At 45.9% G+C, this 287,968-nt stretch overlaps 1 protein-coding gene across 1 annotated transcript; it reads left to right on the top strand.

The window, feature by feature from the left end:
• The first annotated feature begins 46,706 nt into the window (after window positions 1–46,706).
• SELENOF (selenoprotein F) lies at window positions 46,707–254,425 on the top strand. The gene is made up of 5 exons (XM_069641734.1): window positions 46,707–46,862; window positions 88,480–88,647; window positions 186,851–186,914; window positions 204,710–204,759; window positions 253,394–254,425. Exons 1-5 carry the CDS (start codon window positions 46,800–46,802, stop codon window positions 253,523–253,525), a joined length of 477 nt encoding a protein of 158 aa, XP_069497835.1. The 5' UTR covers window positions 46,707–46,799; the 3' UTR covers window positions 253,526–254,425.
• The last annotated feature ends 33,543 nt before the right edge of the window (window positions 254,426–287,968 follow it).

Below are 287,968 nucleotides of genomic sequence, written 5' to 3'. Positions count from 1 at the left end.
GGCTACTGGAGAAAATGGAGGTTCAATCTCAGGGTCGGTATACCCCTCTGCGGGCGATAAAGGATAGCACTCATACGAGGGCAGTGTGCAAGGAATTCCCTCAACCTCTTTTTTCACCCCTTCCTCTAATGCTTTAATATTATGGGCCTTCTCGCCTTTCTCATACATCCTCCATAGTTCTAAGATGTTTAACCATTTCTCTAATTTCGGACCCTTGTGCCTAGAGACTACAAAAGTGTACAGATTTTCGAATATCCCCTTATCATAAGCCCCCTCATTAGGTCAAGAATTTAGCATTTTATCTTAGTTTCCCGCAGTCATTCCCTATGGTACTTTAGAATCTTCAACTCATAGCCAGGAAGTACCTGACACAAATGATTCAGTGGAGTCTCCATACTCCAACCCAATTTAACCAAACAATTTCACTCCAAAATAAACGACTTAAAAAACTGAAGCTGAAACTGCGGCATACAATTCACACAAGGAACCCCTTTTTCCCCCTCCTGGGTTTCTTAATCTTTACCTACAGTCACTCACCTTTCACCGAGATCACCTTGCTTAGCTATTCACTTTAGTTACACTTCTCACTTTTACACAAAAGACAGCATCTTTATCCAAAAACACATGGCGGCCAATATCTCTGAGATATCTCCTTCCTTCGAGCAAAGAAGAAGCACAATGTTTTCCACTAGAACACAGCTTCTCTTGCTCTCTTCATTACTAGTATGGTATTTCTACTACAACACCATCCTTCCCTGACGACAGAAAGATTCCCTTCACTACTTTGACTAACCATGAAAACTGAGACAATGCTCCGTCCGCACAGCCAATACAAAATGAAGGTTGCCACGGGTATACTTCAGAAAGGTATCTACGGGTGGACTTACCATAACATGCCACCTCACTCCTAGGTGAGCGCTCCAGCCCACCAGCCAAGCAAACTGAAGGGTATCAAGACAAACCTCACAGTTAACGGTGGGGATACCCCCTCACACCTCAAAAATTGCAAAGTAGGTAAAAATATATACAAAGGACTTACAACATAAAACAGTTCACTCACTCCTTCAAAGCATTCACCCTTTTGATCCCTGTAACCTCGTCTAACTCCACACACACACACTCTAATTCTACCCTTACCAAACCCCTTAAATCAAAGCAAAAACCCTTTTATTCCCTATTACCCCTTCCTTTACCTACCAAAAGTGCACTCACATGAGCCCGAAGCACTCTGAAGTGGTGCTCCTTCAATTCACCCTGCTAAACTGGACCACGGTACCACACCTCCAGGGAACAGACATGCCTTTAACCAAGGGCACGGTAGCATAGCTCAGTGGCAATGTGCTTGTCTTGGAAGCAAGATGACGCAGCGACACAGGTTCGAATCCCGGGTCCGTGCTTAGAAACCGCTTTGATATTAAGCGTGTTATAAAAAAAACAATTCTAATCATAATGATTATAGTTATAATATGGCACCTGTGGATCTCTCCTTTTATCATGCACGAAAGATTGGTCGCCGCAGAGAAGCGCTGCAGCTGAGTTGTGCGGACAGGAAACCCCCAACATCTCGTAACAGCCTGGGCTCCTACCTGACTTACCAAATGTGTGGATGGCCCTCTAATCCCTTAACCCAAAGCAGGTCCACTACTTAAGAAGTGAATGCACATTTGTACGTAGAGCAAGTTTATTGTCCAATCAGCCGGGAGGGGCTAGATGACGCTATAGAGTCAAACTAACCCGAGTCTCCCTGAACCACACAAACACTTCACATTATATACATTTTGCAACAGTTAAAACACTCCCACATCTTTTATTACAAATCATCCCCCACACATGATTGGTCAAACCTATACAAGAGAAATTCAATCTTTTCTAATTCCTACGTTCTATGAGAATCCTGGGGGTATTCTCACTCCTAGACCCTGTGGATCCTCTGTGCAGGTGGCCTGGGACAGGCCATCACTATTGGAACCCGACCCTGGGGCGGCGAAGCGAGGGAGGATCACTTGGGGACTGGGAGTGGGATACCCTTAGGTGAGACATGGTAGCCCCCTTTACGTAGCAACGACCAACCCAACCTTTCCCCAACCTTTATGGGCTATTGTAAGTCAGTTCCCCCTCATTTCCTGACCATTGATACTTGACAGCACTGGGACAAAGATGAGGCACCTAAGAGCAATGAAGACTGTGCTCTTTTACCACTCTAGTAATGGGACAAGGAAGATGCCTTCTTGGAGCAGTGAAGGTCGGGCCTGTCCTCTAAATGGTGGTCAGGCAAGTCTGAATACTCACCTATTCTCTCCTGGCTGCACAGTTAAATTCGAATTATGGGCAAAAATCTGCTTAAAATTTCTCTTAAATTATAGCATACTTACCTCCTCCATCTTGGCTCCACAGGGTATCCTCCTTGGAAGCAGACTTTTATGAATAGTTTTCTCCAATGGACTTTACATCAGAAAGGATATACAGTGACAATTGATTGGTCACTCCAACTTTTGGACTACTATAAGACTCATGGGGCCTCATTACGACCCAGGCGCTAAGTGTTTAACGGCGCCGTAAATAGCCGTTAAAGTAGGGACTTTGGTGCTAATAACGGTACCGCAATTTGCGGTACCGTTATTAGCGAATTCCCCATTCCCATTGAGCCCTATAGCGCAAAAATGGGAATGGGGAAGGCATGGGGAATTACCGCCCCACCAAACTCGGAATGGGGTGGTAATTCCCCATTCCGCCATGACGGACACCGGCATCGACCATGGTCCTCTGCCTGGGTCGTAATGAGGCCCGATCTGTAAGTGTCTCTTACTTGTACTAAGGCTTGTCAAACTAGCAACTAATATTATGTATACTTAGATTGCGACTTTCTTTCTCTGGCTATAGCTATCCAGACTGGAACTCTCCCCTGGTCAAGAAAAAGTGAAAAGATTTGAAAAAATAACTACAAGACAAATACCACCAATGGCCATTCAAGACATTCCATCTGCTTTGGCTATTTGAATGGGGTAAGATTATATGGCAGCATGTTATAGAAATAAACACATCCAAATGTTAGGTTATCCTTGTTCATAAGAACTTTCACATTAGGAAGTCCAAAAGAATTATACATTACATACTTTAACACTAGGAATTGGGTGTCATTCTGTAATTTAGAGATGTCTTCAAATTTGAGTTGTTTTTTGAAGTTGCTTCTAAGTAGAAAACTAAATATATTGTTTAAATTGAAAATGTTTCTTTTCTTTATAGAAATGTTATTGAAAAAGAAAGCATGCCCCTGATGAAGAGTCTTTGCAACTCGAAACGCGTTGGGCCAACTATGTTGTATGAATAATAAATTGTATTGTTTTTGAATTTATCTTTGAAGTTGTCAAATTTAATTTATTGGTGAAATTCCGAATATATCTAAAATGCCTAAAAATGTTTTACATCTCTGCTAACTAAGGGTGGCAACCTGTCTTGTATGCTTTCCCACATGGGAGCACACAATATGTACTCTTCCACCTAACTCTCTAATTATCATTAGGCTATGGCCTTCCAGATAGTGTGCAGGGGACGAAGCTTTCCTATTAGGAAAACATTCTCTTTAAGTCTGAATGATAATCCACACATGCAGTCTGTTAAAGGGCCACATGTGTATAAATGGAGCCCAACTCAGTGGCCAAGAGAGATGACAGGAGAAGGACCAGGAGGCTGGTGCATGCAGCAAAGAACCCTACAGCATGGTGTGGGAGCTAGTACTCCCTGGAGCAGACTCTGACCTGTGAAGGGAGCCATCTGGGAAGTCTGCCCATTCCCTTTCTACTCAACGTGCTTGTTCCCCTGTCGTGGAGGACCACCGCATGAGTTTCTGAGGGGCAGGAACTGGAGCCCGACAGTAAAGGAGGAAGGCCATGTGATCCACGCTGCAGAACACTGTTAAAGCGACCAGTGAGTTTCTCGGTATTGAGAAACCCGGTGTGCGTCTGGGTTTGAATTTGAACATTTCCTGACCTGAATACTTTGTATTGGAGTGGTCATGTGTGGCAAGAAACAAGTTTCTTCTAAGATCTCTAAACAACGTACTATTCAATTAAAGTGAAACAAGCAACTATATTTGTCAATTATCAAAGAAAGAGGAACACTATGGGCCTCATTACGAGATGCCCGCTAAAAACAGAGTCATTACCGGCATGGAGGTATTAGCGCGTCCGTGCACCGCCATGCCGCTAAAGGCCCTCCAACCCCCTGAAAGCTCCATCACGGGACCCGCCGATACCGCCTCCGCCAAGGAGAAGCCCCTTAATAACAACCCGGTAATGACAACATGCTAATACCGGGCTCGTACTACAGGACCCGGAAGTTACGTCATTGCGTCAGAACGGGAAATGCGCCGGCGGCCATCTTTAAAAACACAATCCATTGCAATCCTCTCAATCCAGCAGTGATACAGAGGAGATAGCAGGGCCATAGCATCCAGCATGTCGAAGGCTACCCCCAAAACCACCCCCCGCCTGCGCAAGAAGCGCTTCTCGGATGAGGAGTTAAACATGCTGGCTGAACCCTTGCGGCCAATGCAGATGAGGTTTTTGCTAATAACCTCCAAAGGGAGGTCCAGCTGAGGAAGAAGGAAATCTGGGAGGAGGTTGCACGCAAGTTGTCAGCGGTCTGCACCACCCCCGCACAGTCAAAGACTGTAAAAAAAGATGGGACGATGTCCATCTCAGGGTCCGGAACATCCTGTCCAGCAATCGCAGGGAGGCCATGGCCATAGGCGGGGGTGCCCACTCTCCAATGAAACTGATGCGCTGGGAGGAAACCTGCAGCACGGCCATCCAAATGGAGTCAATAGAGGTCTTCTGCGAAATGGAGACGGGTGCTGCGACATCGGGAGATGGAGGTGAGTGACCCTTCAAACCCCAGTAGGCCAAACCATGACGTAGTACAACTGATGTGAAAGTGAGCCAAGCCAAGCCAATGCATGGCCCAACATACACACATACAGATCCATGTACAGATGGAGGCCCAAACCCTGCCACAATTAAATGCAGGCTGTGTGCCAATCCCATTACCAGTAGACACCCAACACACAGGGACCATTTGCGTGTCATACATCACACAAACCTCAATACAATGGCATGCCACCTGGTACTCATCAGTGCTGAATGGAGACGCAACGGCTCATGCCAATATGCCCCCCCTGTGAAACTACCCTGTGTTACACACCTATACGTTTGTAATGCATGAGAAATTATATACTGTGCAGTACCAACTCATGCATCTTGCATGTAACACCATCACTGATGCCCTGCATCTCTTCTTCCCCCACAGGCACTGATGCAGAAGGTGAAAGTCAGGACCCTGGCCCAAGGCCATCTACATCCAGGGCCAGACCACAGGGCACTGGCCATTCTACCTCCGGGGCAGCACTGCGGCCCACAGTACAACCCAGGGCATGTGCACAGGCCAGCCAGGCACATGAGGAAACCACAGCAGCGGACGAGACTGCGGCTACTGAGATGCCAACAACAGCTGAAGGGGAGGCTGATGGCACCCAGTCCGTTGCCACAAGTTCAGTGGGTGAGGCAGCAGCCACAGCCTCACTCAGTGATATGGATGTGGAAGTGGAGGAGTAAGTGGACCTTGATGGAACAATCCATGTGGAATGTCCCCACACCCCAAGCCCCCTGTCCACCCCCCTAACACCCCACTCAGGGCACACTTCCAGCCCCATGCTGGATTCTGCAGTTCAACTGCACAGTCCAGAAATCACAACCACCTCAGAGGCCAGCCCTGCAATGGCCCACCCAGTTGCAGCACCCTCTACCTCCATAGCCCCCATGACATGGAGGCACGCCTGTCAAGTGTGGAGGCCCGGCAGGACTCGAAGCTCAAGCTGGTGAGTCAATATGTGGCTGACGACGAGGAAACACGCAGAGAGATCCGTGAGTCCAATGCTGGGACCGTTGCGGCCATTAATTCTAGTGCAGTCATGATCCGTGACAGTTTGGGGGCCATCACGCAGGTCCTAACCAGCATGCTCCAACACATGCAGCGCCAACAACCTGCACCAGCGGTGCAAATCCCATCTGCATCCACCTCTTCGTCCACACCTGTATCCTCCGCTCCCTCCAGCCCTGTGCGGATGACAAGGCGGAGTGCAAGGCAGACCGAAATGCTGCCCCCGGACACAAAAGAATCCTGGAAATAGTGTGGGATGACAATGGGTGAGGGGGGAGGTGGTGTTGGTGGTGTAGAGGGGATTGAGGGGTGTTTATTGGAGGTATGGGGTGTTTGGCTGTTTTGGGGGGACGTGTGAGTGGTGGAGGGAGGAAGCACTATTTTGTAATTTTCATTAATAGACCCGTTGTGTGCAAAATCATTTAATGCCTGGACATAGTTCATTTTGTGTGTGTCCATTCAATTCATGACAGCGCACAGTGCCCAACTCCCGACATACCCTTTGTCCATGTCCACACGGTCCCAGTGCTCAGTGTAGCACTGACACATGACCTTCAACGTCCCTATGGTTCAGAAGTAATCGTCAATCAGTGATTGGCATACAGCACGGCCATCTTGTCCATAATGTACTGGCAGGGGTGCTGCTTCTCTTCCATCATCATCCTTATCATTCTCACCCGCTGCATGCATGTCCATGTCAGGTGGCAGTGGTACATTTCTCCGGATGCACATGTTGTGCAGCATGACACAGACCATGGTGATCTTTGCCACCTTCTCAGGGCCATAAAGGAGTGCTCCACCAGACCTGCTTAGGCAGCGGAACTGTGCCTTCAGCAGGCCAAAGGTCTGCTCAATCACGGGGGCGTGGCTGCGAGGCCATGTAAGAGGACGTGTCTCTGGTGGGACTCCGGCCGATCTACAATGATCCTTGAACGAAACAGTGCAGAAATGGGGAACTGATGCTTCAGAACGACATATTTGAGGCGTGAATGCCTGGAGCATGCACAATAATAATCTACAGGGTGATGAAGCGGAAGATACATAATAACGGACAGATGAAGAGAATGTATCCTACCGAAGAAATGAAACCAAAATGGCCGGCGACAGAACAAAGGGCTATGCAAGACTGATTCTTGTGAAGGAGGCCATACGGCACAGCCCAAGAAAGCGCGATCAGCCGATCTCGACCGGGACACTGGTGTGTGGCGAAAGTGGAAAGTGAGCCCTGACAATGTGCCGTAACGGATGTACTGTGCTGTGACGACCCAGCACGGGCGAAGGAGACCGGCAGTGAATAGATGCTGGTGAGGGTGCCCGGGCACCCTAAGCGTGTATAGGAGAAGCGGGTGCGTGGCTTGCAGGCGGGCGGCACACTGGGGAAGCCCCCGTCGGGACGCCGCACCAACCGCGAGCACACGGAAGAACGGGTGCGGGGGGTGTGTGACTGGTCCCCTGGAGCCCCAAGCGAGGAAGTGCGGAGGAGCAGAAGACCGTAAGGGAAACCATTTGCAACGGGACACCAGAGAATCGGGCGTCCAGTAATAGCTGGAAGACGCTGGCGCAACGAGGAGATCAACCCCCTGCAATGTGCGGCGCGCACGGGCAACAATGGTGGCAGAGGACCCAGGCGGTGAACCGCCGCATAACATTACATTGCTGCATCAGAGGCGCCGTGGATGAAAGCGTGGCTGGGGGCTAGATGGCTAACACTGACACGAAAGCATATCTCTGATGCCCTGATCGGACAGACGATAGAGGAGCTGTGGAGCAATTAGAACCTCTGTACCCACCAGTGTGAACGCACCATACGAAAAGCGTCACTACGGGAATGTCAGTAAATGAGAGGCATTGCTGAGCACGTTTTGAGAGGGAAAGGAGCACTCGGCCTGAACACTGGGATCAATGGCCATTACCTAGAGCCGTGCCTATGTGCTTGTGCGCTTGTCACACGATGGGTTGCAGGGGTGCGGGCACATAAGTCCTGAACTGGAAGTATATCCATGGGGGCGGCACACAAGACGGAATGCACCACAAGCTTGGTGTGCGTGCGAGTACATGAACAGACAGCGCCACGGCACTGGAGCGGTACTAGCGAGTGCAGTACACAAGACCGGGTTCCTTAAATCGTAGAAGCACTGAAGATAATTGAGATCGCGGTGGCCTGAGTGGTCCGGAACTAAAATGGCGGATGAGTAAAGCGAACGCAGCCCGGGGAATATAGCTGGACTCGTATGTAGCGCAGGAGCCACAAGCAGAGATTGTAAGTGGAACTTGCACCTGGCATGAGAATTTGGGACGGGCACTGGCGGTTGTCAAGCTGATTGGCCCGAGAGGACCGCGTACCTGTAGTCTTGGTGGTTGGTCTCGCAGAGGTCGCCAGTCTGGAGTCCAGGAACTGATGAGATAGCGGCACGAGGAATCAGCCTCTCCACCACCCAAATGAGGAACTGGGTGAAGGATGGACCAACCCCCAATGTCACAAAGGCACTCTCCCAGGTAAGCGTGACAAGAGGATGTAGGCTCAGATGGAGGGAACCATAGTCCAGGTAGAGCTTGTTGTCCAGACCATGAATCTTCCAAGAACCTCAGTGCAGCGACAGTTGATAGATAGACCAGTGTAGCAGAAAGGTATTCGTAGTAGGCAAAGGAGCTTGGCTGGTGCAGATAGTTCCAATGGTACACAGGATGAGATTCAGAGTCAGGCAAGACAGGAAAGAGTGAGGACAGTTGGAACTAGTTGTCTGGCCAATTAGAGAACTGTAGGAACGTGTCCAAGATGGAACAGGGGGAATGCAGGCTAGTGTGGGATAAGTCCCCTCTACACAATGATGACTCAGGACAGAACCCCGGAATGGGCTGAGGGAAGACTGACCCAGGGCAAAACCTAGGTAGTAGCTGGAGGCTGGCTGGCCCAGGGCCGAACCCAGGTGAGGATTGAAGGCAGGCAGGCCCAGGACAGGACCCGGATAAGAACTGGAGTCAGGCTGGCCCAGGGCAGGCCACAGGTAAGGACTGGAGGCAGGCAGGCCCAGGACAGGCCACAGGTAAGGCTGGAGGCAGGCAGGCCCAGGACAGGCCACAGGTAAGGCTGGAGGCAGGCAGGCCCAGGACAGGCCACAGGTAAGGCTGGAGGCAAGCAGGTAAGCCCAGGACAGGCCACAGGTAAGGCTGGAGGCAGGTAGGCCCAGGACAGGCCACAGGTAAGGCTGGAGGCAGGTAGGCCCAGGACAGGCCACAGGTAAGGCTGGAGGCAGGTAGGCCCAGGACAGGCCACAGGTAAGGCTGGAGGCAGGTAGGCCCAGGACAGGCCACAGGTAGGGCTGGAGGCAGGTAGGCCCAGGACAGGCCACAGGTAAGGCTGGGCAGGAACAACGAGGAAAGCGAAGCGAACCGCGTTGAGACGCGGCCCGCTTTGACTCGCGGCCTCTTTTATGGGCCGCCGGCGCCCGAGAGGCCTGGAACGCAAACCGTTCCGTTTCCGGGCGCCGGCGAACCCAGAACGAGGCTTGGAAGGCAAGCCCCCACGGCGCATGCGCGGAACCGAGAGAGAGGACCTCCGCGCATGCGCCGAAGGCCGCCGGCCCTGTAATCCGTTGCTCCCCTCCCGGCGAGTCCCCAGACGCGAACGCGCGGGTAGACTCGCCAGGAGGAAATGGGAGCGGCAGACCCCAGTCTCCCGCGTGACATGACAGCGGTCAAACTGCCGTCTGGGGAAGTACCTGCTCTGAGTGTGAAGCAGAGGGTTACACGGACCCGGCATCAGAGATAGGGGTACAGTGACGTACTGTAGCGGTGGACTACAGTCACAATTGTGCGGACGTGCTGTGGTGCGACGCCACAGGACACACCTAAGTGAAAGTTGCCAATAACAGTCCCAAACAGTACATGCAACGGCAGGAAGCACAGAGGAGCGAAATAACTGCTGTACCCTGGCTGGAACAGATGTGTACGCCCAAGCAAGCCATCCATATGCCTGTAGACAGCAAGAGAAGGTGAGGGAGCCGCGTGATTCCCCCTACTTGTGGAGCATAAGAGGTGGGCAGACCCACAACATACGGCTGCTGCGTCATGTCTAATAAGCCTCCAAGACAGAAAGTGAAGCAACCTACGCTGGATGAATTCGCCAGGACACCGCCGGGCCCGGAAAGTGCCAAGAGCAAAGACAAGCCCCCCGCAGGTGGTATGGCTGCTGTGAGTACAAATCAGGAGGTCCTGGCAGCGATTGCAGACTTGAAAGCGGCCTGGGAGGCCAAGCTCGAAATAGTTGTGTCTGAACTGAAAGCAGCGTTGGACCTTAAGGTCGGTGAAGTGCAAGAGGAGGTGAATCTACTCCGACAGGATGTAAGGTCTCTGTCGGAGCACACAGAGAACCTTGAGAAGGAAGGGAGTTCGAACACAGCGGACTGCGCCGCACACAAGTCTGAACTGCATGCCCTGGTACAAAGAGTGGGCAACCTGGAGAACAGGGCGGAGGAAGCTGAAGGACGCGCCCGATGGAACAACATCCACATTGTGGGCTTGCCGGAGGGAACAGAGGGCCACAACCCCACAGAGTTTGTCGAAAACATGTTGCTACAGGAGATACCTGGAGGAGTGCTGTCTCATGGATTTGCTGTGGAACGAGCGCGTAGGGCTCTAACTAGGAAGCTGCCGCCAGGCAACCCATCTAGGCCGGTTATTGCCAAGATTCCTAACTATCGGGACCGAGAGAGGATACTGGAACACTTTCGCGAAGGTGGAACAATCAAGCGTGGGGAGGCAAACATAACAGCCTACCCGGACTATACCCTGATGGTGCAGCGGAGCCAAATGAACTTCGGGGCTGTTAAGAGGAGACTGAGGGAGGCGGGCCAGAAATACATGCTACTTTATCCGGTGAAATTGAAGGTTTTTCATAAAAACAGAACTTTATTTTTTCGACACTCCGGAGGATGCCATGGGATGGCTTGATGCGCAGGGCTGCCCCCAGGAGCCGGACGTCCAGGCGGAAGAAGGAGACGGAAGAGATAAGTAAAGGGTGCTGGGAGCACAGTGAGATTGTGCGGTTTAAGACTATGGGACTGGATTATAGTCATTGAAGTTGCCTATTTGTAGATGGGCCTGGAGTAGTATCGATAATGCATTGTTTGCGCTGTGGCTTTTTGCTGTAGTAGGGAGCCCTCCAGGGCTAGTCCTCACACCCGCATTTAGTATTAATAGTCAAGTGGCCATTAGGGCGACTTCACCCTACTGAGCTCTGAGCGTACTAGACAGGGCTAGATGTGGGGGTGTCCGAGATCCAGGGATGGAGCTGGGCAACAGTTGGGGAGGGAGTTGTTGGGAATGGGGGGGTGGGGGGAGGGGAGGGAGGGGGGGAGTTTGTTGTGTATATAGTTTTGGGGAGTTTGAGTTTACACGTGAGCCTACAGGGAATAGCCCTAGTATTGTATCTGTGTTGCGCAGGAGGATGGGGCGGGCCAAGAGGGAGAGAGTTGGGTATTGATGAGCGATGGGGGATCTTAATATAGTGACGTGGAATGTCAGGGGACTCAATAGCTGTATTTGAAAAGACAAAAAATAGATATTGCATTGTTACAAGAGACACACTTGACACGGGAAAAAGTGGAGCTGGTGAGGAGAAAGTGGAAAGGTACTGTAGTGGGGTCTTCGTACTCGGCCTATGCAAGGGGTGTGCTGGTCTGGGTGGCGCCGCACGTCCCGTTCAAACTGATACAGGAAACGGTGGAAACTGAGGGGCGTTTGGCCATAGTGAGAGGGGTGGTGGAGAATAAAGAGGTGTGCATTGTAAACACGTACGCCCCTAATCAAAACACGGCGGAGTACTTCCGGACTATGAGCACCAGGCTGAGCTTGTGCGTGGGTAGCGTGGTGATCTGGGGAGGGGATTTCAATTGTGTGCTGAACCCTACAGTAGACAGGTCGGATGACAAGATGGTCAGGCCTTCCCCAGCAGCTAGAGCATTGCAATCGTTGTTAGACGACTTTGAACTGGTAGATGTGTGGAGAACTAAACACCCTAATGAGAGGCAGTATTCACATTACTCGGCCCCACAACAGCTGCACACTAGACTTGATTATGTCTTTGCCACGTCAGATGTAATGATAGAGATCGCTGATATAGAATATAAGGCGAGGGTCCTGTCGGATCACTCGCCCCTGGTAGTGGTGTGGCAATACTGCCACATTAGGGCACGGATTCCGACGTGGCGCCTCCGTGCGGAGGCGCTTAAAGATCCGGCTTTTCGGGAGGATATGAGAGACAAAATCATTAGTTATTTTGAGGTGAATACAGGCAGCTTTGACTCGGCGGGGACACTTCAAGGTGGTGATACGGGGTGTGGCCATTGCTAAATCCAAGGGCTTGCAGGATGGGGTTCTGGCAGATTTACAAAGAGTGGAAGGCGAATTAGAGAGAGAACTAAAAAGTGAATGCATAGACACCAAGCTGGTGCTTACGCTACAGCAACGGTGCACAGAACACTGGGAAAGGCTTTGCAACCTTAATTACAAAAAGTACGTTGAGAGACAACATGCGGGTGGAGATAAAACAGGCCGTCTCTTGGCGTGGCTATATAAAAGTGAAACCCCGAGGCCCCCGATCAGGACGATAACCAGAGAAGATGGGGAGGTCACAGACACCCAAGAAGGAGTCAACAGGGAATTTGCGGATTACTATAGAAAATTATATGGAGAGAGAGGGGGAGGCAGTCGGGAAGAAATGCTGGAAACTCTGCAAAACATTGGATTGCCCAAGATAAGCATAGAGGAAAGAGAAGAACTAGATACGCCGATTACGTTGGAGGAGCTGGAGGGGGTTGTTAGGCAGCTACCTACTAGTAAGACCGCGGGAGCAGATGGACTACCTAGTGAATTTTATAAAGCATATGGGGCGGAAGTGCTCCCCCCAATGTTGGAAATGCTCAACGAGGCGTTTGAGGTGGTACGGTTGCCGGAGTCGCTCAGAGAGGCGGTCATAATACCACTCCCTAAACCTAATAAACCTGGGCATAGATGCGGATCGTACAGGCCGCTGTCGATGCTGAACCAGGACAGCAAGATATTAACGGCTGTCCTGGCGAACAGACTGCGGAAGGTAATTGGCAAATTGATACACCCAGACCAAACGGGCAATGTCCCGGACAGGAATATTACTCACAACCACAGGCGACTCCATCGGTTGATCGAATGGGGCTGTGACAATGAAGGGGAGATGGCAATCGTGTCTTTGGACGCGGTAAAAGCTTTCGACTTGGTCAGATGGGCGTGGCTGCTGGCGGCTTTGGGAGAGTATGGAATGGGGCCGAGGTACATTAGGTGGGCGGAGATGCTGTATAGTGCGCCATTAGCCAGGGTGCGAACAGGTAGAGTGATATCTGAGAGATGGCAACTCTGCAGGGGCACTAGACAGGGGTGCCCCTGGTCCCCGATGTTATACATTCTGGCTCTGGAGCCTCTGGCACTATACCTGAGGCAGCAATACGACGAGATAGGTATCGAGGTCGGGGGGGAACGGCACCTGATATCCCTGTATGCGGATGATTTGTTATTATATTTGAGATACCCGGAAGAAAACCTTCAGTATATTCTGGAGATGATGGAAAGGTATACGAGGTTGTCCGGTGTAACGGTGAATCCCCAAAAATCCAGCATTTTCCCGCTGGGCAGCTACAAAGGGAACCCTGTGGAAAAGTTGCCGGTGTTGCAGGTGCCGTGGACTGTGGTCTCTTTCCGCTACCTTGGAATAGATGTGTGCCATACGGCGGAAGAGGAACACAGGCGTAACACCGAGGTGGCCGTTGAGAAAATCCGCAAATGTATGAGATTTTGGGAGAAGTTGCCCTTAGCGATGATGGGGCGGGGAGCGATACTTAAGATGGTGGTCCTGCCTAGGCTCTTGCATTATTTTAGCAATATCCCGCATATGATTCCTCAGAGGTTTTTTGTCCAATTGAATGGTGTGTGTAGAGACTTTCTGTGGCATGGTACCCGGAATAGAGTGGCGCTCTGGAAGTTGCAGATCTTTCACGAAAAAGGGGGTGTCAAGCTACCTAATTTTGAGGCCTACTATATAGCAAGTCAATTACAGTTTGTGGCCAAATGGCTCTCTGATGAAGTGACCCCGGAATTCAGATTGTTCGGGCATGACTGTGCCCCGTTCTACATGAAAGAAATTATCTGGTTGCCTGAGTCAGAAATAAAGGAGTACCCGGGGATGATGAGGCTTGTGTGGAAAATGTGGCGACGAGCATGTATAATAATGGGGGATCCGTTCCCGTGTTCCCTGCAGGTACCCCTGCTTGCTCTGGCGGGAGGAGATGAACAACTGAGGGTGATTATTAGAACCTACTGGGAGTCGGTGGGACTGGTAACGTTGGGTGATATATGGCAGGAGGGGACCATCAGGGGGTTCGAAGGACTTGAAGAGGAGGTGGGACTACATCGGGGCCAATATGTTACGTATTAGAGGCTGGTGCGGAAGATTCGGATAATGTGGCCTGAGACAGTGCTTGCGGAGGAACTGGACGCCATTGTGGGAATGATATATGACACAACTGAGGGGGGGCCTGAGATCTCTAGATTATATGAGATGGTAATGACTAAGGTTGGGAAAGAATTGACACATTTGAGATTGGAATGGGAAACAGAGGTGGGAGCCCAAATGGAGGATGGGATGTGGGAGCGGGCCCTGGGATACCATAAGAAAGTATCTAGGAATGCCAGATTGCAGCAAATACAGCTGTACATAACGCATAGAGCGTATATGACCCCGCTCAGGATATCTAAATTCCAGAATGCCGGGAGACAGGCGTGCCCCAAGTGCGATATGGAGAATGCTGATATGATACATATGTTTTGGGCGTGCCCAGTGATCGAGGGTTTCTGGAAAGAAGTGGCACAAAAGTTAGCAGAGAAAGGGGTCACGCTCGCTGTTGACACGGCTTGGGCCTGCCTGTTGGGAGGGTTTCCTAGGCCACGGAAGCTGAAGCACGTTGGGAAACTGAAAGACTTGGCGTACGTGCTTGCAAAGCGAAGGATAGCCATGGGTTGGAAAAAATGTCATAAGCCACGGGTGGAGGTGTGGTGGAAAGAATTACAGAAATGGGCAGAGGCTGAAACGGTGGTGTGGCAAGAGGAAAGTTGCATGTTTTGGGAGGAAGAAGTGGGTACCCTGATGGCATGGAAAACATTGATATCTGGCTTATTTGGGACAATGTTAGACCCAGAGGAATCTGATGAAAATGACGCCCAGCTATGTGCGGCAGATACTGGATGTGATAGACAAACAGGCTCGCGAAGGGGGGTGGGAACAGGGACAAAGACCAATTGATGTTGATGTAATGATTGTGGATCGCACTGCGTGTTTTGTTTGAATTGTTGGTTGTATTAATTGAAAAATTAATAATTTTTTTAAAACAAATTTTAAAAAAATAAAAATAAAAAGGTCTGCTCAATCAATACATGGGTACGGATATGATCCCGATTGTACTCCTCTTTGTGCCTGTTCCGCGGGTTCCACACAGGGCTAAGTAGCTACGGCTTCAAGGGATAGCCTCCATCACCTGCATGGGAGCACAAAGAGGTATGTGTGAGTCAATCAGAGCTGACACCTTTAGGATTCACGGCCATAGCCGCAGCTATTTGGTGTTGACATGCACATGTCCCTGTATGTATGCACACAGATTGATTTTATGCATTATGTACTGCAATATGGCCTGCTTGTGCGTCTTGCATGTTGTCATTGAAGCCATAAAGTATCAGTCAACTCTGCCCTCTTCACCCCAGGTTTATTACTCAACCACAAAACGATGGCCGGATTCCTCTGGACAATAAATAACAAGCTCCCATGCACTTAAAAAGATTGCATCTCCTTTCCGCAATACTGGCACGTCATAAAAACAAGTTGTGACGGGGCGGCCTGCCACAAATAACCACACTGAATCTTGAATAAAAGTTGAAAGGTGTTTTTTTAAATAAATTGTCAGAATGGCCCTCTGTTTTCTTATTTCTCTGGGGTCTATGAGTCTGGGGATGATTGTCGCTAGGGCCGTCCCTCTCCTCTCTCGACTAAGCCGGGACTGGAATTCACCTCCCAACCCCAGACATCCCTACCGGGTTGTAAGTCATCTACCGATCGGTAACCCCTATCTGTCTCTCTTCTCATTATGACTATTGGTGTTCTCCCTAAGTCATTGGCTATCTGACTCCCAAGGGAACTTCTAACTTTCCCTCTCCTATCGTTGGTTAGTTGCAGGGAAATAGGGAATGGTGTCTTCTTTCACCCAGCATCACGTACACTCCTTCCACAACCTCTCACTCATGGCCCTTCACTAATCTAAACTCGTAAACTAATCTCCTCCCACCACGTCACTGTCCCTCCCAGTCTCTCACTGTGCCTTTCCGCCTCCTCCTTCGATCTTACTTCCTTTCCTATTTGTATTAACGCTTATACTCCCAACTATCCTTCTATGTCTGTTATTGCTTTTCCCCTCCTTCCTCTCACTGTACTTCTTTGCCTCTTACTATTCTTCTAATCCTAACTCCTCTTTAATTCTGTACCAATCGCTACTCCTCTACTACCACTCGCTGTCGCGCTACATGCTACTACCTCAAATACTGCTCCCACTCCCTGCCCAGACGATGTTTCTTGACAAGTCTGATCTATGAAAGTCTCGTCAAAACAGGTGCATCCCTGCTCCTCAAAAACCATCAAGGACCACATTGACACCCTCGCTCCTGCCCTGGCTGACTCCAACAACCACTCCTTCACCAGTGGTGCCTTCCTTTCCCCCTGAAGCACTCCCTTGTGCTCCTTCTTCTTAAGAAACCCTCAGCCGACCCCTCCTGCCCGGCTAACTATCGCTCAATCTCCATCACTCCTTTCCTAGGAAAACTCCTGGAAAAACGGGCTATCTCCCAGCTTAATCTTCACACTGAATCTAAGGTTGTCTCCATTACCATCAGTCTGGCTTCAGAGCAGCCAGAAGCATGGAAACTGCTCTCCTGAACATCCGTGAAGACCTGTTCTCCAACTTTGATTCTAATCCCCCCTCTGTCCTCATCTTACTCGATTTCTCTTCTGCCTTTGGCACGGTCAACCACGCCATCCTGCTCAATCGTCTCCATGATAACTTGGGTATCTGTTAGGGCACCTACCTGGATGGCTGCTGGAGGACGTCCCCGGGCCTGGCAGCTTTACTCCCGATTTTGGCTTGCCGGGAGGAGTGTTTCCCAACAAATAAACATGCTTTCGATTTTCGATCGAGGGCATACACATGCGCCGCAGACAACTGTGGTTGGCGGCGTTGGCTTGTGTGCCAAGCCTCATTCCTGTTCCGGCAGGGCCACGGCGCATGCGTGGGTCGGCCTGCGCTCCAAGCCTCGGCTTCATGCCGAGTGCTTTAAATAGCGTCCGAGTACAGAAGCGAGTTGCATCTTAACGCGGTTCGTTCCTGACTCACTGCTGCGCTTCGCCTTGTGCCTTCCCCAGTTCCTGCCTTGTTTCCCTTATTGGTTTCTCGTTCCTGGTCCTGATTTTTCCCCCTTTCACCAGCTCTCCCTTGGGTCTCTGCTTCTCCCCTTGGGTTCTGCCTCTCCTTGGGTCCCAGTTTCTCCCTTGGGTCTCCCTTTCCCTTGGGGTCCCTTGCCTTAGGTTGTCTGAGGCCCCACTTCCTGGCTTGTCTTGTCAGGGTACCAGCTCCTGGCCTTATTCTCAGCACCAGTCCCTACCTGCTCCATCTGGATACCAGCTCCTGGCCTGATTCTCTGCACCAGCTCCTACCTGCTCCATCTGGATACCTGCTCCTGGGTGTTCTCCTTGATTTACGAACCTGAACTGTGCCTTCCTCAGCTGGTTCCTCATTGTGTTCCAACTACTTCTCTCCAAGGATACAGAAGAACCCCTCTTCAATCTTCAAGCCAGCTTCTTTGGACTCTTTCGACTTGTCTTCAGTTCAATCTACCTTCACTGTCAGTGCTTGCACTCTCTTGACGTCACGTAAATCCGCAGGGAAGTGTCTCCGTGGCGTCAGGAGTTGGTCCCCATCCATACCTGTATCATCAGGGCTGGGTTGGGATTGCTACCTTGTGTCACCTTTTCATCTTCCGGCTTCCTGTTCAACCAGTCTGGCTTCTACAATACGAACATCTCCTGGAAATACAGGTACATCGCGGTCACGTGACGCACATTTTAACAGTATCACTGATCAGGCACTGGCCTGGCTGACCTCGTTCCTCTCTAATCGACCCTCCCAGGCCCATCTTGGGTCCTTCCGTTCCTCTATCTCACTCTCTAACTGTGGTGTTCCCCAGGGGATAACCTCTGTCCCTGGCTGTTCAACCAATACCTGGCACCTCCCGCCCACCGCATTGCCGCTCTCTGTCACACCTGCACCCTCCTTTCCTGTCACTCTCTGGCCGGCCTCCGTTGGTCCTCTTCCAGCTCCCACCTGTGAGGCTAAGAACCTTGGGGTCATCTTTGACTCCACACTCTCCTTTTCTCCTCACATCTCTGACGTCTCTAAGAAGTCAAACTACCAACTACACCTCCTCAGAGGTATTCTTCCTTTCCTCTCCTTCCCCCAGAAGCTTACTGTCTCTAGAGCTCTGTTTCGATCTAGGCTGGACTACTGCAACAGCCTATTTCTAAATCTGCCTACTTCTACTCTCTGCCCTCTGCAACTCATCCAGAACAGAACTACAAGACTTGTCCTTGGCCTCAAGTCCAGCAATTGTATCTCTCTAGAACTGAAATCTCTGCATTGGCTCCCAGTGGCTGCAAGGATTAAGTTCAAGACCCAGTGCATTGTCTACAAGGCCATCTGGGGCCTGGGTACTCAATACCTCCGTCTCTTTGTAAATACCTTCCTACTCGAGCTCTTCACTCCTCCGCCTTCAACTCCCTCAGGGTCAGCCGCTTCTCTAAGGAACGAGTTGGTGGTAGATCTCTTTCTTCGGCTGGGGCCGCCCACTGGAACAGCCTCCCTGCTTCTCTGAAACTTGAGGAGAACCATCTCTGGTTCCGGAAGCACCTCAAGACCTTCCTCTTTGCTTCTGCCTTCTTTCTTCCTCTCCCCTGCTGATTTCCTGTCTGACACTGCACTGGTCACCTGGCTTCCCTCTGATTTCGGGCCCAGGTCCCTACCCGCCCAGTTGCACACCCGCAGTGCCTCCCGGCAACCCTTGCACTTGGGTCTGTATCTGTAACCCTACAGTCCCCCCACCTGCACTTTTGGACACCTGCTGTCTGCACTTACTCTTGCACCTGCCACCTGCTGGTCGCACTTCTTATTATTGTTTTGATCCCATGTACAGCACTGCCGCTATGATAACTAGGGATTCCATCCACATGTTTCCGTTAAAAGTGGTATTTAAGGGGTGTGAAAGTCCTACATCTGAAACACCTCAAACAACAGCAGCATTAATATAATCCTAATTTACAGACCTCCATCTCTTGTATCTGAATTTAATGAGGAATTTACACAGCTACTCAACTTATTGAAGGGCCCTAATACAGGCACCTTGGTGTTAGGTGACTTCAATCAATGGCGAGGGAATCCTAAGGATAAAGAAGCCATCGGCCTTGAGAAGGCGTTGAACAACATTGACTTCCAAGTCATGAACTCTGACCCCACCATGGCTAACGGCAACCAACTTGACTGGGTAGTAACTCACAACCTTGAGACAAGTAGTTATAAGACAGCTCTGTGCATCTGGACTGATCATTACAGAGTATCATTCTCTTTTACCATGTTATATCCCAAACAAAAATGTGCCAATGAGTCGAAGAGTGTGCCATGACGAAACTTCAAGAAAATCGAAAGGGTTCACTTAGAACATTGCATCAATGAAATTCTGAGGGAACATAAGGAAGAGGACTCTTGCGAGGCCATTATGGCAAACTAGTCACATCATGTTACGGAGTTGGTGGATTGGAAGGCACCATTAATGCCTAAATTGGTTAGACCCAATAGTAACCACCAAAAGTGGTTTCATTCCAATTTATCAGAGCTTAAAAAGGAAAAAAGGAGAAGACAATACAGATGGCTAAAGAATTCTTCACCTACCAACAAGGAAAGTTGGAGGGAAATCGAGAAAGCCTATAAAAAGAGCATCATTGAGGCAAAGAACAACTACTTCAACGACCAAATTGGGTAGGCTGCTAATGCGACAAGTAAACTATTCGACATACTTAAATCAATTGAAAAGGCCACCTCACTAACTACCACATTTGTACCATCTCAGGAAGAATGTGATAAGGCCCAGGCAGCGTTCTCTAATAAGATCATTAAGGCTAGGGAACTGATAACAATTGCCCAAACAAACAAGGCCAAATCTGACCAGCCATTCATAAGAACGACCACTAATCACATGGACAGTTTTAGCTTCATGGAGATAACAACAGAAGATATGTTAAAAACCTTGTCCTCAATGAAGCCCACATCGTGCACTGAGAATAAAGTGCCCCCTAAAGTAATCCTGGATAATGCAGACATCTTCGCACCACTACTAACGAAAATAGTTAATGCCTCCTTCCGTGACAAAATGGTGCCAAATAGCATTAAAATGGTAACCATAACCCCCTTGGCGAAGAATCCCAATCTGGACCAAAGAGATCCAGCTAATCTTAGGCCAATAACCAATTGTAAATTCATTCTCAAGGTAATGGACAAGATAGCTACAGAGCGATTACAGTCATATGTTGAGGCAAACGAGATTCTCCATCATCAACAATCTGGCTTCCGAACTGTACATAGCACAGAGACGGCTATGCTTGATCTACAGACACATATGGTAAGCATAATAGATGAGGGCAACACAGGACTTCTTATCCTCCTTGACCTAAGTGCTGCATTTGAACTCCTTGATAAGAACTACTCCAGCGAGCACTGGAGAAGGTAGCTAATTGCGTAAAAGAGGCAGTTAGCTCGCTGGCCTCTTTCTTAGCCGACAGGAAAACCAAGGTACATTGGTAAGATAAAGTCTCCCATGAATCTGACATATTTTGCGGCATTCCGCAAGAAGCAAGCTTATCGCCACTACTCTTTAACCTATATATGAGGTTTCTATGTGAAGTTCTGGACAAAATCAATGCCCATTTCACTAACTAAGCTGACGATACCCAGCTTGTGGTGGAGCTAAGCGGGGATTAAGTGAAGGACAGTTACACAGTAAAGGTACTATACAACACTATCTAATCCTAGTTGGATAAAAATTGGATGTGCCTAAACGGAAATAAAACTGAGCTGATAGCTACGGCTAAACTCTCCTCCCAATATGAGTCCTTTTTTTATCAAAGAATCCCCCATCCAGGTAGTGGGTAGGTTAAAGACATTAGGGATGACTCCGGAAGCCTCTATGAGTGTGGATGCCCAGGCCCTGTTTTTGAGTAAAAATTGCTCATATTACCTCAGGCTCCTCAGAGCTATTAAACCTTATTTGAGCGAATAAAACTGTGGTACTATAGCAAGAGCAACCATGCTATCGCATCTGGATTACAGGAATGCACTTTAGCTAGGCTCAAACATACAGTGCATTGCAAAATACCAGCAAATTCAAAACAACGCTGTCAGGATAGTTCAACAGAAATCCAGGTCTGAGCATATTGACAATGCCAGAAGGGACATACATTGGTTAACGGTGGAAGATAGAGTTCCTTTTAAGTTCATGACACTAGTCCACAAATGTCTGTACGGGAAAGCACCAGCGTACCTTAAATCTAAGATCACTCGCTATGTACCTGCATGTGCATTGAGATCAGAAGCATTGGGCCACATTTTTTTCGCTCCACATAAAAGATCCAATGGTCCCGGTAGAGCGTTCCTCACATTTGCGGCTTCTAAATTGAACAATCTTCTATTAAACTTGAGACTAGAGTCCAAATATCTCACATTCAGAAAAAATCTGAAAACTTACCTGTCTAAATAAATCTAGCAATTACCCTCTAGTTAGATAGGAAGCTTTTCTTGTTTGGTTATGCCAAGCGTCCCGTCTCTACATCTGTCTTTTGTTTTGGTGTCTTTTCGTCGCGCTCCGATGCCTGTAGGTTTTCGGCGTGGTACAAATAAACAAATAAAATAAATAATTGCCTCCGCCTCTTTCCCCTGGCACTTTTCCCCTCTAGCCTCCCCTCACTTGCGTGATCTCAATGTCACTTGGCCTAGTAAGATCGTTTTCTCTGTCCTCCCTCTGTTCTCCTTCCGTGCCTCGTCGTGCCTTGAAACACTTGTGTATAGATGCGTTACAAATGCCATATCATATCAGTCTCCCTCAGGTGTGGGTCATTAACACCATTAGGCTGCAACTTGTAGTCTTGTGCCTCTGCAGCACTCTTTTTTGTCCCAATACTTTTGGAATTGTGGGACTTGAAGTCCACGATGATAAAATCAGTTTTTCTCATGGAAACATCAATACCACATTCATTTCTCCCCTTATTCATATTCCCTAAAAGAGCTTTATAAGGATTTAAGGAAGAGTTTGGTTTTAAAGAAGAATTATGATTTTCTGCATCTAAATTAGTAATGTTTAAGGACGTATCTTTGATAATCCGCTGGGGGTCCTAGTAGCATTCACCTCTATTCAGGTCTGTGACCTTAAAGGGGATTTTATTCCTTCCAATGCATAACTGGTTAGCATTGTTTTCACCCACAGTGAGACAGTTAGCTTAGAAAATTAAAAGCTCTCTCTGACAACAGGCCATTACATATTCCAGTATCCCTGATACTTCCTTCTTGGAGGAAAGCAAATACCACGTCCAAACTAGCAGAGTCCTCTTGTGCCCCTGGGGCCCTTCTCCTCCCAGGGGTTCCATGTGTTAACATCCCTGCAAAAATATCCCCATACAAAAATATTGCCATATTTTTGCACCGATACTAAGCCATGGAACCTGCGGGGGACAGCCCTGCAACCCTCATAATTTTTTTTAATGGAGCGGGTGACACCCCTGCAACCTCCGGTCTCAATAACCCCATAAATTATCCCCACTAATAATATTGCCTATGGCCTTACCCCACAACCATATAGATGGCAATATTTTTGGTGGGGATAATATTACCTGATGTGATCCTCCCGGCTAATACCACCCTGAGGGTCAGGATCTGGAGGCGCCTGCCTTTCCCTGGCCACCTGGCAGGAGACTTTAGGTAGGGTCTTTGTGAGGACTCTGTAGGATTAATCACATACCCCTCCCCTAAAGACCTGACTCCCGGTCCAGGTTCTTTTCCCCCCTATTCCTCATCAGGCTTCCCCGCATTTATAGAAGGTTCACATGCCTTCCGGTCCCATACTGGATCCTCTGAAAATATTTTTTCTTGCATCCAAAAATTATGAGAAGAATACCAAGAAAATATTTTATTTGCTTGTTTGTGAAAACATTTAACAGGTTTTCATTTTATCTGTGCCACTCGAAAATCCCATTCATCAAAATGGAGAACTTCACTACCCAAGATCACTGGGGTAGGAAGATTAGGTATTTCTGCCACCAATACTGATATGGTTTTTCCTAGAATTAAATATCAAGCTTAGTGTGAGAAACCTGAAGGTGTCTCACTGACTAGTCCCCGGGGGTCTGTCATCCAGGTGGCCAGGACACAGCCATTGCTATTGGATCCAGTTCCTGGGGGTGGACCAGTGTGGTAGGATCACCTGGATGAGGGGCCCTCGGGGTGTGGAGGTGAGACACCGAAGGTTGAGGTGTGGTATCCCCTTCCGTATGACACCTTTTCCCTATCCTACCCAATAGGATACGTAGAAGCTCTCTCCCCACCCCCCATTTCCCAACACAAACACTTTGGTACACCATAAAAGACAACAGACTAACACCAGGGCCGTTTACCTGACATGTCCCAACACAAAGGTCAGGCTGAGTTAGGTAATTCATAATAATTACACACACCTGACAGCCCTTTCCCTTCCCCACAGGGATAAAAGGCGGAGCACGAGAGCACACTTTGAGCAAGGCCAAACGCACGAGGAAGCATCCATTCCAGGATGGCAGTTCAAGAGTAGGAGAAAGGCAGAGAGATCTGAAAGGGCGATCAGGGGGGAATGGCTCTTGCCCTTTTCAACCCAGACCTGCGAAGCCTCCGTGAAAGCAAACGTAAGACCTGGAGTTGCAGCTGGGGAGTGGCATATCGGATGTCTGCATCGGATACCCTCCCGCACGTATTGCTAGGGCGGGGCGAAGCGATTCTCAACGTGGTACCGTCCTTGACTCCAACGACAAAGGGAAACGTCAACGAGTTCAACCAGCCGGTGAGTCGGAAGCAAGTGATAGCAAAACGGACTGTGCTGAGCCCAAGGTTGCAGTGTCAACATTGTATATACAGAAAGTAGATAATAGACAGAGGTCTTTTGTGAGTGAAATCGGAAGCAGACATAGAGTGGTCCGGCGCCACGTGGGTGCTCATTCGAAGGACTCTATATGGTAATCCTCTGCTTAGATAAAGAAAATATATTGATCTAAGAACATTTTTGCTAACGAAACTACGAAGACCACAAGGCCTTAACAGAGGCCATGTGTATTGTCAAAGTGGTTATACAATTGTCAAGTAAAATCCTTTATATAGTCGAAAGTCTTTGCCACATGGTGAACACCAAGTGAATATTGATAATTGGCAAACGTGAACCCGACTGAGGGATGCCTACAAATTAGGATGACTAGCAACACCCTGAAAGCCTTACTGGGGGCTACAGAGAACTGGGGCTTCAGAAAAAGCCTGACTGGGGTCTGACTCCCGGGCTTAGGAAACAAGAGAACCTGAGGGGTCTAGTGAAACTGTGGCAAGTGTGAACTTGACAGAGGGATGCCGAAAGAAAGCTAGGGGAAGGGAACCCCGCTTTTCTGATGAGTTGCTAGAATCATGAACTGTGATGAACCCGGTTGAGGGATGCCTGCAGATTAGAGTGAACCATGACACACGCGTGAACATTGTGACAACAAAGGTGAACCCGGCTGAGGGACGTCCACAATGAATGATTGTTTAAACAGACATTTAGATTCTTGAAGGTTACAAGTTGCTGATATTTTGAGTCCCGCCTTGTCCCATGCTAGAAACCATGGGGAACGGAGACCCCAGCTATAACATCCTGATTTATCATTTTGTGAACACTTCTTTCCTTTCTTTTGAACCATATTCCACACTCTTTTGTAATTTAGCGTTAAGGATTGGCAATAGTTTTTTTAAGTATAGGCCCTTTTATTTGACAAGACGTCACTAGGCCTGCCTTATTATTATTTGATGGTCGTGGCTTACTCCCATCTTAGATTTAGGTTTAGATTAGTTCATCTCACCCATTTTCACAGTTAAATACACACCCATGAACTGTTATCACTTGTGTCTGTCTTATCTTGATACCATGCCTTCCTTACATATGGTGTCAGAGTGGGATGTGATTCAACTGATAAAAATTCAAGCCAATGCTGATAACTGGGGTACCACCAGAAGGGGAAAACCAAATTGTTGAAATCCTCAACTCCAACCGTGTATCCACATTCAAAGAGGTGTTGTTATTCCAACTTCGAATCCCGACCAGCCAACAAGATTTGTTCTTTAAGATTCAGGTATTATTAGACAACCTTGCTCTCTCACGTTATAATATACAACAGTAGGATCAAATAGTACTAAAAGTCTGACCCGTCTTTACTTTTATCAGACCCATTGCTCTGAACTCTCCGCCCCCTTTGAACCTTTGTTTTTTTGGCTCCCAATTGTCATCTGTCGCTGGGCCATCAGGGTTAGAGATTAACCAACCAAAATCCCTTCCTTCGGCAGACTCAGAATCTGAACTATCAGAGGGCTTCAAGACCTTGTCTGACAGAGTCGTGAGTTGTTTCTACTCCGATTCTGAACCATCCACGGAAGGAACCCTTACACGAACGGAAGAAATTGCCGACCTAGCCACTGTCCTTGCCCAGTTGACGGCCCATCAGATGCAAGCCAAAGCTAGACTCCATTTGACTAAACTGATTGAATTGCAGGCAAGATCATTATTACCACAGGGAGTACTTCAATCATATCTTGAAGGCGAAGATTTAGGGAATTATTTTTCCAGAATTTTGAGCGCCTAGCGGAAAACAACTGGGATGGGAAGAGAACCTCAAAAGATGTTATTTGGGTCCTTTTTTGAAAGGAGAAATGCGAACCTCCTATCAACTACTTAATCTTGCACAAGGGGCCGCCTTTCTCTCCATCAAGGAGGGACTGTTAAAAAGAGTGGGGCAAACCTGCAATTTTTATAGACAGAAATTGAGGGCCATCCAGTTAAACCCAGGAGAAACCCCTTAGAGATGAGTGAAAGTGTCAAAAACACAGTGACCCTGTGGATTAATAACAAATCCCTAGAAGAATTGACAGAGATGTTAACCCTTGAACAATTCACCAATTCCTTCTTGTGAACCATATCCCACACTCTTTTGTAACTTAGCATTAAGGATTGGCAATGTTTTTTTTAGTATAGGCCCTTTTATTTGACAAGATGCCACTAGGACTGCCTTATTATTATTTGATGGTTGTAACTTGCTCCCATCTTAGATTTTGGTTTAGATTAGGCGTTCATCTCACCCATTTTCACAGTTTAATAAACACGCTTGACCTGTTATCACTTGTGTCTGTTTTATCTTGATACCATGCCTTCTTTACATTAGTCAAAGGATGTCCTTCTCCCTTACTGTGAACCACGAACACAGCCTATATTCTTTTGACCTATAGTTTCCCAATTTGATGGAAGAATGTCAGCTTGTATCGCAGTACCCCTGCTCCTGATAACTTACTGGGTCCAGATGGTTTTCCTTTGCAGTAATACGGGGGATACGATAATTATACTTCTCTCCAGTACAAAGCATTACATAAAGTTTTCCTTCAGATCTCGATTTGGGGAAATGTGTAGATACTGTACTTTCATCAGAAAATTAATGTCTTTCCTCTTCACACTCATCCCTCACCATGGAGGGACGTTTTGAGGCACATCGATATACAGGATGCTCAAACTCCCACATCTCAAACAGCCAAAGTTATTGGAAGTATTACTCTCATAAAAACTCAGATCTCTAAAATTTGAAAGATTATTATCTCTAGCAGCTTCTCTTACAAATTCCTGAGATGTATTTGAACCTAGAGGTAACCCTTTGTAATATTCGGTTTGTGCATTTTTTCCCCATTAGATAGTAGAGAATCTTTGCTATTGTTCCTTTTAGCATAACGGGATTGGTTAGTTCCAAGGTTTGGTTTGAGTTCATTTTCGTTCTATAAACCCCTTCAGTCATCTGACTGTTCTTTATTTAGGGGCTCACGGTTGGGACAAGAATTTTCCTCAAATTCTGTGGGTTCTGTTAGGCAACGTTTGAATGCAGTACCCTCTGGGAACTCTACAAGCAACTATGACTACAGGTATGGGCAACCAAACCTTTGGTATAAGCTTGTACTACACAGTTTTGGTAGCGTGATGAGCAGCCAGGCTTATCTCAAGAGGGGAAATGTGAGCTGTAGTGGAGTTACACAAAGATTCACAGTCACAGGTATTCAAATAAACTCTTACACTCAAGGTTTCTTGCATAAACAATTAATAATTTATTTATCAGTTAGTTATAAAGCCTTCTTCATAAGGGAGCAATATAATAGTAACACACAAATATACTTCAATACTGTACATTTTGAGTTTCTGAATCAGACAAGGCCCTTTTGGGATGGCCCACAGACACAACCTACACCCACAGGTGACTTCATTAACAAGGTGCTGGGGACATTAATACCTCACTGTTGGTATTCAGAATACTCTTTAAGAGTTGGTAAAAGGCAAAGGTTATGAGAACACAAGAGACCACAAATATTCTTAAGCAGTGCAGATACTTTTTGAGTTCACTAGAAGAGTCATTCAATTCAATAGGCTAAGCCAAAGTCAATTGGCAAAAGTCTTGGATAGGATAAAGCACTTCTGGTAAGTGATGGAAAAGTCTTTGCACAAGTTCTTTGGAGTCTTTGAAGAAAAGAAGAATTAAATGTAGGGCCACAAGCTGATTAGACTTGTGAGTTGTGGAAGTTACAAGCCCTTCTACAGTAAGAGGTAAGTTCTCTTAGACTTGTTTTACAGTACCTTGGTAAAGAAGGAAAGATGCAGCTGATGACTTCTGTTTCTGTGCAGCTCTGCAGATCTCACTGTTCCTGGGCCTCAGTTGTGGGGACAAGAGGGAGGACGTCGGGGGACTCCTGCACTACACCAGTACTGTCAAGACTGGCAACCGGCAAACTTTACTTTCAGTGGCTGTTTCGCGTTTCAGTTCCTTACGGTACAGTAAATAACAATAAGCGCGGTTCCTGGCTGTCAAGGTGGACTTTCCTCACATCTGAGGTCCTGCACTTGACTGAGGGGGGACAGGCTTGGTCAGTCCTGCTTCGTGGGAGTCCGGAGGATCTTCCAAAAGCTTTAGGCCAGTTTACAAGCAACGCACACAATCTGGTGTCCCTCTCTCTACGGTTTCCTGCAGCAACTCTGAGGAAATTCAACAAGCTCCGAGATGGGTGTCGGTGGCTTACTTGGGAGTTGATTGGTCCCACCAACTCAAAGGGAGAAGTCGTCCTTGCAGGGCTTCTCTGTCAATACCAACTTGGCAAGTAGTCACTGCAGCAGGCAAGTAGTCACTGCAGCAGGGCTTCACCGGGCAAACCAACGGTCCAGGAGTTGCAGCAGGTGTCCTCTTCAAGCTCTTCTTCGGTTCCTTCGTCCAGTGGTCGACTCTGCCTACCAAGCCAAAAGACTCCTCTTTTATTCAGTTCTCTCCCATTCATTTGTTGGGTGTCCTGACCCACGTTTGAGCTATCATGCTGCAACATTTGGTGCTGTGGGCTTAGAAAATCCAAGATGGCCAAAAAGCCCACATGTGCGCCAGAATCCAGGAGAACCACGCAGTTTGTGCGCACACCAAAATAGTTGCCTAACTTGCCATCCACCAGTGCAAGCAGGATGAGCTGGGGTGCCATGAGTGAAATGTGTGCCAAAGGAAAAACCGCACTTTAAAATCACCTTTTGTTTCTCTGAATGCCAGCTCAAAAAGCCTATTTTCAAACATTGCAACACATCCAAAAATCTCACTGAACACCAGCGGACCTCTGGCAGAATGAAGTATGTGTGCATACTAAATCTGGGAAGATGAAGAGCCCAAAACAATGTTCATAACAAAACTGGCTGAGCTATGCATGTCAGCCGCCTAACTGAAACTGGATTAAAACCACCAAAATCGAGATGTTTGAATTAACTGAGTGACCTACTTTTGAGTGTCACATAGTTTGTAACTGTTAAAATGTCATAGTTTTGAACTTAGAATCAGCAATCTAGCTGCATATGTAAAAATTGTCTTGACTTAAACTGGGGAACAAAAAGTGACATTTTACCTGAAACCTGGCTTAAGGAAACTGGAATTCTGCCAGACAGCTACCCCCGACAGGAGTGGGGGCTTGCCCAACAAATGCATTCCCAGGCCTGGCTGCATTCTGTTGCTCCTGCCAAAAGGAGGTCACACACTCTCTGATTGAATTACCAGGGGATTGCAAGAAACTAAAGAAAGGGCCCAGGCAGATGGTTTATTATGGTGGTCGTAAATGGCTTCCTTTTGAACAAAGCCCTGCCTTGACTCAGGCAGATGGTTTATTGGGGGGACCGTAAAAAAGCTTCCTCTTGGCAGAAGCTGGGAGGGGCTGGGTCTCTGAGCTTGGCAGAAACTGGATAAACTGGTTTCTACACCATGTGACCTGAAAAGACACAACCCTGTTGGCCCGAATATGATTCTAAGAAAGATGTATAACTCACAGTGCGGACTTGTCAAAATTATTTAAATGATACCATAATTCTTGTGATTTTTCTGTGCACGTTTTAAGACGCGTTGGGAATTTGTGGGATGTTCTGGGGCAAAACCCTGCTATTTATTGACACCACATACTCTGTGTTTAAGTTAGCGACCTGGAAAGTTACTGAGATATGTGTGGGAGGGGGGTGTACATGTGTATAAATCTGGAGAAAAATCCGATGTTGCAAAACCCACTAAAAAGCACAAAATGTTGCCATTTCTGAATGCAAGCCCCCAGAAAGAGCAGAGTTGGAACAGAGTATACCTCATGTGATATGTGATGGGTGCATGTAATGTTAAACAAATGTGTACCTGTGCAAATATGTATTTGGGTCAAATATAGATTTGTGTGCAATTTGACAGGGGAGTATCCTTTCTGCAGACCATAAAACAGCATCGCCATGACACACATTTCCTTCCCCCAATCAAACCAGTGCGGAAAGCTTGACCAATGGGCAGTTGAGAGAGGGGCTGGCTAGTGATGCTGCACACACACCCTCTTTCAAAAGACATAAAAAGAGCCACTGGAAGCTAGAGAGGACATTCAATTCCATTTGCTGCGGAGCATGCTGACCGACGACTTCACATCCAGAGATCCTACACTTAGACTTCCAAGCTAAAAAGAGACTACAGAACTTTGAACCAAGAAGGCCCACTGCAAGCAAAAGTATTTGTCAGCAGGCCCAAAAATCATTTGCAGACTATCAACAGCCGGGGGAGCTGTTTGAATTCCCTGCCTAGAACATTGCCGGGACCGGTAGCAGTGTCCAGGAGCCGTGCAGATCAGCGCTGTGTCCGGAGAAAGCGGGACCAGGAGCCGTGCAGACCGGTGCTAGACCAGACCAGCAGAACCCAAGAACCAAGAGCAGTGCCGGTGACCCAGAAAGCAGAGCTGTACTCGGAACCGGAGACCAGATCGCTGTGAAGTGCTGTGCGCAGTGACCGGATCCGTGACAAAGTCGCCTTCCTGTCCAAAATCTCTTGTGAGTACTCAGCAAAACTCAGAACCTATGCCTTAGTTTAATATAATATAATTCAATCTATTTAACCTAAGTAGAACTGTCACCTGTCAATTTCTAGCTGCAAGCTGTAACCTGTCGCTTTGAACTTTTAAAATTTCAAATCCGAAAAACTACCTTTATTTAATCGTCCGTATCTCTGCAACCGTTTGGGAACTTGGTTTAACTTTCCTCTGAAAGCTTAGAATCTCAGCTTTTCAACAAGCGTAGAACCGACTTGCTACTCCTTATACTTTTTCCGTAATCGTGATTCACGCATTCGCGAATTTTGCCGCGATTCGCGATTTGGTTAAAAATCCAGCCACGTGTGAAAACAGCAGATTCCTTGCTTTCCTTTGCCAAAAATTTGTTTAACCTGCTAGTTACTCCTAGATCCTTGCTAAAGTGAGCCTGAACTCATCCCAAGTATATTTCACTCACCCTGAACCTCCTAAAGGGAATTAAAACCATTTTTCAGCATATTCCTCACTTCATTGCCAGCACATATAAAAGCATTTTGGGCCTGTGTTTCAAATTTCTGTAGTCTAAACTTGCTGGGGTGAACTGAATTACATTTGATTGCATTTCTAAGAACTGTGTGCTCTCCTCTTCATTTCCTTACATTGCATAAGGGGGGGAGTGGATTGCCAGAGAAAAGTGATTACATCGTTTTGTTGAAATCATATTGAGTATTTTCTGTATTGCATTTTCATTCAACATTGCATCCATCTGAAACTAGATAAAGCATTCTCTACCACCTTATTCTTCTGTTTCTATTCCCAAGTGTGCTACCTCATCCTTTATACTACTCCTGGGTAATCAAATCAGTTTATTAGTAGAACATTACCTATTGTTGTTAACTGCTCATGTTCTGAAGTGTGATATTAATTATTAATTTATTATAAAGTGTGATATATATATATTGTTTACATTCTCAAATAAACCGTTTAAACTTGCAAAACAGAACTACTTCTTGGCTCAGTGGGGTCAGGGGGGGTTCCAAGAGAGGGGTGTTATATAGGGGTAGTCATCCAGAACTCATGAACGGGACATAAAGATATATCAATAAGGGTTTCCATTCAGTATCCCAGACTAGGCATTGATTTAGCTGTAGTGCTGGATTGAATCCTCTTACAAAGTGGGGGCTCGTCCGGGATTTTGGGTTAGATCTATCACTTGTGCAGATTAATACAGTGTGCCAGCTGACCAGATACACATATCCGGTCGGATCACCACACTGTGTTACGCTGTAAAGCACTCCTCAAAGGAACGCTCTAAGGCAAAGGTCTGTTTTGCAAAAATAAAATACAAACTTCTGTAAGTCAGGAAGGAACTCAAATTCCAGAATGACGACCTTGGTAGATATGAAAATAGCCAGAGAGCACTTCTTACATAAGCTATTTGTGAGAGGTGAGTGGACTCATCAGGACCAGACAGTCTGGTTGCAGGCAATCGCACCCCAGATCACTGAAACAGGGTCAGATATATGGAGAGACCGGGGTCCCTTACATGTGGCCCTGAGTGAACTATATATGTCCCCTAAGGCCAAGGATGAGCACAACAAGATTACCAGGGTAGCGGCATATTTATATTTACATATGGGAGCCATGCAGGACAAATGTGCTGAAGGCCAAGATCCGGCGAGTAGGCAACTGCTGGCATTACAGAAGGCCCAATCTGATCTGGACTCTTCTGAGCAGAGGCTGCAGAGGAGCCAGGAGTCAGAAAATGATAGTAGGCAGTATATCATTCAAATAAAAGAGGACATGGATATACTGCAACAGGAAAAGGCTGACCAGGATACCAGAATTCTGGCCTTGCAGAAGGAACGCCAAGACAGTTTGGACTCCCTACTGCAGAGCCAGAAAAAGCTGGAGCAACAGATCAATTTCAACAGGGCATGCACAGAGCAGGTAGCCACCCTGCAAATCCAACTAGACATAGAGAAAGAGGAGAGCAATAAACTGATCCTGAAAGACCTGGATACCCAGGCAGAGTTTGATCAGGAGCGCCAGAAAGCTGGTGCCTTCCAAAGGCAAAGGGACAACCTGACGGTACAGATGCAGACTCTTAGTCAGGAAAGGAACACCTTAGGCCAGGAAGTGTGCCACTTAAAAAGGAAAATGGAAGAAAATCACCTGGCCCTCCAGGGACTGGGTGACCTCCAAAAAGAACACCAGGACATGCTAGAGCACACCAGGAGGGTGGAGGAGGATCTGGCAAGACAGGAGCAGGCCAATAGGGACACAGCTCAGGAGGTAACCCTCCTGCAGCAAAGACTGGCCCAGTGCTCCAGGACCAATCAGGAAACGCAGAGAGAGAATGAGGCTCTCTGCCAGCACAACGATAGGCTCCAACAACAGGTAGCGATGCAGGAGAGACTGATAGAGTCTAGTAAGGCTTTAACTGAGGAACTGAAGGCGCAGGCTCTTGCACTGCAACAGGGAGCAGGGGCGGATAGAGACCAGGTTCGCTGGGAAAGGGAAACTCCTGAGCATAACCTCAGGAGCCCTAGTACCAGAGGCCTTTATCTCTCTCAGTCCCTGGACTCTGCCACCCCCATGTCCCCTGGCGCACATGAGCACCGGGCCACAGGGATGGCAGATTACTATGCAGCCAAAAGCATGGGGCTCATAGGCCAGTACCACCCAGGTATGGAGGGGCGGGCATCTGGGTATGGGCACCCAAGCACAGTGCAATTTAGTGGGGAACCCCAGGAGAGTAGGCCCATTAAGGGCATCCTGAAAACCTCTGCCCAGTTAGGTCAGTGGGGGGGTACCCATCAAATCCTGGCAGCAAGGAGGGATCTGAAGACTCCTCTGAGCGGTACAGGACACAGGAGACCAGGTCCCCACATTCTGCCAGCCACTCCCAGGCTCGCAGAATCCGGGAAAACCTGGAAGATCAGACAGGAACCTCTGGGAGCAGTGCCTCTGAGTCAGAGGATGAATGGACCAGTGTTACCTGAACCAAAAAGGCCAATAAGGCAAAAAGGGCCTTGCTTAAGGACCCATTGAAACAGATTAAGGCAATCAGGAGTGTCATCACGCCTTATCATAAGAACGCCAAGTATTCTGTTTGGGAACACTTGGAGCTTTACGAGTAAATGATGGAGACTTTCCATTTGAAGGTCAGCCAAAGCTGTATTCAATATGTAAAGTGGACCTTCTCACCAGAATACTCCAGTTTCTTTGCGGGGCTGGAGGACCAAAATCATTTAAGATGGTCCACCTATAAGGCGGCCATCTTGAAACATTTTTCTGTTCACAGAAATCCTCAAGAGGCTCGCAAGGCAGCCTACAATTTACAATGTGGGGAGGATCAGGCCCCACAAGAATTCGTGCAAGAACTGAAACGTGCCTTTGCGCAGACCACCAGAAGGTTGCGCACAGACAGCAGAGAATTTGTCAATACATTTTTCCATGCCTTGCCCAAATATATAATGACCCAGCTCGTGAGAGATTTTCATGAGAAAAGATCTTTAGACTGGGTCATTGAACAGGCTACCCGGATCTATGAGGTGCAGAAGCCCATAGAAAATAAAAGCAATACCCAGAAAAATCCCAAAACCAAGAGCACCCCTGCTGCTGCCAAGGTGGCACAGGTAAAGGTCACCCCCGTTTTGGATTTCGAGATGGGGGGGCCTAAAAACCTACCTGCACCTAATAATTCACAGCCCAGAAGGCCCTCGGGCCAGTCACAGACAGGGAGTCGTGGAGGTAGTCCCACAAATGGGGTCCCCCGCTCCCCTGACTATGTAAGTCCTGTCTATAAGGGAAACCGACCAATCCTGGGTTATGTGTGGACTCCTCCAGCCCAAGGGGGGGATCCGGCCAAGCACCTAACCCAGGGAACTTCCCTCCCAACTTCCCACAGGAGGGCAGAAATTCTCCAAATCCTGGGCAGAACTTTTTTCCCAGGTATCCGCCCAATTTCCAGCCCCAAAATCATCCATCCTTCTCTCCCCAATTCCCTGAGCCCAGACAACCTAATCCGGGAGAGGGGAGGCCAAGGGTGGAGGGGTACCAAAATCTTCCCAACCAGGGGTACTACCAGAGAAGGGATAGCTACCCTTCCCGGGATCAGCCCAGGGGAGAAAATAGAGCCCCGTATCTGCCTGAGCGGGTTTCCCAGTTAGAGTGCCAGGTCCAAAATATGGCACGGGATCTGGGTCACATACTGAGGGCTCAACAGAACCCTCAGATGAGCATGCCACTGCAGAATGCCCCAAACTCTGGACCTGGTGCTCCAGAACAATGACGGGGGCAGCACCCCGATAACACACCGGTTCCCAGGGAGGAGGCACAAGGGGAAGGGGGGTGTAAAGCCTTGGAGGAAGCTTCCTTCCCAACTTGTAAACAGCTCCTAGAAAACCAGGAACCGGAAACAAAATCTCCTACCCCTGAAAGCCTGCCTCCCAAGGAGCAGAGGGGGGGTAGGAGAAACAAAGGACCCAAACAGACCCACTTTGTGGAGGAGGTACACGTCTTCCAATTTGAGGGAGAGGGATCCTCAGAGGATCCTGGGGAAAGGACCTTCTCCTTCAGAGATGGGGGAACTCCTTCCAAGGAAAAATGGGTCCCAAGGGATTCCAATCCAGACTGGGGAGATATGGAGACTGAGCTACCGCTGCCCATCATCTCATCCCAGAACCCACAATACCAAAATCCCCTGGTTCAAACCCATCCTGGTGACTGCCTCCAAGAAGGGGGAGGCGGCCCAGACCGGAACCAGGGGAACCCACAATGGCTCTGATCTCCAGTTGCCAACTTTTTCTTTCAGATTCCCAAGGCTCTCCACAGAATTCTGCCCAAATCTCTTCGCTAGCAATGTCCAAAACCAGAAAGTTAGCACACCAGTTGTCCAAAAATGTGCATTATCTGTGCCCCCTTGAGGAGAAGGAGGGAAGATACTATGCCCCGGTACAAGTACAGGGGCAGGGTACAATTTTGGCACTGGTGGACACTGGATCCCAAGCTACCCTTCTGTCCAAAAGGGCCTTTGAGGAACTAAATGCCGGAAGGGGGGAGAATTACCGTATTTCTCTCACCTCTCTTCCTGGACAACTGCAGAACTTTGACGGGAAGGAAATTCCCGTTGAGGGGACTGCAGACTTGGACATTAAAATTGGGCGACACAAGTTGAAACACCCGGTCATAGTAGTGACTCCAGAGGGCACCCCTTGTTTACTAGGGAATGACCTCCTGAGAAGGTTGTCACCCCTAATAGATTGTGTAAACAAGGTCCTCTGGACCCAGACTAGCCGACCAATAAAATTAAAACAAAGTGTCAACCATGTTAGTTTAAACGGCACCTGCCACATGGTTGAACAAAAATCTGACCAAGTAGAATTTCACTTCCAGAACAGCCAAACTCCAGACATGACAGTAATAGCAGTAGGACAACAGACTGGTGATGGGGGGTGCTCTCTATTTCTGAAAATCAACCTTCCTTCCAGTTTAAAGTGGTACTCCACCCTGGAAGGAAACACTTTGAAATTCTTTACTAATCCACAATCAGAAACTCCCACTCCTATAGTCCAGAAAGATGTGAAAACAGCTCAGAGCCTGGCTGATATTCAGCAAATTGGAGAGCAGTTGTTCATCCCTGTTCAGTTAAATGATGGGAAGGACTCTGTTCTCGCTCGAGTGTGTGTGAACAACGGTAAGAGCTTCATCAGCGAAGCCATGTTCCGCCAACTCCCAAAAGATCCAGCCATTCCCACATTCAAACTGATAGACAAATGGGAAATGGACCTGGAAGCACCCAATTCCAAACATCTCCTGCCAAGCAGGTGTATGCTCAAAATCTCCATTGGCAACAAGAGCATAGTCCACAATTGTTGGGTCGTGCGAGACGTCACTGCCGCTTTTTACTTAGGCAGTGACATTCTCAATCGCTTTGCCATTAGTTTGGACCTAATAAACTTCAAAGCTTGGTCCCGATTAGCGGATAATCGCATGGGCTTTGATGATCTAGAAAAAGCATTTAGGTCAGCTCAATTGCTACCTTATGCAGTTGAAATTCAGATCAAAGAGGAAGTCACCATCCCCGAAAGGACCCGACAATTCTCCCTGGAAGTGAAAGTTAAAAGAGGACAATGTTTGCAAAACCCTGATGCTTATATACATCTAAATGCTTCTCTCCAACAGCAAGGGTTGGGGGTAAACCCAACTCCATTAGTCAACATAGAACATGACACCATTCTAATAGAGGTGGATAACAGCGACTTAAAGAGTATTACTCTAGCTGCAGGCACCATTATTGGAATGGCGGTTGATGACCGACATTTTTCCATTGATTTAGGAAATGAACTGTTAGGACCAATCCCCAAGGACTGCTTTGACAGTGACAGTGATGACAATACAACACCAGACAGGATTTTTACCCGGCATGGGGGAAACTTCCTGGTGTACACTTCTTGCCCTTATGGTAAGGAAGATGTGACTTGTGACTTCAGGAGGGATGAGGTGATTTTCCAGGTCCATGAGGGCTGCCTTTCCCACCTGAAGCCTCCAGTCCAAATCAGCACTCTGACCAGGGACTTCTCCACCCAGCTGGAGGAGGCCGCTGAAATAGCCAAACCAGAAGTCTTTCCAGGCTTCAGGCAGATGGTGGAAGAGAGAGTCAACCTAGCTGATGCCTGTGTGACTCTGGAACAAAAGCAAAAGTTGAAACAAGTTTTCTTGGATTTCCAAGATCTCTTTGCGGTAGACTCATATGACTGTGGTCGCACCGCCATCCACACAACAACAATCCCCACGGACCCTGGCATGTCTCGAGTGTTTGTGAAGCAATATCGTTTGCCTCTCGCATCCATGGAGTCCCTTACTGAAATAATTAAGAACCTTGAGTCCCGGGGAATAATTTGTCCAATGCACAGCACTTTCAATAATCCGGTGCTGGGAATACTGAAGCCAAACGGCCAGTGGAGACTCTGCGCCGACCTCAGGGAGCTCAACAAACGGGTCCATACTTCCCGATGGCCTCTGCCCTACATTGACCAAGGGCTGGCCCAGATCCAGGGGTCACAGGTATTCACTGCAATAGACCTGACCAATGGATACTGGACTGTGCCTGTCAGTAGGGAGGACCAATACAAGCTGGCTTTTACCTTTGGGGGCCAGCAGTATACATGGACCCGGACTCCCTTCGGATACCTCAACTCCGGCAATGAATTCAACATTTTCCTACACAAGGCCATGCCCAACCTGGGTGCAAGGGGTAACCTGGCTTATGTAGATGATGTCCTCATCAAAAGTTCATCTGTGGAGGAACACATAGCGGAGATCCGTTATGTTCTGACCCAGTTGAGGGCCGCCGGAGCAAAACTTTCCTTTCAGAAAGCACAGTGGTGTAGAACCCGTGTTAATTTCTTGGGGCATGAGATTACTCCTCAGGGTCTCTGTCCCCAGGAAAAGAAAGTGGAAGCACTTCAGAAACTGAAAGACCCCACAACTCTGCGGGAACTAAGGAGCCTCCTTGGACTGACTAATTACAGCAGGAAGTTCATTGAGGGCTACGCAGAGATCACCAGACCCCTGATTCATCTCCTGAAGGGGGGGGTCAAGTAGGAATGGGGTCCAGAACAGGCTGAGGCAGTAAGACAACTCAAAAGAAGCCTCTCACAAGCGCCCTGCCTAGCTTACCCTGTCAGAAACAAGGAGTTCTTCCTGGAGACAGGGTTCTCTAATACGTGCTTGACGGCAGTATTATAACAAAAGCATGACAAGGTCAATAAAGTAATCTCCTATGCGAGCAAAACTTTATCCTCTGTGGAGGAAAAATTCAACGATTGTGAGAAGGCACTCCTAGCAACGGTGTGGGCATTGAAGAATTACCGCCCGTTTATCCAGGGGGAACACATCATCGTGGAGACTCCACACCAGCCTCTTCAATATCTCCAAAGTGACAGAATCCGGGCCGGAAATGTAAGTAATTCCCGAATTACTTCCTGGATTCTGTCAATGCAAGGCTTTCCTGTGGAGGTCAGATATGGCCAAAACAAGAAGAGTCCCCTCGCGCAAGGTATGGCTGACTTGCATGATTGTGCCAGAGAAAACTGTCTCGAGGACGAAAGTCTAAAAATCAAGGGCAACATGGAGGCATACCTTAATTCCCCACACAAAGTCTTTGAAGAGGACAAGTGTGAGGGAATGCCCACTGTCTATGTGGATGGATGCTCTTACCATGTTGACAACGACGCGGAGAAAGAACTGGTGGCGGGAGTAGGGAATGCATGGGTGAAGGAGTTCCCAGAACCCTCCGCTGGATACAAAATTGGTCCCCGAAGTAGTCAGGTGGCAGAATTGATGGCTGTGCATCAGGCCATCCTCACTGCTGTCCAGCATCAACTCCACGAACTGGTCATAATCACAGATTCGGATTATGTGCGGAACGGGTTCGTGGAGCACCTGGTTAATTGGAAAACCAGAGGCATGTTATGTGCTAACAACAAACCCTTGAAACATGGGAAGTTGATCCAAAACATTGATGATCTGGTCACCTCGAATGAGATGACCATCTATCGGAAAAAGATCAAGGGTCATTCCAAAGTAGAGGGACCAGACAAAACTGGAAATGACTTAGCTGATCAGCTGGCCAAAACTGGGGCCATCCAAGGGGATCTAATAGAAATAGAGTCAGAAATCCAGGTCACTGCTATCACTAGGTCCCAGACAAATGCTCACAATGATCTTTCAACTGCCCAATGGAGTAAGGAGACCCCTGATGCTGATTTAATCACAGCTCAGAAGGGGGATCCAATTATTGGTAAGTTTTACCAACACCTTGAGGACCCTGAGAACTTTCCCCTGACGGATACCGATAACATTGGGAAAGAGGACCTAAGAGTGTTGATGAAATGTCCAAAAATGTTCTGAATCCAAGACGGTTTGTTGGTAAGGAAATCCCAAGCTGGCCATGATCAGTGGGTGGTTCCTACCTCCTTCCGAAGCCTGATGTTAAGTCACGCCCATGATGCGGCCACCGCCGGTCATAGGGGGTTTCACACAACACTGGAAATCTTAAGAGAGGTTGCATACTGGCCACACATGGGGCAGGACCTCGACCAATACTTGAAGGGGTGTCTTGTGTGTGCACAATTGCAGCCATCATCCCTCACACACCGTGCGCCTCTCCAAAAGAGGCTGATGACACTGCCATGGTCAGATTTGCAAATCGACTTTGTAGGCCCTGTAATCCGCTCGTCCAGAGAAAACAAGTACATGTTGACCGTTACATGCTTGTTTACCAAGTGGGTGGAATGTCTCCCAGCCCCAAACTGCAAGGCAGAAACGGCAGCTGCCTTGATGATTAACCACATCTTTTCTGTTTTGGTCCACCTCAAAGGATTGAGTCAGACAGAGGTAGCCACTTCACCAGTGAAGTGATGACAAAGATGTGGGAGATACTGGGGGGTCAAGAGAAAGCTACACATTGCTTACAGGCCAGCTTCTTCTGGAGCAGTGGAACGCTACAACCGGACAATTGTGAGCATATTGAAGAAGTTTGTGGCAGATTCTGGGCCAAGTTGGGATATCCGATTACCTCTGGTCCTAATGGCCATCAGATCTACCCCTTCATCTGCAACCAAAATGTCACCATTTGAGTTGATGACTGGACGCAAGATGGTTCTTCCCCAGCATTTACTCTACAGAACCCAAGAGCAAACGTTGATAAATGCCTCCACATCTCATGAGTATGTGGAGAAGTTAAGGAAACACCTTCAGCATGCTTTTGCCTATGCTCAGCGGAATCTAGAAAGATCAGCTGATTGCATGAAAACCCACTATGACCTGAAAACTTCCCGGAAGGAATATAAGGTGGGTGATCGGGCCTATCTATACAATTTCCAAAGGAACCAGGCCAAACAGTGATAATATTTGCCTACATGGAAGGGACCCTTTGAGATTATAGACAAGATCTCCCCTGTGGCCTACAAGATCCGCATCCCCAAAGGCGGTTTGGCAGAGGGGGAAGACAAGTGGGTCCACATAAACCAGTTGATGTGTTGCCATCCCAGGCACACTTTGCAGCAACTGGAGGAGTCCTCTGCAATCCCAGAGGGTACCGCTCCAGAGTAATTCAATTCCCACCCTAAAGGATCCTACATATAGCCTATCAAATTCTGTGTTTCTCAAGTTTATGTGTTTCTGTCTCTTCATTTAAAAAAATGTGCATGTTCATATCTGTTGAGTTCTAAAATATATATGCCACCCCACTATATCAATGGTGGGGGAGAAATGTCCATGAATAGGTATTGCCGCTTTTCCTTTGTCGTCCTAGGAGAAAGAAAACCTGGAGACTGGCCAAGGAGGACGATGGGCCTGGGGTACCGCCCAATATTCCCATCAGGACCGGCGAGGAGAACCGATCGATCAGCACCGGATGGAGGAAAAGATGCTAAACTGTGCCATTTGCAGAATTGGAAGAAGATTATGCGGACATACCAGTGCATGGGTCATCACCTTCTGTGCACCCGACTCCCCATCGACTCAAATTCAAAGTGCAGTCACGTGGGGGGGGCTTTGTTGGGTGTCCTGACCCACGTTTGAGCTATCATGCTGCAACATTTGGTGCTGTGGGCTTAGAAAATCCAAGATGGCCAAAAAGCCCACATGTGCGCCAGAATCCAGGAGAACCACGCAGTTTGTGCGCACACCAAAATGGTTGCCTAACTTGCCATCCACCAGTGCGAGCAGGATGGGCCGGGGTGCCATGAGTGAAATGTGTGCCAAAGGAAAAACCGCACTTTAAAATCACCTTTTGTTTCCCTGAATGCCAGCTCAAAAAGCCTATTTTCAAACATTGCAACACATCCAAAAATCTCACTGAACACCAGCGGACCTCTGGCAGAATGAAGTATGTGTGCATACTAAATCTGCGAAGATGAAGAGCCCAAAACAATGTTCATAACAAAACTGGCTGAGCTATGCATGTCAGCCGCCTAACTGAAACTGGATTAAAACCACCAAAATCGAGATGTTTGAATTAACTGAGTGACCTACTTTTGAATGTCACATAGTTTGTAACTGTTAAAATTTCATAGTTTTGAACTTAGAATCAGCATTCTAGCTGCATATGTAAAAATTGTCTTGACTTAAACTAAACAAAACTGGAACAAAAAGTGACATTTTACCTGAAACCTGGCTTAAGGAAACTGGAATTCTGCCAGACAGCTACCCCCGATAGGAGTGGGGCCTTGCCCAACAAATGCATTCCCAGGCCTGGCTGCATTATGTTGCTCCTGCCAAAAGGAGGTCACACACTCTCTGATTGAATTACCAGGGGATTGCAAGAAACTAAAGAAAGGGCCCAGGCAGATGGTTTATTAGGGTGGTCGTAAATGGCTTCCTTTTGAACAAAGCCCTGCCTTGACTCAGGCAGGTGGTTTATTGGGGGGACCGTAAAACAGCTTCCTCTTGGCAGAAGCTGGGAGGGGCAGGGTCTCTGAGCTTGGCAGAAACTGGAAAAACTGGTTTCTACACTATGTGACCTGAAAAGACACACCCCTGTTGGCCCGAATATGATTCTAAGAAAGATGTATAACTCACAGTGCGGACTTGTTAAAATTATTTAAATTATACCATAATTCTTGTGATTTTTCTGTGCACGTTTTAAGATGCGTTGGGAATTTGTGTGATGTTCTGGGGCAAAACCCTGCTATTTATTGACACCACATACTCTGTGTTTAAGCTAGCGACCTGGAAAGTTACTGAGATATGGGTGGGAGGGGGGTGTACATGTGTTTAAATCTGGAGAAAAATCCGATGTTGCAAAACCCACTAAAAAGCACAAAATGTTGCCATTTCTGAATGCAAGCCCCCAGGAAGAGCAGAGTTGGAACAGAGTATACCTCATGTGATATGTGATGGGTGCATGTAATTTTAAACAAATGTGTACCTGTGCAAATATGTATTTGGGTCAAATATAGATTTGTGTGCAATTTGACAGGGGAGTATCCTTTCTGCAGACCATAAAACAGCATCACCATGACACACATTTCCTTCCCCCAATCAAAGCAGTGCGGAAAGCTTGACCAATGGGCAGTTGAGAGAGGGGCTGGCTAGTGATGCTGCACACACACCCACTTTCAAAAGACATAAAAAGAGCCACTGGAAGCTAGAGAGGACATTCAATTCCATTTGCTGCGGAGCATGCTGACCGACGACTTCACATCCAGAGATCCTACACTTAGACTTCCAAGCTAAACAGAGACTACAGAACTTTGAACCAAGAAGGCCCACTGCAAGCAAAAGTATTTGTCAGCAGGCCCAAAAATCATTTGCAGACTATCAACAGCCGGGCGAGCTGTTTGAATTCCCTGCCTAGAACATTGCCGGGACCGGTAGCAGTGTCCAGGAGCCGTGCAGATCAGCGCTGAGTCCGGAAAAAGCGGGACCAGGAGCCGTGCAGACCGGTGCTAGACCAGACCAGCAGAACCCAAGATCCAGGAGCAGTGCCGGTGACCCAGAAAGCAGAGCTGTACTCGGAACCGGAGACCAGATCGCTGTGAAGTGCTGTGCGCAGTGACCGGATCCGTGACAAAGTCGCCTTCCTGTCCAAAATCTCTTGTGAGTACTCAGCAAAACTCAGAACCTATCCCTTAGTTTAATATAATATAATTCAATCTATTTAACCTAAGTAGAACTGTCACCTGTCAATTTCTAGCTGCAAGCTGTAACCTGTCGCTTTGAACTTTTAAAATTTCAAATCCGAAAAACTACCTTTATTTAATCGTCCGTATCTCTGGAACCGTTTGGGCTAGGAACTTGGTTTAACTTTCCTTTGAAAGCTTAGAATATCAGCTTTTCAACAAGCTTGCTACTCCTTATACTTTTGCCGTAATCGTGATTCACGCATTCGCGAATTTTGCCGCGATTCGCGATTTGGTTAAAAATCCAGCCACGTGTGAAAACAGCAGCTTCCTTGCTTTCCTTTGCCAAAAATTCGTTTAACCTGCTAGTTACTCCTAGATCCTTGCTAAAGTGAGCCTGAACTCATCCCAAGTATATTTCACTCACCCTGAACCTCCTAAAGGGAATTAAAACCATTTTTCAGCATATTCCTCACTTCATTGCCAGCACATATAAATGCATTTTGGGCCTGTGTTTCAAACTTCTGTAGTCTAAGCTTGCTGGGGTGAACTGGATTACATTTGATTGCATTTCTAAGAACTGTGTGCTCTCCTCTTCATTTCCTTACATTGCATAAGGGGGGAGTGGATTGCCAGAGAAAAGTGTTACATTGTTTTGTTGAAATCATATTGAGTATTTTCTGTATTGCATTTTCATTCAACATTGCATCCATCTGAAACTAGATAAAGCATTCTCTACCACCTTATTCTTCTGTTCCTATTCCCAAGCGTGCTACCTCATCCTTTATACTACTCCTGGGTAATCAAATCAGTTTATTAGTAGAACATTACCCATTGTTGTTAACTGCTCATGTTCTGAAGTGTGATATTAATTATTAATGTATTATAAAGTGTGATATATATATATATATATTGTTTACATTCTCAAATAAACCGTTTAAACTTGCAAAACAGAACTACTTCTTGGCTCAGTGGAGTCAGAGGGGTTCCAAGAGAGGGGTGTTATATAGGGGTAGTCATCCAGAACTCATGAACTGGACATAAAGATATATCAATAAGGGTTTCCATTCAGTATCCCAGACTAGGCATTGACTTAGCTGTAGTGCTGGATTGAATCTTTTTACACATTCCAGCCTAGCTGTCACTCACCCAGCAGGGTGGCTGTCCTTGCCGGACAGTCAGCCAGCCAATCACCACAGAGTGCATTTGGGTCTCCTAGGAGACTAAGTACACAGAGTTTCGGGCACCTCCCTCACTTCCTGCCTTCCCCAGACACTCGGGCGCAAGAGGCGGGATTCTCAGAAACCCCTCCAAAGGCGAAATTAACAAAAAGACCAAACCTGGTTTGGCGCGCAGAGAAACTCTCTAGAAGGACCTTTCCACAAAGACCTGGCGAAAAAAGAAGACCGGGCACCATTTTAGTAAAGATAGATGGACGCCATTTTCAAAAAGATGGCTACCGCTATTAACGTTACTGGGTCCGCGAACGGTCGTGGTATATGCAAACCTAGGTAGTTCAAAACAAAACCACTGCCACCAGCCAGTCAATTAAGGAAAGGGAAACAATAAAAATGTTACAAGAGCATTTAGACATGAGGGAAAGTAACCCCTCCAGCACTCTATTGTAAGATAGGTTGTGTTGGGTCTAGCAAGTACAATGCTAAGTAAAGCCAATTTCACTTTACTGCTCTGGGAAACAGTAGTTGATCCCAGAGAAGGTATTTAAATCTTGGGAAATCTGGAAGACTTCCCTGTGGCACCGCACTGAAGGTGCTTTGTGAGATGCCTATGGAGTTGGTTAGACTCCATAACCAAAAGGAAACAGTGTATAAAATCACATTAAAATACATGAGAGAGTGGGAAAAGGGTCTCACTCTCTCCAGGTAAAAAAAATCAAGTCCTCAAAATCCAGCAAAGTTGCTGTGGGTCTCTAGGGTGGAGGGAATTTGCACATTTTTGAGAATTCTCCCTAACAGGTTCTTTTCAAAACAATACAACATGTTTTCCCTGCTTCTTCCTCCTTTTTAACAAACTGTTAAGAGATGCTCTGAGAGATGAAGAAGTACTCCAGAGACACAGGTAGAAGTGAACTCCTTTACTGGGTTCCAGGTAACAAGAGGACACAATAGGTAAATCCAAAGGTGGGTAAGTAGGAAGTACAAGAAGACATCCACCGGCCTGCACTCTCACAGGCTGCCTCACTCCAACTGACAATCATGGAACTTACAGGGGCACTCACACCACAACATTCCACAAGCATTCATTCCACCAGGAATTCCATCAAGCAAGCATTCATGTAGGGCCAAAGCAAGGGAAGCACAAGACATAACACAAACCTACATTTCACTTCTTTAGCTTCACAAACAGGAGAAATGTGTCTTCGCCCATGATGAGGGTTCAGGTTTTTCATTTTCTCCCGGTTCCAAGATTCCCAAGCAACAACATATATTAGCCTTCCTCCTCTGTGTATCTCACTTGGATTTATTGATAGATTTAGGAGCATGATTTTTGTTTAACTGCTCCACTCCTGCTGGCCACGTGAGGACCGCGAAAGCCACATTACACCCACAAGTTCTGGCACATTCATAGCTACTGCATTCGTGCAACCGATTAACAGCCCGGCTACAGGGGTGGAGCCGCTGCCTACACAGCAAATAGTTGCCAGGGCAATATATCCTGAACGCTGATGTCCCCCAAGCAGTAGGGCACATTAACAATAAAAGAAGGTGACGTAACCAGGCAGTACTCTCACCTTTAATCCCTGTGAGATTCTTTGGCAATGTTGGCTTGGTGGGTTCATGTGTCTTTTGTTTGATTTGCATGAAACCTGCAGATAGAGCTCTGCTGCAGGTTCTTAACCCACATAGCTACTCCAAGGACTTACTGTTTTTCAACGCTTAAAATAAATCCTATTGGAATGTTTATACAGCTGTTTTTAAAACCAATAACTTTTTCAAAAATTACATGGTCATTGTCATCTATTGATCTGACAGGGTCAAATGGATTAATACACTTCTTCTGAAAATCTGCACAGCTTGACGGTCACTATCAAGCAGTACCTTTTTATGGCAGCTATGTAAAAACACTGACATGCTAAAGGATTATTTTTTTTTGCGTAAAGACAGAAACACAGACAAGAAGAAACTCCTACAATTCGTGTCGGCTCCCCATTATTGTTACAATTAGTTGCAGCACAGAGACCCATGTTTGCCTGCAAACGCCGCTGCCTACGCATGAAAGCGATGGAGTATTTTGTTGTTTGATCCACCAGCATGGCGCTTGTGTCTGTCGCAGCCTAAGATGGAACGTTGGCATTCTAGTGGTTTTTTTGAGAACGGTGGGCACGTCCCTGCTTTTCTGTTGTTCAGGCAGGCAGGTACGCAGGCAGCTACAAAGAGGTCCTTGCAGTGAGTCCGGTAGCTGTGCCGGCGGGAGGATGAAGATGTTGCTTGCTTCTGGGGAGCGATGGGCACTATGGCTCTTTGCTCTCCTTCATGTGGTGAGTTTATTGGAACTTCGAGGCCCGCGCATTAGGTGCATCTTCTTAAGGTGCTGCCCTCTTCGAGAACGCCCCGGAGAGCTTTGCGGGCACGCAACCAGACTCGGTATTAGTGTGACGTGGCTCTGTCTCTGCTTCCTGTCTGCAAAGTCTGTATTGGCCATTGAGTATTTGGTAACTCGGCAGCCGCAACTATCCCGGAACTTTAAGATATTTTGCATTTGCGAAGTTTATTTAAAAAAACTATATTACATCTCACAAGACTTGCCAATTCGGCACTGACACTTGGCGAACCTCGCCCGAACATGGTTTCGGGCAAATCCATCTTCTGTTTAGTGTACATCGAAACTATATTTTTGCCTGCATTACCTCGCGCCATGTTAGAGAAAAGCTGAATTGAGCTTAGCATATACTTAGTGATTTTAAATAACTGCATGAGCTCCATCTGGGTTATTCTATACGTAAAACCTTTTTTGTTTTGTACCACAACGCTTTAACATGGCAGGGCTTCTAGCCTTGGTAGCATGTTAAACTGACTGCAAATTCTTCCGTGTTACGCTTGTCACAAGATCATATTCGCTTGATGTCCAGTCCATCATACATTCAGGCTTGATCAATTCTGATCTGCACGATCCGTGTTGGATAATCGGCTCCCTATAATGTAGCACGGTGTGTAGGTAGCATTTGCCACTGTTTTGTTGCTTTCTGTCGCCGAAGAGTAATTTTCCTCACGAGTTTTCAACAGGAGGGATAAACTGTACGGCACGTTTTATTAGACTTCCTCTTTATTTTTTAATTTCTTGTTTCTATGTAACTGAACATCACAGGTTATCAACTCCATTAATTATAATAACAGAAAACTATTCCTTTTGGCAGTCAACCATTTCATATATTTTCTTCAGGCTCTTGTGTTCTCAGACAGGACAGAGGGAGAAAGTAAAGCAGCAGGATGTATTGTTTTGATATACTTCAATGGTTTCCACCGCACTTCAGTCGCATGGGTGTCACTTTTATACAACTTGCTATTAATGCTAGGTGACATTTTTGCACATTCAATGCCAAAGGTCCAAATCGCTGCAATTCTTATTAGGCTGGATGACTGCAGAAATGCAAGATTAGTCCAAATGGTTGTAGCGATGTAAACAGACTGTTGCATACATTGGTATCTGTATCAAGACCACTGTGACCCAGTATAAGTGTGTAGCATCTGGGGTTCTAGATCAAGTATCAGGTACGCAGAGATGACGCAGGAGACAAATAGTTAAAAGGAAAGTAGCTTTATTAAGTTACAGGGCTAGTTGGGTGAAGGGAGGCAGGAGCTATATAGTAAGCATCCTCTCAAGTCAGATCTCCCATCCTGAAGTCCCATCTGACAGTCCTCGAACCCTGATGACCCATATGTTTCCAGGCTACCCCACAACATTCTACTGCCTGTATCAGTGCACATAACACAAGACTGATACTACACAGTGCCTGTTTAAAATAAATATTCCATCCTTTGCAGTGTTGTGTTATTTTTTTTTGTTTTTTTTTCTATTACTATAAACCTAACGAGGGTAATCAAACCCCAGCTGACGTTCTTTTTATTCCCTCTAATATGCCCTTATCTATCCACTTAGTCGCAAAACATGGTTCTCTTCTCAGTCTTTTAAGTTGGAAGACCAGTAAATACAGACCAGTCGAAACAATGGCCAGATGTAACTTCTTATGTGTCAAGTCTCCTGTGTGACAAACGAGGCACGTGGGGATTGTATTTCTCTCCAGAATACAGAAAATTGCACTAGTTTTAAGCAATCAACGTTTTATAAAGTGAAAACTAAAGAGGGATAGTTATAACCTATAGATACGTGTGAGGTAAGAGTAGCTCCTGCACAGGGGAGTATCCAGCATGGCAGGAAAAGGTCTTGATATTTTTTTTCTTGTGTGGTATCGTGTTCTCCATATGTATGGTGTGGCAAATCCCAGGGCATTGTCACTACTGCCATAGGGGTATCACCTTCCCATGAGGCCAGGGAGGCGAGGCTGCTATCCGATAGTACCTCTGGGGTGGTGCTCCAGTGGGTGGATCTCATTGGGAGGAAATCCTTCTATGGGCCAGTGACTATCTTGGGAGAAAACGGTATGCACCGCCTCCATTTCTGTCCCGTCTTTCCTCTTACCCCATTTGGTCCTCTGTGATCTCCCACGCTCCTATATATTTGTGTAGAGAAGAATATCCCATTCACATAGACCATACTGAAACGATGAGATTGAGAGCTACCCAGATGGAGTTCATACAACCACTTACACAACAGTCAAGGAGGAAAGAGCCTACCGCGGAACATACCTGATTATAGTCAACAAAAGCAAGAGCCAAAGGTAAGAAGGGGGAAAAGGACTAGAAAAGGACTGTGTACCTTGTCAGTTCCTGGTAAAACCAAAATAGGTGCACAACCAAATGTTTAAAGAGTCGTAAGGAATACTGCTATTCAAATTTTAAGGTGCCGGGGAGGAACTGAGATCCTGGCACAAGACTCTACAAATAACAACAAACTGCACGCAGAACGCCGCTTGGACATAGGCTGAGAAGTGGGACATTAAGAGAGAGTTGAGAATGGAATCCCATTAAATAGCGAATAGGAGAATTATGTGCAAGAGCACCAGGACTGATTAACAACGTAAAATAAGAACTTGCAGTCATGGACTTATAATGGGGAGAATTCAGGACTACAGGCCCTATTGTACACATGGAATTAGGCATGTAGACCTGCTTCAAACCAGAGTCTGTTTAGGCCTATGAAGAAGAGGGTCCAGCCTCGAAACGCGTTGCCACTCAAAAGCAGACTACTGGCAACATTTCTTCTTTTGTTTGCTCTTTGCAATAATACTGAGATTGTTTTTGCATTTGTCTTTGTACTTAAAGTTGCAATTTAAAAACAAAATGCATGCACTTACGTGTTTTACAAAAAACTATCTGTGTTTGAAAAACATTCAATTACCTACAGTAATCACTTTCTTTAGGATATAGTAGTTGGTTGATCCAACACACCTTATAGTGTGCAGGGGACGGGAGGGTTCAAAGCTTGAATCTTCTCCTTCTTTGTTGTACCTTGTCAGTTCCTCCCTGGAGGAGCCGAGAGCTGGCTGGAGACTAACTGGAAAACGGGAAATGCTGACCGAGGTTTGCCGAACACATGTGTTCCCTGTCGTCCAGGCTGGAGAGTTGGAGTCTCAGACGAGACTGTGAGTCGGACCATGCGGTCCGACCGAGAAACACACACAGGGAGACTAGACCTGGGAAGGCTGTGGAGACATGCTGGGACCGCAGGAAGGCGTGCGGATGCCCGTAGCAGGAGGAAGCAACTCTGAAAAGCTGCTGTAACAAGCCGGTTACGCCATAAAAGGTATATGGGTTACCATAACTGTGGTAAGAGAAGGAGGCTGTTGCAGAAGGCTGAATACCCTCATCTCCCTTGTACCAGCACTTGGAAAGAGCCATATACGAGACATATGAGAAATAGTACCTGGCAGGTTAATGACCCAGGCCAGATTGCCACATACTATAAGCAAGAGAAGCAGACAAGGGTCCTGGACCCATACGAAGTCGGGGAAGCCCTGCAAGAACAGCACACAAGCGTTAAGGACCCATATCAGTTAGGAGAAGCACACAACCAACCAAGGGGCTAGGACCCCAGCAAGTTGTGGTGGTTCCGAGACAAATACAGGGGTCTGGAACCCATGCCAGAGAGGGAGAGGTTTACCGGACAATAAGGGGCAGAGGACCCATTGCTAAAAGAAAGGGACATTTCATTGAACACTGAGATCTATAGACAAGTCTGGCAGGATAGTGAATCAGGCTCAGTGTTACATTTGTGAAACAGAGAAAAACCACGGGAAGGGAGAGTTTCCCCAGATACCTGGGAACTGTGTTTTTGTGAAATAAAGACTGTGAAAGAAAAGGTGAAGGAACTTTGTGTTTCCTCATCAGAAACTGAACATTGAGCTTGCATCCAGAACGAGGGAACCCTCCTTCTGGATCAAGAAGGCACCCAATTTTTACTTGGATCATCTAGAGTGCAGGGGAAAGAAATTGGTTTGAACACGGGATGGTGGACATTTTTACTTGGCCATCCTGACAGATTCCTTAGTCTTTTTGCTGAGATAAGGCAACCCCTCTTAGAAATAGGGCAAGATGGGTATTTTTTCTTGACTTTTATATATAAATGAAAATCGTTGCCAACAAACATTCCACCACTGTATCAGACTCGTAATTCAGCACCAGACTCGGAATTCAGCACCCTTACAGTGGTCAAAGAAGGTAGCAAGACATAGCTAGTTGTCTTTATCGGATTCCATGCCCCATTAGACAATACATTTAGTAGTTGCAGCTGCTGAATTTGTAAAATAGAATGGTGTAAACTGAATTGAAGCGTGGAGGGGGCCAGCCCATCCTCGCTTTGAAGCTAAGCAGGGTCAGTCCCATTACTGCACTGGTGGGAGACAGCCCGCAGTCCCAGATACTGTGTAGTTTTAAATATCTCATAACACACTAAGAAAAAAACACTGCATCCCCATTTTTTATTTTTTAAACTGTGCTACTGTCAGTCCGTGAAAGTATTGCACTCTATGTTCCCAGTGCTATGAGAGACAATTTATTGGGCTTTTGCTGAATTGTGTTCAGTATTTGTAGTCTCCCAGTCAAGTTGGGGGGGTCGGTGGGGGGGTATAATGCCACGATTTGACACTTTTTGCCTAACCTAGTTCTATAAGGATTTATATATTTCAGTGACACTATGGTATGTGTACTTTTCAAGTTATTTTTATAAAGCAGAGTATTGTTAAAAGCCAGACATGGGAGTGAGGAGGGGAAATGATGACAGGGCAAATAAGTCCTGAGTATTTGCTCAGGATGTGGCAAGCAAGTTATTTTCCCATTTTTATGGCTGCTTCTCAGGGCACAAGTAAAGGACACAAGTGGCTGTACACTGTAATTGTTTTCAGAGCGTGGGAGCATCCCCTTATTATTTTTGAGGTGGGCAAGCTTCCTCAAGTATTTGGCTGCTGGGATTTTAATCAGGTTGTCATGATCCCAGTGCAGACGCTTTCCCACAGGACCACAAGCACTTGTCTCGTAGTGGTGTTAGTTTTCCTGGGAATATTTCACTACAGATTGCTGGGTTTAAAATGTGAGCACCATTTATACTTTGTCAGCATATTTATTGGAACATTTCCGCTCAAATTATTATTTTTCAGGTGTTCATTACTTAAGTCCAACAATATTTTGTCTTGCACACTTTCTTCTAAGGGGAAGGTCAATTGAACTACATTTGTATGTTTCACTTTAAGGTATATGTTCACTTACTGTGTGTATATTCATGGGTGCCAGCTTTTGATTTTCGCTATGTGAGCAAAAGTACCTGGACATATGTCATGTTTAGAGCCGGTCATTTTATCCCTTTCCGTGCTGCTTAAATGTGTTTAGTTTGGGCCGTGCGAATCACTACAGTCACCAAGAGACCGGCCATTAAACAAGGGGCTTGTAACATGCTGCTTAACCAAAGTGTGTGATCAATGGAACATTATTAATCTCACTGCGCATTGCCTAAAATAATTGTGCTTTCTCAAAGCCTTCCATCTTTTATACATATTACTACTATGAAACACGTCAAAATCAATCGGTCTGTGATTGATGAACATCTTTGAGCGATGGGTTGCAAATGTTTTAAAATATACTGGCCATAGCTACTGGTCGAGTATTGTTTTAAAATGGAGAAAGCCGTGCACATGGCTAGTGGTCTGGTTGTGTTCTAAAATAAACACTGGTGATGGCCAGTGGTGTGGAAATAATCTATGGAATAATCTATAGAACAACAAACCCTTGAAATGTAATGAAAACACTTTAGTTAATGATCAGTTAAGATAAGGAACGTATTGCAACAAAACCCCTGGAATTCAACGAATTGGGGAACTCGGTACGTCAGGATATAAGAGGAACAGAGGGGAGCCCACTGGCTTCCACCACCCATACTTCTCTTCTTGCGGCCCTGGGTGGAATTGCATTCGACCTCATACACTCTCGCAGCATTCCATTCATGACATCACACCATGCATTTGCACACCATGTATTCAGGGAACAAGCAAGTAAAACCAGTCATAACAAGAGTCATAACAAGAAGGGATTCACAGTTCCATAGACAATGGCATTCTGGGGGATATAGTATTGTAGTGGAGATAAATGGGTATGGGCAACTGTTTTAACATATAGAGTGGCCATGGCTAGTGGTCTGGTAGTGTTCTGAAATGGACAGTGAGTACGGCCGAAAGGCCATGGCCGGTGGTGTGGAAAAAATCTATGGCATAACAAAGCCCTTGAAAACCACATTAAAGATCAGTTAAGGTAAAGAAATAATCCCAGCACACCCTTGGAATTTCAGCTAAAGCCACCTTAACTTTGTGCCCCCTGTTGGGCAGCCTATAACCACAATGACTTCACTGGTTACATCACTAATGCCTTCATAAGTGACAAGAAGGATTTATATAACTGATTCCATCAGACATAAGATCACCCTAGGTATGTGCACATATTTAGACCACCATTATGTTGCTACATATGTGATTTTAGCATTTTAGAATAGTTCATAACAAGGAGTACATTGTGAAACATAGTCAACAGCTACACATACATCATATCACTACTTGTGAAGCTTTCATTTGTAGCTTGGAAAAAGATGATATTTGAATTATGAAGGAGTGAGAGATAGAGGAGCCACACTGCCCTCAGGAGTTGTGTCCCACCACCACGGGTGAGGGCGAGATTAAAGGCAGTAGGAGAGTTAAATGGCAATAGAGGACAAAGTGAGTCTCACAGGAGGGGCAGAAGCAGGGCACAAGGGTGTTATGGAAGGAAGCATAGAGACGACACCAGCTGTCCAAGGATAGGGTCTGCAATTGAAGGACCATCCATAAACCAGAAGAAGTTTGTGTGCAAGAGTTCTACTCTTGCCGCTGGTGAGTGGAGAGCAGATGTCATCAGAAATGTCATCATTGTGGTCAGGTCATAGGCTGCGCAACAGGGGGCACGAAGATAAAGTGGCGTTAGCTGAATTGTCAGGGTTTTCTTTTGTTTTTTGTTTTCTTTCATTGAAACTATATAGTACATATTCACGCAAAGCTTTTTTTCTTCGAGCTTGAAAGTCAGAAATGATTTCTATTATTATTGCACACCTTGCATTACAAACAGTTCAGCAACCTGGCAATATGTAAATCCTTATAGAAACGCAGTGATCACATAGATCCATTTGGATGTCCTGTCCCAAGATCAAGCTGTACTCCATCCTTCTCACACGCATATTCAAGTGCACCCCAGACAAAACTGTCTGTTCTAAATTAACCACAATGAGTTCACCCCACTGCCAAGTCTCTTGAATTTATCATTAATGGTGATTTATGCTCAAGACGTTGATCTCCAAAAAAGCCTCAGATGGTAGGAGCACATGTGATAGTCTGCATGTTATATAAGCGTGTGTTGTAGGAGCATGTGTTGTGAGAAGGTGCATAGGTAGAGTTTAGAGTTTATTAGTATTCATATACACAATGTTAATATCACAAATGTATGAGTAGGGTTTTAATATAAAATGTACCTCCATTCTGCTCATGCATTTTATGCCTCCTATATGTATGAAAGCTCACATTAAAGTTCACTTTAATGTGTCCTTTTAATATGTATAAGAGGCAAATATGACTTCTCTAATTCATACTTGTATGTAATGTATAACTCATGAAAACTCACATCAAAGTAAGCCCTGACTTTACTGTCAGTTTTCAGAAGATGTAAATTACAGTTGGTAGGAAAGATTTACGTTTATTGCATCCCCTGAAAACGAACATTAAAATTAGCACTGATTGATGTCAGTTTTTAGATGTAAACTGCATAAGGTATGAACTGTGAAATGTGTACTCCTCTTGGTATAGTTCTTATAAAAAGTGTACATTTATTCCATCTCCTGACCTCAAACTTACTCAGACTTGCCTTCGATATAAGTTTAATAAAGTGTTAAACTCATACTTTCTGTATACGTGTTGGCAGCGCATGTTGAAGGCGCCCCCATGTGGTAGGAGTATGTGTCCTGTGTGTAATAAGGGCACGCGTAGTAGTAGTAGTAGTAGTAGCTGTATGTGTCCAGAGGAGCCTGAGTTGTAAGAGTTTTATTACAGTGTGTCTTAAGTGTGTGGTAATTGTCATATTCTGCTTGTGCATTGAATGCCCCTGTATGTATGAAATCTCACATTAAAGTTTTTAACTTTAAGGCACATTTTAATACATATGAAAGGTGTAAATAACCTTTCCATTTCATACTTGGATGCCATTTACAGCTCCTGAAAACTTGCATCAAAGTAAGCCCTGACTTTCCTGTCAGTTTTCGAAAGATTTAAATTGCGTACGTTCCATTGTACAGTTCGTATGAAAAATTTACATTTATTACATTCTCTGAAAAGTAACATCATAATTGGCCCTGACTGTTAGTTTTCAGATGTAGCCTGCGTAATGTATGAACTGTGAAACTCATGCACTTTGTGTACAGTATACTATCACCTTAAAACTGACATCAAAGTCAGCAGTGACTTGCCTTTTGTGAGTTTTATAAGATGTTAATTATGAAACGGCACGTAATCCATTCTGTGATTGCTGGGATCAGCCCTACAGATAAAAGCTGCATCAGCCACTTTTACTCCCTAAAATGGGGGAAAATACTCTCAAAAAATAAAAATGGGGAGGAAAAAAAAGACTCCCAACAAAAATAGGAAAAAGACATGTAGAATCTTGCACCCCTGCTTTCCCGTTGTACGACGGGAAGACATTACTATTATTACTGCCTGATCAGAAGAAGTAAACCTGTACCTTTTTTAATGTGCACCAATGCATGGGGGCAAATAAACATTTAAGTTTTTCAGTTAAAACCAATTTTAACTCGCTTATAAAATACTCTCATTGGGAATTGGACTTACGTTTTTACTTCCTAAAAGAATTTTGCTCCCAAATTTAAAACATAGGGAGTAAAATACCTCCACTTCCAAATCTTAACTGGAGCACTGGCTGGGATGCAGGAGGGAAATGAGAAAAATATTTAGTGTCATCAGCAAAAAGGTAATTGTGTAAGCCAAAGGATGGGATAAGTCTCCCTAGGTCACAGGTATAGAGAGTGAAGAGCAGAGGCCCATTGACTGACCCTAGGGGGATGCTGATAGGGAGAGGGGTTAAGTCAGAGGCTGTAGATTTCCAAGAGCTTTTAAAGGATCGACCGTCCAGGTAGGAGCTGATCCAGGCAAGAGCAGATTTGGTAAACCCCCGGTCCTGGAGAGTGATAAGGAGAGATGAGTGGGCAACTGTGTCGAAAGCAACAGATCCAAAAGGATGGGCCTGGAAGAGAGCTTAGATTGGTGGGCATTAGAAAAAGTTGGAGACATGCATGAGTGTTTACTACGGAAGCCAGATTGAAGTGGATCTCCAAGGCCATTAACCTCAAGGTACTTAGTAAGCCAGCTTGAAGTGAATGTCCAAGGCAAGGTGCTTAGTGAGCTGGTCAAAGGCCATCCGCTCAAGGAATTTTGAATAATGGGGATGGAGAGAATCTGGGTGATAGTTTTCTGGGAAGCCTTTGTCACCAGAGGGGTTCTTCAATGGGGAGTTGCAGATTTGAAAGAAGCAGGGAAGAGTCCAGCAGAGAGGTTACAGAGCTGAGGGAGATGAGGGCAAGCGTTTGAGACAAAGTGTTTGACCATTTGGGGAGCAAAAGGGCTGATGGGAGCAAAGGATGGGTGCAAATTCAATAGGTGAGATAGCGAGAAGTAGTCAAACAGAGGAGGTAAAGACTCTGCCAATTCCTCCTACTTCATAAACCTTATCCTCTCCCTTCGCTAACACCCATGCAAACATTTTTGAAACTTTGGTTTTATTGGCATTTTCTTAGAATAACAACAGGGCACAATGTAGATCCTAGGGTTATACAATCAAGTGGCCCTGAAACCCTTACCTTCCCTCTCCCCCCACCCCCAAAACAGTCCCTTCCCCCCCGAATAACATGATCCAACATGAACTTTGAACTCGGGAGTATCCATGGAACCTCTTTGTGTTCAGAGCTTAGGAAATTATGTAATTGCTGACTTCATCAATGGCTATGTAGCGTCCACCGTCCCACGGGCTGTGGGCGTCCGGATTGCATTCAGCTCATCCCTGTTAAACTCCCCCCCCCCCCCCGAGCCCCGTTCCGGCTTCAATGAACGCCCCATCCCCAGGACTGCTGTACCCCTTACCAATTCGCTTGGAACGAGCCAGAGTTGTTGTTCATCATCGCAGTCAGTTCGTCCATTAGGAACACGTGTTTTAGTTTTTTCAGTCAATCCTCTTTTGAGGGGGTCTCCGGGCTCTTCCACTTCTGCACCAGGGCGACTCTGCCCACCCTCAACATTTTTCCCACATTCTTGGGTACCTGTGTATTCCCGTTTCCTCCGGGGGGAGTCCCAGCAACATCGTCAATGGGTTCTGGGGGAGTAGTTCCTCGGAGACCTCAGCAATCCAACCCCTTACCTTCCCCCAATAATCCTGGACTTTTGGGCAGTGCCACCACATGTGGCCCCTCGTTCCCACCTGGCCGCATCCCCTTGGGCATTCGGGAGACGCCACTGAGAACATCTTTGACAGTTTAACTGGGTCCCTGTGCCACCCCTGCAGGGTCTCAAAATTGTGTTCCATGTCCGAGGTGAATAAGTTCCCGTGGAATGCTATTTTAAATATCTGTGACCAGGCGTCCTCCGAGATGACCTCCCCTGCTAGATCGTTCCAAAATGAGCGGAAGCCCCTCCTTTGCACTAAGTTGTTAGTATTTCGGATTTTGTACATCTTGGACACTGCCCCCTTCCTCGAGGTTGCTGTGTCGAGTAGTTTCTTGAAGGGGGTCAGCTGTCTCTTCAAGTTTTGGCCCCATGACTGGTCGCAGAGGATGCCCTACAGGCGAAGGTATTCAAATATGGATAGATACCCCTGCCTGAGAGCTTCTCTCAAGTCCTCATATGCTAGGAATTCCCCCTCTCTGAACATCTGCCCCACCCATTCCATTCCCAAGTCCGACCAAGCCTGGGCATTCCGGAACCCCTTATTACCCAATTTGAGGGGGTGACCCCAGAGAGGTCATCGGGGACGGCCATGACGGGAGGCATGCAGTCTGGGGGCCCTCTTTCCAAATTGCCCAGAGAACACCCAATGTTGGGTGGGTTTTTAACCTGTTCGGGATGAACTTGCGTGGGGCCCACAGGAGGTCCCGAACTTTAAGAGGGTGGGCATCCATGTCTTCTAAGTAGGACCAGTAGGTCCCAATCTCTTTCATGAGTTCCAGGAGGACGCGCAGCTGGACAGCACGGAAATTGAGTTGGAACTCCGGCAACCCAAATCCCCCCCCCCCCTCTTCCGTCGGTAAGGTTAGGACAGCCCTCCCGGTTCTCGGGGGTTTTACCCTGCCATATAAACTCACACCCTGCATTCTGCAGGACCCTGAAGGTCTGATCGGGGACACTGGTTGGGAGCGCTGTGAAGAGGTACAGCAGACGCGGCAGTATATTCATCTTCACTGCCGTCATGCGGCCATACCAGGACAGTATCATCGTGCCCCATCTCCTCAGATCTGAGGTAATCCCTGCCATTACGGGGTCCTAATTGGTAGGGGCTAGTTTCGTTAGGTCCCTGGTGAGGAGGACGCCCAGGTATCGGATCGAGTCCTTCTTCACTGTAATCCCATTGTACCTATCCAGGGGGTCCAATCCCGGGTCCCGAATTCTCATGGGGAGCAACACTGACTTTGTTGTGTTGATCTTTAACCCTGAGAACCGCCCAAATGTGGCCACCAGTGACAGTAGGGGGGAAGCGAGGAGCTAGGCTCCACCAGGTAGGCCAGGATGTCGTCCGCAAACGGGGAAAGCTTGAATTCCACTTCACCCCTCCCAATCCCCCTGATGTATGGGTGTGCTCTCATTGCTATGGCCAGGGGCTCCATCGTGAGGACGTAAATCAAAGGAGAGAGTGGGCATCCTTGCCTCGTCCCCCGTGCAAGGGGGAATGATTCTGATAGCTTCCCATTCACCAGAACCCTCGCCGCTCGGATTCCTGGGCATAGTGGAACAAATCTATGGTTTTGCGGATGTTGTCCGAGCCCTGTCTGCCCCTAATGAAACCCACCTGATTCCCCCATGAACCAGCTTCGGCATAATCTCGTCCATCCGCCTCCCCACCACCTTGGCCAAGATCTTCACATCAATGTTTAACAGTGATATCGGGCGGTAGGAGGAACATTCCATAGGGTCCTTACCTTCCTTGGGCAACACTACCATTATGGACCCCATCATGGATTCTGGGAGGGAGCCCCCCGGAGGGAGCCCCCCCCCCCCTCCAGCACAGCATTAAAGACCTTCACTAGGTGTGGGGCTAGCGTGGAGCGAAACCTTTTGTAAAAGTACACCATGAAGCCGTCCTCCCCAGGGGAAGTACCCACTTTCATCCTGCTGATCACGTGTTCTACCTCATCCTCAGACACTGGACCCTCTAACCTCTCCGCCATCTCTTTTGTCAGGGCCGGGATTTGTATGGAGTTCAGAAAGCCTTAAATCTCGGCTTCGTCCCCGTCGTATTCTGAAGAATATAAGATTTGCATAGTATCGGCGGAAGGCCTCTCCTATGTGGGGGGTAAAGTGACCTATCGACCCACGCTCCTTTTTCACCGCTTTCACCATTCTGCTTCTTTGGACCTCCCTCAGTTTCCAGGTTAGAATCCTATCTGCCCTGTCCCCTTTTTCATAATATTTCTGTTTAACCAGCTGGAGACTCTTCTCTGTTTTGTGTAGGAGGAGGTCTTTTAACTGGAGCCTATAGTCTTCCAGGGAGGCCACCCGCTTGGGATCAAGGGGTTGATCTGGGGGGCCCCCCCGGTTGGAGTTGGGCTATTTTTTTTCTCTCAGAGACTTCTCCTTGGCTTCCCTTTCTCTTTTGTTCCGGGCTCCTATTTTGATGAGGACTCCCCATAGGGTTGCCTTAAAGGCATCCCACAATGTATGTGTACCTACCTCCCCGTTGTCATTAAATTCAAAGAATTTGGTTATGGCGTCTAACCTATGCGTTTTCTGTCGGCGGATGGGTCCAGAACCATGTTAAAGTCCCCCCCCCACTATCACCGTACCTTGCACAAATAGCTTTAGCCTGTCCCTCACATCCTTGCAGAATTGGGTTTGGCCTTCATTTGGGGCATATACAACGGCAAGAGTAAGTGGGGCTCCCTGTAGGGAGCCCCGTACCAACAAGTAGTGGCCCTCGGGGTCCTTCAGTGTGGCCTCTGTGTCAAAGTCTACGTTCTTCGCTAATAGAATTGCTACCCCTCTTTTCTTGGTCTTGTGGGATGGGCAAAGAACCTCTCCAATTCCTCCCCCCTGCCTTTTGGGTTCCTCCCCCCTAAGCCCAGTGTGTCTCCTGGAGGAAAAGTAGGTCAAGTCTCGCCCTTCTAAATTCCCTACAGACCAGGCACCTCTTAGTAGGGGTGTTCAGGCCCTGCACGTTCAGGGAACCCACTCCCAGGGCCGCCAGACTATCAGCCATTATCTAGGTTTCCTTCTTTCTCGGTCAGCATGGTCACATCATTTTTCCCTGCTCGCTCCCTTAGTCTTGGATTTAGCTCCTTCCCCCCCCCACCCCCCCCTGGGCGGGTCTTAAACACTTCCCCAACTGCCCCCGTCCCCAACCCCTAAATAAACAACCCCAACATTCGCGTGGTTCTCCCCCATCCCCGTCTAGCCAAATAGTTCTGCCATCGCTGGCCTTTGCCAGACCACCAGCCTGCCCTCCTCTGCCAGGCGATCAATAAATTGCTCATCATTTCGAGCCCACCCCCCATCGCTCCATCCCTTCTGTAGACCCCCTTATACTTGCTGTTCAAGGGGACACTGCTTGTGGCGGAACCTCTGAAATACCAACTCTCGCTCCTTAGCTGGTTGGGTCCCCCAGGTCCTCAGCCCTCTGAGTCCTTCCGCGCTCTTTCCTTCATCGGTAAAGGTGCGTTCATTTTTCTAACTTTTCTTGTGCCGGTTTTCCTTCTCCTGTCACCTGATGGGCCTGGGCCGCTCCCTTTGCCCACCACCGGCCCAGTAGGTCCCCTCCGAGGAGTCGGTTCCGTCATGTAGTCCTGGATGGCTCCCTTAATGTCCTCCGTGATCAACGTCGTCCGTTGGCCCAAGTATTCGAAGTCCAAGGAGAAGGGGGGTAGCCCCATCTTTAGCGCACACCCTTCTCCTTTAGCAGCTGCGATAGGAGACGGCACATTCTGCTTTTAGCCAGTGTATATGCGGAGAGATCCTGGAAGATCGAGACCTGGACATTGTTATATGTGATCTCCCGTGCCTTCCTCGCTTCCTCCAGCACCTTTTTTGTCTTTTCCGTGTAGTAGTGGTACCGGACTAGAATCAATCGGGGGGGCCCCCTGCACTCCCACCCCCCCTGCACTGTGCACCCAGTCGAATGAGTTCTGTTGTCATCTCTTCTGCGAAGAGGAGGGTGATGATATTTCTCACCGTACAGGTGACATCTCTCTCCATCTCTCCCTCCACCTCGGGGACCCCCAAAAATCTGAGGTTGTTCCTCCGTTCCCTGTTTTCGAAATCGTCCATCTGCCTTGCCCTTTCCTCGTCCCTCTTCTCCAGGGCTGCTAGCCTCATACTTGTCTTTACCTCTTGGGTTGTTGTCGATTGGTTGATTTCCACCAGTAGAAGTCTATCTTCGACCTTGTCCACCCTTTGGTCAATTTTTTCGAATTTCTGGGCTATGTCGGATCGCATGTCCCTAATTTCTTGCAGGATTGAGGCGAAGCCCCTCTCCATTGCCACCGCTGAGGGTACCGAGGCCTAAGGCTGGGCCATTTTTCTATCGTGTGGGCAGACTGTTGTTTTTGCTTCCTGCCTCTTGGTAGCAGTATTTTTGTAGGTTCTCCTGCCAGTTCATCTGGTTGCCCCCCGGGCCCTGCCGTTGGGTCTTCTGCGGCCCCGGGGGGGGTGGTCAAGGGATCACCTCCCGGGCCGACCAGTGCTTTCTTGATGGGGGGAGGGGTCACCCCCCCCTCTTGTCTTAGTGTTCCTTCGCCGCTTCTGGGGGGTTGCTTCCGGGTGGGCACACGCCACGCCGGGCGGGGGCCTCAAACCCAATTCTGTCTTCCCGGGGCTGTCAGCGTCCTCTATGCACTCTGGGGGAGGGGGGGGTGGCTTGGTCGGTGGGGTCTGCTTGGGCAGGCCTGGAGGGGGTCTCACCCTTGAGGGGGTTGGCCGCGGTGTCACCTGACCCCCCCCACCCGATGCGACTTATCCCCTCTAGCTGTTCATGGGAGGGCAGGCAAACGCCCTGTGAAGGCCTCCAGGGGCCACCACCCTCCCAAAGTCGAGGTTGTGGGTTTATGTTCCTCGGGGGGGAGGCGGGCTGTATTCCTGTCCTGCTTGAAGATTTGGTGGGGGTCCGTCTGTTCACGGTCGCCTCTCAGCGGTCTGTGCGTCCTCTAGTGGGGGAGCCCGGGAGCCGAGACCGCGCGACGGGGAGAGAGGGAGGAGCTCCCCCCAACCCCCCCCCCCACCCCCCCCTCTGAGCTGGCCGAGGCGTGGCCCTGGGGGCCGAGGCTCCCAGGCCCGTAGTCCTGTTGTCCTTGGAGGTCCGGTGGATAGAGGGGGGACCCTGGCCCCGGCGCTGCCTCCCCTTTCTTTGCGTGGGGTTTGTACCGAGGCTGCGTGCTCACCTTGTGTGGGCCCGGACCGCCGGTGTGGCTTTCACCCGCACGAGGGGGATGGGGGGGAGGGCACCCGCACGAGGGGGATGGGGGGGAGGGCCCCCCCTCACTCCGGGATGGGGGGGAGGGCCCCCCCTCGCTCCGGGGCTGCAAACCTGTCCTGTGGGGGCCCGATGTCCCTGCTCCCCACTCCCCTCTCGCAAGTGCGGGGTGCCGGACGGGAGGGGGGTGCGGCCCCTCTAGCGCGGTCCTCCAATTCCGGCGGGCCGCTGCTCCTCCTTCTCCATCTCAGGGGGGTCCCAAAATATTGGCTTATAGATGTGAGCAAAGATTGGAGGTAGATGGAAGTTTGCATGGGTGTTAGTGAAGGGAGAGGATTCGGTTCATGAAGTAGGAGGAATTGGCAGAGTCCAGTGGAGATGTCAGGGCAGCAAAGGAATTTGTTTAGGCTAGGAGAAAGGTAGGTGTCCGTAATTTGTGCCAGCGTCATATTTCATAATACATGTTAGTTTTGAGGGTCTGAATTTCAGAGGTGATCAAGGCTGAAGACGAGTAGGGAAGATGTGAATGTGCAAGCAGGGATAGTGTTGTTAAATGGAGACTTAAGTGCGTAGTGAAAGCTGGACAATGCAATCAATGGAAGGGGCATGAATAGGGGGAATAGACGGGAGAGAGGTCCTCACATCTCCAAGGCGAGCAGCATGAACATCCTGCCTTGCATTCCTTTTTAGTCACTGAAAAGGGGAGGAGTAACTGAGATGATAAAGTGAACAATGGATTGATGCAAGGGAAGAGGAGTCGGAGAAGAGTGAATTGGATAGAAAATGTTCATTTTAAAGGAGTTTGTACCACGCACCATCACCACCGAAGTGGTCCGCAGGTGCTCTGGCGGATCTGAAAAGGAGAGTGTGGAAAAAGGGGGTTTGGTGGAGGGTTAGTAGGGTGTAGTTGGGAGTAAGAAAGTGAGATTGTCGTATTGGCAGCTTCAGTTCGATTAGCATTGTTCGCTGAGCTTAAACGTGATTAACAGGTCTGTGCAAACTCGCATGGGCTGTTGTGCTGGGTTATGTGTTGTTAGTCTGTTTTGTAAAGTGCGTGTGGATGGCTGGCTATCTGTATGAGAGTTGTATGAGCAAAGTTGAAAGTTGGGTTAGCAGTTTTTTTATTTTGTTATATATTTTATTTTTCTGTCTCTTCTCTCTTGCCTCTTGTCTTTGCTTTTCTGCGCTCCCTCATCCTGGGTTGGTGATATTTAGGTTAGACCGAGTCTGGACCCGCCCTACCTGTGCCGTGTGGGGATCTTACCTATCCTAGGTTTCTTCTGTGGGTTAGCGTTATGGGGCATGGGTTGTCTGGGTGGGGGGGGTCACCTCTGCCTTTTGCTACGGTGAGGAATTGATTTAGGGGTTATGGCTTTCTCCCTAGGAATCTTGTTTCCTGATGGGTCTATGTTTCCTAGTCGTTTCCTCCTGTTTCCAGAGCAAAGAGCCAGGTTTTGAGTCGTTTTCTGAATTCCAAGGGATCCTTTGTGTTGTGAATGTTTTTTGGTAGGTGATTCCAGGATTTTGCTGCCAGGTGAGAGAACGATGATCCTCCGAATTTTCTTTTATTGTATGGTTTTGGTTCTAAACTAATGTCGTTACTTGATCTGAGTGGTCTTGTCAGATGTAGACGGTTATTTTCTCCTTTTAGGAACTCTGCTCCTTGGTCGTGGATTGCCCTGTGTGTTACGCACATGAACATTATTCACTGTTTTATCGGTAGCCATTGTAGCAGTTTCAGCTGTGGGGTAATGTGTTCTTTGCTGTCATTTGAGCAGCAGTCTGGCTGCAGAGTTTTGGATGTGCTGGAGTTTTTTTTAAATAGTTCTGGCTTTCCTAGGCATAGGCTGTTGTCAGTCTTTTCTAGACATGAGTGTGAGGATGTTGAGTGTTTTGTGGGTGAAAGAGAGGAATGGTAAGATCCTTTTTACTGGAGGAATCCTTTCTTGATTATAGCGTTTACTTGTGTTTCCAGTGTTAGTTCATTGTCCATTAAGACTCCCAAGTTCTTTACTGTTATTGAAGGAGTTGGTGCTGTTCCCAGTTTCGTCGGCCATGGGATGTAGTGATTTCTTCCCCCTGTTTTTGTATATGATCATTATTTCTGTTTTGTCTGGGTTGAGTTTGAGGCTGTTAGTGTTCATCCAGCTGTAGAGTACTTGTAGGCATTCTTCCAGGGTTGTGTTTTCTTCTTGTGTGTCTTGTATTTTGTAAACGATCTGTGTCATCAGCGTAATTGTTGCAAGTGAGGCCATGGTTTTTTAATGAGCTTGTTTCGAGGCATTGGGTATATGTTGAGAGTACTGGGGAGAAGGAGGATCCTTGTGGTACTCTACAAGTGGATTCCCTTGTAGTGGATTTCAAGGGCTTGATCCATACAGTGTCTGTCCTGTTTGTTAGGAAGAATTTAATCCATAGTAGGGCTAGGTTGGTGATTCCCATTTCTTCCAATCTCCTGATGAGGATTTTATGGTTGACTGTGTTAAATGCTGCAGAGAGATCCAGGAGTATTAGAGCTGTGTTTTTGTCAATGTCTGCGTTAGTCTTAAAATCATCCCAGACCAGATGGAAAGCATTGCTGTTTCCAGTTGGTCTGAAGCCTACTTGTGCTTGGTCCAACAGTTGGTGTTCTTCTATGAATTCTGGTTATTCTTCAGACTTATGTTTGAGTATTTTCGCTGGCTAGAGGATGTTGGAGATGGGCCTGTAGTTGGCAAGATCCTCTGCGTTTCCGTGTCCTTGAGGAGCGGTTATATGTATGCTTATTTGAATGATCGTGGTACTTTCCATGTTGAAAGTGATTGGTTGAAGAGTGTTTCTGTAGTATTCCATGGGTGTTCTGTTGTAACCTGTCTCCCGAGCCTTCCATCCCAAGAACATGGAAGGCTCGGGAGAGGCATTCTAAGAACGTTGATGGAGAGTGTGGCAGCTCTGTGCGATTACCCACAGGACCACTAATAAAGGGAGTTGAACTCGCCTACCTGTGTATGTGCCGTCCTTCGGTGGCGACGAGGAGGGTGCAGGCCTTTGGCGGACCCCCATTTCCACACCTGGACGAATTAAGCTGGGAACGCGCCAGTGGAGAGGCCAAAATAAGCAGATTGTAGCCTATGCAGAGCGGCACACTACGCTCACTTCATCACCTTCAGCAGGTGAGGGGATAAGGATACAGCTGGTCAAGTGGCACAGCGAGTAGAGCGCTCGCTTTGACATCCGTGCAGAGCCTGTTAACGCAGGTTCAAATCCCGGCGGGGCCAAACTCAACCTTTCATCCTTCCGAGGTCGATAAATGAGCACCACACACTGTGGGTAATAATAAGCAGTGCTCAGATACCTGAGGGTTCGTAGCGCTATATAAATGCCTAATTATTATTATTTTTATTATTAAGGAGAGGGGGGTATTAAGGCAAGACAGAGCTGCAACAGGCGTCAAGGATTTTAGGGGAAGCAAAGTACGTTGCTCGCAGGCTAGATGAAAGTACCTTCGAGCGTCAATAACACTCATGGAATAGGAAGGGTGCCATAGTAACCTGCCAACAGCAGCTCAGTAACAGGCAGAACAAATAGGCCTGTGACACGGCAATAACGGAATGAACGTGCGCACAGCACAGAACTAGCAGACTAAAGCTGTTTTCAAAAAAGAATAAGAAATGTAAATAATGTTAGAAGAAACAGAGGAAAAGTCTTTGACACATGCTGAAAGTGACTACAACATTGGAAAATAGCAGAGTGGACAAGAGATATCGGAGCAAGCACAAACATGGCAGCTGCTAGCATGGCATCACCCCCACCTTTCTTAGCTGAACCAGGCATGCCGGCAATCGGATGGGACAGGTGTAAAAAAAAAAAAAAAAAAAAAAAACTTTTTGACATCTGCTAGCAATTGGAGGTGAGAAATTTGCGGCTGGCAGAAAGCCAGCTGTTGTTCTGCATAAACTAGGTGCAGAAGGGAGGAGTGTATATGACGGCCTCTCAGAACCAGAGGAGTCTGGTCAAGGTTGACACTGATGAGTACATGATAGCAGAAAGTAAATTGCAAAATCTCTTTGAACCATAGGAAAATATCACATTTGAAGCCCTTAACTTTTTTTTGAAAGAGTGCATGATCTGTAAGAACCGGTGGAATACTTTGTGGCAGCTCGGAGAACACTTAGTCACACATGTGATTTTGGGATGCTGACCAACCCCTTAATAAGGGATCAATTAGTACGATGGTCGAAAGATTTGCCGTTGGAACAGGCAGTGCAAGTTGCTAGAGGAATGAAACAAACTTCCCGATATATGAAGAGCATGAGAAACGAGGACATGAGATTGCAGCATTAAGACTAAATAAGAGGTAAATAAGGGAAATTAAATGTTACAGGTGTGGCAGCAATCGACACCTATCTTCCAATATATTATGTCCAGCAAGGAATGTGAACTGCATTGAATGCAAAAGGAGAGGACACTTTGCAAGAGTTTGTCGTGAGTCATCCTCAATTGAACCAATTGAAACGGGAGGGAGATGGCCACAACAAGAAGAAAGCCAACTGAATGAGCCCATGATTCAAACTAAGCATGTGCTGAAAGTAAATGACTTGTCCGGAAAAGGAAGGGGGACAACTGATTTATTCGTAATAAATGGCAAGGTGGTGCTATGAAGGTGGATAGCTGCTCTCCATGGACCATAATGACACCAGAGATGTACGAGGAGTGTGTGGAATGAAAAGTTGAAGACTTGCTAAGACATGACATTGAACCTTATGCTTATGAAAATGTAAAGCTTGATCTACTGGGTCATTTCTCAGCAGGCATCAAGTATAAGCGCAGGAGCTGTGTGGCAGATGTCTACGTGACTAAAGGATCACCGTCGTTGGGCAGGAATGAGCAGGGCAAATTAGGCATTCACATCCAAGAACGCCCGAGTGCCAATTACCATAGCAGAATTAGGTGATAAATGGGGGGAAAAGGAATTCCCAGAGCTATTCTCAGAAGAGTTGGGAAGATTGAATGGTTTCAAACATTAGTATTAAACTCAAGAAGGGGGCCGTGCTGAAGGTACGTAAAGTAGGAACTGTACCACAACAAACTGAAGGAAGAACTGGAGATGCTGCTTCAAAAAGGGATGATTGAAAGTTCTGAGTGGTTATCTCCTGTCATGCTTGTGGTGAAGCCAAATGGTAGCATCAGGCTCTGTGTGGATTTAAGAGACTTAAATAAGAACATTTGGGTGGATCGCCACCCATTGCTTATCATTTCGGAAGCATTATCAACTTTGAGCAATGCAAGATTGTTTTCAATCATAGATCTATCATCAGCGTATCGTCAGGTGCCACTCTCAGATGAATGTCAGCACCTTACGGCTTTTGTGACAACAGAAGGGACATTCAAATACTGCTGAATGCAGTTTGGATTGGCCTCAGCGGCAGCAGTGTTACAAAGGGTGATGGAAAAGGTGTTAGAAGGGCTGCCAAATATAATCGTATTTCAAGATGAAATTTTGATTCATGCTGAGTCACCAAAAAGACTTGATGTTTTGTTGAGATTGGTTTTGAACAAACTGAAAGCTGTAGGTTTGACAGTGCAAAGAAGAAAGTGCAAGATAGTGGTGGATAGTGTTGAGTATTTCGACCATAGTTTGTCGGGAAAAGGCATTGGGCCAAAACTGAGTCAGTTGGAGGCCATAGACAAAGCTTCCAATCCCATTGATAAGGACCAATTGAGATGTTTTTTGGTTTTAGCTGAATACTACCACACATTCATAAAGAAGCTTGCAGTTCTTTTCACACCCCTAAGGTCCTTACTCAAGAAAGGGGTCAAATTTGAGTGGTGAAAGGAATGTGAGGAGGCAATTCTGAAAATAAGAGTACATGGTAGGCTCGGGAGAGGCATTCTAAGACCGTTGATGGAGTGTAGCTTCTCTGTGTGAGTACCCACAGACCCGCTTATTAAGGAAGTTGAACTCGCCTACCTGTGTACGTGCTGTCCTTCACGTTCCTTGTGTGAGGATTGACTTGTGTATGTTCGGGGGGCATGGATCCAAAGGGGAGCCCAATTTGTTGCTATTGCTTACCAGCTTGACGAATGTCTCCACTGATATTTGGGGGAATCTTTGGAGGTTTTTTGTGGCGGTCCTCGAGTTGCTGGATGCGTTGCATGTTGTAGTAGCTTGGTCTGCTTTGTATGATCTGTTGTATGGTGCAGATTTTGTTTTGAAATGGTCTGTGATGACCTGATGGCCCTTGTAGGGCACGATTCCCTGCCTGACCCCTTCGACCCTAGGTAGGGCTGTGTGGAGTGGGCACAGAATCAACAGTCTTATTTTATGATGAGAGGTGCCTCAGGAGTTCAGCCCAGCGCTTTGACAGTTCCCCGAGTGTTTGCACCCCTTGTCATAATTGACAACAATACAGCCAGAAAATGTTGTGTAGTTCGTTTTGACTCGAAGAAGAAAGAGACCTCATTATGAAGCATTACTCAGAAACATGAAGCTGACACTTGAAGGTAGCAAGTCATTGTATTTAATATTACTTCTTTTCTCTACCAGATCTAATTCTCATTACACCTGCTATGTTATGATTGCTGCTTCCTTTTATTTATTTATAGAGCACTTTACACCAAATATGTAAAAGCATGATTTACATTTAATAAATGTCAAATACAATTCATCATTTTAAAATACCAGCTTGAGCAATCATGGAGTTATGTTGGTCTATGATATGGCATTTGTAATGCGCCTATACACAAGTGTTTCAAGGCGCGACGAGGCAGGGACGAAGGGAAGACAGACAACGATCCTACTAGGCCAGGTGTCATTCAGATCGCGCAAGGGTAGAGGGGAAGGGAAAAGTGCAAGGGGAGAGGGGAAAGTGCAGTACAGGGGTAGAAGAATAACAAGATAAATAATATGGGCCAGCTGGTGGCAAGTGCAAGGTAAGTGCAGACAAGTGCTGGGAAGGGGGGCAGTAGGGATACAGAGACAGTCCCGCAGTGCCGGGTTGCCAGTGAGGCAGTGCAAGGGGAGAGTGGCTGGGCCAAGGACAGAGATCGGTGAGAGTGGCCCAGCTGCAGAATCAGTGCAGTTTCAGTAAGGAATCTAGCAGTGGAGAGGGGGAGAGAAAGCAGAAGCAAAGAGGAAGGTTTTGAGGTGCTTCCGGAACCGGAGATGGTTCTCCTCAGGTTTCTGGGATGCAGGAAGGTTGTTCCAGAGGGAGGCCCCTGCCGCGGAGAGAGATCTACCCCCAACTCGTTGCTTGGAGCAGCGGCTGACCCTGAGGGAGTTGGAGGCGGATGAGTGAAGAGCTCGAGAAGGAAGATCTTTAGGAAGAGGGAGTTAAAGGTATTTTAGCCCCAGGCCCCAGAAGGCCTTGTGGACAATGCAGAGGGTTTTGAACTTAATCCTCGCAGCCACTGGGAGCCAGTGTAGAGATTTCAGCCCTGGAGAGATACGGTCCCTGGGCTTGAGGCCAAAGACAAGTCTCGCTGTCCTGTTCTGGATGAGTTGCAGAGGGCGGAGAGTAGAGGCAGGCAGATTTAGATAGAGGCTGTTACAGTAGTCCAGCTTGGAGAGAACCAGGGCTCTGGAGACAGTGAGCTTCTGGGGGAAGGAGAGGAAAGGAAGAATACCTCTGAGGAGGTGCAGCTGGTAGTGTGACTTCTTAGAGACGTCAGATATGTGAGGAGAGAAGGAGAGTGTGAAGTCGAAGATAACCCCGAGGTTTTTTGCCTTGCAGGAAGAGGGCCAAGAGAGGCCGGCCAGAGAGCTGCAGGGAAGGAGGGAGTGGGTGTGCCGATGAATAGAATCTCAGCCTTACTGGCATTAATGCAGAGGTCATTGGCGGCATACCATTCCTGGATAGCAGACAGACAGTCCGAGATAAGGGAAGAAGAAGAGGAGGAGGCCGAGGGTAGCCTGAAAATTAGCTGGGTATCACCCGCATAGCACTGAAAGTTGGGGCATAGAGTGGCGATGGGCAAGGAGTGCCAGATACTGGTTGAACAGCCAGGGAGAGAGGTTAGATCCCTGGGGGACACCACAGGTGGAGAAAAAGATGTCAGAGAGGAAGGACCCCAGTTGAAACCTGGGAGGGTCGATTGGAGAGGAAAGAGGTCAGCCATGCCAGAGCCTGACCAGTGATACCCAGGTTATCACGGAGGCGGTTGAGCAGGATGGCATGGTTGACTGTGTCAAAGGCAGAAGAGAGATCGAGCAAAATGAGAACACAGAGTGTTAGAGTCAAGGTTGGAGAGCAGGTCTTCACGGATGTTCAGGAGAGCAGTTTCCGTACATCTGGCAGCTCTGAAGCCAGACTGATAGTCATGAAGACTACCAATAGAATCCACATGGAGATTGAGCTGGGAGATGGCCAGTTTCTCCAGGAGCTTGCTCAGGAAGGGAGTGATGGAGATTGGGTGATAGTTTGCCGGGCAGGAGGGGTCGGAAGAGGGTTTCTTAAGAAGAGTGTGCACAAGGGATTGCTTAAAGGGGGAAGGGAAGACTCCAGAGGCGAAGGAGTGATTGCAGAAGTCAGCCAGGGCAGGAGCCAGTGAGTCGATGTGGTCCTTGATCGTTTTGGAGGAACAGGGTGAACCTGTTTTGACAAGACTTTCATAGATCAGACTTGTCTGGAAACCTCTTCAGCAGAGAAAAGGGGAAAGGCAGAGAAGGAGGGAGGAGGGGTGGCTGCAGAAGGGCCAGAGGAGGTGGGAATCGAGGGAGGGAGGTGATAGGAGGAGAGTGAGGACAGGATGTCCTGAGTTTTTTTAAATGAAGGAGGAGGCCAGCGCCGTGCAGAGGGCCTTGGAGGGGACAGGAGAGGTAGAGACTGCAGCAGGGTTGGCCAGTTCCTTGCAGATTTTAGAGTTCAGCCGAGTTGTTAGATGCTGCAGAGATGCGGGCTTGGATAAGGGCTCTTCTTGGTGAGAACAGAGAGCCGGTATTGCCTTTGGAGCAGGCGGCAGGCCAGTTTGTCAGAGGATGAACATGAAGCATGCCATTTCCTCTCTGCCGCCCTGCACTTGCGTTTTAGGGTGACGAGATCCGAGTCATACCAGGAGATACACTATGGTATGATCAGGTGTGTTGTAAGATAATAAACCACGCCTTCAGTCTCAGAATACACATACGGTTCAACTTCCACATTCAAACTCGCGCTTTTCAGGCCTGGCTGGGCTGCATGCAAAGTGACCACGACTTCTATCGATCTGGCCGTGCCTCCTGCTTGGGGACCTGTAATCGATGTGTCTTCCCAGCCCCCCATGATTTTTATGTCTGCTGTGCTGTCCCTGTGTTCAGCCTGTTGTGCTTTTTATATTAAAGTGGGACTTTGTTTGCCTAAGAATGTGTGCGTCATTTCCTCAGCCTGGAAAGTTAGTCTAGAGTTTGAACCTGCTCTTGTGCCTAACTTTGCCTTGCACACATGATTTACCCATGTGCAAACTCAAGCGACAGGTGCTATCTTTGTTTCTTGAATATTTCCCTTCGAGTGAATGTGCTTCTTCCAGGGACAAGAGAAAAGTATGTCATTCATTCCTAGACCACTTTAACACCCCATTATATTAAAGGCGTTTATGAAGCGGTAAAGAGGGACATTTGTCTGTGCACATGTTGAACCGTCCATTTGTATTTTTGTTATTGTGTGTCCTGTCCTCGGCTTATCTGATTTGCCTGGTGCAGAACTTAGCCGTTGAAGGCAGGAAGCTACTATCCTCTGGTTAGTAGGAATTTATCATGTCCTGTTCATCGTATGTGCCAAGCAACAGGCTATGCATTTGTTCTTTGCGGACTACACGTTAGTTTATTCAATGGAGCCTATGTTATGTAGAACATGTGTCGATGCGTGTCCTTTGAAAGCAGCTCCTGTATAATAAGTGAACGTGTGCTTTCTGCTCCACCAACACTTGTAGTCTCTTGCTAAAATTCTTCTGGTCTGAGCCAACTTGTCTTAATATGACTCATTAATCTGTGACAGTGTGGTCATTGCATAGTTTCATGGAGGGTATTGGTGTGTTTTTGCAGCCAGGTCGGTTTTTCATTTTGTTTGATTTTAATGGTTCTTTTTGGGTGTTGGCAGCTTTGCTGATTATTGTAGTATTTCTTTTTGGCCTTATGGATTTCCTTTTTTTATGAGCAGATTTGTTGTTGGAGTTGTCATTTCTTCGCCTGATAGTTATTTTTCCTCCATTCTAGTTCGTGTTTTCTATTCTTTCTTTTCATGGCGTTGAGTAGTAGGGTAAACCATTTTGCTGTAGCTCTTTAGTGCGATGTGCTAAACGTTTTTTCCTTGGTGATTTTGACAATAGTTCTGTCGATCGTTATGAAGTAGTTCTGTTTTGCTATCGACGTCTGCTTCGTCTAGGATTGTTGTTGTAGGTTTGATTTCTAGTTCTGCTAAATTGCTGTCTTTGTTGGCCCTCCAGTTCCTTTTTGAAGTGGTCGGCAGTTTGTCGGGTTGTTTGTCATCGTGGGTAGTGTGATTATGAAGGGGATGATGAGATGCTCGCTCCAGAGGATCTGTAGTGTTGGCATTTTGGTGCATCAAGAGTTCCTACCAGAGTGGGTAGGTTAGTCTTGTAGGGAGCAGAGGGAGTGGTCAGATTTAGTTCCAGGCAGGTGGCTACAGAGGGCTTGGTGAGGTTGAAGTCCCCAGCATGATAATGAGGATGTTGGTAGGAAGTGACTTGAGGAAAGGGTCAGGTTAGAGAAGGAAGAGTTGAGATGACCAGTGGGTTGATACAGACCCAGAACAGTGAGAGCAGTGGGGGGGGGGGGGTGAGAAGCAGTGTTGAGAGCTGTATTGATAAGGATCCCCACATCACTGCTCTTCCCAACTGGTCAGTGAAGGGTTGAGAAGTTAGCAGTCAGCGTGAAGCGCTGCTAATGTACCAGAGTCACGAGGAGAGATCCAGCTTTCTGTGATGGCAAGAATTGAAAGTTGACAGGGATACAAGTTGAAATGGTGAGTGATGGAGGTATTGGGCATTTCAGAGGTCAAGTGAAAGAGTGATGGGAGGTGGGGGAGAGGAGCAGGTGTTGTGCAGTAGGTGAGCAGGACAAATTAGGTTGGAGATCGTGGAAGCACAGGAGCGTCTTATTTGAGGGGTTCAGTGGGAGGGGGAAGTAGGAAAATGGGCAGGTCGCAGAGTGAAGCAAATGTTAAACCAAGTTGAGGCTGAAGGCCAGGGGTGTTGCTAGGTTTGAAAATCTAATTTTGGGACTGGGGGCTAGCTAGCCTTTTTGGTTGTAACCCCTGAGCTTTTATCCGTGGCTCCAACCAAAAGACCCGGGGCTATAGCCCTCTCAGCCCCTTCCCCTAGCAGCGCCTCTGCTGAAGTCTGAGAGAGGGGAAGGGGAAGAGTAAGTAGAAAGAGGAATGGAATGAAGAAATTAGCAAGTGAAGTCCATGAAGAAAGGGTGCAGCCCAGTAGAGCAAGAGTTTCTTGGTGATCGGAAAGGGAAGGGGCGGATGGTTGGCTCGGGAGAAGCAAGTGAAGTTCTGAGTTGGCCTAGAATGGGACTGTAGAGGAACGAAAAATAGTGAACTGGCCCAAAACAACAATGTTCCTTGGTCCGGTGAGGTAACGGATGCTCCACAGTGAATGGATAGTGAGTGGGTGGAAGGATCCCATTGCGTGGAAGTAGAGGTCGGGGTAAAGGGTGAGTTTGGCATATGCCTGGCTTGAGCATGGCTTCTAGACCTGGTCCTTTTCTGCCACAAAGGTGCCATGGCTCAGCCCTGACACATGAAGCGGGGCAAGGGATATAATCTCGTGTGGTAATGGTGCTAAAAACATGAGGGGAATTTCGGTTGATGCTCAGTTTGAAAAGGATGAACACATGGATCCTACTAGTTCACTTCACAATAGAGACATGCAAGAAGACTACAATTTTTACGTTCATAGCAGTTCGTGACCTTGCAGGATGGGATCACTATGTATTTTTATTGAGTATCACCAGAGGAGTCTCCAGTTCATCCTTTTCGGGCTGAAGTTTCAGTATTAAGTCTTAACAGTTAAACTGAAGACTGCACCCAGGGAAATTACAAAGTTGGCATCTCGCATCATGGGAATGGTGCATCTAGTAGACTAACCCTAAATCCATATCTGGAAGACTGGCTGATCTTAGACCCAAGCTTGGAAATGGCAGCAAAGAATATTTCTAGCCTGTGCCGATGGGTGAAATAGTTGGGCTTCCTACTCAAACTCCGATAAATTCCACCTACTTCCTTTAGAGCCTGTCTTCCATTGGAGCATCGATGACCGCAGATCAGAGATTAGTCCCCTTTCCTCTAAAACGTGCGCATGAGTTTGAAGACCAGCCATTTACCAGACCTACTATAGCTACATTGAGAAACAGCACAGCGATTCCTCTGGGTGTAGGGAAAAATGTTTGAGAGTGTTTCTGATCCCTTGTGCACCATTATATTCAAAACCGCATGTGAATCATGTTCTTATGCCACGCACGCCAGAAATGTGATGTACTTAGTAAGGTTTTGGGTTACAAAAGAAAACCAAGGAACTCTATAATATGTTGTTATCCATTTCGTACCGGGGACAACGCAACTAGCGTCAAAAGGCAACCTGGCACTACATGGCTATCAAAAGCACCTACAATGGCCCACCACAGGATATCGATCAGCACCGGGTTACATCGTAGCAGTAGTTTGTTGCTGTTAGGGAGAATTCTCAAAAATGTGCGAATTCCCTCTACCTTAGAGACCCCCAGCAACTTTGCTGTATTTTGAGGACTTGATTATTATTTTTTTACCTGGAAAGAGTGAGACCCTTTTTCCCCACTCTCTCGTATTTTGATATGTTTTACCTTTGCGTTTCCTTTGGTTATGGAGTCTAACCAACTCCATAGGCATCATTTTTTTCATTTGTGTCACACAGCACCCTCCGTGCAGTGACACAGGGCAGCCTTTCAGGCTTTCCCAAGGTTTAATTACCTTATCTGGGATAAACTACTGTTTCCCAGAACAGTGGAGTGAAATTGACTTCACTTAGTCCTGTAAATTTCTAGACCCAGCACAACCCATCTTCCTTTAGAGTGCTGGAGGGATTACCTAGCATCCCCTGTATCTAGATACTCATGTAACAGTCAAATGTTAGCCTTTCCTCTCAGAATGGCAGGTGGCAGTGGTTTTACAATGAACTACCATGATTTTTTTTTCCAACAGCAAACTATTCGTAGCTCCGGTAACGTTACATCGCGGCAGCCATGTTTTTCAAGATGGCGCCCAGCCATTGTTGCTAAAATGGTTCCTGGTCTTCTTTTTTCGCCATGTCTTTGTGGAAAGGTCCTTCTAGAGTTTTTCTCTGCACGCCAAACCAGGTTTGGTCTCTTTGTTCATTCGTCTTTGGCGGGCTTCAGGAGTGAAACCCCCCTCTGGCTCCAGAGTGTCTGGGGTAGGCAGGAAGTGTGTGAGGTGCCCGAAACCCTGTGCTTAGTCTCCTAGGAGACCCAAATGCACTCTGTTATGATTGGCTGGCTGACTGTCTGGCAAGGACAGCCACCCTGCTGTGAGTGGCAGCTAGGCTGGAATGAATGGGAGAGAACTGAATAAAAGGCAAGTCTCTTGGCTTGGAAGGTGGAGTCGACCACTGGGGGAAGGAACCGAAGAAGAGCTTGAAGAGGGCGGCTGCTGCAACTCCTGGACCGTTGGTTTGCCCGGTGAAGCCCTGCTGCAGTTCCGAATCGACAAGTTCGTATCGACGGGGAAGCCCTGCAAAGGACGACTTCTCCTTTTTGAGTTGGTAGGACCAATCAACTCCCAAGTAAGCACCTGGACACCCATCTCGGAACTGGTTGTATTTCCTCAGAGTGCTGCAGGAAACCCCAGAGCCAGGGAGAGGGACCTCAGATTGTGTGTGTTACTTGTAAGCTGGCTGAAAGCGTTTGGAAGATCCTCCGGACTCCACCGACGTGGGACTGGCGGAGCCTGACCCCCCTCAGATGAGTGTGGGATCTCAGAAGCAAGGACAGTCCACCTTGGCAGCCAGGACCAGCATTGTTACCAGTGCGGTAGCTGAAACGCAAAACAGGCACTGAAATTGAAATGTGCCAGTTGCAAGCTTTTCACTGTCCCAGTGCAGTGCAGAAGTCCCCTGACATCTTCCCTCTTGTCCCCACGACTGGGGCCCAGGAACAGCGAGATCTGCAGGAACAGAAGTCATCAGCTGCATCTTTTTCTTCATTGTAAGGTACTGCAAAACAAGACTGAGAGAACTTACCTCTCGCAGCGAAAGCGCATTTTTTCGTTTAATTACCAGAACCATTTTAACCTATCCAAAACTTTAGCCCATTGACTTTGGCCTAGCCTATTGAATTGACTCTTCTGGTGAACTCTAAGTATTTGTACTGTCTAAGAATAATTGTAGTGTTTTATGTTCTGATAACCTTTGCCTTTTACTCCTCTTGAAAAGTATTGAAGTATATTTGTGTGTTTTATTATATGATTGCCTCCTTCTAATGAATGTCTTATAACTGACTGATAAATAAGTACAAGAAACCTTGAGTATACAAGTTTATTTGAACAGCTGTGATTGTAAACCTCTGTGTAACCTCATTACTGCTCACATTCCCCTCTTGAGATAAGCCTGGTTGCTCAACACGCTACCAAAACTGTGTAGTACAGACTTATACTAAAGGTTGGTTTGCCTACACCTGTAGTCATAGTTATGTGTAGTGTTCCCAGAGGGTACTGCATACAAACTTTGCCTTACAGACGCTGCAGGGTGCAATGTGCCATAAACCAGCAGGTACTCTCCCGAACCCACTGTGAAAGTAAACAGGGAAGCACCCACCTTCCGGTCCACAGCCAGAAGAAAGGGAGGGCGGAGTCTGGACATGATGTGAACTGCTGTCTGCAAGGTAAAGAAAAGGAGGTACTAGAGTGATCTGTACCTGAGACACCCTACCCTACAGGCACAGTGTCCCTTTTTAAGCAAGACACTTCCAATAGTGCTGAGGAGACTAGATGTTTTACCTATGGTTTTCATGACACGAGGACCAGGGATGTGGAGGGCACTAAATCATGAGGAGGGGGAGAAAAGGGCTTGAAATTATAATACTTGGAATCATAGGATTTGGAATCTCTGAGAGTATCTGAATCAACTGCTTACACTAACTCGGGAATAATACTTACAGATTTGACGTGAGTGGAAGAGTGTGGGTGTGGTTTTGCAGCATCAAGCAGTGGTTATCTTTTGAGCAAGCAGCGGGGCGCATCTGATAATCAGACACCACTCCCATGAGTTGTGTTTGTCTTTGAAGCTACGACCCGGAAGCTATTCTCGTGCACTCCCAGGATCGCGCAACATGTTTCCAAGACTGGCACTGTCCCTGCAGCCGCCATTTTGGGTACAGGCACCAGGTCCCGGATCGCGTACTGTAGATTCTGCAGATTAGTGTCTGGATGCCTTTCTGGACCGGATACCAAAAGCCCCCCACCCCCTCTCTTTCGCCCAACCACCAAAAAAAATAACACATTTGGAAAAGGTGTTTACACAGGAGATATTGAAACAAGGCTGCGATCAAAAGGGCTGGAGAGCAACGTTTGGGTCCAGCAAGGCCAGGGACAATGATCAAAAGAGAAACTCCTGCAGTATTTTAGGCACTCCTACATTTGTAATATTGACTAACAGGACGAAATGGAAACCAAAGATTTTTTGTAAACCACCTGGGCTGGATGAAATTGAAACATATGGCATTGCTATCGGAGCATATTTGGTATTAACATTGGGGCAACCTCAGGAGATGTTGCATGGCATAGCGGAGCAGAGCATTGCAGTCCTTGCTGGAATGGGGTCTCTCACAGAGATCATTTATATAGATATGAAATAACATCCGAATACCTCTGCAGATTTTTTAGTTTCCAAAGACAATGCGTTGGTACTAAAATACTGTTGCAAACATCAAGATCACTGGGCAAAGAGCTTAGAGCTTAGACCTGGCCATTCCTTGGCCTATGCTGCATCTGTATGCCTTGTCAACCACCTCATTTCATGATATCCAAGGTCCTCAAAAACATAACGAAAGAAGTGGAGGTCTTTCTGGTTGTGCCTTATTAGTCCAGGAGACAATTGTTCCCCTCTCCTTTTGTAAATTGACTCAGGCTCTCCTTCTAGAATTCAACCCATCATGTTTACATTGTTCTGGGGACTAAAGTTATTGCAATATTGGAGAGTGATGGCTGGAAGGTTTTGAAGAAATCAAAAACCACTCCCATTTGCTCTGAGCAACCCTCCAGACCCATTTTTCAGCATGCCCGACTCATTCGATCTGCTTAGTGGTTGAAAGCCAAGAATGTCTTTTGAAGCAGCAAAAACAGAGTTCAAGGAGGCCCCTATTACCTGAGCTTAAATGTACCATTGGTGTAATTTTCAGGACTGTCAGTTAAGGCTTTCCGGTCCCTGTACTGTCACCCATGTAATGTTTTTGGAATTTGTCATGTTTCCATAAAAGGTCCTGCCATGTCTACTTTGAAAGTTCAGTGGAGGGCTATAAATGCACTTGTACTGCAATGTTCTCAAGGTTAACAAGAGGGGTACATTTTGTTAAGACCTCCTGGGAAGGTGTTTACACTTTTCATGTGATTTTCCTTTTGTATTGAAATCTTTGCATAAACCTCTATTTGAAACACTGAAGGTGGTGTATGTCGATTTGTAAGACTCTAATCGAAGTAGTCTCTGTTAGACAGAAAGGCAACCTGGATGTATTGTGCTGCAGGGAACCTTATTCAAGGGCTTTACTAAAGGCATTGGTATCTACACCGGGAACGGGTTTCCGTCCCAAAACCTGGTGATCTGTTCACCTAGATCAGAAAGTTGTGTTACCGACACTTAATGCACATACAGGCCCACGTACCTAATGTAAAAAGGGCAGTCCTCTCCTCCATTACACTCAAAGTGCTCTTTTCTAAAGACCGCTAACCTATTCACATCCTGCTGTGTCTGCTGACCCCTGTCGGCCTTCCTTAACACTACGCCGCATGCTTGTTCCTCAGGGTTAAAACATTCTGGTAACCATTTAGCTCGTCCTTGTAACCTTAAAGAACTTTGTTAGCTTAACACTATTACTACTTTTGACTCCCCTGGCCTTCTAGTGCCATGCAAACCTACATATGCAGCATTAAATCTGTGTATAGGAATGAGCAAAAAGGAGGGTAAAAACAAATCTAGAAGACACTGAACACTGTCATATTCAATGGACAAAATTGTATGCTCATTATGTACCAGTTACATTTGGGGCACCCTATTGTAGTTGCGGTCCCCGGCGTGGGACGGCCTGTGCTGGGCTGGCGCACCACGCTGCGCAGTCGAGAATTAGATGGTGCCCACGGTGCTCTGCACACGTTTTCATTCTTCCAACTTCCAGAACTTACTGTTCCTCCCGCACCCCATTGCGTCCGTCCCCGTCCCGCCTCCATGCCCTGGAACACAACTGTCAACATGACACCCCCAAATTAAACAGTTACCCCGACAGTGTTTCAACATGAACTGGGGATGAGGTTGCTCAACTCATTTCTTCGATGTGTCATCGCGGTTTGTTCCTCGCTCTCTGAGGTCTGAACCCCTTTCCTCTGATCTTCCTCTGTCCTCCGCACCGAGGTATCTGCATCTTCTAGATCTCCTTGATAAGGCTCATCCGACAGATATTCATCTGTCCTCTTTTTGCCTGCTTACCCTCCTTGGGCTGGTCAAGGGAAACCTTTTGAAGTGCAAGGAGTTTCGAGTGGTGTGTCCACAATCCCCCTTAGGCCGTGATGATCAAGTTTTTCCTTTCTGTCGTGACCAGGGGGTTTATCTTTGAAAACCAATGTGTGTTTTTGTGTCTGTGGATGTTTCACTGTCGCCACTTCTCCTACCTCAAGCTTGGACTCTGTAGCATTTCTTCGCACATCTGCGTACTCCTTCATTCTTTGTTTAGTAGATCGGTCTTGGTCTTTCAGGTCCACATCTGCAGGCCACTCACCATGCTGGGGTCCCAGCGGAGGGAGCCTGGTTTGCACGTCCCTTCCAAACATTCTCTCCTCTGGACTTTTCCCAGTGGAACTGTGTGGGGTGCTCCTATAGTTTCTTAACAATTGATGAAGAACTTGTTCATAGGGTTGAGCTGAGAGTCTGGCCACTTGCAGGGCCTTTTTGAGGTTGGCCATGAATCGTTCGATCATGCTGTTAGCCTGCGGCCATAGTGGCATGATATTTTGGTGATGGAAGCCCATGTACTCGCTGAACCCTGCAAAGTCCTAGACGGGGAAGGGAGGCCCATTGTCGGTTTTTACCTTTCAGGGAATGCTATATGCCGTGAAGATATGTTCCATTACTGGTATGACGTGATGGGCCTCTGTCAAGGACACTAGCTGGGCTTCCAGGTATCGGGAGTATCCATGATGGCCACTATGTATTTTCCCCCTTCGTCAGGACCAGAAAAGTCCAACTACTGCTTCCCATACTCCTTCTGGAGGTTCCGACATGCGCATCGGTCCAGGATGCCGATTCAGTGTGATGAGACAGCATGTCGGACACCCTCTCAGGACTTCCTCCACCAATGAGTCCAAATGTGGAAACCACACTTTTTTGCCGTAACATGCGTTTCGTGTAGACCACTCCTCCGTGCCGTTCATGGGCAAGTTCTACCACTTTCCTTTTCAGAGAGGCCGGGATCACCATCTTGTGTCCTTTGAATAGTATGTTGTCCTTGGAGAGCGCTAATTCCTCCTTTTCCTGTATGAGTTTGTCCACCTCCCTCCGGATGTCCTATGATTCGAGGCGACCCCTCTTTGGCTCTTCTCCACTGTCCAGATTTGAGTCCCTCGCACACTATTTGGCATGCAGTTTCTGCCTCCACTTCCTGGGCTAGGTGAACTTGTTAGACCAGAAAAGTAATCCCATAGTCGAATGATACGTATAGTATGTTGGCCAGAAGCAAATCGCATCGTGTGACAAACATCGCAATCCATTTTGTGAAATATCGGCCATTTGCTTTTTGTTTTTTTTCCTGTTAAACTCTTTTGCAAATATATTCTATGCTTTAGATTCGCACACAGTATGAGGCCAAGGCTTGAACGCTGAAATGCTAACGCAGACAGGAATGTCAAACTGTGTCAAACTTGTTTTTCTCTCTCACTAAGTCCTTGAAGTCACGCAGAAGCCGCATCTAATCCGTAGTCCAGGTGCCGGTTTGCAAGCACTGTTGTAAAGGGCAGTTAAACATGAATTATATTCTCCTAGCGGTGCTCCTTCGTGGAGAATGATATTCTCTGCTTCAGAACCATCTGACCCTTAGCTCATGAGCCGTAACACACAGATAACGTTGTATGGAATGTTTCTCTGCTAAGAAAAAGATATCCTTACCCAGCCAGAGCTCCATGTTCCCCATAACAGAAAGCTGTCTCTGCTGCCTTTGCTAGAATAACTATGTTTAGACTGAATGAAGACTTTTGATAATTGTCAATCACTGAACCCTAGCCTGTATGACGTGCATGAGGGCGGGTCGAATTGCCTTAATAAAAGAGAATAAATATTGCTGCTTGAGCACTGTTAGCTCTCTCGCATCTCACACTGTCTGTGAACACATGTCGTGAGGCGTTGAGACCCAGTCGGCCGACTGAGAAACTTTGAATAAAACCAGACTTGTTTGGAAAATGAACCTCGCGTCTGACGTGTCATTATAGTATATAGTTATTGAGCCTTTATTTCCATATGTGGTCTTTATGGCCTAGCAAATAGGGTTGATGCCCTTGGGTATCTCTTGTTGGATAAGATAATGTCTGCTAAGGACGGCTCAGGTGCACTTCCACTTCTCGGATGACGGGATAACAAGGCATCAGGGTTCTCTCTTCCTTGCCAGGTTGGTGAACTATTTCAAATGATTTTTTTGATATTTATGGAACTGGTTTTTAGCCCAGTTTTTATCTATGTCAACTGTGTCAAAACCATATAGTCTAAATCTAAATTGATTTACTAATAAAATGAAATAATGTTCTTACATCAGTTACACTTGTGCCTCATCACATCTTGTCTATAATCTGGATTTTTTAAAACATATGTGTTGAATTTATAAGCATTGTCTCTCCAACTTCATGGTGACGTAAAGAGGGGTAATCGGTCTCGCCTTTGTATATTTTTGTGTTGATTTCAGTTCCCTGTGAGATTTCACCCCCCTCGCCCCCACCGCCCATAACAAAAAAGTGGGAATTTACCTGATTGAGTTAAAACTCTGCCATCTAATGGGCCTGTGTGGGTCTCCTCATATCAACGCACAAGTGGATGGCGTCTGACCCTCCTTCTGGACCGGGACAATGGGTGATACCCATGTTATGTGTCCCGTGGCTGGTTTTAATGATGTCCTGTCCAGTAGTTTGTGCAATTCCTCTTCGACCTTCTGTTGAATATTTACTGGTATGCCCCTGTAGTGCTGTGCTACTGGCGGGACTTCTTCATCTTTGTGCAGTTTAATCTGTTTGTTGCATAACTTGCCTATACCTTTGAATAGGGTTGGATGCAGTTCTTTAATCATGTGCACCGGGGTCAATGTATTTGCACCATCAGTTTGTATAGCACATGTATCAGGCCCATATCGATGGCTATCTTGAAGTTGATTATACATCCGCTTTCACTTTCCGTAGCAAGCACATGTGCAGTATTCTCTTCTCCTGTGACTTGTAACGGCAGGCGCCTTCAAACTGTCCTAGGCACTTGAGGGGAGACATTGCTCCGTAGGGGTAAATGTTGACCGTTGGCGGTCTGAGCCTCAGGGGCGGGGGGGGGGGGTGATGGAAGTTCCTTGTATATATGCTCACTTACCACTTTACCGTGGCACCCGTGTCTATTAAACTCTGGCCTTTCATTCAGCCCCTCAGCAGTGTTGGGCTGTGTTCTGTGGCATTGGAGTTGCCCAATGTGTACACGTAGCCCTTTTTCCTTTGCTCACCTTGTAATGAACTGATGTCAGTGTCTGACGGTGACTGTCTACTAGATATCGCATGTGGCGTCTTGATCTATGCTCTAGACATGTGCACGTGACATATCTCCTTCTCTCCTTTCTGTATCTGTCGTCCCCCGATTCTGCTCTTTTGCTTCTGGTTCCTTTGCTGAGATGGAGCTGTCACCAACGATGTCTGTGATGCTGTGAGGAGAGCCCTCGGCCTATACCAAGCTGTGGATTCCCTTCCTCTGTCTCGCCCTCTTTCTCTTGATAGGCGACGCACCACCTTGAAGTGTCCTTCTTTACCACAAGCAGAGCAGCTCTGTCCTATGGCCGGACAGGTTCCCTTGTACATACCAGATTTATTCATACCCACTGATGGCAACCTCCTTTCTCTGGTCGTTTTGCAGCCGGTGTATGGATTCTGCCGGTGTGGCTGTGTTGAAGCTCTCGACCTGTGTGTCCACTACTAGTTATTCCTTGGCTAGTGTCAAGATCTCATCAAGAGTTCGGGCCTTCTGGAGTAACTTGCCCCTGAATGTCTGAGATTCACAGACCACGATAATCTGGGAATGCAGGTCCTCCGTGTTCGAATACTTCACAAAATCACATTGCTTAATTTTGATATGCAGTCGCATGACGTATGCGTCCATGGTTCCGCCCTTCGCCTGGTTCGTACTATGAAATGGGTGACGTTTATTGTCCACATTAGTATGCGGGTTGAAGTAGGCTGACCATGCACCTTCAGGTCCTGAATGGAGTCAATAGAAGTTGCTGGCATCTCGTCAATAATGTCTGTTGCAATCCCACTACCAATTTGAGTAAGCATTTCTGTCTGTCTTCATCCACTGGCCCTGTGGCCCCCATGTACAAGTCCCTGATCCGTTTTGCCCATCTTGACCACATATTACTTGTGTCAGATACATCAAAAGCTCCTGGTAATTGAACGGCCAGCGAATCAGGAAGTCTATTAGGAGCAGCAGCCTGTTGGGCATTCTGACCCTGTGCCTATATGTCCTGGTTGGCTGCCTGGGGGGGACCTCTTAATCGGGCATTTTCGATTTCTAGCCTGTGCTGGCCCTTTAAAATAGTGATTCTTAGCCAAGTCCTCCACACGGCTGCTTAATGAGGCACGAGTGCCAAAGATTCCCCCACTTCTGCCTGAGTGCTGCAGAGAAGGGGCGCTGCTGAGGGTGGCCGCCGTGGGGCATGAACACAATCGCCCTCTTCCCTTCTCTCTTTCCCCACTCACCGCTGTATGTGAGTGTAACACTGCCGCACCCGGTCCTTTCTCCGACCTCCTGTGGCCTTCCAATGAGGGCGGGGCACCACTTTCACCACTGCGGCCCAGGCAAGTTCTCTGCCCGCTGGCCTGCACAACACTGTGCACCGCTGCCGCCTGGGTCCTCTTGCGCACCCGGTGCGTCCTCGTCGCCAGTGTAGTGGTGGTCCCCGGTGAGGGACGGCCCGTGCTAGGCTGGCGTGTTACGCCATGCGGTAAAGAATTAGGGGCCCCAGGTGCTCTGCACACGTCTTTATTCTTCCAACTTCCAGAACGTACTGTTGCTCCTGCACCCCATCACTTCCCTCCCCGCCTCCCGTCCTGCACCCATGCCCAAACACAATTGTCAACCTGATGGCTATGTACTAGCTCCTTGTTTCCACCGAGGTGGCCAATGCGTGTTGGTTGATGCCATGCACACATTTCAGAAGTCGAAATGTACCCTCTCATTATTAAGGGAACATACCAATGTGGAAAGGCACCTTTTAATGTGGAATTCAATGAAGGTAAAAATGTGCAAGTCAATTTTAAATGGATCAGAAACTACATTCATAGAAAGTTAGAATCCCAATATGAAAATGCAAACCATACCATCGCGTTCCAAAGGGTGGCTTTTTTTTTTTTTTGTCGCATTTGCACTTAACAAGTTCTTAAGGCACTTTCTCGTATAGACATTTCGTATGTAATCTTGCACAGTCAAGATCCTAATGAATATTCATGTGTGGAACGGACCGTTAACTAATTGGTATATGACACGTTTCTGAGGGGATCACCAGGTCTCATGTCAGCTGCTGTTATTTACGCAATAGCGACAGGTGTCTAATTCGCGTTGCAGAACCTCTAATGTTTTTCAGAGGTTTCTGTGAGCAGAGTTGGCCTAGGGTTGTGTAATGACTAGATTATATAGCAATCCACATTACTGTAACTCTTTGTGTCTCTACCGGCCCATGCTGTCGCAACCATGATATTAATCAGAGGAGTTTGAGCAGTTTGAAGGAATACATCTGCCCTTGAAATCTATCTTTATGGAAGTGAGGTTTGAAAGATGACTCTGAGTGTTGGGCTTGTATTTGTGAAACTGGTACACTGGAACATATGATGTGGGATTGTAGGAAGGTGTGTGAATTTTGGAATGAGATTGGTGTGGTGATGGAAAACGTCTTGGATGAACCGATAGGTCTTGATTTTGAGACATTAATACTGGGAAATGATGCTACCTTAGATATACTCACTCAAAGCCAAAAGAAGTGGTTATTTAGGGGAGCCATGATGGGAAAAAAAATCATCCTTAGGAATTGGAAATCCGACATTTCTTTAAAAAAAGAGGACTGGTTGAAAGAAATGCTTGATCTGGCGGATGTGGAAAAATGTATATATAGGAAACAAGGCAAGAATGGGTTGTTAATGAAAATTTGGGGCACATTTCTGACATTGTATTGATTCCGACAATTTCATATTATATGATGTGTACCTGGCATCTGTAAGGGGGTGAAGAGGGGTATTTATGTGTTTGAAATTATGTATATAGTTTTTGCTACGAATTTCTTTATTTCATGTTTTGTTGTTAAAAGTAAAATGAAAATAAAACGGAAAAAAAAAAATTAAATCTATCTTTATTTTAGAAAATTGCAATGTTTCTGGGGTCCTGGTTCCCTCTATTACAATGTAGGAGCTCAATTTCAACCCCCCTATAATAATATGCAGTCGCAGGGTGAAGGTACATTGATTTTTTCCCCCACCCCCTCTTGTATTCTAGAATTATCCGGGAGGATGTACATTCATTTAACAGCTCAAAAGCCAGGTGGGAAGGATCCTAATGAAGCTAGCCAGTGGCCCTATGTTTGTCCACAGACACAATTTAGTTTAATTTACTTACGTTTCAAACTATTAGCGCTTTCAACACATTCAAATTATATCGCACACCGGCCTCCCTGCACATGATTTATACTTCACTACTTAATCATTTTGTGAGATATTCTAATGAGCATGCTTGGTTCTTTCATTTGGCTTGGTAGTTCCTGGTAATTGCTATATTTTGACATGAGGTGTGTGATGCTGCTAGTCCAATTCTTGACCTAGATTTACTGCTTCCCATGTAATTGTCTCTTGGGTTCCACCCGATTAATCCCATGTCACTCCAAAAGGTTGGCGGTGTCCTTTCATGAAACAATGGTCAAAAATGCAAAACCTTGGTAGATGGACAAACATGCCAATATGCCCCATTCCAATCACGAGGGGCTTGTCCAGTCCTGCTTTTAACTTTGCATTCAGGGACTTGTATTTCCAGAGCTTTACATTATAAACCGAGGACTACATGTCCTAGAAAACAAAATTAAAAATAGGACTGGATTATCATCTCTCGACTGGAATGGGGCATGTATGTATGTATGTATGTATCGGTCCCCCTAGAAAGAATTTCTGATTTCAAGGGCTGGTTCCCATGTTGATGGGAATTCCTCCTTGGTCGATGCTGGGGAGGCTGAATCTGAACTCCCTGATGGAATCTATGTGCCTATTGTCTATAGGCGCTGTGGGTAGTATGCTGAGCTCGCCATCTTCTGTGTAAGGGAGGGCGAGGCGCTTGGGGTCTGGGTTGACCCGGTCGGCACCCGATGTGTCGTCTAGGGGGAGACCTGAGTAGGATCACGCTCGCCCTTCCCTCAAACTCCTGTTGTTAGGACAGTTTTTCTGAAGTCCAACTAAGGGCTTCATAAAACAATGTATCTGAGGCAGTACATAAATCCACTCTTAGTATAAGGCTGTACCACCTGAGAACGTTTGGTACCGTAGACAGAGCAGACACGCTTACCTTGTGAGGGAGAGAGGGCTGTAGCTTGGTACAAAGAAATTGTAGCATCCATATGGTCCAAAGAAACACTATGTATTGTAAAAATAAAGGGTTTATTTAAATGTAAGTAAGTACTATAAAATCATATAAACACAATCGTAAAACTCAACTCAATACCTAGGGTATGCAAACCAAGGTATAACCTTATTTAGAGGAGCAAGAAGCAAGTCCATGTGAGTCAAACCTAAGTTATACATTCATGATAGTGATCTACTATTCTTGGGGAATAATACCAGGTAAGATATACCTTTTTAGAATACAGTCAGTATTTGAAGGTAGCTGACCCTGTCAGTCATGCAGTGACACTCGGTTATGAAATCACATAATAAACCAACCCTGTTAGAAGAATACACCTTGCAACAGTACTTTTTAGAACTCAGTTCAGAGCTCGTAAAACAACTCCTACTTTTTGGAGGGGCCTCAAGCTACTCAATAGTAAGTATGAACACTCAATATCTATTTTAGAATGCACTAAGCAAATCGGGGAAAGCAAACCCCAATTATGCTTTAAAATGGACACAATGTATTTCAAGTTAAGTAATTGACCCTATGACTATTTTAGAGGTGCTCTAGGGAGTCAGACGATGCCAAATATCGGTGCCTAACGGGGCTGAGCCCGGAGAACATGTTGCTAACCCGTGCCCTCGCATGATGATGAGATTTAGCATGATTTAGGAATGCTCGCTAGTTATGAACTGTCTGTATTCACTTAACATGTACTGTGCAAGAAGGACGAACATTTAAAACGTTATTATTTTTCAGGCATCCACCTATGCAGCGGAGTTGTCTTCAGAAGCATGCAGAGACCTTGGCTTTTCCAGTAATCTTCTTTGCAGTTCGTGTGACCTGCTTGGCCAGTTCGGTTTGAAGGACATGGACTCATTCTGTAGAACGTGCTGTCAAGAAGAAGCCAAATTTGAATCTAGAAAGGTTTGTTTTGCTTTGTGACTTTAACGTAGCTGCTGTTTAAACTGAGCTGTGTTTTCTGCAACCTGAAGCCTTAACATTTGAATTGCTGGACCTTCCTATCGGGATTCCAGTCATGCTTGCTTCCTCCATAGTGGTGTACTTCGACAATTCGTAAACATTTGTTTATTTACTATTTAGTTTGCCTCCTAAATTTTAGATGTATGGTGTGGGAGAAACAAGCTGTTCGTTTAATAGGATTCAAAGTTGAGGATGTTTTTCTGCTAGGGTGTGATGGGGCCTCATTAACCATTAACCGCCCCGCAGATCTAGTCTGATGGTTTCCTTTGCATGCACAGAACTGCCTTTTTAGAAGGCCTTTCTCTGCACTTTTTTTTTTCCGTTTAGCTTTCAGGTCTATGAATGCAGAGCAGAGGTCTTTGTTGGTGCATGTTCCTTCCTGACAAAATAAAAGGGAACAGGTGTTGATTGTTAAGGACATATATTTGGTGTAAAACTGGATACTGGAATGTTACTTAAATACTTGTTCCTTTTCTAATTGAGACTTGTATACTAGTCTACTTCTCAGCGGAACTAGCTGCTTCAAACCTCCCCCTTCTACTCCTTTCCACTCCAAGAACTACGAAGCAGGCTGTTCAAAAATGCTAAACTGAAAGTCATGCAAACTCTTGACAGTGTTTTTGCACACTTGATTCCTGTTGCTGAGCTGTAGGTTCTACAGTAAGTGAGATGCCGCCCATACGTTCCATCCCTGCTCAGTCTGCTACAGGAGGTAGGTCATGCATCTGCTTTGAAGCCGGCAAAGGAGTAGATGTGTAGCCTGTGAATCCACTAGGTAAATGGGCAAAGTTAAGGAGTGCCTTTTATTATATTTCGCTCCAATACACTACTCCTGCCCAATCCTCCTACTGCTGCGAAAGCAGATTTTAATTCGTTTTAGCAGTAGGTTTAATACTACTCCCAACAGTAGCAGAATTATCAGCAGAAGTGATGGCACTGCTTTCGCCAGTAAATGTAGTATTACCACTATTGGTACAAGTACCTGTATTGGTGCTATCGGTAGCAGGGATGATACTATTGCCGCTAGTAACATAACTGCTACTTGTAGTGGCAATAGGAATATTACTGCTATTAACAGCATCCAAAGTAGCGCTCCTAGTAGTAACGCTACTGGTGGTACTATTACTAATAGTACTGGCAGTATGTCTAGAAGTAGTACTACTGGTAGTACTGAAGTAGTAATATTACATCTGGCAATAATGTTACTAGTATTGGTAGTACTACTAACTGTGCTAATATAGTCAGCCATATTTGTACTGCTAATGGTGATGTTCGTAGTAGTTCTAGTGGTAGTAATGCTATTGTTACAAAACGTACAACTGCTGGTAGTACCAGTATAATATTATTGTTACTTGTGGCACTACAGCTGGTACTAGCACTGATATTGATAGTAGAACGATCACTATGAATGGTATAAATGCTACTATTGGTGGGACAGGATTGTAACTTGTTGGCGCAAAGCAAAAGAAAATACAACATTTTACCTTGCCCCTTTTCATCAATAATGGATCTGCAAACAGCGCTTCCTATCCTCCTCTGTCATTTCCTCTTTAAGGGCTTGAAAGAAGCTCACAAAATCGAGGCAATATCCCCCCCTGCTCCCCAATCCCTTTTGTTTCCTTCTCGCATTCCAGGCTCTGCAGATATACTGTTCCTCTGAGAACATCATTAGTGGGCTAGTTGTACTTTGTGCCCGGATCATGGCCTCGGTAACATCTCAACAGTGGTTTCAACCAAACTGATTTAATGGAGAACGCACATAAAAACAGAAAATGCACTATGGTCTCCACCGCACCTTCACAGCCACTTGAGCACTCGGTGATCCCCCACCATTGTATTCAATGGAAGAGATCCATATGGAACCTAATATAAAGTTGGTGCATATCCGCATTGTACATAATATCCAAGTGTTTCCTGCATTCTTTCCACCTTCACCTCTAGATACTGGGATTGTTGGTCATGTAAAGCGGCCTGCTTAAAAAAAATAGTCAATTTCGAATTTCCAGCTAGTTTGACTAGGTTTAGATACGCTTTGGGCTTCTCTTCTGTGTGGACCCAGAAATGTACTAAGTCTAAAAGCTACATACCTTGCTTGATTGCTTTAAACCAACCCATGTCTTCATGCACCGACTGGGTTCTCGTATCTCTGAGGCGACGCTTCTAGACTGAGAGAGGCCCTCGGCTGTCCATAATTTAACATAAAATATCAGAGGCCTAAGTGCAGTGTCATCGGAGAGATGAATGATACTCCTATTTCTTCATGAGTTGGAACAGGGAATGTTGATCGATGTGCTGTTTCAAATGCATAATTAGTTACCGTTTCTATGCCCACAGCACAAATGATAGTTTTCTGCATAGTGAAAAGGGGGTGGGGGGGTGGCTCCTCTGTCAGGTACGATTGACATTTAACGTGCACATTGAACATAGTTGTAGTTAAAACACAATCCAATCCCAAATTAAATCAACGTTTTAAATGTTAGCATATTCCAGCTACTTGCAGCTCTGAAATGGTTCTCTGTTTTATTCTACACACCCTTTGAGCATTTTTGTCACTGCTTTGCCAGTCTTGAAACAACAATTGGCAAATCAAGACATTGGGCCTTTTGATAGTTAAAAACTGTTATCTGTATGAGCCTATTTATGATCCTGGTTAGGATGTATGTGAGTGACATACCCATCAACAAGAAAAACGACCAGATAATGCCCTGCTTCACAGTCGGCCAATAAGGAACAATCGCCCCTCCCATGTAATGATCAGCCATCATAGAATTGACCACTAAAGATAACAGGCAGTGTGAGTTTGCTTCCAGAAATACATTTGATTATTACCTCCATCATGACCACATTGGGAAGAGCAGGTTTACTGAAGAGAAGGTCAGAAAGTTGTGGGACATTTAGCGAGATGGAATATTACCTAGAACATGCAAGCAGTGGCAGATGGGTGGGCTTTGAAGAACAGATAGCAAGGGACGCTGTGAGGGGCAGGAGGTGCACATTGAACTGACATACACTGAGAGGGGCAGAAGGGACTGTGAGCTACTGTGGCCATTGTGAGGTAGTGGGGGCAAGACATACATGTAGGTGTGGTACGGGGAGGGGCAGCTGTGAGAAACCTAGCAGGCTTTCCTCCCCCTACCCTACAAGAGTCCACGGGGGGTGAGGGGGTGGAGAAGAGAGAGAGAGAAAGAGACGGGGGGTGGGGGCCGGGGTAGAGGGAGAGACGGCGGGGGGGCAGAGGGAGAGACGGGGGGCAGAGGGAGAGACGGGGGGCAGAGGGAGAGACGGGGGGCAGAGGGAGAGACGGGGGGGCACGGGGAGAGGGAGAGACGGGGGGCACGGGGAGAGGGAGAGACGGGGGGCATGGTGAGAGGGATAAAGATTGGGGGATGGATTGGGGGATGGATTGGGGGATGGATTGGATGGATGGGAGGGAGACTGCACAGGGAGGGGGGGAAGAGGGGATGGAAAGAGACTGGAGAGAGATGGGGCACGGGGAGAGGGAGGAAGGGAGGGAGAGAGAGACTGACACAGGGAGACAGACGGAGACAGAGATGGGGCAGAGGGAGGGGGATGGGGAGTTAGAGGAAGAGGGTAAGGGGAAGGAGAGGGGGATGGGGGGAAGGATGGGGGAAGGAGGGGGATGAGGAAGGAGGGCGAGGGGTTTGGGAGGGGGTTACAGGGTCACGTAGAGGGGGGAGGAGGAGGGGGTAGGGAGGGGGAGATGTGGAACAGAGAGAGATAAAGAGGGGGGACTCACTCCAGGAGCCCTACTGGTGGAAATATAGAGCAGGTTGAGGAGTGGAAGGATGCAGAGGGAAGATGAGGGTACTTGTGGAAGGGGCCTCCTGTGCTCTGCTGTCTCCCCCCCCCCCCCAATCAGCACACCACCGCCAGCAACCAACAGAGAGACCGCTGTTCTCTCTCCATAGCTCTTATAGAAAGCTGTTGCTTCCACCCAGGAACATAACATGTGGTTGTCAGGGATATCTTTTTGTGTGGTCTCCAGAGGGGCACACTTTTTCAGATAGTTACAAGGTGGGAGGACAAGTGTACTTCTAAAGCCCACCCATTCCCAAAATGGGGAAACTAGATTCTGTGTGATTAAAATTAGAGTGCAGGGCAGTTAGGAATAATTCCAGGACTGGGGAAAGTAGGAGGTTCCCAGAAAGGGTGCAAGAGTTCAGGGGCTAGCTTGGTGACTTGGGATAATTACATGGCGTGGGACAAGTGGCTTTCCAGAGCCCACCTGCCATGATGGACACAACCAGTGGAACTCGTTTTGCAGGGTTCGGAGAGGATTCATGCCAAGACAAAGTGGAGCTAGAAATTAATTATAGGGTTGGTCGAGTGGAGGGGGAGTTGGAAGGGGTTCCAGTCTGCAGCTGAGCAACAGGTAGAACTGTTTCTTGGAGGGATCATGGCTTGGGTCCACAGAGGAAAATACATTTGGGAAAAATAAGTCACCCAATACTTGGGAAAATGAAGTTGTGCAATATATTGAATACAGTGGGGAAATTAAGTAATGTACTACATTGCAAATGAAAAGGAACATAGACGTTTCCATTTCCACAATGGTGTTTACAGTAAATATATTTTTATAGAACCTTGATTGGATATTTCCCATTTATTTTTTAATGTGATTCTTTTTTGTTTGGGTCACTACTGGATCACATTCCCCACCACTCTTCAGATTATAGCCATCCCTCGGCCCATGTAGACCCTAAACGTGAAGGAGATCTACATCTCTTAACTGTGTCTGTTTTACCTTTGTTTGGAATCACTGTTGGTGTGTAGAAGTGTGAGGGCTGAGTAGGTGACTTTATGAATGCTCATCCTTAACAGGAGTTATTTTATCACAGGCGTGGAGTGGAAAGGCTAGTGCTGGCAAGTTGGGAAATCTACAGTGATTAATGGGAAGACCCTGACCTAAAGCCAATGCAGTTGAGCGGCACAACCTAGTATAGTGCGAGAAGGATATGATCTAATATATTCACTGTGCACAATGTATGAGGAGCACTGCAGCAACCCAACCAGCACAATGAGTGTAACGCTCATTATCCTATGAACTCTGAGAAATGTAATCCTTAAATTGACAATGTGTTGGCTACACTGTCGTTAGTTGGAAGTATGTAATCGGTGTTATTATATGCCATATCAAAAAAAAAAATGCTTTCGGGAACGCTTTGTGCCTTCCTGACCCATTAATTGGTGCTGACATGCCCCACACATTTGCGTTCTGTTCAAAAGTACAATTTAAAAATTGACATTTCAATACAGAGGAAATCAGTTTTGACGGGAAATGCACATACCTTGCATCACAGGGGCCTTTACCTTGACCACGGACTGCTATGCTCGTATGTGCATGGTACTTGTCTGCAGGGCCATCTGTGATGCCAGGCATCATGTGAGCATGGGGTTGCGGGGGGGGTGACCTTGCCACTAGAATGCGCAGTCTGTCTGTTGGAGCAGAATAAGACTCAACACGTGTCCTCCTTTTTGCTCATCACTCTGCCATCTAGTGGAATTAGAAAACCATGCACTAGGAGAAATAGCAGGCACTCCAAAGAGTGCCTGCAAAGCTTTGACTAACACCTTACCAGGACTATACTTGTGGTGGAATTGGGCGGGGACTACGCACAGGATAGCGCACGGGTGAAAGGACTATACAAATCTATTGAGAATTGGATGAACAACTGGCTGTGTTTAAACGCAAAAAAGACATAACTGATGGTCTTTGGATCAAATCAAGCCAGAGCCAAACTTGACAGCCTGTACCACTCCATCTCTTAAATGATTCCCAAATAAAGGTGGTCAACAAAGTAAAAACGCTAGAAATGTACATGGATGCCTCCCTGAGCACAGAAGCCCAAGTCCTTCAACTAAACAAGAACTGTTCGCATCACCTACGGCTCCTCAGAATAATTTGCCCTTACCTGAGCGAAGCCAATTGCTCCACAAAAGCTAGAGCAACTATTCTATCAAGGTTGGATTATGGTAATGCCCTTATGTTAGTAGCCAACAAAGGAATCATTGCCAAGTGCCAAGTAATCCAAAACAGCGCAGTCGGAATGATGGAGAAAAAAACTAGAAAGGAACACATAAACCAGGACTGAAGGAACCTTAATTGGCTAGCTGTGGAGGACATCATTGTATTCAAATCATTGACACTAACACACAGATGCATTTATGGGAAGGCTCCATCCTACCTTTTAAAAGTAAATTGGTTACGTATGTGCCAAGACACGCACTCGGGTCAGAGCCAAAAGGACAAATTGAGATAAGAAAGCAAATGGCTTCGGCAAAGCATTTCACATTAAGGCTGCCACGATGTGGAACAATCTTCCCCTCCCTATCAGCTTAGAACAGAATTACACAAGCTTTTGGAAAAAACTCAAGACCCACCTCTTCAAATAAATCACTGCGTACTAGACATAAACCCCAACCACATACTGGAGCAAATTGTCCCGCAATTACGTGTTTTGTCCCAATTGTCTATATGTTAGCGCCCCGATGCTTGCGAGTGACCGGCGCTATATGAATAAATAAATTGGCACCCTTGAAATTCGATCCTTGAATCTATATCTCTTGTGGTGAACCAGGAGGAGGAGTCGGACAACTTAGTGACATGCTCAAAAATAAGTTTTATTTAAATTAAAAGAAAACTCCTAACTTGCCCCATCGCTATGAGGGAAGATCCCTACCTAACACAAGTAAACTAAGGGTGCCTTGTCAAGTCCAAACAAAGTCCTCTCACCGAAACCTAAGTACCTAACTGGCCGTACCACTTTAGAAAAATACCAGACTACAAAGAAAAGGGGGGCTTGTATGATGGCCTCGGTATGGATTTCTGCATGACCCACTCGTGTTAGAGTTGTTCTCAGTCTCACAGTTCTTGCATATTGTCTTAACAGCTGTAAAGTCAATTCTCGTTAGTCTTGGTTTCTGCTCCACCTTTTAATAAGGAAACCGTGTCTGTTTTTCATTGTATCAATCCCTCCAGAATGACTTGAAAATTCTTGTTTATTTCCCACCTTCGCCTTGGGAAGTCCCAAATTCCAGTAACCCTGTGGAAAATATTTAATTCTAATCAAATGTAGCTCTGTAGTTTGCTATGATTTCATACTTTGCTGTCTGTGTTCTGAGTACTTCACTTCACTCCTCCACTATGTTTCAACATAAGAGCTATATTTGTGCTTCTTTAAAACTTTTAGTGGTTAGTTCATACAGATTCTATATTTTTCCACTGGTATAATGAGGCCGTTTTGCCTGTCTCGTACGCTTTTGTTTGGCTATTCCAGCCTTCCATCAGTGTTTGTATCCCTTTTTCTCTAGGATAGTGGGGCCGTATGCCCGTTGCGTTCTCTGAATGTTTCCTACTTGCATCAGTTTCAGAGCTATTGGAAACCTGCATTCGTATACCTTGCTCCCCTCCACGCGGGCGTGGTGTCCTATCCCCATCCGTTCCTCTTGTGGCGGGAAAGGTCCTTGTCGGCAGAAGCTTGGGACCTCAGGCTCCCCTTTTCTCGACTCTGCATTCGTTGCTGGGAGCCCAGCCCACCATTGCTCTTCAGTGGTCCTGCACCTAAGATGATGGTTGTCTCTCCATGTTCTCCTTCCCCCTTGACCGGAGCCTCTTGCTCAGTCCACGTACCTGCCTTCCAGCCACCAGCTAGCACGCCTCTTGCTAGTCACATCGCTGCTGGCTCTGTGGCCCGACGTGACTGTGCCCTTCCAAGACGTAGGGCCTCACCAGTGCGTAGCACGCTCTCCTCCCACTGTGGGAGTTTCTATTTATATACGTTATCAGAGTTACTGAAAGGATGTCTGTCTTCATCGATCATGATTCACCATTACCTGAAGTCAATAGTCAAAGAATGCTCTTTGTGAATTATAGTTGCAACAGGGAATGCATCAGGTTTTCCGATATCTGTAGATGCAGAAAAAGTGGTTTGGACAGATCGTTCCATGCTGAAATGGGAGTCCTTGTCCCCTAGAGGGGTGTCCCTCCCAGTGAGGTTCCACTTGCCCAGATCCCTAGGCAGGGTATTTTGCAGCAGGCTTACCTCCCTCGCCTCAAAGGGGGTGGCTCCCCTCTAGGGAGAAGGGATGAATTGTCACACTCCTAAGATTGCATTTCATTTAACACACTAACAGTAGGCCGATGTCTCTGTTGCCCATCTCTGCAGCATAATTTCGACAAGCAGGTGTCTTGCACCACCTCTGGGCTAAAACTAAAAATGTGTGCAAAAATGTACAGTCTGGAACAGTTGCATATACTTTATTTAGTGTTTTAAAGAAAGTAAGATTGCAAAAGGGATTGTTATAGTTTAGGTGGCAAATATCAAATCCTTTACCATAACTTTTTACGCAGTGGAAGATTTTAGTTTTCGATCTTGGTGAAAGGAAGAATAGTTTAGTTTAGTGCACCGAGCCCAAAGGAATTTTCTAGCAGCGAGGACAGGGAAACTAACCCCGCCTGTTCGTTGCTTGAAGCCTGCAATATTGACACAGTGCGTCTGGGCTGTTCTGGTAGGCTGTATGGGTGAGGGACAAGGTTTTGAGTGCTGTTCTTTGTTTGATGTTCAGCCATGTTATTGTGTGTCTGGTTTCAGAGATGTGTTGTTTCCTTGGGATGTTCAAGGCTGCTATGACGGCGTTATTTTGCATAACTTGCCTTTTGTTGAGGGTCTGTTGTGAGGTGCCCAGATAGAGCGCGTTACAATAGTCGATCTTCGAAAGAACTAAGCCTCTTGCTATTTTTGATGCAGTTGTTTTGTGGTCCCGTAGGGTCTGCAAGCTGTAATAAGCTTGCATGTGTCGGTTGTGGAGGAACCCATAGCGTTGGTTTGTCTTATTAAGGTTAGTGCTGAATCGACGTAGATTCCTAGTGTTTTCACCACATCAGCGACTTTACTTATATTGCCGTCCGCATTGAATGAGGTGAATAGCAGGTCCAGCTGGCGAACCCAGGAGGAGCAGCTCTGTCTTACCGTCATTAAGACAGAGCCCGTGCTTCGCCATCCAAGCTTGTACAATGAGGTAAATGTCATTGAGAGTCTTACTGTCCAGTGTTTTCACCAGTGATGGGGATGAGTATCTGGGTGTCATCCGCATAGTTTGTGTAAGTGACACCCAGATGGTCAAGATCATCAAAGTGGCTTAGTGAACACATCGTAGAGAGTAGCAGACACGCAAGACCCTTGGGGAACCCCACAGGTAACTGGAGTGGGTGTGGCAGAGGCTGATGGTGCAAAGACCCTCATGGATCTGTTGTTGAGGAAAGACTCAATCCAAGCGTTGGCTTGGTCAGAGATGTGGGCAGCAGATGAGGTGTTTACGTAAGATTTTATGGTTCACCAGGTCAAATGCAGCTGATGGGTTGAGTAAAAGATGCAAGACCAGTTTTCCATTGTCTTTCAGTGTCTGGGTTTGAGTCTTGAGGTTGATTAGTGCAGTTTCTGTCCCATGTATGGGTCTCAATCCTGATTTTCTCAGGCCTAGTAAATTGTTGGATTCAAGGTATTGCTGTATCTGCATTTAGTGTTTTAAAGAAAGTAAGATTGCAAAAGGGATTGTTATAGTCAATGGTCATGCATATATCTTGTATTGATTGGGTTGTGTTGGTTTAGTAAGATTGCTGTGATTCTTTTACTGTGTGTTGAGTTACAAAGGCCTTGTAATAAATGTGTTTATAGTTTTGATATACACACCTGTCTGGGAGTAATTTGTAAGTGCCCTCGCTCTGTGTGCTCATTGAGGTCTTTCAGTCACCCTCACCCCTCAGTCTTGACCGCCTGCCATAGCTACCTTGATTGGTCTGGCTTGTCCACAGGTTACCCTGTTCCAAGAAACAAGGCTGGCCTTCTGAACCTCTGCCCACCAGGTCAGAGTTCAGAAATCTGTCTTAACACCCATATCTACGCGGCATTCAAAGGTGCACATCCAACTAGTTGGCTTACCTTAAACAGAATTTAGCCATACAGTTACCTCGCCAAGCAATAGCCATCTTCATAAACTGCCTTGTCTGTTTGAACCTGCTTCCTCGAGTACTCACTACAGTTGTCAATCTGGAAAAGTGAATAGCCTTCACTTGAATGATGGACATTTCTTGATGGCCGTAGGCCAACCGTCTTATGCACAGAATTATAGAAATACAGACGGCTATGCTTGACCAACAAGCGGCCATTTTAAACGTAGCAAGAATCGCCATTTTGCTTCTTAACCATTGCTCATTGCTTTCTGTCTAAACTGCTTTGCAGCTTGCAATTCTTGCGAATTCTGCTTACTCTGCTCAACTGTATCTTCAGAACTGCATCTTCAGAACTGAAAACCGCAGAGCCATCATATTGCCGCAGTAGAACCCTCAACCGAAGTGGACTCGACTGGTGAAGTTTAGTCCAGAGTGCAGTATTTTTAACAAAAATGGAAATGTCATGATAGGTCTGTAGTTCGAAGGGTTGTTGGGGGTCTAAGGATGTTTCTTTTAGGAGTGGCAGTAACCAGGCCTTTTTCAAATTGTTTGGTACTATGCTTGATTTGAAAGAAGCATTAATGACTGAAGTGATAAAGGGAGTAATTCCTTCACGGCCTCCTTGATAAAGAGGGGCAGGACAAGCGTCTCCCTAACAATTTGATGGTTTGAGTTTCAAAATGATGGACTCAACCTCTTTGATGGAGAGGGGTGTAAAGTTGAATAGGAGCTGAGAGAGCCTGGTCTAGGAGGGTGGGCTCTGGATAGGGTCAACATTAGTAATCAGATTTCTGGTGATTTTGTCTTGAAGTGCATTCTGTATATTAGTGCACCACTTTGATGCAGCTATCAGGGAGTGGGGCAGGTGATTCGGACTCTTTCAAGATGTTGAAGAGCTCCTTAGTGCTGGACTTGGCTTTGGAAATGTGGTTGTTATAGTTATCTTGTTTTGCTTGAATAATGGCGACGGCGACCTTTATAGTTAAAGGATGCTCAGTGAAGTTGTCCTTATTTACTATTGATGGGGTGCTCTTCCATAATGCCTTAGAAGTTCTTTTTTGTTTCCTGAGATCCTAGAGGTGTGGAGTGTACCAGTTATTGAGTTGAGAGCGAGGTTTGGTTCTGTGTAGTTTGAGAGGCGCTAGTAAGTTGATAGCCTTGAGGATGGTGTGATTGTAGAATTAGACTAGGGCCGTGGGGTCTGAGATAGTCGTGGTAGGGTTAATGATCAGCTGAAGTAGTGGAATTAATTTCTCTATAGTTAGCTTGTGTTTATTCCTGGTGCTTGAATTTGTGAGATGTCTGTCATTGATTCTTTGATAGAGAATGAGATTAGGTGGTGGTCGGTCCAGGCGCATGGAGTATTAGAAAGGATATCGATGTTGCAATTTATGTCAGCTAACCAATCTAACGGTGTGTGAACCCTAATTCAATAATTGTGTCCTTAAGAACGCAAGCTTTGGGTTTCTGGAATCTTGGAAGCCTAGGTTACAATCTCACAGGATGACTTGTGAGTTGTTTCTGGTTTTGGTGGATAGCAAGTGTGAAATATCTTTTTCGTAGGTGGTGGTTGGACCTGGTGGTCTGTAGATTAGGTGGATTGTGATAGAGGATGTGGGGGGAAGTGGGTAGTTTGACAGACAGAAGTTCGCTGAAGGCAAGGGTAGGTTATTTACATTTCTTAGGCCTAGTAACGTTTTATAGATGAATGCAATGCCTCCTCCTTTGGAGATGTTGGCATTTCTATCAGTTTGGATGGTAGAATAGTTGTCCTGGATAGCAAGGGCAAGAGAAGGGCCTGAAGCTATGTGAAGCCAACTCTCGGTGATGGTGATAAAATTGAGGTAGTGTGATGTTATAAAATTGGCGATGTCTAATGCGTGTGTCGGTAAGGATCTGGCTTTAATAAGAGGTGAGGAGTTGTTTGGTTGCCATTAAGTAATCCCTGGCTGTGTTTGGCTGCAGGGCTTGAGGTGACTGGGTCATCTCTGATGGTTGCTGCAGTAGTTTCTTGGACGACGACGACGACGACGATGATGATGGGGGGGTTAGGGGGTGGTGTGTTGTCGTAGGAATGTAGAGCTTAGTCTGTGGTTTCTATATAGCGTAGAACATGGTGAGGCGGATAGCGGAATCGGTGTGGATGCTTGGTGTGGCTGGTTAGTATTTCAGAGAGGAGAGATAGCATGTGGTGGTGCTGTGGTGCTGTGAGGAGATGCCTTGGTCAAGTGCTGCGCTTTAGGTTCAGTATGTAAACCTGGTGGTAATATCCTTTTGTAAGCGGGAGGATTGATGGTGAAGACATGGTGGTAAAAATCTTGAAGGTGGTATAAGGGCTGAAGGCGGGATGCAAGATGCCATGAACAGTGACGCACTCTAGGATTTGTAGGGGTGTCCATAGGTATCAGAGGCGGGCTGACTGTGAAAGGGGTCCCTCGCGATATGGAAACCAGGCAATAACCATACACGAAAAGATGCGCCAGACACGAGGTTCAAATTCCCAATGCTAGGGTTAATTGCAAGCAAAATAGTCCCAATTGGCCAATTCTGGTCTCACGCCCCGCGACGTGTATTTTCTAGACCTCGAGGGACGCAAGAGAGCGAATTACGTACAATAGTTACATATATACAAAATGCATATCATACAATCAGCAATGTCATGTTTAACACCCCATTTTGGATAGCTTCTTTGAACTCAGGATGACGATGGACATTTCCGACGGGTATGACAATTATGACACTTTCGATGTCTATTCTAGTAACAATGTGCAATTTAGAAAGTGCAGAGCCATCTTCTAGTTGTTGAACAGAACACAGTGGTTCTGTTCTTGGAAGCAAGCTGCACACGGGGGAAGAGCCACATTCCAAGCTTTGCTATCTATGAGGTACTATTTGTGTCCTGGGAGCCGACGCGCTCTAAAGGGTTTTGCGAAGGGGGGCCGTAAGAAGAGCATAATTCAAGCCTTTAGCTGTTTTATTCTAACATATTCTACCACAATACGAGACTGGCTGGCAGCTGTGAAATGATTAAATACCCTGCAGCTCTTCCCTCAAGGCTACAGAGAGGGAGCGTGGGCATTCCTTTCTGGGCTACTCATGAGGAGTTTCAACGAACTCCTCAGTCCCGCGACCTTGCCCTTTCATATTCAGACAACAATGTTAACAGTTGAGCAGAGTAAGCAGAATTCGCAAGAATTGCAAGCTGCAAAGCAGTTTAGACAGAAAGCAATGAGCAATGGTTAAGAAGCAAAATGGCGATTCTTGCTACGTTTAAAATGGCCGCTTGTTGGTCAAGCATAGCCGTCTGTATTTCTATAATTCTGTGCATAAGACGGTTGGCCTACGGCCATCAAGAAATGTCCATCATTCAAGTGAAGGCTATTCACTTTTCCAGATTGACAACTGTAGTGAGTACTCGAGGAAGCAGGTTCAAACAGACAAGGCAGTTTATGAAGATGGCTATTGCTTGGCGAGGTAACTGTATGGCTAAATTCTGTTTAAGGTAAGCCAACTAGTTGGATGTGCACCTTTGAATGCCGCGTAGCTATGGGTGTTAAGACAGATTTCTGAACTCTGACCTGGTGGGCAGAGGTTCAGAAGGCCAGCCTTGTTTCTTGGAACAGGGTAACCTGTGGACAAGCCAGACCAATCAAGGTAGCTATGGCAGGCGGTCAAGACTGAGGGGTGAGGGTGACTGAAAGACCTCAATGAGCACACAGAGCGAGGGCACTTACAAATTACTCCCAGACAGGTGTGTATATCAAAACTATAAACACATTTATTACAAGGCCTTTGTAACTCAACACACAGTAAAAGAATCACAGCAATCTTACTAAACCAACACAACCCAATCAATACAAGATATATGCATGACCATTGGTGTCTAAAGGGGTGAAGGCATGAAGTATGTTCACAACCTAGAGGGGAAGGAAAATGGGCAGTGCAGGTAGTCTTTAGTCCCCTTCAACATCAAACATACACCTAAGAGGCAGTCCAAACCCTAAGAAGAGAGGAGCCTTATGCTCAAGAGTACATGTAGTGCAGACACACGTGGTTGTTCCAATGGGCAAAACAGGGTCTCTTGATGGGTCTCTAGCAGCTCAGGAAGGTGGGTGAGGCGATTAGATTCCCACTATTCGAGCAGGGCCTCCACTTGAAGGCAGAGGTGATTCCAAGGTTTGGGAATAGTTAGCTAGTTTGCACTAGCAGTGGAAAGGAGAGGAACCCCCAGGGGCCACTCATGCGTAATAATGGATGGAGGCAGTAGGGGCCACCGGTTAAGGTTAGGGTTACACACTGGGCCCAGGCGCACTCTGGACTAAACTTCACCAGTCGAGTCCACTTCGGTTGAGGGTTCTACTGCGGCAATATGATGGCTCTGCGGTTTTCAGTTCTGAAGATGCAGTGACGATTCCCAAATGGGACAGTGGCAATTTCTCCGCTCCTGGTGGGTGGATCAGGCCAGTATCACTGCAGCAGGCTTCAGGGGCAAGATGGTCACAAATGCAGCGCACCTGCAAAGATCTTTGCCGTGGCTGGGCAACATGGTAAACATGTTTACTCCGATCCTGGCTCACTTGTTTCACTTCAGACCTAGGAATGCCAAGTGTTTGAAATTCGGTGTGAGGGTGCCGGGGACACAGAGCTAGCAGTATACAACGTTTCGGGGTCTCCTCGAAACGACGGCGGAGACAAAGCAAAGGTCCTGCTTAAGCTGGTCAGCCCACTGGTTACCGCAGGAACACTTCTGAGAAGGCTTACTTGCAGGGTTTGTTGAAGGTGCCATAGTTGGTCCCACTATTCTAATGGGTCGAAGCGTCTTCACAGACCTTCTAGGACAACCAGATGCAGAGGGGTCCCACGGGACAACAGCAGGCTCAGGGTGCCAATCCGTCAAGCGGTTCACCAGCGGTTCCTCGACTCGGCTTCTTAGTTTCAGGATACTTGGATAATATCCTTCATTCAGTGAGAACTCCAGAGATCGACATGGTATGGGTGTTTTCAGCATCCTCTTATCCAAAGTTGCCTTCGCGCTAAAACAGAGGACCCAATGGGAGATCTGCACACAAACACACACTCCATACGTGGACCAATCATGGACCACGGTGGTCCCAGTCATTCACAGCACTCCAGACTCTCTGGCACCCAGGATGTGTATTGGGGACAGACACCCCAGCCCACATCCTGGAGGCACACACATGGCATGCAGAAGCCCGCAAAAGCTTGGTGTTTTGTGGGAAACTGCATGTCCAAATAAGGACTGACCCTGGTCAGCTCAACCTGGGAAAGGCAAAGGGACAAGATGGCCAAAGGACAGGACAAAGAACCTCGTGGCATGGCCATTTTGGAGCCAGGCCACCTACTCCTGTCAAACACGGATAACGTGGTTTAAATGGCTGGAAAGGGTTAAAATTATATGAAAATATAAGCTGCCAACGGCCCTGTCCATGACGCATCTGCACATCTCCCAAAAAGTCCTATGAGAGTATCTAGGGTCTTTGTAATTGGCTAGGAGACCCAAGTGCACTGTACTGTAAGGTACATTGTGCACTTGTTACATATTACAGAAAAGTTGCAACAATAGAAAAGGACTAAGGGAAACAGTCTCCCAACACTGACTGTCTTAAGGGCATGTCAGTTTCCCCATGAAAAGTGAGGGAAAGCCCAGAGGAGTGCAGCTGAAGGCTGTGCTTCTCTGGCAAAGTCAGACTAAGGTGTGGCAGCAAAATGTTTGGAGGTGTACAACTGGAGGGAAAATTACACATAAAATGAAATCTTTCCTAACAATGGGCAATAGGACGGAGGTCTATAGTGTAAGAGCGATGGTGAGCCAACTAGCTGATAGTGCTGCCAAGATGGTCTTGAAAGTCAGCTGGTAGTAGGCGATGTAGTTTAGGGCAGAGGGCGCCTTGTGGAGCCTGATGCTTGATTTGGTGTAAAATACGTGAATGATCAAGTTGGTGATGGATGCATATATATAGCCAAGTGGTTGTTATACAATCGTAACCTTCTATGCAGACAAGTGCTCGTTTTAACGTAAAGTACATAGATACATCTATACAGTCAAGTGGTTATTATATAGTGGGAACCCCTAATGCAGACAGATGCTAATTTTAGCGTGAAATGCATAGATACACCAGGTGGTTATTTTGCAGTTGTGTGCGCATATACATCTAAATGCTCAAGTTGGACTATAGTGCATATATGCAAAGATGTAAACAGTTTGGATGGGACACGAGGCAGAGAAATGATCCGTAGGTGACACTTGGGAACAATTGCTATTGTTTAGTCTGGCTTCAAAATAGTCTGGATTCAATATGCAATGGTAAGCTGTTACACCGACAATGTTAGGAGCCCCAAGTGGCTGATGTACATATAGTGCACATGCACGCGGTCACAGGCAGGTTATGAATGACAAATAGAAGCATCTTTATAGTTTAAATAGTATTGGAGTTCAGTTGAGCAGAGTGGGCGGCTCGTTCCAGAGAGACATTGTGCAAGGTATTCAAGTATACGGAGCAAAGTAGTATAATGAATTGGCATGTGAATGACATGAGCAGATTCAAAAATACAATGCGAATAAGGCACTGGGAACAAATACTTGGGTGAGGCGGCGGAAGGCGTAACTTAATGCGATCTAGAGTCCACGTGCAGCGGTGTGCAGGTTAGATGCAATGAGGGTCACGCTGGGTACAATGTGCACATGCAATAGTAAGAAACGAAGTCGTTCGAGAAAATGAAAATTTTAGTCAATCGTAGTTGCAGTTTTGTATGATGCCCATTACAAAATCCACTTGCCCCAGGCTACTTGGGTCCACAAGTTTTGACTTCACCCAATAGATTAAATTGAGTGGTTTTGAATGCGATGTTTTTGGATAGTAGGAAATGTGTAACCCACTGTGTAAGACAGAAAATATGGGCAATTGTCTAAATAAAAAGATGACGCTGAATTGATGTCATTGCGCATACATGGGGACATGAGGTCACAGTAGACCAAATTATTTTGTTTTCATTCCACTGTTGCCATGGTTTTATACCTATTCTGAGGTTGGTAATGCAGACTTCTGGCTTATGGCTTTTCCCTTTTCCCTTTTTTTCCAGGTTATTTTATAGTATACATGCCTGGAACGTGATTTTGTATATCATGCACCCTGGTGTGCGAAGAGCAACTATAGTAGAAGTGCCTCAGAGGCATTTTTAATTGTCTGAAGCAGTTCCTAGTAGTATTTGGGTAGCACTAGGTAGATTTCTTGTGTATGTGGAGTACAGCTTGAGGAACGACGACGGTGGACAGGATTCGTCATAGGAAGGTGAGAAAAGGGCAATTTGAGTCCCTAATGAATGAGGCGAAAAACCTCTTTGTGCACATGTGTTTTTTTATTTGTTGTTCCAGAATGATGTGCTTGTCTAGCAGGCTTCCCAGGTTCCTGGCTGCTTATGATACGTAGAGGCAGGTATCCAATTGTGTTGGCCACAGGATCTTTGTGGAGGTTTGTGCCTTTGGTAGACAATTAGTATACCAGTCTTGTTCGTCTTGTTTGACCTGTTTCATGTCACAGTCCCCCACGTGTGTGCGAGTTGCCTGGTTAGGTCTGTCTATCCTATTGTCCACTTTGAGTTTAATTATTTGGGTCATCTGCTTATTTGTAGAATGTCAATGTGTGTGCTAGGGGGATTCCCATGAGTGTCATGGCATAGATAATAAACGTTTGGGGTATGATATGATTATGATATGATGGGTTGTTTATAACGCGCTTAATACCCAGAGGTTTCTAAGCGTGGACTCTGGGATCGAACCTGTGGTGCTCTGTGTCGTCTTGCGTCCAAGGCGAGCATGTTGCCCCTATGCCCCTAAGATATATTCTCGAGGGTGGGCAGATTCTGATGTTGCTCTACAAACATTCATGTATGGGGGGCCAATTCGAAAGGTGTTGGGCATGTGGACTTTTTCCTATCAGAGGAAGGCTGTCGTATGATGGTGTGCTTATCTGACCCACTTCTTCGAGTCTTTCCTTAAAGATGCTGTGAATGATTTTATCATTCACTGGAGATATGTCCAGGAGAATCTCTGCATATTGGTTGACTGTATCTGCTCTTTAATCTGGTCATCCCAGATTAATATTAGTAACAATTCTATGAACCTACTTGTACCTTATCCAGCATGTTCTGTTTCTGTGCTGGAGAAGCTGGTGATTATAATCCAGTCCACAAAATTGGCACTTGCCCCCATCAATTGACGAGTGATAATTAACTCTGGTTGAGTTAGGAATTATGTGATCTATGCAAGTGGAGAGTGAGCATTCATGTTAGGGGTCACTTTGCACTTTGCCCAGTAGTTTGGGCTGGATCTTTGGAGTTTTCTTTTATGTTAAAGAGAGAGGAATAATGAAAGTGTCCAGTCACACCGTTTACAAAGCATGATCCAGAGATTGGTGTGAATGTGATCCGTGGTGTTGCCTTTTACTGTATGCTTCCTCGGTTTCTTATGTTGACTAGCCTCGGCTGTTTTGTCTTGAAGGTTGTACTTTACCATAATTATTTTTGAGTTAAATGTGAGTTGGTGTTGGATAGATGGAGATCGCATGTCATTTTTGGCTGCTGGGTTCTGTAACTTCATTAATAATTTGAACATTTCCTTTTGTTGAGATTCTTATAATTTTTACCACTTTTTTCAGTGTACATGACTCCCAATTTGGTAGGTGGCATTCCTGCGGCTTTGTTGAAGCTCTACCTGAGCCACATATTAATGTCTCCTAATATTGTTAGTTCTTTTACGATTACTAAGTCGAAGACTGTGCATGAAATCATTCTGAGACCCTCTGGTTGCGTGTTGGTGCTCTGTAAGTAATCTGACCGGTTAAGGAATTGCAATGCTGGGGTGCTGCAGTGTAGTAGGAATGTTATGTACTCAGATGGTGTCTTTAATTATGTCATCTTTGTTTCAATGTGGGCCTTCTGTGGGAGAATTATTCTTCCTGCTCTTCTTCCTTGGCAGTTTAGCATGCACAAATATGCCCCCAGAGGGCAGGAAGAGCTCCTGGGTTTTAATGGACAACCTCTGCCAGCAAGGCTAAGACCACACGTGTGGGTTATCACTGGAGTGTCTAGTGATGTATAACAGCCAGGCAAAAGGAGGAATACAGGTAGGCCAGAGAGAAGTGGCCTACATTTCCCCTGCCCCCTTCCTGCAGACAAAGCACTCTGGGACTGATATCAAAAGCAAGAGACACTGTAGTCCGGATTGACAGGAGGAGTGAAAGGGACCACTCCACTCGAAGAGATTAACTATGTAAGGGGGTGAAACTACGCCTTGAATTGAATCCTCTTTTGACTAGAGGAGTTATTTCGCTGGAGCGCTACCTGGGTATAGTCTACCCAACATTTTCATTCAGTTGAACATTTGAGACAACTGCTGTTGAACAAAGTCTGCCTCAAAACATTTCTTACCATGTTCCAACTCAGTGGAGATGGCAAGCCCTGCAAGTGCTCTCTGGCCTTGCAAGTGCTCTCTGGAAAACGTTCTGCCTGGGAAGCGCAAAACAGGGACGCTCATTATTCATTGGACCCCTTAACTGTGTCTCACAGGATCCCAGGGGCAAAGGAACTTCTGATTCTGAACTGCTTATGAGCTGCACAGACCGAGACGGCCTACCCCAGGCTTCTTCATGCCAAACGCTATTGCCACTTTTTGAAATGCACTATGTTTTGGACCTAGTCAACCAGCTCGCCAACCAGACTGAATCAGTGCCTGAAAGCTCCGAGATTCCTGGATCGATGCTATTGAGCCTCCGGTAGGTTCCCACTCGAGGGGGTCTACAACCACGTTTTAGCTCAATGTACCTTTCACAGAGAATATACAAAAAATCACAATCAAGACATCATGTCATATACACTTCCCACTACACCACCAGATTTTTCAGTGGTTTCTTAAAAAATCTGTTTTATTCATAAGCTAAACACAATAACATAAGTGATCTATGCACGTTATCATAGACTATACTTCCATCAAACATACTTTCTGTGATGATATTCTCATTAAAATTGAACTTTTTTTTTTCTAGACACAAAGATACCTTAGTATACACTTTTTGACCAAGACCTTGGTCCCTCCTATATGTGTGTGATGTAGAGACGACCCTATTTAGTTTCAAGGATCAACCCAAAAATGTTAACTGTTTTGTGTTTGGCCTGCCCTTTCTTTGCAGTGTCATGGGTAGTTCTTGAAAAGTCGACAGTGTGTTTTGGCTGTCTTCGGAGTGTATGGTCTCACTACAGTCAATTGTGGCCCTCATCGGGACATAGCCAAGTGGTTTGATCACAGTCAATGAGTATCTGTGTCTTCCCATGCAGTTGTCGGAGTGCAGAGGGTTACTTTAATCATCTCTTCTCGATGTGTAGAGTATAAAACGCGGATGTCTGAATTACACAGGCAAAATTGTGGATTTGTAGCGGCCTTTCGTGTCCCGCCGTATCAGGGAGAAACCAGAATTCTCAAATGTTTGTCAACAATACACTTTCCTCTTTACTATACATCGTCGCAGCCTTTGTGCCATCATCTATCGGAAACAATTTGAAGGCGGCCACAGAGAAGAAATATCCATTTGCATATCAGTTTGGTCCCGCCCACCTGGGCAGTCCAGCACAAGAATTGCTAGGCAATTCTCTTCTGAGCAACATTTTGTACACCCTCCTGAGGGGAAGAAATTCCATAGAAGAGGATATTTGAGCCATGTTTGTTCTCAGTTGAGGGGCTCCCACAATCTTAAGAATGTTATAAAACTTGGCAGTTTTATCCTAAGAAACCCAGGGTAATCCAGACGTGGACCCCTTGCTCACTGAACCTTAGAGACGCTTAGATTCACTTCGCTGAGGAGGACCAACAATGTCGAAACACTGTCTAGGGTTGCTGATGGTACCCTTGTTCCGAGGAGAAGTCCCTCACTTTTCGTTGCTGGGCTGTCTTTGTGGCTGAGACCAGAATGATATGAAAATGTCTTTTTCTCCTCTGCAAAGGCTGCAGCGAGCCACATCGTGGTTGTAGACCCTCCGAAGTAGAAAATATTCCAAAGAAAGGGTTATTTAAACCATGTTCCTTCTCAATGGAGTGGTTCCCTCATTGGAACATTGTAACCAGGGCCAAAGTGGAGTTTAACTTGTGATAAACTCAGCAAGAGAAACAACAAACCATTGGCTAAGCCGACACCATTTGATTTTGTATTCATGAAATGCTTCTTCACTTATCATATACTTTACAATGACTTGACTCCTTTTTGTCAACATACCCTACGCAGAAGGAACATTGCAATTCAAAACAAAAGGTAATCTTTGCGTTTCTTATGATTAACTACATGTGCGCTCAATTTGGCACAGTTCTCATGTGATCTTTATAAAATTCAAGATGGTTTACTTGCCAGGTTGAACTACAGTTAATATACATTTCTAAGTCTGCTTCTGTGCTTATCAGCATTTCTAAGGCATTTATTTACGCAATGAAGCATTAATGGTCTAATCTGCATTTTCTTTTCTTAGTGTGAAGCAGGAGGTGCACCATTCAAAATAAATCGCCATCCTCCTGATAAATGTTGAAAGGTTTATTTACATAAGACCCTTCTACCATACTTTATTGTGATACTTACAATGCAGCAGAACCAAATACCTGTTCTTAGGATGCATTCTTACCTTACAATTCGGTAATGTTCCTGATGTGCTGCAAAGTCTGTGTCATTTGTTGATTGCGGTCTCTCATGGAAACAAGTTAACTACCTGCATCCCGCAGATGCACCCTTCTCATGGAAACTAGAGAGCAACATTAATGAATGAACTGAGGCATTTTCCTGGTGCCTCTTCACTTTAAATTGAGGCAGTCTCCATGTCTCTTAATTTGTTTCCACACTACTTTATTGTAATGGGTAAAGTGCGTGGTTTCACATTCGATGGTCGGGTCCCTGTAATTGAAGCCTGCTTCTTGGTATGTTAATTGTAGATAGTGCTTGGTATTATTGTAGTGTCTGCTTCTTTCTCCTGGTGTTATGGTGCTTTCTTTTTTGCCCCAAATGGGCATCTTGTGTGGTACATGATTATTGGTCCAATTATGCTTGTAGGTTCCAAGTTGTTGTTTATTGTGCCTTGCTCTGTGGCAGTTCTGTTTTAGGTCTGAGCTCTATGGCTGACAGAGGCCCTATGGATGTGTGATGTCCTGTGAGCAGTAGAAGTAGCCTATCTGGTCTGTTCTTTACAGGAGCATGATTTGATATTCTAATTTCCTTAGCCTCGGAATTGAGCGCTCCTATTAATCATTATATTGGCGATCAGGAATTAATCTAAACAGGAGAATGAATCCTTCACCTGCAATTGAAAAGCCCATTACCACCCTTCCCACACTCCTGATTCAGTGTTTACCTGTGCTCCTTTTATTAGAGTCTCTGCTACGTTTTGTTTTCATCACCTCCTACCATGGATTGTCCATCTTACTTTTTGTCTGGAACAACATTAAAGTATTCCCCTTTCCCATTACATCTTTACACCCTGGAGGTCACTGAATGTTTTAGAAGGCTCTGTTGTATAATCCCCGAGTTTGAGATGTGACCACAAAAGCGGTCCAAAACAGACTTATTCATGGTATTTCCATTTGTATAAGAAACGGTTTTGTTCCGAATTGGGATACCCCAACTTTACATTTACGATCAGAAATGCTTGATAAAACAGTCTTCGGAACGTTCTTGGCGGTTCATTCTTTGCATTAGGCTGTTTGCTTGTTCCCCATGCGTGAATACTTTACAGGGCTATTTAATCCCCAAATACTCCCTGTCGGAGATCTAATGTTCCCACTCATTGCGTTTCATTCGTTTACACCGTATTCTAAACAATCTAGAGACCACATTTTCAAATATACCTAATGAATACATTGTGTGTGTGTGTAGTCATCAATTTGATTAGAATAGTACAACTGCCTTTCAATTGGAATTTGGACAAATCTTCCTTTCGGTGAAGGAAGAGTTGTTCGAATCCTTTGTGCATGTGTCGCACGAAACAAGACGTTGGGCCGAGGTTGGAGTGGGGAAAATGTAATATAAGTAGAGGGGTAAGCTGGCAATAGGGTGTATGTGGGGACGCCCTGAAGACTCAACAATCCATCTGGAAATGGCCGAGTAAGGCCAAAGTGCATCAGGACATGAACAGTGTTCCGCTCTAGCATCACAGGAGGGGAACAATGGTTTTTTGGCACAAGCGGGCAGTTGGGGCAATGAGGGATGGGGGGCCCTGCTCAAGGGAAGATGGGGTGAGGACAAAGATGGGCTTTAACAGGCAGTTTCCTGGGGGTCAAAGGCGGACGTGCAGTAAGGGGGCAGGATTTTGAATGGGTTGCTGGATACATGGTGAGAAGGGAGACCTTTAATTTCGAAGGCTGCCTAAGGGAATCTGTCCCACTAGAACATTGAACTACATCTAAGAAAGAAAGGGTGAGCAATATGGCTCAGGGGCTGTCAGTAAACCGAATGCAAACAAAGAGCACACTCAATCCGATAGTCGCAAGGTTGAGTTAAAACAATGCATTGCACTTTGTGGAAAAGACAACCAAAGAGCCCTACTCCTATGTTTACAGTAATATTTTGGATTATCGACTTGGACGTTCAGAGCCAATATTTGTTACACCAGTGGGTATACATTCAATAATTAAGCTATATCGACCTCTGCCCAAGGGCGGAACCGGATTTGGGGGCCCTGGTGACGGGTAAAGGCAGGAGTGTAGCAAGGGTGTTTGAGGTATATGGGCCCATAATGCCCAGTGCCACCCTCGAGCAGGCTCTGTAAAGCTATTGTAACTGCTTGTATAGCATGGTTACCCATTATATGACCCTCCTGATGTCTGGAGTTCAACCCCCATGATCCTTAGCCAGATAGGCAATGCTGAATGACATGAGGGGTGGGGGGGTTGTAGTAGAAAACATCTTAGGGTCCAGTAATGAGTAGCCGTAATCCACTTGGATCACAACAAATTGGCTGAAGGTGATCCCGTACTGCTAGTAACGTAACCTTGAAATGCAGCGTTCTGAAAAATATATGCTGGCTATACTGGTTTCTATAACCCGCAGATTGTCGAATGACAAAGTTCGTTGTGCATAGCAGGGAATAACTGTTGAGGTTGGAGGGGGGGGGGTCATTACTAGGTGGTAATGCCCGGTATTGTGGTTTCATTCTGGCCTTAACAAGGGCTCCAGTGTCATTACTCCCGTTGATGCCCCCAACAAATGGGTTAGAACTATCAGCACTCCCAGCATAGTTTGCATGGGGCAGTTAGCTTTTTTTTTTAAAGATGTGAAACTGCGCAGTGGGCGTTTTCAAGTAAAAAAGAAAACTGAAAAAAATGGGTAGAAACTTGGGAGTTGTTTGCATTCAATTACAGTACATGCCGTGTGGCTCTCCTCTAACTGCCCCTCCCAAGCTTTGCAGGTGAACTACAAGCCTGCACTTCAGCCATTTGGAGGTTATGCCCAGGCGGGTGCCCTTATGTAGGGTGGGGTGTCCCGACCTGTCCCCTCGCCGAGTATCCTGCTAATCGGCCTAGGCAAGGTGTGTATGGTGTTAATCCTTCCTACAGTGGGCACACACGGAGGGGGCCACGCGCCTTAAACACAAAGAAGGCAACTTGCTGTAAATACAGTGCTGGGTCATTTCTGGTAACTAAAGCTGTCTCCTGGCAACTCTACGGCTAGCCTCGCCTTTAGTGAATCCTTGTATAAAATGATGGTGCCTGGACCCATTTCCAAAGGACGGCTACCCTCACTTGGACCGTAACAATACAAACCCTTTTCCTGCCTTTCCCCCATCAGTCCACCCCCACCACTGTGTAAAAGCTGAAAGAAACACAGTGAAAGATACACGACCCCCATTACTTGTATTCATTGGCAGCACGCAGCTTTATGATGCACATCCCCTTTCTAAGCCCCCACCATTCGCACCTCTTAAGGGGCATACTAAAAATTAAAGCTACCTACCCGATTAACTGCATGTGCAGCTGTGGCTGCTTTATTTCCACGTCAAATGGTTTAAATGCAAAAGGAACATTCCGATTACATCGGGAGCAGGGCTTGCTAATGGGCTTTTGTCTCTCCCCGTGGTATTTCCTCTCCCCTTTCCATGGCCACACTTGATTGTCACTTTGTGTGGAAGTGGGAAGGGTAAGTAAGGAAAGGCAGCACAGAAGGGTAGGGTGGATGCCGCGACACCTCATCCATTTAACAGGGGACGGCTATTTGTCGACACAAATTAATCTGGATTCAAATGCGAGTAGGTGGATGGGTAGATGTGTATTTATATATGTCTATAGAATTGTTACATATCACGTCAAAACAGTATTTTTATTCAGTTATTGTTTCCAAACTCATACCAATATTTTCCCTCCTTCCTGGGGCTGCCAAAACGAAAAAGATGCATTTTTGAGCGTTTTAAGGGCAGATTGACTTCTTTGTAACTGTTTTCAGCGGTTTTAACCCAAGAATCTCCAAATACTGCGAACGGAAGATTAGTAAAGCGGGGTTCATTTCTGTGCATACTGGCATACAAAAGGCCTGTCATGAAACCTTTCGTTTCGTTTAGCAACCTGTGTGATGTTTAATGTGAAGAGGACAACTTTTTCAGTGTGATTGAATGTTCAACTAAAATGTCTTGGTATGTTTCAATAAGATGTAAAATGCCAAGATTTCCTACGTTTCTTCCCTAAAGCTTTGACTGAGGTTTGATGGTCTTGGAAACTAACCCACACCACGCTGCTTTGTGATGCTACGTGGCATAAGGATACAATTCACTGGAGCGTGTCAAGCCAAGGGAAGCGTGAAAAGCAAACTAGCCAGCAACCCAAACCTAGCATTACAAAGAAATACAAAACGGCCTTCCAACACGTCCCTTGTGTGCAGGGTTGCCAAGTTTTTCTTCGTCCTGTTTGGGTATTTTATTAGAACCTTTTGAGCTCGTTTACCAAATGAATGTGTGTACCGTTTGGTTTTATGGCGACTGTTTGTAGGATAAGTAATGAGTCAGTACTGCGGGCTGAGTGCACATGGTCAGACTGCCCTTTACTGTGGGCAGTCCAGAAAGTCATCCTCGCTGCAAGGCTACCTCATTACCATTCAGTGTGATACCGTGTTGCTCAAACCAACGAGATGCACCTCTCTGCATTCAGGAATCCTTGCATGCCAAACTAAATGGGCATCCTGTGTGTTTGTTATTTCTGAATAAATGCAGAATGTTCTGCGTGTAAAACTCTACCAAAACAGAGCTTGTTGTGATGTACGCTTATGTGTATGTGACGTTGGAACAGTGATAAAATGTGTGCCTAGAATTGCTACTACGTTATTGATCAAAATAATATGAGTTGTTCAGCATTTTGGAGACTGGTAATCTGTGATTTATGTGGGATGAGAAATCGTGGGGCCGCTAACATGGGGGGCATGGCTTTAAGTGGGCTGGGGCTAAGCTGGGGCACAGCTCCCACTGCCCCAACAACAAACCAACAGCGTGGAAAGCCAAGTAAACATTTTTTGTTTACATTTTTTTATTGTCCCATGCTGGGTATTCGAACCCAAGCTTTCCTAGTGACAATTCATGAATTCAACACCTAGTTTGGTTCCAGGGTGCAAGAAATAAATCCAAATTTACTACAAGCCCCAACGCCACAAATCACTAGGGTTCAGCATTGCTCCCTCACGCCTTTTCTTTTTAACTGTGTCGAATATCCTGCCATTACTCAAAAGGCTTTGCCAATCAAAGAATCTTGTGTCCCTGCACTTCAGCTATGGCCACTTCACCACATCAGCACCTCACCCCTGAAAGGAGTGGTGCCCAAGGCCAAGCACTGACACACAATTGCAGGCTTAACACAAGACACTGTCGGAAAGGTCCTCGAACGTTACCCTGCGCTAAATGCTACACCTTGATCGAACACTAGTCTGAATCGGACTTCTGCGCCCTTCATGAACCAGTGTCGCCCTCTGGTGACTTACTGGGTCTAGCAGATGCTTGCTCACATTCCATGCTGCTGCTCTGACAGGTGTGGAAGGCATGGCATCAATAGTAAGACGGACACAAGTGACCACAGTTCAAGGGTGTTTATTGAACTTGAATAAGGGTGTTTTAAATGCCTATCTAATCCCAAATCTACATATGGGAGCAAGCTACGACCATCAAATATTAATGCAGCTCTACTGGAGCCTTGTCAAAATAAAAGGGCCTATACAAAAAAAACTATTGCTGATCCTTATCTTCTAAAAACAAATAGTGTGGGGTAGTGTTCATGAAAAAGAATAACATGTTACTTATCCCTGGTAAAGTTCTTTTGATTGGATGGTCCTCCCACATATTCCTCATTTTATGATAATTATCTCTCCAGCTGCTTTGAATTTGTGTTTTTTTTTAATTTTATTTTTTGTTAATATTTTTTTGTTTCCCCCCCCAAGGGGCGCTGTGTGCTGTCTCGTCTAGTCCGTTTTCTCAAGGGCCTCCGTTTGACTGTCTACATCATCAGTAGAAGTAGCGCACGCAGCGCCCGTTGGCTTCAGTTCTGTTCCCTTATCCCTCCTGAAGAGGAATTACCAGTTGTACCATAGACCGTAGGCTCACAGAAAGCGTAAGGTGTAAGAACACATAAATTGTACGGCGGGGTAGGCTGGGAGGGGCGATGAGGAATACGTGGGAGGGACATCCAATCGAAAGAATGTTACCAGGGGTAAGTAACTTGTTCTTTGAATGGATTGTGTCCTCCCATGAATTCATCATTTTATGATGGACTGCCAAAGCAGTAATAATTTGGTGGAAGAAGACAAATAAAAATGTTTGTTCTAATCATGGACCGAATGAAGGACTGCTTTTGCAAATTGTCCTGCCTGACTGGAAGATGAATCCAGACAGTAATGTCTCACAAAAGTGTGAATAGACGACCAACTTGCCGCTGAACAAATGTCTTTGATTGGGATACCTCTTTGAAGAGTCACAGAAGTTGCCATGCCTCTTGTGGAATGTGCTCTTAGGCCTTCCGGCGGGTTCTTGCCCGCTAATCTGTAACAGTCACCAATAGCCAGGATCATTCTGGATATGGTTTGTTTAGTAACGGCTAGACCCAATTTGGGGCCAGTATAGCCAATGAATAATTGGTCATTTTGGTGAAATGTAGCCATTCTGGATATGTAAAAACTGAGGACCCTTTTTGGGTCCAGTCTGTGTAATCTTTCCTCCTACCTCTCCCGGATGGGGAGGTTGATAGAAAATTGGTAAAGTAATATTTAGCGACAAGTGCAGGTTGGAGACTACCTTCGGTAAGAAAGAAGGTTTCACCTTGAGTATAACTTGGTCTTTATGGCAAACTGTATGAAGAGGCTTACAGGACAGCGCCTGCAACTTGCTTACCCTGTGGGCTGGCATTGCAATAAGCAAAACGATTTTTAATGGTCTTAATGGGCATTAGTGTAGAGGCTCAAAAGGAATGCATGTTAAAATTCTTGCCAGATTGAGATCCCATTCAGGGACATTGAATGGAACTGGTGGAAATACATTAGTAAGGCCCTTTAGGAATTGAACAATCAGAGGGTTCTTAAAATATGAATCCTCCTCTGAAGAGCGCTTGAAAATAGATGCCGCCGCCAGGTAACCTTTAATTGTTCCAATCTGGAGCCCCAGATTTGCCAAATGTAACGAGGAAAGCACCATAGGTGTGTCGCATAGAAAGGATCCACATTCTTATCCCTGCACCAGCTGATGAACTTGTTCCAATGGCAGCAGTACAAAGGTTTTGTTGCTGGCCTTCTGGCTGAAAGCTAAATCTCCCATTCTCCAGCATGGGGTCTGGCATGGATTCACATGCTCATGAATATTCCCCGTCGTCAGGCCGGGAATCCTCTGTATAGAAAAAATCGGTATCAGTTTCGTTTCTGATCTGTCTTTCTTAGTAGTAACCATCACTGGTCTCTGGGTCATACTGCCCCCAGCCAATGACTGCCATCTCCCTAAGCCCCGCCTCTGCCAGCCATCCTCAGATTTTTACCTCTCGAGCTTTTGCTGCGTTTCCGTGCTTTTTCAGGAGATTTTTCTCATTTTTCGGTTAAATAGAGCCTCAAGCTCCACCGGGGACCCGTTTGGGAATTTTCTACGCCCCTCCAGGGTGACGATTTCGTCGAATTATGCTTTTGGAGGATTCCAGAAGTTCCGAGGCCTACCCCGGACATGGCCCAGGAGAAAGGAAGCTCGACGCCCGGGAAGCTGCTCAGGACCTGCCCTGGATGCCAGCTTCAGAATGTGTTCGAGGACGAGCATTTGTTATGCCTCTACTGTCTCCATGAGGACAAGACGCACGTGGAGAAGGACTGTGCGTTTTGTGGGAACATGTCGGAGCGGACCATGAAGGATCGCCACCTCTGTCTCGCCAACTGGCTGGAAGGTAATGTAAGCGCATTCAATTCAACACTACAGCTAAGTCAATGCCTAGTCTGGGATGCTGATGGAAACCCTTATTGATATATTTTTATGTCCAGTTCATGTACTCTGGATGACAACCCTTATATCATACCCCTCTCTTAGAATCCCCCTGACCCCACTGATATATATATATGTATATATATCACACTTCTATAGTAAATTAATATTTGATAGCACACTTGTGAGGATGATAGTGATCAACAATGGATAATGTTACAATGGTACACTCTTTTTGATGGCTTAGAAGTGATATAGAGAGGATGAAGTAGCTGAGAATGCTTTTATGGCTTCAAGGACAATGCAATGATGAATAAAATGCAGTACAGAAATAACTTGATATGATTTAGCAAAAGATAATATAATCACTTTTTCTCTGACAATTCACCCCCCCCCCCTTTGCAATGTAAGAAATGGAAGGAAAGCACAGTCTTCAAGAATCCCAACAAAATGCAATACGAAATGCAGTCCCCCCTAGCAAGCTTATAGAAAAACAGGTATGATTTTAAAACACAGGCCCAAAATGCTTTGAATGTGGTGGCAATTAAGTGAAATTATGCTAAAATTGATTTTAATTCCCTGTAGGAGGTTCAGGGTGAGTGATATCTAGTTTATATTAGTTCAGGCTCACTTTAGCAATGCTCTATGAGTAACTAACAGGTTAAAACGAATTTTAGCAAAGGAAAGCAAGGAGCTGCTGATTTTTACACGTGGCTGAAATTGTGCAAAATGTCAAAGTGCGGCAAATTTAATCGCGTGCGTCGAGCGTAATTGCGGAGGCCCAATAAGGAGTAGCAAGTCGGTTCTAGGTTCGTTGGAAAGCCTAGAATCTTAAAATTTCGCTCCTAGCACAAACGGTTCCGGAGATACGGCCGATTTAGTCAAGGTAGTTTTTCGGATTTGAAATTTTAAAGCACAGAATGACAGATGACAGTTTTTCAGTTTTAAAGATGACAGAATGACACGATTCTAGGAGGCAGTTCTAATAGGCTAAAATAGTTTGGATTAGATTATTTTAAACTAAGAGATTGGTTTTGGCACAGTGAGTACTCGCACTGTTTTTGAAATAAGTCGTCAAGGTCTCGTCAGGTTGGACGGGACTTCCGGCGGGTGGTTCTGAAGTCCCGGCTATCTGGGTCAGCTCTGCTCTCTGGGTCTGTCGAGCACCGGTTCTGCTCACAACGGTCTGGTTTGTGGTTCTCTCTGGTTCCGGATACAGCACTGCTTTCTGTATACTGCTGCAGGTTCTCGCAAAAGTTCTTGGCAAAAAATTCAAACAGCTCACCCGGCTGTTGAATAGTTTGGTTGGTTTTGAGGCCTGCTGAAGAGGATTCAGCTTGTGGATTCAGGCCTCTCTGCTACAAATTCTGGAGTTAATTTCTGCTACAGTTTCTGGAGATTGATGGATATGAAGTCTGGATCTCTGGATGTGAAGTCTGAAGTCTCCCGGCAAAGCGTCCCGCAAGAAAGTGGAAAGTGAATGTCCCCACCTGTCCTGCACTGTCTGCTTTTATGTGTTGAGAAAGTGGGTGTGTGCGTGGCATAACTGAGCCTGCCCCTCTCTACTTGTCATTGGCCCAATTCTCCCCTCTCCCATGATTGGGGGAAGGAAATGGATTGTCGTCATGATGAGGTCTGTTTATGGGTCAGAGGATCCTCCCCTGGTCAATTTGCCCACAAATCTATGTTTGATTCAAATACATATTTCCCAGATACACAAGTGGTTGACATTACATGTACATATTACAGATGAATTAAGACAGGTCTCTGTTCAAGCCCCATGTTCCTGCGAGCTGGGATTCAGAAATGACAACATTTTGCACTTTTTGCTCGGTTTACCAATATCGGACATTTACCAAAAATTACACAAATGTGCGCAAGGAGTATGGGCATTAATTGATGAAGTGTCAGATTTTTAACATGCAGACATTTGGAGTAAGACCCTATTTTCTGCTAGCAACCCCTAGAATACACCACAGGGTCCTAACACCTCTTAAATCGTGCACAGAAAAATCACAAGAATGATATTACTTATTTTGACCAGTCCGCACTATGAGTTATCTATCTTGTTAAAATTATGCCCTGGTCAAAAAGGGGTGTGGCTTCCCACATCACATGGTGGAATAACTGGTTTATCCACTTCCCCCAAGCTCAGCTTGCTAGCAGAGGCACTGCCCCTCCCAGTTTCTCCCAAGAGGAAGCCATTTACGACCCCCCCAAATATAACATTTGCCTGAGTCCAGGACAGGGCTTTGTTCAACTTCCTGCAGTCCCCAGGTGCTCCTCCAGTAACCCAATCAGAGAGGTGTCATCTCCTTTTGGCAGGGGCAGCAGGATGCAGCTAGGCCTGGGAATAGTGGCTGAGCCGGTTTCTACTGTCGGGGGGGGGGTAGTTGTCAGGCAGAATTCAATTTCTTTAAGCCAAGCTTCAGCTAAATGTCCTGTTTGTTCCCAGTTTAAATCAAACTTACAATTTTTACACATGCAGCTAGAATGCTGATTCTAAGTTGAAAACCATGACATGTGACACTCAAAAGTAGGTCACTCATTAATTTAAACATTTCGATTTTAGTGGTTTTAAATCCAATTTCAATTAAGCTGCTGACATCCACAGCTCAGCCAGTTTTGTCATAAACATTGTTTTGGGCTCTTCATCTTTCCAGGTTTAGTATGCACGCAAGAATTCATTCTGCCACATGTCTGCTGGTGTTCAGTGAGATTTATGGATATCTCGCAATGTTCGAAATGGGCATTTTGAGCTTGCATTCAGAGAAAGAAAGGGTGATTTTTAAAGTGATTTTTAGCTAACAGGAACTGCTGTTTTTCTCTTTGGCACCCCATTTCACCCATGGCGCTTTCCGGTCAATCATGCTGGCACTGGTGGGTGGCAGGTTAGACAACCATTTTGGTGTGTGCACAACCGCGCGGTTTTCCTGGTTTTGGGATGGAATGATGGGCGGCGACAGCTCATCCCCACATCTACCCCGTCTAATAATTCAACATGGGTCAAAACCCTTGACAGTAAGAGCCCGTCAGTCGAGAAGAAGAAGTCTGAGTGGTGTTCTAAGTCCTGTGAGGGCGCCCCGGCAACGGGGGGCCAACAAAAGGACAAACGCCACGAGTCCACGGGCACTGGGAGCGCCGAACGGTCGGGCTCCTTGGCTGCCAGGCAGGGCGCATCCTCCCCGGCGCCATCAACCATGAGCCAACGCTCTGGCTCGGGTAAGAGGAAATCCGAGAACCCGGGGAAGCTTCTGGAGAGGCCCCAGTCGATCTCGTAGATTCCGGCGGAGGGGGAGCGAGGCTCGGACCCCCCCCCCCAGGTGAAGACCCCAGGCGTGCAGAAGGTGACGATGGCCTTAATTCACCCTGCGAAGACCTCGATTGAGGAGGTCACAGCGGCCCTGGCTCAACCTGTGGAGGCTACGCCAGTGGAGGCGACCTCAGGATCCAGGGTCTCCCTGCCACCGCGGAGGGAGTCGTCTTTCAGGCCCATCGAGAAGACCCCCACGAAGTCCCCGTTGGAAAAGGAGGGGGAGAGGCAGGTGGCCATCGTGGATACGGACACGACCTCTGAAGAAGAGCTCATCGAAGTCGTGGAGGAGGCCCAGCCCATCGTGAGGGATCCCGACGAGGGCGACGACGAGAGCCACGGTGTCGCCGACGAGGTTCCTCAAGAGCCCTCGCGCCCGTCGTTTCCGGTGCCGCTGGACACTTCGGCGGCCATTTCGTCAGCTATTCCGTCCTTATGCTCGGAGATGAGGACAAGGTTGCCCCTCCCCCCGACTGAGCTACCTGAGCCAGACCCGACGGGGGAACCGGCCCCGGGACCTTCAGAAAGTCCACCACATAAGAGAACGCATCCTCTCCCACTTCTGCGGCCCACTCTGCCTTCCCCCTGGTCAACTACCCACGGGGATGATACAGGCACGGACACGGCTACGACAGGTACAGATGACGACGGAGGCGGCGACGGGACGTGCCCCCGTCACCCGCATACTCGGGCGTCCCCGCCCAACGAGATTGGATCCTTCCATGCCATGATTTCCAGGGCATCCGAGCTCTTCCAGCTCTGCCCCGAAGAGAAGAAAAAGGAAGGGTTCCTTTACCAACGGCACAAGGCTAAAAGGAAGACGGTCCTCGCCGTACCACTTCTTGATGACATCTGGGATGAGGGGCTCTCCCTCCTCAAGAACCCTGCCACGGTGCCTGCAAAGAGGGACCAGTACGAGAAGAAGTACCGGGTCCCCGACGCTGCCCCCTTGTGCCTTTGGGCGCAACCTACCCCGGATTCAGTCATCTCGGCGGCGGGAAAGAAGAAAGCTGGGGGGGGGGGCGCATCGGCCTCGACATCAACTTCCCCACCGGACGGCAAGGGCAGGAAGCTGGACACAGTGGGATGACAGGTCATCTCATCCGCAGCAACGACTATCAAGGCGGCCAACGCCCTGGCTATCGTAGCCCGCTACGACAGGGAGTTGTAGTTCAAAATCGCCCCCCTATTGGACTTCCTTCCAGACGCCAAAAGGGCTGAGGCCCTTGAAATCTTACAGGAAGGTGAGATTGCTTCGGACCACGGTGGCAACGGACATCACCGACGCCGGTTTCCGTCAGTTGGGCAACAGCGTTTGCCTGAGACGACGAGGATGGCTCAAGGCGACGGATTTCCGCCAGGACGTACAAACCAAAGTTTTGGACATGCCCTTAGACGGGAACAACCTGTTTGGGAAGGCGGTTGATGAGTCCCTTCAGGCTATCAAGACATACACGGAGACTGCCCGGCCACTGGGAGTGCTCCAGCAATGACGGCCGTCCTTTCGGAGCGCCGGAGGCAGACAAGGTGCCTCCAAGGGATCCGGCAGTGGCTCCTCGACGTACCGCCAAGCAGCAAGATCTTCGTCTCAGGAGGCCTACAGGGGACGCAGCAAGTCAGGTGGTGCCCATCGACAGGGAGGTCAAGGAGGCAACTGTGGGGTCTGGCCCCCGCCGAAGCACCCCAGTGGGAGGACGGCTGACGAGGTTCATCAGCGTGTGGGAGTCCATCTCCACCGACCATTGGGTGCTGGACGCCCTGGCCCAAGGGTACGCCCTCGAGTTCCAGAAGAAGTGCCCTCTCGTTCCACCCGTGGCCAGGAAGGAAAATCCTGTCCCTCAACTACTGTTGGAAGTAAGGGGGATGCTCAAGAAAGGTGCCATCGAGCTTGTCCCAAAGAGGCTTCGGGGCTCCGGAGTTTACTCAACGTACTTCCTCGTAAAGAAGAAGACAGGAGGATGGCGTCCCATCCTGGACCTGTGACGACTGAACAAGTACATCAAGGCACAGAAGTTCCGGATGGTCACCCTCCAGCACGTGCTGGGACAACTGGAGGAGGGCGATTTCCTGTCGTCGTTGGACTTGGAGGATGTGTACTTCCACATCCCCATTCTAAAAAGACACCAACAATTCCTCAGGTTCGTGGTCCAAGGGCGGCACTACCAGTTCAAGGCCCTCCCGTTCGGATTGAAGTCGGCACCCAGGGTGTTCACCAAGTGCCTCGCGCCGGTGGCGGCGCGGCTGCACCTGCAGGGAATCCACGTCTACCCCTACCTGGACGACTGGCTCATCCGGGCAAAGACAAGGGAGCTCGCCGTGGAGCACACTGCGAAGACCGTCCAGCTGCTCACAGACCTGGGGTTCTCATCAACTTTCCAAAATCCCACCTGGTCCCGTCGCAAGTCGCCCTGTTTCTGGGAGCCAAGCGCGACACAGTGGCGCGGCTGGCTTCGCCGTCGGAGGAAAGGACCAGGACCATCCTGGGCAAGGTGCAGCGTCTGCTGGCCACGGACATGGCCAGGGTAAGATCTACAAAGTCCCTCCTCGGGATGATCTCCTCCTGCATTTATCTGGTGCGCCTTTGTAGACTTTGGATGCCCACCTTACAAGAGTTCCTCGACGCCCGCTGGGTCCAGTCGACGGGCAGCTTAGAGGACAGGATCCCACTCAATGAGAGGTTCCGTCAGGCGATCCAGTGGTGGGATACCTGCTCTCATCTGTAGGTGGGCACAGACTTTCAGACCCCAGCTCACCAGGTGACGGTGACGACTGATGCCTCCCTGGAAGGTTGGGGAGCGCACTTCGGAGATCTTCACGCGAGAGGCCTTTGGCTCCTGGAGGAGAAGTCACTCCACATCAACATCTTGGAGCTCCGCGCAGTGTTCTGGGCCCTCGGGTCTTTTCTTCAGTCTCTCAAGGGCAAGGTGGTGTGGATCTTCACCGACAACACCACCATGATGTTCTACATCCGGAAGCAGGGCGGAACCAGATCCCCTGCCCTATCCAAGGAAGCCCAGGATCTGTGGCATTGGGCCGTCGCCCAAGGGATGTTTCTGGTGCCTTTTCATCTGGCAGGAATAAAAAACACCATTGCCGACTCACTCAGCAGAGAGCTGGGCTCGTGCCACGAGTGGGAACTAAGCCAGGATCAAGTGGATCGACTCTTCCGACGATGGGGCGAACCCCAGATTGATCTCTTCGCGATGGCGACGAACTCCAAGTGCCGGATGTTCGCCAGCCATGTTCCCCCAGCCGAGGAGCATGGGCAATGCTTTCTCGTTTCCCTGGGACGGCCTATTTCTTTATGCATTCCCTCCGTTGCTGCTCCGGCTCATCAACCAGCTCAAGAGGTCCCGGTGCAGGATGATCCTCGTTGCACCGGCGTGGCCGAGACAGATCTGGTTCCCGGACCTTCTGGACTTGTCTACGTCCACACCAGTCAAGCTGCCGACGGTCGCAGATCTTCTCTCCAGAGAAGGAGGCGCCATTCGTCATCACAGCCCAGAGTCGCTGAACTTGCAGGCCTTGCTCCTACAGCACTAGAGTTTGGAGGGTACAACATCCCAGCCGACTGCAGAAAGGTTCTTGCAAAGGCCAGGGCGTTCTCCACTCTCAAGTGCTACGGACATAAATGGAAGAGGTTCTCTGTCTGGTGCTGTGCACAGAAGATTAACCCTCTGCGGATTATGGCCCCTGAAGTACTGCCGTACCTACTGTCGTTGGCCAAGGCTGGACTAGCTCACGCTTCCATCAAGATACATCTGGCCGCCATCTCACGATACACCAGAACTACAGGACGGGCGTCCTTGTGGTCTCATCAGCTGGTGAAGGAATTTATGAAAGGATTGTTCCGATCATTCCCGCCGGTGAAGGCCCCCGCCCCGGTGTGGGAGCTCAACATGGTGCTGACCAGGCTCATGGGGGCGGGGGGGCCCATTTGAGCCTATGCATTTGGCACTGTTGAAGTTTCTGTCGTGGAAGACAGCATTTCTAGTGGCCATCACCTCTGCTCGAGGAGTGGGAGAGATCCAGGACCTATCTTGCAAGCCACCATACTTGACTGCACGATACGAGGGTGGTGCTGAGGACGCACCCCTCCTTCATGCCCAAGGTGCCGTCGGACTTCCACCTCAACAAACCCTTTGTGTTGCCAGTTTTCTTCCCGTCACCTTTGTCGCCGGCTGAGAGGTCTCTGCACTCGCTGGACGTAGCTAGAGCGCTGAAGTTCTACGTGGACCGCACGAAGAGCTTTCAGAAGACATCACAGCTGTTTGTAAACTTTGGACCTGGGAATCAAGGGAAGGCTCTCTCTAAGGCTTCCATTTCCAGATGGCTCTCCGGCTGCATCATGCACTGTCACCGGTTGGCAAACCGACCGCTGCCCGGCCGTCCGAGAGCCCACTCGACCAGAGCGATCGCTGCTACCACGGCGTTCCTATCTGGTGTGCCCCTGCTGGACATCTGCAGGGCTGCGACGTGGAGGTCGACGCACACCTTCACGAGATTCTACTGCATCAATCGAGACTCCAGGGAGGAGTCCAGGGTCGGCCAAGCAGTGCTGCGCAACCTGTTTGCTTAAGGTGATGACGACGGGGAATATTCATGAGCATGTGAATCCATGCCAGACCCATGCTGGAGAACATCAGTTACAGGTAAGTAACTTGTTCCTTACGTCATCCGGAAGGTCCCAATCCTTATCTCAGCCCTTCAGAAACCATGTCTGAAGGATGAGTGTCTTGACCTCTGGATGGAGAACTGGACCTTCCTCTTGCGAGAGAAGATCCTCCCTTTGTGGAAGACACATTGGAGAGCAGATGGACATGTCCAGAAGGTCCAGGTACCACGCCCTCCTGGCCCATTCCGGAGCAATTAGGATCATGGATTTCCTGAACTTTCTCGACCATACCAACCCTTGTTCCATTCTGCTATAGTTAGCTGTTCTATTGCACATTTCTCTAGCAGGGCCAAATGTTCCTGCACAAGGAGGGGATCTGGAATTTTGAAAGAGTTGTTCCCCGGTGGATGATCCGGAGGCCTTCTTTGTAAAGGAAGACAGTAACCTTGGGCTACAGGTTCCAGTGCCCAAGCATCTGAAGTAATGCCTCCCCATTCGTTCAGATGCTGAGTAAGTCTGCCTCCTGCCGGTTCCTGTGAGTCAAGGCCTCAGAGTGGTTTTTGAGGCGGCTGATGGAAAAGCTGCTGCTGCTTGGGTTGGCTTAGCACCTCTCCCTCGTCCACCACGAGGGAATCTTCTCGGACCTCTTTGACGGCTTGTCCTTTTTCTCTTCCAGTTGAGGAGTAGAATCAAAAGCACTCTAGGAAGATGAACCAGAGAAGGGGTGTTGAGGCTGTTTAATGGCGGCGATAAGGGACTTATTCGCCACTTTTGAGGTCTGCAGCTTTTCCAAACTCTCATCCGCCTTGCTGCCAAACAGCCACGAGCCGTCAAAGGGCATGTTGAGTAGTCTAGCTTGCACATCAAGTGCAAGCCCGGACTTCCTCAGCCACGCAAATCTGCTTAACAGTGTGATAGGTTCCATGGATCTGCTGATGCTGTCTGCAGTATCCCGATCTGACTGGAGACGGAGACATTCACCCATTGCCTCCTTACCATCCTTGATGATTGCCAGGAAGCAGTTTCCTTCTGCGATGTGGTCAGCCGCCATAGTTACGTAGTCCCACAGGGTAAAAGTAAACCTTGACCAAGTACAAGTCACATTTGTTGATTTTTTTTTTTTTAATGCAATACCGCAGCTGTAAAAACGCTTCTCGCCCAGGAATCCACTATCTAATCCCTATCAGGTGGGATGGATGGGTATGCTGAATGCTTGGTAGATGTAGCAGCCTGAACTACCAAACTTTCTGGAGACCCTTTTCTGTAATGCAGTGTGAAAAGGCAATATTTGATCTTTCTGGGGACCCTGTTCAAAGATGTCGGTCATATCATCTTGTTCAAAAGGACTAGGCCTGCTCCAGCCTAAAAACTCTTTAACCTAACTCGGGAGAGGTATCTAACCCACTGGCTGACTGATGGTTGTCATAGAAATCCTTTAATCTGGGCTCCTCAGAGATTAGCTCTTCTGGCACATTAGGGGTGCCGAATTGTAGCCCAATGGTGGTATCTTTAGAAGGTTGATCTTCCTCATAGATGGTTGGTAAAGACTTTAAAAAGCCTCTTTTAGGTAAAGGTTTGAAAATATTTTTCTGTACCACCACTGGCTTCAACAATTTCGAAGTAATCGTCGACAATGACTTTGATGTTGGGATCGCCTTAGTCGGCGGCGACTTAGATACCGGTGTCGAAGACTCCAACACTGATTGAGTCAGCGAAGGAGTCGACGTTGTCGACTACTTGTGCTTCTTTGACGGAACCCTCAATGGGCTGGGTTCCTGACTCGTCAAAGCCCTCTAGTTTTCTCGTCAGATCGAGATCTTTCTCGATGCAGCACAAGCTTAAGGCTCGGTTTTGAAGATTTTGCTCGACTTCCCTCTGTTGCCTTTTTGCAGATCGACAGGGGGAATGGGCTTTCTGCTTGTCCTTCAGGGGGGGGGGGAGACAAGGCCGCATTCTTGAAGGTTTTAAGCATCTCAGTACGGAACACATCCCCCTTTGCATGGCAGTATGATCTTGTTGGACACCTGATTACCTCAGCCACGGAATCACTGGAGGTCGAAAGCGACCTATGACGCAGTTTCTTGGACTTCTTCAAAGATGACTAAGAAAAGCATGATTGATTTCTCGATGGAGATCGCTTCGATTTTTTACGTCGAAGAATCCCTCGTCTCATCAGTTTGTTTGGAACTCTTGAAGGTAACCTTCCCACCGCCAATTTACATTTCTGCTCCCTGAGACCCTTTTCGGTCATTCCCTGACCGGAGCCGCAGTCGGAGGTACGATGCCTGGAACCAAGGCACCACAGACATACGCGGTGGGGGGTCGGTGATTGACATCTTCAAGAAGTACCAAGACTGTATCGAAGTCCTACTTAGATTTATCTGGTGCTGACAAAGAAGACTTTTTTGAAACCAAAATAACTATTGATTTCACAGAAGAACCAAAGCGTGCAATAATTCTCTCGAAGTGTTAGCTCAGAAAAACGGAACTGAAGCCAATGGGTGCTGCGTGTGCTACTTATACTGATGATGACATTGACAGTCGAAGGAGGCCCTCGAGGGACATTGACTTGACGAGACGGCACACATCGCCCCCTGTCGAAAATAAATTCCGAAGCAGCTGGAGAGATAATTCTCATAAGATGAGGAATATGTGGGAGGACACAATCCATTTGATAGAAGTGATGGCAGAATGTTCAGGCCGTTGGCCTCCCTTCCCCACATTTTCAGCATGGGACAAGGCGGTTCACTTAAGCTTAGACCACTCTTGGGCTTCCTCAGCACGAGGACACAGTTCCATTTACCAGCATCAGGGCCTTCTGTGCCAAGTCTCTGAAGATATCAGTCTCTTGATTCAGAGGGCCTGATGTACCAGAGCAAACTAAAAGTTCCTTTCCTCTTACAAGTACTCAAGTCAGGTTATTCACTCTTCACCCTGGATCCCTAGTGCTCTGATCCCTTTTTATACCACAATTGTTATTTTGGACTCCGTCTTCCGGTCTCAGATCCCCTTCTCCAATGTTCAGAAAATATTGTTTCTCGGGTGACTCACGGTTCACCTCCGATTTCCCCCCCCCCCACCCTCAGTCGGGCTTGATCCTTCCTTTTGCACAATTCATCTCCCTCAGCCGGGCTCAGACCAATTACAGTTAATATTAGTCATCAAAGACGTTTGAATGTACACATGATTTAGCTTGACCCGTTGCTGGACCACTTCGATTTCACAATTTTACATTTGCCACCTCTCAGTTGGATATCTAACAGAGACCTTCAAATTGGAACCCACCTGGTGCTGGACCACTCTGTATACGGTATCTATCTTGGCTTTAAAAATTCAGTCACTCCTTGGATGTTCAATTATATTTGCGTCGCTCATCGCATACGCTTCACACACTGTTCTCTTCAGATTTCTTCATAAAATGTTGCTGTTAGCAGACCGGTCCGTTTTAGGAACAAGGTTGCAAACGGTCTCCCCGATTTAGTGGCTGTGCTGACTTTACTTGTGCTGCTTTGTTATAGGAGCCAAGGGCAGTACCACGGCGCAATCACTCCTCCCGCCTTGGCTATCGATACGGGTGAGCCCTGGGTACCTTCTGGCACACAATGCACATTTCTTTAGCTTTAATTCCAGGTCTTATGTTTTAGTTTTGAAGGCTCATGAAAGTAGCATTTTTTTCTCTGACAAGGTCAAGGGTACGTCCCTCCTTGCAACCCTCTCTGGTCTTGCCTTTTATCCGTGTGGGGAAGTGTGATGGAAGTCTGGTGTGTAATGATCAGTAATTGCATGACTCTGCCTGACCCTTGTGTTGGGACATGTCGGGTATACGGCTCGGGTGTTAGTCCATTTTCTCTCACAGTGAGCTGACCGTGAGAAAGTGTTTGTCGGAAAAGGGAGTGGTTGTGTTCCTGTATTCTATCTGTTAGGAAGGGAAAAAGGTGTTACAGGGAAGGGGGATACCGCGTCTCGCCATCCGATGTCCCACTCCCCGAAGACCCTCATCCAGGTGATTCTCCCACACTGGTCCACCTCTAAGAACTGAATCCAAAAGCGATGGCTGTGTCCCGGTCACCAGGATGACAGATCCCCGGGGACTAGCGGGTGAGACACCTTCAGGTTTCTCACACAGGATGTAGGAAATCGTTTGCTTGCATTCTTGTAATTATAAATGTGCAATCATGGTAACAATGTGGTTCCTAAAAAAATTTGATTTGGCTCCTAAAATGTTAGCTTTGGGAGACAATTGCCCATTTGGCAAAAATGTTGTCACAGGGCTGTGGCTTCCAGAGGAGAAGGATCTGCACATCAACATCCTTGAGCTACGGGCAGTGTTCTGGGCCCTGAAGTCTTTCCTACCGTCTCTGAAGGGCAAGGTGGCGAGGATCTTCACAGACAACACCACCATCATGTTCTACATCAGGAAGCAAGGGGGTGCTTGATCCCCAGCACTCCCAAGTAATCTCAGGACTTGTGGCACTGGGCCATCAGACGGGATGTTCCTCGTCCCTCTCCACCTGGCAGGCATCAAGAACACCATCACAGACTTCCTCAGCAGGGTACTGCTCTCCTGCCATGAGTGGGAATTTAAGTCCGGATCAGGTGGACCGCCTGTTCGCCAAATGGGGCAGACCCCTGATCTTTTTGCGACAGCGGCGAACTCCAAATGCCAGAAGTTTTCCAGCAGATTCCATCAACCAAGGAGCTTGGCGCGGGATGCATTCTCATTCCTGTCGGAAGGTTGTTTCTGTAGGCTCCCCCCAACCCCCCCAATTTCCTCTCCTGCTATGTGTCATCAACACACTCTGTGTCAATGCAAGATGATAGTCATCGATCCGGTGTGGCCGAGGCAGGGTTGTTATCCCGACCTACTCAGCCTGTCAGCATCGCCTCCAGTCAAGTTGCTGGTACTTCCGGATCTGCTCACCAGATAGGGAGGCGCAATCCTTCACCACGACACAGAATCGCTGAACCTGAAGGCATTGCTCCTGCAGCCTTAGAGTTTGGATGTTATGAGTTGCCAGCCGACTGCAGGGAAGTCCTCGCCAAAGCCAGCGCGTTGTTGACTCTAAAGTACTATGGCCATAAGTAGAAGCATTTTGTTGGGTGGTTCTGGTCACAGAAGATTGCCCCTCTGATGGTCACGGCCCCGCAAATCCTTCCATACCTGCTGTCCTTGGCAAGAGCTGGACGGGGTCACGTATCCATAATGTTACACCAGGCGGCCATCTCACTTTGCACCAGATCCCCGGGAAGATCCTCGCTGTGGTCCCACAGACTCGCCAAGGAGTTCCTCAAGGCTTTTCTGATTCTGCCCACCGGTGAAGGCTCCTGCCCCAGCACGGGAACTCCATGTGGTTCTAACGAGGCTCATGGGAGCATTGTTCGAACCTATGCATCAAGCCCCACCAGACCCTGTGCTGCAGAAGGTTTAAATTACTTGCCTGTAACTTGTTTTCCAGCATGGGACTGGCATGGAGTCCCATGCAGACCCTCCCTACGGTCCCTCTGCTGCTCTTCCTGGTCATACTGCTGCTTTACATGCTTACCAAATCTGAAGATGGCTGCCAGAGGAGTGGTTTAGGGAGAGGACTGTCATTGGATGGGGGCAGAATGACCGAGAGGACAGTGATTGTTTTAGAGGAGAAATACAGTTTTAAAGTGAAACTGTTTTCTTTTACCGAGGATTCCCAGCCTGACTGAGAATATTCATGAGCATGTGAATCCATGCCAGACCCATGCTGGAGAACAATAGTTACAGGTAAGTAACTTAAACCATACAGGGTCTCATAACTCTGCACTGAGCCTGCTATGTATAAAGACACTATCTTTGAGGCCTCTAGGAGGCTGTTTGGAACATGAGACAATATGAGGATGGCCAAAGAATATGAGCACAGTATGCACACCAAGTTTTAACAAATGTTTCTACAGGGTTGGTAGATATTTAGTGAGGTGCAGAGGAGAAAAACACTGCCTTGACACTAGGCAGTGGTACAAAACAAGCAAAAGGAAGTGTCCACGAGCTGTGGATCTCTCGCGTCCCCTGCACACTCAGGTTATTGCCAGTGGCAATAAATTGTTCAAAATGTTTCTCTAATACTCTTGAGGATCTGTTTTAGTACTCCATTTTTAGTCTGAACTGCTTACACAGCAAAGGGGAATAACTCAAAGTTGACTTAGAGTAACTGGCTAATTAGCCACCAACTGGGGTTATCTCAATCTGCACTTTGGTAAGTCATTTACATGCTTTCTTAATCTGTAGAGGTAATAATCATGCAGTCACTTGGTTATTGATTTCAGTAGAAAAATACAATTTATTAATACATGCCAGTCTATATTCAGCAATATTACCAATTGTTGATCATCATATAGTGTCATGTCTTCAATCACAAAATATATACATTTTAGGTACAGTAGAGGCTTAACTACTGTTCCAAATAGCTCAACACGTTTCGGGAAGTAATTTTCCCTTCTTCAGGAGCAAAATTTTCTATGTTAATAACTTTCAAACTTCATGTTTTCATAATCTGGGTTCTTCCGGACAATCTAGTTTCCCTCTAGAAAGAAAATCACAGAGAATACTTTTAATCTATTGTTCTTCAATTACAATGTGCGTGGATACTTTGCCATTTTCACAACTCAAATGTGTCTACCTCTCATTGGTGCCCCTTCGGTGTGTCTCCGGCTGGAGTAGTCAGTAATCAGGGTGTGTGACTCCTAGTTTATTGATTTGGTCCCGGGTAGAGGCTGGAGCTGAAGAGTTCTATAGGGAAGGATATGGGTCCATAATTCTGCTTGTTAAAGTATTACAAAATGTCTTCAAGGCTGAGCAATGTGAGGATGGCCCTTAACCCAAAGCAGGCCCACCACTTAAGGAGTGAGCACACGTTTGTATGTAAAGTAAATTTATTGTACAATCGGCCTGGAGTGGCTAGATGATTCTACAATTGAGTCAAACTAACCGGAGTCTCCCTGAACCACACAAGTTGACACATTATATACATTTTTGCAAGATAAAACTCTCCCAGATATTTTATTACAAACCACCCCCAAACGTGATTGGACAAAGCCGATAAGAAATAAATCCAATCTTTCTCCAATATCCCCTTCTCATTGGTCACCATCATCTTAACTAGCATCTTCAGCTCATGTGTACAACACACCCCCTTGGATGTCATGACCTACCACGGACAAATCTTAACAGTTACACATTCATTACAAGTCCCAGCAGGCCTGAGACCTCTTAACCCCGGACATAATTGCGCATGGTTTGCAAGAGTATTAAAATAAAATATGAGGGGAAGAATAAACGGGTTCCCTTTGAACTGGCGATAACCATCTCACCCATACGGACTTGCTGGCATCTTCGGAACACTAATCTACTACCAATTCAACATGCATGGGCTCTGGTCACATCCTGAGAAAAATAATTGAATCCCATGAAGTATCAGTCAACTTGCCCTCAGGCGTCCCTTCACTCTAGGTTTATTGCTGGTCAAAAGCAAATGACCGAATCCCCCTGAAAAATAAATAACAGGCTCCCATGCATTTAAGATTGTATCATCCTTCTGCGATACTGCCAAGCCATAAAAACCCTGGGCTGACCTGTTGGCTGACCATCTGCTTAGTGTCGCAGTTACTCATTACCTTTCCTTGGCCTGAAAAAACAGTTTTTCCCAATCACCCAGAATTCACCTCGCAAACCCTGACTGCAGAGTTTACCGAATTTATGAAAAGAGCACACTGCGTATATATTTGTAAATTCCCCCTGTATGTATATCAGTGCATGCATGTTTTAAAAACGACTCCGTCCTCTTCTCAGTGGTTTCTTCGCGACAAACCCCCTTTCTCGCATGCCTATTATGAAGCTCATTGTTTGCCCAGCTGCTAGGCAGTTCGTGGCACCCCATACCCAGATTGTATTTATATTTCATTGGTTATTTTGCCTTACATTTAGAATTTGCATGCAGCAAGATGAATCAGTCACAAATTAACACATATCCCATTCTCATTAACTACGCTAGATACATAAAAAATTGCAACATCGCACCAACTTGGCTGCTCCCCAGTCACAAGTATGGCGCGTCCAACGTCAACCCCTCTTTATCATTGGGACATTTCCTGACCACCCCAGCAACACTAATCACCATCCTAGTGTTTTGGTTTTGTGTGACCAGAAGAGATTCTAGCTTCTTGTTTATTCATCAAAACCACCGTTTTCTTTTTTTTTTCATTAATTGAAGTTAATAAAGCACTTGTCAATTCAGAACTGATTGTGAATTCTTGTGGTGGGACAGCGGTCCTTTCACATTTGTTAGTGCAAAATCATTTATTTTAGCCTTCCACCTGCATACGAGAGAGATGGAAGAACAGCCATGTGTGCTGATTGCTTCCTGAGCTCGGTTTCTGTGGGCAGAGGAAGCGGGCATTGACTTGGGACCCAGAACAGGAATAGGGAGCAGCAGGAAATAAAGTAGTCCCTGCTAACACGAAGGACGCTGGAATGGCTGAGCGTGCAACCGAATTCTGCTACACCCCCGCACCTTCGTACGTTGCATGCTGCAGTTGCTTTTCCAAATCATATTTTTGTGAGGGCTCAATCGCGCCTCACCTAATTTGGGACGTATTAGGGTATGGGGTGAAGACTGACCTGCAGATGATTTGTTGACTTTGGGCACACAAGAGTCAGACTGAGGAAGAAAGGGGAAAGTAAGAGGAGGTGAAATAAGTAAACTGGCATTGGAGTTTAGCTACAGCAAAGGAAAAAGATGGTGTGAGTGAAAGGTATCTAGAAGGAAGGCCAGAGAAAAGATGGCAATAGAATGGAAAAGAAAGGGTGATGAGAAAAACAGGAAAATGGAGACGGTAGCAAAAGATGTATGGAGATGGACGGATAAATATAGGAATGGGGCAAGGTTCTGAGCGTAGTGCCAAGGCAAGACAAGGAGAGCAGTAAACCACATAATGAAGTGGATGGGAAGTGAGGAGTAAAACTGAGATACAAAGAGCTGTGAGAAACCTAGGATTATGCAGGCGCAATGGATGCAGTGGACTTGTGGCAGCAATATCTAATCGATATAGCTTTAACTTCCAATGATTTAGTGGTCTTGGTGAGGAATCGCATAGTGGGGTTTGCACAATTTGATGCACGTATGACACCGGTTAGACAAACCTGTTCTATAAATTGGCTTGAAGCCTGGATAGTGTTCTTCAATGCCAAAGAATCTCTCCAATCTGGACTTACGTTTTGAAAGTAGGAGAGTCACAAGTTTGGAAAGATGATCTTTATAGTAGCCTTTCCATGCACATGATTAGGAATGTCGGGCAATGGTACGAGGGGTGGCTGCCCTACTGGGACAGCATGTTGGGGGCCCCACCTGTCTTTTCACAATAATGAATTTTTTTTGACAAAGACAATGAAACGTGTAACGTACACGTTGCATTTTCATTGGTGCAGCAGCATGAAAGGCTGCTTGGCTGGAACTGCTGGCTGCACTGTTATTACAGTGGAGAGCATTCTGAAGAGCCATCATCCCCACTGGGCATGCTCTGTGCAGTTTGAGCCTCAGTGAGATGACAGATTCTCCAAACCAGGCTTGGAGTGAGGCCTGGGGGCGTTACAATTGAAACTCCCCCCAAGGCATAGATTGCACTTCACCCTGCCTGCCCCCATCCTCTATCTCATACGGGCTAGGTTTACAATTTGCTGACCACACCCCAGTTTATGTTAGAGGTAAGAGGTGGGATCAAGTAATGCTGAGTGATGCCACAAGCTGAGGGAGGCAACTGGCAGGATTTGGTCTCCAGTCCACGCTCCCACCCTCCCACAGCTAGTGACGTCAGTTTAAATTAAATCGCTAGGCTCTATGGAAAGTCTCCTCCCCCCACCCACCCAAGTACACGTGCCCGGCCAGCAGCAGAAGGGTGTTGTGGCTGCCTGGCCTGTCGTGGGACGAAAGAAACAGGCGGAAATAAAACTTCCAGACATGAAGGACGTCCAGATTAATGACCGACTTTAAATACATTAAGTGAAAAATATATATGTTGGCAGCACCGGAAATGTTTCTAATTTGTGCGTATAATTTCCGTCACATAATTTCACCTTTTCAAAGCGGCATCTGTCCTACATACTTTTCTTCAGTAATCCAAAGCAACACGGACCGGTGCTTCTTTTTAAAACGTCGAATTTTGTGACTGATATGTAATGCTTGGCGCGCTTTCATTTCGCATCAACATACTTTGAGCTTGTATGAGTCATACGACTCCTTACTCCTAAATGTTTAAATTATGTGAATTCGAGATGTAAATGCAGTTGTACTACACCGCTCTGTCGATTGACTGTTTCTTTGCAGGGGAATGACCTCACATAAATCATTTAATTTTAAGGATTCATGTGATTGCTTTAACTAATGCCTCTGTCATGGGCAGGGCCGACCTGACTAGCCATTGATTGAAATGGTCGCTGTTAGCCATCCGCATCAGTGTCCAGGGTTGGGGTCTTGTTTGTGCTGCTGGACTGTAAGGCAATGCTTGTTCCTTTTTAGTCTCCAGACGAGAGCTGCATCAGTGACAAAATCCTAAAGCCTTCCCCCAACAGTCATTTGTTAAAAGGGTGCCTGGAATAGTCCAACACAGCTAAGCACATGCTCTAGTGCAGGACAGACAGCTCACTGTGGTAGGCGATTGCCGCTGAGATCTGTGCTCGCACTGCAGATTACATTTTCAAAACCATGAAGGGGCAAATCTTTTTGTTTCTGGAGGAGCTAAAATGTATGCCTTTTTTAAAATTACTAATTATATATGGAACAAGTGTTTGCAGAGGACTTCAATCCCTTAAATATCAACAGAGCCATTTTAGCAAAGCAGTGCTTCAGAGCGCAGAGGCATAGGCTATGGGGTGTATGGTTCAGAGTGTTTTGAATTGGGCTGCAATTCCATATTGTCCAGGCTGCTGGTGCATTGTGGCCTCGTCTGCCCATTGTTTTTGGCAAATACGCAAGAGGATATGGCTGAGCTATGGCAGAGTGGACATGATAGGAGGAAGAGGTAAATTAGCTAACAGAGTTGTCCAACTGGAGGTGAAAAATGTTTAGTGTGCTTTGCAAATTCCAGCATGATCAGGTGGTAGGGAGGGACATCTGCATCTTTCGGTGCATGTATAACTTGACTTTGGTAATGCACATACTCCTAGTCATGCCAAAAAAAGCATTATTGTATTGTAATTAGCAGCTGGCCCAGACGAGGGAAAGGGAGGGCAATGGGGGGGTTGGGGGAAGGGGGTGGGTTTGGGGGGAGTACCAGCAGTAAGAGGATTTGAAGAGAAAGACACTGTAGTCGTACCCCCCCCCCCCCAGCCATACAAGGTTGGGGGGGGGGTATTTTGCTTCTGCATGTTTGCACGGCCCATTGGGGGGGATGCAGGCTGGGGTCCTGCAGAGATTAATGTTTGAAGGGGCATCCTCATGCCCCCTGTATAGTGGGTCTCTGATTGGGCCGGAGGGTAAGGGAAGCCACATTGGTGCAGCCAGCATGAGCATGCTTTCTTACTGTGGCATGGCATTTTCTAAGGCTTGCTTTATGGGCAAAGCCAACAGTAGTATTTTCTTTGGGTGTATACTGGCATATATTGGTGCACAGCACGGATGTGTATGGATACAGGTAGCATAAAAAAGAAATTCTACACTGGCAGAATAATGGCATAAAGTGGGAAACCTTATAAAAGTGTGTTGGTAAATGCTCCTGGGCTCTCTTGGAGATTTGGCAGCTGATGGATATAGTCTTGCATTACCCTACAAAACAGATTTTAAACATTTGGGCATTTTACCCAATTTCTCAGTGTTTTTCAAAATAGGCCCTTTCAACCAGTTATCTAATAACGTTTCTCGGGGAAAGACCCCCCCCCCTGAATCCATCTGGCCAGCAGAGTTGTAGCCAGGATTGTCTAACTAGTGGGGCCTGAAGCTAATGCAGTTGGGCCCACCGCAGTGACATTAACATCTGTAAATGCCTACACTGCGCTGATGAGTATGAATTTACAGATTTTGGGAGGGGCCTTGCCCGCTCAAGCCCTACCCTGTCTACTCCCTGCTGGCCAGGTTCACACCCAATTGCTATGTTGAATGGTACCTCCCTACCTGAGATTCGCAGGATGTTTAAATTGAGCTGGACTGCTTTGCTGTTGGCTCATCAGTCTATGCTGGTCAGATATCAGTGGTGAATAAACCAAATACCTATGTCAACCTTCTGGCATGGTGAGCCATTGCAAGCGATGCCGCTTCCTCCCCACCACCCGACCCCATCCTGGCAGTATAGCTTTGACAGTCTTCTCTCCATTCTGGCAGGCCAAAGTATCAGGAACACATCAGATACGAGCTTTATCACAGAAAACATAGTTGCCATTTCACATCCTGTGAATGGTAGCAGCCCACATTATTTTACTAAGGATTTTCGAGATTTTATTTATGGCTTGATTCTCAACTAACCTGTGTGGTTTACATGTGTGGTTTTAGTGTAATGCCCCGTCCGCCCGTGCACTCGCACACCTCCTTTGTATCCATTCTTAATTTCTCAGAAAACCCAAATCTATTCAGTCAAATGGCCAGGATAGCTTAAAGTCGGATCGCTGCAGGTTTATAGCTTCAGCCTGTAAAATGCAGAGTTGTGCTATTTGGTGCTGGAGGTGGGACACACTGTGCATGAAATTGTCGTAGGGGAAGCAATTGCCACCATTTGAAAGTTGCTGAAAAGAGCCACTCGTAGAGCGGCTGCAACTAGCAATACTCTAGGATCGTATCAACGATATGCAAAATTCGGCATACTCCAATCGTATGTACATTGGAAGATTAAATGTTTCCAAGAAATAGTAATCGCTTTTGACTAAGGTTAAAAGGGTGCATTTTATTTAAACACCAAACTCATTGAAGACCAGCCTGGTTTCATGCTCCATCTGTTCTGGCAGTGAAAACCTTTTCTTTTCTCCCAAAGATTCAAATAGGATCTGAAGATGTTCAAGTAGAAATGTCGCCAACAAACTTGTTTGTGCGAGCACTGAGACTATAAACCAGATTTTGTTTTAATGCAGGGTGTTGGGTGTCCTGACCCACGTTTAAGCTATCATGCCACAACATTTGGTGCTGTGCGCTTAGAAAATTCAAGATGGCGGAAAACCCACATGTGCGCCGAAATCCAGGAAAGCTGCGCAGTTTGTGCGCACACCAAAATGGTTGCCTCACTTGTCACCCACCAGTGCGAGAATGAAAGGCCGGGTTGCCATGAGGGAAATGGGTTGCCAAAGGAAAAACAGTAGCGCCGGTTAGCTTCAAAGCGCTTTAAAATCACCATTGGACTACCCGCACAGTAGTCTGAAACCATTGGGAATGGCAATGCTGATTGCCAAATGCAACCTAGAATTGTGGGGAATTCATTTCTTAAATCCCAAAAATGGGTGCAGTACCAGTACTCACCACTATCCAAAAGCCGGCGTTTTAAAACCACCCTGTGTTTCTCTGAAGGCAGGCTCAAAATGCCTATTTTCAAACATTGCAACATGTGCAAAATATTCACGGAACACCAGCAGACATTTGGCAGAATGAGGTTTTGTGTGCTTACAAAATCGGGGAAATGAAGAGCCCAAAACAATGCTTATAACAAAACTGCTATGGAGTCAGCAGTTTAAGTTGCACTGGATTTAAAGACACTAAAATCGAAAATGTTTAGATTAAATGAGTGACCTATGTTTGGTGTCACATGCCTTTGCAATTGTTTAAATGTCATAGTTTAAACTTAGAATCAGCATTCTAGCTGCATGTGTAAAATTGCAAGTTAATTTAAAAAGCAACAAAAAACATGACAGTTAGCTGAAAGTCTGGCTTAAGGAACTTGATTCTGCCTGGCAACTACCCCCATCAGGAGTGAAACTTGAGTCACAACTGTGTTCCCAGGCCTATCTGCCTTTTGCTGGCCACACTAAGGATATGCCATCTATCTGATAATTGAATTACCTGTGCTCTACAGGAGCTCTGAACAAAGCCTGTCTTGACTCAGGCAAAGGTTTTATTACAGCGGTCGTAAAATGTAGCTTCCTCTTGGCAGAAGCTGGGAGGGGCACTGCCTGTGAGAGCAAGCTGGCTTGGCAGAACTGGATAAACCAGTATTTCCACCATGTGACCTGGGAAACCACACCCCTTTGTAGCCAGAATATTGTTTAGAAAAAGATGAATAACTCATGGTGCGGACATGTGAAAATTTTATAAATGATACCATAATTCTTGTGATTTTTCTGCCCACAGTTTAAGAGGTTTTTAGAACCGGTGGTATGTTCAGGGGGGTGTTAGCGGAAAAGTGGATATTACTCTAAATGTATGCATGTTAAAAATCTGAAACTTCATCAGTTAATGTCCATACTCCCTGCGCACATGTATGTAAAGTTGGGTCAATGTCAGAAATTGAAAAATCAGTTAAAAAGTCAATTATGTGCCATTTCTGAATGCAAGCTCTTAGAAACAGCAGATTTGGACAGAGACATGGCTAAATTCAGCCACACCATGTATATGTAATTTCAAGCAACTGTGTAACTGTGAAATATGTCTTTTGTTATCAAATATAGAATATGTGCAATCTGACAGGGGAGTGTCCTATCTGCAAGCCATAAAATGACATCACTCTGACTCACAGTTCCTTCCCCAATCAAGTGAGGAATGGAAATTTGACCAATGACAAGGGAGAGGGGCAAGTTTAGTTATGACCAACACACACACCCACTTGCAGAACATATAAATGGACTACTGAAACTTAGGTAGAGACCTTCAATTCCATCTGCCGCTGGAAGCTCTGCCGGAAAAATCCATACTTACCTCCATCAAACTTCAAAGAGCCAACACTTAGACTCCAAGATAAACAGAGACTTCAGAACCTTAACCAAAAAGGTCACTGCCAGCAAGAGTATTTGTCAGCAGGCCTAAAAATCTTTTTGCAACTGAACTCTTCAGACAGCCGGCTGACGCCGTCTGAATTTTGCCAAGAACTTTTGCAAGAACCCGGTGACAGAAATATCCAAAGAGAAGGCAGGACCCGACCCAGAGAACCGGTGCCTAGCAGAGACCAGGCCATTGTATCCAGAGTGCTGACCCCGATGCTGTGAGCAGTTCCAGAGGCCAGGCGCTGTGAGCGGAACCCGGGAAGACCTGACCAGATCGTGACAAAGCCGCCTTCCTGTTTAAAATCTCTTGTGAGTACCGCCAAACTGTACCAAACCAAAGCTCTTAGTTTAAATTCATCTAATTCAATCTATTTAACCTAAGTAGAACTGCCTGATAGCTCCAAATCTGTCACCTGTCATTCTAGCTGCAAAATCTGTCACTTGTCATTTTGAGCTTTTAAAATTTCAAATCTGAAAAACGACCTTCACAAAATCGCCCATATCTCTGCGACCGTTTGTCTTAGAGACTTGCAATAACTTTCATCTGAAAGCTTAGAATCGTGGCTTTCCTACGAACCTAGAACCGCATTCCTACCCCCTATAGTTTTACCGCAATCGCGGAACACGCATCCGCGAATTTTACCGCGATTTGCAAATTTCTCCTCGTGTAAAAACAGCTGCTGCTTGCCTTCCATTTGCCAGAAATTTGTTTAACCTGCTAATCATTCCTGAATCATTGCAAGAGTGAGCCTGAGCTAATATTAACTAGATACCACTCACCCTGAACCTCTAGAGGGAATCAAAAGCATTTTAGCATACTTTTCACTGAATTGCCAGCACATATAGAAGCAATTTGGGCCTGTGTTTTCAAACTTCTGTAGTCTAAGCTTGCTGGGGTGAACTGAATTACAGTTGATTGCATTTCTGAGAACTGTGTGCTTCCTTCCATTTCCTTGCATTGTATCAAGGGGGGGAGGGGATTGCCAGAGAAAAGTGATTACATTGTTTTGTTGAAATCATATTGAGTATTTTCTATACTGCATTTCATTCATTCAACCTTGCATTTCCTTGAACCCTATAAAGCATTCTCTACCACCTTATACTTCTGTACCTATTTACCACTGTGCTACCTTATCCATTTCATGTCAACTCCTTATTGATTATAGAGAAGCGTGTTAGTGCCAGATTCTCCGTTGTTAATCTTTATCATATCAGATTAAGTGTGATATTCAATTATTAATTTATTATAAGGTGTGACATATATATATCTATTGTTTAAATTATCAAATAAACCTTTTAACTTGCAAAACAGAACTACTTCTTGGCTCAGTGGGGTCAGGGGGATTCCAAGAGAGGGGTGTTATATAGGGGTAGTCCTCCAGAACGCATGAACTGGACATAAAGATATATCAATAAGGGTTTTCATTCAGTATTATAGACTAGGCGTTGACTTAGCTGTAGTGTTGAATTGAATCCTCTTACAAACTGGGGGCTCGGCCGGACGTTTGGGTTAGAATACCACTTGTGCAGCTTAATACAGTGTGCTAACTGACGGGATACATACATCCGGTCGGATCACCACGCTGCATTACGCTGTGAAGCATTCCTCAAAAGGGACACTCCAAGAAAAGTTCTGTTCTGCAAAAATAAAATACTAACTTCTGTAAGTCAGGAGAGAGACCAATCTCTAGAATGACGACCTTGGTAGATATGAAAATAGCCAGAGAGCACTTCTTACATAAACTATTTGTGAGAGGTGAATGGGCTGAGCAGGGCCAGGATGCCTGGTTGCAGGCCATCACGCGACAGGTCACTGAAACAGGGTCAGACTTATGGAGAGATCAGGGTCCATTACATGTGGCCCTGAGTGAACTATATATGGCTCCTAAAGCCAAAGAGGAACACAATAAGATTGCCAGGATAGCAGCATACCTGTACCTATATATGGGAGACATGCAGGATAGATGTGCTGAAAGCCAAAATCTGGCAAATAGGCAACAGGTGGTGTTAGAGAAGGTCCAATCTGACCTGGTCTCTTCTGAGCAGAGGCTGCAGGGGAGCCAGGAGTCCGAAAATGACAGCAGGCAGTACATCATTAAAATAAAAGAGGATATGGGCATCCTACAACAGGAAAAGACAGACCAGGATACCAGATTTCTGGCCCTGCAGAAGGAGCACCAAGACAGTTTGGACTCCTTACTGCAGAACCAGAAAAAGTTGGAGCAACAGATCAATTTCAACAGGGCATGCGCTGAGCAGGTAGTCACCCTGCAAAGCCAGCTAGATAGAGAGAAAGAGGAGAGCAATACAAACTGTGTGCCCAGAAATGTTTCTGGCCATGCCCTTTTCCTTCCTTTACGTTTTTATTAGCCTTCCTGCCATGGGTGCTGACTTTGGATTTTCGTTGTCCTGCCAGAATTCTAACAAATAGTTTGCACAGACATCCGAACAAACTACAAAGCTTTCCCGAAATATAAATGGACCCTTTCGTGAAACTGGTAAATCAAAGCAATAACTCGGGGTCTCCGAAGGACCCCTGCCCCCGGACATATACAAATCAATTCTTAAACCAGGAACTCCCATGGAATATCACAGTAACAACCTCAAGCTTTCAATCGCAACTGGGAAAGTGCCACAAGCCTTCAAATCAGCGCACATCAAGCCACTACTCAAAGATACAGCGGGAAACGTGGAGGACCTCCAACTACAGACCCATCTCCAACATCCCATACACAGCCAAGCTGCTCAAAACGTACATAAACACAACGACCCAATAATTCATAGACGAGCACTGCCTACTAGACCAAGCATAAGTCGGTTTTCGACCAATGAGAGGAACGGAATCCTCTCGATACGGGGTGACCTAAAAATAAATGCAGACTCGGCAACACTGCCTTGATAATTCTAGACCTATACGCAGCATTCGACAGTTAATCACGACATCCTCATAACGAGATTAGAAGGACTCGGAATAACAGACACCGCCCTACTGTTGATCAAATCCTTCCTAACAAACAGAACGGGAACCATAAGGATGAAACCGTTCAAATCCAACCTGAGAGACTCCACGTGGGGTACCACAAGGATCATCCTTTCCCCGCTATTATTCAACATCTACCTATCTCTACTAATCAAAATCATCAAATGTCACGGCCTCACCTGCTACAACTACGCCAACGATACACAAATAATCTTCAAAATACAAGACTATCTAGAAATAAACTCAACACTAGAAAACTGCCTCCGTGATGTATTCAACTGGATGAACGCTAAGCACCTCAAAATCAACCCAGGCAAAACATAAATGAGGATCGTCAAAAAAGATGGAGCAGAAAACCACCTCATCCCTTGGCCAGGGGAACTCTGACAATACCAGCACCTTCGACAACTGTAAAAAAAAAATGAAATCTGGGGCTCCTGATGGGCAATAATCTCACCCTAGAGCCACAAGTAAACGCTCTACTCAAGAAATGCTTCATTCTTATGCGAGCGGCAAAGAGGAGCCTACAATTCCTATCATTTGCAAACAAAACAACCACCATCATCGCTCTCCTCATGTCCAGAGTAGACTACGCCAATAGCCTATACTTGGGTATGCCTGAACAACCTCTAAAAAAAACTACAATGCTTACAAAATGCAGCTGCCAGATTGCTTCTAAAACTGCCCCGAAGATAACACATCACACCTGCGATAAAAACACTACATTGGCTACCAATAAAACAACGAATAAAATCCAAAACAATGTGCATCACACACAGAGCAGTACACAACCAAGGCGCTGAGTTCCTGAGAGACAAACTGCGACTACATCAACCAACAAGAACGCTCCGATCAAGCAACGACATCTGCCTGAAACCGAAACCCTACAATAAAAGTAAACTCTGGGGATCCTCTTACACTCACAAGGCACCAAAAACCTGTAACGACCTACCAAAGTACATACGCAACACAAGAAAACCACCTACTATTCAGGAAACTACTTAAAACCTGGCTCTTCACTTCATAACTAGAAGACCGCCCACAGGGACGCACACACAACTAAAACCACGGTGAACGAAGAGACAGACCCCGATCCACACTAAGCAATCTATTGGGAAAAGATTTATAAGGAAGATGGCGCACAACAAATCAAACGACTAACCGAGAGACAGCCAAAAGACCAAATACGTGGCAAAACCAAGACTAAGTACCAGGAAGAATCATCAATAGCACCCTGGCCCAGACCATAGCCATGTTCCAACAGACCCATGTCACAATAGATGGCAAGGAAATGGGGAACTCCCATCTCTCGGCTCCAAAACCAGAGGATGAGAAATACACACCCAATCAAACTATACAGTGCTCATCAGGATACAGCTGGGAGCACGCCGCACCATCGCACACAAGCAACTACCAAACAATAGCTTTTAAGGAAGACACTCCACGACACACCGAACGACTAACTGAGAGAAAGCCACGACCGGAGGAAACTAAAGACTGAATACATAGGTTGACCAAGACGGAAGTACTAGGACGTTTCATCAACATTAACAGCAAACTGGCCCTGGAACACTTTTCCAATAGGCTACTGTCACAATAGATAGCAAGGGAACAGGGAGCACCCAACCTCGGCGCCCACACCGGAGGGAGAGAAATCAGACATACCTATCACACCATACAATGTTAATGGGTATCAGACGGCCTATAAGGAATCCACAACTACCTCACCTACAGGAATGCAGCTCAAACGGAACAAGAAGTATTAGAACCAGGATACAAACCCCACTAACCCAACTTTCAAATCTCTGCATACTCCACCCACCCAAAACTCGCACAACCATCTCTCCCCCAGCAATCCGCACACACTTTACCACACTGAATCAACAACACACAAACACATAAACCCCTACAGCACACAAGGTCTCACCCAATCCGATGCTCGCACCAAAGATCAGCGCACGGTGTATACTGAACTGAAGCCGCCAACAGCACACCGCTTCTCCCACTCTCCTACTCCCTCCCGCCCCCCCTTCACCTGACTAACCCTCGCCACCCTCCTCCTTGTTTACAGATCCGCCAGATCGCCTGGGGGACCAATTCCGTTGGGGACGGTGCGCTATATAAGTACCTTTAACATTATATGGTGAGTTATGCTAGTGGGTGTTGGTGTCTTGTTACTCACCCACAGAGCACAGTCTAAACCTAGTAATCTTCTTTTCTGAGGATACCTCCAGCTTGTATATAAGGTTTAGATCCCTAGGTCCTTCAAGATAAATTCCATATAGATCTACCAGTTATTGGGTGAAACGTTTCAGTTTTTCCTTGCTTCATATGTACGTCAGTTCACTATATTCAGACTGTAATCACTCTGTAGTTTTATATTGAGACGACCTGTTCTCTTCCGAGATCTTTCTATAGTATTACATTTTATATAGATCTACCCATTACTTGCTCTAGCTTTTCCATTTGCCCTTACATCGTATGTCCGTTCAGTTCACTATATTCAGACTGCAGAAAACTTTGAAACTTTAAATTAATGCAACCTAGTCCCTTCCACTAGCTCAGTAATATGAGGACCCCCTAAAGATAAGGTTATTTACTACTAAACCTATGCCCTCATTGCGGTTTACCTTCTTAATAGGATTCCTTTGGCGATACAATAAACTTTTAAGTATGTGCTCCTTGGTTAATTGCCTTTGTTTTCACCTTTTTTCCTTTGCTTTACCTAAATCATGTTCCATATGCCTGGCTAATGTGGCATTTTTTCTGTGACAGTTTTTTGTTAGTCTAAAGTGCTCTTCTGCTCCAGTATGTGCTTATCAAATGAAATTAATTACGGAATGTTGATTCTCTGATTTTAATCGCATTGCATTGTTCCGTATAACGTGGCCCACTTTTAAAAGAAAAATAAGGACTTTTAACTGAAAACGGATGTCCAGTAATCCTTCTTGAAGAAGACCCCTTCAGTCTCATGTTGACTTATGTCTAAAACAAATGAATTGATAGTGCAATGAAGAAATGACCTTGACTACGGTAGTTAAGTTTAGTCATTTTTGATAGATCCTAGCAGCCGCCTGCTCCCGAAGTTAAGTAATCTTGTGATTAGATGGTCCAAACGGAAATGGAAAGCCACATTTGTCTTCCTGCATTTGTACATGTCGACTCGCAGTCTATAAAGGTTAATACAAGTGGATCAGTTTCTGGTATGTAGCAGAGATACATTACCACGCGTAGCAGCTGTTTCAGATCCGATCGTGATTAAATATTGCTGGTTTGCTTTTTCTGTGTCTTCCACTTCGGAATCCGGATTTATGTACCAGCTGTAGTGGTTTCATCTGCAGTGCCACAATTGTAGCTTGATTAGATTTCCTAATGCTGCCTTTGAAAGCATTAAGAATGGCTGCAGCGTCTCACAATGTGGTGGAAACGCAGTGTTTGCTTTTCAAATCTAATGTTTGTATCTTTTATTTGGTTACCTGGGATCTCGCACATGACAGTTCCTAGTCTCCACTCTCCCTGTTTCGTTCAGTGGTTTCTTGTTTGGATCTTCGATTGACAATGACCTTTAATATTTGTATAGATCTTGACTAATTGTTTCTGTTCCAGCCTGTCTATTTTCGCCTGCTCCTCTGTAATCTAGCCGTACAACTGCGTTCTTTGATGAAAGATATATCGCTGGCATAAACCCCAGATCGTCGTCCTACTAAATTGCAGCAGTTGTCCAGTTCAATCCCAGACACTTGCGCATGGGAAATTCATTGGCATGCAATGAAGTAAACCAACTGAAGTGTCTTTGTACTTACAATGCAATGCTCTACCAAACATTTAAACTCGCTGACGTGCTACGCACTGTACTCTAGCTTCTTGCAACAACGTTTGAGGATAATTTAAAATGTCTCTTGTGATTTCCCTAAAGTGTGATTGCGTTTTGTAATGGGAAATCATTTACACTTAGCTGGATTGTGCTTTGTAAGCTTGTGGAGAAATACATTACCAGTAAAGATTAAGAATGTGCATTTTCCTAAAAGCTATTTTGCTTTGGCAGCTTGAGGACGGAAGGGAGGTTTGTGCAAAAACCTATGGTAAAATTTCCAAGCAGAGAATAAATGTATAACATTCTTTACAGAGCTGATGATAATCCAACATACGAGTATGTGGATTACATTCCTAGGCATTTCCTTTCTCCATAGTGTGGTAGATTGGAAAAAGGAGGCGGACACTTGAAGCACTTTATTACTGGTGTTTATTAAAATAATAAAGATAGTGCCCATCTTTCCCTATGGATAGAGCGTTGTCACTGCCTATATAAATAACTCAAGGTGCTAGTCTTTCGTCCAGAAGTCCCAAATGAATATGTCCATGGTCCAAAATTAGTTCTAATTGACCCTACCACTGTTAAATAGAACTCGAATTATGCTGGGAGAATGTCTCCCCTCTCCTGGATATCTCTTATGGCAATGCCTCTTAGTCCATAATTCTCTTCTGTAAAATATCTTCAACTATTCTCTTGCCACCTTCTGGAGAAGATTGTGTAGCTCCTTTACTACGTGGGTTGGGGTCTCCCCTTTAGGGACAGTTTTTCCACACGCCTTGGTATTACTCTTTCTTATAGTTTGATCGAGGCTTGTATGCCTTTCTGACTCTTGTAACCTAGGCCTTCTTAGGTTGGTTATCCTTTGTATTGATTTGACCTCCCCCTCTACTGGGGTTGCTCACTTTGATTATTCCTTCTCATCTGATTCACTTGATTTCACTTCCCATTCATATTTATAAACTTCTCTCTCTGGTTTCGTCCACTCTTTATTTCTTAAATCATGGGGTACTTTCCCCTCTTTCCAGGGTGTTTGTGCCCAGTTCTCAATACTTTCTCTTTTAGGCTTATTCGTTATTCTCTTGATCACATTAACGCAGTTCCACTTTAATGGCTTCATATTTACTAGCAGTACAAATGAGGTCAAATCAAAACAAAAACAATCCCCACAGCAAGGTCCGTTACATAGACCTACTGTTTTCACTGTCTGGGGACCCCAAGACAATATTTTATAGTATAGAAGAAAACAGTTCAAAATCCCATTTTAATGGGAAGGAAAGGTGTAACACACAAGCTATATCATTAAGAAAAATATGTTATTATAGAAAAAAGACATAATTCTCATTAAAACTGTGTTAAATAATACACAGATTAAGGCACAACCCTAAAACCAGGTTATCAAAAAACAGGACGATTCCATACACATCAATGTGAAAATAAAAAAACAACCATACCACATTAACTAAAAAAACATTTACCATACAAATATCAGTGAAAAATTCATTCGTTGCAATCTATATATAACCCAACATGTTTCTGTCTGTTGACTCTTAGATGTCTGACATTCATTAGGGGTAGCTCCTCTTAAAATTCTACAGTGATAGTCCCCTCCAGTCCTGGTGGGCATGGATCTGAACTTGATGCAATCTATAAAAACATACAACCATATTAAAAAACTTGTGTGTGCACCAACATTTCCCAAGATTTACATACATACTTTTAATGTCATATGTCAACATTACACAAACACGGAAGCCTGAATTAATAAAGCCGCCCGTACCTAGTCCCCATTCGGGAACCCTTGGCATCAAAAATCTGCTATAAACATATATACCTTGGGATCTGTGTATTCCAAGGATCCAATGTCGCCAATAATAGTCACATCCAGCAGGATATCAGCCGCTTATATTAGTAATCCATTTCAATGGATTTGAGTGAGAACACACTAGAGAAGAAAACATAACGACACACTGTGTCACACTATAATCATACCGGAGTATAAAAAGTCAAAACACCCCCTAAGGAACATGCTTGCACATACCTTGCAAAATGCGGTAGCCAAATGTGTTCCCAAGAGAGAATAAACCTTTGAGGAGAATGATCAGTCTTTAACATGAAACGGCTACTGTGTCAAGTTCTAACTCTTCAAACACAATCTGTGGAGATTAAACACAATAAGAAGTAATCAAGTGCTGTGTTCACTAGGGTATTATTTAAACAAACAATTTTCCTGTAGTTCCAAGGCCACGAAAAAAGGCACATAAATGATGTACAAAGTGCGTCCCCAAATAAAGGCATATACGCCAATAGTGAGCCTCAATATACACATCCTAAGCCCGAGCTCAATGTTATTTAGCCCAACAAAAACACATCTCCATTTAGCCTAGCATAATAAAATGCTACACACTGCTGAGCCTCCGTATAGTGTTTATCCCAAAAAAAGGGTTTACATGCCACCTGTCAAATGTTGTTAAACTTTGTGCCGCCTCCAAAGTGCAATATCAATCCGTTTGAAAACAACACATGCACGTTATGCTCCACACTCGTGAGCCTCTGAAAACTGTTTACCTTAAAGACTCCTCTCCATACTGCATCGCAAGAATTCTTAAAATCAGTGCTGCATCCACTGTCCAGTTTCTAATCAGTTTAAAAAAAGAGCCTGCATGCATGTAACGACGTTACCTAAGAATTACTGCATGCATCCCCAAAACAAAGCACAAGTTACAACACCTCATAACGGTAAACTTACCCGTAATGGACCAACAAAAGCCCAAAGTTCTTTTTCAACCGCCGATTGCCGTGGTTCAGGTGCCACCATACAATCCTCTCAACGCCATTGTTGTAAACACACAAAAAAACGCCAGGAAAGACTGTCTACAAGTAGCTTTTACCCATAATGCAAATGGCAAGGTAAAACAACACTAAAAAGGGACTCATCGCCAGGAAGAGCTGTCTACAAGTAGCTTTTACCCATAATGCAAATGGCAAGGTAAAACAACACTAAAAAGGGACTCATGAAGTAGAAAACGAACTGTGAAAAAGGCACTTAGCACTTCTACATTTTGAAAATTCATGCCAGCCTACAAACTGACTAAAAAAGAAAGTAACTTGGACAAGGAAGAAAACAACCACTAATGGAAAATACGCTGTCAAGGCAATCACCCACAACAAAGGGCATGGAGAAATACCACACTAAAAACGGGTGGGGGGGAAAAGTCATCAAAAAATGTTTTTTTGTCCGAGTAATTCAGAAAGACAACTCCTTGGCCTCTCTACACCAATGAGAACAGTAAGACTAGAACCCCAAACAGGCATGGAACAGGGAACAACATAATTAATCATCTTAACCCAGGTTAGTATAAGGCAAAGAACTATATAAAACTATATATAAATATGCAGTCATCGACATGAGAAACAGAGCATGACCGATGTGTACAATGGATACAGCCAATAATGTCCATTATAACTCTCATGATGAGAAGAGCACGGCAAGCTGCACGGGTAGGACTAGGGCACCCAGAAGCATGGGCCCTCATTACATAGCCCTAACATTATGCCACTCGACATCTTCATTTAATCCAACCAAATGGCTGCAGGTTTTAAAGATGAGTTTTTGTTCTAAGGTGACTAGTCTCTGATCTATAACTTCTTTGCTGGGTCCATTGACCCGTTTAAGGATCACCCACCTCAAATCTTCGTGCGAATGGCCAATAGCAATGAAATGGTTGACCATGGGTGCCTGTAAAGTCTTGGCCTGATACAGCTCCTGTGCTCTATCATGCAAGCTTTACATTTACGGTTTGTCTTCCCAATGTAATGCAAACCGCATGGACAAGTTATCATGTAAACCACATTTGTGCTGTTGCAATTAAAAAATTCAGTAATGTTCCATCTATTTGCCAGCCCTATGTCTACCTCCTTCGTGGAAAACGTAAGGTTACACATTACACAGTTACCACATGGGTAATTACCAACTACCGGAGGAAAACCCCACAAAGTTGTTTGTTTGACTATTGGTTGTTTTTTGGCTGAAATGTCATTCCTGATGAGAATGTGTCTCAAATTTTGACTTCTTTTGAAAGCCACAAGGGGGGGGCACCATTCTCCTTACTATACACTTTCTTCCAGTTCTTGTAGAACACACCTTTGATCTTGTATGACATGTCAGACAAAGTGTTGACAAACACCAAATTATTTAGTGTCGGCATAGATGGTCACATTCTCGAACATCTCCACATATAGGTTAGCCAAATTAGGAGCCATGGCCGTTCCCTCGACTTGCTGGTAAAAAGTTCCCTCGAACTGGAAAAAATTCATAGTAAGGGCATATTTTGTGCACCATAAAATGAAGCTGTTACTCACAGGGTGATTGTCTTTGCGGCCCAGAAGAGTTTCCTCAACCACCTCAAGGGTGGCATTTTGAGGAATGACTGTGTACAAGGACTGAATATCCAAACAGATTAACAAGTTAGTACCCGGTACGAACCTGGCTCCTTCAATTTTGTTGATGGCATCGGTTGTATCCTTAAGATAGCTTTTCATTTGATGAACAAACGGTTTCAGATAAAAGTCGGCAAATTTTGATAATGGCTCCAAAATGGAGTTTACTCCCGACACTATCGGACGCCCTGGTGGTCTAGTTAGATGTTTATGAATTTTTGGCAGAATATAGAAGACCGGTACTCTACCATTCTTTCTTCTTAAATATTCTGCTCCCTGTTTCCGTATCATGTCATTTTCTAGTGCTGCAGAAACTTTCTCGTCAATGATTCTGACCATTTCCTCTGTAGGATCTCTTTGAAGAACCCGATAACTGTTCCTATCTAGAAGGAGATTGTTACATTCTCTTATGTAATCGGCGCTATTTAGAACCACAATCGCTCCACCTTTATCTGCCTGGCGTATGATGGTTATTAGCCAAATTTTGCATGAGAGTTTTTTGTTCTTTGCTGAAATTGGAATTGACTCATCTATCCATACTTTCCAACTTAGAAATTTCTTCGGGGGCTTTTTTTCAAAAACAATGGACTCATGAGTAAAAGTATGTCCCGGGGCACAAAAAGTGGAGGGATTGCGAAGACCACTGGCATTGCAGCTTTCTGAATATTCTTGATCATCAAAAAATTCTTTGAGGTGCAACTTACGCATAAATTGTTGAAATTCCCTTCTAAATTCAAAGGGATCATGATGTTTGGTAATCACATAATTCAAACCTTAGTTTGCCCTTCCGAAGCAGTTAGCATGTAGTCAGAAAGGTTGACTACCATTGTTTCTGTGTTCTGCTTCGAGTCTTGACTTGATCGGGATTCCAATCGTTTCTTTGTGGTCCCTGTTCTAAAAAAGACCTACCCTGTCTCCGGCGATTGTGTCCTCGGAAACCTCTGCCTCTATTGTTACCTCGATCATTCCCATCACTAGTTCTAGGACCATTGCTCCCCTCGTCACTTGAACTGTAAGAAGTGTCGCGAAAGCGAACTCTTCTTTGATTGTTATTGGAGTTGAAATTGTTACCAAATTTGTGGTTTTCCATAGTATATGGGAAGATCTTCTCATGACTAAAGTTCTGGAAGTCCTTTTTCATCCTTTTTATTCTTTCAAGAGTCTTGTCCTTCTTGAAATCTGTCATCTCCTTAAGTAAAGTGTCAAGTTTATTTTTAAACCCATCTAGGGACAATTCTTTTTTGAGATCATCTTGTATTTTATTTTCATATTTGCTATCTTGTCAAATTCACTGGGTCGAGTTTCTCCAGCATGGTGTCTGGCATGGACATGCTCATGAATATTCCCAGTCGTCAGGCTAGCAACCCTCTGTAAAAGAATAACAGTTTCACTTTCACTTACAAACTATTTCTCCTTTAAACCAATCACTGTCCTCTGGGTCATACTGCACCCATCCAATGACGGTCCTCTCCCTAAGCCTCTCCTCTGTCCACCATCTTCAGATTTTTACCACATGCTTCAGTGGTGGGATTCCTCAAGTTTGCTCTGTGAGCTACTTCTGTTTTTTTGTGTTTTCAGTGGAAAAAGTTTCTATTTCTGTTCCGAAAGCAGCCGTGTGCTCTCTTCTCGATATGCCGACAGCGGCGATCTGTTGCCATTGAATTTCAGCACCCCTCAAGGGTCAAAGATCGTCGAAGGTTCCAGAAGGCCACAGGGCCAACTTTGCATCCTCTGACCTTGACGGAGGAGAAGGAGGGAAGATCCCTCTTCAAGTCCTGCACCAAGTGCGGGCTACGGAATGTGTTTGTTGAAGACCAGCACCTACAATGCCTCTACTGCCTGCATCCAGACTACAAGGAAGGAGAGTGAGAAATATGCCTCGGTTTCTCCAAGAAGACGATGGATAAGCACAGTAGACTGGCAGTGTGGCTGAACGCCAAGGCCTCTGCCCTGTGCTCTGAGCAGGGTCATGCCTCACCCAGGACCGGGCGGTCCGAGGAGCTGTTCTCTTCCTTTTGAGGGCACCGCATCTGTGGGGGGCCCAAGAAAAGGCCAAGAAGCGCAAGTCCGGGTCACCGCGGAAGTGGGTCCCACGGTGGACAGGGCGCGATCGACATCACCCTCCATTGTCAGCTGGCAATGGAGCTCCTCCTCGAAAAGGAAATCGTCCAATCCGGCTAAATTGCAGGAGAAGCCAAATAAGACGTGGACAGAGGAGAAGGCCGACTTCCCAAGAAGGCCCACCGGCACAGGATAAGACTTTGTCGACGATAGAGTTGATGGCAGCTGCACTCACGAAGGCTAAGGGCGCTAACTCTGGGAAGGTAGCCCCCGCAGCGCAGAAGGTATCCCTGCCCATGAGGCGCAAAATGGCCACAGTGACTTTGGCAAGGTCTGCTGGCACGCCGGAGAAGGGGACACAGTCCCAACACCCGGTTCCAGCCCCTCAGGGTGGAAAGTGGGAGGGAGGGAGCTAAGAGGCCCGAATCAGTCCCAGGCCGTGGCCCAAACCAGTTTACTCCACAGACTAGGACCTGGAGTCCTTACTTACAGTCCACAAGGATGTGCAAGAGAATAGCGACCCTGGCGCAGGGCCTTGTGTTCCGATGACGCCAGCTCAGCTGAGGGATGTTTCTCTGGACATTCTGTCGAACCTCCACACCTTGGTGTCAGAGATCCAGAAGAGGTTGCCTCAGGGGCCGGTTCCAATGGTCCCCCAGACCTCTGATCAACTGCCAACGAAAAAGAGGAAGCGTCATCCGGTGCCCCCAATTCGGTATCCACGGCGGGGCCCCCTCTCCCCCAGCAGACCCAGACGCTGGGATGGATACGGCCACGACGACGACAGATGGTAATGAGGATATCACCGCAGCGGGTCTCGGCAGCCTAGGGCTTCCCCACCAGATGAGGTGGGGTCGTTCAATTCCATGATCGCCAGAGCCTCTGAGCTATTCCAGCTTGTGCCTGACGAAACCAGGAAGGAGGGTTTCTTGCACCAGAGGCACGACGCCAAGAGGAAAACAATCATGGCGGTGCCCCTTCTAGACGACGTGTGGGAGGAGAGCCTGGCCGTCTTGAAGAATCCTTGCACGGCCCCAGCCTAACTGGATAGGCTAGAGAAGAAGTACTGGATGCTGGAATCAACACCCAAGTGTCTGAGGTTGCAACCATCGCCGGATTAAGTGGTTTTGGCGGCCACGAGGAAACAGTCGGCTAACCCGTCCTCATCTTCAGTCCCTCCGGACAGTGAGGGGAAGAAGATGGACGCCATGGGAAGGAAGGTGATTTACACTGCAGCGTCCACCATCAAGGCGGCCAACGCACGACCAATCCTAGCCAGGAACGTCAGAGCTGTTGTACAAGCTGGGTCTGATTTTGGAGTCCTTGTTACGCTCACCTGACTCCCACGGAGGCGCTGGCCTGGTTCGCGCTGCTGTGACCTCTTCTAAGGTGATGCGCACGGTTCAGAAGACGGACTGGACCGGGCCCCCAAATCTGGCTTGTCTGGCTCGCAGAAGTATCCTTCTGTAGGTGAAAATAGGGTATTAACTGTCTGCGGGGTAATGCAATCAGCCTCCCACTTTCCCCTCTCACCCTCCTCGAAACCCTTCTGTGATTCCTCGTAGCGTCTCACGTTAGGGTCTGTAAGGACGAGCTCTCCATCCTGCTTCTGATGCAGGGGCGCGTTGGTATCCAGTTACTTCACTGGATTTTCGGATTGGTGAGAACCAAACTTGCTTGGCTTCCAGGTAAGTTTTTTGATAAGAGGTTCCCCTTGTGTCCATGCATTAATGTACTAATGCTAGTGTCTTTTTCCCCATACGGGCCGGGGAACAGGCACCAACCCGAGATGAGAGGTGAAATCCTTGTAGAAATCAGGTAAGTCTTTAATGAGCGTTTTTTGGTAATGTCTTTTCATTCGCTCATTAACGCTGATGTCTCTTTTTCCCCTTAGGGGCCGGGGTCCGGAAATGCCAGGATGCGGCGCGGACCCGAAATGAAGAGGGAATTAATCAACAGATAAGTCTTAACATGGAGATTTAGCTTTCCTTATTCCCTTCTCATTCTCACCTTTTGTTCTGGTCTTTTTCTCCCTATGCGTTGGGGTGTGACTGCGAATCCGGATGATCGCTGCTGAACATGGAGGCGCCCAGTAAAGGTGAGTGGAATGTGGCGCTGCAGCGATCGACGCGATGAGCTTTTAAATAAGTCTTCCTTTTCAGGATTGTCTGCGAGATGTCTCCAGGGTTGCGGATTTAGCAGGTAAGGACTTTTCCTTCTTCTGTTCTCTTCTTCTCTTCCTTTGCAGGTGATCCAGGATGCTGGCAGGCGTGGCAGAAGTCAGGATGCAGGAGCAGACACGGTGAGCGTCCAGCTGCTAGATGCAGAACAACGCGAAGCACGTGTGGCTGTTCGGGTGGGGTTTAAATAGCCTTGGAAGAAGTTCCAGGTATGTATCCTTCCTCGACCACGCCCGGATGGTAAATTAGTCCCACAGGTAAAGTAGTTCCTTTCAGGCCTCAAGGAGGCCGGGATCCTGCAGCATGGTCTGCATTAGGTAAGTGCACCCAAGCACATCCATAATGAGCCTGGCGCCTATGGCGCCAGGACTGATGTCTTTTATGAGCCTGGTGCCATAGGCGCCAGGACACTGTCCAAAGGGCCCCTATATGGGGTTGCTGGGTCCTTCCTTGGGGACTGGATGTCTGCTTTCGGGGACGCAGGGCTTGAACCGGCTCCCTGGGAGCGGGCATCATGACCGTCCTTCCCCGATGACGAGAAGATGGAGGCTATTGCTCTCTTCCAGTAAGGGGAGGTAGTGTCGTATCCCACCATCAGTGGCGCTGGATGTTGCTGACAGTGTTCCAAGGCTGGATGAAGGCCACAAATTTCTGCCAGGTGGTCCAAATGAAGGTACAGGACATGTTTTTCGATGGAGATAGCCTTTTTGGGAAGGTCTTTGATGAGTCCCTACAGGCCATCAGGGCTGATATGGATGCGGCCCGTTCCCTGGGCACCTTCCAGCAGTACCGCTCTTCTTTTTGCTCCTCCAGAGGAAAGTTGAACAGGTCTTCTAAAGGTTTCTCCTCATCGTAGCGTCAGCCTTCCAGATTCAGGACTTAGGAAGCCTCCAGAGGCCGTTCCCAGACCTAAGGTGGTGGAGGACGACAGAGTCTCTGTCGTCCACAGGGCAGGACGCCGGCACCGAATCGAGCCTGAAATGACCAGTATGTCAGAGGCCCCCACCCGTGCACCTTGGTGGGAGGCCGGCTGGAAAAAGGATCACCACCGACACATACCCTGGACCTTCAGCGCAGGTGTCCGGATCCCTCTGGTGGCCCGTCTGTAGCAGCACATCCCTCAGCTCCTGGAGGAGGTACAGGCCATGCTGCAAATAGGGATAATAGAGCGAGTTCCCCGGTGACTCCGGGGCACCAGAGTCTTTTCCAGATACTTTTTGAAAGAAGGCACAGGGCTGGAGGCCCATTCTAGACTAACTATGTCTGAACAAATGCCTCCAGTCCCAAAAATTCAGATTGTTCACATTGCAACACGTGCTAGGCCAACTGGCAAAAGGAGACTTCTGGACCTCGAGGACGCCTACTTCCACGTCTCCATTCACATGAAACACTGAATGTTTCTGTGCTTCGTAGTGCCGGGACAGCACTACCAGTTCAAGGCCCTACCGTTCGGCTTGAAGTCGGTCCCCAGAGTGTTCAGAGTGCCTGGCACCGGTGGCAGCCCATCTGAGTCTACGGGGTATACCCGTATCTCGACGACTGGCTCATCCAGACCCACCCGCTCGCGAGAGTTGGCCATCGTCAAGCTGCTGCCAGATCTGGGATTCTCTTATCAACTATCCAAAGTCCAGCTTTACAATATCGCAGAACATGCTGTTCGTCAGAGCCAGACTCGATACAGTGTCCTGCCTGGTATCACCGTTGGAAGAGAGGGTAGCGGCCATTCAAGGGGAGGTGCAGCGGCCATTCAAGGGGAGGTGCAGCGGCTGTTGCCGATGAAGACCGCCACAGTGTGAACCATCAAGTCATTGCTTGGCATGATACCGTCCTGCATCTACCTCATCCGGCTCTGCAGGTGTCAGATGCAACCTCTTCAGGAGTTCCTGGACGCTCTCTGTCTGGAAGTTTCACGCACAAGATCCCGCTCAACGAGGAGTTTCATCGGGCAATAAGTTGGTGGGCGTCCATTCCAACATCGCCCGGGGTTTCAAAACCTTCCATACCAGGTGACGGTCACCACAGATGGTTCCCTGGAGGGCTCGGGAGCCCACACCGGACATCTGCACGCCAGAGGGCTGTGGCTACCGAAGGAGAAGGCTCTCCATATCCGCATCCTGGTGCTACAGGCAGTGTTCTCGGCCCTCAAGTTGTTCCTTCCGACTGAGGGGCAAGGTGGTGAGGATCTTGACGGGCAACACCCCCACAATGTTGTAAATCAGGAAACAGGGGAACTTGATCTCCAGCGCTCTCCAAGGAAGCACAGGACTTGTGGCACTGGGCCGTCAGACAAGAGATGTTCCTCTTAACCTAGTGGGAGTCCAGAACAGTATTGCAGACTCCCTCAGCAGGGAGTTGCGCTCCTGCCAAGTGTGGGAACTTCGGCAGGACCAGGTGGACCGCATCTTCAAGTTGGGCAGGCCCCAGATCAAACTGATTGTGATGGCAGCGACCTCCAAATAACAGAAGTTTGGCAGCAGATTCCACCAACCAAGGGGATTGGGGGAAGTGCTCTTCTTCCAGAGGGAAGGCCTGTGCCTATACGCGTTTCCTCCATTGCTTCTCCTGCTACGAGTCATCAACAAACTCAGACAGTGGAATGCCGGATTATACTCATCGCCCTGGCGTGGCCGAGGCAGATTTTGTATCCGGACCTTCTTAGTCGGTCAGCGGCACCCCCTTTTAAGCTTCCGGTAGTTCTGGATCTTCGCACCAGAGAAGGAGGCGCAATCCTGTGTCACGACCCAAGCTTGCTGAACCTGAAGGCTTGGCTCCTGCAGTTTGGTGGATACGAGTTGACTGCAGAGATCCTCGCCAAGGCGTCGTCGACATTGAAGTGTGATGGTCACAAGTGGAAGCATTTTGCTATGTGGTGCCGGTCGCAGAAGATTACCTTGCTGAGGGTCACTGACCCGTAAATTCTTCCATACTTGCTCTCCTTGGCCAAGACTGGCCTGCCAAATGCTTCTTTGAAGGTGCATCAGACGGCTATCGCCTGCTACACCAGGTCTCTGGGAAGATCTTCACTGTGGTCTCAGCGACTCATCAAAGAGTTCCTCAAAGTACCTTTTCGATCTGTCCTGCCGGTGAAGGCTCCTGCCCTGGCGAGGGAACTCGATGGGGTTCTGACGAGGCTCATGGGGGTGGGGGCCCTTTGAGCCAATGCATCAGGCACCTCTCAGGTTCCTCTCATGGAAAACAGCTTTCATGGTGGCCATCACAACTGCCAGGAGTGTGGGTGAGATCCAGGCCCTATCCTGCACGCAACCATACCTGGCCGCACACCTCCTTCATGCCGAAGGTTCTGTTGGAATTCCACGTCAACAAGCCTTTGGTATTACCTGTTTTTTCCCGAAACCTTCACCGGCTGAAAGGGCCTTACACTCGTTGGACGTTGCTCGTGCCTTGAAGTTATACGTGACGCGCACAAAAGGTTTTCGGAAGACTTCACAACTGTTCTTGAGCTTTTGGTCCTGTGAACCATGGGAAGGCCTTGTCCAAAGCTTCCATTTGAAGGTGGCTCTATAGCTGCATCCTGCATTGTTATTGGTTGGCGAACCCACAGCTGCCCGGCCGTATGAGAGTTCACCAGAGCAATCGATGCGACAATGGCATTCCTGTCTGGTATGCCCCTGCTGGACAGCTGCACGGCGGCTACATGAAGGTCCATGCACACCTCCTACACAAGGTTCTACTGTGCCGACAGGGATTCCAGGGAGGGGTCCAGAGTCGGCCAAGCAGTGCTCTGCAACTTGTTTGCTTGAGCTGAGTTTGTTCCTGAGGTAAGAGTTAATTGTTTTTGTTGAGCCTTGCCTCCTCCTGTGGTTGTGTAATGTTGTACTACTATGCATTCATGTATTGCAAGGATTTTACCCTGCATCAAGAAAAGTAAGCATCCTGTAACCTATGCCGTAATATCTCAGGGTTTGGGCGTATAATAAATAAATATTCTTTATTCATGAGCATGTGAATCCATGCCAGACCCCATGCTGGAGAAGGAACAAGTTACTTACCTGTAACTTGCTCGCCAGCATGGGGTCGGCATGGATTCACATGCAAATTCTCCCTCCAACCCCCCTCGGCTCTTCTTGGTCATACTGCCACTTTACGTGTTTACCAAATCTGAAGATGGCTGCCAGAGGAGGGTTTTAGGGAGAGGACTGTCATTGGATGGAGGCAGTATGACCCAGAGAACAGCGATTGGTTTAAAGGAGAAACACAGTTTGTAAGTCAAAGTGAAACTGTTTTTTTTTTTACAGAGGATTCCCAGCTGGACGACAGGGAATATTCATGAGCATGTGAATCCATGCAAGACCCATGCTGGAGAACAATAGTTACAGGTAAGTAACTTGTTCCTTCTCCTGCTCCCTATTGTTACCCTGGTGGTCTCCTGTTCTCCCTGTTATCTCTGTATCTGCAGGGTAACTTGGTCTGGCTCAGTGCTTGATTTGGTTCTCTTCCTCTGCTCCAGATCTCACGCTTCTCCTTTTTGCCGGTGTCCTGCACTCGATCCTCTCTCTCAATGCAACCAGATCTGGATGCGGGTTGCAAGATGTCTTATTGACTCCCTCGCTAGGCGGTTTCAGCGCTGTTCGACGGGCGCTCAGCCCACCACGTAGACATCCTGGTCAAACCACCACCAGGATAAGGATTCCCTTCTCCTTGGATTCTCCCTTCTCGGATACGCCGGGCCTCGAGCATTTCCCTCTGATGCTCAGGACTCCTCTGAAAGTTGTGTGCTCCACAGCTCTCCTCGGCTCCGCCTCTGCCAGGTGTCACCACGTCAGGGGCTTCCCCTTCTTATGCTCTTCTCCCTCTGTGCTTCACTTCTTCTTGACGTGTGTCGCTCTCTCGCACTCTCTCTCTCGCACTCTCTCTCGCACTCTCTCGCTCTCGCTCTCTCTCTCGCACTCTCTCTCTCTCGCACTCTCTCGCTCTCGCTCTCTCTCTCGCACTCTCTCTCTCGCTCTCTCTCTCTCGCACTCTCTCTCTCGCTCTCTCTCTCGCACTCTCTCTCTCGCTCTCTCTCTCGCACTCTCTCTCTCACTCTCTCGCACTCTCTCTCGCACTCTCTCTCTCTTTCGCGCTCTCTCTCTCGCACTCTCTCTCTCGCACTCTCTCTCTCTCGCACTCTCTCTCTCTCGCACTCTCTCTCTCGCACTCTCTCTCTCGCACTCTCTCTCTCTCGCACTCTCTCGCACTCTCTCACTCTCACTCTCTCTCTCTCGCTCTCTCACACTCTCGCTCTCGCTCTCTCTCGCACTCTCTCTCGCTCTCTCTCTCGCACTCTCTCTCTCTCGCACTCTCTCTCTCTCTCTCTCTCTCGCACTCTCTCTCTCTCACTCTCTCGCACTCTCTCTCTCTCGCACTCTCTCTCTCGCACTCTCTCTCTCGCACTCTCTCTCTCGCTCTTGCGCTCTCTCGCTCGCTCTCTCTCGCACTCTCTCTCGCACTCTCTCTCGCACTCTCTCTCGCACTCTCTCTTTCGCACTCTCTCTTGCTCTCTCTTGCTCTCTCTCGCTCTCTCTCTCGCTCTCTCTCTCGCTCTCTCTCTCGCTCTCTCTCTCTCGCTCTCGCACTCTCTCTTCCTCCCGCCAGGGCCCCCCTTCAGCCAGGTCCCTGGATAGCCTTTTCCTTAATCTACCCTCTTCTTTACGACCCCTCCAGCTAATCCAGAATAGGGCTGCAAAACGTATCCATCAAATCCCCCTGCATCATCCACAAGGCTGTCTGGGGCTGGGGACCACGCTATCTACAACTTACTCTCACTAAATATTCTCCCTCCAGATATTTGTTCCTCCAGCACCAACTGTGTGTTTTAAGCGCTTCGCTAAACAGCGAGCTGGTGGCCTCTCTCTTTCTCTTTCTCTTGTTCTCCCCCGGCTCCCTCTTCATCTTGAGCTGGACCTCCTCAAATTTGGTAAACCCTTCAAGACTCTCATTTTCACCTCCTCCCTCCCTCCCTCTGCTAAACTCCACAGTTGCTGAGATTGGTGACCATGGCTCTAATGTGACGTCCTGGGCCAATCGCCTTCAGCGTCCGCCCACACTTGTCTTGGCACCCACTGGCCTCAACTTATTTATTTTGTTCACAGCTCACCTCTCACCTAGGCACCTTAAGCTGCTCCCTCCCCAGCACTTCTATCTGTCTGGGTACACCCAGCACTCCCCTTCCCGCCCCCCCTCCTCCCTCATCCCTTCTCTCTCTCTCGCCCTCTCTCTGCACTTGCACGTTCTGAATGCTCAGAAGATCTAGTAGGTTCGCTTCTATCTTTCAATCTTATATTTAATTTCACTCCCATGTTCCCTACCTGTTGCCCTGTGGGCACTTTGAAACACAATTCACTTGATGTATAAGCGCCTTACAAATGCACAATAAATAAATAATAAACCTTATGCATATCTGATAGTCCCATATATGCCACTACGGTGGTTGATCTAGGGAGTTCCTCACAGGATCATGAGTTCCTATCGCCTAAAGGGGAGCCTCTCCCAGTGAGGTCCCACTTATATCCTTGGGGAGGGTCTTTGCTGAGCGTTCTTACCTCCCTAGCCTCAAAGGGGGAGACTCCCCCATGAAGAGAAGGGACGAATACCCTCGATTCGTCACAGTAGACACAGAATTGTAACCATTAACATTTTGCCATTTAAATTGTTGAAGTTCGTTAAGTGTTCCGTGGAATGTCTCTCGGTATGTTGTTCCTTGGTGTTGAAGGGGGTGGGAGGGTACAGGTCCGCAAATTCTTCTGCGTTTTTATAATGTATTAATTATAGATCTAGTATTATTGGAATGGTTTCACAGGCTTGCTTCCACTTGGTTTTTGTTGTAGTGCATCTTTTTTTATTAAATAAAACATTACTTTACATCAAATGGTAGAAGCAAACCGTTAAGGAACTTTCGTGGGAAGCGCACACTTAAGCTAATGCAAATAAAAGTATTCCCCCTCCCCCTTAATGCTCAAAATATATTCACTTCAGTGACTCGCCCAACTATAGAATATGGTGTAGTTGGCATCCCATGTTTACACTGGAAAAAGCCCTTGAGTGCAAAGTTTTGTCTGGCAGGTAAGTGTTTGCTTATAGAGTTGAGAAATACCATTAGCACGTGTTGATTATTGTAGAATACTACAGGTTCATAAACGTACATAAATAACTGCATAACTTGCTAGGTTGCTGGGTTACTGGCATTTGTTCCCTCTCTCATATATATATATATATATATATATATATATATATATATATATATATATATATATATATATATATATATATTCTGCTGCTCCGCCAGCAAGGGACTGGCTGCAAATCAAGAAGTTTATCTGAAATGTCTATCAATCCTAATCCAATTTCAGACCATCTCCTTTATTCTTCTGGTGCGAAAAATCCATATGGTCGTAATACAAGATCATGAAACTGAGCATGCATCTCTTCTAGGTCTATTGCTTTGTTTAGTGCTTCTGCAGGTCAGGAATTACAAGATCCAGAATCCCAAAGTCTTCAAACCGATAAGTCTTCAAAGCTTTCCTGAGAATTGGTTCCAGTATTTTGTGATTTACTGCGAGTGGACTGCATCTTGCACAGCTAGTCTCACCATCAAATAAAGGTGCCAGAGGATTATTACTCAACCGTTAGTTTTTTGCCATTCTTTTTAGCTGATCATTGTGATGTGTCAGAAGACACTAATACCATAGCGAAGGTTGGTACTTTTTTCTTTAATTTGCGGGTGTATACTTACGCCAGACGCACAGTTGCCCATCCACTTATAAAAATCCATCTCACATTAAAGGGATAGTCCAGTAAAACATTTTATTTAAAAAAAAATAGATGGGCAACATTAAAAAAAACTAGCACTTTTTTTTGTTCAACTTCCTATGTAAAATTTTGAGCTATTCAAGCTCAAAATTCGCAACAGCGAGCACATGGGCGCATCCATTTTGTGAAATGGATGCCCGCCGCTGTGCTTGCTTTTGCTTTTGCGGCACTAATGAAGGAAAAGCCAGCCAGCTGTAGTAAACAAAAGCTACCGCTGGGTGGCTTTTCCTTCATTGGTGCCGGGACTCGGAGGACGCGGACCGGAGACCAGAGCAGGAAAGCTGCAGCTGAATCTCGGTAAGTGCTATTTATTTATTTTTTTAAAATGAGCACTAGCTGCGTTTTTTTTTTTCTAAGTTTTCCGGGCTGGAGGAACCCGGAAAACGTAGAAATAAAACCGCAGCTTTAAAAACGTTGTATTTATGTTTGCGGTCGCTTTTGAAGCGACCGCAAACATAAATACAACGTTGTGTTTGAAAACGCTGCGGTTTTTCTTTCCAAGTTTCTCAGGCTCCTCCTGCTCGGAAGAGCCTGAGAAACTCGGAAAGAAAAACCGCAGCGTTTTCAAACACAACCGCGTTGTGTTTCTACCTGCTGTGGCTATCACTTTGGGTCTCAGACCCAAAGTGAAAGCCAAGGCAGGCAGAAACACAACGCGGTTGTGTTTCTGCCTAAATCTGCTTTCCCATTTGGGGCTCTCGGGCTCCCCACGGGGGAGCCGAGAGCCCCAAATGGGAAATCAGATTTAGGCAGAAACACTGCGGCATGTAAACACAACCGCGTTGTGTTTCTGCCTGCCTTGGCTTTCACTTTGGGTCTCTGGTGGCACCGGAGACCCAAAGTGAAAGCCAAGGCAGGCAGAAACACAACGCGGTTGTGTTTGAAAACGCTGCGTTTTTTTCTTCCAAGTTTCTCAGGCTCCTCCATGCCGGAGGAGCCTGAGAAACTTGGAAAGAAAAACCGCAGCGTTTTCAAACACAACGTTGTATTTATGTTTGCGGTCCCTTCAAAAGCGACCGCAAACGTAAATACAACGATTTTAAAGCTGTGGTTTTATTTCTAAGTTTTCCGGGCTCCTCCAGCCCGGAAAACGTAGAAAAAAAAAACGCAGCTAGTGCTTATTTTTTAAAAAAAAAATAAATAGCACTTACCGAGATTCAGCTGCAGCTTTCCTGCTCTGGTCTCCGGTCTGCGTCCTCCGAGTCCCGGCACCAATGAAGGAAAAGACACCCAGCAGTAGCTTTTGTTTACTACAGCTGGCTGGCTTTTCCTTCATTAGTGCCGCAAATGCCAGCACAGGCGGGCATCCATTTCACAAAATGGATGCGCCCATGTGCTTGCTTTTGCGAATTTTGAGCTTGAATAACTCAAAATATTACATAGGAAGTTGAAGAAAAAAAAAGTGCTAATATATATATATTTTTTTTTTAAATGTTGCCTATCTATTTTTTAAATACATTTTTTTACTGGACTATCCCTTTAAGGTAATTTCAAACAACAATTTGTGCCTCAAAAGTAGCTTTCTGAAAGATAATGGGTTAATTGCAGCTTTAAACTTGCTTCTATCATATTAAAATAATGCTCACTTGATTTATATCCTTCCTGTAGACCATCCCAGCCCTGAATTAGTTATGAATGTGCTACATTATCAAGCTGTGTAACTAATGTTTAGGTCCTAACTCACATAAAGGGCATCCCGATTATCCTGCACTGCATAATGCAGAGAAGTCTGTTACTGTTGGAAACATTCCCCCCTGAAATGAATTTGCAGTGTACATAGTCTGTGCTATTCCCACTATAGGCACCCCCATTAACCTTTAAGAAGTTCCGGGCTGCCCAGCCCATGTCGCTACTCTCGAAGAAACCACAGATCAAAGCCCACACCCATTGGATAGTGCTGTTGTTCCACCAGTTGTCCAGCTTATACAACCTGCACGTTCTGGCCCTATACAATAGATGGCAGGTTGTTTACTCTAGCTTCTCCCAAGAATACCCATAACCCATGTGAGCACTTTGCTGCAGTCCGAGATAGCATTAATCCAATGGCAACAAGGTGACGCTAAGAGAGGCTTCACATTGGTTCTTTCTGCACAGACTGGCAACTCTCCAGGTCTGGTTGCTCTTAATTTTTGCAGGCAGAAAAACTGAAGCATGGCTTGTACCCCATCTCGGACTGGATCTGGTCTACCCCAACAAATGGACAATATGAATGGATTGTCTCCAAACTTTAGATGAAATGACCCAACTGCCAATTTGGCGCTCATAATGGCTTATTAACGGGATGCCTGACTTCCGCCATAACATAAGGTGGGCTCATGCTTTGACGTCACCTCAAGGCAGCATATATTGCTGCACAAAACAACAAAATATATACCATGTTTAACCTACTTGAGCTTTTTAAAATTTTTATTTGCATTTTGATGTAAAGCAAAACTCTACTTCTAAAGCACAGTTGACCACCCTAAAAACATTAATTCCGATCATATATTATACACGGTCTTTGGGCTAGGTACCACCCAGCAGTCCCTTACATTTGATTACACCAACCCATATTCATTCCCATCTGAGAGCATAAGTCAAGTCATTTTCCTCAAATGTCCTGTTTCAGAGGAAAACCAGTTTCTACGCCACGCACATTCACCATTTCACTACCATAGTCGGCTCAACCTCCTCCTATCATCTAGCAGTCTATCTTGGCCATCATCAGGGTCAAGACTACTGCTTCTTGGGTCCTGTATAAGTAGTCTAATATGTTTTTTCCATTTCCATTGGCCTCCCAAGCTCCTTAAGGTTTTTGTCATGGCAGCATTTGTGGTACTGGTGTTCTATTTTGCACACAGCTACTCTTCCCATCTTGCTTAGTCTTTCAGTGGAGTAGTCAAAAGGGTTTTACCCAAATTGACCTTTTGTCCTAATTGACCCAATTATAGTGGTCGTAATTGACCTTCTGCACAATTGACCTTTTATATTATTTTAGTTATTTTATATATGTATTGAATTTGTTTTGGATTATAAATAACATAAGGTGATTGGGTGTGGGGTTGCAGGTTTTTTTTGTATTGGGTGAATGGTTGCGGGGGGGGGTTCACACCGCATATGTCCTAATTGACCTTTTCAATGGTTTCTTTCCATCGAATATTTACCATCGAAGGTTAAAAAAAAAAGAAAAAACAACTCAACCCCCTTGGGTCATCTTGCCCCACCCACCCCGACACAATTTTTGAAAATAAAAAATTAACTCTTTCCTCAACCCATCCATCGAAATTCATTCAATATATGTGCATTTCGATGGAAATGCATTTCAATGGATAATTTTCTTTGGATTTTAATTTGATGAAACATTTTTGATGGAAAGACTGGATACCCTTTTTACAACACAACAAGGGTGTGCAAGGGACGGGAGTTTTCCACAAAGGTGTGGGCCACTGTTGTTGTTCATTGTATGTACCAACTTGTGTCAAGGTTAGTTTATCTCCCCTGCACCCCATTACTTTTCATACATTTTAAAGCCATTACTACAGTCTAATGGTGTGCTCCTAGACCCTAGACACTCACTTGACAGGCAGAACTATATTGACAACCTTTTAGATGTCAAGCGATGGAAATCTCAGCTGCCTACCCTTATGGGTAGTGGCAATATTTAGAATGATAGCATTTCCAACGTTTCTCTCTAGGTTGTAACTAACACCATACAGGATCCCAGAACATATTTTTACTAAATGAAGTGTAAATAAACAGGGTGGGACAAGAAGGCTTCAGGATGGCATAGCAAACTGGTCCAAGAGGAAGGATAAGATCCTCGGATTTCTTGCAAATACTGGTTGACTCACACGATTGGCTAATGACTGGATACATGCAGACCATAGCCGTCCAGCAATCAAGATGGAGAGAAATTAGATAGGCCCTCGGACCCCAGGAAGTCCTTAATTGTAAGCCAGGACTTTGTGCCCTTCCACTACTAACCCTCTAATAGTGCAGACCTGGGACACGTGGCAACAAAAGATTAGGTGGGGATGTTAATTCTCTTTGCTCGGATTTCACCTGTAAAATCTGAATCATTCTAACAATTTAGACTGGATCATATCCTCTGTTTGAAACCCCCACTTCTTTCTGGGCTTATGTGTAGAAAATGTGGGGCCGGTGGTGGGTAGTTGTGGGGGTGCCAGATTTAATGACTTCTGCCCTGCAGGAGTAAAACGGTAAGTAGTGGGTAAAGCGCTTACTCCGACCTCAAACTGCTACAAAACAAGAGTGACCCCAATCATAAAGGTAAAACAGGCACAGCTAAGAGAGATACCGCCTTCACCTTTTGTGGTAATGTGGGCTGAGGGAAGGGTATGGTCTTAAGGAGGGTGTGAGTGTTTCAGTAGCCACCCAAACGGCAAGTACAGCAGTCCAAAATAAAGGAATTCCTTTCACACTAAAGTGGTTGATGGCCAAGGCATATACTGTAAGGTAAAAGTAAAATGGCCTTGTCAAAGTTTCGCTTAACACGAAAAAAAATCTAATTAATAATGAATTATTCAGAAATGGCCAATTGGTTATAAACGAATCTTACTTTTGAGTCGTTGGTGTTCAAAATTGTACACGTGTAATTTCTTCATCCTTGCTTCAAAACACTCCCAGCCTGGTTATATACAGGGACGTCATCAGGGACGTCATTTCAATAAAATGCCAGCTGTAGCAGAAGTGACATCACATGACCCTTGACCTCTTATCACAAGAAGTGATATTATTTCACCCCACCCCGAAGTGACATCACGGAAAGCGATGGAACATCACATAACCTTGTTCATAACTGCACTACGAAAAATATGGTTACAATATCACTGTAATGTGATAGATATTTCATGCAAGAATGGATCACCATATGCATTGTTAATATCAGTGTGTATAGGTCGATATTACCAAATTGCTGGGAATGCAAGCAGCTGTCCAATGATAATGTTACTATATAACGCTTACCCATAAGCACTTTATATAGAGCACATTTACATACAACATCACCCAACGAGTGTTGGTGCTCATTTATCAACCTCAGAAGGATTAAGGGCTGAGTTGACCTTGCTGGGATTCGAACCTGCAGATCAAACGCACATCGCAACAGCAAGCGCTCAACCCCCTGAGCTATCTTACTGGCTATAGCTAGCTTGCTGCCTATAGTAAAAGGAGCAATTACATGTCTGAATGTTCTCAAAGTCAGAAAGCAAATTACTCTATTGGATCCCATTAAACTGGTAACTGAGATTAACACACCAGTTCATCTGCAGGTGTGGTGCAAAGTTGGCCTCGTGTCAAGCCTGCGTGAATCTACTTTTCAGGCTTCAGAGGTTGGCAAAATACATTCCATTGGGAGGGTTCATAACTGTGTATTAAAGAATTTAGAGTAGCGCAGGGAAAGCAGCGCACTCACACAGCATCCCGTACTCTTGGCACTCATTACCTCCTACATGCAAACAAACATCCTGAACAGTATGCCATGAAGATGGGAAAGATAGACGCATTACAACATTCCATTAATTGTGGCACGATGAAATACAAGGCCACTTAATCTGCTATGGTCAAACTTGCCTACACTGTACACAAGCTTTTAGGTGCCCCTCGAAACACTTGTGTACAGGCGCATTATAGGTGTCATATATCATACCACTATCATACCACAAGGATTTTGTCAAGTGACCCAGGACACCGAGATGGAATGTATTGTGGTGATCTAGCAGAGGCAATGGCAGAAAAAAACATGTTATATCTGCAACTTGCAAAAAGCAAAATGCAAAGGGGCTGATTCACAGAAGTGTTTTAGAATGGTGCAATACATAGGAAAAAGCTCTGTGAATCAGGCCCATAGTCCGAAATGGATGCGTAGTCTACTCTAAATGCTTTTTTGGAGGTTTTTGTCTGCATTGTGATTTTGAGGTGTTTAGGAACAGACTAAATCAGTGCCTCACCTCCTCAAGTGTGCCTGAAATAAACCTTTAATGAGGCTAGCAATCATTGTATAGAATTCCAGAAAGACAAATTATTTGTTGTTCCTATTCCTTCTTATTTAGGGTCACTGCTCAAAGTGTTAAACTTGTGGAACCCCCTGCTTAAGACGCCTGAACAAGAAACCAGCCACTCTAGAAACAAAGAACCACGTGGGGTAAAGGAGACCACATGGGGTAGCAAGGGAGAACACAAGGGTAGCAAGGGAGAGTTTAGGGGTCACAACTGCGACCCCCAAATGACGTCCCTGGTTATATACCTTTCATATCGGTGACTGAAACCCGATCCAAACGCTCTTCTGCATAAGACCGCACCGCAGACAATGCTACGAGAAAAACGCCATTTTATTGTAGGTGTCTTGGATGATGCTCACCACCTTGGAGGTGAACAGCAAAAGAACTCGTTTGTAAAACCCTCCGTTTTTTCAAGCAATTGTTTTTCGGTGCACATGGCTTTGGTGTGGGGAAAATGTTGCCACAGTGTTGAAATGTAGCCATTCTAAACCAAGCACCTCTCGTCTGGTTTAGTGAAGTTAGAATTTGAAAAAACGTATGCCACCGTCTGGAGCCACAGAATGGCAGTTGGCATGGCTGCTTCCAATTCCGATAGAAGAACGCAGTGAGCTACAGTGCGCCGAGTGCTAATTTACTGCTCCAATGAACAGTAAATATGTCTGACAGGGGTGGGGGTTATATGCTCACCTAGGCAGTAACAGTAGCCCAGTAAGTTCCACATTCAAGGACCTGGGAACCGAATTTTCATATACATCACCCATTTATTTTTTACTATTTGGAACCTTTTTTGGTCGAGGTGCATGTTTTTCATTGTGCCAATAGATGTTTCCTGCTGCCATCTTATTCAGGACACTCATATTCTTGCTAATTTGTCAATTATACATTTCATCTGTATATCAAGTTGCTGCTTGTTTTGTAGTCGGAGGCTGTTTTTTTTTTTTTTTGTTTTACGCGTAAATGTCCCGTTTGGTCTGAACTTTATATATTCAACCCAGTTCCCAAAAAGGACATCCAACCAGAGCCGAGGCAGGATCAAAACTTGCTGGAGGTCGCAATGAGTGCGACCGCAGCATTTGGTCATAAACGCCATTCATTCCACAAGGCTGTAGCTGATTTACAATTGTTCGCGTCCTTTTCTGATGAGCCTCTTAGCTTTGCCATAAACGTCCTATTTGAACGTGTGTATGAATATAAACTATTGAAATGGACGGCTGATGTAATTGCTAATTCGATTCCAAAGTCACCACATGGATCTCGGACAATATGCCATTCATGCGTATCTTTAGCCTAAAATAGTGAGCTTATTAAGCCCCAAGTTTGCAGAATTTCCCTTTTGTGTTGCGATTATGATGTGACTGCACCAGCCGCACTGCAGGACAAGGGCGCCATTGTGCTCTTGTCAATTACTCAGACCAAGTGCTGGTATCGCAAAAGTCACCGTTGTGCCCAAGAACAAATACACTTGATTGTTGTCTAACTACTGATCACAAAAGTACACAGAAGAGCTGTTGTCTCATCAGGATTCTAAATCTGGTTACAAGGAGCACAGTTGCACTGCAGATGTCCGCAATATAACCTCCATATCTTTAAACTTGGAATATCGCAGTCCTCCCACCGCTGCCGCCAATTGACTTTTCATGCAATAGCGTATTTTTAAAATCACAGATTTAGAACTGCTTCCGTGATTATTTTTGCTTTCCAGAGGTTTTAGTTATGCCTTTTTAATGAGTTATAGCGGTTTAAAATTGCCGGCAGTTAAAGCTAGGAAAAGGCAGGATTAAGTACTGCAGTGAAGTCTTTTGCAGATGTATAGCATTCTTAATTATATTATCTGACTTGAAATATATTGTTTTACCTTTGGCCACATGCGCATGCTATAGTGGTTGGTGCAGTTTTAATAAGACTTTGGTAAATAAAAAAACGTTTTGTCGTGTCTGTGTGGTTAAACGTTGGCCTACTATGAACGTTTTGGAAAGCGCTCACGTAAACCTCAGAATGATATGTGCGGTTAAAGGGACTCGATACCATGTGTTTGTAAAGCCTTCCTCCCTTCAAAATTAGATTTTGTGAGACTCCACATGCTTCTGTTGAATCCACAAGTGGTGGCAGTTTGGAAATCCATTTTTAGAAGCAGTATTCACAGTATGTGAACCCTAATGTATATTTTCCTGTCGCATTGGAATGAAATATGCCCAGCTCTGTCCAATAAGATTCCCTCACACCCTGTTTTTCTGTGTTGCCAGAGTCTATGATTAATCGAAGCTTTAATGCCGCCCTTGAATTTAAACCAGGCAGCTGAATCCCAGATTGTGAGCCACGTTCTATGTAGATGATATGTGCAGTGTTCATTTCCTTTCTTGCAAATGTAAATTTGGGTTAATACTGGTAAGTAGTTTCCATATGGTGGAGAGATTTGTGGTACAAATAAAAAAAAAAAAGCCTGCTTGTGTGCAATTTATTATACTGTAGGGAATTGCATGTTGGGAGGCCGATGTAAGCAAGCTGCGTTGCAATCATTTTGTTTAAGACTCTGAATTGTGTAGTCGCAGCACCACTTTGTTGTGATTTACTAACCTGGCATCAGCATACATTACTGGCGCTCAATACTTCTTCAGAGAGTGCTCGTTTGACATTTTTCTTGTGGTCTGACCATCACTTAATGGAATTTTAAGGAAGGAGCCTCTACGCAGAGCTTGCTTTCTGTTTGTCGCCGCCCGCGCTCACCCACCGCTCACCACATTCAGAGGTGATGGAGCCTTCAGAGATGATGTTCAAACTATGCAAGAGGTGTTGGAAGTTGCAGCCACTTGCTGAAGCATTTTTTCTTGTTCAGATCCCCATGTTTCAGAACTTTGCAAATCTACAGCTGGGCCCCTCCCTGGTTTTGAAGCTAAGATCTGTGAGGCCAAGGATGGTATTCCTGTCCTATGCTGACGGTATTGGCTTCCCTCGTGCTCGCCTGCCCCAGGACTATTTGTTTTATGTCTTTTACCGACTTACTATTCGGTCCCAACTTTTCATAACTGAAGAAAAAGATTATAGGTACGGTAGCAGGAAATTTGCCAGAAGAGAAGAAAATGTCTGTCTTTTCACACAATTGTTACATACGCCTTTGCAGTAAAATGTGGATATAGTTAGAGGTGGGTGGGTTTGTGGGTGGAAGCACTTTTTGATCAAACCATAATGGGACGGTAGTTTTGAGCTCAAGCCCATTTGGGATAATGTGGCTCTTTTTAGATAATTTTGCCTGCTTTGAGCAGACTACATTTCCCAAAAGGCCGGCTTCTCCGAAATGTGGCTCATGCGCTTATCACTTTAGGAGAGACTGGAAGTGGTGGGGAGTGAACGCTGTGTGTAAGGAAGTGTAGGGGAAGAGGGAAAGTTTTAGGTTGTCATGGGATGAAGTGAGGGGGAATTGGATTGATGGACGGGAAGGGAGTGTGCCTGCCTGGAGACAGTGGGGTAAGCTGAGATCTCTGCTGCTCAACACTGGGGGAAATGATTGGGGGTGGAAGACTGAGGAGAGAAAGGGGGCTGCAGGGGCATCCTCTGCATTGGACGAGGAGGGGACGGGGGTGGGCACACACATCTTTTCGGCAGATCTAAAGCTGGGTCCGGAAAACTGAGCTTTGGGAAAAGTGGGCTGCGGAAATAGATATTTTAAGACACAATATGGCTTAATACATTGAATGTTTAAGGCTAGTCCTATAGTTTGCCGTGGTAGGGCTAAAGGCAGACATTGTGGGAGTCAACTTTTGTTTTGGTTAAATGTTCTGGAATATTATTCCTGTGGCGAAGGGAGATATTGTGGATCATATTTAAAATGTTACTGAAAGAAGTGATGTCTGTTATGCGAGTATAGTTCCTGCATCGTCTCCTCAGAGTGATAAATGAAACCTACTGAATACTCGTTTATGCACCTTTATTATTTCTTCTTGCAAAGGAAAATGGGGATGATTGTAGACCATTTTGCAGGCTGCTCATTTGCACCCAGCAGGCAAAAGTGAAGTCAAGAATATATATATATGTTAACATGGGTGATGGACTCCGCTTTTTAAGTGGCACCCTAGTCATTTTATTTTTCATGGCCTTTTGATTATTACTATGGTGAGTTCTCTTCTGAGCACCACAGAGGTCTCTGTTTATTCACAAATGATGGGCCCTTTTCTATGTCTGGAGCTTACAGAGGAATGAGTACTGGCTGGTTTCTAAACACCTCACCAGCAGTTACCATCATATTCTTACTCACTGCAGGCGGAAGTAAGAGGACTGCAGATTGGGTTCAGGGGGCTGCCCTTCAAATTCTTGTATTTAGGAGTGTACTGTATCGGAGAAACCCCCCAGGCAGTTCCACCTCCTGAGAGTTAGGCCTCTGCTGTTCTCCCATACTATCACTTGGAGAACCTGCCGAGCTTGAGGGAATCACTGGTAGCCCTAAATCAGGAAGATACACATGTGACTGTGACTACAGGGCTTTGGGAAAACTTCCAACATTCTGCAGTAAAAAACATTCTTCGGTCAAGTCATTGCATGCATTCAAAAACCATACCCAACTTTGTTCATTCGGGTCATTGCATGCATGCAACAGCGTATTTAACTTTGAAGGGAGAAAGCATGGAAGTAACTGCCTTCAAGTTCCTCCTGTGAATGGATGTTGTCCATTCTATCTGCCATTATGTTTATTTCCTATGAACCATATGTCTCGGCATTATAAAGATTTCTACACGAGACTTGGCAAATTGAAATGCACCTGACTTTGAACCAAGTACTTTCTTCACTTAACAATAACTCCTACAGCGCGTGCGTGTGTGCGTGTGCGTGTGTGTGTCATAAAGGAAAACCTGGGAAAGGAGTATAAATGTGCGGTTTGCCAAAGGAACAGTGTGGAATGTAATGAGAAGTTCTGGATTACTGCTTGAGTAATGAAAAGGCATCATTTTTCAATAAGAGAAGTGTGAGGCAACATTTTCCTTGTTGGCTTGCACTGGAATTGAATGAGTCGGCCCAAATAATATATTAAGTATCCTGCTAAATACAATGCGAGTACTGCATCTTTATATTGTTAGCAAAGGGCAGGAGGGTGTCTTGGGCCTTGGACAATTTCTTTACCAGCAGGTATGCATATTAGGGACACTACGATGAAATGTTTGTAAGTAACACTTTTTGTTTTTTATGATGCACTTTTTGTTTTGTATGATGTAATATTTGTCGATTTTATGGTTTGAATTGATGTATCCAATTAATGTGATTTTGATTATGGTTTGTATTTATGTATGATGTGTTTTATGGAGTGATTCACATTTTAAATGACTGTAGAAGCAGTAGAGTAAGCCATTCCCCTATACGATTGCCTACAATTCAATATTCCTAACACTGGCAACGTATAATCGTTGGTGAGGAATTGCATACCGTGGACAGATGCAAAGCACATTCGTATTTGATTCCACTGCTATTACGTTGCCTTGGCCAAAGTGATAATTCTGTAAAACCCATGATTTATGCATAGCCAATGGTGGAAAAAACGATGAATTTCCTAGAGTGACTATCGGAAACACAACATAAGGAACTATCGAGGGAAATGTTAATAAAAGGCATAAAAGCTTTAACAATAGGTTTATATTAAGATAAATAGCACTTGTTGCTGCTTATTAAAATTATACAAGTTTGTGGTAATTGCTTGTTTAAGGTAACCGTAATTATAAACCGTAGGAAAGCTTAACAGAAACGAGTGTTTAGTCACCATATTCGTCCATTGACAATTTGAAACCTCACACATAGCCAGAATATCCTTCAGTTTAAAAAAGGCAAGGATTAGACCATATTGCTAACCATAATGGCATTGCTGCTTGCTTCCAATTTAGGAAATAACTGGTCATGCTGGGCATCAATATATAAAGGTTACTCACAGTAGAGGGCACCCAACCTAGAAGTACCTTTTTAAACGTCAACTTTCCTCTTTGGCAAGTGGTTCCAGGCATTTAATGACCCTGCTGCATAATGGGCAGAACCCCAGGATTTGTAATTCATAGACTTACTTGTTGGAATCGCAGCATTTCCTTTATAGATTGCAAAATACTAAAAGTCCCAGAGTTTGCCTTTAAACTCAAAGTGGCTACATGATCAGGCATACCCACAGATAAAGGAAACGTTTAACGCTTAAGCTGCTGATTGTCAATAATAAATGGGGAACATCTCTTATTCCGAAGTTGCATCTCGGTTTGAGAACATTAACTGCCATGCAGCAGAGGATCATACCTTCACAATAGCCCATTAAAACCTTTTGAACCACAGCTGTAGCCCTCCCCATTATCGTCACATCTTCTGCATACACAAGACCTAGGATAAGAAATGAAGATACTCTAGTAACGGAGTAGGTAATCCTAAAGTGCATCGAGATTCCAAATAAAATGGGATGTTCTAACTCCTCTCTGGCCCACAACTTTAGTGACCGCAAATGGATGTTTGGGTGGGGGGTGGGGGGGAGGAAGGCGGTTGTAATCCAGTTATTGTATCAACTCTCAATTTTAGAGTCCCCTGAATCGCATGTCCACTGCAGTTTTTAACAGTTTAGCTTGATGTCTGTGGACTGGGGAGCTCACTCTCATAAGTCCGATTTGAGCCCACAGCAGTTCAAGTCTATTAAGTCAAGCATCCATGCACAATACTTTTTCCCTGGGCCATGCATTACATCTAGTCTAGTCCAACCACCACAGTCTCCCTTTTCTGGATAAGGATCTCTGCCTTAGTTCACTCTGGTAGAAGTATCCACCTGACACAGCCAGGAAGATGTGGTTAAGTAGAGACTGAAAATGAAATTGTTTGGAAGGGTGCACTAACTAAGTATATATAATTCAACAAGTTTTAGTTTTTTTAAGGTACTTTCAAGGTGCCTGTTAAAGGTATCCCTGGCTAAAGGGATACCAAGAAACGAGAACAATTGTCAAATGGGACAGTTTGTCATGTCTTTCGATTAAACATATTAAAATAAGCTTGTTTATATTCATGAGTCCAATCTAATATTCTCATCACTAGTTTAAGGATTTTAAAGAGGCGTCACACTACAGACCAGGACTCTTTTTATACCTGCAAGGGATGTAGCGCACAATTAAAACGCTTTTAAATTTTATGAATTTGGATTCAGCTTTGAGAAGGCAACCAACCCGTCTCACACCCCCTTTAACGCACACCCCATGTCGCAATGGACCATGAACCGGGCCGGTGCGTAATGATTGAATATTTTTATTTATTTTTTAATTTTGAATAAAAATCAAACCCATTCAAAATAGGGCAGCACTCACCAGTGTGGTGATAATTACACCATAAAATGATAGAATACACTTAGTTTGAACTTCTATCATAAGAGACACAATGCACAATTGAAAGAAAGCAAGATTTATTTGTGAGTAGTGCTTTTAAATGTCACCACAGTTAAGCATTCCCCATGCAACACCCCATCTAACCCCAGCTAACCAAATGTTGTGTGGGTGGAGATGAGTAGCAAGGAGTCGGGTATACTAGGCGAAAATTGGAATGAAAATCCGACCTACCACCCCTCAATGGGAGGCAAAATCGAATGAAACTCCCTTGGAAAAATGAGCAAAATGGCATTCGGAATTAATAAACAGTTGTTTTTACATGTGCGTTTGAATGGATAAGGCAAGAATGTGTATGGCTGTATCAAAGAAGCAAGAAAACTTGCAGGCTACAAGGCAATGTATTAAACAACTGGCAAACAGTATGGAAAATCGACTATGGAAGGAAACACAGTGCAGCAAGAATCACACGTGGTGGGTTCAAAATAGCAAAACGGCTTGGAAAATGGGCCAAACAGACAAAATCAGAATGCGGTTTTAATGCCAAGGTACAAAGGCACATAGCAGGTATGATATGCCAGTGAAAGGGTGACTTTTGGATGGATGACAGTATGGGATTCTTAAAGGGAAAGGAAAAATCAGCTTGTTAATGTTAAAGAATATTTGTAGCGCACACTATCGCCACCTGAGTGGTCCTCTGGCGGCTCTGAAAAGGGAGAAAGGGGGGGGTTAGTTAGTAAGAATAAGCTGGAAAAGTGCAAGAGAGCAGTGATGTGCTGTTGGCAGCCTCAGCCCGGTGGGTCCGTTGGCTGGGTTTGGGGTTGTAAGTGACTTCAATCAAGCACTCCAACTAAGTCAATGCCTAGTCTGGGATGCCCAATGGAAGCCCTTATTCATATATTTGTATGTCAAGTTCTTAAATCTGGATGATGAACCCTTATATAACGCCCCTCTCTTTCAATCCCCCTGACCTCACTGAGCCAAGAAGTAGGTTGGTTTTGCAAATTAAAAGGTTTATTGGAAAAATTAAACAATATATATCACTTTTATGAATAAATAAATATATTATGAACAGTGATCAGTATTGGTAATGTCGCTATTGTAATAACTCTTTAATCAGAAAGGAGTAGGAATAGGAAGGATAAAGTAGCAGAGAATACTTTTACGGTTCAAGGAAATGCAATATGGAAAGAATGCAGGCACAGAAATAAAACTAGATATGGATTCAACAAGAGATAATATGATCACTTTCCCCTTGTGACAACTCACTCCCCTTCCCCCCTATGCAATATGAAGGGATGGAAATGAGGGCACACAGGCTTTCAGGAATACAATCAAAAGCAGTTCAGTTCCCGTTCCCCCCAGCAAGCTTAGAAAAACAGGGATGATTTTAAAACACAGGCCAAATACTTTTAAATGTGATTGCAATGAAGTGAAAAATATGCTAAAATGATTTTAATTCCCTATAGGAGATTCAGGATAGGTGACAGCTACTTTGAATTAGTTCAGGTCAACACTAGCAAGGATTCATGGATGATTATCGGAGTGAAAACGAATTTCAGCAGTGGAAAGCAAGAAGCAGCGATTACGGAAAAACTATGAGGAGTTGGAATATACGGTTCAAAAGATACAAACGTTTTTTGTGGAGGTAGATTTTCAGAAATGAAGTCAAGATTTCAGAATGACAGATGACACTTTTGCAGCTTTGAAATCACAGAATGGACACACGATTTCTATGCAGTTCTGGACAGGTTGAAATGGTTTGAATAAGATTACTTTAAACTAAGAGATGGGTTCTGGAAAGTTCTAGATACTCACTCCTAGTTTTGGAAGGGAATGGACCTTGTCACAGATCTGGTCAGGTTTGGGCTGTGGTTCTCTCGCCACGGGATGGTCTCTGGCACTGGTTCTGCTCAAAGCAGGCCCTCTGGTCTGCTATCGGCACTGCACAGCGGTCTGGGTCTGCCGGGTTCTGGGTACAGCTCTGCTTTCTGGGTCTGGATATGGGTCTGGCACAGGGTTCTAGCCAGAATCAAACAGCTCGCCCGGCTGTTGAATAGTTTGGTTAGGTTGCTGGATTCTGGGGCCTCTGAAAAGAGTTCAGCTTTTGGGTTTGGCCCCTGCTTAAGGTTCTAGAGTTTAGTTCTAGAGTTTGGTTCTGGAGTCTAAGTTCTGCAGCCTCAGGAGTCTGGAGTTTCTGTCTGGATATGGTCAGGCAGCCTGCTGCGCAGGAATCGATGAGTATTGGAAAAAATGAGTGTCTATCTGGGTCTCAGCAGTCTTTTTTTGTGTTCTCAAAGGGGGTGTGGAGGCTGACTTCCTATGCCCAACCCTCTGAGAATCCTGATAGGTTACAGGATTTACTGTCCTCTGACTGGAGAACGGAGTTGTGAGTCAGAATGAGTCATCAGGTATCATCTTTATGGCTCAAGGAAAGGACACTGTGTCTGTACAGCATATCTTCTTTTTCATAAAACACATATTTACAATATACACAACTTGTTAATATTATCTAAATTGCAAGACAGATTGCTTAAGGTACAGTTCGGTTCAAGTCACATGTTTATACGAGCTTGGGTTCAGAAATGACAACATTTTGCGCTTTTGAAGGGTTTCACAATATTGGTTTTTGCATCAAATCTTACACGGAGGTACACACCCTCTCTGGGCGTATGACCGTAAGCTTTCATTTTTCTAGCATAAACACTGTGTCTGCAATGTTAATAATTACGGGGCTTGGCCTCAGAACATCCCACGGCGTCCAGCTTAGTCTCAAATTGTGAGTGAATTTTTTATATTAAGAATCTCAATTGTACATTTTTGTCCGCTTGGTATAATTACTTATCCGTATTCTCATAAAACATATATTTGCTTTTACTTCAGTACACCCATTGGTTTGTCCCTGCCCCTAGAAACTTGGCTTGACCCAGAGATCGGATGTCTTGCCTTCCCCCAGAGCAGTGTTGTTCAGGCACACCCAAATCAGCATATTCTATTCAATTGCAAGAGTTTGTTCCTTTCTCCAGGCTGCAGGGAAAATCTCCTCCCTATTAATCAACAGGACCATGTGATTTCCTGTGCTGTTGCTGAGAAGGCTAGGTGTGAAGGCTTCCCATGAATAGCCAGCCTTTTGAAGTCTCAGCTAACTCAGGTTCCTGTTTAGCTTCAGAAATAAAGGTCTCCTGTCAGAATTTAGATCGCTAGTGCCGGTCAGTGGCAAGCACCGATATTGCACCCATTTTTGACAGCTGCCTTACCAGTAAGCAATCCTCAAAATATACTTTGTTGAAATATAGATGCACTTCTGTGGACCTCAGATTCATGTAGATTCTTGCGGGAGAATGATGTTGACCCCCCCAACAAGGAGGTGGGATCTTTTTAATTGTTTTGTGAGACATGATTTTAGCAATTTTTGACATCAAGAAAATGAATTCCCAGCAGCTCTGGGTTTCTTTTGGCAATCAGTATTGCTATACCCAAATGGTTTCAGGCTACTGTGTGTAGCCCAATGGTGGTTTTAGGCAGTGACCTCCTGTGCTCACTAATCTAGGCAAAAGTGGGTGGCAGCCTATTGTTCCAGTTTTTACTGTGCATTTTTGGCTGGTTTTGAGCGAGCAGCATGCTTTCCAGTGGCGATTCTGATGTTTCTGTGGCCAGCACCGCACAGTACTGTTGTAGGTAGGGCTTGGATGAGTGGGGTGAAACATCCCACAGGGTGTTTTATGGTCTTTAGTCGTCGTGTGCTGTTGTGCAAGTCTGTGTGGTTTGTTTTGTTGTTGCAATGTAGTGAAGTTTGTGCGGATTGCTGTATTTAGGCTTGTGGTTGTGGTTGTGTGTGTGTGTGTTAAGAGTTTGAGAGGTGTATGTGGAGGGCTGAAGTTGTTAGTGCATTATTTAGTTGGCATTGCTGTCCTTGCAATGTTTCAAGGTATGATGCCCTCTATCGTTCACTATTGCATCCAGGTGTGGAATTTGTCATCCCTCCGTTTCATTCAAGTGTAGCACATGCTAACATTCATAACCCTGTCTAGAAGTGACGGAAGCTAGAATTAACGATGACATCTAAGTGTGGCACATGCTATCCTTCATATTCTATCTAGATGCGATGAGCATCTAGCATCAAAATGAAAGCAGTTGCACAGGGAAGATCGGTTTTACTGAGACTGTATTTTAATGGCTAGAAAAGAGGAAGGCTGCCTGCGACAAAGGTTGATTTGCAATTCTAACCCATTTACGCCGTGTCTCTTTATATGGGAATTAATTAATTTATTCTCAATAGTACTAAGGACTTGTAGTGGACTGAAATGATTTGGAAAGAATGGTGCTAACACATGGAAATTAACACAGATTTTCCTAAGGACCGGATGCACAGAGGATTCTGACAATTTTAAGTATTTTGTTAGGGTATTTATAGGATTTCTATGGCATTGGACATATACCAGGTTACAAAGCAAGGGATACAGTTTTTTGGGTTACTGGGGAAGGGAAATACTTACAACAAGCACTTGAATGGAATAGTTTGGACAGCCAGCCGGGCCTCGGGACACTGGACAAAGATCTGGTCACTTGGGCAACAGCTGGGCTCTCCGCTAGGGACACAGCGGGGCAACCAGGGTCTGGTCATGTGGACAGCAGAGTGCATCAGCTGGGCAAAGCAGGTCTGGTCACTGGATAATCCCAAAAGGATTTGGCAGCCTTCTCAAATTATTGGGATCTTTGTAGCATTTAATTCTGGATTAGAGGTTCAGCCTGGGTAAGAGGTTCTGCCTGGATCTGCTGTCAGCTACCCCTGGCCTGGCACTGGAATCTTGAAACTTGCAGGGTGAATGTGGAATGCCTGGATCTCTGGATGTTGATTTTTGAATGCTAGATTTTCTAGAACCTTGGGTTTTTTAATGTCCTGACCGTCTGTATATCTCCATCTTATATAGATCAGATGGCATCGGAGGATTTTTTACTATGTGGGCAGAACTAAGCTAGATATACCTCCTTAATCAGATAGGTCAGTGTTGCTGCCTCCCTGTAAGCAGATTGGACTGAAGGAAGTGGCTCAGTTTTAGTGTGTGTGTTTTTACAATGTTCTTTGTTCTACCAAAATCAGCTATGGAGCAAAACACTTGTATTTACAAATGTCATCATCAGGAAAATTAAATGGGCAGATTCCATATTTCACAAATGACATTTTTGTCCAAAGCCAAGTTTGTGCGATATTGTGTTGTTCTCCTGGCAATCTTTCGCCATTTCCATGCAAAACATTTCACCTAAAATTCTACATTTGTCTACATATATACATATTATCACTGGGCATATGTTCATTAAGTTGCAAAACTGTACCATGTACGCTTTCCCCAGAAATGACATTTTTCTGGCATTTGCGTGCACCACATATCAGAAAAACCTGCAATGTCTTATTTTAATGGCGCAACAATGATATTAAAACTGTCATAATTTCAAATTACTGTTTCTTTAGGTTACTGAAATAAATGGTGTGATATCAAGTCCTTTAAATCAAGTGGATGGCATGTGTCACTGGAGGGCGGTCCTTATGATTTCCCCAGTCGTCCTACCCCCACTGTGTCGGCTCTGGGCGGCAGGGCTACCATAGCAACCTTTCATTCTGGCAGATGCAGCTGAAGAGGCGTCACCAGGAATTCACACTTGCCCGTGACCAGGCCAGATCCTCTGATCCATTGTTCCTGGCTGGAGAAATACCATGAAGTCTGACGAGGTTGCAAATTCCCACACCTTGACCCATTCATAGATTGTGGGGGGGATTCCCGTCCCAGGAAGGTTTAGTGTCTTTGAATTTCCTCCCCAGGTTCCTTTATTCTGCTGTTTTCAAACATACATTTCTTTCTTACTTTCTGTCACAGAAACCAAGTCTTTAGTAAAGTATAATGTACATTTAAACCACCTCAGTTCCACACAGATAATGCTGTTTCTTTGTGAATATTGGGATGACTGCACATTTTAGCTTTAAAAGTGTCCTTTCATTGTTTTTGCAAAGCAAAGTAATACAGGTTCATTTTACTTTCATTAGTCATTTACAAATGCGATTTTCCTTGCATCTTCATTCTGCACATTTCCATAGCTCTGGTCAGTTTCTTATACACAGGAATCTGATCAAGAAAAGGGTTCTTTGAAACTGACATAAGCAAAGGGAGAGAGAGAGAGAGAGCCTCTTGGGAAGAGTTTGCCTGTGTTATTTTGTTGCAAAAGTAAACGCTTGCTGTACGGCCTGGAGTGAATTTCTCTGCTATTTCACAGATTCTACTTGACACATAATGCCTTTCAGGGAGGACTGCCCTCCTTTGCTGGTGTATAACCTGAAGCTAGATGGGCATGAATGTGTCTTATCAGCAACCAAACTGTGTAATGTTGAAAAGATGGAAATAGCATCAGTGCGCAGTCATTTTAAACACAGAACATTTTCTCTTTCAGTTGGTAATCTTGAGCTTTCAGCATAGCAGCACTGCACCAGGCTGCTTTTTAATTCTTCTTTTTGGTGCACATGAAGAAAATAACTGCAGCAATTCTCAGGGTGTTCTATGTTTCATCTCACCCCCTATGTGCTCAACAGAGTCAGCGCAGCCATTCTTCTTGTAACTACTGAAAATGCAGTTGGGCAGCGTAGGGGATTTCTGCTGGGCTGGTAAATGTACCCCACAGGTTAATCCAAATCCGAATCTGGTGAGTGATTAGGTTGACAGGAGAACTAACACTACGTGTTTAGAGTTACAAACACTTCTTTAGGTGCAATAGACTCAGTGATTTTCTGTAAATAAAAAAAACATAGTTCTTATGTTTAACAATTCTAATTGATGTAATTAACGACCTCACGGTCGTGTAGTGGTGAAAATTAGCTTGATTGATAAAAATGGGTGGAACTACCAACCTTAACTTGCTTCATGTGTTTGAATTGTAACTTCTGTATTTGATCAAGCATCAATGCTCATGATGACTCTCTAGTCATTTCCCTGAGGACGTAAGAGATATTGTATTGTTTTAAGCATAACACTGATGTTTAATGTGAGAATTTGGCAGCTGCTCATTTTTAAAAAAAGGATGCACTTGCATGTGTCTCGCTACACTGCCGTGTGCTGGTATAAGGCACGCAAGCAAAGAGACTACATTCGTTCCCTGCAAATGTAAAGTGTTGCAGGTCACTCGATCCATATCGTACGCGTTTAAAATATAATTTCCCAGTGTAATTTCCCAGTGTAACATTTCCTAGCTAAATGCGCTTACCTGAGTGCTTCCACTGAGCTCAAATAGCATGTCCATTTCACATAGATTCAGTAGGCGAATCGCGTACGGACACGGCAGCAACAAGCACCCTCCCGTCCCGCGATTGCGTAATATTGTTGTGATGTGACTATTGCACGCAAGAATGCGGGCCGTGACATGTCACATGATGTCATGTTTTGTTCCTGAAACTCCTATGTGACCCCCAAAATCGAGTTTACTGGCGATCATACTCCTGTCCATTGGCTCAATCTTAAAATATTTCGACTAAGCGAAAATAAAATGTGCAATTCAGCTCACATGGAATTATGTCTGCCATCGTCAGTTTTTTAATATACGTGCAGACCCTGTTCACTGATCCTCGACATTTAGAACTTTGCTAGAGTAAGATATACAATTTCGCTCTAATATAGTTAATTTCTATAGGCAATAATTGTAATGTAGAATTCAAGCTCATTGACCAGGTTGATCGCAGTCTATTGTTTAAATATGACTTCTAGGCATGTTCTAACGGACACTGTATAACATTTTCAGAATGACATAGAATGTTCAAGTTCCATATTTTGTAACTTGAAATAAAACAGTCAATGGACCTGATGCGTTCTAGAGATTTTCCAGTTTCGGTCACTGAGTTATTGCTTAGTATGTGTTTCCCAAATAAAATGACACTGTCATATGTCTGTAAGTTACACTTAATCACATTTTTAACATTGCTATTGTCAATATCGTTCTTAAGTATTTTTCTCATGCAGTTTTGTGATTCACATTTAAATGGTCAACAAATGTTACATTTTTCAATCTGTCAAAATTACAACCACTTACAGTTATTACACAATAACTTATATCTGAAATGTAAAGTACTTCAGGGTGTGTCACAATATACTACATTAGTGGAGTCACAAGTTGAAGTTTGTTTTTAATGTTTTCCCTGTGTATGGATGGTTGAGAGACTGACCTTAAACTATGTTGTTACAATGGAGTATAGCTCAGCAGCAGAGTGTGCGTCTTGGAAGCAAGACGACACGAAGCAACACAGGTTCGATTCCCGGGTCCGCGCTTAGAAACCTCTGGGTCTTTAAGCGCGTTATAAATACGTAACTAAGACAAACAAACACAATTACGCAACTAAGAAAAACAAACAGCGCCTCGATGCCTGCGGGCTGTGTGAGCGTTTTATAAATGTAAAAATAAAAAAATAAAAAAAAATAAAATAAATAAATGTTGGCAGCTCATGCATAGGAGAGTCCCTCTGTAAAATGCAGGTTTAATCTTCGGTGCGCTGATATCCGTTCTTACTACTTAATCCCATAGCTTTTTTTGTACGTGAAAATCAGTACGTTGGAAATGTTTCTGCTAGTGTTGGATCCAGGTGTAAGATTTCCCAACTGGATTTTATGATGCGTTTAATTTTAGGGCTCTGTTGTGAGTAGGTTTTCACATATACTAATTTAGAAGACGAGTCCTTTACTCGTTTTGCTAAAGTTTCTGTCCTTGCAGTGACATTCACTTTCTAAGCCGTTGTCTGAATAGTATCGATTGAATAACCTCTTTTCTTGAAAACCTCAGATAGTTCACAGGTTTTTCGAACAAATTATCTGAAATTATTCTTAGATAAGAACGGACTAAATGAGATACTCTCTATGGTGGTTCTTGGGTGAAAACTTGAATCCAGTAAAATACTATTCTTATCTGTAGGCTTAGAATAAACAGTTGTCTTCATGACATAAGTAGAGACTGGTCAGACATTGTTAAGAGAGCAAGTAGCAGAGTAGACCATGACACAAGCCTTGCTCATAAAGTGCTTTAGTCATTTTCAAAAACTATTTATTTCTGCTTCAAAATATTATATAGTGTGATGTGCCTTCAACATAAAGCTACTTTGTTTAGATTTTAAAAAGGATTTCAGTCTTCCAGCCACATACGCTTTTATCACGCTTAATCACTTATATGGGCCAAACATTTTTTGAAAAGGAAATTATTAAACTGGTTTGGTAAAGATTTGTATGTCCTAACACATCTTTGTTTGCTTCTATTACAGCTTTACGCAGGGGCTATTCTTGAAGTATGCGGATGAAAATTGGGGAGGTTCCCTCAAGTCCAAGGTAAATAAAGTTGAAATTCACTAAGATTTCTTTTTTTCAATGTTAGTTTATAAAATACTAGCTGGTGTACCCGTGCTTCGCACAGTAATTCCTACTTAAGTCCAAGTTTTAAGTTAATTTAATAAACTAAACCAATGCTTCGTTGTAGACAATATTGCTAGTCCTTCATGTAGGAGCTAGTGTGAACAAATTATCTTTGTTTACAACTCTGGAGCAAGCCACATAAAGCTGACCATGGAAACCATGAGAAAAGCATGAATCCCGTACATCGGTTTCAGCTACTTTGAGTGGGAGCATCCGATAAGATACTTGTTGCATTGTCTACACCATGGAACCTACCCACAAGCCAAAGTTCAGGTTTGTAGCATGTTGGGAAGTATGCTGAACATGTCGAACAGACACAAACACATCCACAAATGTCATATATATATTATACAGGGCCTGCTATGGTTAAGTTGCTCAACCCATAGGGAGAGCACTTTTTGGGCGGCTTATAACTTTGCCCCCATTTCCCCTTGGACGAATCCTTACCAGATTTTGCAAAATATGTATATGGCCGCGTCAGACTAATTCTGCAAAGTTTAGTGAGGTTTCCTCAACAGGGGGGGCAAAGTTATAGGGGTGTCCCAAAATTGCAGTTTTTTCCATAGACGCAATGGAAACAAAATGTTGCTCACGTTTACAGCCCAAACTGCTGGACGGAATTTCATCAAATTTTGCAGTAGGAGCTGTGACTTGGTCCCGAAGCGTGCTTTTGTAAATTTGGTGTAAATCCGTCCAGTAGTTTAAAAAAAAAAAAACTGCCCATGAGTAGGTAAAAATAATTGGTGATATCTGGGTTCGGTCTGCGGACAGGCATTCAATTGGCCTAGAGGGCGATGTGATGCTCCCACTCATTGTATGGTGAAAAGCGTGAAGTGAAGATTTTTGGAAACGCCCGCCATGTTGGATTAGTGGACAGCCGCGGTAAAAACATATTAAAAAATCACAACTTTGCACTTGTCAAACTTATCAAATAATCTCTGGGGAGCTGAGGGGTGATTGGGATGGGATATGGACATAAGAAAAAAACACTGACAGTTTTTATCCTCGAAGTCCGCCAACATTCCGGATGTTCGGGTACAGTCCTGTGATATTCACGAACACTTCGGATGTTCGGGGACATCTGTGCCTATTTCTGCATTGCAGGGTTGGTGAAAAGCAGTTTGTGGATGGCTTATAACTTCGGTGCCATGCAATGAAATTACATGGAAGTTTGGAATTTTATTCTAGACCTCATTCTGAATGGTTTTGTAAAGTGTGGAGCTGTTTTGTCAAGAGGGAACAAAATTAGAGGGGGTCCCAAAATATTGTAAAGGCTTATAAATGTGGTGCCATTTGACAAATCGAACAAAAGTATGCAAAACGATTTTAAATCTAGATATACATGTTTTTGCAAAGTTTGGTGGGATTTTGTCAAGAGGGGATTGAATTAGAGCGGGGGGGGTCTCACATTTTTAGATTGCTCAGAACTTTGTTGCTGTTTAACGAATGTGGACAAACGTTTTCAGAAAGTTTTTAGTCCCAACCTTGAATGTTTGTGTAAAGTCTGAATTGATTTTGTCAAGGGAAGGCTAAGTAATGACTATTGTATGTACATACATTTTAACTTTTGAAAAATAAAACGTGGGGGCACTTCCAGCAAACCTGTGTAAGGAGCTTTGGCAAGGGCCTTAAAGCATGGTTTTGCAAATGGGCCTGTGTTTTATATTTTGACAAGTGTCATAATGTAGGTACAAAAAATAGTGATGTACCTTTGGTGACTGAGGAATAGCTTTTGGCCATGGGCAGTGGCCAGATTGTGCGGGTCATGGCAAGAAGGCCAAGACCCGGACAATCTGGCTACTGCCCATGACCACGAGGGACGACAAATGCGGTTAAAGTGGCCATGTCGACCTGGGACCGGCTATGTGGTGAAGTTATTCGAAAGTGGGGTAGGTTTGAAAGGGAAAACAAAATGTGCTCGTGGTAATATGGTCATAGGGTTCTCTTTGCCTTCTGCAGGCTGCCATGCAAACTGAAGAGATGGGCTCTGGTGTCCCGGTATCTTTTTCTTTTTTTTCCTAAAAACCAGAGTTGCCACTTTGGGAACTCGGGGTGCTACTGGCCTTCGTCCCCCATTGCAGGGGCTGGAACAGGGGGTAACGGTCCACAGCCCTTGTTATCCGCCCTTGCGTTGGCCGATAACTTGGGCTGCCGGGCCGTTATCCCCCATTCCAGTCCCTGGAACGGGGATGAACGCCACATTATTCCCATTAGCATAACACAAAATGCTAATGGAAATGTTGGAAATTCTTGAGTCTATGTACTTTACTGAGAAATGTAAAGTAGATGCAGTTTATAAGATCTATTTTTTAACTGTGAAAGGTGGACACTAAAGGAACCATTCTTTTGTTTATTGATTTTTTTTTTTTTCTTTTTGCTGGAGAGGTTTGAACGCAAGGTGGGGAGGGAAATGCGGGAAGAGGCACCAAGCATTAATATGGAGGGGCAGGTGGACAGGGGAAGATGTTGCGCGTGTGTACTTCTAAGGTAGTGGCAGTGTTTCTCATGCTCCTTGATTACAGCTTCAAAAGCACTTTGAGATTGCTTCCCCCTGCAGAGTGGTGTGTTGCAGTATATTGGGAGGACTGTTGTCTAAATATATGGATGAACAGCCTCTTTTATTGCTTGCAAAGTAGCTGGTGGGACTTTGTCCCACAGAAGTAGGCTGTGTGGCTACATTATTGGCCGAGGAAGATGAGGTGGGGGAAGACGGCCTACTACCTGCTAAGAAAGGAACAACCTTTCTGAGAGCGTTGCAGTGGTTGGATTTGGTGTGGCAGCATGTGGTTGTGTAGGAGTACTGTCCAGGTAGTCCGCGACTGAGTACAAAGTTGCACTCTGTGAATTTCACTTCAGTAACTTAAGCCATTGGTACATTCCCAACAGTGGTAAAGAACTGCCACATCCATGATTCTCTATGGGTGCTAGAGGTAGGCACTTCCTCTACCTTATCTTTTTGGTCCTCTTCATTGTCTTTGGACGTACTGCACTTTTTTTGTTGTGTCGGTCCTCCAGTTGGTGGTAGTGGTGGCTCTTGGGGAGGAGGGAAGGCGATAGCGCATGCCAATTCTAAGACAAATATTTCTTCTAATATTCTTCCAAGTATGTGCTTTGTACCAGATTGTTAATCAATAATGAGTAAGAATAGGTGTAGGAGCTGTGCAAGGGTACATTTTGAGCTTGAAAGTTCCTAGATCAGTAGAAAATGCAGTTCCGACCTGTCCTCAAATCACGAACTGATCGCGAAGTGCGTACATGTCATCATGCTGCGTGCAAGCGCGCATGGTTGCGTGGCATTATCTGGAAGGTCTGTGATGACGTCAGAAGTTCGCGGACGTCAACGGCCGCAAAAACTATGAAAAAAGGTGTGAATAGTGTATAGAAGTGTTAAAAATTATGCTAGAAGGTGGGAGATGGCAGAGTTTTATGGTGAAATGTTGTTATATTGGTAGGTGTGATGTTAGTAAGATGTAGGTAAATAGCATGCACTGGTAAAAACACATGAAATTCACTGAAAAACATTTGTTAAAGGGACATTATGGTTACAAGTAAAACCAAAAAACCTCAAATTCGTCAGTTATGGTAAACTAAGCAACCATAACTCACACCACCACCACCACCACCACCACCACTGTGCACTGCTAAGACTAACAACCAATACATCAAAGATGACATCACTGATGACATAACATGTGAATTTAATTTTGATGAAAAGTCCCTACAAGGGGTTGTGTTTATAATGTTGGTAACAAGAAATCAGGGGTGATTGAGAGACCGATCATGAACTACTGAATCTATTAAAGAATGTACTCATCTAAACAACATTGTATTGGAGTGTTGTTAATACAAGAACCTAATCAATCATAAACGTAGGTAATGGCTGCAGCATGCACCATAGAAGTACAATATCTATAATCTTGTCATTTTTTTAAATAATGAATGCTACTCGAGTTTTGAGTAATGTTAAACATGTAATAACTAGCTAACAATTCAAGACTTGCTACACACTTGTGCTAGTACAAACAATAGATATGCAGACCCACAATGCATACAAATCCGAGGCACACGTAGACAAACTAAAGTAAGGAAGGAAAAAAGAAACGGCATCATCAGAAAATGCTAATAACATAAACGTTTATCTTCATGTATACAAATGAATTGTGTGTTTGAGGCCTGCTTATTGCCCCGTGTAAGGAAACATATGACAAAGTTAACGTCAAGATATATAGCACCTTTTGAATTTTCTTATTCTGTCGGTGAACAAAAACAAGTGGCCCATATATGTGATGCCATCAATGACATTTGTGATGTCATCTTTGATGTCCTGGGTGTTAGTTTTAGCAGTGAACAGTGGTGGCGTGAGTTATGGTTGCTTAGCTTACCATGACTGGCGCATTTCTGACATTTTTCGGTTTTACTTGTAAGCATAACGTCCCTTTTTGACAAACTTTTGTCAGTGAATGTGAATATATATATATCTTTTTAAATCTTGTTGGTGTTTGGACTGGAGCAACATCAGAGTTTTTTACCTTGTCAATGCCAGACAAACCTTTAGTTGAGCACTACATTTTGAAATGACCTACTGCAGAAGATATATTTTGGTTTGTGGTGTTACAGTGGCAAACTAAGTTAGAAAAAACAAATGCAGAAAAAACGGTTAGATAGCTTGGAACAGAGGCTAATCAAAAGATTTGATACAGCGATGAAGGGACTCGATGTGTTCATCGAATGCGGTCTCCTTATAGACTTGAGTGAGGAGGTTGTGAACCTTAAATACCACGTTCGACACCAGAGTTAGACTGTCCCTTGTTTTACAGAGTACCTGTTTTAAACCAAGAAGTTGTTTTTGGATAGTCTACAAGTGGGAGCACAGAATCTGTGTTAATGGAAACTGGCATATTATGTTTTTGAAGGCGAGCTGCATTACAATTACACAGCTGGTAACATCTTTGTTGCAATTACATGCACAATTTAGACATCAGGTGCACAACATGCGAAGAGCTCTACAACAGGCAGCACAGTTGTGGAGGCAAAAAGCCTGCTATTTATTGAGGGGATAGTTGGATTCATGCTAAAATAATGTGCTAATGTGGTGATGAGGAAACGGACCATTGGGAATCCAGTAGAATGGTCGCGTTCTCTGAATTCCAGTAAGGCCGCTCCGAATGCACGCTGGGCTAGTTGAAAGAGCGCGCTAGTGGCGCGCAGACAGATCCTGTGGTGGAGGATGCCACTGCATTTCCGGTTTAGCAGGCGTTTTGGAAACTGGGCTGAGTTGACAATGTGCAACGGCTCGCGTACACAGGGACGGGACACCTCAGAGTTCGTACGTAGGAAAGCTGGAGGGCACAGGACCACCTCGGGTGTGCTTGAGCTATGGAAGCCTCTGTGTAGGATATATTGCATCTGACAGGAATTGGTATGGGGTAGATTCGGGAGCGTGTGATTTACATCCCACAGATGGTAACACTGGGAGTGTTCGACATCGTGCAGAGGCGAGACACTGTCTGCGTTTGAGTGGGTAGGACAGCAGAAAGAAAGGTTGAGGAATGGGCAATTACCAAAACGAAATGCAAGTGGCCAAGCGGATTGCTATTTTTAAATAGTTTTTGGAGTTGTGTGATTCTAAAGAACATTACAAATACATTTAACAGGGTTTTGTATTACAGAATACTGGTAATTTCAAAAGAAATAAATAAACCATGAGTTGTGATTACTGAAGTGGTTTGAATGGGATATGTTCCGGTTTGGTGCCAGTGAGAGCCCCCAGGTAAGTGTTACTCCTGCACCTGGTGATGGGATTACTGTGGTGGATATATTCGGAGTCCGTTAGAGTTACTCGTAAGGTATACCCAAATTGTGCTTTTTGAAGGGCATTCCGCTGTGGAAAGATGGATGAATTTTAAAGGGGGCACAGCATGCAAGACTAAAGGAGGGATACCAGACCTAGTGCAAATCTCTACCCGCACAGGTCCAGCTCGTTCCTAAAAAGGACCCCCACACCAATTAACCAGGGGTCCAACTTTCAGAAGAAAACCTCGAGAGGAATCTATTGAAGAATATTATCTTTCTTTTATTTAGAAAAACCTGCACCTGCCAACACAGAGAAAACCTATTAAAGCAAACAATATCTTTCATCTGTAAGGCAGCAGACGCATGCAAAGACCGAGGTGGTCTAGCATGTGTTTTTTTTTAGCACAGCACAGTGCACCAGAGATGAATTAGAAAGCCCAGTCATAGAGGCTGGCACTTTGAAACCTATTCCCATTCGATAAAACTGTTTTTTCAGTGTGACTACGATTTTGGGCAACACACAGTTGGTAATCCCATAAACAGTCCTTTTTGTTTAGAGTGTCTGAGCAGCCATGCTTATCTCAAGAGGGGTCACTGTGAGCTGTAGGGTTATTACACAGAGATTCAGTGACAAGTATCCAAATAAACACTTACACTCAAGGTTTCTTGATTAAACAATTATTTATTAATTTAACAGTCCATTGAATAAGCCTTCTTTAGAAGGGAGCAAAATATGTAACACAATACTATACTTCAAAACTACACACTCTGTTTCAAAAAATCACTAGATACTCACTTGGGATGGCACACAGACACTTCCTACACCCTGAGGTGACTTAAATAGCTAGGGCACTGTGGACATTGATATATCACTGGCACATTTAGAGCATTACTGAGATAAGTGTCAAAAGGAAATGATGAGTGAATAACACAATGGTTAACAAATATATTCTTAAGCAGGGAAGTAATTTTTGAACCCTCCAATGCAAAGTAAATTAACCCGTTCCCAGCTACACAACTTATCTAATGTGTGACTTTTTTGAGGGATAGTTAAAGCACACAGTCGGAAGTAAGAAGTCTTTCAGGGAGCCAGGAAACCCAATGGTGTATGAGCAAAAGTCTAGGTGAGCTGAAGCACTTCTTGCAGGTAAGTAAAAAGTCTTGCACAGTGTTTTAGAAATCTTAGTAGAAATGGAAATCGCTGTAGGGCCACAAGCTGGGAGGCTTGTGAGGGGCAAAGCTGCAAGCAACTCTGCAAAGGCAACCAAGTCAAGCACCAGCGCTGTTCTCGGATACCTCTATGTACTTGCTTCTGGGGTTCAGCACTTCGTTGAGGTCGCTCAGGCTCGTCAGTCCTGCTTCATGGGAGTCCGGAGGATCTTCCTGGAGCTCGGGTCCGACTTAAAAACGATGCACTCGATCTGGTGTTACTCTCCCTGGCAATCGGTTCCTGCAGCAGCAATGGAAGTACAGCGAGCTCCGAGACGATGTCCAAACAAGTTTGCTTTGGGGTGGATTTGTCCAGGGAGAAGTCATCTGTTGCAGAGCTTCTCTAGTCGAGGCGAATTCTGAGCCTCAGCAATGAAGCAGGGCTTCACTGGGCAAACCAACGGTCCAGTAGTTGCAGCAAGCGTTTCTACCAAGTTCTTCTTCGGATTCCATTGTCCAGCTGTCGACTCTGCCTTCCCAGCCAAAAGCCTTGCCTTTTATGCAGGTTCTCCCATTCACGCTGTCACTCACACAGCAGGGTGGCTGTCCTCTAAGGACAGCCAGCCAGCCAATTACATTTGGGTGCATTCCTGTAACCAAGGGGGTTAAGCAAAGGCAGTTTCGGGCACTTCCATCACTTCCTGCCCTGCCAGACACGCTGGGGTCAGAGGTGGGCTTCACCAGTGAATCCCGCCAAAGACAAAAAGTACAAAGGATCCAAACCTGGTTTGGCTCGTAGAGTAAATCTCAAGGAGGACTTTTCCTTCAAGAAATGGTGAAAAGAAAGACTGGGGCCATTTTGACAAAATGGGCAGCCATGGGTGCTTTGCTGGAATTGCAGTCCGCAGTAGAAACGCACAATGGTAGGCAAAAGTAAACCACTGCCACCAATGCCACCAGCCATTGATTGTAGAAAGGGTAACATAAAAATGTTACATGAGAAACTAGACAAAGGGGATACTAAGTAACCCCTCCAGCACCCTATTGTAAGATAGTGTGTGCTGGGTCTAGAAAGTTACAATGTAATTAAAGTCCATTTCACTTCACTGCTCTTGGAAACAGTAGTTTAACCAAGAGAAGGTATTTAAACCTTTGGGAAATCTGGAAGACTTCCCTGCGTCACTGCACTGAAGGTGCTGTGTGACACAATGTAAAAAGATGATGCCTATGGAGTTTGTCAGACTCCAAAGTCAAAAGAAGCAGTGTTCAAATCAATGGAAAAACAATGAGTGCGGAAAAAAAGGTGTCTTTCTCTCTCTTTTTCTTTCTTTCTCTCTTTTTCTTTCTCTCTTTCTCTCTCTTTCTCTCTCTTTCTCTCTCTTTCTTTCTCGCTCTCTCTCGCTCTCTCTCGCTCTCTCTCGCTCTCTCTCGCTCTCTCTCGCTCTCTCTCGCTCTCTCTCGCTCTCTCTCGCTCTCTCTCGCTCTCTCTCGCTCTCTCTCGCTCTCTCTCTCTCTCTCTCTCCTCTCAGATTTCCCCTCCAACTTTGGACCACAGCTCTTCCTTATCTGCCTCTGACATAGCCTTTTCCTTGTCCACCAAGGTGGCCTCTCTCCGCCTTGCTATTGACTCCTCTTCTGCCACTTCAATATTTTGCTTTCCCTCCGACTACCTCCTATTTCTAATTTCTCTAACATCACAAACGGCCATCTCTCTTCTGATGACTCATGCTCGTCCCACTGCTGCACCTACTAATCCCATTCCGCCTGTGCTCATCTCCAAGGTCTATCCTTCTCTCTAATCTTATCTCACACCTTTCTTTAATATTGTCTCTTAACCTCAACTTTCCCCTCCTCCTTCAAACATCCCTCATCATTCCTATTCTAAAGAAACAGCCTGCTGACCCCTCTTGTTTCTAACTTTCGTCCTATTTCTCTTCTTCCGTATCTTTCTAAGCTACTTGAATGTCTTGTCTATCTACAAGTTTCCTCATTCGTCGCTAATAACTCAAATTCTCCCTCATTTTCAATCTGGTTTCTGTCCCATGCACTCAACGGAAACCGCCTTTCTTTCAGTCCTAAACTTGTTACTAATGAAATGTCACTTCAGGCACTCCTCCATTCTTTTTTTTTTCTTTTTTTTTTTTTAAACTTTGTTTATTTTAAATCAAGGCAGGATGGCAAATACACATATCACGACATATTACAAGCAATGCTTTTTCAGGATTTTTGATCCCCAGTCCTCATTCCCCCCACCAGGCCTCCTCCCTCCCACCTCCCTCCAGCCTTCCACCCCTCAGGTTTGGAGGCGGAATTTTCCTTCCTGGGTTATCCAGTTCGCCCCTTAGCGTCTGTGTCTTCCTCAGGGTTCTCTTGGTGTTTCAGGATCCATCGGGCCCTGGTCGGTTTATGGGTCTGGGCGGGGAAGCGCTGGTCGTATTCCAGCACTGGGCTCCAAACATTCTGGAAGCGATGGAGCGTTCCCGCCTGTGCTGCCGACACCTTCTCCGCGATCAGGATGTCCCAGAGTTTAGACCACCATTGGGCTATGTGAGGGCCTTCTGGGCATTTCCAGGCCCTGGCCAACACTGTTTTCCCCGCCAGAAGGCAGTGTGTCAATAGCTTAGTCCTGGTCCCGGAGCGCGGGTAGATCGCGGGGATCGGAGCTCCCAGCAAAACTGGTTCAGGTTCCAGAGGAATCGCCGTTCCCGTAATCTGTGTGATGGTCTCCAGGCATATCCTCCAGAACTGTCGTATCTTTGGGCAAGCCCACCACATATAGAAGAAGGAACCTGGGTGGCCACATCCTCTCCAGCAGACATGATCTACTTGTGGGTTCATGTGGTGAAGTCGAAGGGGCGGGTAATACCACCGGAGGAGCACCTTGTACGCACATTCCCTATTGGTAACGCAGGTGGAGGAGGTGTGTGTTCTGGTCCATATGTCCACCCAGGTTTGGCCCTCGACCGGATGACCTAAGTCCGCCTCCCATTGAGCCATACAGCGGGATTTGTGGACAGGAAGTCCCTTAGGAAGCGCCTATATAGGCTGGATACCCTGCCCCTGGTTGGAAGGTCCCCCAGTGTCAGTTCCAGGGCGGTGGGTGGGCATGTTGCTGCCTGCAGAGATTGGGGGTGCGAGCACCAGTGGCGTAGCTGGATATAAGTGAATCTGTCCCTTTCCTGGAGTTGGAACTTTTCCTTACATTGGGCGAAGGTGAGTGGTGTCCCTCCCATATATAGCTGGTCTATGGTCTCCAGCCCGCCCTTTATCCAGTTCCGGAAATTGCGGGGGTCCGCTCCGGGTGAGAAGGATGGGTTATGGAAGACCGGGGAGCGTGGGCTCAGTCCTCTTGGCACTCCCTTTTGCTTTAGTGCCCAGTCCCAGGAGCTAAGGGTGTGTTTAGTTGATAGGTCTCCCCAGTGTGTTCTGAGGGGGGGTGGGATGTGTGGCAGAAATTGCAAGGGTAGAGGTACTTGTGATTGTTCCAGCTCTACCCACCTGGGGCGGTTTGTTATAGTTTGCCATGCCTGAATCTGTGCTAGTTGTGCTGCCACACTATAGGCCCGCAAGTCCGGAACCCCCAGACCTCCTAGCTTGGAGCCCCCCAGCATCGTTTTGAGAGGGATTATCACTCTTACCTTTCCAGATGAATTTCAGCATTTTCCTTTGGATGTCCCTGAGGGTTGGTGTGGGAATCGCTACTGGGAGGGACGTGCAGGCGTATAGGAACCTCGGCAGTAGGTTCATCTTGCATGCTGTGATGCGCCCCAGCAGTGAGATCTCTTGGGTCTCCCATCGTTTCAAGTCGCCTTCCCGTTCTTTAAGTAGCCGGGGGAAGTTGGCTTTGTATGTGTCTCTTGGGTTAGCCGGGATGTGGACCCCTAGGTAGGGGATGGCCTTCTTCACCCATGTCATCGGGCACATCGCAGTCAGTGGCTCCCGTTCTGCTGGGGTGAGCCCGATGCCCAAGGCCGAGGATTTGTCAGTTTATAGTGAAGCCTGAGACCTCACCATAGGTGGTAAGTTCTCGTATCGCCTGTTTCAATGATGATTGGGCTTCTGAGATCGTGAGTAGGACATCGTCCGCGTATAGGGCGATTTTGTGTTGCGTGGGGCTGTTCTGCAGCCCTTTAATCTGGTCGTCTCCCCTAATCCTTTGGGCCAAAGGCTCCATGGTGAGTGCGAAGAGTAAAGGCGACAGCGGGCAGCCCTGCCGGGTTCCGCATGACAGGGGGATCGGAGCTGAGCTGTGTCCATTAATTCTTAGACTCGTACTTGGGCTCTTATAGTTGGCTAGAACCATTGTCTGAAAAGTTGACCCGAAGCCGAAGGCCTCTAGGGTGAGTTTCATAAAGGGCCAATCTACTCGATCAAACGCCTTGGCTGCGTTCAGAGCCACTAAGACCAGTTTTTGGGAGTTCCGGGAGGCAAGGTCCACCAGGTTCAAGGTTCTCTGTATGTTGTCTCCCGCTGACCGGTGAAGGATGAAGCCTGCTTGGTCGAGGTGAATGATCTTCGGGAGGACACAGTTCAAGCGGTTTGCCAGGATTTTTGAGTATATATTTGCATCAATGTTTAAGAGTGCAATCGGTCTGTAGGAGGTTAGACTCCTTGGGTCCTTTCCTGGTTTGGGCAGGAGGATGATGGTTGATTCCTGCATTGATGGGGTGACAGAGCCTGTGTCTCTGTAGGAGTTGAACAGGGTCACCAGATGGGGGGGGGTCAGTTGTGGCCTGAATAGTTTATAGAACCTGGTCGAAAAGCCGTCCGGACCTGGGGCTCGTGTTTTAAGCGACTTGATGGCCTCCTCCCCCGTAATGGGCTCCTCCAATTCGTCTCTCGTTGTGTTAGCACTCCTCCATTCTTATTCGATTAGATCTTTCTTCTGCCTTTGACTTTGTTGATCACTCACCTTTGCTAGCCTCTCTCTCATCTTTAGGTTTTTCCGGTTTTGTTCTCTCCTGGTTCAAATTTTACTTTTCCCAATGGACATTCTCTGTCCCTTGAGTGAGACCTCCTCGGCCCCCCATCCTCTTGCTCATGGTGTCCCAGAAGGATCAGTTTTGGGAACTTTTCTCTTCTCTCTATACTTCTCTTGCTAAAGTGATTTCTTCCTATGGTCTTTCCCACCATTTCTATGTTGATGACACCAAGCTTTTTCTTTCCTTCCCTTCATTCTAATCTGACATTCATACTTGGCTGTCTTCATGCTTATCAGCCATCAAATCATGGATGTCCTCCCACTACCTCACACTTAACACTACATAAACTGAAGTACTCTTTTTCCCCTTCTACTACCATTCCTCCCCTATCCCTCCTCCATTTATCTCATTTCCTCCTTCTCAACTGCCCATTCTATCTACTGCCCAAAATCTGGGACTCTACTTTGACTGCGCTCTATTGTTTAAACATCATATTTGTATCTCTTCTCGTGCCTGCCGTTATCATCTATTTAATATTTCTTACCTTTTGATGCAACTAAGCTACTTCTATCCTGATGTTTTCTCATCTCTTCTATTGTTCCACTACACTCTTCGGTCTCCCGACCTCTCAACTTGCTTCCCTAAAATCTGTTTTCAATGCCACTATTCAGATACTCTTTCGTCTGACCTTATGTGACTCTATATCCTCTGCTCTTCTCACTCTTGGTTGGCTTCCTTTCCACGCACAGCTCAAATTCAACTTTCTATCCCTTGTCTTGAAATCTCTCTACAGTCTTACCCTGGATTACCTCTCCTCAATGGTCTTGTTCTATACTCTCCCTTGCTCTCTTCGCTCTAGCGCTGTTTCTTCTTTTAGTACTAGCCCCCCTCTGTGCCCAATCATGCCTTCACACATTTGCTCACCTTGCCCCTCTGCATTGGAATGCTCTTCCCCTTTCGTTACATTCTATCACTACCTATTATTTATGCAGCAAATTGTTGAAACTTCATCTGCAGCAGGGTTGATCTCAGGTTCCTTTTGTCAAGCTTTCATTTATTTACTATTACTATTTACTATTGTACTGTTTTTATATTGTTGCTATGTTAAGCGCTTTGGATTAAGGAGCTACAGAAGTCCTAAATAAATACAAAATATTCAAATGTGTTGTGGTTGCCCTGATGAAGGCCCGACAGGAATAGTTTGACTCTGGTGCAAAAGCATGGGAGACCGCGAGTACAGATGGGCCTAAACATAGATGTGTTGAGATGTTAAAAGTACTTTCATTGTATATAGTGGCCATGCACACACCATAGGTTGTAGGTTTTCACAAGAGTGCCACATTACGTTGTGTGGAGCTGGAATGTTGTCCCCATAAGATGAACTGTGAATCATTGTGGTAAATTGAGACCATTATGAAAACAGTTATTGAAGCGAAATAATTGTTTGCGCTAGATTGCAACCAATACAATGTGAGACCTAGAAAGTTCAGGAAATGTGTTTGTACTGAGCAAATGTGTAGCATTGACTCACCCCAACAAAACACGTTTTTAACAATGTGTTAACTGTTTTTTATTAATTGGTTTAGTGATTGCACTGTTTTTTGTATGAATTTAATAAAAAGTGAAACACTTCTGGATATGTGGTTTCAGAGAGATGTATAGGCACTATACAGTAAGTTGTGGGTAGGAGTGACTTCCATTTAGGTGCTGTGATTTGGCTAGTATATTACTGGAAACGTGGATGGTTGATTGCCCCCTCTTTTGATGGTTGTCACTAATTTCCAGCTCGCCGTTAAGGGCCCTACTGGTCAGCCCACTGGTGGCATTCTGACAATGTTGAAATCTTGAAGGGTGATTGAAGTATCTGCAAACGCTTGTAAAGGCATGTCAGCAACACATGTTAAAGTTATCACTGATATGGTATTCAAAGGTAGAAGATGGACATTTGCTAGTTGCCGGTGATTTTTTAATGCCTCTTGTATGAATGTGGATTTATCCCTGAAAGTGGTACCGATACATCAATGCAAGACCTACAAATACCTCCACTAGTGGCTCTGGGTGAGTTGTTTTCCAAGTCTGGGTCTTTTGAAGTTGAACGGAGCAGTGACCGGTTATATTCCCAACCAAGCTAGATGGCATAAGTGGTAGATCCTCTTCAACTATTGATTATATTTTTGTGGGTGAATGGCTTTTCAACAGATGTAAAACCTTGTAGATTCTATTTGGAGTGATCAGTCTACTTGCTGCAGAGTTAAACCTAGTGGTTTTAAAAGGTGACATATATGGCCTAGTTGACCTTTCTGTTAAGCCTGCTGGAAATACAATTTCATAGTATTTTAGGAATGTTATCCGTGTTAATGAATCTCTGGCCGCATGCCTCAAAGTCATTACCTTTGACTAGAAATACCTTCAGCATTGATACATATATGGAAGACACTTTGAATCTTGCTTTGTGTAAATGGAGGACACTGATTTTTTTAGTCTATCAAAAGCACCTGCATGCCTATGATTACACCAATTAGAAGGATTTGGTCCATTGCTGGTAATGATCCAATAGTTCTATCCACTAGGATTGGAAACTTTAATTTTGACCAAAAAACGATTGAAGTTCTAAGTAAAATGTGTAATTCTCACGTGTCTGGCACAAATTGTCCAATGTTAAGTTTAAGAACAATCCGGCGGTTTAGTCCTCAATTTGGAACATTTTATGCAGGCAAGTGGCTGATACACTAATCTTTCCGATGTCTTGGAGACCTGCGTATGATCCAATATTTGAGAAGGGTTCACAATCTGACTCTAGAAACTATTGGCCCATATTTATCCTCAATGTTGACGGCAAAGTATTTGCATCTTTATTGCTGTTGCATCTAGAAAGTTGGGGGAGAGAGATAGGATGTTTTTAAAAAAATTGAAAAAAGGTTTTAGGAGGGATAATGGCACATCACTTAAGTTTCATTCTGAAATGTATTCAGAATCAGGCTTGGTCTAAGCAATAGGAGTCTGTTGTTATTGTTTAGCAACAGTAGATTTGGCTGCAGACTTTGATGCTGTGCATGGGGGATTATTATGGAGTAAACTGAAGCGTTGGGGGATTCCAGTTGGCCGACTTCGACTGATTGTTTGCCTTTATGACCATTAGAATATACAGGTTAAGCTAGATCACGATGGAACACTTTCTCTGACGATTCCTCCCTATGTCAGAGTTAGACGGGGGTGCTTTTTGGCCCCATGTCTATATAATGTATATGTGTGCAATGTGGGTGACCATTTGGAACCAGTTGCGTTTGCTTCCCTGAAATTGTCATCTTAAAAGTGTTTTGTTAGCCTTGAACTTCTTTTTTGATTGTATGCAGAAGGGACTTCTCTAATTCTCTGAGAATTAATCCAGGGGAAACTAAGGTAATGCAATGTACTCTTAGAAGGTAATTGACCCATTTTCAATGGCTTATTTTCCCTGATATATTAGAAATGGTGTAGACGGCTTTGTTTATCTTGGATTCAAGATTATATCAAAGCCCATAAATTGCAGCTAAACAAATGGATGGTGAGTAGGGTGGTTGCCCTTACTAATCAACGCTCTGGATTGGCGCAAGATATGCAAAATTATCTTCCATTACTGAAATTGTATGAGGGCAAAATTATTCCTGACATTTTATATGGCATAGAAGTGCAGCAACTGTGGCTTCTGAAATGTTTACCAAAGTTCCAAGTAATAATTTGGCGTAGGGTCTTTAGGATACCTAGTTCTGTGCCATTGACTGCCATTAGGAAAAAGTAGGTGATTAGATTACTTGTTAGCATGGTCCATTGGAAACATGTTTTATTGTAAAATTCTCTATCCTATGCAGGACTCTTTTTGTCGATTTGAATGATAACAAACTGAATAGTGTTCAGTCTCTGACAAATGTGCCTGCTTTCTGTCATAATCTTTTGCGGCATATGGACTTTACTGAGACTGACCTCATGAGTGACCCTGGAAGCATAAAGCGAACTCTGTTTAGGTTTGATTGGTTCGCTACTCTTGAAAATTCTCAGTTATGAGTCCTTATCACATCTTAGCTTGGTGCACAGAAAATAGTGATATTGGTTCCTTATTTGACATATTTCCAAATAGATTTTTCTGTGCATCTTTCTTAAGATTTAGATGGAATTTATACTGCACAAAGTACATTTTTGTTAGATATGGAATGTTGACTTCAGACGGGGCAAATTGTAGATTTTGTGGGTATTCAATGTGAAACCTTAAAACACCTTCTGGTATGTTGTCCCGCTCTTCATGGCAAACTGATAACATCCTTTAAGAAATGTGTATATTCTAATGTTTCTATAGACTGTGATGTATTTTGGGATTACTGCGTGGCAAGGGGTTCTAATGAAATTTGGGATTTCAGAACAGTCTTATTCATGAACTCAGGAGTTTTTCTAACTGTTTTATACATTCATGTACTTTGTATGTAGAGTGAATTTATGTTTTCTACAAAATGGATTTTACTTGGTGCTGATAATGGATTTGGGATTTTATTCTAGAAATGTAACGAATGAGTGGTTTTAAATTGTACAAATTTGTATTTATTCTTTCAGCTTCGTCTGTTTTGTTTATTCTCTTCTTTTTCTTGTATATGCCTGATAAATTACGTTTTGTTAAAGGTTATTTTTTAACCAGATGACAAAATATTTAACAAAATAATAAAGAATAATTATGGCGAGGCATCATGGTAGTTGAATTCAAAAACCTCTGGAGGGCCATATAATTAGCCAAGCTTAAACTGTAACGCCTTTTATTTTCACATTTGTATAACTAGTTGATCAAAGTTGCAATTCTGGGACTAGCTAGATATTGCACTACTCCAAATTGTCAATTGACGATGAAAAGTGAAATCTGCCTGGCTCACTGTAGAAGCTGAGATTCTAATGAGGGGCAGCTACCAATAGTAAGTGGGGGTGGCTGTGGGAGCACACAAAAATACAAACTTGTGTTTAAATGAAATGAGAAAATGGAAATATAAGCTAAATTGCGAGGAAAAAAAAATGTTGTGTTGTTGCCAATGTTTTAATCTTCATAATATACGTTGAGCTGTTTGTAAATTGTCTTGTTGAAATTTAAATATTAGTGAATTTCTACAATCCTCCAAAACTGAGATTGGGAATGTCTGTATTCCTGAAGCATGATTCAGAGTTCCTCTTATTCTGTATTAAGAAATAAACCAGGTTAATTAATATTTGGCTTTCGCAAACAGCACCTCTTTGAAACTGCAACACTGACACCTAAAACAGTGTTTTGCCGAATTATTTTTCTTCAGTGTATCAAATCGGTTTCCATCTTGCTTTTCCATGTCCTTTCCAAACAGTGGTCCATGTTCAGAAGGACTGCTATACCGTGGTATGTCACCCTCCTTCTCTTCAGTCTCCTGGTATCGATTATTGATTAAAAGGGCTGTTCAATAATTTCGAATTTTAGCAGCAGTTGCCCATGGCTTAAATCCGATTTAAATACTTCAAACAGTTTCTAGATCAGTAGTAGCCCTAGGTACAAGCCAAGAAATGGCAAAGCAGTTTGCACTACTAAGCAAAGAGTAAGTTTATGAAATGCTAACGTTTAGTCCCATTTCTTTGTTTTGCAAGTAAAGGTGATGCTTTACTATAACGATGCAAGAATCCGTTAATAGCTAAGTTGATCTCTAGTAATTTGAGTCCTTAAATACTAATGTGCTCCTTAACTATCCAGACGCTCAGAATATGTGAATTTATATATTTTAAAGAATGGTCCCTTCTGACTAACCTATACATTGTGATAGTTGTCTTCATTTCTGAATAAAGAATTCTAAATCCTTTGTTTCAATCTTATAGCTTTTGTACGGAGTGACAAACCAAACTTGTTCAAGGGTCTGCAAATCAAGGTGAGTGAATAGTGTCCAATACATTTGACTGTAACATAGAGGTTACAGATTGAATCTCTAACGCAGATTATTTGTTTCTCCTGATTTCAGAATGCACTATTCACATGCCTTTTTAAAATTCTTGTGTTAGCTTGCTAAACATAGTTTACATTTTTTTATTTTAAATATGGCTTCTTTGCTCATGGAAAAGGTTCCTGAATTTGAACATGTATGTTCTATATGTGCATTTATTTAGAATACAATTGCAATAAAACCCATGTACTTTGTATTCTGACCGCACTCCTGTTTCGGCGATTGCCTCTACTAATGTGGTCAGCTTTTAATATTGTGTTTAATGGCATGATGGTGCCACAGTTTTCAGTGGAGTGTTGACTCTTTGGATAACTGTTATTCTAGTATGTTCCGAAGAATAGCTTTCTCGACTGCATGTTTATTTGAAACCTTACAATGTGCACAATTCTAAACTGGTGACCTACCGCATGAATCCAGAGTAGGAAATTGTATTAAATGTGTTTATTTTCCCATCATGTCCTATACAAAGGAGATTTCAAGCCTCGTGGATTATTTGAAAAGGGTTAGAAAAACTTCAAGCAGTCACATGCCCTCGTCTTCCGAGAATGTGTCTGCATATTGGCAACATTCAAAAAGCTTTCAAGCCCTGCTCTTAAGAGGCATTTCATAATGTGTGTTTTGCAAGCTAGACGCCAATCTAAATGCCTGGCTAGGAGTAGGTTCTAACTCTGTAGGTTTTACTGAATTGGAAATGTAGACCGCTTCTCTTGAGCGTTGTGGCCAATGACATGCTATGTCTTTTTTACTGTGCAGAATCACCACCTTAGTGTATTATAGCACAGATGGTAGTCCAGTTGTTAACGTATTTTGCCCAGACTAAGAGGGTATTCTGACCATAGTCTGTAGAGGGCAAAGGAAAAGTGGTTGAGGACTGAAGTGGTTGCAGCGATGGGGTGAAGAGGGAGAACTAGGAACACTAATGATAATGCATACATACTAGGTGTGAGGGGGAGGTTTCATGAAAGTATTTTCTGAGGGATAATCACGTAGTGCTATTAGTGGTGTGTGGCTATTGGAAGGACGTGAGATAGGCTCAAGCAGACAATTGTAACCAGTAGGCAGTTTTTCTTGGTCTTGTATTTACTCACTAAATCCGTAATAATGATTGATGCATCTTGCCAGCATGGCTGCCAAAGAGTAAACTGTCTGAACGGAGATGAAGAAAACTTTGAGAATAAGTGGAGAAGGGGATCTGTGTGCCTTTAGGCTTGTAATAACTTCTGAGATTAATCAGTGATGGTGAGAAAATGTCCTGCCAGAGTGATACCATACAGTGACTGCAGGACCAGTGGTGTGAGATGTATCATTGTTCTGCTTCCCTTGCCTTCATTTCTGCTCCTAGTGAGACCCCCAGCACTTTCTGATGGGCTTCTGGATCTTTTTCTTTAAGTCCTGAATTTGAATGAGTGGAGCCTTTTTCCACTCATTCATTCTTATAGTCTCTATCTTTTGGAACTCTGTTCCAAGTGTTATGGAGTCTACTTTCCTCCATATCTCTTTTAAGTCATCTTTGTTTAACTTTTGCTCCTTAGGGAACTGGTTGGGTTCTCCTTTGAGATTCTTTCTTTATCCTTACTACTGTTCTTAAGGATAGAGGGATACTTGGTATCCCTCCTAAAACTTGACATTCTGAGAGATTGGCACACACCACCTTATGTGCAGCATCCCCCTTCCCTTTGCTCCTGTGACTTGCTAGTCACATAGACAACCTTCTAGTTATGGCTGGTGGCAGTGGACGTTTTCTGCCAACTATTGTGCTATGTCTTACTGCAGACTGTATTCACAGTCCCGGCTGTGCACAATAGAGGCATCTAAGTACTGACTTGCTGGACCCTTTCTTTTTTCACCATTTCTAGCTTGGTTGTTCCTTTGTTAGCCCTTCTGCCATTCTGCGAGGGTGTTATCTGTCTGTGTGTGCTTTACCTTTAGCGAGAACCCTTGGGTGACCCCGCCTAGGCTTCAGTGTGTCTGGGCAGGCAGGAAATGGGGAGGATATTTTCATTCTCCTGCTCTTTGTTTTCCTGAGTGGAACCAGCTCCCACTGGGTGTCTGGCTGTCCTGATTGGACAGTCACCTGCCCCTTTGTGTAAACTGGTGCGAGGAATTGCAGTGGAGTGTGTGCTGAAACTGAATGAAAGGTGTGGTTCATGAGGGGAAAGGCAAGTCAACCACTAGAAACTGAAGTAACCGAAGAAGACAACCAGAGATGCCTGCAGACCCTTTGCAACACCGTGAACCGACCACTGTTCTCCTGACCCCATTTTCTAAGCGACAGAGGAGCTGCAACGTGGACTCCTTCCGTTTGGCTGGTGGTACCAACCAGCCCAGAGACCAACTACATCGGAGCCATCTCCCGAGGTGCTGTGCCTTTCCAGAGTTGCAGACCGTGAACACCAGAAGACCTCTGACCCAATCTTAGTGCACCGTCTTGCCAAAACCAAATTTGTCAAAGTCTTTGCTGAGCTTCAGGTGCATCTCCAGACACCCAATCCGACTCATCCAAGTCCCCTCACCAGAGTGCGGGACTCCAGGAATCGAAGATTGACCGGCCAAATCGTGTCCTTTGTTGGTGCTGCAGAAAAGGCACCAGCACCGCACACTGACGAAATCACACTGACTGCTGCTGAGATATCCCGATCAGAGTTCTGCCTTTCATCACCAGACTAAGGAATCCAGAGACTGGGTCCATTGCTGCTGCACAGAGGAGAATCCGGCCACAAACATTTATTTTAACCTAAGGTACTGTGGGGTGAAAAGGTATTGCTTACCTTAAGCTAAGAAGTTGTTCCATTGTGTTGAAGTGCACAAAGTGGTGTCCCGGGTGTCCGCTCTTACCTCTGATCAAAGCTGTGGGTTTGTGTCCCTTTTGCAATTCTAGCCTCTGAATTATGCGTTCCCTTGATGCATTGGTATTGGTTTTTACTAATGGTGTTTTGGTTTACATGCTTGCGAAGCATTTTATTTCCCTGTGTCAAGAGTACTGCTGTAATTACTAATTTGTTCCCTAATTTCATTGATAATGCAGTAATGAGTAGTTGCTAATGAACCCATGATTAATGCCGATTGAACCATATTCATATTTTCAAATCATATTTGCACCAACCAGCCTCTTATTCCCACCAATATCCAATACACATAATTGACTGACTAGCACAATTATGTTGGAGTTAGTTTTAAATCTAGAATGGCAAGACAACAATTGTTATGTTTAATGTGTCATTTAGGTTAGATCATTTTTGGGCTTGAGCAGAGGTTTGAACGAAAAAACCTGAAAAAAAAGTCTTCCTATAGATTCACAAGCTAGGCATAGTTCGCCATCTAGTAATCCTCCATCCACTTATAAAGATGAATAATGGGTTTTCTTCCTGCCTGAGCGGTCTATACGTTTCTTTGCCGTGGGACTCGCACTCATTGTGTGTGTGTGTGTGTGTGTGTGTGGTGTTTGGGGCACATGCACCAGTGAGACCCTTGGTGGTGTTGCAATGAATTCTCAGTTTCATCCTTGTGAAGAGTACTCTGGTGCTGGGAAGACCCCTTCAAGCCACCTCAAAATATCTTGGAAAGAAAAAGGCAATCCCTTGCCAGAGCAATCATTCACAAATAGTACCGGAGGGTCCTTTGTGGCTCTACTAGAGGCAACTCCAAGGCTACCCAGTTTGGGTCTAAAACAGGGGAACATCCTAACCTTCCATTACTAAGGGTTAGTACCAGGCCCACAGCTGTGTTCCCACATCCAGGATTCTAAATCCAAGCATAAGTCCCCCCACTCAAGGGCCAATACTACGTAATCACCCAAAGAAGCTAAAGCTCTAATTTGACAGCAGGGTCCTTCAACGACATTTGGCAGTTACCTGCCCTGACACACAAAGGTTACCTTCCTGCCACGCTCAATGGTATCGATCTCACTGGCTTGCCCCCATGTGGTATCTGTGGCGCACATCAATGTGGTGAAGAAAATGGTGATGGGTAGTGAGCCAGAAGTATGCAAAATGATGGCTCTCATCTTCAGCTCTGTGACACAGCAACACCTGGGGCATTCAGTAGTTAAATAGAGGACTGTTCCCTCTCAGCACTGGGTAGGGAGCCTTTTGCCCTATTTGCATGTATGTGCACGTCACTTCCACCAACTCATGACCTGCTGCCTTTTCCATCTCCACTTCTGTGCTCCGACCCATGGCTCCGTTCCAGTCTCTAATGCAGGCGCTAGCTATGGAGGGCTTTTTCAAGGATATCTGGGAGCTGCACCCTTAACCTCCAGGCTCTATGTTCCCTCCCTCCCACCCTCACCCTAACCCTCCCACCCGCATGCTGCCATGGAACATACCCCATTGCTGGTCACTACTGCAGTCGCATCTCCTGCCCCTCCTCCAGCACCTGTTGTTAGTCCCCCATTTCCACTGGGGCCCACTCCAGATGGTCCTTCATACCCCTCAGACCTCTAATCTGGAATTGTCATGGGGGTGTGCAGGATAATCTGGATGTGCCTCCTGTATGGCTCGGATGTCTCGCAAGCAAATGTGCTTTTGGGAGTTCCCGGAAGTCACTGTTCATGAGCTGGGAGTCCTTTCAGCAGATATGCCTAGGCGTTGTGATGGGGTGCCCTGCCTGGTTCTTGGAACAACCAGGGCAGTGACTTCGGGTAGGTGGTGTGGCCTTCAACAAAACCATGCTCTCACACTAAAAATGAACCTGAGATAATCGTTGACTTGCTCAGTGTCTTTCCAACTCGAGTACTCCTTTGACGGTATCGAAGGCTCCTTCGACGGTATTGAAGCTGTTACGATAACCTCAACACCCTTATCGACGTCTTTGTTTATTCCTTTTACTAAATCGACTTCTGTGTCGAAGGCAAGGTCTGTGCCAACGGAGAAGATTTTTCATCCGGAAAATAGACAGGATTTTTTTCAAATCCATGTCCATCATTTATGAGGAAAAATCCTCCGAGGTGAAAGATGTTTCACTGGCTGGTGTAAAGTTTGGAACAATGGAAGTTCCTGAGGAGTTAATTGACCCTCATTCTAAAATGGCAGACCTATATGAGTGCCTACAGACAGCAAGTGGTCTGGACACACCTCCAGAGCTTGAGTTTGAAAAACCTGACCCTGCTGATCATGCTGATGCAGGATACAGGAGATTAATGAATAGGGTAACAGAATTTATGGGACGGAACAGAAATTCTCCTACTTACCAAGAGGATGACGTGACGGACATCCTTTCGAGGGTCCTTAACAAGACCCCATACTTCCTTTTCATATAGCTTTGCAATGGAAGGTGCCCTGAATCGGCTCCTGCAGTAAATAAAAAATTCACATCTAAATACAGGCCTTCTTCAGACTCTGAATATTTAAGGAAACATCCATCACCTGAAAGTCTAGTGGTTCAGGCGGCCACGTCTACTAGGAATGAAGCATACCCTAACATTCCCCCAGACAGGGATGATAAAAAAATGTATGCATGGTCCCGTAAGATTTTTTCTTCGGGTAGCATGGCATTGAAATCTACAAATGTAACTGGCATCCTTGCAAGATTTACATACACCCTGTGGAACTGTATGACAGCGGCAGCTGAACACATCCCTGATGGTGAGGAACGGGAAGGTTTCCTAGCCATAGTTAACGATGGAATGGAGGCTGTGGGGGAATGCCTCCAATCAGATTTGGACACTGTTGACAGCATCAGTAGGTCCATGGCATCTAGTGCTGTGCTACGCAGATTTGCGTGGCTGAGAGTCTGGTTTTGCACCAGGTGTGCAGGCCAGACTTCTCAATATGCCATTTGATGGCTTGAGGTTGTTCGGCAGCAATGCGGATGAAGAAGTTTTGAGAAGCTGCAGACCACTAAAGCAGCAGCAAAGTCACTTAGTGCCGCAATACGACAACCACAACAACACCCCTACACAGGCTTATCTTCCTGGAGGGATTGTCCCTTTTGATTTTATTCCTCATTTGGAAATGGAAGGGGACAGGCTAGTCAAAGAGGACAAGGGACAAAGGACATTTCCTCAGGGGCGAGGAAAAGGTGGTAGATCTGCCCCAGCAGCGGCAACTCTCCCATCAGCCCCTACTGCAGCTGCCTCAAAGCCACTCTGAGGTTTTGACCCACAAGACGCCATGGGAGGCAGAATCTTTCGGCATCTGGAAGAATGGCGGGGCATTACTTCAGTTGCTTGGGCACTGGAAACAGTATCCCAAGGTTACTGTCTTCCCTTTCAGAAGAAACCTAAGAATCACCCTCCGGGATACAACTCTGCAGAAATTCCAGACACGCTCCCGTTGCAGGAAATTGTAAACCTACTAGAAAAAGGTGCAATAGAAACATGTACCTGTAGCGGAATGGAACAAGGGTTGGTACTCCCCATACTTTCTCATCCCAAAGAAGGATGGAGGATTGAGACCCATCTTGGACTTAAGAAACTGGAACAAGTGCCTCAGGAAGGACAAGTTCAAGATAGGTTTCTGGTTGGTATCATTGGTCCATCAGGATGCTTACTTTCATCCATCTCAAGCATAGAAAGTACCTGATGTTCGCGATTGGCAACTCTCACTATCAGTTTAGATGTTCTGCAATTCGGGTTGACCTCCGCCCGGGAGTTTTCACCAAGCTGATGGCGGTAGTGGCAGCGAGTCTGAGGAGAGGGGGAATTCACTTTTACCCCTACCTGGACGATTGGTTAATCAGGGCATGTTCTCCAGAACAAGCCCAGGAACATCTAAGCAAGACCTGCCACTTCCTACACGGACTGGTCAAATATACCATCACAGAAACTCCATTTATCGGAGCAGTTCTGGATACTTTCTCGGGCAAAGCCTCACCTCCCGAAGAGATGGTAACAAAATTCTAAAATGCCCAGCATCTGCCGGCATTCGATTTTCTAAGGTTGCTCGGTCTTGTGGCATCCTGCATTTTTCTGGTGACAGAGGCCAGAAGGAGGATGATATCCCTACAGTGGGCCATCGGGACTCAATGGTCCCAATTTTCAGGGGAGATGTCAGATCTTTTGCAAGACCCAACCAGAGTGGCACAAGATCTGCGATGGTGGGCTTGCAACGAACATCTCCTCGAAGGAGAATCTTTTGAGCCCACGCCAACGAACTGACAATCAGCGGTCGTTGGTCTCCATCGGAGTCCAAAATACACATAAACCTTTTTGGAGCTGAGGGCAATCAGACTAGCGCTGAAAGCCTTTCTGCCCTCTGTACAGGGAAAGAATGTCCTGATAATGATTGACAACACAGTAGCCATGTACTACCTCAACAAGATAGGTGGTGTAGGGTCACTGCACTGTGCAGAGAGGTAATGCAGCTCTGGTTCTGGGCAATACAGGAAGGAATCTCTCTAACAACAATTCACCTAGCCGGAGAGCATAACATGGTGGGCGACGCTCTGAGCAGGCAGAGCACAGTATCCCACGAATGTGAACTAGCTCAGGAAGTCCTTCAAGAGATCTTTGCCCTTTGGGGAACCCCGCAAGTGGATCTGTTTGTGACCATTGCCAACCGGAAGTACGAACTGTAATGCTCAAGGGAATTTCCCCCAAGAGGAGCTCTAGGAGACGCGTTCGTGGTGGACTGGGAATTTCCATTCCTGTATGCGTTTCCTCTAGTCCCGTGATTCCTCAAGTAATCAGGAGGTTAGGAAAGTTCGGGAAATCCATGATCCTAATTGCCCAGGATTGGGCCAGGAGAACGTGGTACCCGGACCTTCTGGACATGTCCATCTGCCCTCCAATACGTCTTCCACAAAGAGAGGACCTTCTCTCGCGAGAGGAAGGTTGGGTTCTCCATCCAGAGGTCAAGACACTCAGCCTTCATGCATGGTTTCTGAGAGGCTGAGATACGAGGATTGGGACCTTCTGGATGATGTAATGGAGATTTTGCTTTCGAACAGAAGGCCAGCAACTAAATCTCTGTACCAGTGTCATTGGAACAAGTTCAGTAACTGGTGCAGAGATAAGAATGTGGACCGTTTTCAATGTAATATTCCTACAATATTTTCTTTTTTGTTTTTTTAAATTATTTTTACATTTGGCCAATTTGGGGCTCCAGGTTGGCACGATAAAAGGTTATTTGGCTGTGTTATCCATTTTTAAGCGCTCCTCAGAGGAGGAGTCTTATTTCAAGGTACCTTTTTAATTGTACAGTTCTTAAAAGGGCTTACTAATTTGTTTCCTCCAATACCCTTTAAAGTACCTGTGTGGGATCTCAATTTAGTGTTAACATTTCTCACATGTATTCCATTTGAGCCATTGCATTCTTGCCCGTTAAGGCTCCTCCTTACTCTTAAAAACAATACTGCTAGTGGCAATTATTCAGCCCGCAGGGTGAGTGAGTTTCAGGTGCTTTCTAGCAAACCTCCTCACACCATCTTTCACAAAGATAAAGTTGTTCTCAGATTTTCACCTGTCACAAAAGATAACATTGCCTGAATTTTATCCTCCTCCGTACGCAAGTAAGGAGGCAGAAAGATTACACAGATTAGACCCTAAGAGGGCTCTTAGTTTCTATATATCGAGATTAAGGCTAAATTTCATCAGTGTGACCAACTTTTTGTGGGATATACTGCCTGTAAATTAGGGCTGGCAGTGACAAAACAGACATAATCCAGATGGATAATTTAAGCTATAACAGAATGTTATAGATTGGCTGGGAAAGATCCTCCAGATGGGCTGAGAGCTCATTCAACCAGGGGCATGGCGACTTCAACAGCTCTTTAAAGGAGTTTCCCGATACAAGATATTTGCGCAGCAGCCACCTGGTCCCACATGCACACATTTGTAAAGCACTACTCCCTAGACTCGACTTCTTCACAGGGGGGGGTCTCTTTGCAAAATCAGTACTTCATACTGTACATGATTAATATTTATGGTACTCCCTCCTCCAATTCAAACTGCTTTGAGAGCCTATCTATCTAAGATGAGGAATACGTGGGAGGACACAATCAAAAGAAAAAGGTTAATTACCAACTGTAATGTTCTTTCAACTGGATGTTCCTCCCACGTATTCCTCATCGACCCTCCCAGCCTACCCCACAGTACAGTTTAGGTGTTTTACACTCAAAGTTCCTTTAGCGCTTTTGGTCAAAGGGACACACCTTATCTACTAATTATTGGCTACAACATATGAAAAAACAGAACTGAGGAGAACGGGCGCGGCTTGAGCCATTTATACTGCAGATGACCTCGCCGCTCAATGGATACTGCCGAGGAACATCAACGCCGCAGACTCGAGCAGAGCGCCCTCTGGTGGAGAAAACATTTTTTCCGAAGCAGCAAAGCTGAAGGTAAGGATATATCTAAGATGAGGAATACGTGGGAGGAACATCCAGTCGAAAGAATCTTACAGTTGGTAAGTAACTTGTTCTTCTGTCTGGATGCTATGGCCAGCCCAACAAGATTTTAGGATCCAGGTGGTCCATACCTTTGTACAGGAAAATTACTTAACTTGACCACAATGATTATTAGTTCTCTTTTCACGCTGGCCTTTCCAAATCCGATGATGAAGCCTGTAGTGTGGCTTGTCTGCTTTTTGGAACAGTCAGTTGGATCCCGGTGGTTTCTAGTCACTGACCCAGTAGGTCAAGAGGATACCTTTCCACTGATGAAGACTGGAGGGGCACAGAGTCCCATTCAGCAGAATGGCTGGAGCCCACAGGTATGCTGAGGGTGTCTGCTCGCGACTCCCAAGTACCTGACCATCATCTAAGTTCGGACAAACATCAATTATTATCAGCCAGTAATCATTCCTGGAGCAGCAAAACACTGAATGTTGAAACCACAATCCCACAGTGGAACGTTAGTAACAAGGAAGTACTGCTGCAATATCTCAACTGCATAAGGGACCTGGAGCAAGTTAATTAGCTGTCTGGAAGAAAGGTTTAGCTATGGAAACGTTTTGGGAAGGCCAAGAGCGGGAGGGCTGCAGGCCTCTCTCCCATCGAGTGTGGACTTTTTCAGTTCAGAACTGAGAGCACCATGAGATCTGCATATCTTATCCTCTGAAGCCACTTGCGATCCGCCAGAATCATAAAGGAGTTCCGGGAACATCTGATTTTCTTTTTTTTTTTTCCTACTTCCTTGAGAATCAATGGTAGAGGAGGAAAGGCATACAGCCATTTCCCTTCTTAGGGAAGTAAATATGCGTCCAATAGTCTGCTGCCGTGCCTAGCCAGGAGGCGTACAGAAGTTTTCTGTTCTCCTGTGTGCCAAAATAAGCTAGTTGTGCGAGATAGGTGGCATTTGGCACACTAGATTGTGAATAGTCCATGCCCAGAACTCTCGGGCATTCCCCACAACCAAGCAGGTTGGCTACCTCCATATTGAAGTAGATTATGGGTGTGTTGTCTGAAAAGGGGAGCGGTAGCCTGTGGTGTTACCGACGCTGCAGGAGACCCTACCGCAGTGGAAGGGGTCCCTATTGTAGCGGGTACATAGCTTGGATTTGTATACCCTTCTGCAGGATATGTTGTGAAGGGATATCCTCCCCTACCCACCACTGACTCCCCTTCTCCATTTCTACTCTTCCCATCTTTGTCTCTGCGCCTCCACTCCATTCCCTTGATCTTCTGCATCTTCAAACAGGTGCCAAAGATCGAAAATTTCTTTTCTTTTCTGTAGCTGCTTCCCCTTATATTTTGCTACTAGAAATGTGGACAGGTGTTCCAAAATGCTCTAGTTGTGTGAGCCCTGCCCTGGCCATAGCCAGGGCATCCCCCTCCTCCTGTCTCCGCGAACCACTGCTTATATTTCTCCACCCTGTCACCATAGTGGCAGGGCCTTGTACATGTGCTCTATTGGTGTTCCTCCCCCCATGCTAGTGATGTTTCTCTTACTGACCCTGCAAAGTTCCTAAACAAACTACGCATGCTTGTAACCACGAAAACAAGAAAATCAACCCCCACCCTTCTCACTCACCCTTCCATTTGCACACACTCACCCTTCCATACGCACATACACGGCTCCACAAAATCAGGCAGCACCGCACCACACTGCGACACACACCTCTAGAGCCTGGTTTTCACCCAAAAAACACAACCACTATAAATTAAAACACGCTAAACTAACAACCACTACTTGTTCCAGGCCTACTACTTACGAGACCACTACTTTTTTATTTCCATAAACCTCTTTTAAATATATACTGCCTTGTGGTACCACCTTCACTCCCCTTCCGAGGAGGGGCTCCCTGCCTTACCTTATAATGCCTTACCTTATAATACTTTAATGAAACACTCAATTCATAATACGGATCTTAACAAATAACCTTGACCTCATCCACATCACATCGATGACCTCACTCTCCACGTACTCACACCTTTCACACTTCCCCATGCATCTGTCCCCTACTTGTTATCGCTTACAAGAATCTACTCACATGTGCGTGCTCACCCGAACTCCTACGTCACGGGGTTCCAACATCGGCCTGTACTCCAAGGAGCAGCGCCCCGCTTCAAAGAGCAGAGAGGACTTTTCTTAAAATGGCTCCTGTTAAACCACTCGAAACCAGTGTTTTATCGGGGCCGGTCGCTGTAGGTGGGTGTGGCTCAATCTGGAGGAGCAACCTGGAAGCCTCAGCAGGTACGGGGGCACTGGGATAACGTTGAAGTTACCAAGTGAAGGCACTCTCCTGAACGCTCACTCCAGAGAGAATACAACCCCTAGGGAAGAAGGGCGCAAGTCGATCTTGTAAGGATAACAAGGTTTAATCACACGCAGATGAAAGTAACAGCAAAGAAGTCTTCTGCTATGAACGTTCTGCCGAAAAGTAGTACAAGCAGAATCTTATAAAGGAAAACATTGTCATAGATGATGCAGTACATACAGTAGAAACCTGCACAGCTGATTGAATGAACCCTATACAGGTACCACCTTTATCCATAAGGGATGGCAGTGTATTGGTCCTAGCCCAGTCCGTCCATCTTCGATCATGTAGGGCTGCGGGGCTCATCTTCTCACGTCGAAGTTCAGAAAACAAATTAAAGATACTCCTGTACAGCTTGTTATATCACTTACTGTGCTCTTAGCAGGCCTTAAAACGGACATACAGGAGGTTCTGGGGCACTCTAACCTTCAAACACACATTTCACTCACTCCCACCGTGCCGTCCGGCTCCAAGGTCTCACCCTCGTTTTGAACGTTTCAGATCCTCCTCGGATCCTCACAATACAAATCACACGATTGTCGCTTCAACAATATGCGCTGTCCGTCCTCTTTGAACATTTCAGGACTTGTTACTTTGGGGTTGGTTGTCAAAGGGCACCAGGTGCCATGGAATTCAAAGGACTTAGATTTTAGTCAGTTATAATTCGTGCTCACCCGGGATTGAGCCGGGTCATGCTTTGGCCAGTGTGAGATAACAACCTGCACACCAAGCGCCGGTCTGTGATCTTGGCCTTGCAGGGCACATTCTTCTTTGTTGAAAAACACATCTTTGCTACACTTTTGGAACAATAAATAGAGGTTGTGGTGGGTTGGGGGTGTGAGCTGTCCTTCTGGGAGCTCGGGCACGGCTGAGGATTTCTGTAGTCTCGTGAATTTGGTGCTCGTGCATGCAATGCTGCCTTTGCAGTGCAGGCCTTCCCCTATACCTCTGATTACTAATATTTACGCAAAATAGTGATGCCGCTCACACCTTGAGCCACACCATTTAGTTGAATTATGTTTGATCATATTAAAATGAGGCCCTGTTAAACAGGAAGGCGTCCCTTTCACTGTTCCCCCTCCCTGTGGCCCATCATAGTTCCTTGAATGTATCTTCCCTCACTTTAAAGCGCCTGGGTGTGGGGCGGGAGGGGCTGTCCCCTTCCCAACACTATAACCTCAAGTAACTACTGTTCTTAAGGATTGAGAGATACTCGGTATCTCTCACGAAACTTTATAGTTTGAGAGATTGGCACACACAACCTTATGTTGAGTGCCAAAGGGATACCTTGTATCCCCCTTCTCTCTGCTCCTGTGACTTTTTATTCACATAGACAATATCCTAGTTTGGCAGTTTCTGTACTGCAGGCTATGTCCATTACCGCAGTAGTGCACAAAAGGGGCATCCAAGTACCAACTTGCTGCTTCCTTTCTTTTTTTTTGCCATTACTAGCGGGGTTGTTCTTTGTCAGCCCTTCTACCATTCAGGGAGGGGAAGGCCTGTGTGTGTTTTTTGCCTTCGGCGGAAACCCTTTGTTGTCCCCGCCTATGCTCCATAGTGTCTAGGCAGGCAGGAAGTGGGGGAGGAGTTTTCCTCCTTTGTCTTCCAGAGTACCTAAATAGGACAAGCTCCCACAGGGGGTCTGGCTGTCCTTATTGGACAGACCAAACAGCCCTTTCTGTAAAATGCTGAGAGATTGCAGAGGAGTGTGTGCTGGAACTGTATACAAAGTGTGGCTTCTGGAGTGAAAAGGAAGTCGAACACTGGAAGCTGCAGCAACCGAAGAAGACTACGACCAGAGATGCCTGCAGACTCTTTGGAACACAGTGCAGCGATCTTTGCTGTCCTGACCCCATTTCCTGTGCGACAGAGAAGCTCCGAAGAGGAAGACTCCTTCCCTTTGGCTGATGGGAACAACCAGTCCCAAGACTAACTTTGAATTGAGCCATCTCCTGAGATCCTAGGAGTTTCCAGAGCTGCGGAACCCCAGTACCAGGAGACCGCCCATTTTGAGTACATCGTCGTGGAATGGTTGAAGCCATCCAAGTCTTTGCTGAGCCCCCAAGGACACACCAGAGATCCGACCCAACTCACCCAGACCCCTCATCAGAGCATGGGACTGCAGGAAGCAAAGATTGACCTGGCGATCCGCGTCCTTAGTTGGTGCTGCAGAAAAGGTGCCAAAACCGAAGAGCGAACTAAAACGTTACTGAAAGTCGGGCCCCGGGTCTTACCTCGAGACTGCTGCTGGGAGACTCCGTCCATTGTCCTGCCTTCAGTCATCAGACATCAGACCAAGGTATCCGGAGGTCGGGTGCAGAGCTGCAACATCACTGAACTGAGCATGAACATTTTCTTCTAACCTAAGGAACTGTGGGAGGAAAAAGGTATTGCTTACCTGAAGCAGAAAGTCACTCCAGAGCGTTGAAGTCCACGTAGAGGTGTCCAGGGCAACCCCCTCTTAGCTCCAACTCAAGCCGCTGCTTGTGTCCCTTCATAGAGTCCTATTTTAGGGCCTCCATCGTTAGTAATGAACTTGCTTTTAAAAGACTGAGACAGGAAGAAATCCACAGGAACTCTTTGTATTCTACTGCTTGTCACGACATTGAGCCCTCTCTGAACTGCCTTTTGCTAGGGTTGCATAAAATACTTTCTGTGCAAAGAAACCCTCTCTAGAACCTTGAGCAAGACTAGTGTTACTCTAACCATTTTCCTCCTTTAAGTTACTTTGTGTTTGCAGAGTAAATGTCTTATCGTAAATCTTCTAAGAACCACATGGGTGCGTAATTACCGATAATACGATACTGTTGTCTTTTCCCTTTCTGACGCTGCAGCAAATGTAACCGCGAACAAACACAAGTGAAAGTGTCCTTTGGAGTCTATCCTAAAGTGTTCTAGTGTAAACGTTGTTCTAGTGTAAACGTATGTGGTATTTAAAGTGATTCTGGTGTAAATATAATAAATACATTTTATATAAATTATAAGTGTAAGTGCTTCTTGTACATGTCTAACTGGGTTCAGTGTACTTACCTACAGCTCACATCTTCCTCTTAAGATAACCAGACTGCTCTGCCACTCTACCAAGTTCCTCAGTTAGTACAGACTAAGACTAAGTACAGATACTAAGAGTTGAGAATCTACAAACCACTGAGCTAGCATACTAAAGTCCTACTATCAGTAGGACTTTAGGAACACTCCCCTAACACATGCCATGATTGTCATCATACCCTACTTGCCAGAAGCTAACCTCCACCCAAAGATGGTCAAAATTCTGGATAGTCAAAATTTAGTTATATGCATGTTGCACGAGAAAACGCTACCCCAGAGCACCTGACAATATTATGAATGGACACGTTGTGGGCATATCCTCAGAACATGCAAGTACTAGTTGTTATCACTCTTGTGTTAGTGATTAACATTGGATGTCGTCCAAAGTTCCCTACAGTTTTATCACTAATCCAAGTGTTTACGCTTGCAATATTTTGCCTCTTAAATAGAAATTTGTATATGGAAACCTATATAGAATGCCAACTTTAATTGAACAACCATGTACATTTATTCTCCTGTATAGATAATATGAACAATGGAAATAGTATAGTAAAATAATCAATTGCCAAAATGAGCAATAATGTAGCTGAATCCAGAGCAAACAGCCCATCAACAATGTGTGGAGCCACCTAAAAATGACACATTTAAAATAAAGCTATTCACAGCTAGGGAAATCCGTAATCGTGTGCCTTTACTTCAGCCTCTGACAAGCCATTACATGGAAGGGGTTAAAACGCTATCAGGAGCACATGGCTCCTAATGGCTATCACCTAAAATCCTTCTAAAGCCATGGGTGAACATACAGAAAAAACAAGCAATCCGCCTGTTGGGTTTCTCCCTTCTATTCTGCAATGCATGTATGGATCCACTTATATACTTTGGCCCCCTTATCGTGGCCAAATAAAGTACAAGGAGGAGCAGAGGTTTTGAAATGTGTTTTCCCAGACTACCCCACTGCTCAGTGCTTCTCCAAACATCAGCTGACCGTTAATAGGTAACCTCACAGAAATATGCCATGGCGACTAGTGGTTTTCAAAGACCATGGTAAACAAACTATGTTGAAAAAAGAAATAAAAAGGCAAATTCAGGCCCCAAAATATTAAGGCAAGACTAAAATCAGACTTTGTAAAAATAAGCACTGTGACAACACTTTAGAACGAAAAGGCAGATTTGCTTTGCTATGGAAATGTATATTAGAATAGCTGTTATCATTTTACCTAAGCCAGTCAGTTCTCTCAGGTCTGGCCCACAAGGAGTCTGCATGCTAGAAGTTCACGAAGCTCTGCTTTTACCACACCCTCTAGAACTTACTCCATAGCAGAGGTTGCAGCCTTTGGCTATTCAGGTGTTTTGGACTACAACTCCCATTAACCCTAGCCAGCATAGTCCATGGTCGGGGATCATGGGAGTGTTAGTCTAAAACAGTTGGAGAGGTGCAACTCTGCCATATGGGGTTGGCTCTAGCTTATCGAATAACACATGTATACTAACAGATGTGAAAAACATAAAGATGTGAAATCAAATTCCCAGGAGGGAATCGTGTATCCCATCCGTATGGTCCAAGGTAAAAGTATCAAAAGAATGTGGAACTCTGAAATGTAAACGGTTGTTCCAAAGAATCTCTATTTTTGAGTGCTCCTGCCTGCAGCATTCTAGATTGCGGTTTTATTTATTTCATTTATGAAGCGCGCAAACAACCTTGAGGCATTGAGGTGCTGAAAATTCTCGATAGATGCCACTTACTATTGCTTTCCCTGAAGAAGGTCCCATACTTACTGGAGACTTGTTTGCATTTTTATATTTTAATGGCATTTTGTCATGTTTCGTAACAAACACAAAAATAGTATAATTTTTGGGATTCTTATACTATCATGCAAGTATATAAAATCATAGAAATGTGAATTTCTCCCTTTTCCTCAATTTATTCGTATACTGTCCCACAGAGTTTCTTAATCTTTTTTTAAATTCTGATTTTACCCATTCTAATCTGTTGTGAATGTTGGGCTACCTTCCCAAATGTTCTTACCGTGTACATGTAGGGCTGAAACAAGCTTGTAAGCCATTTAATACTAATCATGTACTCGTAGACAGCACCCATGGCTAGAAAGCGGAGGCAAGGGGAAAAAAATGTGTTGGTGCAAAGCACATACAATGACCACAGTGCACACACTTCACCATTTGGCGTTCTCAATCAATGTACGCAAGGCAGCCCAAAAATAAGCTCCTGGTAGCGACAAAAAACGTGCAGCGTGCATTGTTTTCTTTACAGGAAACGATACAGGCTTTTGTTAAAGTTTTCCTTTATATAAGACCTGAATATCTGAGAGTGAGGATTGTTATGAAACTGTTGGGTATGATGGCTCCATTCGTTAATTTAGAGACACACACACACACACCCCACACCCCCACACCCCCTCGCCCCCATGCAGGTGTGACTTCGTCAACAGTGGTCACAGGCAGAAATGGACGGGGGAGGGTCTAGTGGTTGTAACACACTATGTTGTTTAGTGGCTAAAATGGTAGAACAAGTTAAAACTAATGGGACAACTTTTTTCAGCTCTCTAACTGCAAGTGACTTAACGACGGATACATCACTGACTAGAGTAGGCATCTAATTCTTCACAGTACAAGGTATCTGTGGTTACAGAAAAAACACACTACACAATATTTTAGATGATGGAAATAGTGCTAGCACTTTGCAGTTTCATGTTCTATCTTGATTAACACATGGCCCCACTCGATCGGTTTATAAAAACTGCAGAGTTTTAAAAAAAACAAATAGGGAGGAACACATTACAGAAGCGTATTCGATGTTGCTGCATTAGATTTGTCACTGGTGAATAAGAATCTCGTTGGTGCCGCACACATGCCAATGGTACAACACTTTCTAACATTTTCTCAGCAGAGAAATGCATCAAGGCCATGAGTGGGGACACTACTGTCTGGGGATGCTTGTGGTCTCGTGCAGAAGGGATGTGACCTAGCAGTTCAGCCTGGACTGCGCCTTTTGGGGAGGGTTTAAGCCTAGTTTGCATATGGTCTTCCCTTTCTGTAGTAGCTTGGCAGGCTAAAAAACTAAGGTCTGATCGGTTGCGCAGAGCTGTGCTAGTGGTCATGATTGATTCAAAACCTTCCAAAACGCATTTGTATTATACGTATCAAAAGTATCAAAAACTCACAAACAAGACAACGCACAAAATCAGTATTCAACACTATCAAAATATCAACATATGTATACAGTGGTGTATTGCAAACCTATGTGGTGAATCAAAGATGGAAAAAGTATAATATAAAAGATGTAATACACTAGGTCGTCAAAGACGGTATACCCTCATTTCATCGCAGGTTTTTTTGCCGGGATTCATTTTTTTTTTAAAAAAAAAACAATTCTTTTTTTTTTTTTGGTGGTTAAAAATTTAATACATTTGTGTGTCTAGGGGAATATTAAAATAATTAAATGGATGGGGGGGTAACCCCCCCCCAAAAATGATTTTATAAAAAAAATCCACGGCAAAAAACCCCGCGATGAAAAGTCCGTCGATGAAATCACATAGAACCGTCAAAGACGGATCAAAACCTTGTAGACCTCACCTTTTTGGTTTTGCTAAATACACTCAATGGCATCTTCCAAAAGTGAGGGACACCATAGCTCTATTGGCCACATGAGATCCTCCAAAATGACACCCTAAGCCCCAGGTATCTTCAACAAGGGTCACAGGACAATTAACTTTGGATCCGCTGGACATTTGCAACCACTTTTTGACCGACACTATTGATAAACTGGGCAGTACAAAAGATGCAGGAATCGCAGGTGACACTCATAATCATGACCCAAGCATGGGTGTGAACAATGTTATTTGAATCTACCCGGAATGTCACTCTGTGAGACTGCACCCACAGCAAAATCCTCCCACTCAAGACCGACAGATCATCATACACCCTAAGCCACACTCTAAACCAGGTGTCTGCAAACTTTGGCTCTTAATATGGTCAGTACTAAAGCTTCCATCAGCTCAATCCAGCATAGTGAATGATGAGTCCAAGACATGTGGAGAGCCGCATGTTGTAGGAACTTGGCTCCTGAGGTCAGAGTTTAGGCACTTAAATCCATCACAAAGATTCTAGGAGTATTCATGTGGAGGCAAAAGGCAGTTGGTTTGGGTGACTAGCTTTTAATGTGTTCAATATTGCACGTTGTTGAACCTTGCATATAACGGAGGGAAGCAGCTGTAGGACATAGCCTGGGTGGGAATATAAGTGTAATCATTTACAAGTCATGTTAACCGACAATTGGCTATGTTACTGGGGAGGTTTGAATGTCCACTGATGGACTTGACTCTGACGTCCAACATTCATGGAATTAAAGACTATTGGAAAAATACACTCCTCATAGAATATGTTAAGTATTGTGAGTAGATCCGACACGCAGTGCGCTTGGTGTCCTCAAATAACGTGAGGCTGGCTGCACCACCAGAGCCTTGAGGCTCTACTCCCAACCTCAAAGGGTATATACAAGTAAAAACAGGGTGTCTCTGGGTAATTGCTCTAGCCTGAAAGGTAGTTTCTCTTGCTAAAGATAAATTAATAAATTAATAAACTTCAATTCTTAAGCAATTTAAATCAACACAAGTATCCTGATGGGCTGTGTAAGCGGCGATTTAATTCATGAGCATCAAAAATTCCACTGAAAACTGTATACAATTTATATAAGGTGCAAGATGCATCGATTTGTATAAGCAAATGGCACATAATTATTTAAAATAACCATTAATACGGGAACAGATCATGTAATATCAGGGTTCAAAATTAAGGGAAGCTGTCTGTAGCCCAGAAGAGCCTGGTTATCTTGACACCAACAGCTAACGGGAGCTACTTTTGGCTACCCAGGCCAACTGATGCTGAGCAAACATATCTGTGACATTAACTCTGTGTTTGGGACAATCTATAAATACACATGAGTACATATCTGTATGATATAGAAAGCATAAGGGGCCAGAAATAATCCACACAATGTTAAGTTGGTATCTTTTATGTGGAAGTTGGATTTGTGGAAAACTATATAGTAGTTCCTTGTTCCCCAGTGGTAGCTCCTGCTGACTGTTTAATGAAGGATACCCAGGAGCTGCTTTTAGCTCCTGCTTATCCCATCTTATTTCGAACTCTGAATATAAAACAATAACGTTCCTATGTATCTTACAAAGTCCCTAAAAATCATCAGTCGGATCATATATATATTTTTTAACATTTTTTTAATTAGTTTTCAGAATTAACATGGGCAACTTTTCCCCCACACCTCCCCAACCGAACAGTTGTTCTTTGCATTTTGTAGGAGTATTGTGAGTTATGAATTTGAATAAGTCCAATATTATGATCTTGGGTGGACACCATTGCATCATATAGTCACTTTGTACTGTTCCTGATTCTTTCCTGAAGTTTTCCTGGTTGCCCCGTATCTTATGTTAACCGTTCCATTGTGACATATGACCAAACCTTCTGCAGCCAATTGAAAATTAATGGTGGGGATTGTTTCCATTTTTACGCAATTGCAAGCCATGCAGCGATTAGTAGGCCTATAAAGTTTTGTTTGTACGTTTTCGGCACGTCCCTAGATCTGGGGTCCCACATTCCGCACAGCCATACTTTTTTCTACCACCTGGCCTATGTCCTTAAACATCACCTGTATCTGAGATGTCACCTCAGTCCAGAAGCCTTGGATGCCCGGGCAGTCCCACCAGATATGTTTCCAGTTTCCCACCCGTTTGCAGCCTCTCCAGCATAGATTTGATGTTTGTGGATACATCGCGTTTAGCCTCTCTGGGGGTTAGTGCCATTGGGCCGTCATTTTTACCCACATTTCACCTAGCTGTGTTGCCCGTGTCAGTTTTGGAATGGCCCGTCAGGTGTGTTCCCATTGTGTTTTGGAAATTGTTTTCCCTAGCGCCCTTTACCACTTTTTCATATAATTCCATTGGCTTGCCTCCTTTTGTGTATTCAAAAACTTGTATAGGGCCGAGACGAGCTTCTTTATGCCTGTATGGGACGTTAAGTATAGGTCGAAAGTGGTTAAATCTCTTGTCGTTGCCTGCCTAATGGGTGGTGTAGACAGCCAGTGTCTCAATTGTTCATATTTATATATGTCTTTTGGTGTCAGGCCAAACCATGCTTTACAGTCCTCGAATGACCTAATGTCTTTGTCCTGGTATATATTTCCAATTTTTTTACACCCCGCTATCACCCACTTTTTGTATGCCCCCTTCACTAAGCCCGGCTGGAATTCTGGGTTTCCAAACACAGATTTAAAGGGCGCCGGCGCTTGCGTAGCTCGCCTCTTTTTGTTGTTTCGTCCCAAATGTTTAGTGCCATCCTCATCACCTCGCTAATTTGAAGATTTGGGTGTCTATGCTTTTTCTCACTCCATAGCAGGTCTGATTGTGGTGTGCCCGCCACCACCCTGTCTTGGTATGCCCAGATCTTGTGTGTATCTGTCGAGACCCATTCTTTTAGTACCCACAGCTGCACCGCCTCATATTTCCCCAAGTCTGGAAAAGTTAGTCCCCCTATGTGGTTTGGTGCAGTCAGCACTGTTCTCTCTACTCTGGGGCGGATGGGGGGAGGGTTGGGGCAGGGTGTTGGGGCGGGGGTGTGAGGGTATAAGTGCCATGATTGTGCTGGTTTTGATTTAAAGAAGGTCTTGTGGACCCGCAGACACCATGAGATCCATCTCTCCATATCCTGTTTTATTCTCCACAGTAGTTTTGGGAAGTTCTCCACAAACAGCTGTCCCACCCGTGCCGTTAGTAGTTCCTAGATATTTAATCCCTCTGTCTGCTATCTTTAGGTTTAAGGAAGTAGCAATTATTTTGATCCTGTCGTATTTCCCGTCTAGGAATAATAGTTCAGATTTCTTTATGTTAATTTTTATCCCTGAAATTGACCCAAATCCTTCCAATTCATGCATCACCATTTTCAGCGTCTGTTCAGGATCTGCAAATACTAGCAGCATGTTGTCCACGCATGCCATTACTTTATGGGATTTCCCCGCCATTTCTATGCCTTTAATAGTCCGAGTCTCGTATTCTAATCGGGAGGGGCTTCAAGTATATTGCATACAGGAGCGGGGAGAGAGAGAGAGAGAGAGAGAGAGAGAGAGAGAGAAGCCTTGTTACCCTCATTTGACGCGAAAAAAAAAAAGTATGGCCGACAACTGGGTCATCCTTATTTTTTCCATCAGGTGAATTATTTGTCCAGTGTTGTCATGTGTCTGTAGTTCTGGGATAAAGCCTGATTGGCCCTGGCCTTTTATTTTGTAGAGTAGGGTTGCTAGTCTGTTAGCTAGGACATTTATGTACAATTTGGCATCTATGTTGATAAGTGCTATTGGGCGATACAAGCCTGGTAGGGTCTGGTATTTTCCCTGCCGCATGGAACACCAGGACCTTCGCCTCATTCATTGTCAGGGTAATGTTCTGGTTAGTTAGAATCGGTGCCAGTATGTCTTTTACTTCTGTAGAAGATTGCTGTGAAGCCATCCGGGCCCAGTGCTTTATTCAGGGGCAGTTCTAATAAAGCCTTCTTCACCTCCTCAATTGTTATATCTTCCTCTAGTTGATGTCTTTCGATTTCCGTAATCTGGGGGATTGTTAATGTGTTCGGGGGGGGGTCCGATGTGTATAGCGTCTGGAAGAATCTTTGAAGATTACCCCCATTGTTTGGTCTGCACTATACCCTGTTTATCTTTGATTCCTTTTATCGTTTGGGAGTGTTGCTTGTCTCTCAGTTGTCTTGCTAAGAGTTTATCAACTTTGTTTGCCTTTGTATAGTACCAGTGTTTAAGGTGTAAGAGGGTCTTCTCCACGCGTTTCGTACTTAGCGTTTCCAGCTTGCCCTGGACATGTCTCGGTGCCTTTTTCAGCTTGTTTGTGGGTTTCTCTGTGATCTCTGTATGTCTCGGAGTTTCCCCTCTAGTTCTTTTTCCCCCATTGGTACCTTTGTTTTTCTCTAGTTGCTTTAAGGGCTATCGGGTGACCCCTCAAGACCACCTTAAAAGCTTCCCAGACTGTTTCCTGTGACATCTCAGTGGAGACGTTGAGGGTGAAATATTCTACAATTTTCTCTTTAACCGTATTTCCCAGTACGGGGTCATGTAGTATATCTGCTGGGAGTTTCCACCGCCACAGCCCTGCCTTTTTACCCGCTAGGGAGACTTCCAACCAGAGTGGGGCATGATCTGATACCGATATAGGGCCTAGTTCTATCCCTTGAATTTTCCCCATAAGGCTAGAGGACGCCCAGATGTAGTCTATTTTGGACATCGACTGGTGGACATGTGAGAAATGTGTGAACTATTTTTGTTGACCCTTTCTCTCCTGCCGTACATCGCATAGAGCCAGTGTTTCAACTTTGCGGCAGAGATTCTTAGGTGGTGCCCCCTTTTCCCTATGTTCTGGTCTCACTTCTGTCTAATTTGGGTTGCCAGGCTAGGTTTAGATCGCCTCCCAGTACTATTTCCACCGTTGCATATCTTTCTAATTTTTCTTAAGTGTCCCTCAGGAATCCATCCTGGCTCGAATTCGGGGCATACATTGATGCTAATGTTATTGGGTGGTCTTCCAGGGAGACATTAGCAAATATGTATCTCCCTGCACTATCTGCCAGAGTGTTGTGTATGTGTGTTTCAGGTTTTTATGAAATGCTAGGATCGCCCTGCCCTCTTCTCTTGGGCGTTAGGTTGGAGTATGTGGTTGTACCCTCGCAGGTGTATTTTGCCCTTGTCTTTAGCCCTTCCATGCGTCTCCTGTAGCAATAGAATATCAAATTTCCATCTATGTAGTAGGTTTTCTATTTTCTTCCTTTTTATCCCATCTATGTTCTTTCCACATTGTCCCTTCTCCTTTCCTTCTGGCTTCATTCCCCCTTGACCTCCCAGATGCTCTCGTTTCCACCCTCCCTTCTTTCCCCAACTTGTTGAAACATCCCCAACACCTTAACAGCCCCGAGGAGGATCCAGGTTCCTACTTCTGCTAGAGCGTACTGCCCATCGCACCCGACCTTCACAAGACTCGGAACATTTTGTGGGGAATCCTAAACCCCCCTTGGACTCCAGTTGGTGTGCTCCAGGATTGGTCCCTTCCCGAGCTGCAACCTTCCCACTGGATAGTGTTACCTGCTGCCCCATGTGGGGTTATATTCTGATATTTTTTTCCTGGTGGAGATCTACTTCCATGCTAGTTGTTGGTGCCGCCTGTTCCTCTGTGACTGTCACTTTGTGTTACCATTATATTTCTTCCTATGATGGATTGTTTTCCATTCCCATAGTTTCCTTCTTGTTCTGTCGCCGCTTGTTTGCTTTCCCTCATCCCTTTCCTCTTCTGGCGGTTTTAGGATATGTAGTCCTTCATCGCATGTGGTCACTCAGTAGTCTGCCTTCCCATGCGAACAGCAGACAGAACAGGAAGGTCCATTTGTAGCGGATTTGTTTTTCCACCAATTCTTTCACAACCATGCCCATCTCCCGCCTTTTTTGTATCATCGTTTGAGCTAAGACTTGGTACAGTTGTACTTCTCCCTCATTCATACGGATTTTCCCCATCGTTTTGGCTTTACGCAAGAAATGTTCCTTTTGTGGGTATGGCGCGAGTGCCACCAGGACATCTCGGTCACGTGCGCCTGGTTCATCTGTCTTTCGTGGGCCTACGCAGTGGATTCTGTCGATCCGTACCTCTTCACTGTTCGATAGTATATCCTTGAAGACTTGCTGCACCACCTCTTTTGAGATCCTTTTCCTCAACTGTTTCCACCATATTTTTCATACGGATATTGAATCTGCGGGACCAGTTTTCTAGGTCCTCGCACTGTAATTCCAGTTTATGCGTGAGGCGGATGAAATGTTCTTGCATTTCTCCCAATTGCTGTGCTTCTTCCTCCAAATTCTGCACTGTTTTCTCCAGCGTGTCTGTTCTTTCTTCTAACTTGGATACTTTGACCCTTAAGTCTTGCACTGCCTGTTTCATCTAGTCTTTCAGAGTTTCGAACTGGCTATGGACTGTGGTCATAAATTGCTCCTGCAGTTCTGTGAACCACGTTTTCATATCCTGTTTTGTTGCCGCCATTGCGAGCGCAGTTGTCTGGCCTGTTAGGCTGTGTATCTCCCGTTCCTTTGCCCTTTGTTTGGGTGCAAGTGCCCGCGCTCCGAAGTTAGATTAGGCTGGGATCCTCCTTAGATGCCTGATTCAGCATGGTCGATTTGAGTTCCTTTACCTCTTGATTTGGACATGGGGGTCCATCAGGCGTTTGACTCATGGTGTCCTGGGAACTTTGCTGCACTGGTTTCGCCCAGGTTGAAGACGAGACCATTGAGAGGCTTCCTCTTGTTTTCCCCGACTGGTGCTGCCATGTGGACGGGAGGAGTTGAGGTAGTGGTCGATCCTTGTCTCTTTCCTTCTGTCGTGCCGCCTCTTGCCCCGTGAGTATATAGGGTCTGATCCCTTCTATGTTGTGTTGCTTGGTCTGTCACAAGTGGGCGATGGTCTGGGCCGCTCTTGTGGTGACCAGTTGTGCCTCTTCTAATGTGTCTTTCATCTTTTATGCACTGGGTGAAGGGGCCCAGTGCGCTGCCGTGCAGTCTCCCCTTTTGCAGGGTATTGGCTTGCCTGCGTTTCTGGGAGTGTCAGGTCCTCGGCAGCTTGCTTCAGACCTGTGTCACTCTTGTTTGTCTCCTTGTTCCCATAGTGTTCTGCAGATATTTTTTTCCCCTTTGTGGGAACCTGGTGTTTTGCAGATTCTCCCTTTTTGTGGTTTCTCCTTTTATAGATGCCCTCTCTTGCTGGCTTATATTGCTTTGGCCACTTGTTTCTCAGGAATCCGGCCAGGGCCTTATAAAGGACCCTGGATTCTCTAGCCCTCGCTGCTTTTTTGTGGCTGCCCCTGGTTTATATGTAGCTTCCTGCTACTTCTTCCCACCATGGGGTGTCGCAGTTTAGGTACTGCACTGTTCCTTGCACCTGGAGGGTGGATGGGTAGGTGATGGGGAGAGGGGGAGAGGGGCTGCTTGCTTCGCGTGGTGAGTTGCACTGTGCGTGATCCCCAGGGGAGAGGGGGTTTATGGGAGCCATACCTTCTTGTCCCCCAATGGCGGTGGCAGTTCCTCGGAGCCGTACCTTCTTGTTTCCCGATGGCTGTGGCTGTCCCGCCGTGCAGCTCCTCTACCGTGGTCCTCCGGTGCCGCACCCTGCTCGCCCGAGACGCATGGGAGGTTGCTCTTCTTTTTCACCTGACTGCTTCACCGCGTCTTCTCTTCCTCCACTCACTTTCCGATTGGCTGCTGCTCCGATTGGGGATTTGGGGGCTCCGACACTTGCTGTCGGGGGCCAGGGCACAGCGCGTCTCTCCTGTAAGTCTGCGCCGCAGTGCTACCTATTCTGCGGTCAGGCGTTCTGGATGTCGCAGTTGTCGTCCCTGCTGACTCTTGTCCCCAGGCTGCTCGGCCCGGATGATGCTTTGTTGGTGGGCCTGTTTCCTTCCCACTGCTCCGATTCGAGGGGTTCGCTCTCCGCAGCGTTGTCCTCCTCCGCTTCTCCCGGTCAGAGTTGACTTCTCCTCCCACTCTTCTTTGTGGTATCCTCAGTGCTGTGGAGTCGAGCGAGCCCCTCCCCTCATTCGTTTATGCCGCTCAAGGTCCCGGCGACAGCGGGAGTGCGCAGCTCATCTATTCTCCCGGTCCTTATCACATCTCGCTGTCCGATTATGCTGTCTTCTCCGTTGTTAGCTCTCGCCAGGGCTCATGAGCGGTATCACTACTCCTTTGCTTTATTGTATTTTCTTGCTGTTGCGGCCTGGCGGGAGAGATGCATACACACGTCTGCTTCCTCTGGTTGCCATCTTGAAACCCCGGATCATATATTTAAAAAGAAAATACCACAAATACCAACTAACTCCAATATTATTAAAACTAGACCCTATCGGGTATACACAAATCCAGTCCAAAACTATTGTCATTCGGGTAGCATAGTTCTTTCCAAATACAATGTATTAACTACCACTATCTTATTGACGCCTACTTCTTCTACTGGGTCCAGAGATACCCAGAAGTTAACAGTTTGTTTCTCATTCACTTCTCAGCGCCTGCTATTGACTTGCTGAGATAAATCCTATTGCTTCTGCAAGCGATTTTTAAAAACACAGCTATATTTCTTAATTGTGTTTGATTTTTGTTTAAAGTCTTACAAAAATGCACTGCTTCTCCTATCGGTCCCATCCCTCTTTCCTTAAAGTTTTGAGCCATTGCTCTTTTGGCCTTCTATAAAGAGGACATGACAGTAGAAAATGGGCAACCGTGTCATTAGGTGTTGCACAATATTGGCCTTTGGCTGACCGAAATTCCCCCACTGAGGGAAAGGCTTGGACAGGAAGTATTGCTAGCCTTAACTTCAACAGCAGGGTATGTTCCTTAACGTTCAGCATGTCAAGGTAATCTTTGAAGCTGGCTATACATTTGATCTCCAAATATTCTCTTGTCATGCAAGCATCCACCCTTTCCGTCCAGGCTGCATGTTTTTCCCATTGCTTGCATGCCTCTTTCACTAGTAGCTTAGCATGTATGTCATAACGGTAGGTGTCACCCCATAATTCTGGTAATCAGATGATCAATAACATGGTATAATTAAACAATGGTTAATCTCCAACACAAGCTGTTGCCATAATGTCCTGTAGGTGTTTACAGTAAGGCTTAAGATTCATGCCGTTCCAATTCTTAACCCAATAAATAAGTGGCTTAACTCTGTGTATGAACAATGCCATAAAGATCCCACTTCATTCTTTTTGGTAAAAAAAGGAAACTATATGGGAGCCTCATCAATCTCTTAAGATTTTCTTTTGGTTTACTTCCAGGGTTTGGATCTTACTGAGCCCCTATAGTGTAGCACTATATTCAGATGCAGATATTGCCTGAACTCTGTAAACCTCCAGGACACTGGATAATGCATTGTCACCATGTTGTTTTGACATATAACTATAACTGAATGAATTATCTATTCTTATAACCAGATAATCGTACCACTATAATTATTCCATTAACTTTATAGGTTGGGTACCTTCCTCTTCCTCAATGGTTGGTAAACCCAAATCTTTGACTTGGTGATATTCATTTTACGTTCTCTATCCTTTGCTGCATTCGAAAAGGTTGTCTGCTGTCGTGACCCCCTTGGGGACTTTGATACCAAAGTCGCATCATAGGCAAAGAAAAGGGCTGCATCTTATATCCACCCAAGCTTGGTGCATCAGCGTTCTAGCACTGTGATATCGCTTATAGGGACCACGCCTTTTCCTAAAACCTGCCTGCAAAAGGGATTGCAGCTATGGTGTGTCCTTTCAAAAAATGGTCTATCGCCCCCTGCCAGCTTTGTGGGGACCACTCCCAACAAAAGGAGTCAATTATCAATCAAACTTGGTTAAAAAGGGAATCCATATTTCTGATTGCTCTTTAAAGAGATCAATTGGTGCTTTTCCTAGTCTCTAAGCAGACAAGGCTTGCAAAGCCTCAGATACCATAAAGTGAGCTATACTAGCTTTAAAACTAATATACTGTATCTGAGTAGTTCGAGAAAAGTGAGTTAATCATCTGTATCTGAGCTATACAAACTGCTAAAATGCTCCCACCAATAATGTTGTTAGTGTTCCACAATATTCCCCTCTATCATACCCTTATATACCAGCTGCCAAATTTCTTTCTTGGTACTCGATTTTCGAAAGCCTGCCATAGGACAGACCATGATTTCTGGCTAAACTCCATATTTTATTTTTCTTTTCCTTTAATCAATTCTTGATAGGTTGCTCTGGGTTGTTTCACGGACTCATTCTCTCTTCCCTCCCTTTTCTAAACCCCATTAGAAAACGATCCTTTTTTTCGCCATTCTACATTCAGCATCAAACCACTTATGGTTTGTACATCTTTTTGCCCCTCAATTGAGTAGATGGTTGGGAAACGAATTGTTTTAATAAACTAACCATCTTATCATAAAAAACCTGTAGGATCAATATGCTATATAGAGAATAACTAGCAAGAGTAGGTATACGTTTATCATACCAAGACTGAAACATCCCACCCTTTAATTTAGATAATTGAAGTCCTTTGGGCAAGCATTCTTGGGTTTCTCCACTTTGCTGGTTGTGCCTGCAACTGGGAAAGCTGTGACCATGATTGATCTCTACATGCTCTGTCATTCTGAAATTTCTTATGATATGGCACTTATAATGCGCCTGTACACAAGTGTTTCTAGGCATGACAAGACAAGGGGGGGAGGAGGGAACAGAGGGAGGACAAAACAACGATCTTGCTACGCCTTGTCATTCAGATCGTGCAAGTGGAGAAGTGCTGAGGGGATGGAGAAGTGCAGTTAACTCAAGTGCAGCCAGCGGGTGGTTCCTAAGTGCAGAGAGAGGGCACTGTAGGGTTGCAGATACAGAACACAAGTGCTGGGGGAGCCAAGAGGCAGTGCAAGGTGCAATTGGACATGCAGGAGCCTAGGCCGGAGTTCAGATAGAGGCCAGGTGACCAGTGCATGGAGCAGTCTGGACATCAGCAAGGGAGAGGAAAAGGGAAAACAGAAGTGAAGAGAGAATTGCTTCTGGAGGTGGTTATGCTCAAGTTTGAGATGGGTGAGGAGACTGTTCGAGAGGGAGGCCCCAGCCAAGGATGGAGATATGCCCCCAACTCTCTGCTTGGAAAAACAACTGACCCTCAAGAGTTGGAGGTGGTTAAACGGAGAACTCGAGAAGGGAGATATTTAGGTAGAGAGAGTTGGAGGTAGTGCGGTCCCAAGCTCCAGAAAGCCTTGTGGACGATGCAGAGGGTCTTCAACTTGCTTGAGGCCAAGGACAAGTGTCACAGTCCTGTTCTGGATAAGTTGTAGATGACGGAGAGTAGAATCAGGAAGATTTAGAAAGAGGCTGTTGCAGTAGCCCAGCCTAGAGAGGACCAGAGCTCTGGAGACAGTGAGCTTCTGAGGAAAAGTTAGGATAGGAAGAAGACCTCTGTGGAGGTGCAGCTGATAGTTTGACTTAGAGACGTTAGAGATGTGAGGAGAGAAGGAACGGGTGGAATCGAAGATGACCCCAAGGTTCTTAGCCTCACATGTAGGAGCAGGAAGAGGACCCTGAGTGGGCGGCCAGAGAGCGAGAGGAAAGGAGGGAGCTGGTGTTACAATCAGGAGGGTCTGTCTTACTGGCATTAAGGCAGAGATTATTGGCAGCACTGAAAGAGAGCTGGGTGTCCTCTGCAGAACACTGAAAATTGGAGAAGAAAGCAGCGATGCGGTGGGCAAGAGATGCAGGTATTGGTTGCACAGCCATTGAGAAAGGTTAGACCCCTGGGGAACACCACAAGTAGAGCAAGATGTAGAAGAGAGGAAAGACCCCAGTTGGACCCGAGAGGGTCGATCAGTGAGAAAGGTCATCCAGGGCAGGCCAGGGCCTGAACACTGATTCCCCGGTTATCACAGAGGCAATTGAGCAGGATGTCATGGTTGACTGTATCAAAAGCAGAAGAAAGGTTGGGGAGAATGATGACAGAAGGAAGGTTAGCATCAAGGTTGGAGAGCAGATCTTCACGGGTGTTCAGGAGAGCGGTTTGTGCTTCTGGCAGCTCTGAAGCCAGACTGATGGTCGTGGAGACAACCAATGGATTCAGTGTGCAGATTAAGCTGGGAGATGGCCATCTTTTCCAAGAGTTTGTCCAGAAAAGGAGTGATGGAGATCGGGTGACAGTTAGCCAGTGAGGAAGGACTGGCAGAGGGCTTCTTTAGAAGGAGGTGCACAAAGGGGTGCTTAACGGGGAGGGGATGGTTCCAGTGGCAAAGGAGATATTGCAGAAATTGCCCAAGGCTGGATCAAGGGTGTCGATGTGTTCCTTGATGGTTCTGGATGAACAGTGGAGAACCTGTCTCCATGAGGACTCATCCGCTGATATATAACCCATCTATGAGGATTTGTACTGCGTTTTGTACGTATGACGTGCAGGACAATCAGCTTACAAAAAACTACAGTTGCATGCTCATAAACCCAGGGGGAGAATCAGCAAAACCACCTCCTCTGTATTTCGACAACCTATATGTGGGGGACAAACTGATGGTGAAGGAATCCTCCAAATCTTACCTCCTAGTTTTAATTAAGTCGTCCAGAGCAACAAATGGTTCCAGCTATAGATTTAGGTCACCCCCCACAACTACACCATCTAGATTGTGGCAACTCGTATCATAGAGGGAAAATCGGTTCCTTTTCCAACTTCTCGTTTGCACTAGGCACTCATCTCAAATATTCACTAATAAATAACTAGACTTGCAAGGCAATTGAATTTGAAGTGCCAGCATGTCGGGAGAGTCCACTTCCAAACAAATACATTTAACATTCAGAGAGGATTTAACCCAAATCAGTAGGCCCCCTTTAGGCCTACTGCGTTTGTCCTTAGTTGCTGGTGTACTAAAGAAATGGTATACCGCCATGGTCTTTGGTTCCATCGGCCAAGTTTCCTTCGGACTGATAAAATAAAAGCAGCTAAGGAACTTGTACCAATAATGTTCTTATTTTATTGCGTAGGCCCTGATTATTCCATGAGGGGGGGAAACAATCTCCAAAGTATCCCTAACTTCAATACTGGCTGGTTGAGGTCCTATTTTATACGGTTTATAGTTGATTGATGTTAAAGGTATTTATATAGCGCACAGTAACGGAGTTGGTCTCCAGGCGCTCATCAGGAATGAAAGTAACCGTATTTTGCTGGATAGAGGTTAGAAGCCTCATATTTTAAAATACTGCAGACGGCTCAGATCGAGGATAATGCAACATTTAGATCATGGAGCCTGATGGCAGTAGGTTTCTATATTCAGTGTTTGGGTGCCAAAGGTAATATCCCAATTACCATCAGTGGTATCAAGTAGCCGCCTCACATTAACAATGCCTGACAAAATCGCTGATACACCCCTTCCTGTAGCTTAACCAGTATACGCACTTATTCTTTAAGAGTCACCCTCCTCTTTTATTGGCAGATTGAGTTTGGGAACTTTTGTTATATAGACAATGCATCTTTCAAGTGTCCTTGGAGCTTGCTGGGAACCAAAAATATAACACATGGTTATCTGGGCATCAGTTCAATAAGCTTTATCCCCTCCTGTGTGGTTTTGATTGAAGAAACTATTATACATCTCAAGAGTTGCTTGAGATGCGCATGAGCACTTGGATTGTGCTACCAATATCAATGTCTGGCTGAATATAATTGGCCAAGATGATGGTGGTGCCTAAGTTACTGTACAGTTATCAAAATGTTCCTATATTTCCACCAGCTGAGTATTTGTGTCGAATCGGGAGAATTTGTCCCTTCGCCCTAATGGGGATCCACCCCCTTTAAGGCTAGGGAGGCAAGCCCGCTTTGCAAAACCCTCCCTTGGGGTCTGGGCAAGTGCAACCTCACTGGGAGTGATCCCCCCCCCCCCCCTTAGAGGACAAGGACTCCCATTCCCAATGGGAACCCTATGTAAGACATTTTATACTCGTATATGGGACTGCTTCTCACCCAAAACACTGTCCTCCTCCTTCTATTTGGCTATAAGCAATGTTGACTCAAGCACGCCATCTGTACGAAAAGGGAATATCCCTTAAGGCGAGTGAATGATACACAGGGCAAGCCCCATTACTTCACAGCACTGTGGGGAGGCAGAGGAAACTCTGGTCACCGAAACCTGTGGCCCTCCGAGAAGCAGAGTATGCCAATCGAGAGACACCAGAGGCCCAGCGAAGTGGACAGCGGATGTCGTTGTCAGGACCGGTAATGAGGAACCATCCAACAAGGTGGCGTGACCACGGAAGTGCCATGGTGGGCCTGGTGCCTGCCTTACACTGAAACCTGCAAGTCCAGAAAGCTCTGTGATGAAATTAGGGTATTTGTCCCTTCTCCCACGGGGGAGCATGCTCTGCAAGACCATCTCTAGGGGTCTGGGCAAGTGGAACCTCACTGAGAGAGACTCCCCTTTAAGGGTACACAGACTCCCGTTCTTGTGCGGAACTTACTAGGCCATCCACCATAGTAGCATAAGTGGGACTAACTGATGTGAAGAATATTATAGAATTGAGAGACTTCACTGAAGACAAAACTAAAATACCCCATTATGTGCAAGAAAGAGGATCTGTCTCTTTAAGGAGAGACGTACATTTAACTGAGACGAGTAGACTGGAAAGGAAGAGCAAGCACCCTGGGAAGAGGGTAAGCACACCATGCAGAGGCGAAACACGGACTGAGAGAAGCGCTTAAGCAGGGCAGCCCTCTGACGAGGTGACGCCTGGAGGAGGCAGAGCTGAGGAAAGTCGTGGAAAACGCAACTTTCAGAGGAGGGCCGAGCATCAGAGGGAAACACTGGAGCCCCTGTTTTTTTTTTAAAATTTTTTTTTATTTAACCCGGGAGCAGGGAATCCTTATCCCGGTGGTGGCGTGACCATGACGACTTTGTGGTGGGCCATGCGCCTGTCGAACAGTGCCGAAACCACCCAGCAGGGGGAAGACAATAAGGCGTCCTGCAACCCGCATCGTGGCAATGATAGAGAGGACTGAGTGCAGGACACCGACAATGAGAACCGCGATATTCGGAGCAGAGGAAGGAAACCCGAGCAAGCATCGAGCTGTTAGTTCCCTGCAGTTAGAGTAACGGGGAGAACGGGAATACCAGGAGACCGCCGGGGCATAGTTTTGGAGCAGAAGAAAATCTCCCCAGTGAAATTGACAAGATACTAACTATAAAGCCATTAAAGTGGAACTGTGTCAATGTGAGGAAAAGAAAAACTAATACGCCTGAAAGAGGAGGTATTAAGAACTATGCGCAAACACCCAGTGAAGAGGGGAAAGTACCCCTTGGGCTAAGAAAAGAGTGGAGGAAACCAGAGAGAGAAGTTTATAAATATGAATGGGAAGTGAAATCAAGTGGAAGTGAAATCAAGTGAAGCAGATGGGAGAAGACCGAATAAAACTGAGCAGCCGCTTGAGCGGGTTGGGGGAGTTAGTCATTATGAAGGATAACCAACCTAAGAAGGCCTAGCTTACAAGAGTCAGAAGTATACAAATCTGGATCAAAGTATAAGAGGGATACAAAGGATTGTGGAACAACTGTCCCTAAAGGGGAGACAAAACCAAAGTACATTATAAAAGAGTTACAAGATCTTGTCCACAAGGTGTCAATAGAGTATTTGAAGCGATCTTACTGAAGCTAACTATGGACCAAGAAGAGAAATTGCCATAAGAGATAACTAGGAGAGGGGAGATTTTATCTTCGTCTCATTTAAGTTAGTTAAAATACTGGTAGGGTCAGTTGAAACTAGTTTTGGACCGTGGAAGTATTCATTTGGGACTTAATGACGAGCACCTTGAGTTATCTATATAGGCAGGGATACCCCTCTAGCAATAGGTAAAGATGGGCTTTATCTTTATTATTTTAACAGACACCAGCAATAATGTCCTTCGTGTCCACCTCCTTCATTCGACCTGCCATAGCTCCCATCGGCCGACGCTTGTAGAACACAGCATGGCGCAGAGACGCTGAGACGCTGAGATTGGAACGAGTGTGAAAAGTGGAAGCGAGAAAGCAGACTAACCTGCCGGAGTGAGTGCAGAGCCCTGTTAAGTCACCCATAACAAACGCAGGTACCGGGGTGTACAAGAGTAGCGGGAGGCCATCAGGAGAGTCTAATAAAAAGCAGAGACTGTGATGGCCAAAAGGGCAGTAACAGAATAGAGAACCAGCATCACGAGGTAACTAAAGAACTGTTCAAAACACTAAGAATAACTGTGAAGCGTTAAAGTGGAGACCAGGATCATCCAGTGGGGAGAGAGAACTGCAGTAGATGACTCAAAGAGAGAAGTACTGAAGAGTGGGCAGACCACTTAACGAGAAACGTGTAAGATAAGGATACAGAGCGAGATAAACAAGGAGGAAATAGTTCACGAGGGAAACCTCAGAGTTGGGGGACTCGCAAAGCTGATAAAGCAAGAGAACAACATAAAGTGAATGGAAGATGTTTGAGAGACTATCTCAATGCGAACCAAGATAAGGGTCATATGGTCTGGAAGGCAAGATCCATGAACAATTGGGAGGATCTGCATGAACTAGTAAACAAAACCTTATCAGAAGAGATAACCATAAGAATCTGTTTTTCCAAACTGACTGTACGGAATAAGGAAACACTGAAGGCATGCCTCAAGATAAAAGGCAAAGGGAAGGCCACCAGAAGAGACATTCTTTTGATGTATATTTTATTTGTATCACGCTCATACACAAGTGGCTCAGCTAGTGGCGGGGTCAGGTACATTTAGTTTTTGATGAAGACATTTTGGTTTGACTTCCTGATGACAAACTAGCACCCTTTGTTTAATTTGGTTTGTGTAGGGAATTCTATAGCAATAGGGCGAGCTAGGCCTTTTCTTTCTTTCTTTTTTTTTTTAAAAAGAACCTCAAAATGTCCATTTCATGTCCAACTCCTTCTTCCCACCCACCACACTCATTAGACATTCATTGCAGACATACGAGAGAGGAGGATTGGCTTACTCAGACCTTGCACTATATCACATAGCACAGGCACAATTTGCTGTTTGCTGGTACATGAATGGCCCTGCTCTGTACACTGAGAAATTACTGGTTCTTCATGGCTCGAAACAGGCAAATGTGACTCAACTTGGTTTACAACATTGACGTGTTGCATAGGTTGGAGAAGCTTGTGGGCCCCCACCTGCTGTAATCACCATTGATTTCCTAGGGAGTCTCCGACTTTACTTTTACTAGTACACATTATGGCCCCGGCTACCATGGGGTACCTGGTTTCATGTATCTATGCCAAAACTTCATCCTTAATGAATCACATCTAATTGATTAATGATCAATGAAATACAGATGTTGGGATCATATTATCAGGTGAGTGGCAGTAAACTTGTTAACTAGACTAAGTTGGTCTCCTTCAACTATCAACACAAGTTAATTAATTTTAAATTTCATCACCAGGTTTACCAGTCTTAGAGTAATCTTCATGCTTGTATACCTAAAGTGGGGGAATATGTGTGCCAGGATTGGTGCAGACTTTCTGCTCCTGGCTTGGTATAATCCCAAAATCTTGGGCTTCACTGTGAAGGTGAGGGACACAGCTAACTATATAGTACAGGAGAAAAGGCATTCTCTAATGTCTGTGAAATGTTAGAAGAACCCCAATTCTCCTTACTGGGAAGGTCAAAGCTTGAAGAAAGCTGCCGGCCGTCGTGGAGAGTTCAGTCACGGAAGTCTTCAGACGTCTTCGGACAGTAGTCTGGAAATGTTTGGCAAAGCAATGTCAATCCTGCTTCAAAGATGCAATAATGTTGCATATATAGCAATATACCTTGTAGATCAGCTATGAGCTCTGCATTAATGTGACCGACCGGAATGGTGGAAAAAAATAATTATGGGACCTTGACGCGTGAGGGAACATTTGGACAGTACACATCAAACTAGGGATAGTGTTACAATCATTCTCCAGCATTGGATCTTTCATGGATTCACATGCTTAGAATATTCCCCGTCGTCAGATTGGGACCCCTCGGTACACATATATAGCCTTTTCCTATAGGAAAACTTCCGACACTTTTGTGTCCTATCTACGTCCTTTTAGGACCCGCCTACGCATGCTCCGTAGGCCGTCCCAGTATAAGAGGCCCTCCCCCGTGCCTCCCCTTCAGATTTCAACCGTCTCCAAAGTAGTGGGATCTCCTCGCGTTGTCTTACTATTTTGTACAAGGTTGTATACCTGGAGTTGGAGTTAGAGAAAATGTCCTCCATGTCAGGAAAAGCGCTGTTACGTCCATGCGCGACGTGCGGCTTGAAAAAAGTTTACGAGGGGGACGGACATATGGATTGTATATATTGCCTCCACCCTCGTCATTTGGGTGATAACTGCGACATATGTAAAGGGTTTTCTCAAAAAACCGTCAAAGACCGGAGTCGACGGCTGGTGGCATGGCTGAATGATGGAGCGGGGGGCATACCCCCCTTTGGAGGTAGGCTCCACACAATCGGCGAAAACATCACGCCGCGCTACCTCGTCGGAACCACCGGCGAAGAAATCTCGACCGACGGAAAAAGAGTCATCTGGGAGTCACTCAACTAGAGACTCCTCGTCAAAAAAATCATCTTCAAAAAAGCATGAAAAGGAAAGGCAAAAATCCTCCTCGGGCGATCATCATAGATCGACCACGAGTCGAGAGTCGAGTAAAAGCAGGCCAAGTGGGGAAAAGGCGGGACCGCCTAAACCACCTGCTAAGTCACCGTCGTCGACGGCGGTCCAGTCATCGGCCTCCACCCTGCCACTAACGCCGGTGGCATCCACCGTCCCACCGACAACGGTGACGACAACGACGATGGCCTCGTCGACGGGGGTTCTACAGGAGGCCTGGAGGCCTGAGGTTTTTGATCCGATCCCCCTGGATACTTTACTGCAGGAACAGGCTGTGTCGCTGTCCTCGGAGGACGAGAGCGAGAGAATAGCTGGCCCAGCAGACCTAGGACTACGAGTGGCTGACAAGTCGTCGACGAGGGGATCCGGTATACCGGAATCTGCCCCTCTTCTCAATCCTCAATCTGTTTTGTCGTTGGAAATTCTATCCACGCTTCAGTCCCGGATACAGTCATTGGACCAGAGACTACCTCAGGCAAACCTGCCACAGTCACCCGTTGACGAGCCGGGCCCGTCCCGTCCACCGACGCACCTACGCATGCCAATCTCAGTACTGGCACAAGAGGAAGGTGAGCTGCCAGATTCGGATTCTGACAGGGGAGCCATGTCGGATATCTCATCATCCCCCTCCAGGGATCCAACCTGGGAGTCAGAGGTGGAGTTGGAAACCCCTAGAAGCCCAGCTCACCCGTCCCCTCCGGACGACATTGCATCATTCCATTCTATGATGGAGAAGGCGTGTAAAGAATTTGGTTTATCCCAGGAAGAACAGAAAAAGGACTGTTTTTTGTTCGACCACACGGGTAAGAGAAGGAGGTCTGTGTTCTCAATACCAATACTTGACTACGTGTGGAAGGAGGGGTTGCAGACAATGCGTCACCCTTTTTCAGAGCCGGCAGTGAAAGGACGCCTAGAGAAAAAGTTTAAGGCTCCAGAGTCTACCCCCAAGTGTTTATCCTCCCAACCAACACCAGACTCGGTGGTGTCGCGGCAGCGGCGAGGAAGGCTAAGGCCCAGCACAAGTGCACGACTCCGCCTGAAAACGAAGCGAGACGCCAGGATGCCTTTGGCAAAAAAGTGCTTTCCGTGGGAGCAACCACAGTAAAGGCCGCAAACTCTCTGGCGATTGTAGCCAGATACGACAGAGAGATGTGGCACAGGCTAGCTCCGTTGCTTGATCATCTTCCGGAAGAACATAGGAAGGCAGCGATGTTACTTGTCCGAGAGGGTGAGGAAGCCTCAAATCGCGCAATAAACATTGCGGTGGACCTCGCGGAGTCAGGCTTCAAGCAAGTCAATAATGGGGTCGTATTACGACAAGTCATGGCTTAAATGTACCTACTTCAGGCCAGAGGTACAATACAAAGTATTGGATATGCCTTTTGAGGGAGACCTTCTATTTGGTGAGAAGGTGGACGAAGCCCTAAAGGGAATGAAAGAGGACTCGGACACGGCACGTTCATTGTGTGCCCTCCAGAGTGGCCGAAACTACAAGTCTTTTTGTCTCTTTAGAGGGGCTTCAGGTAATTCCAGATTCTCTGCGTCTGGGGACAGATCCTTTGGCAGGTCGGCTTACCCCTCCCAGGGATACAGGCGTGCCTCCCAAACGGCAAACCGACGCTGTTAACTTCCAGACGTCCAGGAAAAGACCATCCTATCTGTCGTCGTCGAGAGACCAGCAAAATAAAGACCAGCAGTGACATACAACACATCGTTCTGGGGGGGAAGAGTGTCAGCATATGTCGACGAATGGGAACGAATAACGACGGATCAATGGGTGCTGGACACTATAAGAAACGGACACTCTCTACAATTCAAACACAGCCCTCCGCACATTCCACCTGCGTTCACCGCTCATTCCCATCTGAGGATACTGCAACAAGAGGTAACACTCCTGTTAGCAAAGGGCGTGATAGAATTAGTTCCAACATCACAGAGAGGTCAAGGAGTCTACTCAAGATACTTCGTCGTAAAAAAGCCGAACGGCAAATGGCGTCCCATTTTAGACTTACGCGATTTCAACAAATCTTTAAAGAGCCTAAAATTCAAAATGCTCACTCTGCAGGAAGTGATCCGCGCCGTTCAAGAAGGGGATTTTCTAGCGTCCCTGGATTTACAGGACGCGTACTTCCATATTCCAATGTGTCGGAAACACAGGAAATTCCTGAGATTTGTAATAGGGCGGACTCACTACCAGTTCACGGTTCTTCCCTTTGGGCTCAAGACCTCCCCCAGAACGTTCACGAAATGCCTGGCTCCAGTGGCGGCCTGGCTAAGGAAGCAAGGCCACCATGTATACCCATACCTCGACGACTGGCTGGTAAGGGGATCCTACCCAGCGTCGACCAACACAAGTTTACAAGCCACCATGCAGCTTCTACAACAGCTGGGATTCGCCATAAACTTCGACAAATCCTCTCTGCGGCCATCGAGAACGCTGGTATTCCTGGGGGCACAGTTCGAGACCCAATTAGGGCTAGTGAAGCCTTCTCTCGACAGAACCTCAAAAACTCAATCAGCTGGCGAGCCGACTACGTCAAAACACCAAGCTCTCAGTGAGAAAATACGTTTCGGTCCTAGGGGCCATGGCATCCTGCATCCATCTGGTGGAAAACTGTCGCCTATTCATGAGGCCAGTCCAGGAATTCCTAGGATAGTGGTCAGACAAGATAACCATCGACGACGACAAGCTGCTTCGGACCCTTCAGTGGTGGCAGAGTTTCCACAATCTGAACAACGGTGTACCCCTACAGGAACCAGAGTTTCAGCGAACCATAGTCACGGATGCGTCCCTAACCGGATGGGGAGCTCACATGGGTTCTCTCCAAACGCAAGGTCGCTGGTCTCCAACGGAGTCACTCCTACACATAAACGTGTTGGAGCTCAGAGCAGTACGATGGGCCTTGAAGGCATTCCTACCACACATCAAGAGACAATACAACGGCCATGTTTTATCTGAGGAAACAAGGAGGGACGTGATCAAGAACTCTTTCCATAGAGGCCCAGAAAACATGGCATTGGGCATTAAAGCACGAAATTTCCATCGTGGCTCACCACCTCCCGGGAGTGAGGAACTCTCAAGCAGGGTGGGTCACCCCCCTCTGGACGCCTTCGCGACCAAAGACAACAAGAAATGCGAGCAATTCGCAAGCAGATGGCCTCAGGAGGGTTCCATGGGGGAGGCATTCTCCTTCCCATGGACGGACATGTTCCTTTATGCTTTTCCCCCGTTCTCCCTCATACGAAGGACAATACAGTGGATGCGCAGATACAGTTGCCGGGTAATTCTAGTGGCACCATACTGGCCGCGGCAACCGTGGTTCTCCGACCTGCTTCACCTGTCGCTGGAACATCCTATAGCGTTTCCGAGAGTCCCGAACCTACTATCCCGGGACAAAGGCACGGCGTGGCATCACGACCCGGACAGTCTCAACCTTACAGCCTGGCTCCTGACTTTTCGGAGTTCGGTGCTTTTGACGTTTCGGAGGATTGTCAAAAAATTCTGCAGGCGGCTCGAGCCCCTTCTACAAACAAATCTTACACCTATAAGTGGCGGAGGTTCTGTGAATGGTGTCGAGGACAACAAGGCCTGCAACCGTTGTTGGTGACGCCGGAACAAGTTCTACCTTACCTGCTTCTCTTGGCGGAGAGGGGTTTATCCTTCACATCGATAAAGGTGCACCTGGCGGCCATCTCGAGGTTCACGAGGAAGAGACAGTTGTCTCCTCTATTTAGCGACAGACTTGTAAAACACTTCATGAGGGGTTTATTTCGAACTTTTCCCCCGGTAAAACGTTTCCCTCCAACTTGGAGTCTCAACACAGTGTTGGCAGGCTTAATGAAACCGCCTTTTGAGCCAATGACCACGTCCGACATAAAGTTCATATCGTGGAAGTTGGCTTTCTTGATTGCTATCACATCAGCTAGGAGAATCTCGGAACTGCAAGCGCTGGTCGTAGACCCGCCATACTTAAGATTCTTTAAGGACAAAGTGGTCTTGGCAACTAATCCAACGTTCGTCCCAAAAGTTCCGACAGTGTATCACAAACACTCGTCCATTGTTCTCCCTACTTTCTTCGCGACCCCATCATCGATAGCAGAAAAAGCTCTTCATACCTTGGACGTTAAGAGGGCTCTGAAATTTTACCTACATCGTACACAGGAACTCAGGTCTACTCGACAACTGTTCATCGCATATGGTCCGTCGACGAGAGGAAAAGCAATCTCTAAACAGGGATTGGCTCGATGGGTCTCATCGACGATTGTGTTTTGTCACTCCAAGGCCGGAAGGCCACTGCAAGGACACCCTAGAGCCCATTCTACAAGATCAACGTCGTCCTCAGCCGCATTATGGGCAGGAATTCCGCTGACGGACATATGCCAGGCTGCGGCATGGTCAGTGCCCCACACGTTTAACCGCCACTACTGCCTTGCCAGGCAGCATGCGGACGAGGTGCAGATGGGAAGAGCTGTCCTGCGCCATCTGTTTCAGTAAGGTAAGCTCCACGCTGTGGAGAATCTGTTTTCTACCTTTTGATGACAGTATACTTTATGTGGGTAAGGTTATGAGTTAACGTATTCCTGCTGTACATATGCATTGTGTATTATGGTGAGGATATATTACATTACATTCTCACCGCCGTTTCAGGTGTTACTGCTATACAATCTATTCTAAGCATGTGAATCCATGAAAGATCCAATGCCGGAGAAGGGAATAGTTTCTTACCTGTAACTCCATTTCTCCAGCATTGGTATCTTTCATGGATTCACATGCGCCCGCCAGCCTCCCCGGAATGCAATGTATTTGACTGATAGGTTTAAACCTTCCTACTTTGGAGGGGCCGAAATCTGAAGGGGAGTCACGGGGGCGGGCCTCTTCTACTGGGACGGCCTACTGAGCATGCGTAGGCGGGTCCTAAAAGGACGTAGATAAGACACAAAAGTGTCGGAAGTTTTCCTATAGGAAAAGGCTATATATGTGTACCGAGGGGTCCCAGTCTGACGACGGGGAATATTCTAAGCATGTGAATCCATGAAAGATACCAATGCTGGAGAAATGGAGTTACAGGTAAGAAACTATTCCCTGCCCAGTCGATGTCCCTTTTTGAACTTCGAAAACAAGCCACAACTTCACTAGATGTCGGACTACACGCACATCATGGGAATATAAGCAGTAGAAATAGTTACGGTAAGTAATGTATGATATATATTTCAGAGGCTTGTGGATCTGCTTAGATCACATGCCATTCATAGGCTGACATCTAGTGGTAGTCGCAGAGTATTACATGATTTGTTTTCGAAACTCAAAAAGGAGCGTCGACTGGGCGTGTTAGTAATACTAGCCCTAGTGTGACATCAACTGTACCCATGGTCCTTCATCCGTCGAGGTCCCTCAGATTGTATTTTTTTCTTTTTTTTCTGACATTGTGCTCGGTCACTATTTGCAGAGTTCCTTTCTGGCTAACACCTTTGATTAGACAAGTGTCATTTTAGACTTTTTTTCTATCCTTCATATAACTGCCCGCTCCACTATTAACTGCTTCGGTGGATTGCGACAGATGGCTCCATCGTCGATGACGTTCAACTGTCTGGACGAAAGAAGACTGCGGCCTACACTGACCTCACCGGGTCTCAGCCCTTTACAGTAAGAAAGAGTGGGGGGAGGCCATATACTTTGTATCCCTAAGAGAATGCATCTCCATTAACAATGGAGAAGACTCCTTTTAAATGTTTAGCTTCCTGCAACAGGAAGTTCCCTTAGAAAGATACGCACAGGGTGTGCAGCCACTGTCTACCCAAGGGACCTACTCGAAAAAAGCTGCAAGTCCAACAAACATTTCCTCCCAAAAACCCCAGCGAACCGCTGATCCAAATGCTGGGCCGCACACACCATGCAGGCTGAGGCCTCTATAGATGTGGGGGAGAATCCAGCGAGGCGAGCATCAATGTCCTTAGTGACGCCGAGGGCGAGCAGTGCTCGATGGAACCCAATGTGCTGGCCCCCGACCCCAAGAAGCAGGCCAGCTGCTGTGTGACAGACGCCACCCGGCAGCCCAGGCACGCACACTTCTCACCACACAAAGCACATCCCCATGTCCAACTGTCAACCGCATTGATTGTCCAAAGCCATGCAGTGTTAAGGGGTGAGGTCCTCCAAGTTGTCCCGGTCCTCTGGGCCATCGCCACACGATAGGCCTCTGAAACTGGCGCAGAAAGCAGTTTGACACCGCGCCTAAAAAAGCCCTCTAACATGCCGAAAGGCATGCGTTTAAAGGTGCTTCGGCGTCCCCCTGTCCCCTCTTAAAAAATGAGGGAACTTATTAAGAAACCCGTCCCTGCCATCTTATTAAAGATGAAAACATCAAGCAGCCAAATCTTCGCCCTTAAAGTCCAAGCCCCCTACCTCCCAAGATAGTGGCCTTTCTACTCTGAAGACACCCTTTCAGGGATCATGCACCACAAAGACACACCTGTCCCCTCAGTACTTACCCAGTCAACAAAGTGGACACCAGAAAGCTTTGATCGCATTATGTGGAAAATGTCCTACTTTGTAGACTTCATGGACAGGCACCATGAAGAACCTAAAAAATCTGCAATACCCTAACCTGGCTAAAGGGGTGGCAAGGGATGAACTATCAGTTAAAAGGCCATGGCTGGACTTTTCAATCATCACATCCAACCATACCCAGGTCACGTCCAGGTACCTTGATTGCTCTCAAGAACTCTACTTTATAGGTCCATCTGGGTCTCAGGATCCTGGATCTCAAGGAGATCAAGGCGATCGGTATGACCAAGACCAATATTATTATGATGACTAGGATGACCTCTACCTCATCCAGTCACCAGACCAGCCAGTGGCTGACTCGCCAGTCGACAACCAACTGCAATATGAACTCCTTCTCGAGGCTGCTCAACATTTGAAAATAGACACCCGGGAGGCCCAAATTGACAAGGACTTTGTGGAAGAAATTCTGTGTGACGAGGGCCGCCACTCAATCCATCCCCCTTTCGCAATTGATTCAAAGGCGTATCCAGCCTCCTCTCCTCAGAGCCAATCCTTACAATGCCGGTAAACTCTTGTATCTTGTACCTACAGACCCCTAGTACATCAGGGGTCAGCCTAAACCTGATTCCTTAGTTGGTGCCACTACAAGGAAACATGCAGGCACCCCGCTGGCCTCCTAGGAGGCCCCACCAGAAAGTCAAAAGATTTACACCTTTGGTAGGAAGGTGGCTTCCTCGGCTGCCTAAGAAACTAAAATAGCCAACACCACCACCCACCTGGCTAGCTATGGTTGCCATATGTGGGACAAGCTAGAACAACAGATCGATGCAGTCCCAGAACCCCTGAAGTCTCAGCTTCTAAAAACTGTGAGGGCAAGCAAGTATCCAATTGCTTATTGAAAAATAATCTCAATGCCGCAGACAGCGCAGGTTGCATCATAGCCGAAGGCACCCTAATCAAACACCACGCCTGGCTTAGACAGTTTGGGTTCAAAATGGAAACACAAGCCACATTGGTCAACATGCCCATCAAGCTTAATGCCCTGTTCGGCAAGGCCGTGGAAAGTGCCCTGGAAAGTGCCAAGGAAGACTGACACCCTCAAATCTCTTGGTCAACTTACCAGCAAGCAGTTTGGCCAAAGGATTTCTTCCAACTCAGGAAGGTTTCGTGGACAGGGCCCTCAACTCTCCTCTGGTTACAACCATGGTAACCAATCATCATCCTGGGGCAACTCAGAGAGACAATCCTCCTCCTCGAATTTTCAAAGAGGCTATAAAAGGTCCAGAAGCAGAGGAAGAGCCTCCTCAGCCAGAGGCTCCACCCAAACAATGGTGCCCCGCTTCAGGTCCCCTCCCATGCCACTCCAGTAGGTTGCATCTCGCAATTCACCCATGCATGGCAGGGGATCACGTCTGACAAGTGGGTGTTATCCACCATGGCGGGCAGATATTGCATAGAACTTCTAAAAAAGCCATCCAACCACCCGCCAAGAATACAGAAAGATACCACAGTAAGAAAGGCACATAATTACTGGAGGAAGTGAAAGCCGTGCTGGAAAAGGACACCATAGAGATTGTCCCAGCAAACAAAGTAGACAAGGGTATCTATTCAACGTACTTCCTTGTGCCAAAGAAAGTCCTAACAATGCACCCGGTACTAGACCTGCGCCCAGCAAACACTTATGTGAAGTCTCAAAAATGTCGCATGACAACGCTTCATGAGGTCATTCCCCTCTTAAAACAGGGGGTTTAGATGGCAACATTGGACATGAAAGATGCTTACTTTCATATTTCAATGTTCCCAGGGCACAGAAAGTACCCGCACTTCCAAATTGCAGGAGAACACTTTCAGTTCAAGGGAATCTGGGTGATTAGTTTAAGCAGAAAAGTTTGCAGCCGAAAAGACCGTAGATCATTTGTACGTTAGTAAATGTTTTTCGATTTCAACTCTCCCCCGTACTTAACTTTTACCTGCCCACTGCCACTGTTTCTCCTATACCCCTGCAGTGTCAGTTCTGTCCCTCTAACTCTGGTCGGATCTGATGCTGCAGGGCCCTGGTGTCACACTTCCCTTGCTTGGGCTCATTGATCCCTTGTGGTGGCTTCAGTGTTCTCTGCAGTCCTCACTTCCTTTGCCTGGGAGCTTCGTCTTGCTGACTGTTTCCTGTCAGATCTTCGGTACCCACTTCACCTTGGCCGCCTCCTCGCAGCATCTCCTGCTGCAGGCTCTTGGATGGCGTACCTTCCTTCCAGCCTCTTGCAACACGCTGACACCCACTGGCCTGCGCCCTTCTCTTGCCGTCATCTGCTTTGCTCCCCGACGCCGGGTCATGTAAAGTGGATCTGCTTCCCCTCGATCTCCATATTCCTTGTGGTGCTGGGCTTTTGAATGTCCCGGCACCTGTCGGATACTTACGACGACTAGATCACATCTCTAGTTCAGTGCTCTGCATTACTCCTGCAATCTTTCTCATCTCCATCTTTCCATAAGGCGAATGGAAGAAAGCCTCCTTGTCCATACTGAGTGGGGAACGGGTTCTATGTCGCAATATGCAATACAGGTTGGGGGTGGATTAAAAGTGCCATAGCCTGAGTGTAAAAGGGATTCCAGGGTCCTGCCAGTGAGTGTCCTTCCCTCCCATGAAGCTCATCTCCCACCATGTGATCCTGCCTCGGTAGTCACCTCCAGGGTCGGAATCGGGTAGTGACTTCCCTTCCCTGGTCACATGTGAAGAGAATTTCCCCGGAGAGGGAGTGATGACAAAACTTGATTCTCCACAGTACCCTACTGAAACACCATTCATGGCTTAGAAATTCTGTCTTTAAACCAGAAACTCAAGCCACACTAATATGCCTATTGAAGTTTTATTTGGCTGGGTAGAGGTGCAGCAGCTAGAGGCTCTTCAACCCAGCTAAGCAATGACACACACATTGTGGTTCCCTCCCATGTTTCGCCAGTAGGGAATCTCATTTCACAATTCATTCACACATTTGGAGGGATTTGCAACAGATGAGTGGGTGTTGTAAACCATGTCAGCAGGCTACTGCATTGAATTCCTAGAGATACCGCGCAACCATCTGCACAGACGCGGGAAAATGTGAAAGGATTATCAGCTGTTACTTCAAAAAGCAGAAATCCATTCTCTATTAGAAAAAGGGGCAGTAGAACGTGTTCCCCTAAATGTGTTTAACAAGGCTATTCAGTGGACCTCATTGTTCTATTGAAGGACCCAACTGTGCGCCCTGCGTCCTGCAAACCCATATGTGAAATCTCAAAAATTCAAAATGACAACCCTACAGGAACTAATCCTTCTCTTGAAGAAGGGAGATTGCATGACCATATTAGATATGAAAGATGCATACTTTAACATTTCAATGTTGCCAGCCCATTGAATGTGCCTCAGGTTCAAGGTGGTCTCCACCCACTATCAATTCAAGGTGTTGCCCTTTGGGATTTCATAAGCCCCCCAAGTGTTCATCAAACATTTGGCACTGGTGATAGCTCACTTGTGCAGAAAGTCCATTCCTGTATACCCTTATCTGGATGGCTGGCTAATAACAGGAACTACTCCTTAAATGTGTCAGAAAAAAACTCAAAACACAGTCGACCTTCTTTTTCATTGGGGATTCTCTATCAACTAGAAAACAGCCAGTCTCGTTGTCAGCCAAAACAAGCACTTCTTTCGTGCAGTAATTCATTAGAATGAGGCATTTGTATTCCGCTCCATAGAAAGGGTACAACACATGCTGCTTTAGGTTCCTTGTTTGTGTTGGCTGCCAGATAACTGTTTGAAAGGTCATGCACCTTCTCAGGATGATGGCGTCCTGCATATTTTTGGTGCCACATGCAAGGTTGCGCATCCGTCCAATTCAAGAGTGGCTGGCGAAACTAGCAAACTGTCACTTGGATAATCTAGTGGCCGTTTCTCAATGTAGTACACGCACTGCAGTGGTGGACAAAGGAGAACATGATATAAGGCAATTGCTTTCCTGCACCAGCAGTGGAGGCCACTCTTACAACAAATGCATCACTTTCGGGTTAGGGAGCTAATTATCTCCACCAAATGGTGCAAAGCATGTGGTCACAGTCCCTGTCAATAAGACATATCAACATACTGGAACTTCTGGCAGTTTACAAAGCTATACAAGCCTTTCAATGTCAGTGATCAGCCAAAACAGTACATGTCCTTGTGGACAGTGCAACCGCCATGTTTTATATAAACAAACAAGTCTGTCCAAAATAGGACAAAAGATCTGGAATTGGTTTCTGCAAAAGAACATTTACCTCCTGTCGCACCACGTTCCAGGGGTACAAAACTGTCTCGCACAGCAGCTCAGCAGACGCAAACAGCTTTCCTCAGAACACGAGTGGGAATTGCACACAAACATTCCAAACAGCATCTTCAAAGAATGGGGGCTTCCAAGCATTCTTTGCAACACAAGAGAACACAAGATGCCACGCTTATGCATCCAGGTTTCCCCAACCAAACTCCAAGGCGAACGCACTGTGGATGAGTTGGTCAGGGACCTTTACGTAGGCTTTTCCCTGATAACTCTAATGTGTGCGTGCCAAACCTGGTTCCCACATCTGCTTAAGATGTCTGTCCACCTGTAATCGTCTTTCTGTTGCTTGTATCTGCTTAGATTCACATGCTTTGCATACGCAAGCATCTAGTGGTTAGATTTGTTTTCGAAGTGGAAAAGGGACGTCGACTGGGCGTGATTTTTCTACCTGAAGCCTTCAGATATTGTGGAGAGTGACAAACGCCATGGTATAGTTTTACGCTGCCTTTCCTGGAGGATGTGGTGTAGAGCGCTATTTCTTCAGAATTTTAAGTCTTTTTGTTTATGCTGACTTAACAGTTATAGATGTTTGCCTCTTCAAATCAACTGTTATTTTCCATGAAATACACCTTTCAGCATGATAATTCTACCATTTAATTTCCAGTTCTTAACTAGCATTTTGTTTCTAATCATTTGTCTCTAAGTTTTCATTGGCGTCCGTATCTGTTTACAGTATATAACGTGTCCATTCTTTGTCCATAATGCTTTGCTCATTTTGCATTTTAAACATATTTATGCTTTGCTATTCAGGATCTTGTTATTGTTAGACGAAGCTAACATATTTTAACTTTTGTTATCTTTAGTATGTTCGTGGCTCTGACCCTGTACTGAAGCTTTTGGACGACAATGGGAACATCTCTGAGGAACTAAGCATTCTCAAATGGAATACTGACAGCGTAGAAGCATTCTTAAGTGAAAAGTTGGAGCGCCTATAATTTTCTTTCTAATTTTCAGTCTTCTATCATGTTTCAGGATCATTTCAGAATATTTGATTGCATTAGAATAATGAAAATACTTTATTTCTGGTGTGTGCGAGTCAAACCATCCTGCATTGTATGGTTCCTTGAATGTTATAGGGCACATGGCTTGCCTTTTCAAACGCAGAACTACTAGTACCAGAATAACTGCTCGCTTCTCTCACGTGAGACAACTTGAGATCTGTGTAGCGCGTGCAAGTGTAATTGAAACTTTTTGCAGCAAAAGAAATTATGGTACTTATATCACATACCCTCTTGGAGATTTCCAAGATGTAGAGCAATCGGTGGAAGCAGTGCTGCGCCAAATTCCAGTAACTTTGGTAGTCTGTTTCTTGCTCAGCACAAATGCGTGGTGTGTTGATTTAATTTTTACGCAGGGGACTTCATTTAAATTACTGTCTAATCAACATCCATAAATGTCCAATTCAGTTGACACAATTTTCAATGTTTTCAACATGGGCTTCTAAGAATCCTTCAAATGCAAGGCCTGTTTTTGCTGTTCTGTAGAGGCCAGGCATACAAGAATGGATGCACAATATCGACTGGTGCTCCTTCAATTTATATGCATTTTGTATTCTCCTGTTTTCTTTTATATACAATGTATTTTCAGTTTATAATGAATGCAATGTATACGTTTTTGTAATTCCATTTTGATGGAACAAAGTATCTGCTGTAGTATTCATTCAGTAAGTGAGACACACTTTAGTGAAGGCTGCACAGAAAACCATTACTTGGTGTGTGCAAGCCTGATGTTATGTGTACTGTCACCACGTGTTTAACCATGCTGCAGTAGGTATGTATGAATTAAGGAAAAAAACCTCTTAAAAGTGATATTGAAATAAAGAACTCTTGACAAAAGTGTTTGGATTTAAATATTTCTGCGTGAAATGCGAATGATCAAATGTCCCCTGCATGTTCTGATGTGTAGCTTATACATTGCTTCCCCATTGCTTCTAACTGTAGGGTGTTCGATTATTTTTCATCGATTGGGCTCCACACTACCTAAGGAAGGTTGCAAACCCCTCCTTGAACAAGATTAGCACAATCAATATCAATATTTATATTTTGAGTTTCTATTTCTGGTCTATGACAACCCTTGTTTAACAGTTTAGCGTGTAACAATCTCACCCTCACTCAGACAAAAAGCAAGCTGGTTTGCTATAAAAAAATGTTTAAGGAACAGAATACCCAAACAATGCGATGGTTGATTCAACGCTTGAAAAACAATGGAACTGTATCTGCACCTCAATCTAAAACCATGTTTAGTGTACGACTTCACTTTGTTCAGTCACAACTTGACTTTGATGGTCTCACAGAAAATTAAAGCAAACAATCTACATCGGAGAAATATGCTTGCGTTAAACCCACATCCCCACTGAAATCAAAAAGTAAAGCTTTTCTCAGAATAAAGTTAAAACCATTTACTGCACTTATCGCTCAAATTTCGGGCGGATTTAAATCTAACATGCTGGGCATTATCTGTGGCAAACGGTCTCAAGCTTGGACATGGACAGTACTTGACTGCATCTTCTGTACTGATTTGAAAAAAGCTTGGTTTTCAAAGGTGCTCTGTTTGTATTGGAATACTGGGACAGTGGAGCCTAATTTGCTATTTGTCATAGATTTCAATTACTTTATGGACTATGGCAGATATCAATCATAAGACTTTGTTTCAGGTTTGCTTCCAGAGATCCCAAATTGCAGGAGAAAGTTAATGTTAAAGGACATTTGTACCGCGCACTATCACCACCGTAGTGATCCCTTGGCGCTCTGGCGGCTCTGAAAGAGGAGGAGAGGTTGAGTTAGTGGGAGGACGCAAGAAAAGTGCAAGAGAGCAGTGATGTGCTGTTGGCGGCCTCAGCCCGGTGGGTCCGTTGGCTGGGACTGGGGTGTTTGCGGCCGGTAGTCGTCGTGTACTGTTGTGCAAGGCTATGTGTGTTTTTGTTTTGTTGCAATGTAGTGAAGTTTGTGCGGTTTGTTGTGCTGTAGGTTTTGGTTGTTTGGTTTGGAGTTTGAGAGGTGTATGCAGAAAGGGAAATTGTTAGTAGGGTTGGTTAGTTTGCGTCTCTATCCTGAATTGAAGCGCTCGGCTTGCGTAGTCTCCCCTGTTGTGGCTCTGTCCTGATCTGGGTCTGACTGGCCTACAGGTTCCATAGTCCTCTAGTCCCCGCCTCTAACATATTCTCTCATAACTCGCCTTATCCTCCATTTAGACTCTAGTGGCCAGTGCATCTGCCTAAGACAACCTCTCAGGTAGTGGGGAGATTGTCAATGTCTCGATAATTCCACACCAGTGTGGTACCTGGCGGTAATTAAATCAAGGTGCGGGCGAAGTGTTGGTGGGATTGTCTGGGTTAGTTGACTCAGTCTCCGTGCATGCCGCTTGTGTTCCTGACTATTGTAAGAGGATTCAATTCAGCACTACAGCTAAGTCAACGCCTAGTCTAGAATACTGAATGAAAACCCTTATGGATATATCTTTAGGTCCAGTTCATGCGTTCTGGATGACTACCCCTATATAACACCCCTCTCTTGGAATCCCCTTGACCCCACTGAGCCAAGAAGTAGTTCTGTTTTGCAAGTTTAAAAGGTTTATTTGATAATTTAAAATAGATATATATCACGCTTTATAATAAATTAATAATTGAATAGCACACTTAATCTGATATGATAAAGATCAACAACGGAGAATCTGGCACTAGCACACTTCTTATAATCACTAATGAGTTGACATGAATGGATAAGATAACACACTGGTAAATAGGAACAAAAGTATAATGTGGTAGAGGATGCTTTATGTAAGCTCAGGTGGATGCAATATTCAATGAATGCAGTACAGAAAATACTCAATATGATTTCAACCAAACAATGTAATCACTTTTCTCTGGCTATTCACTCCCCCCCTCTTTATGCAATGCAAGGAAATGGGAGGAAAGCACACAGTTCTCAGAAATGCAATCAATGTAATCGGTTCAATCCAGCAAGATTAGACAACAGAAAACACAGGCAAATGCTTTGATAGGTGCTAGCAATGAATGAGAAATATGCTGGAAACGCTCTTAATTCCCTTTTAGAGGTTCAGGATGAGTGGTATCTAGTTAATATTAGTCCAGGCTCACACTAGCAATGATGCAGGGATAGTTAGCAGGTTAAACGAAATTCGCGGATGCGCCGAGCGCTATTACAAAGGAACCGCAAGGACTATCTCTACCGTTTTGGGGTCCTAGGAAAGCCTGGGATCTCAGCTTCCAAATGAAAGTTATTGCAAGTCTCTAGCCCAAACGGTTGCGGAGATATGAGTAATTTAGTAAAGGTCGTTTTTGGTTTTGTAAATTTTAAACGCACACTTTTTCAAAATGACAAATTTTACTAGAAATGACAGGTGACAGATAGGAGGCAGTTCTACTTAGGTTAAATAGATTGAATTAGATGAATTTAAACTAAGAGATGTGTTCTGAGTTTTGCTAAGTATTCACAAGAGATTTTGAACAGGAAAGCGACTTGGTCACGATCTTCAGTCTGGTCAGGTCTTTCCGGATTCTGCTCACAGCGCCTGGTCTGGTCTCGGCTAGGCACAGCACTGCTTTCTCTCTGGTCTGGTCTCTGCTAGGCACAGCACTGCTTTCTCTCTGGTCTGGTCTCTGCTAGGCACAGCACTGCTTTCTCTCTGGTCTGGTCTCTGCTCTGGATAGATTGAAGTCTCTAGTTTGGCTTTCTGGAGTTTGATGGAGGTAAGTATGGATTTTTCCGGCAGGGCTTCCAGCGGCAGATGAAATTGAATGTCTCTATGTGTCCTGACTCTCTGCTTTTATCTGTTTCTTGAGAATGGGTGTGTGTGTTGCATCACTAGACTTGCCCCTCTCATTCGTCATTGGTCAGGCTTCCATTCCTCCGCTTGATTGGCAAACTGAACTGTGAGTCAGATTGATGTCATTTTATGATCTCTTGAAACATCCTCCCTTATCATCTGTGCACCCAAATATATATATGATCAAAATCCATACTTCAGAGTTACACAGTTGTTTGAAATTACATATACATGGTGTGGCTGAATTTAGCCATGTCTATGTCCAAATCTGCTCATTCTCGGAGCTTGCATTCAAAGAGTGTACATAATTGACTTTTTAACTGCTTTTTCAATTTCCGACATGGACCCAACTTTACATACATGTGTGCAGGGGGTAGGGACATTAACTGATGAAGTTTCAGATTTTTAACATGCACACATTTAGAGTAATATCCACTTTTCCGCTAAAACCCCCCTGAACATACCACCGGTTCCTACCACGTCTTAAACTGTGGGCAGAAAAATCACAAGAATTATGGTATCATTTATAAAATTTTCACATGTCCGCACTATGAATTATCCCCCTTTTTATAAAACCATATCCTTGCTGCAGGGGTGTGTCTTTTCAGGTCACATGGTACAGAAACCAGTCTTTCCAGTTTCTGCCAAGCCAGCTTGCTTCTCACAGGCAGTGCCCCTCCCAGCTTCTCCAGGAGGAAGCCACTTTTTACGACGTCTGTAATAAAAACCTTTGCCTGAGTGGAGAGGGCTTTGTTCACTCTCTGGCAGAGCACAGGAAATTCAATTATCAGATAGATGGCATATCCTTAGTGTGGGCAGCAAAAGGAACATTGGCCTGGGAACATAGTTGTGACTCAAGTTTCACTCCTGATGGGATCCGTTGCTAGGCAAAATCAAGTTCCTTAAGCCAGACCTTCAGCTAACTTTTTGTTGCTTTTAAAATAACTTGTAATTTTACACATGCAGCTAGAATGCTGATTCTAAGTGCAAAACTATGACATTTCAACAGTTACAAAGGCATGTGACACCAAACATAGGTCACTCATTTAATTTAACATTTTCGATTTTGGTGGTTTTAAATCCAGTTGCAGTTAGGCTTAAGCTGCTGACTCCATAGCATTTTTGTTATAAGCATTGTTTTTGGGCTCTTCATTTCCCAGATTTTGTAGGCACACAAAACTCCATTCTGCCAAATGTCTGCTGGTGTTCAGTGAATATTTTGCACATGTTGCAAGGTTTGAAATAGGCATTTTGCTTGCCTTCAGAAAAACACACAGTGGGTTTTAAAACGCCGGCTTTTGGATAGTGGTGAGTACTGGTACTGCACCCATTTTTGGGATTTTCTTGGATTAATGCATTCTAAACAGGAATGGTTCTTACATGGTAGTAAATCCTTGCTTAACATTGTTTTGATGGGGCTCCTTACAGTAAGATGGTTATGTGGAACCCCACAAAAAGGGTTGAATCTTTAAAGTGGTCCAATGAGTCACGATTTCAGCAACTTTTTGACATCAGTAAAAGTGGATTTTGTTAACAAAGACCTTTCTTTACCCTGGTGGGTGGCAAGTTAGGTAACCATTTTGGTGTGCGCACAACTGCGCAGCTTTCCTGGATTTCGGCGCACATGTGGGTTTTCCGCCATCTTGAATTTCCTAAGCCCACAGCACCAAATGTTGTAGCAGGGTAGCTTAAACGTGGGTCAGGACACCCTACAAGCCCCCCCACGTGACTGCACTTTGAGTTTGGGTCGATGGGGAGTCGCGTGCCCAAGGGTTTTGACCCACGCACCGGTCTGTCCGCATAATCTTCTTCCTCTTCTGTAGATGGCACAGTTCAGCATCTTCTTCTCCATCCGGTCAGATCGATCAGTTCTCCTCGCCGGTCCTGATGGGAAGATTGGGCGGTACCCCGGGCCCGTTGTGTCTTTGCTCCCGGTCTCCGGATCGTCCTTCTTGGTCATCCTTCATGGTTTCATCTCTCCTAGGATGATAAAGGAAGAGCGGCAATATCTACTCATAGACGATTTTTTTTTCCACCACTGTTGAGATAGTGGGGCAGCATATGCATTTCATCGTAACGAAATATTACATTCTTATTTTGAAGAAAAAAAAACAGCATCACTAGAGACAGTTTCATGTAAATCACAATATTTTAGAGACTAGATGTGGTAGGTTTTATGATTGGAACTGAATTAGTCTGATACAGTACCCGCTAGGATTCCAGAGGATTCCTCCAGTTGTTGCAGAGTGTGCCTGGGATGGCAACATTTCAACTGGTTTATGTGGACCCACTTGTCTTCCCCCTCTGCCGAACCACCTTTGGGGATGCGGATCTTGTAGGCCACAGGGGAGATCTTATCGACGATCTCAAAGGGTCCCTTCCATGTAGGCAAAAATTTGCGCTGCTTGGCCTGGTTCCTTTGGAAGTTGTATAGATAGACCCGGTCTCCCACCTGATATTCCTTCCTGGAAGTTTTCAGGTCATAATGGGTCTTCATGCTATCAGTCGATCTTTCTAGATTCCGCTGAGCATAAGCAAAAGCATGTTGGAGGTGTTTCCTTAAATTCTCTACATACTCATGAGTAGTGGAGGCATTTATCAGTGTCTGCTCTTGGGTCCTGTAGAGCAAATGCTGCGGAAGCACCATCTTGCGCCCAGTCATCAACTCAAATGGTGACATTTTGGTTGCAGATGAAGGGGTAGATCTGATGGCCATTAGGACCAGAGGTAATCGGATATCCCAACTTGGCCCAGAATCTGCCACAAACTTCTTTAATATGCTCACAATTGTCCGGTTATATCTCTCTACTGCCCCAGAAGAAGCTGGCCGGTAAGCAATATGCAGCTTTCTCTTGACCCCCAGTATCTCCCACATCTTTGTCATTACTTCACTGGTGAAGTGGCTACCTCTGTCTGACTCAATCCTTTGAGGTAGGCCAAAACGGGAAAAGATGTGGTTAATCATCAAGGCAGCTGCAGTTTCTGCCTTGCAATTTGGGGCTGGGAGACATTCCACCCACTTGGTAAACAAGCATGTCACGGTCAACATGTACTTATTCCCCCTAGCCGAGCGAATCACAGGGCCTACAAAGTCGATTTGTAAATCTGACCATGGCAGTGTCATTCCCCTCTTTTGTAAAGGCGCCCGGTGTGTGAGGGATGTCGGCTGAAATTGTGCACACACAAGACAACCCTTCAAATATTGGTTGAGGTCCTGGCCCATGTGTGGCCAGTATGCAACCTCTCTTAAGATTTCCAATGTTGTGTGAAACCCCCTATGACCGGCGGTGGCCGCATCATGGGCGTGACTTAACATCAGGCTTCGGAATGAGGTAGGAACCACCCACTGATCGTGGCCAGCTTTGGATTTCCTTACCAGCAAACCGTCTTGGATTCGGAACATTTTTGGACATTTCATCAGCACTCTTAGGTCCTCTTTCCCAATGTAATCGGTATCCGTCAGGGGAAAGTTCTCAGGGTCCTCAAGGTGCTGGTAAAATTTACCAATTATTGGATCCCCCTTCTGAGCGGTAATCAAATCATCATCAGGGGTCTCCTTACTCCATTGTGCAATTGAAAGGTCGTTGTGAGCATTTGCCTGGGACCTAGTGATGGCAGTGACCTGGATTTCCCCCAACAGGGACTCAATCTCAATTAGATCCCCTTGGATGGCTCCGGTTTTGGCCAGCTGATCAGCTAAGTCATTTCCAGTTTTGTCTGGTCCCTCTACTTTGGAATGACCCTTGATCTTTTTCCAATAGATGGTCATCCCATTCGATGTGACCAGATCATCAATGTTTTGGATCAACTTCCCATGTTTCAAGGGTTTGTTGTTAGCACATAACATGCCTCTGGTTTTCCAATTAACCAGGTGCTCCACGAACCCGTTCCGTACATAATCCGAATCTGTGATTATGACCAGTTCGTGGAGTTGATGCTGGACAGCAGTGAGGATGGCCTGATGCACAGCCATCAATTCTGCCACCTGACTACTTCGGGGACCAATTTTGTATCCAGCGGAGGGTTCTGGGGACTCATTCACCCATGCATTCCCTACGCCGGCCACCAGTTCTTTCTCCCCGTCGTTGTCAACATGGTAAGAGCATCCATCCACATAGACAGTGGGCATTCCCTCACACTTGTCTTCTTCAAAGACTTTGTGGGGGGAATTAAGGTATGCCTCCAGGTTGTCCTTTATTTTTAGACTTTCGTCCTCGAGACAGTTTTCTCTGGCACAATCATGCAAGTCAGCCAGACCTTGCGCGAGTGGACTCTTCTTGTTTTGGCCATATCTGACCTCCACAGGAAAGCCTTGCATTGACAGAATCCAGGAAGTAATTCGGGAATTACTCACATTTCCGGCCCGGATTCTGTCACTTTGGAGATATTGCAGAGGCTGGTGTGGAGTCTCCACTATGATGTGTTCCCCCTGGATAAACGGGCGGTAATTCTTCAATGCCCACACCGTTGCCAGGAGTGCCTTCTCACAATCGTTGAATTTTTCCTCCACAGAGGATAAAGTTTTGCTCGCATATGAGATTACTTTATTGACCTTGTCATGCTTTTGGTATAATACTGCCGTCAAGCACGTATTAGAGAACCCCGTCTCCAGGAAGAACTCCTTGTTTCTGACAGGGTAAGCTAGGCAAGGCGCTTGTGAGAGGCTTCTTTTGAGTTGTTTTACTGCCTCGGATTGTTCTGGACCCCATTCCCACTTGACCCCCCCCTTCAGGAGATGAATCAGGGGTCTGGTGATCTCTGCGTAGCCCTCAATGAACTTTCTGCTGTAATTAGTCAGTCCAAGGAGGCTCCTTAGTTCCCGCAGAGTTGTGGGGTCTTTCAATTTTTGGAGTGCTTCCACTTTCTTTTCCTGGGGACAAAGACCCTGAGGAGTAATCTCATGCCCCAAGAAGTTAACACGGGTTTTACACCACTGTGCTTTCTGAAAGGAAAGTTTTGCTCCGGCGGCCCTCAACTGTGTCAGAACATAACGGATCTCCGCTATGTGTTCCTCAACAGTTGAGCTTTTGATGAGGACATCATCTACATAAGCCAGGTTACCCCTTGCACCCAAGTCGGGCATGGCCTTGTGTAGAAAAATGTTGAATTCATTGCCGGAGTTGAGGTATCCGAAGGGAGTCCGGGTCCATGTGTACTGCTGGCCCCCAAAGGTAAAAGCCAGCTTGTATTGGTCCTCCCTACTGACAGGCACAGTCCAGTATCCATTGGTCAGGTCTATTGCAGTGAATACCTGTGACCCCTGGATCTGGGCCAGCCCTTGGTCAATGTAGGGCAGAGGCCATCGGGAAGTATGGACCCGTTTGTTGAGCTCCCTGAGGTCGGCGCAGAGTCTCCACTGGCCGTTCGGCTTCAATATTCCCAGCACCGGATTATTGAAGGTGCTGTGGACTGGACGGATTATTCCCCGGGACTCAAGGTTCTTAATTATTTCAGTAAGGGACTCCACTGATGCGAGAGGCAAGCGATATTGCTTCACAAACACAGGAGTCATGCCAGGGTCCGTGGGGATTGTTGTTGTGTGGATGTCAGTGCGACCACAGTCATAGGAGTCTACCGCAAAGAGATCTTGGAAATCCAAGAAAACTTGTTTCAACTTTTGCTTTTGTTCCAGAGTCACACAGGCATCAGCTAGGTTGACTCTCTCTTCCACCATCTGCCTGAAGCCTGGAAAGACTTCTGGTTTGGCTATTTCAGCGGCCTCCTCCAGCTGGGTGGAGAAGTCCCTGGTCAGAGTGCTGATTTGGACTGGAGGCTTCAGGTGGGCAAGGCAGCCTTCATGAACCTGGAAAATCACCTCATCCCTCCTGAAGTCACAAGTCACATCTTCCTTACCATAAGGGCAAGAAGTGTACACCAGGAAGTTCCCCCCATGCCGGGTAAAAATCCTGTCTGGTGTTGTATTGTCATCACTGTCACTGTCAAAACAGTCCTTGGGGATTGGTCCTAACAGTTCATTTCTAAGATCAATGGAGAAATGTCGGTCATCAACCGCCATTCCAATAATGGTGCCTGCGGCTAGAGTAATACTCTTTAAGTCACTGTTATCCACCTCTATTGGAATGGTGTCATGTTCTATGTTGACTAATGGAGTCGGGTTTACCCCCAACCCTTGCTGTTGGAGAGAAGCATTTAGATGTATGTAAGCATCAGGGTTTTTCAACTCTTGTCCCCTTTTAACTTTCACTTCCAGGGAGAATTGTCGGGTCCTTTCTGGGATGGTGACTTCCTCTTTAACCTGAATTTCAACTGCATAAGGTAGCAATTGAGCTGACCTAAATGCTTTTTCTGGATCATCAAAGCCCATGGGATTATCCGCTAATCGGGACCAAGCTTTGAAGTTTATTAGGTCCAAACTAATGGCAAAGCGATTGAGAATGTCACTGCCTAAGTAAAAGGCGGCAGTGACGTCTCGCACGACCCAACAATTATGGACTATGCTTTTGTTGCCAATGGAGATTTTGAGCATACACCTGCTTGGCAGGAGATGTTTGGAGTCAGGTGCTTCCAGGTCCATTTCCCATTTGTCTATCAGTTTGAAGGTGGGAATGGCTGGATCTTTTGGGAGTTGGCGGAACATGGCTTCGCTGATGAAGCTCTTACCGTTGTTCACACACACTCGAGCGAGAACAGAGTCCTTCCCATCATTTAACTGAACAGGGATGAACAACTGCTCTCCAATTTGCTGAATATCAGCCAGGCTTTGAGCTGATTTCACATCTTTCTGGACTATAGGAGTGGGGGTTTCTGATTGTGGATTAGTATAGAATTTCAGAGTGTTTCCTTCCAGCGTGGAATACCACTTTAGACTGGAAGGAAGGTTGATTTTCAGAAATAGAGAGGACCCCCCATCACCAGTCTGTTGTCCTACTGCTATTACCGTCACGTCTGGAATTTGGTTGTTCTGGAAGTGAAATTCTACTTGGTCAGATTTTTGTTCAACCATGTGGCATGTGCCGTTTAAACTAACATGGTTGACACTCTGTTTTAATTTTATGGGTCGGCTAGTCTGAGTCCAGAGGACCTTGTTTACGCAATCTATTAGGGGTGACAACCTTCTCAGGAGGTCATTCCCTAGTAAACAAGGGGTGCCCTCTGGGGTCACAACTATGACCGGGTGTTTCAACTTATGTCGCCCGATCTTAATGTCCAAGTCTGCCGTCCCCTCGACGGGAATTTCCTTCCCGTCAAAGTTCTGCAGTTGTCCAGGAAGAGAGGTGAGAGGAATTTGGTAATTCTCTCCCCTTCCTGCATTCAGTTCGTCAAAGGCCCTTCTGGACAGAAGGGTAGCTTGAGATCCAGTGTCCACCAGTGCTGAGATTGTACCCTGCCCCTGTACTTGTACCGGGGCATAATATCTTCCCTCCTTCTCCTCAAGGGGGCACAGATAATGTACATTTTTGGACAACTGGTGGGCTAATTTTCTGGTTTTGGACATTGCAAGAGAAGAGATTTGGGCAGAATTCTGTGGAGAGCCTTGGGAATCTGAAAGAAAAAGTTGGCAACTGGAGATCAGAGCCATTGTGGGTTCCCCTGGTTCCGGTTCTGGGCTGCCCCCCCCTTTTTGGAGGCAGTCACCAGGATGGGTTTGAACCAGGGGATTTTCTTGCTGTTGGTTCTGGGATGAGATGGTGGGCGGCGGTAGCTCAGTCTCCACATCTCCCCAGTCTGGATTTGCATCCCTAGGGACCCATTTTTCTTTGGGAGGAGTTCCCCCCTCTCTGAAGGAGAAGATCCTTTTCCCAGGATCCTCTGAGGATCCCTCTCCCTCAAATTGGAAGATCTGTACCTCCTCCTCAAACTGAGTCTGTTTGGGTCTTTTGTTTCTCCTACCCCCCTCTGCTCCTTAGGAGGCAGACATTCAGGGGCAAGAGATTTTGTTTCCGGTTCCTGGGTTTCCAGGGGCTGTTTACAAGTGAGGAAGGAAGCTTCCTCCAAGGCTTTACACCCCCCTTCCCTTTGTGCCTCCTCCCTGGGAACCGGTGAGTTATCGGGGTGCTGCCCCCGTCATTGTTCTGGAGCACCAGGTCCAGAGTTGGGTGCGTTCTGCGCTGGCATGCTGATCTGAGGGTTCTGCTGTGCCCTCAGTATATGACCCATATCCCGCGCCATGTTTTGAACCTGGCGCTCTAACTGGGAAACCCGCTCAGGCTGATACGGGGCCCTGTTTTCTCCCCTGGGCTGATCCCGGGAAGGGTAGCTGTCCCTCCTCTGGTAGTACCCCTGGTTGGGAAGATTTTGGTACCCCTCCACCCTTGGCCTCCCCTCTCCCGGATTCAGTGGTCTGGGCTCAGGGAATTGAGGAAAGAAGGATGGATGATTTTGGGGTTGGAAGTCGGGTGGATATCTGGGGAAAAAGTTCTGCCCAGGGTTTGGTAAATTTCTGCCCTCCTGTGGGAAGTTTGGAGGGAAGTTCCCTGGGTTAGGTGCTTGTCTGGATCCCCCCCCTTGGGCTGGAGGAGTCCACACATAACCCAGGATGGGTCGATTTCCCTTGTAACGGGGACTTACATAATCAGGAGAGCGAGGGACCCCATTTGTGGGGCTGCCTCCTTGGCTCCCTGTCTGTGACTGGCCCGAAGACCTTCTGGGCCTAGCATTATTAGGTGCAGGCAGGTTTTTAGGCCCCCCCATCTCCAAATCCAAAACGGGGGTGACCTTTACCTCTGCCACCTTGGCAGCAGCAGGGGTGCTGTTGGCTTTGGGGTTTTTCTGGGCATTACTTTTGCTATCTATCGGTTTCTGCACCTCATAGATCCGGGTAGCCTGTTCAATGACCCAGTCTAAAGATCTTTTCTCGTGAAAATCCCTCACGAGCTGGGTCATGATATATTTGGGCAAGGCATGGAAAAACGTATTTATAAATTCCCTGCTATCCGTGCGCACCCTTCTTGTGGTCTGCGCAAAAGCACGCTTTAACTCCTGCACAAATTCTTGTGGGGCCTGATCCTCCCCACATTGCAAATTGTAGGCTGCCTTGCGAGCCTCTTGAGGATTTCTGTGAACAGAAAAATGTTTCAAGATGGCCGCCTTATAGGTGGACCATCTTAAATGATTTTGGTCCTCCAGCCCTGCAAAGAAACTGGAGTATTCCGGGGAGAAGGTCCACTTTACATATTGAATGCAGCTTTGGCTGTCCTTCATATGGAAAGTCTCCATCATTTGCTCAAACAACTCTAAGTGCTCCCAAACAGAATACTTAGCGTTCTTATGGTAAGGCGTGATGACGCTCCTGATCGCCTTAATCTGCTTTAAGGGGTCCTTAAGCAAGGCCCTTTTTGCCTTATTGGCCTTTTTGGTTCGGGTAACCCTTGTCCATTCTTCCTCGGACTCAGAGGCACTGCTCCCAGAGGTTCCCGTCTGTTCTTCCAGGTTTTCCCGGATTCTGCGAGCCTGGGAATGGCTGGCAGAATGTGGGGACCTGGTCTCCTGTGTCCCGCGCAGTTCAGAGGAGTCTTCAGATTCCTCCTTGCTGCCAGGATTTGATGGGTACCCCCTCCACTGACCTAACTGGGCAGAGGTTTTCAGGATGCCCTTAATGGGCCTACTCTCCTGGGGTTCCCCATTGAACTGTACTGTACTTGGGTGCCCATACCCGGATGCCCACCCCTCCATTCCTGAGTGGTACTGGCCTATGAGCCCCATACTCTTAGCTGGATAGTGATCTGCCATCCCTGCGGCCCTGTGCTCATGTGCGCCAGGGGACATGGGGGTGGTAGAGTCCAGGGACTGGGGGAGATGAAGGCCCCTGGTGTTAGGGCTCCTGCGGTTATGGTCAGGAATCTCTCTTTCCCAGCGGACCTCATCTCTATCCGCCCCTGCTCCCTGTTGCAATGCAAGAGCCTGCATTTGTGCTTTCAGTTCCTCTGTTAAGGCCTTACTCGACTCTATCAGTTTCTCCTGCATCGCTACCTGTTGCTGGAGCCTATCATTGTGTTGACAGAGGGCCTCATTCTCCCTCTGTGCTTCCTGGTTGGTCCTGGAGAACTGGGCCAGTCTTTGCTGCAGGAGGTTTACCTCCTGGGCAATGTCCCTATTGGCCTGCTCCTTTCTTGCTAGAGCATCTTCCACCCTTCTGGTGTGCTCTACCAAGTTCTGGTTTTCTTTTTGGAGATCACCCAGCCCCTGGTGGGCCAGGTGATTTTCTTCCATTTTTCTTTTTAAATGGCAGACTTCCTGGCCTAAGGCGTCTCTTTCCTGACTAAGAGCCTGCATTTGTGCCGCCAGGTCGTCCCTTTGCCTTTGGAAGGCACCAGCTTTCTGGCGCTCCTGATCAAACTCTGCCTGGGTATCCAGGTCTTTCAGAATCAGTTTATTGCTCTCCTCCTTCACTCTATCTAGGTGGCCTTGCAGGGTGACTACCTGCTCAGCACATGCCCTATTGAAGTCTAGCTGTTGCTCCAGCTTTTTCTGGCTTTGCAGTAGGGAGTCCAAACCTTCTTGGTGTTCCTTCTGCAAGGCCAGAAATCTGGTATCCTGTTCTGACTTTTCCTTTTGCAGCACATCCATATCCTCCTTTATTTTAGTGATGTACTGTCTGGTCTCATTTTCTGACTCCTGGCTTCTGTGCAGCCTTTGCTCAGAAGAGTCCAGATCAGATTGGGCCTTCTCTAACGCCATCTGTTGCCTTTTTGCCAGATCATGGCCTTCAGCACATTTATTCTGTATGGCTCCCATGTATAAATATAAATATGCCGCTATCCTAACAATCTTGTCGTGCTCATCTTTGGCCTTAGGAGCCATATATAGTTCACTCAGGGCCACGTGTAATGGACCCTGATCTCTATATATATCTGACCCTGTTTCAGTGACCTGTTGCGTGATGGCCTGCAACCAGACTGTTTGGTCCTGGTGAGTCCATTCACCTCTCACAAATAGTTTGTGTAAGAAGTGCTCTCTGGCTATTTTCATATCTACCAAGGTCGTCATTCTAGAGATTGGTCTCTGTCCTGACTTACGGAAGTTAGTATTTTAGTTTTGCAGAACAGAACTTTTCTTGGAGTGTCCCTTTTGAGGAATGCTTCACAGCGTAATGCAGCGTGGTGATCCGACCGGATGTATGTATCCCGTCAGTTAGCACACTGTATTAAGCTGCACAAGTGGTAAATCTAACCCAACGTCTCGGCTCGAGCCCCCAATTTGTAAGAGGATTCAATTCAGCACTACAGCTAAGTCAACGCCTAGTCTAGAATACTGAATGAAAACCCTTATGGATATATCTTTAGGTCCAGTTCATGCGTTCTGGATGACTACCCCTATATAACACCCCTCTCTTGGAATCCCCTTGACCCCACTGAGCCAAGAAGTAGTTCTGTTTTGCAAGTTTAAAAGGTTTATTTGATAATTTAAAATAGATATATATCACGCTTTATAATAAATTAATAATTGAATAGCACACTTAATCTGATATGATAAAGATCAACAACGGAGAATCTGGCACTAGCACACTTCTTATAATCACTAATGAGTTGACATGAATGGATAAGGTAACACACTGGTAAATAGGAACAAAAGTATAATGTGGTAGAGGATGCTTTATGTAAGCTCAGGTGGATGCAATATTCAATGAATGCAGTACAGAAAATACTCAATATGATTTCAACCAAACAATGTAATCACTTTTCTCTGGCTATTCACTCCCCCCCTCTTTATGCAATGCAAGGAAATGGGAGGAAAGCACACAGTTCTCAGAAATGCAATCAATGTAATCGGTTCAATCCAGCAAGATTAGACAACAGAAAACACAGGCAAATGCTTTGATAGGTGCTAGCAATGAATGAGAAATATGCTGGAAACGCTCTTAATTCCCTTTTAGAGGTTCAGGATGAGTGGTATCTAGTTAATATTAGTCCAGGCTCACACTAGCAATGATGCAGGGATAGTTAGCAGGTTAAACGAATTTCTGGCAAATGAAATCAGGCAGCAGCAGTTTTTTTACATGTGAAGAAATTGCAAATCGCGGCAAAATTCGCGGATGCGCCGAGCGCTATTACAAAGGAACCGCAAGGACTATCTCTACCGTTTTGGGGTCCTAGGAAAGCCTGGGATCTCAGCTTCCAAATGAAAGTTATTGCAAGTCTCTAGCCCAAACGGTTGCGGAGATATGAGTAATTTAGTAAAGGTCGTTTTTGGTTTTGTAAATTTTAAACGCACACTTTTTCAAAATGACAAATTTTACTAGAAATGACAGGTGACAGATAGGAGGCAGTTCTACTTAGGTTAAATAGATTGAATTAGATGAATTTAAACTAAGAGATGTGTTCTGAGTTTTGCTAAGTACTCACAAGAGATTTTGAACAGGAAAGCGACTTGGTCACGATCTTCAGTCTGGTCAGGTCTTTCCGGATTCTGCTCACAGCGCCTGGTCTGGTCTCGGCTAGGCACAGCACTGCTTTCTCTCTGGTCTGGTCTCTGCTAGGCACAGCACTGCTTTCTCTCTGGTCTGGTCTCTGCTAGGCACAGCACTGCTTTCTCTCTGGTCTGGTCTCTGCTCTGGATAGATTGAAGTCTCTAGTTTGGCTTTCTGGAGTTTGATGGAGGTAAGTATGGATTTTTCCGGCAGGGCTTCCAGCGGCAGATGAAATTGAATGTCTCTATGTGTCCTGACTCTCTGCTTTTATCTGTTTCTTGAGAATGGGTGTGTGTGTTGCATCACTAGACTTGCCCCTCTCATTCGTCATTGGTCAGGCTTCCATTCCTCCGCTTGATTGGCAAACTGAACTGTGAGTCAGATTGATGTCATTTTATGATCTCTTGAAACATCCTCCCTTATCATCTGTGCACCCAAATATATATATGATCAAAATCCATACTTCAGAGTTACACAGTTGTTTGAAATTACATATACATGGTGTGGCTGAATTTAGCCATGTCTATGTCCAAATCTGCTCATTCTCGGAGCTTGCATTCAAAGAGTGTACATAATTGACTTTTTAACTGCTTTTTCAATTTCCGACATGGACCCAACTTTACATACATGTGTGCAGGGGGTAGGGACATTAACTGATGAAGTTTCAGATTTTTAACATGCACACATTTAGAGTAATATCCACTTTTCCGCTAAAACCCCCCTGAACATACCACCGGTTCCTACCACGTCTTAAACTGTGGGCAGAAAAATCACAAGAATTATGGTATCATTTATAAAATTTTCACATGTCCGCACTATGAATTATCCCCCTTTTTATAAAACCATATCCTTGCTGCAGGGGTGTGTCTTTTCAGGTCACATGGTACAGAAACCAGTCTTTCCAGTTTCTGCCAAGCCAGCTTGCTTCTCACAGGCAGTGCCCCTCCCAGCTTCTCCAGGAGGAAGCCACTTTTTACGACGTCTGTAATAAAAACCTTTGCCTGAGTGGAGAGGGCTTTGTTCACTCTCTGGCAGAGCACAGGAAATTCAATTATCAGATAGATGGCATATCCTTATTGTGGGCAGCAAAAGGAACATTGGCCTGGGAACATAGTTGTGACTCAAGTTTCACTCCTGATGGGATCCGTTGCTAGGCAAAATCAAGTTCCTTAAGCCAGACCTTCAGCTAACTTTTTGTTGCTTTTAAAATAACTTGTAATTTTACACATGCAGCTAGAATGCTGATTCTAAGTGCAAAACTATGACATTTCAACAGTTACAAAGGCATGTGACACCAAACATAGGTCATTTAACATTTTCGATTTTGGTGGTTTTAAATCCAGTTGCAGTTAGGCTTAAGCTGCTGACTCCATAGCATTTTTGTTATAAGCATTGTTTTTGGGCTCTTCATTTCCCAGATTTTGTAGGCACACAAAACTCCATTCTGCCAAATGTCTGCTGGTGTTCAGTGAATATTTTGCACATGTTGCAAGGTTTGAAATAGGCATTTTGCTTGCCTTCAGAAAAACACACAGTGGGTTTTAAAACGCCGGCTTTTGGATAGTGGTGAGTACTGGTACTGCACCCATTTTTGGGATTTTCTTGGATTAATGCATTCTAAACAGGAATGGTTCTTACATGGTAGTAAATCCTTGCTTAACATTGTTTTGATGGGGCTCCTTACAGTAAGATGGTTATGTGGAACCCCACAAAAAGGGTTGAATCTTTAAAGTGGTCCAATGAGTCACGATTTCAGCAACTTTTTGACATCAGTAAAAGTGGATTTTGTTAACAAAGACCTTTCTTTACCCTGGTGGGTGGCAAGTTAGGTAACCATTTTGGTGTGCGCACAACTGCGCAGCTTTCCTGGATTTCGGCGCACATGTGGGTTTTCCGCCATCTTGAATTTCCTAAGCCCACAGCACCAAATGTTGTAGCAGGGTAGCTTAAACGTGGGTCAGGACACCCTACACTATCCGATGTCACCCGTTCAGCTGCCGTGGGCTTTACTCTGCCCGGTCAGGGATGTCTGTCTTTTCGGTTTAGTTATCCTTTTTACCAGTTTCGTTTTTCAGGTTTAGTCTGTGGTGTTGTAGAGCCAGGTTTTTAGTGATTTCCTGAATTTTAGGTGATCTTCAGTGTTTCTTATTTCCTTTGGGATGGTGTTCCTGGTTTTTGCGGCTGAGTGGTAGAAGGAGGTGTCTCCAAGTTTTTTCTTGAGGTATGGTTTGAGTTCCAGGTGGATTTCGTTGCTCGATCGGAGGGGTCTCGTTGGTTTGTAGACTTTCTTTTGTAGGAATTCTGCTCCTTGTCCGCTGATTGCCCTGTGCGTTATGCACATTGTTTTGAAGGTGATGCTGGGAGCCAGTGTAGGGTTTTTAGGGCTGGAGTGATGCGATCTCTTCTGGATAGTTTGAGGAGTAGTCTTGCTCCTGCATTTTGGATCCTTTGCAGTTTCTTCAGGAGGTATTCAGGTATTCCGAGGTAGAGGCTTTTTGCATAGTCTATTTTAGACATGATTAGGGCGACGATAGTGAGTGTTTTGTGCGCGAAGGAGAGGAAAGGTAGAATTCTTCTTGCCGTCCGGAGGAGGAGAAAGCATTTCTTCACTGTTGCATTTATTTGTGGCTCCAGGGTTAGGTTGTTGTCCATTTAGGACTCCTAGATTTTTTACTACATTCGATGGTGTTGGTGCGTTTCCCATTTCCGTAGGCCATGGGAAGGTGGTTTCGTTCTCTTGGTCTTTGGATACGATCATGATTTCTGTCTTTCCTGGGTTGATTTTCAGGTTGTTGGCATCCATCCAGCCGAAGACTTCTTTTAGACAGTCGGTGAGGGTTGAATGGTCGGCATCGGTGTCTTTGATTTTGTAGATGATCTGAGTGTCATCTGCATGTAATTTTGTATTTTTTGAAGATTCTGATGACCGGAGTCTGGTAGATGTTGAAATATAGAGCAGATAGTGAGGATCCTTGTGGTACTCCACAATCGTTAACTCGTGGAGTGGATTTTAAAGGTTTTATCCATACGGTTTCTGTTCTGTCTGTTAGGAATGATTTGGTCCAGCGTAGTGCTGTGTCTGTTATGCCTATGTTTTCTAGTCTTTTGGTCAGGGTGTTGTGGCTAACTGTGTCAAAGGCTGCAGAGAGGTCGAGCAGAATAAGGGCTGAAGTAGTGTTTGAGTCTGCGTTAGTTTTGAGGTCGTTCCAGATGGATAGTAGTGCTGTTTCCGTTCCTCTCGCTGCTCTGAAACCGATTTGAGCTTGGTCAAGCAGGTGGTGGTTTTCTACGTGTTCTTGGGTTAGTTTATATATGTAGGTTTCTAGAAGTTTCGCTGGGTAGGGGATGTTGGAGATCGGCCTGTAGTTGGAAAGGTCCTCTACGTCACCACTTGTGTTTTTTAAGAGTGGCTTGATGTATGCCGATTTGAAGATCTTCGGTACAGTCCCTGTTGATAGTGATAGATTTAGAAGGTTTCTGTAATGTTCTGCTGGCGATCCTTGCGCGAGGATTGATTTGTAGATGTCTGGGGGACATGGGTCCGTGGGTGATCCCGCTTTCTTGCTTTGTTTAACCAGCATTGCGAATGCCTCTGCTGATATTTCAAGAAAGCTTTGGAGTTTGTGTTGTGGTTCCGAGTTGGGTTCGTTGGGTTGTATGTTGTGGTTGGTTGGTCGCTTTTGTATGGTTTGACGGATGTCGTTGATTTCTTTTTTTTGTTTTTTGAAGTGATCTGCCAGGTCGTTGCATAGTTTTTCTGAGGGGGTTGGGGTGTTATCACAGCCCGGTGGGTTTCTCATTTCTTCAATGATGCTTAACATTTCTTTTTGTGTGTTGGCGGCATTGTTGATTCTGTCATCGTAATGTCTTTTCTTTGCCTTTTGAATTTCATTCTTGTATGCACGGATTTGTTTCTGGTACAGTGGTTTTTTTCCCCTGGGTTGTATTCTTTCCTCCATTCCAATTCCATCTTTCTGTTTTCCTTTTTCATGTCGTTTAATAGTGGGGTGAACTATTTTGTCATTGCTCTTTTTTTTTTGATGGGGGTGAACGGTTTTTCCGGGGCGATATTGTCTATCGTATCTGCGATCCATTTGTGCAGTATCTCTGCTTTGCCGTCTAGGTCAGCTAGCTCTAGTTCTGTGGTTGAGGGTTTCGTTAATTCCGGTTGTTCGAATAGGTTTCTTTTTTTGACGTGTTTCCAGTTTCTTTTGGTGGTGGTTGTGTGTTTCGGGTGTTGGATGTGGGCTTGGGTAGGCAGAGTGATCACGAATGGGATGATGAGATGGTCGCTCCATAGTATTTGTATTGGATGTGCCGTGGTGATGAGTTTTTCTTTGGCGAAAGTTGCGTCTAGGGTGTGACCTGCCAAGTGCGTTGCTCCTTTGACTAGTTGTCGTAGTTTCATGTTGCTGAGTTGTTCAGTTAGTGAGTTTTGGGAGTTGGCATGGCTGTCTTCAAACCAGATTTTGAAGTCCCCCAGGATGATTAGGTGTTCGTGGTTGATGGCTAAATTGGTGATGGCTTCTATGAAGTTATCGATGAATGTTGCATCATATGTTGGTGGTCTGTGATGAATGTGATGTTGGTTTTTGGGCTCGCTGTTAGGTGTATTACCATGGTTTCGCAGTTGAGGATGTTGAGTGGTTCGTCAGTTTTTATTTTCAGGTGTTCTTTGAATGCTATAGCGATGCCTCCTCCTTTTTCGTTTTTTTCTGTTTAATTGTAGGCATTTGAAGTCTGTCGGAAGGCAGCTTTGGAGTGTGATTTTGTAGTTCGTCCAGCCGTGTTTCTGTGATGAACAGGATGTCAATGCCGTTGTCGTTGAGTAGGTCGAAGATCTCTGAAGTGTTTTGACATGGATCTTGCGTTTATAAAATATTGCAGTGAAGTTTGGAGGTGTTGTTTGGTTTGGGTTTTGTCATGGTTGTCTTCCGCTCGGTGCTGAGGTTTCCTTCTTGGTCGGTCACTTGTTGGGCTGCGGAGTTTGGGGTGTCAGCGTCTTCTGAGAGTTCTTCTAGGTTTTGTCTTGGGTTTTTTGTGTTTTCATCGTGTTCGTCTTCCGGGGGTTGTGGTTGTTGATTGGAAGTTCCTCTTGTTCTGGCGATGTAGGGAGTTATTGGGTCGGTCGTCTGTATGTTGTTTGTTTTGGTCATCCTTCTTCTACTTACTTGTGTTAGGTTGATTGATGTTGCTGCTTCTGATGTTGGGTTGGATTGCCGTGGTGGCCAGTCGTCTGCGAGGTATGGAGTTAGGTAGAGGGATTTTTCTCTTCTCTGAGTTCCTTCGGTTTGTGTTCCTGCCTGTGGGGGTCCAGTCTATGGTTGTTCTAGGTTGCTGTTCTGGCGTGTTTGTTCTTCCGTCTCTTCGTCTTTTCCTCGGAATTGGTCGTTGGCGTGGCATTGTAGGATTGAGAGTTGTTTAGTCTTTGTTTGGTTACGTCTAGTTGGTCCTGCTTTGGACCAGTTGTCTTGTGGTGTAGTAGCTGGTGAGGGGGTGTCCGCTACTAGGTTGGCTCCGTCTATGGGTGGTATTCCGGCTGGAGTTGATGATTCGTTCAGTCGCTGTCCTAGGAGGGGAAGGGATGGCAAGGGTTATTAAGTTGGGTGTTATCGGTGGCTCTTTTACTGTCGGTCTCTCTAAGCGCGGTTCATAGTGGTGAGTAGGCTGTGTGGATTGGGTGGGGTATCAGCTGGTTGGAGGGTGGCTTGGACGGGCGTAGCTTGGACTTTCGCCTTGCGATGCGAGAGGCCCTAGTCAGGGTGACCTACCCACCACCGTAGTTCGCTGGTGGTTTGTCTCACTTGGGAGTTTGCTAAATGTGCGAGTGAGCTATATTTGAGATACCTGTGAAGTGGGAGAGAGGCTAATCGGGTTCGAGACACCTGTATAGTGGGAGAGAGGCCTATCCATGCAGTCTGGAGGTCACACAATGCTATTTGGGCACAGAGGCCCTGCTAAGTTTGAGACACCTGTATAGTGGGAGAGAGGCCTAACAATGCAGTTTGGGATTACATAATGCAATTTGGGCACGGAGGCCATGCTATTTGGGCACAGAGGCCCTGCTAAGTTTGAGACACCTGCATAGTGGGAGAGAGGCCTAACAATGCAGTTTGGGATTACATAATGCAATTTGGGCACGGAGGCCCTGCTATCCATGCAGTTTGGGGAAATGGGCGGTGATTACATTGATCAACATTGGTTTGCCTAGTGGTCAGGTATCTAGGGTAGAGTTGTAGCTCTCCCCAACCCAAGCCACCCTACCTTACGGGTCCTTGTAGTTGCTGGTTGACGGCTGGCCACTGGCTTCCCCTGCGGACACCTGCTGACACTTCCTGGAGCCGCCTCTGTTGGAGCCGCCCTTGGCCGCAGGGGGCTAACGGCAGAGGGCTGCCCTGGGAGGATTAGTGAATAAGGGCTCACGGCCCAATCAAAGCGGGGAGGGCGGGTTGGGAGGTGGGAGGGGAAGGGAGACCAGGAAGTGGGTGCAGGGTGGGAGAGGGCCGCTCGTTGGGCCTGGGGGCCTAGTTGGCTCCAGAAAATTCTATGGGTGCCCAGAGATGGGTTTCCTCACCTCTCGCCGGCTGCCTGCAGTGGATGCAGGGGCTGGTGTGAGGAGGGTCGCTAGACCCTTTCGAACTGGGCTCACGGCCCAATCAGAGCGGGGATGGGTGGGTTGGGAGGCGGGAGGGGAAGGGAGACCAGGAAGAGGGTGCGGGGGGGGGAGAGGGCCGCTCGGTGGGCCTGGAGGCCTAGTTGGCTCTGAAAATTCTACGGGTGCCCTGAGATGGGTTTCCTCACCTCGCGCCGGCTGCCTGCAGTGGATGCAGGGGCCGGTGTGAGGAGGGTCGCTAGACCCTTTCGAACTGGGCTCACGGCCCAATCGGAGCGTGGATGGGCGGGTTGGGAGGGGAAGGGAGACCAGGAAGAGGGTGCGGGGTGAGAGAGGGCTGCTCGGTGGGGCTGGGGGCCTAGTTGGCTCCGAAAATTCTATGGGTGCCCAGAGATGGGTTTCCTCACCTCGCGCCGAATGCCTGCAGTGGATGCAGATAGTTGAATAGTATACAAACCACTGAAGCCAAGGACCACCAGAGACCTGCCGTCTCTACCACCAAGTCTGGTCAAAGTCATAAGTGTGCAACTAGTTCTGCTTTTTGGTTGGCTTCTGAAAAACCTTTACAGTATTGGATTTTAATATTGGAGAAGAAACACTGGACAGACCAAATTTATTTGTACAATGAAAGTAAAAGCATTTGCACAATGAGCAACACAAAGAATGGATATAAAGCCACCCACCTGCAAGGAATTCATCATTGCCACTTATCTTGACAGATGCTTTGAGTTTGGAAGAATTTGGGTCGTATGTTGAGGATTTCTTGTCAAGAGCTTTCCGCTGGTGGGGACCACGCTTTGCTTTTAGCTTCAACATTAGAGAGGATGAAAGCACAGTCTGCGTACCAATGCTTGAGCGTTTCAGCTTTCTGCGTCTTGATTCTTCCAAACCTCTAGAAAGTTTTCTCTTTATCTCCAAAACTTTCTTAGCATACCGCATGGCTCTCATGGACTCTGTTGCCAACTCCCCTGGTGTTTTTTTCTTGGAAAGTCCTAAAACAATTATGCTACCTAGGGTTAAAATTTTAATCACAAAACCCATGACCTTGTTTTGTGTTCCCTTATTCACTGGTATAACCTTTAACCCCTTAACTGCTGAGGGTTTTCCCTCCCAGTCCTGAGCCCTTTTTTTGTCATTTCGGTATGTCATCATTCAATCCCTTGTAACTTTTTTGCTAAAAGTGATATCCTAAATTTGCACCCTTTTCTTCCCACTTGTAGGTGATCATAACGCCACCAAGGATTCATAATTTACTGTGGGGGTGTGGGGGGGGGTGAGAAAATAACAAAGTGACCACATTTAGTGTTTTTCTTCTGAAAATGCCAATATAATTAGGTACAAAGGAGACTGTGGTTTATTCCTTGTAAGAGCTAGGAAAACATAGTTTGCCTTTCTGAATTCGCCATTTTCCAAGCTTTCAAGAACTGGTTGGGTGGAAACAAAAAAACATTTTAAAAGGTTAGGATCAGTTTTATGGGAGCTAGGCAATTTTTTCCTTTTTTTCAGTAGGACATGCTTGGATGGAATGGAAGAGGAGGGTAGGAAAGCTGAATAGGTAGACAGATAGGCATACATGTCTGAAAAGTAGACCATTCCAAGTTCAGGAAGGGGTCATTTGCACAGATCAGACAACAACTACGTGCCTAAAACTCTCATAGTTTGGGAAAATAAATGGAAAAATTACAGAAACGAGAGGTATGTGCTGGACATGTTTGAACTTGTAAGGTAATGGCTTCTGTGAATATTGAGCAAAGCAATGCACCGCTACATTCCTCCCAACTCTTCTAGTTAGGAAATCACACATTTTTCTTAATGTTTCACAAACCAAGCAATAGCACAAGTCAAAAACGGAGCCATGGTACACAGGATTTTTATGCCGACGGCCTAAACAGACGTACTTAGCATTTTAAAAAAAGGAAAACAAATGTGGTATAGAATGACAAGCGTACATTTTTTGAAAGTACACAAGCAGACCTTTTGAAGGATAGGTGACTTGCACAGGTTACAAAAGTGTACAGTGCCTAAAGCATGACTAAATGAATTTGGCAGTTTTGACAACCCACAGATTTGGGCCTGGGGTGTCAAAGCCACTAGTTAAAACAGGGAACCCCATGCATTTCTGAAGAGAAGACACCCGTGGGACTCCAAATAGGTCTGACTTTCATAAATCTCCCTAGTATATATTACCCACAAGGCCCGGCAAAGTCCAAAATGTAGGGAGGAAAAAACAATTTTGAGACATTTGCCACCAGGAAACCACTGAAACACTCCAGCAACAACATGTCATGCCTGCCCACGTTCCCACAGATGTTCCAACAAAAATGGTACTTGCATGTGTAGCTTCACTGACCTGGGCACAAAGGGAAAAGGTTAAACCTTGATTACATCAAGCTTCCTGGTGAATACTGTATTTGGCCGTCTGAATAACCCACTGATTTGTGCCTTAGGTGTCACAGCCACCAAGGAAAAGGGGAAACCCCAGGGACGGTCGACCCACATGGGAGTCGGGCGCCCAAGGCCAGCACCCCAGGCTGTCCTAAAGCTCTGGCTGGGCTGTTGCAGCTTTTCCCTCTGGGTAGGCATGGGGACCCTGCCATGGCCCCCTGGGACTGCCGCTGGTCTTGGGGGACAGGTAACCCACATGGGAGACAGGGGCTAAAGGTCAGGGACATCACCCGACCATCCTGGAGTTCTGGCTGGCCTGCATTGCAGGTTTTCCCTCCAGGGAGGGATGGGGACCCTGCTGGGGGACCCTGCCAGAACTCCCTCGGACTGCCGCTGAACTTGTGGATGGTCGACCAACAAGGGAGACGGGTGCCCAAGGCCAGTGTCATCACCTCTGACCATCCTAGAGCTCTGGCTGGGCTGCATCCCAGCTCCCCCCACCCCCTTCGGGGAGGAATGTGGTCCCTGCCCGGGGCTCCCTTGGACCTCCGCTGGACTTGGGGACGGTTGACACAAATGGTACAGGCGCCCAAGGCCGGGGGCATCACTCCGACCGTTTTGCAAATGTGTAACGGTAGGGAATTCCAGATGATTGGTGCTTGGACGGAGAAGGAGGAACCGCCAAGCCTTGTGGGGCTCTGGTTGGGATCACTAGGGTAATGCTGTGTGAGATCTGAGGTTCCTGGAGGGTTGGTGGGGAACAGTTTTGTCTTGGAGGAACTCTGGGCCGGTGTTGTGGGTGATATACATGGCTTTAAAGGTGGTGCATTGAGTAATCAGAAGCCAGTGGAGGACTCAGGGTAAGGCTGATGTGTTCTTTTGCGGGCAGGTTAATGAGTAGGCGTGCTGCTGTGTTTTGGATTCTATGGAGTTTCCTTCATTGGGATGCAGGGGCTCCTAGGTAGAGGCAGTTTGTGTAGTCTAGGCGGGACAGGATGATGGAATTGATTGCAGAGAAACGGTGGTGATGGGTGAGGTAGGGGAAAATCTGCCTGAGAATCCGAAGGTGGTAGAAGCAGGTTTTGGATACGCTGGTGGTGTGGGGTGAGGAATAAGTCTGAGCCCAACATACATTCAAGGTTTTTTTTTACCATGTTGGATGGTGCCAGAGTTTTAGTGGTTTGGGCCACGGGATTGGTTGGGGGAGGAGGGCTGTTTTCCAATAGACTAGGATTTCGTTTTCCCAGAGTTGAGAATGAGGTGATTGATATTGACCACTGGATGACAACCGGAGAGGCATGATGACTGGTCTGGACTGCCAGAGCCTTCGGAATTTAGGCTGCATAGTTGTAGCAGATAAGATTGTGCGAGCGGATGTTTGCGGGAATCGGTTGTATGTAGAAGTTGAAGATGAGGGGTGATATGGATGCTCCATGGGGGCCACCTTTACTTGCTGGTCGTGAATTGGTGGAGGTGCATGATTTGCAACCGATTAGAGATAAAGGAAGTGATCCAGGAAAGGGCTGTGTTTTTGATTCCTAGTGTTTGTAGTCAGTCTAGTAGGATGGAGTGATCAATGGCAGCAAAGGCTGTGGAGATGTCTAGCAGGATGAGAAGCGCACAGCTGCCTGCGTCTGCTAGATAGAGACTAGGGAGGATTCTGTTCCCCTTAGTTGTCTGAAAGCTGATTGTGCTGGGCCTAGGAGGTTGTTGGCTTCGGCAAATTGGCCAAGCTATTTGTATGCCGCTCAATCTGTCTGTTTGGCGATCAAACGCGTATTGGAGATAGGTCAGTAGTTTTGGGGGAGGAGTGGGTCAAGAGTCGCTTTTTTGAGAAGGGTTTTGATGTAGGATGTTTTTAGGGATTTCGGGAAGAATCCTGATGTGAGTGATTAAGGATTATGCATGCAACGTTACCTGCACAGGTGAAGGTTAGTATTCTTTTGAGCATTGATGGTCGGCGGGGGTCTTCAGGGGAGCCTGACAGGCGGCGGACTGCTACAAGCGAGAGGAATTCCTGGTGGTTGATGGGAGAGAACTTGTCAAGGAAATGTGTCCGTAGGGGGTTTTGGGTGGAGGTCTGTGGGCGAGGGGGTGGCGGCAGTAAATGTTTTAGTTTAGCGAGGATGGCGAGATTGTCTTTCGTTGGCGGCATTGTGGAAGTGAAGGGAGAGTGTTGCATAAGGCTTGGAGGGTTGGAGTGGGCAGGCGCGAGTTTGCTGGGGATTTTAATTCTGCTATGATTCTATGTAGTTCCTTACTCAGGATGTAAGCATTTTGGATTCAGTTTCCATAGAATGATTTCTTGCTTTGTTTTAAATTTCCAATCTGTATATTCTGGTTTTCTTTGCTAGAGCGGATTTGTTCTGGGCTGACGGGTCAGCTCCCCAAGCCTGTTCCAGACGGTGCTTGAGAGTTTTGAGTGGTTTGAGATTGGGGGTGAACTACCTAGCCATTGGTCCAGATCTCTGCAAAGTACGTCTTGACAAGGGAAAGTGAGTTGCGGAGTGAGAGCTCTAGATCTGGTGTGATTATCACTTTGTTCCATAGTGGGAATGTAGAGGGATGGAGGGAGTGGTTGGTGGTTGTACTGTGTGGCCTTGACCACTGACCGCAGTTCTCAGAGGTATGAAGAAATACAATGCTGAATGGTCAGGCCATGACAGGGGGTTCAGGGGCTGGGTAGATATGTTTGTGGTGCTGAATAATGCATCGAGGGTGTGACCTCTTGTATGGGTGGGAATGGAGGTCTGGTGTTTCAGGTTGAATGGCTCTAGATTATCTGTGAGCGACCTGGTCATAGATTTTGATGGAGAGTCGAACCAAATGTTGAAATCCCCTAGGATGGTGAGTTTGGTGTAGTATGAAGTCGGCAGGCAGTGTTTCACCAAATGTGTCTACACAGTTTTTGGTATAGCCGGGGGATCTGTAGATGAGTAGGAAGCTGTGTGAGGTGGAGGGTGAGAGTTTTACCCGAAGGATTCATGGTCTGTGGTGCTGGTGGAGGTGTCCTTGGTTATTAGCTTGAATTGGTTTTGTGAAGTATTTCAAAAAGCCCCCCTCCCCTTCGTGATCTGTTCCGGACGGCGAGAATGTAACCAGGTGGGAAGGTCTTATGCGCAAGGGGTTAGTAGTCATCAGAGAATCAGGTCTCAGTGATGAATCGGATGTCTGGGTTTTCATCCGTGATGACGTCATAGATGTGGAGTTTATTTTTGGAAACTGACCTGGCGTTGATGAGGGTGCAGGAAATTTGGTGGGATGCCCTTATGGGTAATGGGAGGGTATGGTTGGGGGGGGCATAGAGGGGTCTGAAGTGGGGGCTGGTAGTGCAGAGGGAGTGACACGGTAAGAGGTGGAGTGTGGAGATGATAGAACAGCTGTAGGTGGTGGAGGTGGGGGGAATAGATCTAGAACTGGGTTAGGTGTGAGCAGAGAGGTTTTGCTCCTATACTGCGGTCCCCGTGGTTGCGAGCTGTGTCGGAGGATGGGCAATGCTGAGGGTGGCATTAGGTGCCTGTGGTCTTGTCCTTTCCTTGCATTAAGAGCAGTAATGGATGTGTGGGTGAGCGTGGTAGGTCCTCTGGTGTATTGGCAAGAGCTGCGTTAAGGCTGGGGATGTGGGAGTTGGGGGCTTTGTGTAGTTGATTGGCTGCAGTGTGAATGGGGGGTGTTGGTAGATGGTTGGGTTAACACCTAAGGTTATTTTTGTTGGGCCGCATCAGGAGTCAGAGCTATGCCATTTTTTAAACACTTTATATATTGGACAACACAATTGGACCAGATTCAGTTTAATTGTTCTCATCCTATTCCTGCCTCTCATTTGGGATAGGGACACTGACATCTGTTCCGTTAGGGCTCACTTTCAGTAGCCATTTGCACTTAGGCCATTTGCTTTGGGCTTACTACAGTTAGTAACGTGAAGTTAACTGAATATATTAGATTATACTTGGCTAGCTCTGCCACTCCTGTGTCATTAAATATAAAGGTAACCTGTCAAGAAACCAGGTGATGATCAAGCAACACTCCATGGTTTCAAGTTAATTTGTGTATTTTTAAGCCATGTGACTGTCTCAATATATTTCTGATAGCATATGTTTCTCCATAGAAGATCAGCTTTCCAATTCCATATTTACATCTATCACCTATATCCCAGTACAGCAAATCGGCTTTAACAGATCTGTTTGCTTTGAGCATCAACATTTTCTCTGTTCTCCAGCATGGGGTCTGGCATGGATTCACATGCTCATGAATATTCCCCGTTGTCGGGCCGTGAATCCTCACTTAAAAACATTATTTCTCATCTAAACCAATCACTGAGCTCTGCGTCGTACTCCCTCAAGCCAATGACTGCCCTTTTCCTAAGCCCCTACTTTGACAGTCATCTTCAGATTTTTACTGCACGTTCAAGTGTTGGGAGTCCTTTTGTTTTGCTCTGTGAGCTGATCTACGTTTTTTGTGCTTTTGTCAGAGCAGAAGGAGGGAATCTTCCTCTTCAAGCTCTGCTCCAACTGCGGAATGTGTACATAGAGGCAAAACACCTCAAATGCCTCTGTCGCCATCCGGATCGCAGAGAAGCAGATTGCGAAAATCTGCTTCGGGTTCTCCAAAGGAATCGTGAAGGATCGTCAAAGTAGGCTGGCAGCGTGGCTCAGCGCCAAGGCCTCTGCCCCATGCAGGAAGCAGAGCATGCCTCACCCAGGACCGGCCGGTCTGATGAGCGGGTTTAAGTCTTTTGAGGGCACTCCATCCGTGGGGGCCCAAGACCAGGCCAAGCACTGCAAGTCCGTTTCTGTCGGGGGCACAGTGCAAGCGGGTCCTATCTTCACCATCTGCTTCCATCTCCAGCCATCACTCCAGCTCCTCATCGAAGAGTAAATCGGCTAACCTGGAGAAGCTGCGGGAAAAGCCAGAGAAGACAAATGTGCAGGAAAAGATGACAACCTACCAGACAAGGCCCAGGCAGACCAGGTGAAGTAGTCCTTGACTATCGAGTTGGTGGCGGCTGCCCTCTCGAAGGCCAAAGGGGCTGGCCCAGTCAAGATAGCTCTGGCAGTGCTCAGAGCATCCATGCCCACGAGACGGGAGGCATCAGCCAAGCTGGTGGAGAGGACACAGGAGAAGAGGATTCTATCCTTGAGCCCGAGCCCGACTCCCCGGGATGCAAGAAAAGGGGGGGGGGCAAGGATCTCAACCGTACTCCAGGGCACGGATATTTCCTCCTCGGATTAGGAGGACCAGGCATCCATCCACACGATCCAGGAAGACGTGGGAGACGACAGCGAAAATCCTGATGGGGGACGATGACGGTGGTGGCCCAGTAAGCCTACCGCCTGACCCCTCCGAGGGATGTATCGCTGGACATCCTTTCAACCTTGCACACCCTGGTGTCAGCGATTCAGAAACGGATGTCGATGACAACGCCGGCCCTGGTGGCCCCAGACCAACCTCCATCGAAAAAGAGGAAGCAGCACCCTACACCACCACATCAACCTCCACACATGCCCTCCACCCAGAGACACTGGGACGGACACGACGCAGGACACGAATGACTAGATGTCACCGTCTAAGATCCCGCACACGGTCACATTCATGACACCCCACCCAGTCGTAATCATGGCATTTCACTGAAACACCTTCTGCATCTAAACAGCAAGTAGGCACACTTGCCACCAACCCTAACATTACAGAGCGCAACATTAGAATAGGCAACAGACTTGCCACGAAAATCAGCCCACCAGCTAAACCTAGCATCAAGTCCTCTAGTAAATTGGACACAGTCTCCATTAATCCCATATGCACATGCATAAAGTCCCACACCATCAGGACTAATACCCCAGCTGGCAACTGTCCTAACCTTATCCAGAAGGGTACCAAAGAACCTCCCATAAAAGGGGCACTACTAAACGCCAGGTCCCTTGTTGCCCACGCGCCTGAAATCGCAGAGGTTATCATATCCAATAACTTAGACTTCCTCGCGGTTACAGAAACATGGCTGCATGATGCAGCCAGCCTGTTTCTAACCTTAGCCATCCCTGGCAACTATTCCATTCTCGGAGCTGACAGACCCAACGTTCGAAGAGGAGGAATAGCCATCATCTTCAAATCTACCTTAGACATGAGATTAGCCACCTCATCTCCTCTGGCATCTTGTGAACGCCTCACAGTTAAGTTCCAAATATCTCCTAAAAATACTATCACCATTCACCCAATATACAGGCCACCAGGCCCTTCCGGATCTTTTGAAGATATTACAACATTAGTAGCTGAGAATACTAAACCCATGGCACAAAACATCATCCTTGGTGACTTCAATCTCGGTTATAACGATCCTAAAGACCTACCAGCCATCTCTGTAGCCAACGCTCTATCAGAGCAAGGTTTCTTACAAATAAGTACCCAATCCACTCACATGAAAGGTAGGACTCTCGACTGAGTCTCAGACCTCAACTGCAATATTACCCTAAAAGACATCCTCTCTTATCCTTAGAAATCAATCGTATAACTCGGAGCCAAAGAAACTCCCCATCGCACCACCATGTCTCACTAGGAATAAATGGAACTCCCACACTCAATTCCATACCCACCATCACCAATGACCGGAATCTGCTGGTTTACACCTACAATGAGGCAATGTCCAAAGCCATAGATACCATTGCCCCACTAAAATTGCGCAAATGCAAACCAAGAGCTCATCTGAACTCCTGGTTCACCCCTGAACTTAAACGTCTATGCACAGACAAAAGAAAACTTGAGGCACTTTGGAAAACCACCCCTTCCTCAGAAAATAAAGTCAACCTAATCAACATTACTGCTAAGTACAAAAAAGAGATAATCCGTACTAAGAAAGAATCCTTCGATGTTAGAATAAACCAGGCAGGTTGCAGCACGAAATAACTCTTTAACATCTTAAAGGAACTGGCAAACCCCAATCCACCTATTGACACTTGCACCAAGGACAAACCCTGGTGCACCAGCATTCAAAATACTCTCTCTAACAAAATCCTAGGGCTCCAGTCCAAAATAGCCAATAAACGACTCCAACTTGCCACGAGCAATCTTTCCAGTCCAACCATGCTACCATCCGGATCCCCCCCCTCAGGTTTCTCATTCAACCAGGTATCCGTACCTGAGGTACAAAAAAATGATAGCTTCACTGAAACCATCAAATTGCAAAGGTGATAGCTGCCCTGCACAAATCATAAAAGATGCAGCTAGAGATTTATCTCCGTTTATCACCAAACTCATACATTTCTCATTCGCCAGCAACACTGTCCCAAGTAATCTGAAACAATCCTGGGTTCTCCCGTTACTCAAAAAACAAACACTAGATCCATCTATACCCATGAATTATAGACCGATCACCACAGTCCCTTTCTTATTGAAAATTTTTGATAGAGTTGCATACTTGCAAATTCAGGATTATCTAGAGACAAACCAACTACTAGAGACTCTCCAATCTGGCTTTAGACCTCCACATGGAACGGAAACGGCCCTTGTTGACCTTAAGAGCCAAATCGACAACCTTAAAGACAAAGGTAAAGTTGTCATCCTACTACTTTTAGACTTATCAGCAGCCTTTGATCTGGTGGACCATATAATCTTATGTGACCACCTGTCATCGGCAGCACACTTCTCCAACTCTGCTGTCACGTGGATTGAATCCTTCCTCACAAACAGAACTATGCGTGTGTTCTCTCCCACAGCGGCGGCAGACCCAATTTCCCTCATGTGCGTTGCCCCAAAAGGCTCATGTGTATCGCCCACTTTATACAATATTTTTACAAAGCCCCTTTTTGACAAATTGGACCGTCTGGGTGTCACCTACACTAACTATACAGATGACACCCAGATACTCCTAACACTATCAGGGATCTACGACTTTGTCTACCGGATCAATGAAGTCTACACCATCATTCAGGCATTGATGGCCACACATGGCCTCTGCCTGAATGATAAGACTGAGCTTCTCCTAGTTGGCTCACCTAACAACCTGCTCAAACTCGGTCCCAACTACAGCAGCATCCCTATTGATGGTAACAACATCCAAATTGCCCAAAACGTAAAAACCCTTTGCTTCTACCTCAATGCCAACACCAATCACACCAAACAAGTAAATATGACTGCCTCAGCCACTGCCTACACTGGGAAGTGGATCAGAGCCTGCAGACCATTTCTCTCTTTGAACAGTTACCTTATACTGGCCAGAGCACTTATACAGTCCAAACTGGACTATTGCAAAGGCCTCTATTTAGGCGCCAACAAATCAATAAACTACTGGTTCTTCAAAATAATGCACTTAGAGCTGCACTAAACATTCCTAGAAGAGAGCATATCTCCACCACCAGAACGTTACGCAAATGAATCTCTATACCAAAAAAAATTTGATTTAAAAACCCTTTGCCTCACGTACAAAGCTCTGAACCATCTAGCCCCACCATATCTCACGGACAAATTTACGCAGAAACCATCTACCAGAATCACCAGATCCACCAACACTTCCTGCTTGACGGTGCTCAGGTACTGCCTTAAAAGAGCTGGCAGATCTAGCTTTCCGGTTCTAGGCCCCCAATTGTGGAACACGCTCCCACAGAACATCAAAACTTGCCCAACACTTCAAATATTCAGAAGACATGTCATTACCTGGTTATTGAACACACACTAAACTGACTTCACCTTGCAGTCACGTCCTCTACTATACTTATATTCCTCTTGTTCTTCTCTTACCCTACCTCCCTCACCAACTTAATTTGTCCTACTGCAATGTGCATGTATTATCTGTATTACTGTGTAACTGTATCTTGTAACCATTACCGCAAGCTATGCACCCAGATACCCGTGGGCCAGGCGTGCTCTATAAATAAAATAAATGAACAAACAAACATGGCCACGTCGGGCGGTTTGCCGCAGCCAAGGGCCTCTCCCCGAATGAGGTGGGGTTGTTCATGCCATGGTCGCTAGAGCGTCGGAACTCTTCTGACACCAGAGGAGACTAGGAAGGAAGGTTTCTTATATAAATGACAGAAGGCCAAGAGGAAGACCATCTTGGCAGTTCCTGTCCTGGCCAATGTTTGGGAGGAAAGCCAGGCATTGATGAGGAACCTGGCCATGGCCCCTGCTAAGAGGGATCGATTGGAGAAGAAATGCCAGGTTCCTGAGTCCGCACCAAAGTGCCTACATTCACACCCCTCCCTGGGCTCTGTGGTCTCAGCGGCAGCAAGGAAGACG

This window comes from Ambystoma mexicanum, chromosome 1q, assembly GCF_040938575.1.
Source record: "Ambystoma mexicanum isolate Mex_15411 chromosome 1q, UKY_AmexF1_1, whole genome shotgun sequence".
NCBI lineage: Eukaryota > Metazoa > Chordata > Amphibia > Caudata > Ambystomatidae > Ambystoma > Ambystoma mexicanum.
This window is presented reverse-complemented; position numbering and strand designations above follow the sequence as displayed.